Source organism: Oryctolagus cuniculus, chromosome 1 (genome assembly GCF_964237555.1).
Source record: "Oryctolagus cuniculus chromosome 1, mOryCun1.1, whole genome shotgun sequence".
NCBI lineage: Eukaryota > Metazoa > Chordata > Mammalia > Lagomorpha > Leporidae > Oryctolagus > Oryctolagus cuniculus.
This window is the reverse complement of record NC_091432.1, coordinates 232,984,285-233,257,521: the sequence shown is the minus strand read 5'-3', so window position 1 is coordinate 233,257,521 and position 273,237 is coordinate 232,984,285. Positions and strand designations below refer to the sequence as shown.

The 273,237-nt window shown below is 61.0% G+C and overlaps 2 protein-coding genes across 2 annotated transcripts; both read right to left on the bottom strand.

Annotated features, from left to right (window-relative positions):
- Window positions 1-65,990: 65,990 nt before the first annotated feature.
- On the bottom strand, window positions 65,991-107,745 carry ASS1 (argininosuccinate synthase 1). Its single transcript, XM_051840798.2, has 16 exons — window positions 107,604-107,745; window positions 103,300-103,360; window positions 102,183-102,292; window positions 100,555-100,623; window positions 97,177-97,365; window positions 93,567-93,623; window positions 91,952-92,026; window positions 89,502-89,572; window positions 89,141-89,171; window positions 85,135-85,225; window positions 82,785-82,869; window positions 82,217-82,281; window positions 74,189-74,320; window positions 70,441-70,597; window positions 67,261-67,326; window positions 65,991-66,248 (listed from the first exon to the last, which is right to left on the bottom strand). Exons 3-16 carry the CDS (start codon window positions 102,285-102,287, stop codon window positions 66,203-66,205), a joined length of 1,239 nt encoding a protein of 412 aa, XP_051696758.1. The 5' UTR covers window positions 102,288-102,292; window positions 103,300-103,360; window positions 107,604-107,745; the 3' UTR covers window positions 65,991-66,202.
- An 11,505-nt stretch (window positions 107,746-119,250) lies between these two features.
- HMCN2 (hemicentin 2) lies at window positions 119,251-260,712 on the bottom strand. The gene is made up of 96 exons (XM_070058093.1): window positions 260,303-260,712; window positions 244,551-244,621; window positions 243,295-243,453; window positions 242,406-242,528; window positions 233,430-233,601; window positions 232,896-233,002; window positions 232,009-232,129; window positions 228,997-229,260; window positions 226,197-226,341; window positions 225,615-225,736; window positions 223,299-223,571; window positions 222,240-222,381; window positions 221,703-221,830; window positions 221,206-221,319; window positions 219,445-219,594; window positions 212,522-212,707; window positions 211,946-212,041; window positions 211,565-211,692; window positions 209,006-209,150; window positions 207,113-207,225; window positions 206,866-207,025; window positions 205,790-205,955; window positions 196,634-196,761; window positions 194,369-194,623; window positions 193,633-193,719; window positions 190,618-190,812; window positions 189,658-189,788; window positions 189,311-189,437; window positions 188,908-189,034; window positions 188,258-188,412; window positions 187,092-187,370; window positions 185,647-185,928; window positions 185,017-185,125; window positions 184,674-184,843; window positions 182,620-182,774; window positions 182,117-182,213; window positions 181,474-181,569; window positions 180,504-180,680; window positions 178,443-178,600; window positions 177,748-177,871; window positions 176,088-176,263; window positions 175,402-175,498; window positions 175,176-175,295; window positions 172,944-173,105; window positions 171,877-172,158; window positions 170,850-171,017; window positions 169,685-169,798; window positions 169,235-169,321; window positions 168,128-168,319; window positions 167,211-167,384; window positions 166,986-167,099; window positions 166,424-166,566; window positions 165,936-166,086; window positions 165,069-165,284; window positions 163,657-163,770; window positions 163,147-163,334; window positions 162,631-162,727; window positions 161,510-161,671; window positions 161,271-161,384; window positions 160,493-160,695; window positions 159,694-159,775; window positions 157,703-157,834; window positions 155,676-155,819; window positions 155,443-155,602; window positions 155,242-155,366; window positions 154,735-154,918; window positions 152,186-152,283; window positions 151,497-151,763; window positions 150,808-150,998; window positions 150,322-150,403; window positions 150,099-150,235; window positions 149,544-149,685; window positions 149,319-149,463; window positions 148,331-148,458; window positions 147,641-147,797; window positions 146,811-146,932; window positions 144,694-144,858; window positions 142,220-142,327; window positions 141,812-141,946; window positions 141,336-141,470; window positions 140,336-140,526; window positions 138,865-139,078; window positions 138,023-138,157; window positions 137,019-137,209; window positions 135,610-135,691; window positions 131,502-131,771; window positions 127,486-127,635; window positions 126,034-126,171; window positions 125,825-125,946; window positions 125,252-125,489; window positions 124,266-124,328; window positions 122,681-122,809; window positions 121,741-122,061; window positions 121,159-121,278; window positions 120,531-120,657; window positions 119,251-119,911 (listed from the first exon to the last, which is right to left on the bottom strand). The coding sequence occupies exons 1-96, from the start codon at window positions 260,553-260,555 to the stop codon at window positions 119,566-119,568; spliced, it is 14,940 nt and encodes a 4,979-aa protein (XP_069914194.1). The 5' UTR covers window positions 260,556-260,712; the 3' UTR covers window positions 119,251-119,565.
- Window positions 260,713-273,237: the final 12,525 nt, after the last annotated feature.

The window sequence follows — 273,237 nt, the reverse complement described above, 5'->3', positions numbered from 1 at the left end:
ATTAACCCGCCACGCCACGGCACAGGTACAGAGTTTTTAAAGCAAAGTCCAGGACTACACTTGAGCCTTGGAAATGGTTCTTCTGGGGGTCGTCGCTGTGGCATAGCGGGTAAAGTGGCCGCCTACAGTGCCCGCTTCTCATATAGTATGGGCACCAGTTCAGGTCCCAGCTGCTCCACTCCCGATTCAGCTCTCTACTGTGGCCTGGGAAAGCAGTGGAGGATGGCCCAAGTCCTTGGGCCCCTGCACCCGCGTGGAAGACCTGGAAGAAGCTCCTGGCTCCTGGCTTCGGATCAGCGCAGCTCTGGCCATTGCAGCCATCTGGGGAGTGAACCAGTGGATGGAAGACCTCTCTCTCTCTCTCTCTCTCTCTCTCTCTGCCTCTGCCTCTCTAACTCTGCCTTTCATATAAAGTAAATATATTTTTTAAAAGTTGTTCTAAGTAAGAAAACAAAACCCAAGAGAAGTAGCAAGGCCTGGAGTTGGACACCCTGCTTGTTGGCAGCAAGTCCAAATTGGCCTGCCTGTCTGGGTTAACACAGTTGCTCACGTGTTTAACGTGTACCAAGCCCTCTGGTGCCAAGGGTTGGGTTTTATGAAGGGCTGAGTCGCTGAGTGTTTTATACCCGAGTTGAGTTGGGAAGGAAGATGGGCGCCAAGCTGAGGAGATGAGGAAGAGAATCCATTGACTTCTCTTGATGACCCCCACCCGCCGACACGGGGTGAGCTCCGGGCGGGGGAAGAAATCTGAGAAACTCCTGGCCGATCGCCAAAGTGCGCTTTTTGGTTGTTTTCATTAATGACTTCACTCTCGGACTGTGGATTTCTTTAGAGCAGACTTTCTCATTTTCCTCTGTAAAACACCGAGTTTGACACCTCGTAGATGCTTCCTTAGGACTGAAAAGTGCCAAGTTGGGACTGGCATCCTGTATGAGAATGACGGCTCACGGGTCCTGGCTTGCTGCTAATGTGCCCGGCAGGCACCAAAAAGATGGCCCAAGGCCTTGAACCTCTGCCACCCATGTAGGGAACCCAGAGGGAGTTCTAGGCTCCTGGCCTTGGCCTGGCCCAGCCCCAGTCATTCTGGCCATTTGAGGAGGACAGTGGATGGAAGATCTCTATCTTTGTCACTCCATCTTTCACACAAATAAATCTTTAAAAAGAAAAAGCAAGAAAAATGCCAATTGGAATGATTTCTAGATTATGGCATAATGAAAGAATTTGGCAAAACTGCGAGAGTGAAGATGATCAGTTTCAGGCAAATGTTTCAGCCCACCCAGTTGGCTGGGTGGTTGTTAACACGCTTCTATGAGGCAGGACCATAACAACACACATGTTTGTTGCCTGGTCTGGCATGTGGAGTGTTTTAGCTTTGTCGCTGTCAGGAATATTACATCAACCTTCACCAACAGGGAACACTGATGTAATTATCACCCAGTATCAGTGATATTTCTGTTTTAAGTGTTTTTTTTTTTTTAAGATTTATTTATTATTTACTTGAAAGTCAGAGTTATACAGAGAGAGAAGGAGAGGCAGAGAGAGAGAGAGAGAGGTCTTCCATCCGCTGGTTCACTCCTCAGGTGGCCGCAATGGCCGGAACTGCAGACCCGAAGCCAGGAGCCAGGAACTTCCTCTGGGTCTCCCACATGGGTGCAGGAGCCCAAGGACTTGGGCCATCTTCCATTGCTTTCTCAGGCCATAGCAGAGAGCTGGATCAGAAGAGGAGCAGCTGGGACCAGAACCAGCACCTGTGGGGAGCAACTCAGACTAGACTAAGTTACTGGAATTAAGACTTATTCTATGCATCTGCTCTCCCACAATATGGCGCTGAGAAGGGAGAAACAGCTTCTACACAGCTGCCTCCAGTTCAACCAATAAACTGTAGGACTTACTCCGGATTGGAGGAGAGCAGCATACTCGGCGTGTGGGTAGCAGAGTTGGGATTGGCGGAAGAGGACTATAAAGGAGGAGAGAGACAACATGCACCAGGAACATCTAAGGGGAACATCTATCTGAAGGAACACCTGTGCAGCCCCCGAGAGAGCCGGCCGGCGGTGTGCCGCTCCCCCGCGGAAGTGGGGAAAGTGGCTAGGGGGAACCGCCCTTCCACGGAGGTGGAAGGGACGGTAGCCAACCCGGGAAGAACCAGCAGCAAACCCGGGGAGGGCCGAGCAGACGAAAGAACAGCGCAGGGTCCTGTGTCGTTCCTCCACGAAGAGGGGGAGCGACAAGAAGAGGAGCAGCTGGGACCAGAACCAGCACCCATGTGGGATGCCAGCGCCTCAGGCCAGGGCTTTAACCTGCTGCACCACAGTGCCGGCCCCAAGTGGTTTTTTTTTTTTTTTTTTTAATAGTTTAGAGCTGAAGATGTTGGTTCCTCCATATTCCAGCTGGTTTTCCCATGAACATAAACAGTGTGAACAGGGTTCTTGGCCCAGGTGCGGGATACATTCCAAAGTTTGGTCCAGAGATCCGAGCACGGCTCCGTAGGAAGATACAGTTCTGCTTCCCCATCTTTTCCTGGACAAGGAGGCAGACCTGGTCAGGTTCACGGTTACGTGTTCACACACCCTGGGCGACATCATTGTTGCACTCCCCCTGTTGCCTGTAAGTCTCTGTGTAAGGATTTGCTTTTTTCTGGCTTTTCCTCGAGACTAAACCTCCCCTGAGGCGGGGCCGTGCTTACCTTGTTCATGGCCCGCTCAGCACCTAGCACAACGCCTGGCGCGTGATTTTTGCCTCCATATTTGTGAAATGAATGAATGAGAATGATTTTACCCAGAGAGGATAAGGAAAGGTTTTCAGAGGCTAAAAAGAAAATTCTGCATCCTGTGGTTATGACTGGCTCTGCTTATGAAGCCACCGCCTGCACGAAGGCTGGAGAGGATCACGGGAACTGATGACGCTGAAACGCCTCTCAGACGTCGCCAGCTGGGAGCTGTGTGCAGAGCAGTGCGGACGGCGCAGACCACGCGGCAGTAACAGATCTTGAAGTCCCTGCGCCTTCCAGTGTAGGCCGTGTCCCCTGCTGCGGGAGCATCTCTGTGCTTTGTGCCTCTGCCACGTGTGGTCTCTGCGCTTCGCCGACGGCTGACAGAGCTGCCCTTGGTCCTGTCCGGAACCTCAGACGTCAAGGAGAAAGAGACGAAGCGCGGACTGGCTGGTGGCGCTTCTGCCTCCGTGGTGGGCACTGCTCACTTTCCCTGGCCGCAGGACGCCGTGTGGCCACACCTGCTGTCTGTAGAATGCAGAAGGAGGAAGCACGCGGTGGCTTTTGAAGCTATTGCAAGGAAATGACTCGTGGAGCCTCATCTTGTATCTGTCTGGCCAAAGTGAGCCCTGGCCAAGCACCACCCGGGGGGCCGAGAAACGGAACCCACCTCCCGGGAGACGCCAATGGTGTTGAACAGTAACGTCGTTTCCCAGGGAAGCGAAGAGGCTACCTGGGGCATGTTGTACAGTGGGGAAGACTTGCATCACTCAAGTCCTTGTGAGTGGAGTATTCTGTTCATTTAACTGAATTTTATTCATTTGAAAGATAGATAGATTTTCCATCTGTGTTTCACAGCTGGGGCTGGGGCTGGGGCTGGGCCAGGCCTAAGCCAGGAGCCCCCAATGCCACCTGGGTCTCCCATCTGGGTGGCGAGGACCCAAGTACTTGAGCTATCACTGCTGCCTCCCAGGGTGCACGCCAGCAGGAAGCCGGATCAGAAGTGGAGGCAGGACGTGACCCCAGGTGCTGTAATACGGGACGTGGGTGTCCCTAGAAGTGGCCTAACCGGCTGTGCCGACTGTGCCGAACGCCCGCCCCTGTTCTCCGTTTCGAGATGTTTGCAGCTCACCACTCCCAGTCTTTCCCGACGCCGGGCCTGCTGGGCTCTCCTTTTCAGACTAAAGAGCAGGTCAGCATATGACCTCCAAGTGTAAAAGCAGAGATTTATTAAGGATCTGCAACATGGCCAAGTGCTCAAGACACTCCCGGAGGATTGGAGTGATGTGATCATTAGCAAGTGATGATTTTATTTTTTAAGACTTATTTATTTATTTGAAAGAGAGAGAAAGAAAGAGAGAGGTCCATCTTCCATCTGCTGATTCACTCCCCAAATGGCCTCAACGGGTTGAGCCAGGCCAAAGAGGCGGCAGGAGCTTCTTCCAGGTCTCCCACGTGGGTGCAGGGGCCTGAGGACTTGAGCCATCTTCTGCTGCTTTCCTAGGTCATTAACAGGGAGCTGGACTGGAAGTGGAGCAGCCAGGACTTGAACTGGGATACTGGCACTTCAGACAGCAGTTTAACCCACTGAGCCACAGTGCCAGTCCCTGAAATGGCTATTTTAAATCTTACCCTAGGAGTGATAAGTTAGCAGCTACCTTTAATAGAGTATATATGTATATGTATATATAAATGGATACCCCAAAAAGTTTATGGAAAGTGGAATTAAAAGATATTTATTCTGGGGCCAGTGCTGCGGCTCACTAGGCCAATCCTCTGCCTGCGGCACTGGCACCCCGAGTTCTAGTCCCGGTTGGGGCACCAGATTCTGTCCCGGCTGCTCCTCTTCCAGTCCAGCTCTCTGCTGTGGCCCTGAGTGCAGTGGAGGATGGCCCAGGTGCTTGGGCCCTGCACCCCATGGGAGACCAGGAAAAGCACCTGGCTCCTGGCTTCGGATTGACGCAGCGCTCCGGCTGCAACTCACCAGCCGTAGCGGGTTGTGGGGTTAACCAACTGAAAAAGGAAGACCTTTCTGTCTGTCTCTCTCTCTCACTGTCCAACTCTACCTGTCCAAAAAAAAAAAAAAAAAAAAAAAAAAAAGATATTTATTCTGGTGCAAAGATTCTTGAAATTATGCATATGAAGGATTTTGAAATTATTATAGATTCCAAAATTTTTCACACCAAAATAAAATTGTGTTTTAATTCCATTTTCATGAACTTTTTGAGTCCCCTCATGTGTGTGAGTGTGTGTGTGTGAGAGAGAGAGGGAGAGAGAACCCCTGACTCCACTCCTGCCCCACTTCACAGAGGAGCACTACATGCGTATGGTAGCTCTGGGACCCGCAAGGAAGGAAGGCCTACACTTCCGGGAATGGAGAGTCCCTACCTGTACTTCCGGGGAAGAAAAGTCCTTGTCAAGGTCCCTGCGGGTGCCTAAAGGTCAACCAGTGAGGATCAGCCCCGCCTCCACCTTTAACCCCCAGGCCCTGAATCTATAAAAGGAGCTCTCCCAATCTGACGCGCGACTTCTCCTGCCCCCGCTCTGCTGCTCTGTTGGGACCGGTGAACCTCGCCCGGGAGCGGAGCCCCAACAAAAGCCTGTGAATTAATTGATTCGTCTGCCTGGGAAGATTTGTTACACGCCAGACACCTCGCAGCATAAGTCCCCAGGGAGGAACGTGGTGTATCAGGACCACGCTTGTCTCGTCTGTCCTCACGTTTGGTTCATGATGTAGCTGCGTGTAGAACCCTGGATTGTGCACCGTTCCACAGGACAGCACTGACGGCCTCGCCCGTGGTCTTCTAGCATCCAGTGTATTCTGGGGTGCTTTGTTGAGGAGACTGAGGTACAGTAAATGGCACATGTTGAAAGTGTGAGAACTCTCAGACTCCATGCACACCCATGTGTGCACACTGACACAGTGGGGGATTCAAAGAGGTCATGGAAAGTGGAATTAAAAGATACGTTTGTGGGGCAGTGGGTAAAGCCACCATCTGCGATGCTGGCATCCCATTTGGACACCGGTTTGGGTCCTGGCTGCTCCACTTCCAATACAGCTCCCTGCTAATGGCCTGGGAAAAGCAGTGGAGGATGGCCCAAGTGCATGACCCCTGCTACCCACATGGGAGATCTGGATGGAGCTCCTGGCTCAGCCCTGGCCACTGTGGCCATCTGGGGAGTGAATGAAAGAGCTCGCTCTATCTCTTGCTCTCTTTCTGTAACTCTGATATCAAATAAATAAATTTTTTTTTGACAGAGTGGACAGTGAGGGAGAGAGACACAGAGAAAGGTCTTCCTTTTCCGTTGGTTCACACCCCAATGGCCGCTGCAGCTGGCGCTGCGGCCGGTGCACCATGCTGATCTGAAGCCAGGAGCCAGGTGCTTCTCCTGGTCTCCCATGGGGTGCCGGGCCCAAGCACTTGGGCCATCCTCCATTGCACTCCCGGGCTACAGCAGAGAGCTGGCCTGGAAGAGGAGCAACCGGGACAGAATCCGGCGCCCCAGCCGGGACTAGAACCTGGGGTGCCGGCACCACAGGCAGAGGATTAGCCTATTGAGCCACGGTGTTGGCCAAATAAATAAATCTTTAAAAAATGTTTTGATGGGAAAAACTTTGAAATCCATGAAAAGTCTTTTTGAAGAAGTTCCAGAAAGTTCATGGAAATGTGTATTATGAAAAAACTGCATGATTTTCAATTTTTTTACATTGAAATAAAATTATCTCTTAATTCATTTTTTTCACCTTTAACTTTCTCTCTCTCTGTCTCTCTCTCTCTCTCTCTCTCTCTCTCAAATTCTGGTGCTCCTGGGGAGCCCCTGCCTCCTCCTGCAGGGCTCCCAAGCCCTCACTGTTCCCGTTGTGGTTGATGGACTGTTTCGTGTCGTTGTGGAATGCCAGGAAGGTCTTGACCTTGAACCAGGCACCAAGGCACGCCACCGAGGCTGTGAGCAATGAAAAGACATCCGGGCAGCTGGGGGCCGGGATCTGGCAGGCTAGAGGCAAGGCCCCTGCAGGTTGCCATCGGTGAAGATCGGGTTGCCTGAGACCACGGCCTGGCTTCCCTGGTTCCTGGACAGCAGGGGCTGAACAGGCTTCTGCGGCCCAGGCAACGCCTTCGTGTGGGCGCCCTTGCCTGCCTCTCCTTGGAGCAGTTGGGGGCCGTGTGTTCGTAGCCCACGTCCTCCACGCTGTCATTCCCGCCCTTGCCTGCCTCTCCTTGGAGCAGTAGGGGGCCGTGTGTTTGTAGCCCACGTCCTCCACGCTGTCATTCCCGTGTCCAGCAGGGCCGCCCGGAGCAGCAGCCCGGGTGACAGAGGATGGCACTGGACTGGGGCAGAGTGGGGTCTCCTCCTGACCTTGGGGAGCTGTCTGCACAGCAGAAGGCCTTGAGTGAGTCCTGCCACCGGGCCTGTGTGGTCAGCACCTCCTCCATCCAGCTCTGGCCCTGCTTGGCCAGCAGCACCCTGGAACTGGGAAGCAGACAGTGATGTAGGGAGATACGCAGGCCGCTGTGAACATACAGATCCAGTCCCGGCACTGCTCCCTCCATGAACTTCTTGGAGTACCCTCGTATACCCATGACGTCGTCGCTACTGTCCAGGTAATGACCCAGGCCTCCAGAGCCCTCTCTGGTAGCTCCTCCATCCTGCCCCTCACCCCAACTCCCCAGCCTCTCTCATTCACCTCCATTTGCAGACCACCACCCATCTGCTCTCTGCCTAGATCAGTTGGTTTCTCAAATTTTCTGTAAATGGGGGCACACCATAATACTCTTTGTCTGGGTTCTTTCACACACGTCGTTACTTCAAGATTCATCCACATTGTGCTTTCAATGGATCCCTCTTTCTTGCCTAGTAGTATTCCAGTGAGTGAGCTGCTTTATCCTTTACCTGTGGGTGTGTATTTCAGTCAATCCCTCTTTCTTGCCTAGTACTATTCCACTGAATGGACAGACCATGACTGCTTCATCCTTTACCTGTTGGTGTATATTTTTTTTGGTGTTTCAATTTTTGGCTATTTTAAATAAAGTTGCTTGCTATGAGTAGAAATCTTTACATGGACATAGGCTATTATTTTTCTTGGGTAAATACCTGGGAATAGGAAGTCAGCATTGTGGCATAGCAGGTTAAGTGCCACCTGTGACACTGGCATCCCATATGGGTACCAGTTAGTGTCCCGGCTGCCTGCTCATGGTCTGGAAAAATGGTGGAAGATGGTCCAAGTGCTTGGGCCCTGACACCCATGTGGGAGACCCAGAAGAAGCTCATAGCCCTTGGCTTCTGCCTGGTTCGGCCCTGGCTTCAGCCCTGGCCCAGCCCCAGCTGTTATGGAATAAACCAGTGGGTGGATAATTTCTCTCTGTCTCTTCCTTTCTCTCTGTCATTCTGCCTTTCAAATAAATAAAATAAATATTTAATTTTAAAAAGTCAAGTTTAGGGCCGGCGCCGTGGCTCACTTGGCTAATCCTCCGCCTGCGGCACCGGCACACCAAGTTCTAGTCCTGGTTGGGGGCCGGATTCTGTCCCGGTTGCTCCTCTTCCAGGCCAGCTCTCTGCTGTGGCCCGGGAAGGCAGTGGAGGATGGCCCGAGTGGTTGGGCCCTGCACCCACAAGGGAGACCTGGAGGAAGCACCTGGCTCCTGGCTTCGGATTGGTGCAGCATGTTGGCCGCAGCGGCCATTTGGGGGGTGAACCAACAGAAGGAAGACCTTTTTCTCTGTCTCTCTCTCACTAACTCTGCCTGTCAAAAAAAAAAAAAAAAAAGTCAAGTTTATTTTGATACAACGTTATTTGAGATCCATAGTATGCATTTTCCATGGTTTGTAGTGCTATTGGAAATGGAATTTATCAGAAAAAAACTGTTTTTAAAGGTTTATTTATTAATTTGAAAGAGTTACAGAGAGAGAGGGAGAGACAAAGGGAAGGAGATCTTCCATCTGCTGGTTCACTCCCCAGATGGCTGGGCCAGGCTGGAGCCAGGAGCCAGGAGCTTCTTCTGGGTCTCCCACGTGGGTAGCAGGGACCCGACATGCAGGCCATCTACCACTGCTTTCCCAGGCCATTAGCAGAGAGCTGGACTGGAAGTGGAGCAGCCGGGTCTCAAACCACTGCCCATATGGGATTACAGGCAGTGGCTTTACCCGCTATGCCACAGTACCACGCCCCGTTTTCAGAAAAGAGAGCAAAAAATTGAATTTAAGCCAAGATTTATTTATTTGAAAGGCAGAGTGACCAAGAGGGAGAGACAGAGAAACAAGTCTTCCATCCACTGTTTTCACTTCCCAAATGATTGCAACTGGCAGGGCTGGGCCAGATCAAAACCAGTGCTTGGAACTCCACCCTGGTCTCCCACGTGGGTGCAGGGACCCAAGTGCTTGGCTCATCTTCTGCTGCATTCCTAGGTACACTAGCAGGGAGCTGGATCGGAAGCAGAGCAGCCAGGACTTGAACTGGTATCCATATGGGATGCCGCTGTTGCAAGCGGAGGCTTAACCTGCCGTGCCACAGTGCTGGCCCCTCGTGTTGAACTTTTATCCCTAAACCTTGTCAGACTCGCTTATTGGTTCTGGTAGTTTCTGGGTCCGTTTCCCGAGATTTCCTAAGTAGACAATGACATCATCAGTAAGCAGAGGCACAGTATCTCTTCCTCTGTAACATGTGTGACTGTTACTTCTCTTTCTCGCCTCTTGCACTGGCTAGGCCTCCAAGATAGTGGCAATGGCAAATAGCAGTGGTGAGAGCGGCCATGCCAGGGATGTCCCTGATCCTGGGAGGGAGGCATTCCATCTCCTACCCTGTGTGCTGTTAGCTGTGGCCTCTCAGTGATCCACGTCAGCTTTATCAGGTGACAGATGTTCCCTTCCAAGTTACCACGAGTCTTTGTCTAGAACGAAGGCTGAGATTTGCCGAATGCTTTTCCTGTCTCTGTTGAGACGATGACGATTTTCGTTCTTTGGTCTGTGCCTGTGGTGAGTTACACTGATTCTCAGATGTTGAACCAGCCTTTCTTTTCCGTGGTAACCCCCACGGGGGCATGATGACTGTCCTTTCTGCTGGATCTGATTCGCCAAAGTCACGCTGAACAGTTGTGCATTCTCAGGGATGTGGGTCTGTAGTTTTCTTTGTCTGCAGTGTTTTTGGTGTCAGGGTAATGCTGGCCTCGTAGCATGAGTTGGGAGGTATTACTCCCTCTTCTACATTCTGGAAGAGTTTGTAGAGTTGCTTTCATGTCTGTCTCATGCATTTTGCTGTATTTTCTTTTTATTTTATTTTATTTATTTGAAAGAGTTACAGAGAGAGGTAGAGACAGAGAGAGAGGTCTTCCATCTGCTTTCACTCCCCAATTGGCTGCAACAGCTGGAGCTACGCCGATCCGAAGCCAGGAGCCAGGAGCTTCCTCTGGGTCTCCCACGCCGGTGCAGGGGCCCGAGCACATCTTCTACTGCTATCCCAGGCCATAGCAGAGAGCTGGATTGGAAGTAGAGCAGCCAGATCTTGAACCAGTGCCCATATGGGATGCCGGCGCCTCAGGCCAGGGCATTAACCCACTGTACCACAGCACCGGCCTCATTTTGCAGTATTTTCTAGTGGAGTCTCTGGGCCTCCAGGGTCATTGTTCGTTTGTTTTTCTTTTGTTGTTGCTGGAAGGTTTTAACAATTCAATTTCTCTAGTAAATATAAGATTATTCAGGAATTCTAAAATGGTGCCCAGAATTTATTTTAGTTGTATATTGTGAGACACAGACATAGAAATGACGGTGATGAAGGGGGAAAGTTATGCTCAGCTCCCTAGGAACAGAGAACAGGACACGGCACCCAGGGCCACCATGGCCAGGCAGGAGATGGGGCAAACCCGACCCTTTCCTTGGCTCTAATATCCCTCTTTATCCCCAGTGATACTGCTTTGAGGCTCTTGTGTCTAATGTTAAGGTAGTCCCTCCAGCTTTTAAAGTTATTATTGTATGCTTTGCATATCCTTATTCAGGCTGTACGGTTAGCCCATCCATGTCTCTATAATGAAACTGAGTTACTTATAGATGTCCTGTAACCAAGTCTTTAAAAAAAAATCTGGTCTGACCACATCTGTCTTTTATTTGGCATGTTTAGACCATTTGCATTTAATATCACTTTGGAGCTGGTTTGAGGTAGTGCTACCAATCTGTTGTTTGCATCTGTTTGTCTTAATCTGGTTTTGGTCATCTGTTCCTCTCTTCTGCTCTCTTCTGGATTATTTGATTTTTTTTTTTTTTTTTTTTTTTAGAATTCCATTTTAATTTATCTATTGGTTTGCTGGGTGTTTTCCTTTTATGAGTTTTTGGTGGTTAATCTAGGCATTAAAATATACATACCTTATTTTTCTTTGTAAAGGATTAAAACAATTTTATTTGAAAAGGCAGAGAGACAGAGATAGAAAGAGATCTATCCACTGGGTCATCCCTCCGCTGCCCACAATGGCCAGGGGAACTCAATCTGGGTGTCCCGTGTGGAGGGCAGGGACCCAGCTACTTGAGCCACCACCTGCTGTCTGTGAGATGCGCATTAACAGGAAGCTGGATCTGGGAGCAGAGCCCGGACCCAAACCTGGCATCCCGACCAGCATCTCAACCACTGCACCCAGCACCCACCCCACATGGTTGTCATAGGTATTACATGTGTGTACACAGGAAATCTCACCAGGTGATGTGCTGATTTTTTTTTTTTTTTTTTGACAGGCAGAGTGGACAGTGAGAGAGAGAGAGACAGAGACAAAGGTCTTCCTTTGCCGTTGGTTCACCCTCCAATGGCCGCCGTGGCCGGCGCACCGCGCTGATCCGATGGCAGGAGCCAGGAGCCAGGTGCTTCTCCTGGTCTCCCATGGGGTGCAGGGCCCAAGTACTTGGGCCATCCTCCACTGCACTCCCGGGCCACAGCAGAGGGCTGGCCTGGAAGAGGGGCAACCGGGACAGAATCCGGCGCCCCGACCGGGACTAGAACCGGGTGTGCCGGTGCCGCTAGGCGGAGGATTAGCCTAGTGAGCCGCGGCGCCGGCCGATGTGCTGATTTCTAAACTCAGCAGTTATACGTGTTCTAAAGAACTCACGGGGAGTATAATAGTCTTTATATTTGTTTTGAAAAATGCAGTATATGAAAACTGACTGTCAGACTAATGGGAGAGACAGACGAGTCCAGGATTAGACAGTGTAATGAGCACCAGTGCTCGGAGGCAGGCGGGTAAGGCTTTCACAGACAGAGACAGCCTTGGCGAACCGGAACCCCTGGGCTTTTTCCAGAAGCATAAACATTGTAGGAGTTGGATAAGAACTTCAGATAAGCCCAGCAGTTATCTTCATGATTTTGTTTACCCTACCACAGGGCTTGGAATGACCTCCAGGCTCACCTGGGACAGATGGAGGTCAGGCCCAAGGTGGGAGTAGTCAGGTCGCGGGCGTCCCTCCTTTTACTGCCTGACTTTCCGGTTTCCGTGTGGCAGCATTGTTTTCTTTTCCATCTAAAGAACTCCCTGTAGCTTTGCTTGTAGAGCAGCTCTGCTGCTGCTGAATTCTTTATTTTAAAAATGTGTCTATGGGGCCAGCGCTGGCATAGCAGGTAAAGCCATTGCCTGCAGTGCCAGCATCCCATATGGGCTCAGGTTCAAGTCCCGGCCACTCCACTTCCGATCCAGCTTTCTGCTATGGCCTGGGAAAAGAGTGGAAGATAGTCCAAGTCTTTGGGCCTCTGCACCCATGTGGGAGACCTGGAAGAAGTTCCTGGCTCTTGACTTTGGATTGGCATAGCTCCGGCCGTTGCAGCCACTTGGGGAGTGAACCAGAGGATGGAAGACCTCTCTCTCCCTCCCTCCCTCTCTCTCTCTCTCCTTCTCTCTTTCTCTCTCTGCCTCTCCTTCTCTTTCTGTGTAGCTGTGACTATCAAATAAGTAAATAAATAAATCTTTAAAAAAAAAAGTGTGTCTATTGGGGGTGGTGTTAGTAAAATGGTGCCATCTCCCTAAGCCCAGCCTGGCTCTCTAGAAGTGAGGTGACCCAGGAGCCCAACCACAGTGTCAGCTCCACCCCACCCTAACGGGATGTGGAGACCTGGGCTCCCAGTGCAGGCTGCTGGTCTCTCTGTGCACGGGGAAGCAGCCTGTTGGGTTCCCCCATTCGACAATAAACCTTTTCCCTTACTCTGGTGTTTTGTGGTGGCCTTTCCTTCAGGCAGTGCTGTGGCGTAGCGGGTAAAGCTGTGGCCTGCAGCTCCAGCATCCCATGTGGGTGCAAGTTCGAGTCCTGGCTGCTCCACTTCCAATCCCGCTCCCTGCTGATGCACCTGGAAAAGGAACAGAAGATGGCCCCTGCACCCACGTGAGAGACCCATATGAAGTTCCTGGCTCCTGGCTTTGGCCTGGTCTAGCCCTGGCCGTTGCAGCCATTTGGGGAGTGAAACAGTGGCTGGAAGATCTCTCTTTCTCTCTCTTTCCCTTTCTCTGTCTCTCTCTCTCTATGTGTCTGTAACTTTGCCTCAAATAAATAAAATAAGGTCTTAGGGCCGGCACCGTGGCTCACTTGGTTAATCCTCCGCCTGTGGCGCCAGCATCCCATATGGACGCTGGTTCTAGTCCCGGTTGCTCCTCTTCCAGTCCAGCTCTCTGCTGTGGCTTGGGAAGGCAGTGGAGGATGGCCCAAGTGCTTGAGTCCCTGCACCCACATGGGAGACCAGGAAGAAGCTCCTGGCTCCTGGCTTCAGATCGGCGCAGTGCCAGCCATAGTGGCCATTTGGGGGGTGAACCAATGGAAGGAAGACCTTTCTCTTTGTCTCTCTCTCACTGTCTGTAACTCTACCTGTCAAATAAATAAATAAAAAGAGAGGTATTCCATCCACTGGTTCACTCCCCAAATGGCTGCAACAGTCAGAGCTGAGCTGATCCAAAGCCAGCAGCCAAGAGCTTCCAGATCTCCCACTTGGGTTCAGTGGCCCAAACACTTGGGCCATCTTCCACTGCTTTCCCAGGCACATTAGCAGGCACCTGGATTCGAAGTGGAGCAGCTGGGACTTGAACTGGTGCCCCCAAGGGGTGCTAGCACCAGAGGGTGGTTTAACCTACTGCACCATAGCACCGGTCCCAATAGATAAATAAATAAATATGTTTATTTATTTGAAAGGCAGAGAGAGAGAAAGAGGGGAAGGGAGAGAGGGAATCTTCCATCCACTGGTTTGCTAAGCATATGGCTACAACAGCTGGAGCTGGGCCAGGTCCAAACCAGGAGCCAGGAACTCCATCTGGGTGGCAGGGGCACAGTACCTGGGTCATCATCTTCTTTCCCAGGCGCATTAGTAGGGGACTGGATTGGAAGTGGAGCAGCAGGGACTGAGGCACTGTGGTGTGGGATGCTATAGCCTTCTGAGTGGTGGCTTAGCTTACGGTGCCACAACGCCAGCTTCCGCTGAATTCTCCTAGCTTCCCCACACCAAGCATGGCTTCACTTCATCTTCACTCCTAAGCGAAGGTGTCTGCTCGATGCAGGATTCTCCGCTGGGAGGGTTTTGTTTTCTTTTTGGCCTTTCAAGCTGCTGTCCCCCCGTCCCCTGGCCTCTGGGGCCCGTGTTGAGAAATCTCACTTCCCTTTGCGGTACACTGGTTTTCTCTGACTTCTCTCGAGATCTTTTTTCCCATCTTGGATTTTCAGCAGCGTGATTATGGTGTGATTTTCTTTGAGTGTATCTGGTTTGGGGCTCACTGACCTTCTTGGATATGTAAATGTAGTTTTCCATCACCGTGATGTCTTTAGATGCTCGCTCTCTTCTCCAACCTGTTTTTTTCTTCTGCTCCTTCTGTGGCTTCAGGGACACCGTGTTTGACCTTTTGATGTTGTCACAGAAGTCCCCCGGGCTATGATCAGTTTCTCAAATCTTTTTTCCTCTCTGTCATTTGGAGCGTGTGATTTCTGTTGCTGTAACTTCAGGTTCACTGCTCCCTTCCTCCCTCCTCCCCAGTCCGTATTCAGCCCATCCAGTGAGTTTTTAGCTCAGATATTCTCCCGTCCATTAATCCAAATTTCCTTGTACCCAGAGAGCATCATTAGAATAGCTGCTGTACAGCCTCTCTTAATCCCCTCGCATGGGGACTGTCAGGGCAGCCATCTGTTGATTGTCTTTTCCCTGGAGGGTTGGTCGCTTTCCCTGGTTCTTTGTGTGCCTAGAGGTTACACTATGTCCTGGGCGTTGTGAATATTATGCACGCAGACTCTGGGTCCTGTCAGAATCCTCTGTTAAATGTTTAGTTATTTCTTTAGTAGACCACGAACTGATTTGCTTGCTTATTTATTTGAAAGACGGAGACAGAGCTCCTCCATCTCCTGGTTCATTAGCCCAAACACCCACAACCCGCTGCGGCTGGGCTGGGCTGGGCTAACTGGAAGTCAGGGGCCCAGAACTCTGCTGGAGTGATGCCGTGTCACAGAGGGTGTGCATCAGCCGGAGGATGGACTTGGGAGAACCAGGACTCGAGCCCAGGCACTTGATAAAAGGACATGGGTGTGTTGGGGCCAGCACTGTGGCGCAGCAGGTTAAAGTCCCGGCCTGCAGCACCAACGTCTCATGTGGCTGCCGATTCAAGTCCTGGCTGCTTCACTTTCAATCCAGCTTCCTACTAATGTACCTGAGAAAGCATTAGGATGGCCCAAGTGCTTGGGACCCTGCACCCACCTGGGAGACCTGGAAAAAGCTCTTGTCTCCTAGCTTTAATCGGCTCAGCTCTGGCCATTGCAGCCATTTGGAGAGTGAACCAGCGAATGGAAGACCTCTCTCTGTCTCTCTCTCTACCTCTCTCTGTAACTCTGTCTTGCAAATAAATAAATAAATCATAAAAAAAAGGACATGGTTGTCTTAACCACTTTTTTTTTATTAGACAGGCAGAGTTAGACAGTGAGAGAGGGAGACAGAGATAAAGGTCTTCCTTCCATTGGTTCACCCCTGAAATGGCTGCTACGGCCGGCTTAACCACTTTTAACTGCTAGGCCAGAAACCCACCCCGTCATGTTTTTACATGTGAGAAGTTCTTTGTTCTTTCAATATTCCTTTTATTTAAAATGGCATTCTGTTCTTGTTTTGTGGATGCAACACCTCCTTTTATTTCTCTGAGGATCGTAAAGATAGCTTTTGTTTTGCTTCTTTTTTTTAAATAGCAATGTAGTTTCTATTTCTTTTTTTTTTTTTTTTTTTTTTTTTTTTTGACAGGCAGAGTGGACAGTGAGAGAGAAAGACAGAGAGAAAGGTCTTCCTTTGCCATTGGTTCACCCTCCAATGGCCGCCGCGGCCAGCGCGTTGCGGCTGGCGCACTGCGCTGTTCCGATGGCAGGAGCCAGGAGCCAGGTGCTTTTCCTGGTCTCCCATGGGGTGCAGGGCCCAAGCACCTGGGCCATCCTCCACTGCACTCCCTGGCCACAGCAGAGGGCTGGCCTGGAAGAGGGGCAACCGGGACAGAATCCGGCGCCCCAACCGGGACTAGAACCCGGTGTGCCGGCGCTGCTAGGCGGAGGATTAGCCTAGTGAGCCATGGCGCCGGCCTATAGTTTCTATTTCTAAAAAAATTTTTAGGGCCAGCACCATGGCTCACTTGCTTAATCCTCCACCTCTAGTCCTGGTTGCTCTTCTTCCAGTCCAGCTCTCTGCTGTGGCCCGGGAGTGCAGTGGAGGATGGCCCAAGTGTTTGGGCCCTGCACCTGCATGGGAGACCAGGAGGAGGCACCTGGCTCCTGGCTTCGGATCAGCGCAGCACCGGCCATAGCAGCCATTTGGGGAGTGAACCAATGGGAGGAAGACCTTTCTCTCTGTCTCTCTCTCACTGTCTATAACTCTACCTGTCAAATAAAAAAATAAGTAAGTAAATAAATAAATAAAAAAGATCTAAGGAGTGTAACTGAGTATTGTCCTGGATGTGAGGCACACACAATAAGAACCTAAATATTAAATAAATAAATAAAAATTAAAAAATTACAAATTCATTTGATTTGAAAGAGAGATATCCTGTCTGCTGATTCATTCCCCAGATGCCCACAACAGCTGAGACTGGGCCAGGCTGAAGCCAGGAGCCTGGAATACAATCTGGGTCTCCCACACTGGGGGCAGGGACCCAAGTACCTGAGCCGTCCTCTGCTGCCTCCCAGGGTGCTCACTAGCAGGAGGCTGGATCCGAGGCAGCAGTGGCACTCACACAGGCACTCCTTTATGGTATGTGGGTGTCCCCAGTGGTGACTTGAGTGTGGCACCACACACCCGCCTTTGAAGATGGGTCACCGCCCGCAGTTGCTGTTGTATTCGCGTGTACAAATATGCATGCAGGCGTCAGTGGTTGTGGTCTCTCATGCTACAGATCTGCCTCAGATGACTGGGGATCCCTGACAGCTTCCTGCTGCTCGGGGACCCTGTCACTGTGGAATGGTCCAGTCAGACTGCTCCGTGGGCGTCCCCCAGTGTCAGTACTGTAAGTCATTCTTGGGTCAAAGACAAGTCTAGTCTCTGGCCTTGCCATCAGAGCACCTGATTTAGTTTTAGTTCTACGTTCCTTCACCTGATGCTTAGATTTTTGTTCTAGAGATAGACAGATGGAGCTTCCCTGCATTGACTCACTCCCCAGACACCCACAGCAGCCATTACTGGGTCAGGAGACTGAAGTTGGGAGCCAGGAACTCAATCCAGGTCTTGCATGTAGGTGGCAGGAACCCAGTTCCTGGAGCCGTCATCTCTGTATCCCAGCGTATGTGTTGGGTAGGAAGCTGCAATCCAGGGCAGAGGTGGGAATTGAACCTAGGTACTCTGATGTGGGATGCAGCATCTTAGTCAGTGTCTTAACCCCTAGGCCAACACCTGCCCCTCACACCTGTCTTCCAGCAAGACCATAAGCTTCTGACACAGAAGCCCTGTACCCACGCTGTCGCCCTGTACCCAGCCTCGAGCACGTAGGGTGTGCTCAACAATCATTTCAATAAATTAACGAGCTCTTTTGTCAGTATCCCATTGAATTCTTTTAATCTTGCTTATGTGTTGTTATGAGACATTTCAGACACATAAATAAGTGTGCGGGGTGTGTTGAACAGCCGTGTACCCAGTGCCCAGTGTCAGATACAAGCTCTGTCCTACCAGGGAATGACTCAGGTGACCTTTCACACCTCATTCTATTCTGGCTCCTCTGCACTGCCTTCTGCACTTAGGGTTCTTCTCACTGGTGCCAGCTCCTTCTGTCTCTCTCTCTCTGGCATGTTTTTACCTATTGCACAGACAGTATCCTGCCCTGTGCTTCAGTCTGAAATTGGAGGGGTGTTGTGGCCTGGGCTTGGTTGAGGTTGATGGAAGTTACATATGTAGCAATATTTCATTAATTTGGCTCCATGATCCCGTTGTGTAAACAAAGCAGCAACTGTGTTCTTTACCCTCCAAGTAACCATATAGATTGTAACTTTTTCTGTTACAAAGGGTGTTGCAACAAGCCTCCTTGAATTTGCCTCTCTGTGTGAGATTCTCCAGGATCCACGCCCAGGATGAGCTTGTGTGGGCGGGATGAGCAAGGGTAGTTGCCACTCAAACTTGCTGGACAAAGCCAGAGTGGTCTCCGAGTCGGCCAGTGGCTCCAGAGTAGGGCTCGGCATCTCACCAGCTGTGGATGAGCGTTCTTAGCCCTCATTTGTAAGACACTTGGTATTTTTCAGATTTCTATTTTTTTGAAATTGGACAGTTTTTGTTTTTTAAAACATAAAATTGACTTTCTCCATTGCCTCATTATTCCTTTCTTCTTTATTTCTGAGTAATGTTCCGTTGCATGGATGCGTCCCCTTCTGGCCACGCATTTACCCATCAGTGGGCGCTTGGGTTCTCCCACCTTGTTGGCTGTGGTGAACAGGGTCGATGTGACCATGACTGCATGAATCTACTGGAGTCCTGACTTTCTCTTCTTTTCTTTTTAAGTTTCATTCATTTTCTTGGGTCAGAGTTAGAGAGAGACAGACAGACACAGAGAGACAGAGAGAGATCTTCCATGCCTGGGTTCACTCCTCAGGTGGCCACAGTGTCTAGCACTGGGCCAGGCTGAAGCCAGGAGCCAGGCGCTTCATCTGGGCTTCCCATGTGGGTGGCAGGGGCCCAACTTTTGCTGCTTTTCTCAGACCACTAGCAGGGAGCTGGATTGAAAGTGGAGCAGATGGGACATGAACCGGCACCCGTAAGGGTTCTGGCATTGTGGCTTTACCTGCTACACCACAGCGCCGGCTCCTGGAGGCTCTACTTTCAATCTTGTTGAATTTTGCTTCACTCTTTCAGAGAACGAGCGGTGAGCGCCCAGGTCCTCGCTGTCCAGGAAGGTAAACCCCCTGCAGGCACCCTGCCACCCCACAGTGCTTTGTGTGCAGCGAGTACTCAGAAAACGGTGAGGCTCAGATTTCTGCCTTAGCCAGGGAGGCCCCGACATGGAATCTCCCCGGATGCCAGGCTCCTTCTAGCCATAGTTCCTCTATCAGCCCGAGGGTGTCCAGGGCTTGGTTCTTGCCTAATTCTGGCAAAGCAGTTGCCCGTTGAGACAGAAAGAGTTCTATCCATTGGAAGAGGGAGTCAGGGTGGAGCCCAGCTGCATACCAACCTTGAACCTTGGCCATGTGAATGTGAGAGCCAGGGTAGACAAGATCTGCTGGACAGCGGAGGGGCCGACTGTCCCAAGAACTGGTGTGGGAACGCTGCCCCTGCCCCGCCTCCCCGCTCGCTGAGTTGTTTCCCTGTTCTGAACGCTCCAGGAGAGGCGCCCGTTTCTTGTTCGGAATGTCCCTGGGACACGGGTGCTGGCTTCCTCCATCCAGAGACAGACACCGAGGCCCAGACAGGTGAGGGAACTGGCCGCAGTTGCCTGGCTTCCTCTTGTGGGGAGTACCCATCATGGGATGGGATTTGTTTTCATACTTGTGTCGTTGTGTACAAGCGGCCACAGATGCAGTCGCTTTGCATGACACAGCATTCCTGTCTTCTTGGGGGGTCCCACAGGCTGGAATCGAGGTGTCCCCTGGGCCCCAGGTTTCACTGAGCTCAGCTGGTTTTTGTTGTTTGTGGCTTGCTGGGTATTGGTGCCAACAGGAAGGCACCTGATGTGTCACCTTCTCTTAAAACCTCACCCTGGCCCATCCAGGATGGTCTTCCTTTTGGTCAGCTCAGAGCCAACTGCTGGGTGACCGCATGTGTCCGTCACGTCGCAGGCCTCACCTACACTCCAGGGAGGGAATTCTGCAGGGCACAGGAGACCTGGGGCCGCCGTACAGGTCTGCCCACCACAGAAACCACTGCAGGTTTCTTTTCACTGTGATGGAACAAGATGATCGGGGCTCAGAGGAGCGGGCAGCGGGGTAAGCAGCTGTTTGGGTTTGCCTGGGAATGTGGAACTTGCATACTAGATCCAGGACAGTCTGGAGAAACCGGGACAAGTCGGTTATGTGAGGAGCAGAAACTGTGGACCCAGAAGGGGCCGCCTCCTTACTCCCCAGCCGGCCACTGCAGCCAGTCCTGGGTGCTGCTCTGGGCTTTGCGGGACGGGGAGAGAATCAGAGGGGAGGAGAAGCCTGAGCAAAGTGGAGGAGGACAGCTGGAAGGACCCCAGGGGGAAAGGAGCCTGGATGCCATGCCTGAGGGAGCGGGGGTGGCGACGTTCGGGTGCGTGAAGACGGTACACACGCACCCTGCTTCGTTCATCCATCCTTTCATCCATTCGGTGAGTTTTAACCTTTTAATTTTTTTTTCACTGCATGCAGAAGCAATACCCACTTCTGTAGAGTTGCAAAAAAGAAAGGGAATTGAAATTCTCTGGGCTCCCACCTTGAGAAATCCAGACCTGTAGATTCTAGAGGTTACGTTATGTAATACCAAAATGAGGCCGACGCTGCAGCTCAGGTAAGTGAGGGCGGACCCCAGAGACACAGAGAATGGGCACAGAGCCCCTAGGTAGAGCCAGGTGGACAGCCCTGGCCTGGCTCTGCTGCCCCGGCTGGGTGGCCGGGGGCGCCCTCTTTCCCTCCCTGAGCCTCTGTGGCCTCCAGCTGAGCCCGCAGTGGTTCCCGGATGCTCGCTGGCAGCTCAGTGCTGTTTCAAGGCAAAACGAGGGGAATAGCTGTGAGCTGAGCGCTTGGCGGGGGGAGGGGGGATTTATCCCTGATTCGGCGACGCCGCGCTCCCCCTTTGGTGTGGAAGTCTCTCTTCCTCTGATGAAGTCAAGCTTGGTGTGATGGCAGCTTTCCAAACACCGTTGCTTGTCAAAGTAGAAAAAAGTAGCAACTTCGGGGGACTCTCCACGCTCAGCCGACTTGTTCTGAAGTGTGTGCACCACAGCCCAGAGCTAAGGGGTTCTTACTAAGAGACAGAGGGGCTGGTGCCACGGCTCACTAGGCTAATCCCCCACCTGCGGTGCTGGTACTCCGAGTTCTAGTCCCAGTTGGGGCGCTGGTTCTGTCCCGGCTGCTCCTCTTCCAGTCCAGCTCTCTGCTGTGGCCAGGGAGTGCAGTGGAGGATGGCTCAAGTGCTTGGGCCCTGCGCCTGCATGGGAGACCAGGAGGAGGCACTTGCCTCCTGGCTTCAGATCAGCACGGTGCCAGCCGTAGCGGCCATTTGGGGGGTGAACCAATGGAAGGAAGATCTTTCTCTCTGTCTCTCTCTCTCACTGTCCAACTCTGCCTGTCAAAAAATAAACAAATAAATCATACCAAGATGAGACATGGGTCCAGACGTGATGCAGTGTGACTTTTGTTAAAAAGCAGCCCTGCATTGTAGCATAACAGGCAAAGCTGGTGCCTGCAGCGCCTCAGTCCCATGAAGACACTGGTTTGAGACCTGGCTGCTCCACTTCTGATCCAGCTTCTTGCTAATGTGCCTGGGAAAGCAGTGGAGGGTGCCCCAAGTGCTTGGATCCCTGCACTCACAGGAGCTCCTGGCTCCTGGCTTTGTCCTGGCCCAGCCTTGGCCATTGCAGCCATTTGGGGAGTGAACCAGCAGATGGAAGATCTGTCTCTTTCTCTGTGTAACTCTGAATTTTAAATAAATAAATCTTTAAGAAAAAAAAGCAATGCATCATCTTTATAGTGCAAGGTTATAAATAATACAAAGAAAGACACCAAGAACAGGGACATTGAGATGGACACAGAAAGGCTGGCAGAGCTCAGAGCAGAGGTGGTGGGGAAGGCATATCCGGTGTGGCTGTGTGGACGCTCAGAGACTGGGCAGAGAGGCGCCCCTGCGGAGGGGGACAGCCTGGGCAAAGGCACGGGGGCAGGCTGTGCGAGCTCTACATGGGCAAGAGCCATGGGCAGGGCCCCAGTGCCCCCGGTGCCTGCCGTCTTTGTCTCCGATTCTACTCCCTGGCTGGGCACCAGCTCACGTTGGGTATCTATACATGCAGCAAGACAGACAGACACTGTGTCTAAGGCTCAGCCACCCACAGAGGGCCGGTGTCTGCCCTGGCTCCCTGGAAGATCACTCACTGGCACACAACTGAGTCGTGTACCCACCCTGGAAACAACCTCCATGGCCGTGACAACGAGATCTATGAGTTAGCATAGGCCCAGACCACATGCTCACCAAAAGACACCATTAAGAAAACAGGCAAACCATAGACTGGGAGAAACGGTCTGTACAACTCAGATTTGATGAAGGAACAGTGTCTGTTACATCTATATTTATGTATCTCCCAAACTGTGTAGGTAGATGACACAGAACCCAGCAAAATGGGCAAAAGAGATTTAGATGGCCATTCACAAAGGAAGAGAAATAATGGTCGACAAAGATAAGATATGCTCGGTATGATCACTCCACACCACCTGAGTGGCTAAAAGTAAAAAACCTGTTCACATGAAAGGTTGGCAAGGTTGTGGAGCAACTGGAATTAAAATATTGTCATGAGGATGTGAAGTGGTGCAACCATGGAAAAAGGGTGTGAAAGTTTCTTAAACTAAAAAACATACCCAGTCTATCATCTAACAGTCCTGTCCCTGCACAGTCACTCGGAAGAAATGAAAGCAGGCATCTGTAAAAGCAGGCTTACATTAAATTTCATAGCAGGCCATGTAACAGCCCGAAATCCCGAAATCGGAGGCAGCTCGGGGCAGCAAGTCAGCCAGCAGAGCGGGACTCGGCTGGAGAGAGGCAGGAAGGGACCCGGGGGTGATGGCAATATTCCATATGCAGGGGTTTGGGTTTGTATATTTTTAAAAATTTATTTGAAAGAGTTACAGAAGGGGAGAGATGAAAAAAGGTCTTGCACCCACTGGTTCACTCCCCGGATGGCCACGCTGAAGGTAAGCTTCCTCCAGGTCTCCCACATAGGAAGCAGGGGCCCAAGTACTTGAGCAATCCTCCGCTGCTTTTCCCAGCCACTTACGGGGGCTGGATCGTAAGTGGAGCAGCTGGGGCACGAACCAGTGGCCGTGTGAAATGCCAGCATCACAGGCAGCAGCTTTACACACTATGCCACAACACCTGCCCCTGCTATTTTATTTAATGTAATTTTTACAATAAAAGAAAAATGTAAACAAATATTTTAATCTAGCCAGTGGTACCTATGAAGTAGGAAGTGCACTGATGTCCAGAGTTTGCCTTGGAAGGCACCAAAAATTAGGTGTATTAATTATTTGATGAAGGGACAGATAGAGGGATAGACACGAGACAAAGTGGCATACATAGGTGGTGAGTTAATGGGTGCACATCATTAAATTCTTTCAACTTTCCTCTGTATTTGAAATGTTCATAATAATGTATTGGGAAGAAAAGATTCCATGATCCAGCTTCGAGGAAGAGAACTGAGCCACAGATCTCAAAGAGCCCAGAGATCCCAGAGCCATCCACCTTGAGAGAAGCCATGACTGTTACCAGAAGGAAAATGGGTGCCATGGAAGCACAGGAATCTCACCCACTCCTACTGGGGCCCCTGAACCGTCCTGGGGCACGGGGAGACGGCACAGGCCTGGGGAAGGAGGCTGTGTTTCAGTGGGCCATGCTCTCGCAGCACGCAGGACCAGGCAAGCTCCGCTCGGTGCACCCAGCTCCCTCGACCTCTCCTGCACAGTGGCCGTGGGACGGACACTGTGGCACAGCGTGTTGCAGCCTCCACTTGGGATACTCCTGTCCCACATCCCGTATCAGAGTGCCTGGGGTTGGGTCTCACCTCCGCTTCCTGCCCAGCTGCCTGCTGATGAACACCCTTGGAGGCAGCAGATGGTGGCTTAAGCACTTGGATCCCTGACACCCAGGTGGGAGATCCATATGGAGTTTCTGATTCCGGGGTTCAGCCTGGCTCAGTTGTTGTGGGAATTTGGGAAGTGGACCAAGGGATGGATTGTTGATCTCTCTCTGTCCTTGTTTCTCTGCCTTTCCAATAAATTAAAATAAATAAACACTAAAAAACATTGACAGAGTTACCTTCTTTCCTGGTTGGTCCAGTATAAGATTATTTGGTTGCCTATGAAAACTGTTTCCATTCCTTCTGAATAGAGAGTAAAAAATAACTACGAGGGATTTTTGCATTAAACACTCACCCAGCCATCTATCCATCCATGCATCCATTCGTCTGCTCACCTATCCATGGATGCATCCAGCCCTCCACCTAGCCATCAGCCCATCCATGTATCCCTCCATGCATCCACCCGTCCACCCCTCCACCTACCCACCCGCTATCCATCCTAGGCTAGGGCTAGGGTATAGATTGCACCATAGATAAAACTGCACCATTTTCCTAACAGGAGGACCTGCTGAAGTTTCCAGAACCATGACTGCCCAAACGTGCTTGTGTGCTCCGCTACCTAGAGGTTATGAGGTTTCTAGGGATTGTAACATCTCCTGCTTCCTGGTCCCCACACTTAGGGATGTGGTGAAAATTGCGCGTGTGGCAGGGGTGGTGGAGGGTGGGTCAGGTTAAGACTGGAGTGCCTGGAGTGGGTGAGGAGCAGGCAGGCTCCCCTCTCCTGGGCGCGCAGGGGCCCTGGGCCTGCCTCCTGTCCATCTGACAGGACAGCTCTGCTCTGTGGCTTCCTGTTGTGCCTGGCTGGGCTCCGGCCCTGGAGGCCACAGACAGAAACAATGGGTGCTTCAGCAGAACAAGGCTGCCACAAAGCCTGGAGAAGATTCTGCCCCTATGGCAGCAGGAAGTAACCTGGCTGCATGGGCACCAAAATGTCACTCCTGTTTAAAGCCAGCAGCTGCGCTTGCCCCGAGGGTGGAAAACCCCCCAAAGCCTGCCCTGCCCCGATCCTCTGCTGGTGCGCCTAGGTGACCTTTGACCCAGGGTTGAGACACAGGGATCTCGTAGTGCCCGGCATGGGTATTCTATGCCTTTCTGGTTTTTCTAGTTGATCGTCCTAGCTTCCAAAGAACTCTGAGTTCAAGAAAAGGGGGCCCTTGGCCGGCGCCACGGCTCACTAGGCTAATCCTCCGCCTGCGGCGCCGGCACCCCGCGTTCTAGTTCTGGTCAGGGCGCCGGTTCTGTCCTGGTTGCTCCTCTTCCTGTCCAGCTCTCTGGCCTGGGAGTGCAGTGGAGGATGGCCCAGGTCCTTGGGCCCTGCACCCGCATGGGAGACCAGGAGGAAGCACCTGGCTCCTGGCTTTGGATTGGCGCAGCGCGCCGGCCGGCGTTGCGGCCGTAGCGGCCACTTGGGGGGTGAACCAATGGAAAAAGGAAGACCTTTCTCTCTGTCTCTCTCTCTCACTGTCTAACTCTGCCTGTCAAAAAATAAAAAAAGAAAAAGGGCCCTGACCCCAGGCCAGCGCTGAGGACAGGCCCTGGGTCTCAGCCCCCTGTCTTTGTAATCTCCAAAAGCAGAAGTAAACAAGCCGCCCAGAGAGTCCCCCTTCCCGCTGGTGGGGCTCAGCAGTTATCTAGTCCAGATGGACAGGGAGACGTCTTCACGCATTAGAACCTGGGGCTGCACCAAAGGAAGGGGCGGGAGATTCAGACGGAGACCCCATTGTGGTTTGTTGGCAAAGATCAACCAGGTGAGCCACGGGCCGAGCACAGGTGAGGGTCCTGACGTTGAGCACCCTGGTGGGCTGACAAGAGCAGCCGGCCCTCCCCACCTGTGGGCTCCGCACCTGCGGGTTCAACCAACCGTGGATCAAAAGTATTTGAGTGGCGGGCACTGTGGTGCAGCAGGTTAAGCCGCCACCTGCAACAGTGGCATCCCATGTGAGTGCTGATAGGAGTCCCGGCTGCTCCACTTCTGATCCAGCTCCCTGCTAATGTGCCTGGGAAGGCAGTGGACGATGGTATTCCCTGGGCCCCTGCACTCACTTGGGCGACCCGGATGGAGTTCCAGGCTTCAGCCCAGCCCAGCCCTGGCTGTCGTGGCCACTTGGGGAGTGAATCAGTAGATGGAGGATCTCTCTCTCTCTCTCTCTCTTTCTCTCTTTCTCTGTAACTCTGCCTTTCAAACAAATAAATCTACAAATCTATGAAGTGTGTGGGAGGGTATGCATAGATTACAAATACTGCACCATTTAATGTGAGAGGCCTAGCAGCCACAGACTTGGGCATCCATAGCAAAGTCCTCTGACTGTAGCTTGTGGGTTGTGAGCATTTAGTCCTGAAGGTTGTCCAGTTTCCAGACCTGAGCAGCACCCCCCACCCCATCCCCCTTTCCTGTGTACTGACGTCGGTAAATCAATAGATGGATTCTTGCGTAAAAAGAGGACATGAATGATATGATCACTCCAGTGCCTACTTGTAAAAACAGATCAAAAGTGCCACACCCAGAAGTGCCACAGTTCACCTCAAAGCATGAAGACATATACATGCCAATGCATAGAAAAATGCCTGAGGCAGGTGTGGCCAAAATGATGACAGAACTGCGCTCTGGAGAGTGAGGGAGGGGGCACGCAGATTGGGGGGTGGGATGCGGAGCAGGCGTGAAGAGAGGACTTCAGTGCCTCGCATCTGGGTGCAAGTCCCGTCGTGGAGGGGTGATGAGACCAGCAGTGGGGGAGAGCCGGCAGAGGGCCCCTGGCCAGCGGCAGGTGGGGGGGATTTCAAACACGGCCACAAAGACCCACGAAGAAACAGGTTACACGTCCCTGTCCCTTGAATCTGGGTGGGCTTATGACTCCTTCAACCAATGCAGCGAAGCAGAAGTGACAGTGTGTGGCTGCTGCGTGATGTGAGGCCACAAAAGTCTACACAGGTGCCTGCCTTGTCCCCTGGGATTGTTAAATTAAAAAGTCAAGGAGTTCATTGCTTCAGATTAAACTCCTGCACTAGGACACAACAGGCTGAAATTCAAAACGGTGTTCCCTGGACTAACGATCTGCCTCAGGGGCTGGCGCTGTGGTGCAGTGGGCGCCTAACCACACCTGCAACCACAGTGCCCCATATCTGAGTGCCAGTTCAAGTCCCAGCTGCTCCAATTCCGATCCAGCTCCCTGCTAATGTGCCTGGGAAGGCAGTGGATGATGGCCCAAGACAGGGCTTGGCTCCTGGCTTCAGGCTGGCCCAGTCTTGGCTGTTGCAGCCACTTGGGGAGTGAACCAGAGGATGGAAGATCTCTCTCTCTCTCCCTCGCTCCCTCTCCTCTCTCTCTTGCTCTGCCTCTGAAATAAATAAATAAATAAATAAATAAATCTGAAAAGGCTCTGTATCACCAAACTGCTTACCTGAACTTCCAAGAGATCGGGATGGGATTGGCGAGATGACAATCTCATTTCCCAAGTCCTGTGTCCCGGGCCTGATGCTGAACTGCCCTCTGCCTCATCCTTGAATCTTTTTTTTTTTTTTTCATAATCTGAAACCATCTGATGATGACCCATCAGCTGTTTTCTGTGGTTGTGTCCCACCCTTGCAAGGAAACTCAACTTGGAAAAGCCCAGTCTGTTGTCTGCAGCCTTTGTCTATAAAGTCAGCCTCCCCTACTCAGGCTATAGGGACAACTTACTCTTTATTTATTTATTTATTTTTAATTTGACAGGCAGAGTGGACAGTGAGAGAGAGACACAGAGAGAAAGGTCTTCCTTTTGCTGTTGGTTCACCCTCCAATGGCCGCCGCAGGAGCCAGGTACTTATCCTGGTCTCCCATGGGGTGCAGGGCCCAAGCACTTGGGCCATCCCCCACTGCACTCCCTGGCCACAGCAGAGAGCTGGCCTGGAAGAGGGGCAACCAGGACAGAATCCGGCACCCCGACCAGGACTAGAACCCGGTGTGCCGGCGCCGCAAGGCAGAGTGCCGGCGCCACAAGGCGGAGGATTAGCCTAGTGAGCCGCGGCGCCGGCCTAGGGACAACTGACTGTTACAGAGGGAAGTATTGTCCAGTTCTAGAATGGAAAACAAGAAAAAATCAAGATCGTCCAACTGAACTGCTGTAATGTCCCACAATGGACCCCCAGTGCCCACGTTAGAAGCCTGACTTCCCTGAGGCCGCCATGCAGCCAGGAAGCCCAAGCTACACACAGAGGCCGTGGGCAGGAGCGCCAGTCCCCACCCCAGCCGCGGAGGGCCTGGCTCAGCGCAGACACGGAGCATGGCTGCCTCCACGTGGCTCCGGTCCTCAGGCCCTGAGCACCGAGCATCCCCAGCTGGAGCCCAAACACTGCAGGCAGAGCCAAGCCTCCCACCACGTGCTCTGCCCGAGTCCCATCCACGCAATTCTGTTGGTGTTTAAAACACCTGGTGAGTGCCGCTGAGTTTTGGAGTGCTCTGTCTGGCAGCAACAGTAACTGGAATCGGGGGAGGCTAGGGCCATATCTTTTCTTGGGGGGTCCTCTGATTCCCGCTGTGGGGCACCCACTGGACTGTCCCACCCCCACCCCCCGCCTCTCACGGTTCAAATCCCTGCTGGGGCATGAATTCCAGGGCACCACTGGCCTGCTCCTCTGGTGTGGACAGGGAGAGGAGGGGCACCCAGGCCAGCCAAGGCTGTGGGTAATAACCTCCTTGTCCAACAAGAGGCCAAGCTGGGAGGCTGCCCAGGGGTGGGGTCAGGCTTTGAACCACCTCCACCTCCAGGGAGCGCAGGGACACACACAGGACAGGAGACTCCAGCCTCAGGCTTTGGTGGTTCTGTGACATCTGCAACCATGAGCAAGGACCAGCCTGCACCAACACATCCAGGGACCTCCCTCTTCCCCTCCAAGAGCAGTCAGCTGCTAATCCCATCCCTGGCCAAGGCCATGAACGCAGGAAACAGACCAAGGTCACCTTCCAGGATGTGCTCTGCATGCTAGCTCTCTGGTCTGTGCCCCCAGCCAGGCCGGGCCAGGAGCTGGGGGCTTCCATCCCTGGGTGGCCCCCAGTGTGTACCCGTGCACCTGCTGTAGCCACTTTTCAGCGGCAGGAAGAAGAGCAGGCACCCAATGTCGTTTCATGAATCAAGGAAGCCTGCTCGGAGGCAGTGCAGGCTACGCAGCCCCCGCCCCAGGGATCTCAGCGTTTCACAAACTGCAAAAGGCAAATGGGCTCGGTTCTGGGCTGTGCCCGAGACGGCCGCGGCTTTGTGAACAGAAGGCGCCTGCTTCTCCACGAGATGCCTCACTGACATCTTTGTGCCCTGCTGGCACTGGTTTCTATGCGAAAATGCAGATTTTTTAAAAAGATGAATTCCTGATTTTCACACATGGTATGTTGTTAAGAAAAGTTAGAAATAGCTGTTGCCAAACTCTGGTTTTCTGAAAGTAATACACAAGGGCTTCAAATCACCAGAATTTAGTTCATGATTTTTTTTTTTAATTCAAGAGGCAGAGAGGCACAGAGATGCACAGGGAGCACGCTCCCTCCGCTGGTTCATCCTCCCAAACGCCTTCGATAGCCAGCACTGAGCCAGGCCACAGCCAGCCAGGACTGAGCCAGGCCACAGCCGGCCAGCACTGAGCCAGGTCTCCCGCAGGGCTGGAAGGGGCCCAAGTACTTGAGCTGTCAACACTGCCTCCCAGGCTCCACATTAGCAGGAAACCAGAAACCGGAGCCAGAGTCAGGCGTCGAGGCCACACAGCCCAACAGGGGATTCAGACATCTTGACCAGTGTCTTAACTGCTGCTCCCAGCACCCGCCCCTGTCTCGGGTGTTTTGCGTCTTCAATGAGAGGAAAGAGCGATCAGTGGTTTTATTTTTCTGCGCTGTCTCTGTTACATCTCATCAACGTGGTGATGCACATTTTGCAAGATGAACGGGAGCCTCCTTTCTTTTCTCTGCCATGGAGGGTTCGGATCCTGGGATCCACTCCGTGAATGAATGAAATGGAGTAGACGCCAGTCATCAGGGCCTGGAGATGTTCCCGGGAGGGCAGCTCCTGGAGAAAATCATCTACTTCTGTTGCAGTTTAATGCGTTCCTTGGCTTTCCACTCCTTTTAAAGGCGAGTTTGGTAATTTCTTGGAAATTGCAAACCATCCATGTCAGCCAGGCTGAAATTTTTTTATTAGCTAATATCTGTCCCTGGACTCCCTTGCACGTCTCTGAAACCTGCTCCAGGGCAGATCTGTTGTTCTCCTGGCTTCTTCCTCTTGGGTTGGCTTTTTAAAAGTTGACTTTGTTCTTAGTTTTAAAAAACTGAAGTCATAGTAAAATACAGGGAACATGAATTTTACTGTGTCAACCGCGCTGAAACGCAGTTTGGTGACATCAAGTACACCCGCAGTGTTGGGCAACCATCAACACAGCCCATCTCTGGAACCTTCTCATCGTGTGAAACCGAAGCTCCGCCCCCACCCCACGCCAACTCCCCCAGCGCCAGGCAAGCACCCTCTACCACCTGTCCTTGCAAAGTGACAACAGTAGGGCCCTCCTGTGGGTGGAATCCTACGTATTTGCCCTTTTGGAACCGGCTTGTTTTACTGAGCCTAAGTGTCTTCAAGGGGCAGAAATGCTCTTGAGGGCTGTGAGTACTCCTGCCTTGTGTGGCAGGATCGTAGCCTATCCATCCCACCCACCCGAGGCTGAGGGTACACACACAGCCTTATAGAAGCTGACTTTGAAGCCACTGTCATGGAGAGGACACGTTGAGAACGCCATCCCCGGTTGCTTGCTGGAGAGAGAAGGCTGCAAAAAACACAGATTGGCAAAGATTTTATCATCCCGTCCATGGGTGAGAAAATGAGGCAGAGAAGAAGTCACAGAGCCCCGAAGTGGAAGAGTCAGGATTTGAACTCGGGGCTGCTGTGTGCGGCTCGGCTCCCCGGCCTTGCAGCCACGCTATCCATGCCTCGTTCAGGCAGATGGTGCAAGTCCCCCGTCCACGCTGGTGCCCCTGCAGCGGCAGGCCTGTGGGTGACTCACAGGCGCCCCGGAGCAGGCAGCTGAATCCCGTTCTGTTCATTGCAAATGAGAAGCAGATGTGACCGCAAATGTGCGGCCTTGGCGGCCGGTGCCAGGTGGAGCGGGGCCCTGACGAGCAGTCGCAGCAAATAAAACATAAGATTTAGGCGCGACTGGGAGGCAGACAAGCTGGAAACATTGTTCACAGAAGGCCCCCTACACTCGGCTCCAAGCAGCCAACTCAGTGTCCCCAGGCTCACACGCGGATTCACATTTAGGGCAATTTCCCTCCTGGCTGTGCAGCTCCGTGAGGGGCTGGGCGTGTAGGGGAGCCGCGTCCTAGCGGAACGACTAGGGCGCAGGGCACGGGGCTGGCGGGCTTGGCTTCCTGAGCTCTCCCCCTTGCTGCTAGCTGAGATTCGGTCTCAGAAGCAGCTCCTCAGCACTCAGGACCTGTGGGAAGGGTGGGTGGGCAGAGCCCTGAGCCCATGCATTGTTGAGCACCTACTGTATGTGCCTTAGCCTGCAGGCTGGGGGTGAGAGCGTTACAGGGAAAACGGTGAGGAAGAAAGGCGACCTCAGTGCCTGTCTCACGTAGAAGAAGAATTTCCACGCAGACAAGGCAGTGAGCAAAGTGAGGTTTATTTGAGTCAGAAACCTCCTGGTGCAGCGGCCGGGAGGGGGGCGCCAAGAGAGGAAGACCCGAGAAACTGCCGGGAGTGGAGGCTTAGGCACAGTTTGGGGACAACAGAGGGCAGGGACAGAATCCCTCAGAAGGCTGGGATTGTCATCCTGTCCAGCCTGCTCAGGATGAAAAAGAAGGCCATCAGAAAGGTGGGAAGGCGACTTCTAGGAACTCGGGGGGGTGGGGGGTGGGACTGGCTCTTCTGTCTTCTGGGGAGAAGCCTGCATCTTGCCCACTCTTAGAGACTCCCAGCACCCCAGATTCTGTCCTGGTTGCTCCTCTTCCAGTCCAGCTCTCTGCTGTGGCCCGGGAGGGCAGTGGAGGATGGCCCAGGTCCTTGGGCCCTGCACCCACATGGGAGACCAGGGAGAAGCACCTGGCTCCTGGCTTCGGATCGGCGCAGCGCGCCAGCCGCAACACGCCGGCCATAGCAGCCATTTAGGGGGTGAACCAAGGGAAAAAAGGAAGACCTTTCTCTCTGTCTCTGTCTCTTACTACCTAACTCTGCCTGTCAAAAAAAAAAAAAAAAAAAAAAAAAAAAAAAAAAAAAAAAAAAAAGAGAGACAGAGAGAGAGAGAGAGGGAGAGAGACTCCCCCTCTTCTCACTCCAGCAGGGACCTGACCTGGCCGCCTACTCGCCCATCTGTCACAGGAGCAGCAGAGCAGGAGCCTGAGGCTCAGAGAGGTTAAGGCACATGTCCAAAGTCACATAGCTCTGACCAGGGCTTCTGTGACACCCAGCACTGGGCAGAGCACTCTGGAGAGACCCAGTCTTCAGGGCTCACGAGAGCTCTCGGGGCAGGGTGTTCATCAGAATGGGCCAGACTTCCATAACCACCCCCTCCCCGCAGTAGGAGCTTATTTCCCACTCAGACCGCAGTCCCCCGTTACGCAGGGCTGTCGCTGTCGAGTGGGGGTCTGCTCCACACGGTCACTCATGGGCTCAGGGCCCAGAGTATGAAGGTCCTACAGGAAGCTTAAGGAGCTGGGCCTGTAAGTGGTGACCTCACTTCCTCCTTGTATTCCATTGGCCAGAATGAAGTCCCATGGCCTGGCCCACCTGCAGGGGAGCCTGGGAGATGTAGTTCGGGTGTGTGCCCGCGAGGACAAGGGAGCCAGATGGACAGCGGCCAGGATTTGTGGCTGGTTGCAGCTACCAGTCTTCGAGTCTTGCAGCTGGGGGCACCGAGGCTTGGAGCGAGCAGGTGCTCAGCTGGGTGGGGTGGAGCTGCAGGTTCTCCCACCAGGCTGCCCTGTGTCCCTGGAAGTGAGTGGACATGGAGGACGTAGGCACGCCGTTCCCGCCGGGGCAGACCCATGCTTTGGGGCTGAGGGCTCTGGCCCCAGCTCCCAGGGTTTGCCTCTGCCTCTCACCAGCTGGGTGGCTTTGGGCAGGACAGACAACTGTGCTGCACCTCAGTTTCCCCTTCCATAAAGGGGGACAGTAACGACCTGGCAGACGGCCAGTGCTCATTCTTCTTGGCTCGATTTCCTGCCAGAAGCCAGGAACACGGTCATGACCTGGCCCGCCTCGGGTGTGCAGAGGGACACCCAGTGCCCTGAGAGCCCAGTGCTCACTCAGCTCCTCGTCCTAGCTGTCAGCTCCTGGGCTCCTGCACGGGCTCGGGTCTCTGCTCCCCCTCCCCTGCTCTCTCCCAGGCACAGCAGGGAGGACAGCAGGGTGCACAGGGGACTATCCAGCAGCTTTCATGGGAACCTCCTGGCTCAGACCCAGGAGGAAAGAGAGGAGAGGAAGCAGGGGCCCAGCCTGTGCTCGCGCACGAGGGTCCTTGTTCGGACCTCCATGCCTGAGTGGGTGAACTGTCACTCAGCTCCCTCATTTCAACAGAGCCTCCTCCAGGGCAGGGCGCAGCCATCTGTGCCACCTTCCACCGCCCCAGCTCTCCCTGGGATCCTGAAGATACAGCTCTCCCACTCCCAGGGGCTCCCGGGGAAGATGGCCCAAGTGCTTGAGCGCCTGCTCCCATGGGGGAGACCTGGATGGAGCTCCTGGCTTCAGTCTGGCCCAGCCCTGGTCATGGTAGCCATCTGGGGAGTGAACCAGTGGATGGAATATCTTTCTCTCTCTCCTCTCTACCTCTCAAATAAATAAATAATAAAATCTTAAAAATTTATTTATTTGAAAGGCAGAATTACAGAGAGGAAAGAGAGAGAGAGAGAGAGAGAGAGAGAGAGAGAGAGAGTTAGTTTCCATTCTGATTCACTTCCCAAATGGCTGCCATAGCCAGAGCTGAGCCAGTCTGAAGCCAGGAGCCTGGAATTTAATCCAGGTCTCCCAGGTGGGTGCAGGGGCCCAAGCCCTTGGGCCGTCTACTGCTGCCTTCCCAGGCACATTAGCAGGGAGCTGCATTGGAAGGGAAGCGACGGGGACTGGAATCGGCACTCTGATATGGAAGGCTGGTGTGGCAGGCAGTGGCGTAACCCTCTGTGCCGTGACGCCAGCCCTGAGATTCAGCTCCTTCTGAGGTCATGTGGGAGACTAAGCCGCAGGCCTGGCTGCCCTGCTGCTGGCTGTGGCTGGCCACCGTTGATGCTCCTTGGCCCGTAGACCCGAGCCCTGCCTTCGTCTGCACAGGATGCCCTTCTGTGTGTCTATCCACTTCTCCCTTTCTCTAGGGGCACCTGCTACATTGGGATTCACGCTCCTCCCTGCCCTACTGGGAGGTCACCTTAACGACCAACACCCGCAGTGACCAGGTCACATTCTGAGATCCTGGGCTTGGGACGCTGACGAGCTGATCTTGGCGGGGACAGAGCAACCCACCATGCCTGGCTTTGCCAGTGCAGCCCCCTGTGGCTGGCACTCGGTGCTGCACGCTGTCCAGCAGGCAAGCATCTGGTTACTTCTGGAAGTCAGCTCCAGGGCTGCTCCCCGGCCAAGATGGGTCTTTCCCGTGTGTGCTGCTGTTCACACCACAGCCCAGACAGGGAATTAGCTTCTCACAGTGCAGGAGGACGACCATCGAGATCCAGGTGCGGACTTCCATGCAGCGCCCTCACACGGCGGAAAGCAGAAGGGCACAAAGGGACGACAGACTCTGTCCAGCAGCCCCTGCACCAGGGCTCCTGATCCCACGGAGGAGGAGGAGGGAGGCACTCTCTGGCCCCAGCACCTGGGCCAGACCAGCATATGGGAGCAGCGCCCAGCACCCAGCGCCCAGCAGGAAAGGGGAGAAAGAGGTGGAGCCATTTCTGTTGCTGTCACAAAACCCTGAGTTGGGGTGATTCACAAATCTGGCTTCCTGTAACCCGCAGTTCTGCAGGCTGCTGAGTCCCAGATGAAGGTGCTGGCAGGATAGAGTGAGCGTGTGAAGTCAGCTCTCTCTCCCTCCACAGAGCCACCAACACCGTGGGGTCACGGGGGGCCCCAGCCTCATGACTGCCTCCCACCCTCATGGGCTCCCAAAGCCCCCCCCCCAATGCCATTAGCATAGGAATCTGGGGGTTCAGTTTCCAGCACAGGAGCTCCAGGGAACAGCACCCTGACCCTGGCAGACGGGGAGAGCGGAGAGAGTGGGGGGAGGGGCACAGCAGCGCCCGTGGAACCAGCCCGTGGCCCCCGAAGTCCTGATCTTCTCTTGCCCCCATGTTTCCCTGGTCCTTCTCCCAAGTTAATCACAAAGTCAGGTGCCTAAGACACCAGCTCATAAGTCATTTGTCCACCAGGCCAGCCTAAGTCAGTCTCAGCTGGTCGGAGGCTGACAGCTGGACCACGCCTGCCCTGAACGTGCTGTGGTGAGAGTGAGACTGGCTCCCACACCCAGGCAGCAGTTTGGGTTCCTGATGGGTGATGGGATGGGGGTGGGGGCTTGATCCAGTGGCTGGGTCTGACCCTGGGGACTTTGGGAGGTTGCTGGGGTGTCCAGTCTCCCCAGCCTTCAAAGGAGAGACCCCAGAGAGGGCAGGGGCAGAGCCAGCTCCCTGGGTCTCGGCTCCCGGCTTACCCTGGGGTCCCTCCTCTGCACCTGCCCTGCTCTTACCAGAGGCCGGACTGATGGAACCGCCGAGCTACAACCCCAAGTAAACCTTCCTCCCTGCACTGCTCCCGCAAGATGGCACCCCGAACCAAAGTGGCACCCCACCGCAGCACCAAACACTGGAAACAGACGACCACGCAGCTGTAGAAGCCGCGGTCACTCAGGGCGCAACACGCGCCGGCCGCACTGTTCCCCACCTGCATCCCGCAGGGCACAACAGCCGGGCCCCACATTATTCCTGCACGCATCCCGCAGGGCACAGCATGCGGAGGCTGCACATCTCCTTCCGTGCCTGCACCCACGCAAGGTCCCGCCGCGCCCCCCCCCCCCGCCGCCCCTTCCAGAAAGGCGCCATCAGCACGTCCGCATTCCCGCTTCCCTTGCCTGACCCCAGGAAACTTTCCCCAGTTGGGGGCCCGTTGTGGGTGTCACCCCTGCCCTGTTGCTAGCTGGACGAAGCAGCTGAAGCCTTTCTTTTCCCCCAAAGACCGGAGGGCTGGGCGGGGGACCCCTGCTGGCTCCAGCACCCCTTCCCCAGCCAGAAGCTGCCTCTCACCAAGGACAGGGCCCGGGGTCCTGCAGTTGGTGGGCGGGGCGGGCAGGAGTGAGTGGTGGGTGTGGCACGGGCTCTGGGGGGCAGGGGTGTAGGGGTGTATATGTGGGTGTGGGGGTGCAAAATGGGGAGGGGGAGCCCCAGCCGTTCCCCGGAAGCCAAGGACAGCCTTTAAACACTCCCCCAGACACATGCATGCTGCAAATCTGGTTTTGGAATAGTAACAATAATGAGAAATAAAAAGAGTGAGCGGATGATGCGAGAGGGAGGGAAAGGGGCCCAGCCAGGCCCCTCCCCTGGGCAGCCGAGGGGGGACGGGCACAGGGAGAAATTGAAATTAGTTGTGACAGCTGAAATTCTGTGCTCTGTGGACGACATCTGACAGGGTACTTAAAAAAATAATAAGAAAAGGGAAAGTGGTTTGGGTCGCCCGGGGGAGGGGGCACGGGGGATTTCAAGTGACACAAGACGCATAATTCGAGCTTCTTAGGCTGCGAAAGCTCCTCTTACCTAAGGGGCCTGCTGCCTTTATTTTTATCCAAATGGCTCAATTACCGCAAAGCCCCACAGAGAAAATTATGGATGTTTGCCTCTATTTTTCTCCTCTTGTCTCGACAACTGTAGATATTTTGTTTTCCTCCTCGCTCGTTCTCGCTCTCTCTCTCTTTTTTTTTTTTTTTTTTGGTAGTGGGGGGGGGTGAAGAGAGAAGGGGAGTGTTCAGAGGGGCCCAGGGGCCTGAAGCTCTGCAATTGCGCCCCAAAGCCTGCATCTCACACACCCCCACCCCGCAATCCGAGGCCGCACCCCGCGGCCGGTGCCTCCCGTGTGTCCTTGCTGTGTCCCTCTCCTGCGCCTGCTGCCCTCTCCCCGCCGGCTCTCCGGGGCCTGCGGCGTCCAGCCCCAGCCCCGGCCCCAGCCCCAGCAGCTCCGGCAGCACCCGCGGCAGCCTCCCTGGGCCCCTCGGCCTCCCAGCGGGCACCCCTCCTCGCCGCTCCCCTCTCCCCTGCCCTATTTCCGAAGCCTGAAATAGACGCGGGGAGGCGCGGAGGTGCCCATTTTCCAACCTTCCCGTGGGGTCTCCGCTTGTCATTTTCAGAATTGGCGCACCAGGGAGCCGGGCTGGCGGTGCTCCCACGCTCGCCCACTCTGCCAGGCGAGGGCCTCTGCCCTGGTGCCTGTCCTGGGCTCCAGGGGAGACCTCCGGGGCGGGGGTGGGGGCTGGGGCTCTGGGGAATGGTGTCTGAGCACCAGGCCCTGGGAGCCTGCCTGCAGGGGTGTGTGGGGAGGGGACTCCACCCTCTCCCTCCCCTTCCTCCCACCTCACCATCCTGCCAGGCCATGCCCTTTCCTTGCTTAAAGTCCCCCTTGGTCCATTGGCCTGGGTCGGGGGTGGCTCCTCCCTGGCCCCAGGGCAGAAGGCACAGGACTCACTGCCCCCTCCGCCCCCATCCTGAATTCTCTCATCTCATAGCTCCTTCCTGCGTGGGCCTTTTGCAGCTGTGGGTTCTTCGCCCAGGTCTCTCTCTCTCCCTCCCTCCCTCTCTCTCTCCCTCCCTCCCTCTCTCTTTCCTGTCTCTCTCCCTACACCCCTAACTCTCCCTCGGCCTCCAGCATCACTGAGCATCACCTCCCCGAGGAGCCTTCCCAGTGGGACCAGGCTCTCCCGACACCCGCGCAGCCACCATGGAAGGGCCCTGCCCCTCCCCCCTCCCCAGGCCACGTGGAGAGTCAGCAGACAGAACTATCTCACTGTGGTCCATGTTCACGCCTTCCGTATCCGTGGATCGCCTCCGCGGCTCCAACCAGCCGCGGGTAGGCTACGTCAGGGAACAAATGGCGCCCGTACTGAACCCGTGAGGGCTGTTACATTTTTCATTCCCCTGTGCGGCCACCTGCCCCAGCCCGCCATGGCCGCCAGCCAAGCACAAGCACCAGGGTGGAGCAGGACCCTGGCCAGGCACGCGGCATCAGGGTTTGGCTTCAGAGCCGAAGGCCTGGGTACAAATTCCAGGCTCAGTGTTCTCTCCTGCGTGACCCTGGGCCACTGGTGGCGCCCCGCTGAGCCTCAGTTCCCTCCTGCAAACGGGGGCGGGGGAAGGACTTACTTAACTTCCACACCTTGTGATGGGCCTGGAACCAGCCACTCGGATTATCTATCCCCTTGCCTTCCATGGCCCCGAGGGACCCCTCTTTGCCCCCTCACCCACCGGGCACTCAGCAGCCGGGACCCACACAGATGGTGTGTCTGCTCTTTTCCAGGTGTGCATGACCAGATGGGCCGCCTGCCCCTGGTGGCTGGCATGCCCACAGCACTCCCCACCCCCAACCCTGCAGGTGCCAGGCCACCCTGGGTGCTGTGATTGGACCCATCTGACATGGGGAACCCGAGGCTCAGAAGGCGTGAGTGACTGATAATGGGCGATGCTTCTTCTAAGTGCGCATCAGATGGGGCCACCCCTTCCCAGAATCCTAGGAGCTTCCAAACTGCTGAATGGGGCCCAGGGGGTCTACAGGGCCTGACTGCGTCTGTGTGTCCTCCTCCCCCTCTGCTGTGCCCCTTCGGTCCCTTCCCTCTGGCTGGGTGCCTCCCTGCAGCCCCGACCCTTCCACTGCCTCCAGTCCCCTTTTTGTCTCCCAGCCTTAGCACAGGCTGTTCCTCCCACCCCCAGCAAGGCCTTCCCTGCACCCCCCCCCACGTGGGCAAGGCTCCCCCGCCTCCGAGCTGTGTGACACACCTGGCCGATCAATCACCTGTCTCCAAGCCTGTGGCTCCGCCAGGCCTGTGGCTGCTGCACTTTTTCAGAATTATCCTCGGCAGACGCAAGAGGAGCTGGACTCACACCTGCTCTGTGGGCCACACAGACTGGGGCCTCCGCCCCCTCTTCTCACCCAGGCTCCACCGTGAGCAGCGGCCACGTGAACGCCGTGGACAGTCCACACGAGCCACGGAAACACCCAGCCCTGGCCACGGCAGGTATCTGGGAGTGAACCAGCTGATGGGCGCCTGTCTGGCAGCCTTTTTGCCTTTCAAAGAAGAAAGATTAGACTAAAAGAAAAAGTGTTTGAATAGTGTTTTTCCCCTTAAAAAGACGGGTGTGAGTGACTTGGGCATGAGCAGTGAACGCCCACGCAGAGCGAATGTCCCAGGAGAGCACTGGGGTCACCCCCTTGCCGGGAGACTGCAGAGCTGGGAGGCAGGGAGGCCCCCCCCCCCCCACGCATCGGGCCGCCTCCCGGCCGGGGCCAGAAGCAGGCGGGAGGGAGAGGGACGGACGGTTTCTCCAGCACAGCCCGGATGTAGGGCTCTAGATTGGCCTGCAGGGGTGGGGAGGCCGGGGTCTGGAACGGGGGGTGGTCTTGGGGGTCTGTGGGTCTCACTGAGCAGCTCCACAGTGGAGTTGGAAGATGCATGAAGGTGAGAGGCAGGCGGACCCAGCGCCCAGCTGCGTGGCCCACGGCCCCTGGACGCCGGCTCCCACCTTGCCCCCAGCGCCACCCGGCGCCTTCTGTTCCTGAGAAGGGGCTGCCGCCGCAGTCCACCTGTGAGTGGTGCTCACAGCCTGCCGTGGGCCCTCGCTGGGTGTGCCCACTCCCACCCCGGGAGGGTGCTGACTGCGGGTTCCTGAGCCAGGCCCAGGGGTGTGCCGAGTGTCTGACAAGTGACCTCGCGGCTTCCACCTGTGAAATGAGGGTTGCACAGGCTCCGTGAGAAGGCAGTGTCTGGCGCTGGAGCTGGTAATGGCTGCTATAGGCATTGTGGTCCTGTGTCTAACCTGGACAGCTCTGCCCTCGCTGGCCATGGCCCTGTGGGGTCAGCGCATGCGCCCTTCAGAGAATTGGCTGGGGGTAAAATTGTGCCTGGTTGTGGTCTCGCCACAGTTCAGGCCTGAGGCCAGGGCCAGAATCCTGACACCCAGAGAGGGGGAGATGGACGTGCAACTGCCCCCAGCGGCCCTGATGCTGGGTGGGGCCCAGGGTCCCCAAGGCCATGAACACACTCTCTCCAGAGCTTGGGGCAGGGAGGGGCTGAGGGCGGGGTGCAGCTCGGGTTTTTGAAGGCTTAAACTCCTGGCCTCATGAGACCGGTCAGGCGGCTCCTGGAGTCCCCAGGCCTGCACAAGCAGTTTCAGACACGTTCGCTGCAGAAGCCTGCGAATGAAACCCTGTGCCGAAGACCGGCCAATGAGAGCACGGCGAGGGGCGGGGCCTCCGGCTGCCACCACCTTCCCCTGGCTTACCTGCGGCCGGCAGGTGCTCAGGGGCCTGGGAAGAGCAAAGCGCTCAGGCTCGATCAGACAGCAGACGGCACGGCTCGGTGAGGCCAGCCGATCTCCCCACTCTGCTCCCCTCCCAAGTCTATCCCGTGCACCTCTACCTCTCAGAGTGGCCCTCGGATCTCCTGCCCTGGCTGACTCCTACCCGCAGCCGGCTCCCAGGCAACTTCCCGCCCCTCCACCCACAAACCTTTCTGCTTCTCTCCACTGGACCAACTCCTATACAGCCTTCAAAACCTGGTTGAGCCTCATCTCCCCCAGGGAGCCTCCCCAGTCCCCCCAGTTGGCCTTGTACAACCAATTGCGGTCCCAGGAGGGTACAATCCCATGTGGGAACTGGGGGCTCCGGCCTCAGCCTCAGCGACTCGCCTGCTCCGGCCCCGTGGGCCAGCCTGTCTGAACCCAAGGGCCTCATCTGCTACCTGGGGTTCGTAGCAACAGCATGCATACTCCATGGTCGCCCCCAGGTGCCCAGGAGGTCCCTCGTGGGAACCACTGATGCTGGGGACTTGGATACAGAGAGAGAGAGAGAGAGAGAGAGAGACCAAGAGTCTGCCCATAAGCACCTGACAGCATCGGCCAGGGGAGGATGCCTAGACGCGGGGCGGAACCCAGTAGAACCCGGGTGGGAGGGGATGAGCCCAGGGGCCCGATCCTGTGACTTGGCCCCAAGCAGCTGCTCAGTGAATGTTGAACCGAAAGGACCTGGGATCGCAGAGGGAGGGTCGTTCCACAGCCAGAGCTGGGGGGCTGGGAGGAGCACCCAGTTCTCTCTCCTACAAGCTACTCAAGGCTGCTGCAAAACCATTGTGCTGTGGTCCCCTCCCCGTCCACATGTTTTTCATAATGAGTGTGTATGACTCGGAAAATCAGCAAAAGCAATTAAGCTGTTTTCAAGCGCCAAGATTTTCTTTTAAAATCGTGCACACAAAAGACAGTCAAAGTTTACCCAGAGAAAGGGCAAATGAAGGGGGCGGTAATTATGCGGGGAACCCAGGCAGAGCGAGGGACTCCGAGGCACGGTGCACCTGGGTGCTGAGCTTCCCAAGACACTCAGAGCGAACAGGGAGACCTGTGGGCAGGCTTTGCGGGACGGGCAGGAGGCGCTGGGGAAGTGGGGAGGTGCCGGCAGAGGCACAGGCTGCCCGAGCGCCACCACGTCTGAGCCATCACGGCTCACAGGGTCGGAGCATCGCGTCCCATGTCTGGAAGCGGCAAGTGGCAGGGGTGGGCTCCACTCCTGGGCCGCTGTGCCTGTGGCTGTGACAGTGGCCGGCGGCCTGACAGCTGAGAGTCGCTGTCCTCCCTAAATGGAGTCCTGATACAGTGCGCAGCGCTGACAGTGGAGCCCAGAGATAGCAGGGTGCGTCGGCGCCTGTGTGACAGAAGGGACAGGCCACCAGCAAACCTGTAATCCTCTGATTTCTTCCAGGCTGAAGCGCTTAACCCCTGCATCTCCGGGCTGGGCAGTGGTCATTGGCCTGGGGCCAGTGCACGAGGGGCCCTGAGGAACCAGAGCAGGAGCACCTGCTGTGTTCCCTGCTCCGTCCAGGGGATGCTGGACTGCTTCTGCCAGCAGGGGGGCTGTGGGAACAGTGGAGGGGCAGGGAGGGAGAGTTCTCTGCGTCTGCTCTCGAACGCTGCCCTCCACCCTTTCCCCACCTGGAAGCTCTTTGACATAGAGGAATCTAGCCAGGTGCCTCCATGGCTGCTCAGTGTCCTAAAGGCACAGCCAAGCTCCTTACCGCGGCCAGCAGGGAAGGGGCCTTGTGACCCAGCCCTCGCCACCTCTCCAGCTCTTGCCTCTAGGCTCCTGGCCACACTGGCTTTCTTTCAGGTCCTCCAATTGAGCCCTGCCCCAGGGCTTTTGCACAGGCCACTCCCAGCCACTCTGATCCCTGCCTCCATCCACTCTCTGGGCCATCCTTGTTCTTACCCTCCAGGATCCAGCCTCACCCGCCCGGTTTCCAAGGCTGGGTCAGAGGCAGGAGAAGCCCAGTGCTCGCCGGCTCCCAGATCCACATGGGCACCACCATCTCAATTCTTGCAGCACCCCTGCCCCAGGGTGGCTACGACCTCGTTTTCCCAACAACTAATGCTCAGAGAGAATGAGGCCACACAGGCCCAATGGCCAGTGGGCAACAGAGCCAGGATTTGAACTCAGCTCTCTCTGAAGCTCTGGTGAGGAAGCTGAGGCAGGCAGTGGCTCCCCAGGGTGCCGGAGGGAGTTAGTGTGGGGGGTCGGGGGGAGAGGCTGCCTTCTGGGCCCCTACCTGGTGGGTGGAGTGGCCTCTTGTGTCCTGTGGGAGCAGAGGGGATCTAGTGGGGTGGGGGCAGCCATGGAGGGGCTTCTCCCAGGAGAGCAGCCGAGGGCCGACGGGCGCCCCCTCCCCATCCTGCCCTTGGCCCCACTGGCAGCTGCTCACCACAATTAGCCAACAAGTGGCTGTTTTGTGGAGTTACTGCTGATGTGTTTTAAGTGGCTTTCTAAGTGGGAAACGTTCGGGAGGACGGCAGGCAGACAAAGGGGAGCGAGCGAGTGCATTAGGTTTTATCGGTCTGTTTTGCACACGTCTGACATCACTCTCCAGCAAGCTCTGTTCGCCCCGGGAGAAGGATAAAGAGCCGGGAGGGGGACAGCGCGGGCAGGCAGGCAGGCACGCGCGCTCGCTCCGGCTTGCATGCATGCACGCAGAGTGCAGGTACAATGGCCACGACATCGGAGCAAACTGCCCAGCAGATGGGGCCTGCCCTGCTCCGAAGGCGAGGCCTGGCTGCAGGTGACACAGAAAGGCTAGAGTGGCGTCCATTGTGCGCTGAGAGGGCGGCGCGCCCGCCTCGGCCTAATGGCAGCCGCCACCAAGACAGATCCTCTTCTGGTCCAAGGACAAAAGTCACCCAGGATGGCAGGGGCAGGGGGAGGGGGACTCCGTCCCCAGGGCAGAGTCGTGGAGGAAAGTCACCTCCTCCAGCCTTGGCAAACAGCAGCAGCCAGGAGGTAGCCTGCTGTGGAGGGGGCGCGGGAAGGGATGTTGGGGGCCAGGGGTCCCGCGAGGGGCAGCCAGGCCGTGGGAACAAGAGGAAGATGGCGGCGTTCCTGCCTCTCCAGGCAATGCTGTGGTCAGGCCCCGTTCCCTCCAGGCCTCAGCTTCTGCCTCCATCTTGTGGCACCGAGGGTTCAGCCACCCCCTGAGACTCCAGCCTCCCATACTGGAGTGCAGGTTCCAGTCCCAGCTGCTCTGCCTCTGACCCAGCTCCCTGCTAACGTGCCTGGGAAAGCAGCAGGAAAAGGCCAGGTGCTTGGGCCCCTGCCACCACCACGGGGGACCTGGATGGAGTTCCAGGCTCCTGGCTTCAGCCTGGTTCAGGCTTAGCTGTTGCGGCCATTTGGGGAGTGAACCAGGAGGTGGAAGACCCCTCACCATGGTCTGTCACTCTGTCTTTCAAATAAATAAGTACTAACGGATTTGATTTAATCTGTTGCCCATTGGTCTGTCCTTGTACCCATCCATTCATCCATCCATCCACAATCACGCATGCATCCATCCACTGATCCACCCAGGTAGCCCCTCATTTGCTGTTCTCTTAGCAGGAAACGGTAGAGGCATTTTATTTGGCCGTGTGTCCAATTGCAAGGCGCTGGAGCTGCCTCCGCTCCTTCGTGCGTGGTGAGCCATCTCCCTGGCAACCCCATGCCCACCTTCAGTGACTGACGCCGTGTCTACTCTCGGAGTGTTTGCTGCACGCTCGCTCCTGGCTGGCACTTGTTCGGATTCGCCCGTCTCCATGGGATTTTCATGCTAAGTGATTGACTAAGGGTCTCAGGGCACCAGTTACGGGCCAGGCGTTCTGCTTGGCGCTGGGAATACAGAGGGATACAGACATTGCATGAAAAAGCCCTACGTGTGAGGAGAACACACGCCTGCAGCAGCCCCCAGAGTGCTGGAGGGTCTGGAGGCTCCTTGGGGTGGGCGTGCTGGGAGGAGGCAGGACGTGGGTTGAAGGTAGCCGGGATCACGGAGGCCGGAGGCGGGGCGGAACCTCAGGCAGGTTGGGGGGAGGAGGCAGCATTGAGGCTCTGGGGAGGAGGGGGAGGGAGGCCCGGGGGGGGGGCAGGCAGGGCTACGGTGAGGTGGGGGGAGGCCACAGGAGCCCAGCCCAGGGCTGAGACCCGCAAGGGGCCCTGTGCTCTGCGGCCCAGTGGCAGGGATGAGAGAGGTGACAATGGCAGTGCTTGCTGGGGACCCTGTCTGGGCTGAGGACCCAGTGGACAGGGAGCTGGATGCTGTTGTTACCCACACTCACCACCCAGGCCTGTGCTGGCCTCTGTCCCGCTCTGCCCATCCCCAAAGACTCTGGCCCGGGGCTGCAGGACAGGAAGGTTACACCCGAGGGAACAGTGAGTGGGAGGAAGAGGCTGCCACAGGTGGCAGGCAGAGTGGGACTCACTGTAAGAAATGCCTGAGGGAGATGGGGCCCAGAACTCCATCTGGGTCTCCTACGTGGGTGTGGGGGCCCAAGGACTTGGGCCATCTTCCGCTGCTTTCCTAGGAGCATCAGTAGGGAGTGGGATTGGAAGTGGAACAGCCGGGACTTGAACCGGCGCCCATACGGAATGCTGGTGTCACAGGTGGTGGCTTAGCCCACTGTACCACACCACTGGCCCCCAGCTCAGGGTAATTGTAATCTGTGGAAAAGCTGCAGACAGGAAAGAGCCCTCCTCCATTCCATCACCTGGTTTCTCTTACAGCTAACAGCTCCAACACCTGTTTCACATTTGCCAGCACTAAGAAATTAGCACTGGGGCTGGCGTGGCACAGCAGGTTAAGCTGCCGCCTGCGAATCCAGCATCCCATGTAGGTGCTTGTTGAAGTCCTGGCTGCTCCACTTCCAATCCAGCTCCTTATTAATGTGGCTGGGAAGGCGGTGGAGGAAGGCCCAAGTGCTTGGTCCCCTGCTACCCATGTGGGAGTCCTGGATGGAGCTCCTGGCTCCAGGCTCCAGTCTGGTCCAGCCTGGGCCATTGTGGCCATTTGGGGGAGTAAATCAGTGGATGGAAGAACTCTCTCTCAACTCTTTCAAATGAATAAAATGAATCTTAAAAAAAGAAGAAGAAGAAAGAGATAAATTAGCCTTGCTCCTCTGTTACTAAATGACAGGCTTCGATCTGATTTCTCCAGGGTGTCCCTTGGATCCTGGAGTCCCAGCCAGCATCCTACTTGCTAGCAGCTCTATTTCAAAAACCAGAAATGGAGAGCAACCCAAATATCCCTCCACAAAGAGTGGGTAAGTAGATGGAGGTTCATTCATTCGTTTGATTCAATACAGTGCAGCAGTGGGGAGAACTGAGTGATTCAGACGCCAAGTGAGACCCGAGGTTGGATGAGAGGAACCAGACACAATGAACCAACACCCTAATATGTGCATTGCCACGTGGATAAGTGGACTACACATGGAGGCCTGAGTCATCACTACCGGGGCTGGTGCTGTGGCTCAGCAGGTAAAGCCGCTGCCCGCTGCACCAGCATCCCATATGGGCACTGGTTTGAGTCCCGGCTGCTCCACTTCTGATTCGGCTCCCTGCTAGTGAGCCTGAGAAAGCAGCAGAAGATGGCCCAAGTGCTTGGGCCTCTGCACCCGTGTGTGAGACCCGGAAGAAGCTCCTGGCTCCTGGCTTCAGCCTGGCCCAGCCCTGGCCATTGCGGACGTCTGGATAGAAGATCCCCCCACCCCTCCTGCCCCACCCCTCTCTGTGCCTTTTGAATAAATAAATACATAAATATTTTAACAAGGGAAGAAGAGTCGTGGCCCTCTGTGCCCACACTGATTCCAGCAGACAGACAATGAGAATGCGGAGGGCCTCTGGGAACAGGGCCAAGATGCCAAGGCGGTTGACTTTAAGTCCGTGGGAAGGGCGGGCTTGACTCAAGTGGAACCGCCACAGAGAGACCCTTGCTGGCTGCTGGGAGCAGTGAGCCTCTGCGGCAGGGCTGATGCAGAGGAGTGCGGGTGGCCCAGGAGCCACTGGCTGACAACAGGCCCCGGCCCCGCAAGTGCAGGGGCCACACGGCGCCGACAACCATGGAACCTCGCAGGGAGACCAGGGTCCAAGGAGGAACACAGTCCCGCGGGCATTGGGACTGCTGCCTGCTAAGACCCCACGCGTAGGGCCAGCCAAGCTGGGCCCAGATGTCTGTGCTGTTTCCAGCTGCTCAGCTGTGGGATTTGTTCTGCAGCCACAGTGACCAACACCCCAGGGGAGGGCACCAGGGCTCCCGGGAAGCTGGCCATGTTCCGTTTGGATTTGGGCGATGCTTGTGCAGGTGCATCCATAAGTTATATTGTAACGGCACTGCGGATCCAGGCAGCTTGCACCAAAATGGGCACATACTCCAGCGTGGACACGATGGCGCAGCAGCCCTGGTTTTCCATCTCAGCCTCCGTCCCTGCCTCTCCCTCCCCCTTCTCTTAAGTATCTAGGCACTCAGCCCCGCCAAGGTCTCCTCTAAGCACCAGGCACCCCTCTCCCCTTCCCTGCTACTTGTCACTCGCACCTAAGGGGCAGTTCAGTTTCCGCCTGGGGATCTGCCCAACCCTCCTGGCTCATCTGGAGCCCGCTCTGTGGTGCTGCACCGAGCGAGGACACCTCTGTGGGCAGCCCACGCCACCCGCCCACCTGAAGCCTCCAGCTGCACTTGTGTCCATCCCGCGAGGTGTCACGTCCTGCTCTGGTCACTTTCTGGACACAGGCCTGGTATCCCGTCCCTCCTTCCTCATGTCCTTGTTCATCCCCAGCTCTTCCAGGAAAGATCTTAATGTAGGAGCTGGCATGGTGGCATCACGGATAAAGCCGCCACCATGACGCTAGCATCCCTTATGGACGCCGGTTCCCATCCCGGCTGCTCCACTTCCTATCCAGCTCTCTGCTTATGGCCTGGGAAAGGAATGGAAGATGTCCCAAGTGTTGGGCCCCTGCACTCATGTGGGAGACCAGGATGAAGCTCCTGGCTCCTGGCTTCAGCCTGACCCAGCCTTGGCCATTGTGGCCATCTGGGGAGTGAACCAGTGCATGGAAGCACTCTCTCTCTCTCTCTCTCTCTGTAACTCTTTCAAATAAATAACTACATCTGAAAAAGATCTCGCGGCTGGCACTGTGGCACAGTAGGTTAATCCTCTGCCTTCAGTGCCGGCATCCCATATGGGTGCTGTTTTGAGCCCCGGCTGCTCCACTTCCAATCCAGCTCTCTGCTGTGGCCTGGGAAAGCAGTGGAAGATGGCCCAGGCTTTTGGGCCCCTGCACGCACATGGGAGACCCAGAAGAAGTTCCTGGCCCCTGGCTTCGGATCAGCACAGCTCTGGCCGTTGCTGCCACTTGGGGAGTGAACCAGCGGATGCAAGACCTTTCTCTCTGTCTCTCCCTCTCACTGTCTGTAACTTTACCTCTCAAATAAATAAATAAATCTTAAAAAAAAAAAAACTTAATGTAAGTGGCACACACACACGCACACGCACCCCTCCTCTGGGAGGACCCGGACCTCAGGGGTGCTCAGACCTGGACTGCATGGGAACCAGCGGGGCTCGCATGAAAACACAGATCAGGGCCAGCAGGTGAGGGAGGGGCTTGCATCCCCCACCCTCGTGAGCTCCCTGCTGGCCCTGTTGGTCCCAGGGCCATCCAGGAGTAGCGCACCTGTGGTGCTCCTGCTCTTCCTGCTGCCCTGGGCTGGACTGCAGGTTGCATGAGGACCCAGGAAGACGTGGATCCAGGGTGCTCCTGCCCTCGTTAACCCTCCTTAGACAAAGGCTGCTGTTCTTTCCGGAGAGCAGGGGTGGGGGGTCTGAGGACCGGGCAGCCTGGTACCTCTGCCTCTGCCCTCGGCAGGGCTGGGCGGGGACGCCATCTTGAAGGTCTGGTTTCTGCTGCACGTGATGCCCAAGGCAGGGCGCTCACCCCAGCAGCCCACAGAGCCCACAGTGCTCCTGCCCCTGGCTGTGAGAAAGACGAACGTGGCTTTCTTCTCTTCTCTCTTTTAAAGATGTGTTTTTACTTATTTGAAAGGCAGAGAGAGAGAGAGAATCTGTCATCTGCTGGTTAGCTCCCCAAGTGGCTGGTCCTGGTTGAAGCCAGGAGCCTGAAACTCCATTAGGTCTCCAGGTGGCAGAGGTCCAAGCACTTGGCCGTCCTCAGCTGCTTTCCCGGCTGCAATAGCACGGAGCTGGATTGGACACAGAGCGGCCGGGACTGGGACAAGCACTCTGATACGGGACGCCAGCTCTGCGAGTGGCAGTTTAACCCATTGCAGCACAGCGCTGGCCCCAAGCACGGGTCTCTGTGGTGCCACCGACATCCCAGATACGACTGCTCTGCAAGGCTGGCCACTGCCGCCTTTGCCCACAGCAGGCAGAAGAGCTGGGCAGGGGGCGCCCCCCACGCAGAAGCTGGAGCACTCACAGTGACCTGGAGGAGCCCACTCACTCCCAGGGGGCGGGCTCAGGCATGCCTGCTCCTGGCTGGTGCCGGGGACATCCCTGTGGAACTGTGGCTGAGCCCAGTCCCTGCCCAGTGGCTTTTGGGCTGGGACTCCCAGTGGGGAGGTAGTGTCCTGCTGCCCTGGCTGGCCCACGTGGGGCTGTTTCTCCCGACACCATCGATCCAGCTAAACCAGCGAGGTCCATGACGGCCGTGGAGGCCAGGGGCCAGGGGCCCAGCTGGTAAATCGCCCGGCGGCAGTGTTTGAAAGCCAGGCCCTGTGTCCAGCTCCTTGGGGCTGGGGAGAAGCCACTGAAGTTTGATACGGCCCTGGGGGCCGGCGGGGGCAAAGGGCTCCTGCCCAGGGAGGGACAAATAGATCGATGGGAAACTGTCGTGACCTCATGACCTCAGAGGTGGCTTCAGACCTCCTTCTTCGCACGCCCTGGTGAATCTGGGCTGGAGCTCCTTCCCTAGGGACAGCCGCGAAAGGGAGCCACGGAGGGGGATCCCAGAGGGGTGAGGACCTGGGGCCTGCCCTCCCCCGCCGCGGCCAGGCTGACCCGCGTGTGCCATCCGTGCCAGAGCAGACTGGAACAGTGGGGAGACTGGGCTGGGACTTGGCCCTGACCCTTCTCCCTGGGCCTCAGTCTCCCCATTTGCACAATGACTGGCACTGCCCAAGCGCGGGGGCGCCCTGGGGGCCCAGAAGGTGACGTGGGATCCAGGTCGGCCCTGCTGCACCAGCGCAGCCTCCTCACCCTCTCCCTCCTCCTGCAAGATGTCGGGCGCACAGGCCTGGGCTCCGCTTCTCCCGAGTGCCTCTTCGGCCCCTTCACGCTCACTTCTGCCCTTTATGTTTGATCATTTAAAAAAAAAAAAAAAAAAAAACAACGGTGTAGTTGTGGTGAGATTCGCAGGAAGACTTGTTTATTTGAAAGGCAGAGTTACAAAGATAGAGATAGAAAGAACTTCTACCTACTGGTTCACTTCCCAGATGGCCACAGCAGCCAGGGCTGGGCCAGGCCAGAGCCTGGGACCGGGAGCTCCATCCAGATCTCCCACGTGGGTGCAGGGGCCCACACACTCGAGCCATCTTCTGCTACTTTCCCAGCTGCATTAACAGGGAGCTGGATTGGAAGTGGAGCAGGCAGGACTCAAGCCGGCAGCCACATGGGATGCCAGCATTGCAGGTGGTGGCTTAATCCACTGCACCACCACGCTGGCCCCCAAGCTGGCCCCTCTGAAGTGTACAATTCAGCAATGGGAATAGACTCACTGTCCAGGAAACGCCAGTCGGCAGGCACCAACAGCGAGCTGGGGCCCTGCGGGTGGCAGGTGACGTCTGGGGTGCCCAGGCCCCATCCCCAGGATGCCCGGAGCTGTCACAGGACTTCGGGACACACCTGCTGGCACAGACAGGCAGACTCAGCTGGGCCAGGGGGCACGGTGTCCAGGGACCCGGCCTCTGGCCATCCTGAGTTGGAGCCCTGGCTCTGCCTCGCGGGAGCTGGGTGGCTTTGGGCAGGTGGCCCAATCTCTCTGGACTTCTCCGCTGTTGTGAAGTGGGCTGCTGTCATTGTCCCGGGCAATCAGAGCTAAACAGGGCTGGTCAAGGCCCAGCTGGGGGCCAACACCCCCATGTGCCCAGGAGCAGGGGCCCCCACCACCTTCAGCACCATACCCAGCAAAACGGGGCTCAGCTGCCCCCACCCGCCCAGTGCTCCCAGGAGCAGAGAAAGGGACGGGGAGCAGGCCCAGGAGACAGGGTTACAGGCGGTCTGAGTGCACCTGCCTCCTCCCACGCACGTTCGCTCTGGGGCTGCACTCAAGGCCTCCTTGTCACGGACCATGGCGGGGAGGCATGGGGATGGGGGCCTCGCGCAGTCCTCTTGTCCTCCTCGGGGCTCGGCTTTGACTGGCGGCTGCCCCAGGACCCCCCTTTGTCTATGGCTCTGGAGTCGGGGCGGTGGCTGCTGCCTGGCCCCTGGGCCAACCGGGGCCACCGGCTTCCCAGCACTGTGGCCTGGGACACAGATAAAGCCCCCTTTCAGGCGGTGGCAGAGGCCTGGGAGGGGCGCTGGGGTCTTCGGAACCACCAGACAAAGCCGCCTTGTTGGGAGGGTTTGGAGGGAAGGAACCCCTCTCCCTGGGCCGGCCGGCCCCTCAGCTGCCTGGGGGACAGGGAGCTCCAGGCACAGGAGCGCAGGCGGGGTGCGGTGGTGGGAGCAGGGCTGCTGGGTGCTGGCTGCTGCTGCCCTGGCTTTTCTCAGCCACACGAGGTACCCGCAGCTTCCTGGTGCTCGTGGAGGCGACGCAGGCCCGTTTCGCAGACCCGGATTCTGTCTCTTGAGAGCCTCTGTCCTCTGCGCACTCTGTTCCCACTGCCTGACCGCCCTTCCCTGCGCACCCACGTGGCCGCTGCCCTCCCTGGAGCACCCCTGATTCCCCACTTGTTGCCCCCCAGGACCCCCCACCCTGTTATCCCCTGTGGCACCCAGGGACCTTGTTGGCTTCCTGCCCCTCCAAGCACCTGCGAAGGCACTGTGGCAGCTGCAAAGGGAAAGTGAATGAGTGAACTCCCCCCAGCCCCCCAGGGGGAGTCGGGCCCCCGGAGCCACACAGTGAGGGGCAGAAGCGGCACCAGGGTCACACAGGGTCCATCTCAAGCTTTCCCAGAGCCTCTGATCCATCTCCCTCAGCTGCCGAGGGTCGCCTCGGGCACCCTGAGAAAGGGCCCTGTATCCTGACTTGGTCTCATCGCACACGCACCCTGCTCTACCCAAGGCTGCCTCATAGAGCCGCGGCCCAGGGAGTCTTCCGGGGCGGGTGAGGCCTGGGGAGGAGCAGTGGAGATGAGCAGGGTCCCCAGGGAGCGGCCGCAGCCTGCGCTCGGGGACTGCTCCGGGGTTTAACAGCCGTGGTGCACACGGCCAGCTCCCAGCCTTGGGAGGAGTCAGCCAGGGGCCGGATAGGGAGGCCTCCGGCTTCATAGCTGCTCAGTGCCCTCCTAACCCAGTGGCTGCTGGGTCCCTGTGAACCCTGGGTAGGGGGAGTTGATGCCATAATGAGTCAGAGTTGGTGCCTGCCCCCACCCCAGCGTCAGGGGCAGGGGAGGAATGGTGATCATTAGTAATAATAGGACAAAATCACTCATCTTACCAGCTGTTCAGCCTGTTTTAAGCTCCTTATGTGTGTAACTTATTCTTCAGAATGACATTCTAAGATAAGTACTAAATGGGCCCATTTTACAGATGAGAAAGCTGAGACTCAGAGAGATAAAGCCATTGGTAGGCTTTGCACTGCCTGAGTTTTCACCAGGTAGGACCCCATAGCCTCTTGGCTCCCAGGTTACCTGTGGCAGTGCAGGGGTATCTCCCCCGAGAGGCTGGTAAGTGTGGGCTTGTGGGGAGGGAAGCTGCGCCTGCACGGCGAGTCCTTGGGAAGCTCACAGGTGCTCGGCCCACCCAGAGCCCAGAGACCACGGTGGACAGGTTCATCCACACTCTGCTCTGTGAGTGTCGTCGGCTTGCATCTCCCAAGCCCGTGGTTTTTAAATTTCAGGGGGCATCCGAATCGCCTAGGAAGCTGGGAAAACAGGCGGACTTCCGGGCCCCTGACTCAGAGAGACCCTCCCCCCTGCAGTGCCGGCACCGCTGCGCTGTTTCGGAGCTCACAGAGTGGGGGCAGCCGGCTACTCTGCCACGTGAGACGCCTGCATCCGACATAGGAGCCCCGGTTCCAGTCCCAGCTGCTCCGCTTCCCATCCAGCTCCCTGCCTGTGTGGGGGATGGTCTCTGCACCCACCTGGGAGACCCAGATGCAGTTCCTGGCTCCTGGCTTCAGCCTGGTCCTCCCTCCCTGAGCTGTTCTGGCCATTTGGAAAGTGAATCAGCAGATAGAAGATCTCTCTCGCTCTCTCTCTGTCTCTCAGATAAATATGTCTTTTGAAGAAAAGTCCCAGAGGGATCAGCGGCAAGTCCTTTTGTGATGGCCTGCTTGTGCTGGTGCGGAATTCCGACAAGTGTGGCAGAACCAGGTTTGCAGTTCCGCCCCTGGTGCTCCAGGTCTCCCCAGCAGGGACCCGCGGAGAAGAACAATGGAGGAGATTTTGCACCGTCACCAGCTGTGACCAGAACCTCTGAAGAGGAAAGCCACCTGCCTATGTTAGAGGTCATTCAGTTCAAGGTCTTCTTCATTTGACATTTGGGCAAACTGAGGCTCCGCAGGGTTAAGACGTCCACCTCGGGTCACACGCAAGGCTGTGGCGGAGTGGGTTCAGCAGATCCCGGGACACCCAGCTGTGCGGGCGGACAGGTGTGAGGGGCGATGCTGTCCTGCTCCAGAGGACTCCAGCAGGGAGCTGCAGGCAGAGCGTCATGGGAGGGGCCTTGTGTGCGCGGCGCTGGGGGGTCCTGGTGCTGCGTGCACGGGGCCTGGCACGAAGCAGCTGCCCGGCCAATGCTCGCTGAAATGTGCATTGCACAGCAGGCGCAACTGTGGGCTACGGGACTCGCAGCTGGGGAGGCACCGTGGTCTGCAGGCCAGGACGAGGAAGACGGAGCAGGGGAGGCAGCCTGCTTCCTTCCTCCCCACCCTCACGCATGGAGACCTCAAGTTTAGTGATCCAAGGTCTGACGGGTGATGAAATGCAAGACGTTAGGGAGTGGTGGGGACTGTGGCCAAGGTTGAGGTCACTGGCGTTCTAATTCTTTCAGGAAGCTCTCAACCAGCAGCCAGTGCAGAAACCCTGATGCGGCCGGGGGCCAGGTTTGACCCAGGGCCACGGGTCTGCGGGCAGCATCGTGCGCGGGACTGGCTGGGAGTCTGAAGTCTTGTCCAGCAGAGGGGCGTGGCCTCCGTCTCCCCATCTGCTCTTGGGGGCACTGGGTCGGGGTCACCTCTCAGACTGTGTGCCGGGAGGATGAGGACCGACGCCAGCGTGCGCTGGGGCTGCTGTGGCTTTAAAAGTGCCTGGGACGCCCCGTGGCAGCAGTGACAGCAGCGGAGCCTGCCGGCGCGCGGGCCACCTGCGGAGTTGCGCACAGCTGGGAAGATTAGCCTCTTCCACTAGACAACACCCATTACCCTGCTCCGAGAGCCATCACTTCCGCTAGGAGAGCTGCAGATGAGATATCGATTGCGCTGACCCCAGGCCAGCCCTTTCCCCAGCCTGAGAGGTGTGCAGATCAGCTCTGTGCCGGCTGCCAGTCTGCAGCTCCCCGCTCTGGGTAGCCGAGGCCCGGTGGCCTCCTCCCCACTGCCGCAGCTTCAGAACCCACGTGGGCTGCCGGCGGCCCCAGCAGGTGGGCCGATCCGGGCTGGCTTCCCGGGCTCGCAGCAGGCTGGGGCCTGGCTCCGAGCCTGAATCCCAAGGGTGCTGATTCCAAGATGGGAGGTGTGTGTGTGTGGGGGGGGCGCATTTCAAGAGGGGTGGCCCCAAACGTGTGACAGGTGGGAAGGACAGGTTATGGGTGTGAGTGGAGCCTCAGGAAGTGGCATCTGGCTGTTTGTGGGGAGCGGGGACGGAGCCGTGGTCAGGGAGCCGGGCAGGTGGCCTGATCCCAGCACTGGGGTGACAGTGGCAGCTCAGGGCCAGGAGGTGGTGGTATCTCAGTGCCACCTTTGTCCTTTCTTTTTTTTTATTTATTTTTATTTTTTTTTTATTTTTATTTTTTTGACAGGCAGAGTGGACAGTGAGAGAGAGAGACAGAGAGAAAGGTCTTCCTTTGCCGTTGGTTCACCCTCCAATGGCCGCCGCGGCCGGCGCGCTGCGGCCGGCGCACTGTGCTGATCCGATGGCAGGAGCCAGGAGCCAGGTGCTTTTCCTGGTCTCCCATGGGGTGCAGGGCCCAAGCACCTGGGCCATCCTCCACTGCACTCCCTGGCCACAGCAGAGGGCTGGCCTGGAAGAGGGGCAACCGGGACAGAATCCGGCGCCCCGACCGGGACTAGAACCCGGTGTGCCGGCGCCGCTAGGCGGAGGATTAGCCTAGTGAGCCGCGGCGCCGGCCCCACCTTTGTCCTTTCTAAAAGTTTATTTATTTATTTGAAAGGTAGAGCGGCAGAGAGCGAGAGAGGGAGAGACACACAAGAAAGAAATCTTCTATCTGCCGGCCTCTCTCCAAATAGCCACAACAGCCACAGCTGGGCCAGGCTGGAGCCAGAAGCCAGGAGCTCCAACACGGTCTCCCATGCGGGTGCGGGGGCCCAAACACTTGGGCCGTCCTCTGCTGCTTTCCCAGGTGCATAGCAGGGAGCTGGGTGGGAAGTGGAGCAGCCGGGACTCATTCGGGATGCGGGCGCTGCAGGCGGCACCCACTGTGTCACGACAGGGGCCCCTCTTTTTCTTTCTTTAGCCCTATGATTGCAGGGTCTCGCCATGGCGCCTGGGAGCCTCCTGGAGCCCCGGAAGTGCCCCGAATCTCCCTGGGGTAGAGGCTACGCAGGAAAGATGGATCCAGCTGTGTGCCTACAAATTGTGCCCTTCGCTCCACGCGTGTGCGCATGGACATGTGTGTCACGCACATTTGCAGGCGTGTGCTGTGTCTGCCTGCACGTGCCCGTGTATGATCTGTGCGTGCAAAGAGAGAGAGAGAGAGAGCTCTTTCATCTTCTTGTTCCCTCCCCAAATGCCTGCAAACGCCAGGGCTGAGCCAGGCCAAAGCCAGGAGCCAGGAACTCCGTCTGGACCCAAGTGCTTGGGCCATCTTCTACTGCCTTCCCAGACGCGGGAGCAGGGAGCTGGGGGGGAGCTGGGGACAAAGCACAGAGCAGCCGGGACTCGAACTTGGGATGCATCAGAAGCAGCGGCTTAGTCGCCTGCCCCTCGAAGGCCTGGGTTCTTCCAAGGAGGCAGGAGGGACTGGGAGGAGGAGTCTGGCGGGCGGCTTTGACCTCTTCTGCTCTCCCTAGGTGTTGAAGGGCAGAGTGAAGGTCACCGGGCTTTTCCAGTTTCTGGAGCCATGGTGGGGCAGGGCGGGAGGGGGCAGAGCATGTGACCCAGCATCCCACATCCGAGTGCTAGTCCCACCCCCACCCCCACCCCCACTTTTTTTTTTTTTCTGACAGGCAGAGTGGACAGTGAGAGAGAGAGAGAGAGAGAAAGGTCTTCCCTTGCCATTGGTTCACCCTCCAATGGCCGCCGTGGCCGGTGCACCGCGCTGATCCAATGGCAGGAGCCAGGTGCTTTTCCTGGTCTCCCATGGGGTGCAGGGCCCAAGCACTTGGGCCATCCTCCACTGCACTCCCTGGCCACAGCAGAGAGCTGGCCTGGAAGAGGGGCAACCGGGACAGAATCCGGCACTCCAACCGGGACTAGAACCCGGTGTGCCGGCGCCACAAGGCGGAGGATTAGCCTAGTGAGCCGCGGCGCCGGCCCCACCCCCACTTCTGATCCAGCTCCCTGCTAATGCACCTGGGAGACAGCAGGTGCGGGCCCAAGTACCTGGGCCCCTGCCACCCAAGTGGGAGACCCGGGTGGGGTTCCTGGCTCCTGGCTTTGGCCTGGCTCAGCCCTGGCTGTTGCGGGCATTTGGGAGAGTGAACCAGCGGATGAGAGATCTCTCTCCCCCTTCTTTCTCTGTTGCTCTGCCTTTCTTTAAGAGATTTATTGTTATTCATTTGAAAGTCAGGGTTACAGACAGAGGGGGAGAAACAGAGAGAGAGGTCTTCCATCCACCAGGGGCGGTGCAGCAGTGCTTGTCAAGAGGGGGTGGACCTGTAAGAGGCGGGGCTGCCCTCCCTTGTGGGGCATCAGTGCTGCTGGGTGGGGCAGGACTGGGCGCTTACCCAAGGCCACGCCTCCAGCCCCCCACTCCTGCTTCTGCTCTCTCCCCCTCTTCTCTCTCCCCCTCTTCTCTCCCTCTCTTCTTTCTCCCCCCCCCCCCGCTACTTGATGCCACCTGCCACACTGTGAGGCAGCCAGGGCACCCGGCCGACGGGGCCCCTGCAACCACCTGTCTTTTGCCCACTGCCCAGCCTCAGTGCCCAGCCTCAGCAAGGCAAAGCGGACTGAGACGGGAGCCCAGGTCCCACACACAGGTCCCGAGCTCCTTTTTTTTTTTTTTTTGGACAGGCAGAGTGGACAGTGAGAGAGACAGAGAGAAAGGTCTTCCTTTGCCGTTGGTTCATCCTCCAATGGCCGCTGCGGCCGGTGCACTGTGGCCAGTGCACCGCGCTGATCCGATGGCAGGAGCCAAGTGCTTCTCCTGGTCTCCCATGGGGTGCAGGGCCCAAGCACTTGGGCCATCCTCCACTGCACTCCCTGGCCACAGCAGAGAGCTGGCCTGGAAGAGGGGTAACCGGGACAGAATCCGGCGCCCTGACTGGGACTAGAACCCGGTGTGCCGGCGCCACAAGGCGGAGGATTAGCCTAGTGAGCCGCGGCGCCGGCCCGAGCTCCTTCTGCCCTGGCTTCCTTCCTGGCTGGGTGGGGGGCGCCTCTGCCCCCCGCTGTGTTCTTGGTGGGAGGAGGGGCTCAGGCTCCAGCAAGGGTGGCCCCTGACGCTGTCCCACCAGACCACAGCACTCTGGGGGTCAGCCCGGCCCCTCTCTTCCTAACAGTTGGCGACTGAACGCTCTTATTCCTCCCCCCATATTTCCATCTGACTCTTCCCCTCCCAGAGCGGCACTCGAATGCCTGTGATTGCAATGAGAAGTCGTACCCACCACCTCGCCCTGTGACACCCACGGGCGCCTAATTGCCGCAAATGTTGTCTCATTTTCACGGAAATAAAGTTCCTCCTAATGACAATGATTAGTGCATAATCAGTCAGAGCTGTTGCCGATGAGATAAAGGATATTAACCAGCAAAGGTAAACTCCGTGGCAAATGAGTCTCCCCGGGGGCGTGGCTGAGGCCGGCCCCTGCCATGGTTGCAGCTTCAGGGGTCAGCACCCCACCCCAGAGGAGTCTGGACTTCCCACTGCTTCCAGTGCCGGCGGGGGGGGGGTACTGGGGCGCTCGCCGCAGCTCCTGTGGGACCACCGGGGAGAATGCACAGAGGCCTGAACCGGGAGATGCACCCAGCCGGAGCTGGCCCGGTGTCCCGGGGAGCAGCTTCCCTGCCCCTCCCCCAGCCCCCTCGCCCCAGAGCTCAAGCCTTGTCCTGGACTTCACCCAGTTCTGTGTCTGTTACTGCCCCCCAGTTCAGTTCAATAGCCGTCCAGATGTTTTGGTTCCCTCACCTGCCCCAGACACGACCCAGCACCACCACCCCGGGCCAGGCCACCATGGCCCCCCAGCTGTCTCCCCGTCTCCTCTCTTGTCCCCTGACACCCTTGGCACACAGGGGTCTTTTCAAAAACACAAACCAGATCTTATCTTTATCTCTTGCAACCCACCTGTAGTTCGTTGATTGCCGTCCCAAACCTGGCCAAGCTGACCGGTGCCTCCCCTTTGGACACACCAACCTTGTGTTGGCTGCTCAGGGAGGCCCTGGCACTTCTGCCCCAGGACCTTTGCACGAGCTATCTGTCCTGACAGCTCACACAAGGCACTCCTGGGCCTTTCTGGCTGCAGCACAGGTGCTCCTGCAGCTCCCCTCCCCCGCCCGGCCCCACTGAAACACCAGCTCCAGGAGGCAGGGAGCTGACCCAGTGGTTCCCAGCTGTGCCCCCAACATGGGACAGAGTCTGTACCACCCCCCCAGGCAGCAGAGGTGTATCTGGAGGGAAGAGGGGGAAGGGGAGAGGCAGGAGGAGGGGGGGGAGGGGCCCAGTGACAGCCCCCAGCACCTGGGAGCCCCCGTTTAGGCGTTGCTGCCCTGCTGTGGGGCCAGGAGCTCCCAGCTTCCTCCCATCCCCGACAGCCTGGGGCCCGGCATTTTCACTCCTTGGTAAGCATTGGTTTTAATTTGTCCCTCCCCCCAAAGCTGACCCTGAGACAGAACCTGGCATGGACAGTGCTCTGGGGACAGGGTCCAGGGAGCCCAGGCAGGGACAACGAGGCAGGAAGGGGGCAAAGCCAAGTGGCGCGACCCACCGGTCAGCTCAGGCCTAGGACGGGGCTTTTCACGAGGCCCCGTGCGTGGTCGCACCGTGAGCGCAGGCAGCCTGGTGCTGCCCAGCCCCTCGCCAACTCCCTGCTCCCCAGGAGGGGCCCGGGCAGGTGCTGGGAGCCGGGACTTTCGGGGCCTCCTCCTTGATGGGACCAATTCCCTCCTACTTCTTCTCCCTGTGGGTGCAGGGGCCCACAGCTCCAAGCACCTGGGCCATCTTCCGCTTTCCCAGGGGTGTTAGCCATCACGGGCGACGCCAGCTTCCCACATCTGAGCGCCCGTTTGGGTCCTGGCTGCTCCACTTCTGATTCAACTCCCCGCTCATGCTCCTGGGAAAGCAGTAGAATATGGCCCAAGTGCTCAGGCCCCTGCACCTGCGTGGGAGACCCGGAAGAAGCTCCTGGCTCCTGGCTTCAGCCTGACCCAGCCCCAGCTGTCATGGCCGTTTGGGGAGTGACCCAGCGGACGGAAGACCTCTGTCTCTCTCTGTCTCTCTCCTTTTGAAATAAATCTTAGCCTGCGGGCAGGGGGTCTGGGTTCTCCTGAGGTTGGGAGCGACCCTGAGAGAAGGCAGAGTCCCCACTGAGGAGCTGAGCCCTGCAGTGGGGTTGAGAGCCGGGAGGCCGGGTGGTCCCTGGGGCAGCAGGGCTGGCGGAGGACCTGCGGCCACACTGTGTGTCCAGGAACAGGAAGAGCTGAGCTCTGACATCTCGTTGTCCCAGCGACCACGCTCCAGACCCTGGAGGTGGCCTTCCCCCCCTCCCCCGCCCCGCCACACTCCTTGGAGCTGGGGTCAGAGCCGGAGCAGGCGGTGTCCATGGTGGGGCAGGGCTTAGGCAGAGTGGCAGGAGGGGCGAGGACGGAGGGAAGGCAGGTCCTGGGCTGTGGCGTGAGGACTGGCCTGGAGCAGCTCTGAAGTCTTTAGGGGTCCCTCCAGGGGCTCCCAGGCAGGGACAAGCCCGCGGTGGGAGGGAAGTAGGTGTCCCTGAACTAACAAAGACCGGATGGCTAGTTACCCGTTCTGCAAATACGGACTGAGCACCTCTGATGGGCGGGGCACACAGCTGTGAGCAAGACAGACACAGCCCCTCCTCCCGCGGGGCGCCCTCTAGGGGGAGGGGCGCCCACAATCCCCAGCAGGCAATAGAAGGTGACTAGCCACAGACAGGACGTGCGACATGGACTGCCAGGGTGCTGGGTGCTCCGCTGGAGAAAGAGGCGGGCCGGGAGCATCGCAAGTGCCAGCTGGGGCTGCAGTGGGTGAGCCTGTGGCTGTTTGGAGGAGGCGCCCCCGGCCCGGCTGCACAGAAGGCAGTGGACTGGATCCGAGACAGGGAATGGGAAGGCGGCTGGGGTCAGGCCACGGTAAGTGCGTTAATTACCCGTTACAGCCCCCCAACGTAGTGCGCTGGAGCCAAACTTCATTCTTTCTCTTGAGTCCGTCAGGGCGGCCCTGCGCGGGGGCCGGTTGGTGCCGGCTGTCCGGGGGCCGGGTGGTGCTGGCTGTCCCTGGGGCTTTGGAGCCTAAGCTGAGTGAGGCAGGAGCCGGGGTGGGGGGTGTTGCTTCAGCAAGGGTGAGACGCTCTGTGACATGGGTGAGACGCGCCGGGCCAGTTGGATCACATTACGGCTGTACTGGACAACGTATACCTCCGCTCCACAATTATGCTCCTGCTGTAAGCAACAGGAGACTGCACAAAACACAGGCGACAGCGGATGCCTGGGAGCAGCGCTCAGACACAGCAAGCCCCGCCCTGGGCAGCTTCGCCCCCCCCATCCCCCAACTCCCCCAGCCCCCTCGTCCCTGGGCGAAGCAGTACCCGGGGCCCCGCAGAGCAAAGGAGACAGAGATGGGGCCAGGGAGGCCGAGGCAGCTGGAACTGGAGAAAGAATTCCGGCCATCTTTTTTTTTTTTTTTTTTTTTTAAAGATTTATTTGTTTATTTGAAAAGCAGAGTGACAGAGAGGGAGAGAGACAGACAGGCACATAGAGAGACAGACCAAGGTCTTTCATCCACTGGGTCACTCCCCAGATGGCCGCAATGCCCAGGGCTGGGCCAGGCCGAAGCCAGGAGCCAGGAGCTCCTTCTGGGCCTCCCACATGGTGCAGGGGCCCAAGCACTTGGGCCATCTTCCCCTGCTTTCCCAGGGAGCTGGATGGGAAGTGGAGCAGCCGGGACTCGAACCGCTACTGTGACGTGACGTGAGCATCTTCGTACGCGTCCGGCTGAGGCTCTGGGGGCGCGATCTGGTCCTGCACAGAGAGGACGTCCTGGGGGCCAACACGGACAGATCCCAAGGACAGGAAATGCCTGGGAGCCCCTGCAAGGCTGGGGACCTTGTGTTTGCCACCCAGAGAGGGGAGACCTGGCTTAGCACAGCCAGCATCGAGATAACGCCCAGCTGATCACAGCCGAGACGCGGAGTGACAGTCCATCTAGAATAAAGACAGCACGGCCCTAAGGAGTTAAAAATAAATCTCAAGGGGGCAGCACTGTGGTGTACTGGGCTAAGCCTCTGGCTGCGGCGCCCATAGGGGCACCTGTTTGTGTCCTGGCTGCTCCACTTCCGATCCAGCTCCCTGCTAATGAGCCTGGGAAAGCAGTGGAAGATGACCCAAGTGCTTGGGCCCCTGCACTCGCGTGGGAGACCCAGAGGAAGCTCCTGGCTTCAGATCAGCACAGCTCCAGCCATTGTGGCCATTTGGGGAGTGAACCAGCAGATAAAAGATTTTCTTTCTCTCTCTCTCTCTCTCTCTCTCGCTGTAACTCTGCCTCTCAAATAAATAAATAAATCTTAAAAAAAAAATCTCAGAAAGACTGAACTAATATATAAGTGACTGAACTGCCTCCCAAGAGAAGGCTGAGGGCTGGCGCTGTGGCACAGTGGGCTAAGCCACCACCTGCAGCTCCGGCAACCGTTATGGGCGCCAGTTTAAGTCCTGCTGCTCCACTTCCAACCCAGGGAGACCCAGACAGAGCTTCTGGCTCCTGGCTTCAGCCTGGCCCAGCTCTGGCCATTGTGGCCGGTTGGGGCGTGAACCAGCGGATGGAAAACCTCTCTCTCGGCCGGCGCCGCGGCTCACTAGGCTAATCCTCCGCCTTGTGGCGCCGGCACACCGGGTTCTAGTCCCGGTCGGGGCGCCGGATTCTGTCCCGGTTGCCCCTCTTCCAGGCCAGCTCTCTGCTGTGGCCAGGGAGTGCAGTGGAGGATGGCCCAAGTGGTTGGGCCCTGCACCCCATGGGAGACCAGGAAAAGCACCTGGCTCCTGGCTCCTGCCATCGGATCAGCGCGGTGCGCCGGTCGCATCGCGCTGGCCGCGGCGGCCATTGGAGGGTGAACCAACGGCAAAGGAAGACCTTTCTCTCTGTCTCTCTCTCTCTCACTGTCCACTCTGCCTGTCAAAAAAAAAAAAAAGAAAAAAGAAAACCTCTCTCTCTCTATATATATATATATATCTCTCTCTGTAACTCTGACTTTCAAATAAAGCAAATACATTTTTTAAGGAAATAAAGCTCAGACCGAGAACAGACCACACGAGAGAGGAGGAGGAAGGATGAAGGACTGAGCCTCTGACTCCCAGGACAGTGCAAGGGGCCTGTGGCACTGTGGAATTCAGGTGCCAGCAACGGGGAGGGGAGTCAGAGACCATTCTGCCAGAAAATGTTCCAAATCCAATAAAAACCCACAGTCCCAACTCCACAAACCATGAACAGAGTAGTCGGGAGAAGACGACGCCCGGAGTGAGCGCACCTGACGGCTGGGTCGGCGGCAGCGCGAGGGAGGCTCGGGCGGGTGCTGGCCTGGAGGTTAAAGTGCGGTGCCCGCTCCCCACATCAGAGCGCCTGGGCGTGGCTGTGGGCGCCAGCTGCTGGCTCCAGCTTCCTTCCAAGGCAGACCCTAGATGCGGCCATGATGCAGCGCCTGCCACCCACACCACGGGCCTGGACGGGGTCCTGGATTATGGCTTTGTCCTGGTCCAGCCCTGGCTGCTGTGGCCATCTGGGGAATAAACCAGTGGTTGACAGCTCTCTCTGTCTGTCTCTTTGTCTCCCTGTCTCTCAAATGAGAGAGAGAGAGAGAGAGAGAGAGAGAGAGAGTCTTCCATCCACTGGTTCACTCCCCAGTTGGCCACAATGGCTGAAGCTGCGCTGATCCGAAGCCAGGAGCCAGGAGCTTCTTCCGGGTCTCCCACGCGGGTACAGGGGCCCAAGCACTTGGGCCATCCTCCACTGCCTTCCGGGGCCACAGCAGGGAGCTGGATCAGAAGTGGAGCAGCCGAGTCTCCAACCGGCGCCCATATGGGATGCTGGCGCTTCAGGCCAGGGCATTAACCTGCTGCGCCCCAGCGCCTGACCCTATAGCACATTTTAATGGGAAATCAAATGAAACCTAAACCACTGGTGAGCTGTGCTGTGTTCCTGAATTGCAAGACGACAGTTCTCAAACTGATCTGTCGCCTGGATGCAGTCCCGGTGAAGAGCCCGAGCAGACTGTGCAGAGACCGACGATGTCTTCGACGTCTACGTGGGGAGGCTCAGCGCCCGGACCACCACGGCAGCTCTGGAGGAGAGTGAGGCTGGGCTCGCCTGCCACTTCACGGCTCCCAAAGGCTGTGGGAGTCACGGCAGGGTGTGTTCTGGGGGTACGACAGACAAGAAGAGCAATGAAGTGGAATACAGTCCAAAACAGCCCATTCTCAGACGAGAAGTCGGTCTGCATGCAAATGCTGCCGGGAGTCAATGGGAAGAGACAGATTTTTCAACAAACGTACTGGAATAACTAAACATCAGTCTAAAAAATGAACTTCGACCCTTAGTCACAAACCTACAACCCCCCCATCGGAGGAATGGACCATGAATCTGATTGCATTTGTTTACTTAAGAGGCAGAGTGATGAGATCGATCCATCTGGTCTACTCCCCAATCGCCTCAATACTTGGAGCTGGGCCAGGAACTCCAGCCAGGTCTCCAGGCACTTGGACCCTCATCTGCTGCCTCCCAGGTGCTTCAGCAGGGAGCTGGATCAGGGGGCAGAGGGCGGACTTGCTCCCAGCCCCTCTGATATGGGACGTGGGCGTCTGGTGGCATAGCTATATCTATCTATCTATCTATCTATCTATCTATCTATCTATCTATATATATATACTATATATATAGCTATATATAGTATTTTTAAAAGTTCTTCCATAGGCTGGCGCCGAGGCTCACTAGGCTAATCCTCTGCCTGAGGCACCGGCACCCCAGGTTCTAGTCCCGATCAGGGTGCTGGATTCTGTCCCAGTTGCTCCTCCTCCAGGCCAACTCTCTGCTGTGGCCCTGGAGTGCAGTGGAGGATGGCCCAAGTGCTTGGGCCCTGCACCCCATGGGAGACCAGGAGAAGTACCTGGCTCCTGGCTTCGGATCAGCGCAGCACCGGCCGTAGCGGCCATTTGGGGGGGTGAATTAATGGAAAAAGGAAGACCTTTTTCTCTGTCTCTCTCACTGTCTAACTTTGCCTATCAAAAATAAATAAATAAATAAGTTCTTCCATAAAAGGAAAATGATAGAGACTTCCATTTGTGCAGTGGAATGAAATATATGGACACACACACACACACATATATGTATAAAACACATTCTTTAAAAAGACATTTCTTTAGTGATTTTTTTTTTTTTGACAGGCAGAGTGGACAGTGAGAGAGAGAGATAGAGAGAAAGGTCTTCCTTTGCCGGTGGTTCACTCTCCAATGGCCGCCGCAGCCGGTGCACCGCACCTATCCGAAGGCAGGAGCCAGGTGCTTCTCCTGGTCTCCCATGGGGTGCAGGGCCCAAGCACTTGGGCCATCCTTCACTGCACTCCCTGGCCACAGCAGAGAGCTGGCCTGGAAGAGGGGCAACTGGGACAGAATCCGGCACCCCGACCGGGACTAGAACCCGGTGTGCCGGTGCCACTAGGCGGAGGATTAACCTGTTGAGCCGCGGCGCCAGCTTATTTAGTGATTTTCATCGAGTTGAAGGGCTCCCATGTGGGTTCAAGCACTTGGGCCATCATCTGCTGCCTCCCAGGTGCCTCAGCAGGGAGCCGGATCGGGAGCAGAGGTGCCGGGACTGGATGAGCATGAAGGGCAGACCAAGCAATGACCTGGCCCACGCACCGTGACACGCACCCCACATTCCTGTTTTTAATCTTTCAAAAATGGTATTTAGCAGGGCCAGCGCTGTGGCGAAGCGGATAAAGCCACCACGTGCAGTGCCAGCTTCCCATATAGGTGCTTGTTCAAGTCCCAGCTGTTCCTCTTCCGATCCAGCTCTCTGCTGTGGCCTGGGAAAGCAGTGGAAGATGCCCAAGTCCTCAGGCCCCTGCACCTGTGGGAGATTGGAAGGAAGCTCCCGGCTCCTGGCTTCGGATTGGCACAGCTCCGGCCATTGCAGCCAACTGGGGAGTGAGCCAGTGGATGGAAGACCTCTCTCCCCCCCCCCCCCCCACCTCTGCCTCTCCTCTGTGTAACTCTGACTTTCAAATAAACACATAAACAAATCTTTGAAAAAAAAAAAAAAGCCTGTAGTTTCACAATGGTGACACACACACACCCAGCGTAGGGGGTTGGTCAAGCTGGGCTCTGTCTCTGGCAGGGCCTTGGTAAGGTGGTTCCCAGAGACAGGTCTGCAGGTTGAACATTCTCGCAGCTTGCCACCTCAACTCTCCCTGGTTCCCTGGCGCAGGCCACGGGGACACACAGCTGGTGACAAAACCCCAGGCTCTGAGCCAGGGTCCCCAGGGGCACCTCTAGATTGCTAGTTTGGGATGGAGGGAGAGGGGTCAGTCCCTAGGTTCTCTGGCCAACGGGGTCTTTGGCAAGCCTGAAATCAGAAAACACAAGGATCAGGCTAGGGAAAGCGTGATTGACACCCCCCAGGCAATACACACGTGTGCATTCACACATACACACATGTGTTCACACACACGTGCAATGCACTCACAATACACACATGCATATACTATATACACATGCACATGCATGCACACACATGCACACACGTGCACACATGTGCACACACACACACCCCTCAGGGGAATAAAGAAACAACAGACTAATGTGTCTTTTCTTAGCTGTCATTTTATGGCTTCCCACGGCAGCAGCCCCCCATGACCACTTTCGCAGCCTACGGGGGACCAAGGAACAGAGCCGGAGCCAGGCAGCCCCACGACGCTGCGGGCGGGGAGAGCGCGTCACCGTCGACGCCGTCACTGCCACCGGGACAATGGGTGCGGGCGGCCGGCGGAGGCCCTGGCCCCGCATTGTCAGCCCCTCTATTTGGCGGTGACCTTGCTCTGAAGACGGTGATACTCCTTCAGTCTGTGAACCAGATTCAAAACAAAGGAAAATGCGAATGAACAATAGCGACACGCACTCTGTTCAATTAATTCTGGCGCAAGCGGGGCAGCTGCTCCGGCGATGTCTGCCTCTGCCTTTCTCTCTTCGCTCTCCGGCCGGGCCCCTCCCGCCCTCCAATCAGGATAATGTAATTAATTTACCTTGGGGGGGGGCATTGTTTGCCATTGTTGCAGACAAAGCATTTAACTGGCAATGGGACCAATGGAGAAACCATTATGAAAACCCAGTGTGTCCTGGGCCATTTAAAAGGGTTTAGAGAGTCGTAAAACACAAACAGGGGGCCAGGTGGGGGGGCAGGCAGTCGGGCTGGGGTCCGAGGAGGCTCCAGGGATGGAGACTGGCTCTGGGAAAAGGGATGGATCTGTGCCAAGGACAAGGAAACAGGCTTGCTTCTTCTTGCACACCCCAAGAGAGGGGGCCTGCGGATGAGCTGGAAGGAGAGGCTCTCTGACTCAGCTCCACCACTTCCCAGCTGTGTGACCCTGGGCAAGTCACTTAACCACTCTGGGCCTGGTTCTGGTGGTCACTGCTGACGAATGGCCACCCTAGCTCAGGCTGCAGGCAGGAGCCCCGACAGGCTCCCACGAAGCATTTACTGCCCCTGTGAGCAGGTGCAGGGCTACTCTGGGAGCCTGGGAGGGGTCGTCAGAAGTAGGACTTGACCCCAGGACTGAGAGCGGACAGACAGCATGAGCCACCCCCAGGGCCACGTGGGACCTACAGCTCAGGGACGTGACCCGAACACCTGCCCGGAGCCCCTACAGCTGGAGGGCACGGAGGTGAGTGAGGGTCAGCCCTGGGGACGCGGGCCCAAATGCTCAGGACCCTCCGTGGTGCTGCCGAGGGTGCAGAGCAGGGGCGGGGGATGGGCAGGCAGAGGGACAGGCACACGGCTCAGCGAGGGCAGGGTGGCGGCAGAGGTCCAGGTGGCATCAGAGCCTGTGTGCCACCCCGGGGGCCCCGGGCTTCTCACCTGAGTGAGTTGATGTTGATGAAGCCGGTGGCATCGATGGGCTCATAATCTCCCTGCACGTTCATGCTGTGAGGAGAGACGGGCGGGCGTGGGAAGGAGCCCCGAGGCTGGGGACAGTGCCCTCGCAGCCGCCCAGGCCATCCCCTACAGCCCCACACGGGGCGCCACCGAGCCCCGCCCACACTTGGCCTTGCGTTTCTGTCCAGCTCAGGAGCACTGGACCGGGACGGCCCCACGGGAATCCCCAGCAATCTGCAGTTGGTGCCCAGGTTGGCCCTGGCTCAGCTGGCACAAGCCAGCACGTGCCATCTGGACCAGTTCTGCCCTCGGGCCTGTGGTGGGCTCAGAGAGGAGGGTCCAGGACCAGCCCTTCTGAGTGCCCTGGCCTGGAGGGTCGAGAGGCACCAGGCGCGTGGGTTGCAGTGGCCAGATGGCGCTGTCCACCCGCACAGCAGCCCCAGCTCCCAGTGCACGAGTGCCCCACAGGGTCACCAGGAGCCGTCTCCGGGGCAGCTGCTGCTGCCCCCAGCAGGACAATCACTCCCACTCTCCAGGCACCGCAGCCTTCGCCTGCTGGGCTCTTCCCACTGAGCTGCCCCACCCCTGCAATCCCTCAAGCCTTGGGTCTGAGCTCGGCCTTCCCCATTGCAGCGCCTAGGGGGTGAGTGGGCATGCCCAGGACATCCGTCTGACCTCTGGGGACCAGGGCTCTGAGGTCATCATTGGCTCCACCCGCATCATCCATTCATCATTTATTCCGGCATGTGCCAAGCGCCTGCTACCTGCCGCCCAGGCCCTAGCAGGTGCAGAGGGGAGCAGGGACAAGACCAGACAAGCAGGCCACAGCCCACTGGCTCTGCTGCTGCTGCGGGTGCCAGCACCCAGGGCCTGTGGTTGCAGGTGCCCTCACTCTGGGCCTCTGAGTGTGAGGAGGGGTCCCTCATCACATCCTGCTCTCAATCAGCCCCTTGTCTTCGTCCAGCCTGGGGACAAAGCAGTCTCGAGGTTCTCCATGACAAAGAGCTGGCCTGTCCCCCGGAGCCCTCCCCAGAGAGGTGAGATGGGGCAGGGCGGGGCTGCTCTTTCCCTGGCCCCGAGGCTGGCCTCTGCCTGTGCTTTCACAGACTCTGGACTTCTCACAAGAATAATGGGGTCTTGGCCCCTGCCCCCACGGCCTGGCCCTGACCTTCATCTGGCCTTGAAGCTGAGCGTGCAGCCACCCCCAGCCCCCGCTGCTCCTCCCCCTCCAGGGCTCAGGCACTCCGGCCACCCATAGCCAAGCGCCAGCGACTTCCTCCAGGTACAGCAGGCGCTTAGGGAAGGCTGGGTCTAACAGAACTTGCTGTGGGCGGCAGAGTTGGGGGGGACATAAGGCTTAACATGACCCCCACACAAACCATCCAACAGGCTTTGGAACCCAGCCTCACCCCCCGGCTTGCAAGGGCCCCGTCCTGGCCCAGGGAGAAGGCAGGTGCGCCCCCCGCCCCCATCCCGGGTGTCACCGTCAGAGCCGGCTCCCCCGGGCTGTCCTCCAGGTCGGCCCTTGCAGCTGCCCCAGCAGCGCCTGCCGACGCCAGCCAAGGCACAGACGAGCGCCCCGAGGCCGGCGAGCGGCGCGAGGGGCTTTCTCAGGAAGCGGAAAAGGTGGTTTTAAAAGTGAGCTCTGGGGTGGGGGAGAAGGTGGGTACCGAGCTCACAATGATTTTTTTTTTTACCTCCCCTGACGGTCTGCAGAGAACTCTGTGCTTTTATTTTTGCTCATTCGAGTGGCTCTGACCTGCTCTATAATTACGTTACTTTCTACCTACTGTGCCACGGCATTTCCAGTTCTGCCACCTCGAGAGGCTTCCTCGCTGGTCCCTGTGACGCTGCCACTCAAGGGCTTTCAAGTCAGCGATGTAGAAATCAGAAAGAAAGGGAAATGGTCGGAGACGCAGTGAGAATAAATGCTCCCGCTTTTCTCTCCTTTCCCCCCATTCCCTTTTTACTTTATTCATTTAATCTCCCCGAGGGAGACTGCGAGGCTTAATGAAGGGTTGGACGGATTATTAGAGGCTGCTGATTTGGAGGGGGAGGGCAGGGAGAGCCAGAGAGAGAAAGAGAGAAGATAATTTGACATTTACCCCGACTGATCTAAACTGATTCGGTGATATTTATGGCTTAGAAAGTGTTTGGAAAGATGGAAGCGCCGAGAGAAGGCAAAGGAAAAAAAATAATATTGACTGCCAAACAAAACTCGTACTTGAATTCCCAGCTGGTCTCGGCCTGAGCGAGGCCGGGCCCAGGCCCCCTGCCCCCACCTCTTGTGGGGTCAGGTAACCTCCCCAGGAGACACCCCACTGCACTGTCTCCGATGTAGACCCAGGTGAGGCTGATACGCAACCGCGACCGCGACCTTGACCCCACCCACAGGGGCGGGGCCCTCCACGCTCACCGGGCACTCATACGGCCCCGCACACGCCCTCTGCATCCCCCCCCCCCCCAGGCTGTCCCCACCTGTGCCTCTCTAGCACCTTCAACCCTGGGCGCTCCTCCACTCGTGAGCTCAACGGCCGATTGGACGGCTCTCCTGGGAAAACCCAGAGGACGCTCCCGAACACAGCGGCCGTGCCCACGCCCCCAAGCCCAGGGTGATTCAGGGCCTGTCTCCCCCTCCCACACCTGAGCCCTCCCAAGTCCTCCCGTTTGTCAAATCTGCCTGCTTGAGTCCCAGAACCTGCAGCCTGCTCCCACTGGGCGCCCTGCGTCCCACCCTGCCGGCTCCCACCCTGACCCAGCCCGACCTCAGGACTGAAAACGCACACGGGGTCTTGTCCTGTCCTTTAAGGCTGGGCCCTCCTCCCCACCCCCACCCTCTGCAGTGCCTGGGATGTGCCAGCCTCTCCCGTGCCTCCTCCCCACCCATTCACGCCTCCTACCAAGGTCCGATGCAAAGCAGTGCCTCCTCCATCCCCTGATTATTATACCCAGCTGGAGTATCCGCCCTCGGCCCTCCCCCACGTACTGTTGCCACCTTTCCTAACCCACGTCCCGGGGGCACTGGAGGCGTATCTTTCTCCCCAGATAGCCAAACTCTCCATGACTGTCTCCCCACGATGGGCCCGACAGGTGCTCAGTCAGAAGACTGGCTGTGAGGCGCGGGCCGAGCTGGAGGACAGGACGAGGGGCAGGGGCACCTACCTCACCAGCTCCTCGTTGTAGAGAGACAGGGGGGACTCGCGGCCAAGGATGTACACCTGGCCCTTGAAGACAGACACCTGCACTTTGCCTTCCACCCGCTCCTGGGACTTGGCGATGCAGTAGCGGACGAACTCACACTCGGGGCTGTGCCAGAAGCCTGTGGGGAGGAAAGGTGAGGGTGTGGGAAGGCTTCCCCACCCCACCCCCAGCACCCGGGTTACAGTGGAACGTCCTGCCTCCCCCGAGCCGGGGCCTCTGGAAGGGCTCGTTCCCGCATGAGCTCCCGCACACACGCACTCGCAAACGATCCGTCCTGCAGCCTTGCAGGGGGCCTGTGGGCCAGGAGGAGGGGACGGGCCCACTGCTTCAGCGGGGGGGGTGGTGCCACAGGTCAGAGGACACAGCAATGAAGGGGCCCCTCCCTGGCCCAGGGAGGGGGAGACACTGATATGGGGGGGAGGCAGGAAGGACTGAGACGCAAAGTGCCCGGGGCTGAGCAGTGTGGGTGCCCGGGATGGGCAGTGGGAGAGTGGCCTGCCCTGGACCTCAGCTTCCCACGGCAACCTCCGTGCTTCACCCTCAGTGGGGCTGGGACGCCGCAGGTGGGCGGCTGGAAGAGCCTGGGAAACGTGCTCATCCCTTCTCCCCTCACCCTTGTCCCCCAGAGCCCTAAAGGCCAGGAGGGGGTAGGTGCCCAGTCCCCAGGCTGCTCAGGGCCTTGGAGACAAGGGACAGCTGTCGCCTTCCTCTCCGGTCTCTGCTGAAGGAGGCCGCAGCCAGGGCTGGGGGAGGGGCAGCGCCCGGCATAGGGTTTCTGTGAAACGGAGCCGGGAAGGTGAGCCCACCTGGGCAGCTGCAGGGCCAGATGGTGCTCGATCCCTTGCCCTGATAAAGGGCAGGGTCGCGGCTATTGTTGGCGGCCCAGGCCTCCGGGGACACCTGCTGAGGCTGCCCGTGGGAAAGGAGACAGCCCGGGGTCCTGGGCTTGCAGGGGCGGGGAGGGCCGGGCAGGGAGAGGAGAGGTTGGATCCTCCCTCTTCAGCATCCCACCACGTGAGTTGCTACCCCAGCCCTGACAGTGGCAGAATCTCCCAGCCCCTCCATTTGCCTGAGGAGCTCACGGCACCGGCAGCTTTCCCGGCAGGCCGTGCGGCGTGCCTTGCGTCTGCAGCTTGGATGCCGGCTCTCACCGTCAGAGAGGGAAAGAGCCTATCCGAAGTCACACAGCGGGGTCTCGGAAGACCCTAGGGTGGAGTGCTCCTAACTCAGCCCAGGGCTTCTCCCGGCACACAACGGAGACCCCATCCCCACCCCGGGCGGGGACACTGACGTCCCTCTTCGACCCCCAGCCCCCAGCATCCTGGGCTTGGCCATCTTCGGAAGTTGGGATAATGAGCCCATTAAGTTCCCAGGCTGGGAGATGGAGGTAGCGATAAGGACAGGGATGCCGGGACCTGAGCTTTATCTCCGGATCTGCTGCCCCCTCTGCGGTCTTCTGCTCAGGTTTCTTTTCCCAGTGGGCCCGGCCTGGCCAGGGGACAGGAAGCCCACCTGACTGTGGGGGGTAGGCCCCCGCAGGTCCCCAGGCTGCTGCAGAGGTGCAGTGGGCAGGGCCCAGGGCGGAGCTAGAGGGACGCCCCGCCCCCCACCCATGCTGCAAGGCTGGCGGGGCACTCTGCACCCATCCTTTCAGACAATCTCCTTGGGATCTGTGCTCCAGGCTTGCATTACTGCTGGACAAACTGGGCGGGGACCAAGCAGAACTGCGGCCCCATAGGAGCCACTCCATGGAGCCCCTATAGGGTCCTGCAATCAGGGTCCCACCAGGCTGCTCCTGGAGGAGGGGTGTGTCTGACCCCCATTCAGCCAGACCCGGACATGTGGGCATGCAGGAAGGGGAGAGAGGAGGAAGCCAGGGCAGCAGGGTGCAGGTCGGGGGGGGGCTTCCTCGTGCCTCAGTCTCCCCAGCTGTGCCCTGGGGCCCCCAGGCACTGCAGCCTAGTGGAGAGCTCTGAACCAGAAGAGCCACATGGCACTGGGTGGACCCGAGCCTGGGCCCTGCCACTGACAGGAGGGGGAGACTGAGGCTCAGCCAAGGCGAGACCCCCACTCCTGACCCGCCCTGGGGACCCTGCAGGTGGGTAGCCCTCTCTGGGAGACGGCTCTCTGCGCCAAGCCCCCTCCCAGGAGCTCGGCCAGCGTCCGCTCACTCAGTCCCCACCGAGGGGCAGGTTGTTGCTGTCCCCAGTCTTCAGATGAGAAAACTGAGGCACAGGGGGCTACATAAAGTGCTGAGGGCAGGGCACGGTCAGGTCTCCCTTGGGTGACAAGTCGCATCTGTCAGGGACAGGCAGCTGCTGTCCAGGGGCCTGGCCAGGTTAACGGAGCCACAGCTCTGCCCACGCCTCACTGCCTCCCTCTCCCTGAGGTTGGAATCCCTCTGAAGTTGCCCAAGCCCTGTTTCTCACTTGGGACCGGAGGACACAGCTCCAGCAGCCAGGACACCCAGCGCCCCCAGGGCACCCCCGTCCTGGGCTCGAAGCTGCCTCTCACCAGCCACGAAATCCTGGATGAGCATCTCCACCCGCACGGGCAGCTGAGATGGAGGACGCGGGCCAGGTGCAGGCTCTGGGCCTGGCAGCGAGGGAGCAGGGGAGGCGGCGGCCTCTACCCCGACGCCTGGTGCCGAGCCGCCGGCCAGGTGCTCCCTCTGCGCGGCAGCCTGCTCTGCCTTAGCGATGCTCCCACTCTGTAACCCAAATCCAGCTTTCAGCGCGAGATCCCGCCGCGCTCCCGGCCCGCGGGGGACAATGGTATTTAAACACCTGTCTGTACGTGGGAAGGGGGCTCGGCTCTCCAAAGCTGCCAGCAACAAAGGCGGCAGCGAGGAACCACCCAGCCTCTGGAAGCCCTCAGAGGAGTTAGAGGGGAGGGGGTTTGATGGGAGGAAAGAGCCTCGGCCTCCAGACCCCCAGAGGTGTCGGGGTGTCCTTGGGCAGCTGCTGCCCCTCCCCCCACAGTCGGAGGGGCCGTCTGACATTTCCTATAATTTTCGCATGTCACAATTTTGTTTTCCTTCTGCAATCTTTTTAAAAGTCTAAGAATGATTCTTAGCTCACGGCAAGCTGAAGGCAAAGAGGCGAGAGGCTAGACCGGGCTCGGGGCCTGCCGTGTGGGGGCCCACAGGTGACAGCTGCATGTGGTCAGGAGGTCTGGACGCCATCTCTGTGACAACACGTGGTGGTGCGCAGGCTCGGTCTCCACGCCTGGAAGATGAGCAGCCGCCCACCAGGGTCCTCACGCCACCTGCCAACTGCTCCTCGTGGTGCACTGGGCACGCGGCTGGGCTCAGGCCCTGTGCTCGCCTGGTGGTCTCACGGCCAACATCTGGCTCATGCCAGGCTCAGGGGCGGGGCTGGGTTCACGCACTGGGAGACAGCCCAATCCCGAGTCAGACCCTGCTGGGCTCTTCTCCTCTGAGCCTCAGTCTTCTCATCTGTGAAATGAGCTGCGGGGCCCCTAGGAGGTTGTGGGGGGACCCCGAGGGATGGCGCACAGCACCACCAAGCAGCCAGCCCTGGCAGGTGCGGGGCTGGAGCGGGCTTCGGGACGACCACCCCAGGCCATATGCAGTGGGACGACACCTTCAGCCTGCATCTTGGCGGGGGTGGGTGGGGACCTCACAGAGACCGGCCAGGGATGGAATGCGGCGGCGGGGGTGGGGGGGAGGCAGGAGGGTCTCACGCACCGGTGTACACCAGCTCGGCGAATTTCAGGCCCAGGCCCTGTTTGATTCTGCGCACTTCGCGGTCCATGGTGAAGGCCTCAATGTCTAAATGAGCGTGGTACAGGATGGTCCCTGCTGGGGTCTCGTAGATACCTAGCCATTTTTCCAGGCAGGGGGAAAGGGAGAAAAAAGAGAGAAACGCATGAGACCCAAACTGTCAGCAAATGACAAAAAAAAAAAAAAATAATAATGACTCGTCTGACAGGAGACAAGCCGGTCGGACCCATTCACTCCCAGCTTGCTGCAAAATGCATCTGTCATTATGTTCACGCTGGGGCCACGACAGTCCACTCTGCGGCTTGCGGGGAAAATGTCTAGATGCCCCCTTTGAAGAGGCCCTCCAACGCCGGAAAATGACAGGGTTTCCGAGCGGCCCGCCCCTCCCCGGTGCATGCCCACCGGCCCGCGGCTGAAAACCTGTAATTAAACCGACTTCGGTGGATCCCAGGCCCCAAATATCCCTTCCTCCCTCCCTCCGGGGAGCTGGGGGAGGGGGCGGCCGTGCACACACATGCACATGGGTGTACACGTGTGTGCACGCGTGCTGCCTTTGGCGGTGGTCCCTCCCTGCCCCACCGGCAGCCGTGTCTCTGCAGAGACCGCGCAGGGTGGGGCTGGGGTTGGGTCATCACCTGGGCTGACGCTGGGAGCATCTCAGGGATGGGGATGTGTCCCAGGGGATGCTGGGAACTGCCCCAAGCCCGCTGAGTCGCTGACCAGTGCTGTCTGCAGCCCACGGAGGCCCAAACCCAGAAGGTGAAGGAGGGGCTTTTGCTACCCCCCCGCCCCCCCGCAAACAATCTGCTCAGACCGGCTGGTGTTGGAGAGATGCCGGCCCTGGGCCAAGCCTGGTCCCTCTCAGAGGACCGGCAGGCGAGGGTGCTGAAGGGCCAGGAGGGAGGGTGCCCACGCCCACCCGGGCCCGGCCCCCGCGTGCCCCAGCCTGCAGCTGGAACGAGGGAACGCTGAGTGTCAGCTGGCAGGTTTTTGGTTCTCTTCCTGTGATCCTGAAAACAGACCAGGACTGTCTTTCCATGCTGGCAGCTAAGAAACCAACAGATCAGAAAGCACACCTGTGTCTCCAGGGCACCATCCGCGAGAGCCAAAAGGTGAAGCGACCCACGTGTCCATCCAGAGGGGCCTGGTGCAGGACGTGGGCACCCGCCATAGTGGACTGTTACCCGGCCTTGAGGTGGGTGGAGCCACGAGCGCTTAAGACCCACACCAGGAGCCTGTGGATTCAACTTCCATCTCTGCGCCCGATTCCAGCTCCCTGCTGCGCCGGGCCCTGGAGGCAGCAGGGTGGCGCAAACGAGTGGGTTCCTGCCACTCACGGGGAGACCTCGGTTCTGCTCCTGGCCCTGGCCCTGACCTAGCCCTGGCTGCTGTGGGCGTCTGGGGAGTGAATCAGTGGATACGGGCTCTGTCTCTGCCTCTCAAATGAAATAAAAATAATTAAAAAAAAAACCACGAAGATACATGAAGACATCACAATGTGGTGGACCTTGAGGACTTGCTGTGTGGGGGAAGCTGGTCACAAAAGGGACTGGGTGGGGCCAGCGCTGTGGCGAATCGGGTTAAGCCATTGCCTGCAACACCACATCCCACATGGGCACCAGTCGATTCCTGGCTGCCTCACTTTTGATCCAATTTCCTGCTAAGGCACCTGGGAAAGCAGTGGAAGATGGCTCAAGTGCTTGGGCCCCTGCACCCACATGGGAGACCTGGAAGAAGCTCCTGGCTCCTGGCTTCAGCCTGGCCCTGCTCTGGCCATTGCAGCCATTTGGGGGAGTGAACCAGCGGCTGGAAGATCTCCATCTTGGTAACTCTGCCTCTCAAAAAAGTTTAAAAAAATTTTAAAGGGACTTCTGTAGGTCCCCTGAGTAGTTAGATTCAGAGTCGGAGATAGAGGAGAGGGTGCCGGGGCTGGGGGGGGACAAGCACTCTGAGGGGGTGCAGTTTCAGTTTTGCAAGATGAAAATGCTTTGTGGCCGGGTGGTGGCGACGGCCTCCCTGCAATGACCATCTTTTGAGTGCCACCGAACGGCACACTTAGCCACGGTGACGATGTGTACATCACAATATCTTTGACCACAATTAAAAAAAAAATGCTCTAGGCCGGCGTCGCGGCTCACTAGGCTAATCCTCCGCCTGCGGCACCGGCACACCAGGTTCTAGTCCCGGTCACAGTGCCGGATTCTGTCCCGGTTGCCCCTCTTCCAGGCCAGCTCTCTGCTGTGGCCCGGGAGTGCAGTGGAGGATGGCCCAAGTGCTTGGGCCCTGCACCCCATGGGAGACCAGGAGAAGCACTTGGCTCCTGCCATCGGATCGGCGCGGTGCGCTGGCCGCAGCGCGCCGGCCGCGGCAGCCATTGGAGGGTGAACCAACGGCAAAAGGAAGACCTTTCTCTCTGTCTCTCTCTCTCACTGTCCACTCTGCCTATCAAAAAAAAAAAAAAAAAGCTCTAAAAACCCAAACCAGAATGGAGATTGCTTTTGGCCCTGTAGCCCCACCGAGACCCGGGGTAGGTGAAGTCTGTCATTCACCAGGGGCCTCCTCCTCTGGGAACCCCTCCAGGCTTGGATCTGCAAGTCTGGGACGCAGCCGCGTTAGCGCCCGTGGGAAGCGCCCTGGACACAGTGCTCTGCCCTTTTAGCTGCAAGCCTGACCCTCAGACAGACGGGAGCCCTGCACCGAGGAGAGAGCCGAGGCAAACCCTGGGCTCTACCGAGCAGTCCTTCAATACCAACACGCCGATTTTACAGACGGCAAGACTGAGACCTGTGGAAGGGATCGGCTTGCCCAAGGTCACCCCACCAACTAGAAGGGGGACGCGGCCAATCCCCGGGCCTCTGTCGCAGCCCCAGCTTGCCACTCGAGGGCTTTGGCACAGTCACCTGGAACGAGGTATGGCTGTTGTCCTCAGTGTGGCTCCGAGAGGAGAATGTCCCCCCACCGCCTCCAGGTTCACGCACAAACAAGGCCCAGGCCTCAGTTCCCGGGGCAGGGAACCGCCTCGTGGTTGTCCACCCTCTGGGCACTGCAGAAGGTTCCCCAGTAAGAAGAAAAGCCACGAAACACAGCCCACATCTACAGCCCCTGATCCTGTTCTCACGAGAGTTAAGGTTGTGTTGGAACGTAAAGCTGTGTTCATGTCGCTGCTGCCATGTGTCTGTGCATGCGCACAGGCGTGCAAACGTGTGTTTTTGCACCATGTGCATAGGGTGCAGGGCATGTGTGTTCACACACGTGCAGGAATACACACACCCATATTGTACATGGGCGTGGTGCACACATGCAGGCAGGTGTGTGCCCACACATGTGTCCGTGTGTGTGCGTGTATGCGTGTGTTTTAAGGATCCTCCCTCTCTCCACAGGGTAGGGGTAGAGGGTTTCTGTGTATCTCCTCTTGAGTAGAGGACTTAAAAGAAGCGGATGACAGAAACCTGATGCTGAAAGACTGGATTCAGGGCTTTTGACAGTCGGCACACAAACCACTGAGCCAAGAGAAGGAGGAGGTGACAGCTGCGTCTCTGTGCCGCTGTGGAGGAGACAAGACATCTCCGAGTGACACGCACAGCAGCTCCGAGTGTCTATTTTCATCTCCTCGTGTTTACAGGAAAAAGACAGCGTGTCAGCCAGGGCTCCACGAGCCGCTTCAATCACACCGCAATTACCGCGGGAGCGGGCGAGGACCGCGGAGGAAGGGGCGGGGCCCACAGCTGTGATGGCTTAAATTCTTCTCATCTTGTTCCCCGGCGACCTGAACCGAGTGGGAACCGGGTGGGATCCGCCAACTCGGCCGGGGGGCCGCCTGGACCGGTGGCTCTGGGCCTCCAGGAAGGCAGGAACCAGAGAAAGAACCTGCAGGAGGGAGGTTGGCCGGAGCCCAAAGGCTCCCGTCTTAGGTACCAGGGCCAAGGCTGGAGGCGGTTGCCATGGTGATGGGGAGGCGAGTCAGGGCCGGCCTCTCGCCATCCTCAGCCCAGCAGGCCCTGTCCCGGGAAGTCAGAGAGGACCTCGGAGCTGCCACCCCAGGCCTGCGGGCCTGAGGGCCCCTCCGCTACATGGGTCTCCATCTGGAAGGTTCCATCTGAACAGAGGTTTGGCAGGACTGGCCAGGTGTGTGGGCAGGTAGGACAGGTGGTGACGGGCAGCCCCGGTTCCTAACTCCTAAGAAAGTGGAGGAGGAAGGGAGAGATGGGGAGGGGGCGGAGAAACAGAGAGGAGCAGGGAGCAAGGCCGGAGGAGGCAGAGGTGAGGCGGGCAGGGAGGGAGGAGAGCTGGCCAGTGTGGGGCCGAGAGGGAAGGTGAGTGGAAGGACAAGGACGCGCGCGGGAGCCGAGCAGCCCCCCTTCTCCTCCCACTGAGTTCATTTACTCCACTTAATTAGCCCCCCTCCAGCGTTAAAAAGATAATGTGATAATGACAATGCGGCAACAGCCACAATACCGCAAAAGCCACTCCATCTGCAGCTTCTGCAGCCCCGGACCCTGACCCCACGGCCCCCGGTGCCCCCGACCAGGCCACTCTGGACCCAGGGCCCTGCCCGACGCTGCCCAACGCCCTGTCCCCTCCCCCCCTCCCCAGACAGCAACAAGCCCTCCTTGCCGTCCAATTACGAGCTCTGTAAAATCAGTGCAAGTGACGGAGGCGGACCAGAGCACCCCCGACCTCCGCCCTCCCTCTCACAGCCAGATATTTGGAGTAGGGCAATTCACCGGGCTGCTTTCTCCCCTCACCACCCAGCCCAGGCGGCAGAACGAGCAGTTGGAACAGCTGGTGCCCAGAGAGGGAAAAGAGCCCACCTGATGGCCCACAGCAAGTCCTTTCCCAAAGACTGCGGAACTCCAACTAAACTCCAGGTCTTTAGGGACAGCACCTGGAGGCACACACAGCACTGGGCACAGAGAAGAGGGGCTCCAGCAGCCTCATCCCGCGGGGCGGGGAGGCCACGGGATCGGAGCAGGTGGGGCTGTCATGGCTCTGCCTTTCTCAGCTCGGGACTGAGACACAGGCAGCAAGTCCACCATGCAGACTTAGCATTCGATCCACACAACCACCCATTTCACAGGTGGGGCTGTTGAGGCTCAGGGCGGGCAAAGCCTGGACCCTGACGCCAGCTCCTCCCCAGTGCCCCCAGGGCCAGCCTCCTCCAGATCCAATAGGTCGCCTGGGGTGCCCCCTACCGTTCTGCCCCGCCCCACAGAATGGTCCCACCCTACCCTCTCTGTTCCATGTGAGGCCGCCACCTCTTCCAGGATGTCCACCCAGACAGCGCAGGCCAGGCCTTCATCACTACCTGCCCGCCCAGCGGGGTGCTCTTTCCCACGCTGACCCTGCTCTTTGAAGAGGCGAGCACTTGACATTCGCCACACCAGCCGCCCTGATCGACTGGGAATGCCTGCCAGCAGCCAGCCGCAATCACCTAGCACTGTCTGCCTGGACGGGGAGAAGGCTGGACAAGCGCTGGACCAGCAGGCTGCCTCCTAGGGGTGGGGGGTGCACACCTGGGGTCAGCCCTCTCCGGAGACCCTGCTCTTGGCCTCCTCTCCAGGCCCTCCGACCAGGCCCTGCCTCCCAGTCTGGGAGGGCTCATTGTGCTGACTCCCAAGGGCAGGGGACAAAGGCGCATTGAGTCAGACCTTGGTGTAGGTAAGAGACAGAGGTAGGCCGGGATAAAGGGAAGGTAATTAGCATTATTGTTCTCCGAGAGGCCTTCCCGGGCTTTCAGTCCTGTTGTTAGTCAGGACAATAGTGGAGGAGGAAAGAGCCCCAGGAAGGAGGCAGAGCGGCTGCAAGCCCCCCCCCCCCCATATCCAGATAATTCCAAAGAGGCCACATCACATCACACCTGGGGACACAGGTGACAAGTCCAAGGTCGCGAGGCCCAGCAGGGCAGACCTCCCAGACCAACAGGTGACATCTGGTGACCTTGGATTTCAGAATCTTCATAAAAACACTGGGAAGGGGCCGGGGTTGTGGGACAGAGGATGCAGCAGGCGCCCACACTCCCAGATCGGAGCGCCCATTCTAGTCCCAGCTGCTCCACTTCCTGTCCAGCTCCTACTAACGTGCCCGGGAGGCAGCAGAAGGCGGCCCCAGTGCCCTGTGGGAGATGGGGACGGAGCTCCCGTTATAGCCATCTGGGGACTGAACCAGCAGATAGAAGTATGTCTGTCCCTTCCCTCTGCCACTTAAATACACAAATCTTAAAGCGAAACTCTCCTCTAGGACCAAGGGCTGAGCTACACTCAGCTGAGCTGTATTGGGCTGTCGCTCCAAATCGGCCCCAAGCAGGGCAGAGACCCCGCCCGGAGCACCAGAGTTCAGAAGTTCAAGGGCCCGACCCAGGGGCTCTCACTGCAGGGACCTTGCCCTCTCCCTCCCTGCACCCCACCACCACCCGCCAAGAACCCAGCCTTGCTTTTCCCACGCTGCAAGACCCTTGGACTCCTGAGGTTCCCTTGTAGGCCAGGCAGGGAAACCGAGGCCCAGAGCGTGGTGTGGCTGAGGGACCGGTTGCCCGGAGAAGACGGAGGTGCCTGCCTGGGGACCGGCCCCCGTTTCCCCGCCCCAGGCCCAGCAGAGGTGGGTACAGGGCCAGGTGGCCTACAGGACACAGCAGAGGAAGGTCCCAGCTGTCCCTGGAGAAAGGGCCTGTGCCCAAGGCCCCGCCGGCACACAGGGTGCACCCCCGACCAGATCCCCGCTTTGCCCTGCCTCCTCCTCTCTGGGCGCTGAGCAGCAAACAGAAGGCACGTCCGTCCCTTGGAGCTGCTGTGTGTGCAGGGCCTGGCCCAGGGCTCCCCCCAGGGGCCCACTTCCCTGCGAGCCCCACTCTGTGCCCTCCCCGCCCCCGCGGCTGACGGGGCTCTCTGCTTCTGCTCCTCAGGCCAACATCGGCCAGAAGGAAGACTTCGAGGAGGCCAGGAAGAAGGCCCTGAAGCTCGGGGCCAAGAAGGTACCAAGTGGGCGGCGGGGTTGGGGCCAGACGCAGGCCTGGATCTGCAAGGGGCTCCGGGGCTCCTGTGTCGCCCACCGCAGCCTCCTGCCCCCAGTGTGACCCAGCCCTGCAGATGTGCATCGCCATCCTCTCCCTGCCCTCCTGGCCACTCTGCTACCCACTCCCCACCCACCTATCCCATCCCCATCCATCCGCCTCCCTTCTCCCATCTGCCCATTCCTCTTTTATCTCTCTGTCCATCCACCCATCCATCCCTCCATGTATCCATCTGTCCATCAACCCATCCACCCATTCACCCACCCATCCATCCACCCATCCATCTATCCATGTGTCCGTCTGTCCATCCATCCATCCATCCATCCAATCATCCATCCATCCATCCATCTATCCATCCATCCACCTGTCCACTCACCCATCCACCCACCCATCCCATCCATCCCATCCACCCATCCACCCATCCGTCTATCCATCCCTCCATGTGTCCGTCTGTCCATCCATCCACCCATCCACTCACCCATCCACCCACCCATCCCATCCATCCACCCACCCGTCTATCCATCTATCCATGTGTCCGTCTGTCCATCCATCCATCCATCCAATCATCCATCCATCCACCTGTCCACTCACCCATCCACCCACCCATCCCATCCATCCATCCACCCACCCATCCCGTCCATCCATCCACCCATCCGTCTATCCATCCCTCCATGTATCCATCCATCAGCCCATCCATCCACTCATCCGTCTGTCCCTGCTCTGCCTCCAAACCCAGCAGAAGCCACCCAGTGTCCTCTAGCCTGGCCCTGGCTCCCCGCTCCCGAGTCCCTCTCAGAGCCCCGGCCCTGCCACAGCTCCCCATGTGAAACCTCACAAGCCAGCGGCCAGGTCGTGGTCTCTCCCGTCATGGAGAGGACACAGCAGTCTGGTGGGGGAAGAGGCCTCGCCCGAGGCCCTGCACGCAGCACGCAGTGTGTGAGTGGGTGGGGGTCCCGGGCGACCGGGGCGGGGCTGAGCCCACTCACCTCGGGACTTCATCCCGATGAAGCGGTTCTCCACGATGTCGATACGGCCCACGCCGTGCTTGCCCCTAAGGACAAACGGTCACTGAGGTTCAGGCGTTGCCACCAGGCTTGGGGTCACAGCCGCCACCCACCCAGCTGGGCTCCTGGCTGCAGGCTGCGCCCCTCCCAGAGCCACAGAGCAGGGCGCTAGGTTCCACCTCGGGCTCCAACTCTGAGAGGACATCCAAGCCAGGTCACCTGCACCGTGTACCCATTGTACAGGTGGGGACACTGAGGCCCAGCTAGAGAAAGGATTTCCTGGTTTGCTCCCTTCGGTTAGCTCTGTCCTGGGGCCTTGCCTGGCCCCAGCCACGTTCCTCCTCCCTTCTCTCTGGGTCGCCCGGCTCTGCCCGGGGAGGCGGCTGAGCTCCTGGAGTTATTCTCTTCCAAGGCTGACAAGGACCCCAGGGCCCCTCCTGCAGAGTTGAGGCCTCGGCCCAGGGGGTCAGGGTCTAGGGGGCGGGCACCCTGGATGGCAGGGGTGCAGGAGCGCCCACCCGGGAGGCCCAGCAGTGCCGCGGGCACTCACGCGACTTCATTCAAGTAGGTGAAGAGCTCCAGGGAGGTTTGGTGCGTGGTGCCGTCCTTGACGTTGGTCACCTTCACGGGGACCCCTAGGGCAGGAGGAGAGGGCGCTGGGCCTCGGGCTGGGCTCCCGCCGCCCCGCCCCGCCCTCTCCCACCGCCCCGCAATGCCTTAAATGGATGTGACAGATATGGAGTCGCTGGGACTCCTTCAAAAGCCCGGAGCAGGTTGAGGCCTGCTGGGGGGAGGGAAGGGGCGAGCGAGCCCGCAGAATGAAAGGGGAAATGCAATAAAAACGCTCTCCCCCACCCTCCCATTCTCCTGGCCCCCTTTGCATTTAGGGGCTGTGAAATTGGAACCAGGCCCTGAACTAATTCAATTTCACGCTCCACCATTGTCTTAGGCAGGAATACCTTCTGTCCACCAGTCGCCCGGGCCGCCTGGCCGGGGCGCGCGCGCACACTCAGCCCCGCCCCCCCCCACGTCTGTCAGGTGCACCCCAAACCCCGGCTCCACACGCAGCCCTGGGCCGGGCGTGGATCCTGAGAAGCGGGGTCTGGGGTGGCAGCAGGGCCCGGAGAGGCGCCGGCGGGGGGGGGGAATGAGGGGGTGGCAGCGCGGTGGGGGGGGCTGGTGGGTGGGTTCGGGGCTGACTTTGAATAGGGAGCGGTGTGAAATGAGCAATAAATGTATTAGGGGCTAACAAGAGAGCCGTAACAGTGACAAAGAAAAGCTGTTCAAAGTTGGAGACTAATCCCCACCCATCTGCCCGGCTCATTACCATGTAGGGAGCCACCGGGTGCCAATCAGGCTTCAATAGCCGCCTTCCAGTCTTTATTAGCCGGGCGCCGCTCGGAGGGCTGTGCTGAAGGTGCTGTCAGCCGCGCCATTCTTAACCCCCATTTCCAGGGGTTTTATAACTTGGTTGTAAATTGCTATTAAATGTAAGTCTGCCCAATAATGAACCTTAAGCCCCTCTCGCCACCCCCCCGCCCCTGCCCGCTCCCTTTCTCTCTCCCTGCCCGGCCCCTATTATGGGCCTCGGACGGGGCCTGCCCGGAGAAAGCCTCTTAGCCTTTAAAATAGTTAATAATTAGATTAAAACTTCAAATAAATTAACTAGAGAGTGAATGGGGGGCTAGGCAGGGGAGGGGCCGCCCGTCTTTTCCCTTCCACACAATCCCCGGATCATCACAATGGACGCCTCTTCTGCCCGGTCCCCGGAGAAGGCTGCTGCAGCCTTGTGCCCGGGACCCTCCGCCGCCTGTGGCCCCCTCCCCTACCCGCCCGGCTCTGCCTGCCCGGGAGGCGGGGAGGGGCTGCTTGCTTGGTCCCTGTCTCTCTGGGGCGCGCAGGGCAGAGTGGGCATGAGCTGGGCTTGGGCTCCAGCTGCCCCCGGCTGGCAGGAAACCCGAGGGGGGCAGCCGATCGAGGGGCACGGTGGGGATGCCCGCTGGCTTGGCCGGGCTCCTGGAAAGGCCTGGAAGAGGCGCGTTGGTGAAGCTCGGAGAGCCGGCACCTGTTTTAGGAGCTCTAGGGGCGAAGGTGCTGTCGAGGTCGCCCCGGCCAGGGGGAGAGGGGTTCGAGCCTCTGCGTCCCACACCGGCCTGCTCTTGCCCTGGGCATCCTGGGAAGGCCACGCTGCAGGGCCCTCCCGCTGTCTCCCTGCACCCATGCAGGAAACTGCTTTGTGGATGTCCAGGCCTGCGATGCCCTTGTGCCCCCTTCTTGGCTCCTCCAGCTCCTGCCCAACACCTCCTCCTCCAGGAAGCCTCCCTGATCTCTGTAGCCTTCCTGGGTCCCCAGGGCCCTCAACTCCGACCAGGCAGGCGCCTTCCCACCTTCCCCTGGGATGAGAGACGGCTGGGCACCCGGGCCAGGCCTGCAAATACTTCATGTTGAGAGCAGTGAGGATGGGGGGAGACCAGGGTGCTCCCCAGCACCAAGGAGAGGAGAGGGGGGCAGCTTTGGACTGGAGGGTGGGGGCGGCGAGGCAGCTAAGGTCCCAGATGTGGATCAGAGGGGGTTACTGGGGCTGGGTCTTCCCAGGCACACCTCACTCTGCACCGGAAACACAGCAGGTCCTCGACCCTCACCCCAATTCGACGGAGGAGATGGAGGCTTGAGAAAGTGGAATGACTCCCTGCTGGCTGCTCAGAGGACTGGAGCACCTGCAGTCCAGACCTGGTGCCCGGGGCCCGCACGTCGGGCAGCCGAGAGCGTGCGCCTCGCTCGGCGCTGAGTGCTCCGGGCAAGCGGGTTCCTGGGGGCCCGTGCAGCCCCTGCCCGGGTCTGGGCTCCAGAGGCCCGAGGCTCCCAGGCAGGACGCCGGGGGCTGCGAGGAGGGCACGTACCTTTCTTGAACTCGATCTCAAGGACGTCGGGGCTGTTGGGGGCTTTAGCTGGGTCCTCGGTCTTGGTGTAGAGCCCTGGAGGTGCTTGGTTCTGTGGAGAGACGGCAGGAGGTTAGCAGCGCGGGGTGTCCAGACCCGGGCCAGGACGCCCCGCACCCCTCGGCCCCGCAGGACCCAGCCACGGCGGCGGGCGCCTCCCCACCAGCCCCCAGCCCGGAGCCGGCCCCCGCTTGCCAGGGCCCTGGGAAACAAAGGGCTGGAGAAATCAGACAATTTTTCCCCTCAACTTGATCTCATCTTTCTCTTCGACGCCCCCACAGCTGGGGGTAGAATAGCGGGAGAGGAACAAGTCAGGCAGGAGGAAGTGGGACTTTGGAGGGGCGAGGGAGGCCCGCTCGCTCTCGCCCGCGCCGGGAATTGGGGTTTATTCTGCAAAGCTAATGACTGCGCGTGACCCCAGCAGGTGCTCTGGCGAGCAGAGCCGTCCCCCGGGTGTCCGAGGTTAATACTCACAGGAAGAAAAGAGAAGAGGAAAGCAAAAACCCATTTGAAAACACATCAACCTTTATGCACATTTTCTTTCTGGAGCGTGTTGGGAAATGGGCCTCTCGCCTCGGCGCGGTGGCGGGGGGCTGCTGTGCGCCTCCCCCGCTCCCCCAGGCTGTGGCTTGGACACTTGCCACCGTGGGGCTGGGGGCCTCTGGGGCCTGACTGCTCGGGTCCCTGCTGCGGGCATCCCGAGGCCAGCTGTTCCGTCCACCTGCCGACACCCTGGGAACCGCAGGCCCTGAAATCGTCCCTTGGTGGGCACGTCCCCACCTCACTTTCCCCCACAGCTGCTTCTGGGTTCTCGGCGGCCCGAGCGCCTTGAGCCCCATCTACAGATGAGGAAGTCGAGGCTGAGGAGTGGGCTGGCTTGCAAGGCGCAAGTTCCCTGTAGGCCGGGATCTGTGTGTCTTACTCCCCGTCTGTCGCCCAGCGCCGGGACACGTGGGCAGGGTTTTCAAAAAGCTCACGGGAGAATAATGCTACTGAAGAAACCACGCGAGGATTTCACTGGTGTTATCTTTCAATTTCATTTTTTACACACTTTTTAAAGTGCCCTCGGAGGTGTGGGACTTTGGGTGTGAAGGAAAATACCCCCGAGCCAGGAGTCAGGGTCTCAGCCGGTGGGGCTTTGGGCAGGCTGCCTTACCTCCTCGAGCCTCAGTTTTCCCACCTGTGAAATGGGGGACTTGAGACTTGCCCTTGACGGGCTTAGAGTGTAAGTGCACAGGCAGTTTGTTTCTGGATGTGAAAACGCCAGGCAGGGTGCACGCAGTGTGGGGCTGTGCTGGCGCCCGGGACAGCAGGTGCCTGGAGCTCTGCTGAGCTCAGACAGGGCCCGCAGGTGAGCCTCACCTCCAACAGCTGTGCGGCTGGGCCACCTGCTTCCTGCGGCCGTGGGCCAGCAGAGGTCTTACTGATCCCAGGCCTGATGGCCCTGTGTACCAGGAGGAAAACCAAGGCACTGGGCAGAGGTCCGACTCGGTCCTCTTCCCGACCCCTTCCTGTCTCAGCTGCTATGGAGCCCAGGCTGGGGGCCAGTGAGAGGCTTGGGGTGGGAGAGAGGTGGCACCGTAAGCTTGGGGTGGGCATCTGGGCTGGTTTCTGGGAAACAGCAGGCTCCTCTGGTCTCATGGGCTCTGGGAAGCCACTTTCCCCGGGCACAGACAGAGGGCAAAAAGAGCAGGGGTGGGCCTCCAGCAGGCTGGGGACAACGCTGCCACCGTCCTCTCCCGACCCACCCGGGACTGCCCCAGCCCAGGTCTCACTCAAGCCAGGGCCCCAGCGCTGGGGTCCCCGCCCTCACCTCACCCAGGCCCACCTCCACCTGCAGAGCCAAGCAGGAGGAGGTGTGCATTGGGAAGACAGCCCCCCCTCCCCGGCTGGGTGGTGGGCACCTTGCGGCAGCGATTAAATAACATAACTAAATAAAAATAAAATGACATTTGCTTTGCATTCCGAGGTGGCCTGGGCGCCTGCCTTCTTTTTTACTCTCTCTCCTAAAAGCCCAGTTCAAATGACAAATAGTTTGTTGGTGAGTATCAATGCCATCTATTTTTCCCTCCCAGCAGGAGGGCTCACTTCCAATGTCATTGGGGGGGGGGGGGGGGCGGCGCTGCCGCAGGGAGGGGCGAGCGAAGAAAGAGAGAGAGAGAGAGAGAGAGAGAGAGAGTGGGGGGGGGGAGGGCAAAAGAAAGCATGAAACAGGGCCGGAGAAGGAGAAATTGGCAGCAAATGGCCCATGCGCTAAACCATGATGTGCAGGCATGATCGATGCCGCGCGGGGCTCATTCACCCAGCATCTCTGGCGGGCCGGCGCCTGAATGAACTCTTTCACTGCGGCCGTATGAAGTTAAAGCAAGTAAATGTCTATCTTTCTTCGCATTAGCTGCCTCATTGCCCTTCAATCAGCCCTCATGGAGGCAGAAAATGGCCCAGCCATCTGCCTTGAAGCCCTCCCTTCCGCAGGCCGGGGGGCTTTTTTGGGAGAGGGGGAGGGGCACCGGCTCCACTGGATGGGTCCACGCACACGAGAGCAGGGCAGAGATGTTGCTGTGGCCACGGCGGCCGGGGGGTCCTGGCGTGCAGCCCCCAGCTTGGGCCCCCCGCGAGGGTCCCTGTGGCCAGGCTTGCCAGGGCGGCTGGGCCCTGGGTGCCCCCTCCACTCGCACCCAGCCCCGCCCAGCCTGTCTGAGAAGGAGCGGGGTCCTTGAGGGGTCCTCTAAGGATCTCAGCCTGAGGAGGGGGCCTTGCCACCTGGCACACAAGGCTCAGAGGGGCTGAGTAACGTGCCCAAGCTTGCACAGCAACAGGAAGCAAGATGGACAGAGGGTGTGGGCCAGCCCGGGCCCTCATCAGGCAGGAGGCCTTGGAGGGGCCGGACCTGCCCACAGCAGTCTCAGGATGTCCTCCCGCCTCCACTCTGCTCGGCTCCCCGGCCTGCCCCTTCCCGGGGTTCCTTCTGTCTGGTGACGGGAGGGCCTTGGCTGCCTGGAGAGGCGTGGGGAGTGGGCCCCCTGCCTGGCCGCGCGGCCCCCCTCGGTGCTGACTGACTGGCTAATTAGGAGGGGCTGGCCTAAGTGTCTCGGGGTCAGCAGAGCGTGAACTGGAAAAACCTGTGGCCAGCAGGCGGCAGCCCCCGGGGGGCAAGGGTGCCGCTGTCCCGAGTGCCACGTTCCACGGTCGCTCGCTTGGACCCCGCAGGGCAGTGCAGGGCAGCCGGCACCCTGGGCTGGGCACTGGTCCCCGCCCCCCGCAGCCCACACCCAAGGCCAAGCCCCCCAGAAGCGCTGGCTGGAACTCAGGCTGGCACGGCCTGGGCCGCCCACGTCGGTGAAAGTCTGAGGCACCAGACCCCGGGGGACCAACCTGGGGTCCCGTGCAGGGCTCCGGCCTGCTCTACCCTCGCCCGCACCCCCGCACCTCCTCCTATCCAGCTGCTCTTCTGGGATCCCCAGAAGCAGCCACCCCGGGGTGGGTAGGGCTGGGCCAGGGGGACACAGTCCCTCCCTCGGGGACAAAGAGATTTTTCTCTTCGGTGATAGATTTCGCTCCCCCACTCACGGTGGGCAGGGGGAGACACAAAGAAACCCCCCGGAGAGAGAAACCCTAAACTTCAAACAGGGCTGAGGGCCCAGCTCGGGTCCTGGGGCTCTGACTCCCTCCCCCGCCCCCCATCGCAGGCCAGGCCCACCCACAAGTGTCTCATCTGCCTAATTACTTCTTTATTGTCTCACAATCACACACACACTCTCTCTCTGCTGCCCTCAAAAAACCTCCTTCCCCTTCATCCAGCAGCAATTAGGAAAAGAGGGGGCTGGGTGGGGAGGGGCGGGATACAGGCAGGGCTCCCACCCAGCTCTGAGCCCGCCCCGTGAAATTTCAAATTAGGCTCCCAGTGCCTAGGACAGCGTTGGCAGGGAGCAGCTACCAGCAAAGACGGAGGGGGACGCGCAGTTACCTTGGGGTTCTCCAGGATTCCAGCCTCGTAGCTATGTCGGGAGAAGGAAGGGGGCGGGGGTCAGTATATGGGGGCCACAGCCAGGCCACCCACCCCCGCCACGTCCTGCTGGGCCCGCGGTCTCAGTGGTTTTTTCCTCTTTGCCCAAGCGACTGCCACCAGCCCTTTCCTGCCCATCCTGCTGGCTACGGCAGAAGCCGTCCACCCCGGGGCTCCACCCGTGGGGCGCCTGCTCCCCGTGGCCTGGCTGAGGCCCCTCACGCCACCAGGCAGAGGGGCAGTGAGGGCAGACGGAGCTGGGGGCCTCTCCGCCCCCACAGGGCGGGGCCGCGGCGGGGGTGCACTCGTGGGGCTGACCCACCTGATGTGCATGAGGTTCTCATCCATGCTCCACGGGTTCTTGGGGGTGACCGGGATGGGGATTCCGTGTTGCTGCAGGTGAGAGACAACACAGGGCAGCCGTGAGGGGCTCTCAAGGTGGCGACTGCCCCAGACTCCGCCCCACTCCTGCCCCTGGCTAGCCTGCCCCGGGGAGGGAGTGAGGGTCTCACTGACGGACATAAGCATGTAGAAACTGTAAGATCATGCATCTGGAGGACAGCGCTCTCAGAGGTTCCTTCTAGAACATTCTACGAGTGCACACAGTGCTGAGCGTGTCCCTGAACCAGCTCACTAACTCCTACCACGAGCCCGTCAGCTGGACGCTAGGACGGCCTGAGCTCCCACCGAGGACCCAGGGCCAGGTGACGGCAGGGGCCCCCGCCACGCTGTCCAGCATCACGTGGCTGGCAGCCCCGGGAGCCGCCCCTCCCTGGGCCTGGCGTCACTCACATACCCTGCGGCAGGAGCACCCCAGGCAGCCCCAGCCCCAGTGGCTTGGGGCCCAGTGGCACTCTGAGTCCCAGAGGGACCACTGCTCCGTTGAGGGGGAACACAGGTTTCCACCGTGACCTCGGGCTACAGGCCGGTGGACGCCGTCATCGGAGGCCCCCTACTCAGCCTCCAGGAAGCCACCGTGGTCTCTTCATGCAATCTTAGGAGGAGGCCCCCCACCCCGGGGTCCTAATGGTTCTGGGAGTGAGCGCTGGAGCCGGAGAGAGGAGGCTGGCCTGGGAGATGCTGCCAGCGGGGGGCGGGCCACTCACTGCACTCGGCAGGGGGTGGAGCACCTGGGCCGGCCTGGGCTCCAGTTCCATGTCGGCATGGAACTGTGGTCTTTAGGCTTTGCCAGGAGACCTGACTCGTAAGTCGCTGTCCACTCTATAATTTGTCCACGCTTCCACTTGAACCTCGTGGGCAAATCCGGACACGGAATTTCCAGGGGAGGGGCTTGGTGTGGGGGTCGAGAGCCCGCCAGGTTCCCCGCAGCTGCCTCTGATTTGGGGGCAGTGTGGGGTCAGCTCTGCCCTCTCTCTGCCCACCTAGTGGCATGGAGAGGTGAGGAGGGGAGGGGCAGGGCAAATGGGACAGCGGCAGGGACAGTCCTCAGCCTGAAGAGGTGGCCAAGCCCCTGTGCCCGGGACCCCCCGCCCTGCACGCACGGAGGGTGCTCTGGTCCCCGCGCCTGGCCTCGCCTTGGGGTTCCGGCTTGGTTTGTTTTGTTTTTTAAAAATGACTTCCAGGGGCAACAGGAGGGAGAGGTTCTGAGTGTGCCTGCCTTGGGCGATGGGTTTGGGGGTAACATGGCACCTGCCCGAGCGGCCTTTGGCTTCGGCCACCTCTGGGTGTCGAGAGCAGGGTTCTGCGAGCCTTGTTGGGTTCTGCCTCCCGTCTCAGCCCCCGCGGGGCTCTGAACGTGGGACAAAGCCTGAGGCTGCTCTGGTATCCTGGACATGTCCTGGGTGCCCTGCCACCCCTCCCTCCCCAGAACGTGTAGGATCGCCCACAACTCATTCTGGACCTCCCCCTGCCCCACCTCCAGAAAGAGGGAGGGCAGCCCAGGGGGCAGCGCTCCCTGCTGGACAGGTTATTCCTGGGGACAGCTAAGCGCTTGTCCCCCAGATCAGGGCGGGGCAGGCCACAAGGCAGTGGTGGCTGCTGGGAAAGCCAGCGCCGTGGAACCGAGTGGAGACCAAGGCGTGGCGGCCCGACTGGAGGCGTGAGGGTGGACGGGGCAGCGCTCACGAACCATTTTTCTTAAAAACGAGATGCACGCCCCATTCCGTGTCATCGAGGAGACGTCGGGTGGGGGTGGGGGGCTAGCCAGCCCCAGCTCCCTTAATAGCTCTGCTCCTTGACAATTTGTTTGGCAACATATGGTCTTGCCCTTGTAAATTCCCCCCTTAATAATCAAACAACAGATGGTGGAGAAAGTCCTTCCTCCCAGCGCTCCCGGCCCTAATGGGATGCTGGCTGCAGGGGCAGGGCGCGTCCCCCACCACGCGGCACCTCTCGGCCGGCCGCGAGCGCGCGCACAGCCAGCCGCGGCGCCTGCTATTTAGAAACCTGAGCAATTTTCTGGTGTGTGCACCGGGCCGCCTTCCTCCGTCTGATTGATTGAGGCTGTTTGTCAAGAGCTGCCATGGAGTCGCTAAAAAGAAAGGTGCCCCGGGGAGCGGCTCCGACTCTTGATGCAAAACTTCTAATGTGTTTTATTGCAACTTGTACCTCAACAGGGGCTGCCGCCACCGACGGCTTTGTCCACTGCAGGCCCCTCCGAGCGCCTACCTGCTCCCCGGAAAGCAACTGGGCGGGCACGGGGGAGTGCGGGGAACCCCACCCCCACCAGGGAACAGGGGCTGGAGGAGCGGGACCCCCCCCCGGGAGTGCCCAGCCCAGGACGCGGGCAGGGTGGGGGAAGGCGTGGCCTACCTTGGCGTAGTCCATCAGGTCGCTGCGGCCCTGGAACCGGTTGTAAAACTCGGGCATCCTCCAGGGAGCAATGACCTAGGCACAGGGCAGAGGTCAGGACCGGGGCGGGCAGAGCTGCCGGCTCCCCCTGGACCTTTCACGGCACAGCTGGCCCCTGTCCCTCCGAGAGGATGGGGTCCATGACGTGCGGCCTGGAGTCCCCGTTACACGGGGGAGAATGGAGCCTGTCCCGTGGGGGCGGCGCTCCCGGGCAGAGCGGCTGTGTCCCCTTCGGGCCTCAAGGCCACTGCTGGTGGGCGGTGGGGTCCAGAGGTGACCCACCCCGCCCCCGCCCCAGCTACCCCAGGGAGTCGGACAGAGCCTGGCAGGGACCGCACTCACTCCACTTGGGGCCAGCTGGCCAGAGAGGGGCGGGGATGGGTCCCTGAGAGGAGCCCCCACGCCCGCCCCCACCCAGGGAGACAGGCAGGCCCCAGCAGTAGGCAGGCGGGCTGGGGTAGGGCACCCCGGGGTGGGGGCGGTGTTCAGCCCCCAGGCCAGGCTCAGCACTGGGCACACCCTGTCCCCGTCCCCTCTGCCGGCTCCTGCCCCCAGCCCCTCTCAGCCCTCGGGGCTTGGCGGGTGCAGACAAAGGCCCAGAAACTGGACACCCTGGCCCCCAACGCTGCGGTGGGAACCAGAGGAGGGCAGGCCCGGGGGCCAGTCGCCAAGCGGCCGCTCTGCAGCGCCTCCCAGCGGCCTGGTGGGCGGGGTCCCGACAGACCTCAGAGCTCAGCCACGCACACCCCCAGGCACCAACAGATCGTCCGCTTAAAGGGGAAAAATGGAGACCCCCAGAGCCCCCTGGGGTTCCACGAGGGAGCAGACCCTCGGCAGCTTTAGCCAAAGTGGCTGCAAAGAGGATCAAATCCAGGTCTGCGCTGGCTGCCACTGTGGAGACCCCCACCGCCAGGCGCCCACCAGAGTCTGGGCGGGCAGGAGGCTGGGGGGCGTGGCCTCACTCCGGCTCCCTAGGTGGACGGGTGCATCTTGGGCGCAGGTGTTGAGTAAGAGACGCAGGGACTGAGACGTGGCTATCAGAGGAATCAGAAATGGCCCACAGGGCTGGCCTTTCCTCGCTCCACTCCACTCTGGCCCAGGAGCCCCGGCCTGACGCCCCCACAGTAGACACTGGAGGAGTGGCTGGCCGGCTGGGTGGACCAGGCCCAGGCCCACGGGCAGGCGCAGGGGCGGGGCGGTGGCTGGCAGGACAGGGCCGTGGGTGATTCCCTGTCCAGGACCCGGTGTGAGACGGGGCAGCCAGGCAGGATTCAGGGCACAGCTTGGTGGCTGCGAGGGGCTCAGAAATCGGTGGCCAGTGCCAGCGCCGTGCCAGCCTGCGGCCAGGAAGGCCAAGGGCAGGCCCCTGGACCACACCTCCAGGAAGAACGAAAGGGCAGGCAGGACGTGGCCGCCCCAGGGCTGGTGTGAGATGTAGGAGCCCCGTAGATCGGAGCCCGCGCTGTCCACGGGCACCGTGGGCACCGTCCCTGTCCTGTAGATCCTCCTACAACCCGCGGTGGCTCCTCCCGGGGCCGCCCCCCGACCCCTCCCCAGGGAGGCAGCTGCGTCTCACCTTGATCTGGGGCGCCAGCGAGTAGCAGGTGAGCTCGAAGCGGACCTGGTCATTCCCCTGCAACAGACGGGGCCGGTCAGGGCCACGGGGCTGAGGCTGCTTGAGCACCCCCAGGGACCCCGCTGCCGCCGGGCAGCTCCAGCCGGGGCTCCGGTGGAGGCTGAGGGCCCAGCTCCCGCCCGGCAGTGCCCCCAAGACTCGATCCCCGTGAGCACGCGGCACGTGCAGGACCCCACGCGCCCAGCGCGTGTGCCAGGCTGTGGGTGTCCTGACTGCTGTGCGGTCCAGGGGGGGGTGTGAGCTGGGGGGGCCCAGGATGTTAGCACATCTGAGTGCAGGGGTGCGACCCCTCGGCGGGGCTGGCACATTGAGGGGTGTGTGCAGTAGGATCATGTATGTGGGCATGTGGCCAAGTACACAGTGTGTGTGCGCGTCACCACACGTGTGCAGTGCAGTGTGCATGTGTGTTATATGTGTGCACAGTGCAACCTGTGTGGGCCCCATCACATGTGTGCATGTGTGTCATCATATGTGTGCACTGTGCGGAGTGTACGTGTGCCATCATGTGTGTGCACTGCTCGGGGAGTCCCATCATGTGCGTGCACGCATGTCATCACGTGTGTGCACTGTGCAGTGTGTGGGTGTGTGCCAGCACGTGTGTCCACCATGCAGAGTGTGCATGTGAGTCCCATCACGTGTGTGCACCGTGTGTTCAAGTGCCACACGTGTGTTGCGGGCAGTGCAGGGGACGTCTGCCCAGGGGCCACAGCCGAGACTCCAGCTGGGAGAGGCCTGGGGGGCCCTCTCCAGGCAGCCCCTGAGCCGCCCACGCCACAGACCGGGTCGGGGGTCCTGGTCCCGGGGCGGCCTCATCTCCGCCAAGCTGGGGGAGGAGATGGAGCCGGGAGTCCACAGGGGGCCCCTTGCGTCTCAGCTCAGAGCAGGAGGGGGCTCATCCCCGGGCCCCCGGCACCCCCCCGCCGTGGGCTGAGGAGGAGGAGGAGCGGGAGGGGGAGGCAGGCTGCTGGCTCCGGCCAGCCCAGCCCAGGCTGCTGCCGCGTCCTGCCCGCTTCCCCACGGGCTGGCGGCGCGGGGCCCCGCGAGGAAATAACAGAGCGACCTTTCGCCTACTGTGAAAACTGCACGGGCGAGCGGCGCAGGCAGCGGCTGCAGAATAACATGTTATTTTCCAGAGCTTGTCAGGTGGCGCGGAAACCCAGCTCCAGGCTCTCGCCGCGCAGCCGGGGGCCTCGGAGGGGGCGGGGGGGGGGGTCCGGGCTGCCCCACGGATGCCGCCTGGGGCCTGGGTGGGGGGTCCCTCGTCAGCCAGCTCCTGCGCCCTGCACACGGCGCCTCCGTGAGCACACAGCAAAGCCTGCTGCCCCTTGGGCCGCAGGACTTCCAGCTGCTTTGCAGACGACAAGGTGAAGTTCAGAGAGGCGAGGCCACTTGCCTGGGGTCACACAGCAAACACGGCCATCCTGACCGTTCACGCACGGGCAGCTGGCTGACTGCCCCGATGAGCTCAGGAGCCCTTCTACCACCCGGCCGTGGGGACAAGGGGACCAGGGGGGAGGGGCCGCACCACGCCCGGAGCAAGCGGCTCTCACTGGCAGACTCACCGCCCGGGGTCCTGTCAGCCCCTCTCCTCCCCACCACGGCTTCAGGTTTCCCCAGCACAAAGGCATCGAGGCTGCCACGGGGACCCCCCATCTGTTCAGGAGCTGGAGCTCCTCTGAGAAGCCACACACACAGGTCCCCCATGCTCAGCCTGTCCGGGGCAGAGCCGGGGGCCCGTGTGGCTCTCCCCCAACCCCGGGACCCCCAGCAGTGGAGCAGCACCCCCCGGTCTCCCATCTGCCCCCGAGACAGCCATACAGATGGCGTCACTGACACAAGCCCTGCCTCCCCGCACCCGTGCCGGGTTTCCAGGCCCCTCTTCCAAACCTGGGCTCAGCCCGGCTTCTGGGCGGGCAGGGAGCAGGCTGGCAGCAGGGGCTGAACGCAGCTGGTGTCTGTCTGTGCGGGCTGCTCCGGCCGCCCCACGCCCCTCCCCCTACAGCACTCCCCCCCATCTACCCCCTGAGCCCCTGCTGGGCTCCTGGGCCTCAGCCCCGCCCCACGCCTCTACCAGGCCAGCAGGTCAGTGAGGCTGGAACAAGGACCCCCACGGCCTGCATCAGGAGCCAGGGGCCGGGGAGATGCTCAGAAGGGCCGGCCCCCCAGCTAGAACCGCCCCCGGCGCACCCCCCGTCACCTGCTTACGCCCCAGCCCCTCCTCCTGCCTGCCCAGCCCTGGTCGTGACTCCTGCAGCCCCACAGCCTCCCTCTTGCTTGATCATGGAACCCACACAAAGGACACCCACCACCCGCGACCACTGGCGCCCAACCCTCGGCCCACCAGACACTGAACCCACGCGGCAAGGCCGTCCCGGTGCTCCCCCGCAGGCACCCCCGGTTCTTGGAAATTGTCTTTGGGGGTGCAGTGGGCTTGGTTCATGGGCTGCCGGGCCTTCCAGCGTTCAGTCATAAGGGGAAACTGAGGCACGGGAGTGCGCCTGGCACCCCCGCTGCTCTCAGAGATCCCTCACTGTGTCTCAGGTCAGACTTCCTCCTTCAAGGGCCTCTGACTGTGAACTTCCGGGATGAGCCCAGGGCCCCAAGTGGCCGCGGGATCTTGGCAGAAGGGTTCTCTGCACCCTAACCCTGCAGAGCCAGGACTGGCACCACGGCAGCCCAGCCACCTCCTCCCCAAGGAAAGCCTCAAACCCAGGCCTCTGGCGCCCTCTGGTGGCCGTGTGGAGGAGCAGCACACCGCTGGCGGCTACTCCCAGCCCTCGGTGGGTTGGCATAGGCTGCAGGGGGGCTGCCTCCCTGGCCAGCGCCAGACCCACCCACTCCCTCCACCAGCCCTGACAGCGCCTCGTTGAATCCTGATGGTGCCTTTCCCACCTGGGATCCTGCTCTCCTGGCCGGATCTTCCTTCCTTCCAAAGGAGCCAGCATTGCAGTCCAGCCTCACTCCCTAACCCCCCTGTTGGCCCCAGCCTCGCGTTGGCCCCACCGCTTCTCCCACGGCCACAGCTCCTGCTCCTAGCCAGACAGCTGCTCAGGGCCTCTCGTCTTTAGGCCTTTGCACAGGCTGTTCCCTCCGCCTGGCACACTGTTCCCTGTCCACACTCTTGCCTTGGTCCCTTGCCCACGGCTCCTGTCTGCAGGCCCCCAGCTGCCAGATCACACACCTCCTCCACCAGGACCTGGGCCCCCCTCACCACCTCCACCCCCCCCAGCCCCCGGCACTGCTGCAGGGCTTGGCAGCCAGGTCCTGTTCCGGCCCCCTAACCAAGCACTCACAACTCAGGGCCATGAGGACGGACGGCCTGGCGGGCGGCGCACCCACAGCTTTCCTTCGGGCTGCACTGCACCCCCAAAGACAGGTCCGAGTCTTAGCGACTCTCAGTGGAGGGCTGGGGTCGCCGTCGCCAGCCTCCTGCTGGGATCTTGGCCCCAGCCTGGAACCGCCAGGGCCACCCCCCTGGCTGCCTCCATCCATTCACAGGCCCCGCCCCCTCTCCCTCTGCCCAGGCCCCACCCCTTGTCCTTGTCCTCACCTTGCCGGTGGCGCCGTGAGACACGTACTTGGCGCCCTCGCGCTGGGCGATCTCCACCTGCTTGCGGGCAATGCAGGGCCTGGCCAGGGACGTGCCCAGCAGGTAGCGGTCCTCATACATGGCGCCAGCCTGCACAGCCGGCCAGATAAACTCCTCCACGAACTCCCTGCTGACGTCCTCGATGAACACCTGGGGGGACGAGGCCGTGAGCGGGGTCTCGGCCGGGACGGGGCTCAGGCCAGGCGCCCCCATTCCCCTTCTGCCTGCCACTGCAGCAGCCATCGCTAGTTGATTCCAGCACACCGCACTGTTACTCTCCCCCTGCACTCACGTTAGACATTACCAATCAATCCTGATACACTCCATTTGGCCAAATCTGGAGACACTTTGGGCCATCCCACCTGCCAGGCTGGGGGACGTGGTGCTGGCATCTTGTGGGGGAGGGCCAGTGCTGAGGCCGGCAGCCCCGACCTCAAGCAGCGTCCTCAACATGCAGAGGCCGGGGCTCCCGTGGCCCCTCAGGGAGGGGTCCTCTGACACTCGGCCTCTCACTGCCGACCTTCACATTGACCTTCACATCGACCGTGGCACGAAAGCAAGGGGGCAGTGGGGACGGTGCCTCTGCAACCCCAGAGCAGACAACCACGCTGGGCTCGGCCACGGATGCTTCACGTCGCACCCGCACGGCGCCTGCCACACTCAGGGTGGCCGTGGCCGGGGGCTGGTGTGATGGGCTGAGCTGTGGCTTCCCACGCCTGCGTCCCAGATCAGAGTGCAGGTTCGAGTCCCAGCTGCTCCAACTCCAATCCAGCTCTCTGCCAATGCACCTGGGAAGCAGCAGGTGACGGCCCAAGGCCTTGGGCCCCTGCACCCACGTGGGAGACCCGGATGGAGCTCCTGGCTCCTGGCTTTGGCCTGGCCCAGACCTGGCTGTTGCAGCCATTTGGGAAGTGAACCAACAGATGGAAAATTCTGTCTGTCCCCCTGTTGCTCTGCCTTTCAAGTAAATAAATAAATAATAATAATAATAAAAAGGAACAGTAGTGATGGAACAGGGAGAGAACTGAGGCCACATCTGGTGCAATCAACCAAGCATGGACTGAAAACAGCCAGTGACAAAGACCAGGGTCTGTGGCGAGCATGTCCAGGCTTTGTCCTTGTCACCAGTCCCTGACCACCCGGGACAGCAGCTGTCAACGTGGAACTGACTGTGGGATCAGTGGCACAGGTCACCCAGAGGCGACTTAACGCGCCCGGCAGGCTGCCACGGGAGCCACGCAGCTGCCTCGCCGATTCGTAGGAGGCACGGGAGCATCTGCGGATTTCGGGACCTTGTGTGGGAGTGGGGGAGGGGCGGTTTCCAGAACTAATCCCCCAGGGCCACCAAGGGCTGCCTGACCTTGTGCTGAATCTCAACCCTCAAGCTGACGCTGTGGCCTGGTGGGCTAAGCCTCTGCCTGAGGTGCTGGAATCCCAAATGGGCGCTGGTTCAAGTCCCAGCCACTCCACTTCCGATCCAGCTCTCTGCTGTGGCCTGGGAAAGCAGTGGAGGATGGCCCAAGTACTTGGGCCCTGCACCCACATGGGAGACCCGGAAGAAGCTCCTGGCTCCTGGCTTTGGTCTGGCCCAGCTTTGCCTATTGTGGCCATCTGGGGAGTGAACCAGAGGATGGAAGACCTCTCTCTCTCTCTCTCTCTCTCTCTCTCTCTCTCTCTAACTCTGTCTTTCAAATAAATGAATAAATCCTTAAGTATGAATCTCCACACACTTTCCCAAGTGCCCTCACATTGTTCAAGTGAGTTGATATTTTTAAGATTTTCAGCCGCGACTTCGGCTGTGACGAGGAGCAGCGGATAGAATTCCAGCAGCTCTCACGAGGCCTCGGGCATTTTTAAGACAGGGAAATTTTTTTTTTTTGGTTTCTTTCTGCAACTTCTTGAAAGTCCATTATAACTCTTTTTTAAGATTATAAAAAATGTAAGGTGATATTTAAAAATAAAGCAATAGGGACTCTATTCTAGCGCTACACGCACAAAAATAAATCTAAAAACTGCAAGTAGGGGCGGGGCTTTGGCCTGGTGGTTAAGACCCCAGTAAGATGCCTGCGTCCCATAGGGGGGCGCGTGGGCTTCCCCCCAGCCCGGCTCCAACACCAGCTTCCTGCCAATGCAGACCCTGGGAGGGGCAGCGTTGGTGCAAGGACTGGGCCCGCCACCCACGTGGGAGACCTGGGCGGGGCTCCCGGCTCCGGGCTTCTGCTGGCCCCGCCCCGGCCGCGGTGGGCCTTCGGGGGGTGAACCAGCGGAGGGCAGCTCTTTCTGCCCCCCTGTCTCTCAGATAAATGCTTTTTAAATGACCACTGGGTCACTAAGCACGCAGAGGCCTGCGTATCCGGCTGGATCGGAACGAAGCGCCCCTGCCTCACCATTCAGGGTGCCTTTCCCGCCTCCTGGGCTCAGACCACACCCCCACCCCACCGCCAGACTGGGTGGGGACCCGCTCATTCCAGGCCAACGGCCAGTGGGTGACTTGGGACCCACGTCCACTCCCAGGGCTCACTGAGCGCTGACCTGTGCCCGGCACGCTGTCGGGCCTGGCGAGCTCGCAGAGGACTGCTCAGTTCCGGGGACTGGCCAGGCGGGGCTGCTGACCCTTCCCCCTCTCCTGCCGTGGCCTCTGCTCACTCCTCCGTGGGGAGGGGTACGAGCGGCAGTGACTTCCCCAGGGGGACGTCACACGCTTCACTGTGGGGCCATGTCGGCTCCCTCCATCCTATTTCCCGGGCTGTACCCAGCACGGGCTGCCACAGAACCCGTGCGCGGAGCTCAGCTGGAGCTGTTTGCTTCCGTTGAGTGGTGATGGACGGACGGAGGGGTGGGTGGCTAGATGAACGGGTGGGTGAGTGGACAGATGGCTGGGTGGGTGAACAGGTGGAGGGACGGGTAGGTAGATGGACAGATGGATGGGTAAATGAAGAGGGGGAGGGATGATAGATATGAATGCACCAATTGATGAGTGGGTGGATGGATGAGTGGATGGACAGACAGATGGACACATGGATGGGTGGATGGATGGGTGAGTGGACAGGTAGATGGATGGATGGATGAGTGGATGGATGGGTGGATGGACAGATGGATACATGGAGGGATGGATGGGTGGGTGGGTGGGTGGGTGAATGGGTGGATGGATGGGGATGGGATAGGTGGGTGGGGAGTGGGTAGCAGAGTGGCCAGGAGGGCAGGGAGAGGATGGCGATGCACATCTGCAGGGCTGGGTCACACTGGGGGCAGGAGGCTGCGGTGGGCGACACAGGAGCCCCGGAGCCCCTCGCAGATCCAGGCCTGCGTCTGGCCCCAACCCCGCCGCCCACTTGGTACCTTCTTGGCCCCGAGCTTCAGGGCCTTCTTCCTGGCCTCCTCGAAGTCTTCCTTCTGGCCGATGTTGGCCTGAGGAGCAGAAGCAGAGAGCCCCGTCAGCCGCGGGGGCGGGGAGGGCACAGAGCGGGGCTCGCGGGGAAGTGGGCCCCTGGGGGGAGCCCTGGGCCAGGCCCTGCACACACAGCAGCTCCAAGGGACGGACGTGCCTTCTGTTTGCTGCTCAGCGCCCAGAGAGGAGGAGGCAGGGCAGAGGGGGTCTGGCGAGGCGGGGTGCCTGCACCAGCTCCCACCTGGGGCTGGACTGCGGGTCCTGCTTCCCTGGGCGGAAGGGCTGGCCCGGCCGCTTCCCAGGCACACAGGCTACGGGACGAGCGGTTTCCCTCACTGACTGCAGGTCTGTCTCCTGCCCCCAGCTATGTCTTCCAGCAAATTCTCCTGAGCCAGTGCAAAGGTCAGCCCGAATCAACTGCTTCCAGCTGGCTTCCCAGCCGGGGGGGGGGGGGGGGGGGCGTGGCCCCGGCTGGGCATGTGAGCGGGCGGGGGCAGAGAGGCCCTGTCTGGACGCTGGCATGCTCTCTGCCCCTGGCCACGGCCCTTATTTCTTTCATTCTGCTCACCAGACTGGAATCTTCCCAGAGCCCGGCAGCAGGTGTTTGCCCGAGGCCGTACCCGGCTTTCAAATCTTCCAGGTCTGCATGGCCGGGGCCGCCCCTCCAGATGGGGGCTCAGAGCTGTGCCTCTCGCACGCCAGGTGACTGGGAGCAAAGCACTCACCCCCGCGCCCCCCGCCCAGGCCTGGACGAGGAGACTGGACGCTGAGTTCTGGGCACAGAACCTTCTTTGCACGGAGGTGCAGGGGAGCAGACCACGCCTTCTGCTCGCCGTAGGAGCAGCCGGTGACTCACACCTACTGCCTTCACACGGCCACAACAGCTCCTGCAGCGTGGGCAGGGGCTCAGGCCAGAGACATCTCCCTGGCCCTGCCGGCAGAGCCCTGGGACTGCCAGGCTACGGTGGCCAGTGTGGACCTGCTGCCAGTCTTGCCTGCCCTGCCCAGAGGCCATGAAGGAAGCCAGAGGGCACTGGGCACAGGCGTGGGTGAGCTCCCACACCAGGCTCGCCCGAGGCCCTCACAGCCCCGGACTTCTGCCGGGAGTGAGCTGAGAACCGCTGGGCTGTTTCCGCTGAAGCTGGCTTGCCTTCACTTCTGGGGTTTGCAACAGTGTTTCCGGAAGAGCACAGCCCTGGAGAAAGATCCAGGGACCGTGTCCAGGGTCATGGGAAGCAGGGCTGCTTTGGTTAGGGGTCACGGCCAGCGACCCTGGATGGGGGGCAGTGCACCTGCCCTGCCACCGCTGATCTATTGGCCATCCTGGAACCAGGGCTCTCCCAGGCCCTGCCAGCCCAGGACTCCACAGTCTTTGCTGGTGGGGGACTCTGGACAGGGAGTTGTGTGCCTGCCCACAGCCTTCAGCCGGACAAGCAACCTGGCCAAGGTCACCTCCGTGCCTCCCGCCCTCTGCTGTCGCCAGCTCCGGAGGCATCTCCAGGTCGGCCATCTCACAGAGAGTGAGGCGAGCCACCCGGCACAGGCTGGCAGGCAGTGGGACGCGCAGGCACCTCCTCACCAGGTAGGCGATGACATCATAGCCTTGCTCCTTCAGCCACACCAGGATGCAGGAGGTGTCCAGGCCGCCGCTGTAGGCCAGGACCACGGAGCCTTTGCTAGCCATCTTGTCTGCAGGGAGTGGAAGGAGCCCGTGAGACCCAGGCCAGGGTCCCTGCCTGCCCCCCCTGCCAACAGTGACCTGCCCCGCTGCACGGCTTTGGCCTTGGGCGGCCTCAGCCTGCGGGGGGATGTGACCAGCACCCTCCCACCCTGCCCAGGGACCCTGACCCTGCACGCTCTGTACTCTCGTCCCACCCCAGAGCCTGGGCCAGGGCAGGAGCTCACAGCAGAGTTAGGGCCTGCAGGGGAGGGCGTGGCTTGAAGCCAGTGCCCCGCCCCTAGAGAGGACCTTTGAGGTGTGCGGAGGGCAGGCAATGTGGAGGCCTGGGCGCTGAGCCTCTGGCAGCTGACACGCCCCTTTCATGGCCACACACAGACAGAGCCATCCCCTGTCCCCCTGTCCCCAGAAGGGAAGGAGGCGGGGCCTCTGTGTCACCCATGGGTCCTTTCTCAGAAGCAGGTGCCTAGCTCTGTACCCTAGCTCTGTACCCCCCTTCCCAGCTACTGGGGAGCTTCTGGAAGGCCCGAGGAGCCCGCCCCCAGCCCCTGTGGCCACCGCCCCTGGAGGCTCTCCCCAGCCCTCTTGCCCGCCCCGCCAGCTCTGTCGCGTGGTCCTGAGTGCAGGTGTCGCTGCAACCCCGCAGGGCAGAGGGGAAAGATGTGGGTCAGCAGGCAGCAGGGCCAGACTTGGACCCAATGCCCGCCTCTGTGGACACCTGGCCCCAGTGTGCCACCCCCGTGCGTCTGACAGGTGCGCCAGGCCGCTACTGTCACATGACCTCTGAGAGAAGCAGCTCCTGGGACAGAGCAGCCGGGGCAGGGGCCGGCCATGACCGGTGCCCACTGCTCTCCTCTCCATGGGGCACTCAACCAGCCACCAGGCCCTGTCCCTGGATGCAGGGCTGGACTGCTGGTGACTCAGCAGGCCTTGACCCTGGAGCCAGCAGGCAGTACCCATGGCAACCGTAGCTGGGCCACTGGCCTCCAACGATGGCAAGGACTCCGCGGGGACATACCTGAGTTAGACGTACGGGTTCCTCGAGTCTAGAATCTGTTTTCACTGCTCGGCCAAGCACGCTGCAGAAGCAAAGCTGACGTCAGCCGCTGGGCGTGGCAGCCCGGGCAATGGCAGGGGCCCTGGACTTGGCCTCTGCCGCCATCCAGGTCCCCTGGGAGCCACCTGGGCTGCACTCGGGGAACGCAGGTGCCTGCAGGCTGTGTGTGGGGCGTGACGGTGCTGGGGGAGTATCCCATGGTGCACTTTTTTTTTTTTTTTTGACAGGCAGAGTGGACAGTGAGAGAGAGAGACAGAGAGAAAGGTCTTCCTTTTGCCGTTGGTTCACCCTCCAATGGCCACCGCGGCCGGCGCACCGCGCTGATCCGACAGCAGGAGCCAGGTACTTCTCCTGGTCTCCCATGGGGTGCAGGGCCCAAGGACTTGGGCCATCCTCCAGTGCACTCCCGGGCCACAGCAGAGAGCTGGCCTGGAAGAGGGGCAACCGGGACAGAATCCGACGCCCCGACTGGGACTAGAACCTGGTGTGCCGGCACCGCTAGGTGGAGGATTAGCCTAGTGAGCCGCGGCGCCGGCCCCCATGGTGCACTTTTAAAGCTGCTCTGTTAAGGTAGCACTATCACGCAGTAAAAGGCGCGCACTCTTGAGGGCCCAGCGTAGCAGGCCCTGGCCCTCGAGCGCCCCTGGGAAACCATCGCTGCCGACCCGGTAAGGGGCACCCGCCGCTCAGGCCGCGCCCCTCCACTGGGGCTGCTCCCATTTCATAGACAAGGAAACCAAGACTTGGGCAAAGGAGCTTGCCCAAGGCCTTGCTCGGCAGGTGCGTGGTCAGAGCCAGGAGTTAAACCCTGATCGGTTGGGCTCCGCGATCCCTGCTCACAGTACAAAGCCACACCTTCCTCAGAGGCCCAGGGAAGGGAAGTGCGGGGCCAGGCGTGGTCTGGGAGCCGCAGGGGCCAGGTTACGCAGTTCTTAGGGCTACTGCTGCTTCTCCCCTCCCAAAGGCTCCTGGAGCCCAGAGGGTGGGGACAGGAGCCAGGAGCAGGGGCGGCTTCTTGGAGCCAGACAGACGGACAGACAGACAGCTGGCCCACCTGCCCCTGCCCTGCCTCAGTGCCTGCCGTGCCGGCTGGTGAGTGGTTAGTGCCGAGCCCTAGGGGCACACGGCACACTGCCTTCTCGTGTCCCCACCATGGCGGGCGCTGTGAGGGAGGGGACGTCTCCCGGACACACGTGGGGGGCACTCAGCGATGCTAGGTCTGCAGATAAAGGGGGGCTGGGTCCTGCAGCCTGCTGGGCTGTGCTCGGGGCTGGGGGAGGGGTGGGAAGGAATGTGTACGCTCTAGTGTGTGTGTGTGTGTGCACTCAAGTGTGTGTGCATTGAGTGTGTGCATTCGAGCGTGTGTGTGTGTGTGTGCCTGCTGTGCGGGGTGTGTGTGCCTGTGTGCCCCTGGGGGTGTTCACATGCGTGTGCGCCTACACAGTGCTCATGTGCCTGTGTCACCTAAGACAGTGCACGTGTGTGTGCACACGTGTGTGTTGGTGGCACGCTGGGCTGGCACGTATGTGCTGGTGTGCACCCAGAGCTTGGCAGGCAGGTGGGCAGGGAAATGATACAGGGGACTCTGGCATCTTTCTCACTGCCTGCCCCTCCCCCAGCCACCAGGGCCCTAGAGCTGAGCTGCTTGGGGGGCGGAGAGGGGCGAAGGACCCACAGCTACACCTGGTGAGCGAGAACCCACTGCAGGCCGGGCACCCCTGAGCCCATCAGCCCCGGGTTCGAGGTGCCCGAGCTCTCCAGCCTGGCTGGGGACCGGGAGTGGCCTGTTCTCACCCCTTCCCCTGCGCCCATGGCCCCGCAGGGCCACTGTGGGGGCTCAGGGAGAAGCTGGGCATGGAGCCCGGGGCTGGGCCCACCGAATGCTCCGGACCACGGCCACGGACGGCTGACAGCAGCCAAGCCTCGTTCCCTCAGCCTCGGTTTTCCCAACTGCACACGACTCTAAAAGCCCTTTCTGGTTCTGCCACTTCAGGAAACACAGCTTCCTTCCTGGGCGGAGGGCACTCAGCTGCCCCCCACCCCCGTCCCGTCACGCCCCCGCCCCCAGGAAGGGCCAGGGCGGGAGTTCCCAGCCACCCCTCCCAGGCCGGCCCACACTCCCTCACCAGCAGCCAGACACCTGCCAGGAGGCCGGAAGGGGAGGGGCCCTTGTTGGCAGGACAGGGGGCACTGTCTGTGTGGGGGGGTGCCAGGCAGCCCGGGCACTCCCTCAGCGCCACGGAGAGCGTGCGTGGCTCTGTGAGGTCAGCGCTGTAGCAAAGGCAGGAGCAGCTGTTTTGTTTGGGGCCACGTGTGCAGCATTTCGGGGTGCAGATGGCCACGCCCCCTGCTCACGGCCGCCGCCTGCTGGGTGCACCCCACTGCGCTCCACCTCCTTTCACGTCGTGCATCTTCCAGGCAAGGAACATCCCGTTGCGTCACCCCAACGAACTTACAGCTCCTGTCGCCCTACAGAGCAGGCTCAAGGCTACACCTGTGCGGAATGTTCCACCGGAGCTCCTCCCTGATAGCCTGACTCAGCAGAGCGGAGTTTATTATACTTTAAAAACACACCTGGCTGCAGCTGAGCAGAAAGATTCTCCCCTGCTTTGGGATTTGCGCTAAGATTTCACCCCTATACACCTGCCCTTCTATGAGTTCCATAGAGCTGAGTTGCAGTTCCAGACTTTGACCATCAGGGGGCGCCAGTAGATGGTTATGGCCACTAAGAGACACCCCGATAAGCTCTCTCCTGGGAACGCTTGACTATGCGTGAAAGAAGAGCTCGCTCATCCGTCCACCGCACTCCTGCCAAGGTCAGCTGCGCAGGAGAGAGGGGCCAGGCCCTGGAAGATCAGCTCTGTCCAGGCGGTCGGAGCCCCCACCCTGAATTCCAGCGAGGAGTCCCCCAGGGCACACGGGAAGGCACCTGGCCGTCCTCCCAGACCCTGAGGGGCCAAGATGAGCTGAGCCAGCCGTGGAGAAGTGCTGGCGCAGCAGGTGGCTCCAGCACAAGGTGCATCCACTGACCCCACAGACCCCAAGCTGCTGGGGGCACGTGTGGGAGCTTGGGGTGCTGATCCTTGCCGGGGGGTGTCCTCCCCTCCCCCACGCCCGTGCCTGGCCCAGTCCAGGCATCACCAGTGATTCACTCTGGCAGCGGGTGCGCAGGGCGCTCCTCCAGGGCCAGGAACCCTGTCCACCCCAGGCTCCTCCACCCTGGCTGGAAGATGGAGGAGACGCCGGGAGCTGGAGCCCCCACCCGGCACCCAGCTCCCTTCACGACCGTCTCCCTCCCACACCAGACCTAAGAGGGCAGGGCCCGCTCACCTCCCCACCGCATCTCCTGCCTGGCGGGGCAAGGCAGCCCTCCGGGGATGGCCCCTGAGCTGGTGCCAGCTCCCACAGGGGAGCGGCTGCAGCTTGCGGACCTGGGAGACTGACCTGGGGGCTCCTCCGCCCCCACCTGTCCCTGGGTGTGAGCTGGGAGGGGAGGGCTCAAAGCTCAAGGCCGCGGGGAAGGGATAGGTCCACTCCCACCGGGGGGCCTGCAGCCGGGCGCCCTGCTTCACAGGGAGGACCGCGGAGCTCGGGCCGGCCTGGGCTCGGAGAAGCAGGACAGGGAGGAGTTTCCTCGGGCTGGGCCGCCAGCACGAGGGGCCAAAGACGAGAGTCAGCCCGAGGGCGGGCATTTCCTGCAGCGGGTCCCTCCCACAGGCCAGCCAGGGCCCCAGGAAGCCAGGCAGGGAGGCCACTGCCCGCCCTGGACAGAGGCCAGCCACTGCCGCCCCCTGCACGGAGGGGAGCCTAGGCATACCCAGGACCTGGGGGGCGGCCGGCCGGGGTAGACCCATCGACTCAAGACGCAGTGAGGCTAAGGTGAAAACGATACACACGGCTGAGACGGGCGAGTGGCCGGGGGTCACGGGACCGCGCATCTGAGCCGCTGGGGCCCTCAGAGACCTGGAAGCCGGGTCGCAGGAGGAAAATCCAGAAGGGACCCCGGCCCGCACAAGCCACAAATAACCCGATTGCTCCCCGCGTCCCTGGGCTCCTGTCCCCGCAGCTCCCCAGGCCCGAGGGGCCAGGGATTCGGCCTCTGGCGCCTTGCTCCGGGACAGAGCCTCGGGCGCTCAGCGACGCGGGGTCCGCCTCTGCCCCGGCCCGGGGCGTCCCCTCCGCCCGCGGGGTTCGCTCTCGCGGGGACCCGGGGAGAGGGTGCTAGGCTGGGGAGTGGGGGGCGCGAGAGGCTGCGGGCTCCTTACCAGGGCCAAGGCGCTGGCAGCTGGCGGCAGAGCAGGGCCGGCAGGGGCGCGCATCCCGGGTTATAAACACGGGGCCGAGGGCAGGGCCGGGGAGAGGGGACACGTGGGGACAAGCGCGCGCGCGCGCGACAGGCTCCGCCCCGGGACCCGGCCCCCTCCGGCAGCCGCTCAGCGCTCGCGGCCACCTGCGGTGGGCGGGGCCCGGCGCTCGCTCCGCCCCGTGCCCCGGCCGCCCCCACCCCCACTCCGTCCCGGGGCGCACCGGCGGGTGTGGGCGCGCACGGCGCGGGGCTCCGGCCCGCGGGCGGACTGTGCCTCGTTGTGGGGTCGTTGGGGCGGTGGCTGGAGTCGTGGTACCTGCGGGCTGACCTCAGCTCCTTCCAGGGGCTTGGCTGCCCGCCCCTGGGACGCGTTCAAAGTCTTCGGGGTGGGAATGAGGACGCGTTTCAGCCTTCAAAGCCTCTCCCTTCCTCCCACGCTGGCTCCCCTACCCCTGAACCCATCGTGCAGGCGAGGAGAGCTGGGTGGAGCCGGCACTAAAACACCCCGGTACGGGTCCTCACCTTCTCCCCAGAGCCTGGCGCCGGCCCAAACTCCCGAGGGCATCCAGTGAATAAGACTGGCTGGCTACTGACCCACTGAACAGCCGGGAAGACTGAGGCTTGTAAAAAGAAATTGGGGGTGTGACCTCAGTCTGGCCGTGGGAGGGTCCTGGACGCCCGGATCTTCCCGCAGTGGTCTGCAGGCCCCAGAAGCAGCAGGCAGGGCAGTTCCAAGCTTCCTGAGCCTGTCCCCCTGGGGTCCCCAAAGCCAGGGTGTGGCCCACGATGGCAGGGGGACCCACGTGGAGCCGGGTGCCAGAGGGGGCCTGAGCTGCGTGACCGCTGCCGGCTTCGGCCCAGCTCTGGGCCCACATCAGCAGGCGGCATGCGAGGAGCAGCCATGAAAGGACCCAGCAGCCACCGTGGCGCGGGCTTGGCGGCCGCCCGCCGCAGCTCCGCCGGGCGGGCGCAGGGGAGGGAGCGCTTGCAGTGTTGTCTTCGTGAAAGCCCTACCACAGCAGCTGTCAGGGCCCTCAGTGTGCAGGCAGGAGCTGGCAGCACAGAGAGGGTGTGTGTCTGTCCCGAGGCCACACAGCACTCTGGGCTCCAGTCTCTGAGGCCCCAGCGAGAGCTGGGCTGGTGGAAGGGCCCAGATCCCAGCCCCAGCCGCACAGGCTGCAGCCCGGGGATCTGTTCCTGCCCGACTGACGCACAGGCCCTGGTCACGGAGGGCAGTGAGGTCACAGCTGAGAGAAAACAGACCAGAAATGCCAGCAGGAGCTCCGCCCCCGAGCCTGGGGTGTGCGGCTCGCGGGGGCCAGGCGAAGGCGGACTGGCCGGGCCCCTGGAGCAGCCCAGTGCTGCCCGCACTGTCCCTCCTGCTGGCCCCTGTGGAACAGTGCCTGGGGCCAGAGTGGGGTGTGGAACCTGGGCTCCCTGACCTGGGGGAGCCCAGGCCAAGAGCAGACACATCTTCTGGCTGGCATCTCAGGAAACGCAGCTAAGTGGGCAGGGAAACAGGCACAGGCCTCCGAGACAGTCTCATCTAAATAAACCCAGCCTGCCCCCACCCCCGTCTCCAGGCCCCTCCAGCCGGCCAGCGCCTGTCATATCTCCCCGCTCATGGCTCCCCTACCCCAGTTACCCTCCAACCCTTGTGCCCCCAGCAGCCAGAGAGGGCTTAAAAACTCAAACTGGAACAGGCCACACCCCTCTGCAAACTGCGGGGGCCTGGCATTGGGCACAGCAGGTAGAGCTGGCTCCCCTGCAGGCTCCAGTTTGAGCCCTGGCTGCTCCACTTCCAGTCCAGCTCCTAGAAAGATCAGCAGAAGATGGCCCAAGTGCTTGGGTCCCTGCCACCCATGTGGGAGACCCGGATGAACTCCTGGCTGTGGCCTGGTCCTGCCCCAGCTGTTGCAGCCATTTAAGGAGTGAACCAGTGGATGGAAGATCTGTCTCTCTGCCTCTCCCTCTCTCTCTGTAACTCTGCCTTTCAAATAAACCAATAAACCCTTTAAGACAATCAATTCATGAACATGGTATATCTCTCCATATATATTTGTCTTCCTAAATCCCCTAGCATTAGAAAGAAACACATAAAACATTTGATGAGCAGTAGGAAAGGAGCTAAAACAGCCAGCGACGTGGTGAGAGAATCCTCTGTTGTGTGAATTCAGGGCTTGGTGTCAAGCAGTGGTGTACCTCCGAGGTTGGGCTGCAGCCCAAACCCCGAGTCTCAGCAGGCTGCTCCTTCGTTTGGAGTATCTTTAGAACATATGGACTAGGGGCTGGCACTGTGGTGCAGCTGATAAAGCCACCGCCTGCAGTGCCGGAATCCCGCATGGGTGCCAGTTCGAGTCCTGGCTGCTCCTCTTCTGATCCAGCTCTCTGCTATGGCCTGGGAAAGGAGTGGAGGATGGTCCAAGTGCTTGGGCCCCTGCACCTGCATGGGAGACCCGGAGGAAGCTCCTGGCTCCTGGCTTTGGATCGGCTCAGCTCTGGCCATTGCGGTCATTTGAGGAATGAACCAGCAGATGGGAGACCTCTCTCTCTCTCTCTCTCCCTCTCTTTCTCTCTGCCTCTACCTATGCCTCTGCCTCTCTGTAACTCTGCCTTTCAAATAAATAAATCTTTAAAAAATATGTATGGACTAGAGGAGCCAGCGTTTCCAGGCGAGGGTTCCAGGTGGACCAGGGAGGGAGACACGAGGTGACCGTCATGGGACAGGTCCACAGTCAATGGCATCGTGTGGCGGAGGCCACCACCCCGCGCTGGAAGAAATGGAGTTTCTCAGGGTCACAGGTGAGGCCACCCCAGGGCCCCGTGTTTTCCTGGACACCGCGGTCCGAGCCTTCCATCCAGAGAGAGGAAGCCCTGGGCAGCTGGGCGTCTTCGCCAGGTGGGAGGGAGGCCCTGGGTTTCCGTGGAGGGGACAAAGGTCCCGCACGGGCTCAGACGTCTGAACAGCGTTTGCAGCTCTCAGCCTACAGGTGCGGCTCTCCCTCCTCAAACCCTTCCTAAGTGAGGAATGGTGCCTCGTTTTCCAGGGGATGGAGTCTGTACAGTTGTGTTTTGCATACTGGGCTTGCACTTGCAACCTTGTAAAACTCGCTAACAGTATCCGATTTCTGTGGCTCCGGAGGATTTTCTCTGTAGACACCGAAGCTGTCTGTGGCTGCGGCTGCTCCCCCTCCCCCTTTACCTCCTTAGTGCCTTTGTAAAAATGTTTTTTCCTGCCTAACTGCGACCACACAGCCCCCAGTGCGATGCTGCCGTGAACTGCGAGCGCGGCTCTCCTTGCCTTGTTCCACGTCCTGGCATAACGCTAACACACTCAGATTTCCACCGTTGAGTGCGATGTTGACTTTACGTTTCCAGTTTTTTTTTAAGGTGGTGATGACTCTGTTGGGAGTTTATCATGAGTCGGCGCTGAGTTCTGTCAAATGCCTCTTCTGCGTCGACTAGAATGAATACACGGTTTTTCTTCTTCAGCCTTGAAGCTGCTGGGTCGAATTGGTTGTAGGGTTTACAATGTTTAAGAAACGGGGAGGCGGCGAGGGGGGGGGACTTTTGGTTACAGGAAACAGAAGTGACTCAATCACAATCTTCAGACCTCATGTGGAGCTGATTTTTCAAAGCAGGATTTATTTATTTATAAGGCAGAGTAATGGGGTGGGGGGGGAAACGGGGGGGCGGGGAGGGTCCTGCCATCCGCTGTTCACGCCCCGGACACCCCTTGGAAGAAGTCAGAACGCGGCTTCTGTGTGAGGAGCCCGGGGAAGAACAGGACCCCTGTGGGGAGCAAAGTCTGGGAATCGCCCCCGGGGAGCAGCCCAGCACTCCCAGTCACAGTCCTGCTAATGGACAGGTGGCCCCAGCCTCCCCCCAAGAAAGCTCACTCCCCAGATGGCCGCAATGGTCGGAGCTGCGCAGATCCGAAGCCAGGAGCCAGGAGTCTCTTCCAGGTCTCCCACACAGGTGCAGGGGCCTAAGGACATGGGCCATCCTCTACTGCCTTCCCAGGCCACAGCAGAGAGCTGGATCGGAAGTGGAGCAGCCGGGACTCAAACTGGTGCCCATATGGGATGCCGGCACTGCAGGCGGCGGCTTTACCTGCTATACCACAGCACCAGCCCCCAGACTTGATTTTTTTTTTTAAGTATAAAAAAGAAATAGTCATCTCTGAGTCACTGGAAATTTGAACTCTGACAGGATAATGGATGATAAAAAGAAATTCGTCTTTTAAAAAACTGTAATAATAATGATATTATAGTTATGATTTTTTAAATAAGATATAAGTTGGGGCTGGCATCCCATGTGTGCACCAGTTCAAATCCCGGCTGCTCCAATTCCCACCCAGCTCCCTGCTAATGCTTATGGGAAAGCAGTGGAAGATGGCCCAAGTGCCTGGGCCCCTGACCCATGCAGGAGACCTGGATGAAGCTCCTGGCTCCTGGCTTCAGCCTGGCTCAGCTCTGGCCATTGCAGACATCTGGGGAGTGAACCAGCAGATGGAGACCTCTCTTTCTCTTTTTCTCTTTCTCTGCCTTTCAAATAAATGAAATAAAATGTGGGGTTCGGAAATACACACTGGAGGATTGGTAAGGATGTTATAAAATCATTTGACACAGGACCAAAGCTGGAGGCCTGTGCCTCCCTCCGCCCTCCGCCCTCCACCCTCCGCCCTCCGCCCTCCGCCCTCCGTCACTGCGCTGAGCGTCCGTGCTTGGAGCCAGGACTGCAGAGGGAGCGAAGCGTCTCTGCTCCCTGCTCTCGCCCCAGGGAACCCGCCCCTGGTCAGCCGCTCTCCCCCTGCCCGCCCCCACCGCAGGGGCCTGCAGTGTCCAGCAGCGGAGGGGCGCTCTCTCCCCCTCCCCCACAGCCATTGTCCTTAGCTCGGCAGGAGCCCCGGAACCTGCTGCCCCTGCACCGGCCACGCCCTCTGATCCTTGCTTGCTTTGCAGCCGGCTCAGGGCTGGGGCTTTGACCACTAGATCACTTCACAGTGGGGGGGATGAGTGCTCCCGGGGTGGGAGGGGGCTCCCCGGCTATGGGGGAGTGGGCAGGGGCTGGCACGTGAGCAGGGAGGAGGCCCCCACCTTGCACCTGCTGGACACAGAGGAGCTTGGCTATGTCGGGACTCCAGGGACCTCACCCTGCGACCATGTCCTGGTTAGATTGGCCGCCGGCCTCAGAAAGAGCGAATGACCTCCAGGCTGCGTCCCAAGTTTCCAGGCCCCGCCCGGGGGAACACGGAGTCCAGTAGTCGGGTTCTTGCAAAAGCTGCCTCCCGGAGTTTAATGAGTGACCCGCAGGGCTGTTTTGCACTGCTGGTGCTGCAGCCTGCTCACACAGCTCCTGGGGGCAGGGCCGCTGGACAGGGCGTTGGCCAATGACGCCGGCAGCCTGGGAAGCAGAAGTGGAAAACACCTCTCCTCCCTTGGCGACCATGTTCGCGGCTGGCACTGGGGTGGGGGGCGAGGCCGCGGGCTTACTGTTGACCGTGGGCTCCTTGCTTCCAAAGCGCCCGTTCTGCCCCGGCCTGGCCTCCTTCCTCGGCTCGGGGTCAGAAGGGCCGGGGCGAGTCCTCGTCCCCTCCGGGCTGTGTGAGCTCAGCTAAGCGGCTGGCCTGCTCTGAGCCCCCGTCCGTGGGAGGCGACCACGCGGATGGAGCGGACAGAGCCTCAGCCATTCCAGCTCCTTGCCGGAACATAGATAAAATTGGAATTCACCCTTTATCCCTACATTCCTTGAAGTCTGGAATTTACCCCTTATCCCTATGTCCCAACTCAGCCTTGTGCCCGGTGTGGTTCCGCCACCCCCACCCCCTGCATTCTTTTCCAAACCGGCCTGGAGAAACTCACCTCTGCGTGCTGCTCCCCCCACCCCCCAGCCCACCCCCGGCCGCCCGGAGGACTGGGCCCCGGCCACGCACTCGGTCTGTGCGCAGCTGGCACTGGGTCACCCCCCACTCTGAATTTATTTATTTTCTTTGAATAAATTCGGTTTGGCTGTGAGTTCGCATCCCGTCTCCCCTCGCCCTTTCCCTTCCACAGGACACTGACACAGGACTTCACACACGATGGCTTGGAGACACAGATCAGGCCTCGGGTCCCAGCCAGGAGCAGGGCTCCCCTTCAGCCCCGTGGCCCCTGGGGCTGCACAGAGCAGCCTCCCGGGTGGACCCTGGCCCTGGAATTCCACTGTGAGTGCATCCGGGGGTCGCAAACCGAGACCCAAATGTGTTCCGCGTCCGGGTAAGAACGGCCGTTGCATCTGAGAATCGCTAGGAAAAGGACACAACTGCACAACTCGAGAACCCAGATGAACTTGAAATGCAAGTGTCTGCAAATAAAGTTTTATTGGAAGCCAGCCATGCCCATCCATGTAGGGTGTGGCCGCAGGGACGGCAGGTCCAGCCCAGAGAGGAACACTGCCTTGCTGGCCCTTTGCAGAACGCCCGCCGACCTCTGGCCTGGTGGAAGCCGGCTTTGAAGGGGAGACTCCTGGGGAGGAAGGGTCTGCGGGGGTGCCAGGCAGGAGGCAGTGGCCCCTCTAACCATTAACCAGTGTCCATCATGTGAGGGGCTGGGTCTCTCCCCTCCCCCAGCCTCCCTTGCCAAACAGACAGCACCAGGGCCTGTTCCGGCCTCCTGGGGCTGTGTTGGTTCTGGCTGAGTTTCCCGTCCCATTGTTCTTCGCCCCAGGGGAGTAGCTCAGAGGGCAGAGAGGGGGTCCTGGATGGGAGACACCTGTGCACTGAGCAAGGGGGATGGGAGGAGCCCCGCTCTCCAAAGCCACGCGCCAAGCAGACAGCCAGCCGCTCTGTGTCAGGCAGCGTCCTGGGGAGGGCCTGTGGACAGCCTGCTCCGGAAGGGGCCGGGGGCAGGAGGTGTGTAGAGGGGGGTGGGGGGCTCTGCCAAGCACCTTCCACCGGCTTTGCTCCTGCGCCTCGGACCCCAGGCCGGCTTACGGGAGACACCAGGACACACGGGGGCTTGCAAAAGTTCACCGAGACACCTAGACCAGCACTGTGCACGGATTACAAAACGTTTGCCACCAAGACGAACTTTTCACCCATGGATATAAGGGTCTGTGTCAGGGGCTACTTGGGTCTTCCCGTGGCCTCTTCACTCGACGGGCAATCCTTGGGGGAGCCCAAGAACCCTCCTCCCTTCCTTTCTTCTCCCCGCTCCTAGCTCAGCACCAGCCTGTGCCCCGCCCCCTCCCCGCCTCCTGGGGGTGCCCTCTGCCTCAGGGCCTTGGCACCTGCTGCTCCCTCTGCCAGCAGCTTCTTTCTCCCTCACCTCCTCCAGGCCTCTGCTCCATGAGGTCCACCGTCCCCCAGAGCCCACCCCTACCCCCCCTTCCATTTTCTTTCCTGGCTCCGTGATTGACAGGTGCCCACTTGTTTCTCACTTCCGTGCTGCTTCCGTGGCCACCAGAACGTGGGTCCCTGAGCCGCGTGTTTCGTGGTCGCCGTTGGGCACAGAAGTGGGACTCAATGGAAGTTTGGAAAATGAGGAAATGAATGTAATTAGCTCATTACAAATAATTCATTAATAAGGATCGAGAGAAGGCTGCACGGCCTCAGTTACCTGTGGAATCTGAGTCAAAAGAAAAAAGCTGAGAACGGGGACAGAGAGCGAAGCGCCGGCTCCCGCGGGCGGTGGCGGGGCGGACAGGCTGGGCTTGGTGGAGACGGAGCTGCGGGGTTCGGGGCGGATGAGCCCGGGGCTCTGACGTCCAACAAGGGGAGTTAGGAGTCTCCTACTGGGGATTCCTGCAAGAAAACATTTTTCTGAAACACCGATTTGTTTTGAAACAGTTACAGAGAGAGGGAGAGGGAGAGGGAGAGGGAGAGGGAGAGGGAGAGGGAGAGGGAGAGGGAGAGGGAGACAGAGGCAGAGAGAATCTTCCTTCGGCTGGCTCACTCCCCAGATGTCTGTAATGGCCAGGGCTGGGCCAGGCTGAAGCCAGGAGCCAGGAACTCCATCCAGGTCTCCCCCGTGGGTGGGTGGGGGGGGCCTGAGCACTCGGGCCATCTTCTGCTGCTTCCCCAGGACATTAGTAGAGAGCTGGATCGGAAGTGGAGCAGCCGGGACTGAACCCGGTGCTCAGATGTGGGACGCCGGCGCAGCAAGTGGCTGACCCACCACCATTTTCTATAAGGAACTTGAACAGCCTGCAGGGGTCCCAGCCCCAGCCCCCTGGGGGTCCTGGGGTGAACCTTGGATCAGAACTCACTTGTTGTCTACAGGATTATCCCCGGGACTGAAATACGAGGGGTTTTTGGGACAAGGACGTCGAGAAGCCAGGGTCTCAGGAGCGTGGCCCTTTGCCCGCTCATCCACCCCCCGCCCCAGCCTGCTCTCCCCTCGGAGGACGGCCCCTCCCTCATCCCATCCCCTCTGGGCTCCTAGCCCAGCAGGTGCCACTCGTCCTACCCACCCCAGAACCCTCCGGAGCCCCCATCTGGCCGCCCCACCTGGCGCCCCTGCCTCCAAGCCTTTCTCCTCCAAGGGTGACTTTCCCAAGCCCTCATTTGTTTTATTTATTTGACAGGCAGAGTTAGACAGTGAGAGAGAGAGGCAGAGAGAAAGGTCTTCCTTCCATTGGTTCACCCCCGCAAATCCGCTATGGCCGGCGCTGCGCCAATCCGAAGCCAGGAGCCAGGTGCTTCTCCTGGTCTCCCATGGGGTGCAGGGCCCAAGCACTTGGGCCATCCTCCACTCCCCTCCCGGGCCACAGCAGAGAGCTGGCCTGGAAGAGGAGCAGCCGGGACTAGAACCCGGCACCCATATGGGATGCCGGCGCCACAGGTGGAGGATTAACCAAGTGAGCCATGGCGCCAGCCCCAAGCCCTCGTTTTAATTGGCTTTTAGATAAAAGCGCTCATGTCAATTTACACTGCTAAATGCGACTGAATTAACATCTGAAGCCAGGAGCCAGGAGCTTCTTCTGGGTCTCCCATGTGGGTGCAGGGGCCCAAGGACTTGGGCCATCCTCCACTGCTTTCCCAGGCTGTAGCAGAGAGCTGGATCAGAAGTGGAGCAGCCGGGTCTTGAACCGGTGCCCATATGGGATGTCAGCACTTCAGGCCAGGGCATTAACCCGCTGTGCCACAGCGCCGGCCCCAGTGGGCACCGTCTGATCTTGTAGGATGAACACTGCCAGGACATCCCCATGGCCGCAGATTTCTAGCTCAGGCCACCAAAGATTCGGGGCGGGATGGAGCTGACATCCTGCAGGCCTGTGGTTCCTTCAGAGAGACCGGGAGGAGGAGGAGTGAGCCGGGCAGCAGGAGCCAGGTAAGGACGGGCGGCTCTACTCAGCGATCTGCCACCAAGGAGACCCACCAAGGCCGGCCCACCCCAAACAGCACTGGTCTCTGACGTGGGAAGCCAGGGCTTCGGCCCCACAGCAGCCAGGCTCAGGAGAGTCCTGTGGCTCTGCCAAGACCTGGGCCGCTGCAAACGGAACTGCCCCAGGATCGAAGGACCCCCCAGGCCAGAGCTGCAGCCCCCGCTGGCCCTCCCTAGGCTGCCCAGCCTCCAAAGGACCCATTGCCACTGGGGGTTCAGCCTGGGCTCAGTAACATTGCGGGCAGAGCCATAGATTCCTTTTAGAGATGTCGCCTGTCCGATAGCGACCTCCTGTTCAGGCCAGCCCTCCTCCCAGGCCAGCCAGGTAACGGGAGCCCACAGGGTCTTCCACAAGGAGGCTCACCCCTCACTTACGACGTCTCTTCCAGTGCCTGGTGCAGAGGCACAGGTCTGGCCCTCACGCACACCAGGGCCCTATCAAGCCCCTCCTGTCAGTTTCTCTTTGCCTCCCAACGGGAAAACTCCCTCCGGGTTTGGACAGCGCCTTTCTTAGCGCCTCTCACATGCCTCCGCCCTCCGTTTTGGACCCTTGTAGTCAGCCTGCTTGTTAGATCTTTCTCCTCCAGACCCGAAGCAGCGAAATTCTAGATGGCCGTGCACAGCAAACCTCGAGCGGAGACTGCTTCTGTGAGCCGGCACTGCGGCCCCAGGAGAGGCCACCCCCTGCTGGAGCCCTGTCTTGACCTCCGGCCCCTACTTCGTCCCTACTCAGCTTGAAGAAGCCAGAGCAGTGCTCGCCCTGATTCCCGACAGCAGCCAGGGTTCCCGTGGGCAGGGGGAGGCGGCGAGGGAGCCCTGGGCTAGCAGCTCATGGGGCTGACTCCGCCCCACAGCTTCCTGCCAGCATAACACGCACTAAGGAACGGGGGCGTCCCCGTGCAGCCAGGCGGGCGCCTGCCTTCCCACCAACTGCACAGGGTCCTGGGCTCCGTGGTCGGCCTCATTCCGGCCATCTGTTCCACCATGGAAACGTCTCTCCTTTCTCCTCATAATCATAGCGCCCCTATTCCTACCATGTATAGTCAACACACTTCTTTTCTAAAAAAAAAAATAAATAAATAATGTATTTATTTATTTGAGAGGCAGAGTTACAGAGAGAGGGAGAGACAGAGCGAGAGAGGTCTTCCATCCGCTGGTTCACTCCCCAGATGGCTGCAATGGTTGGAGCTGCACCGATCCGAAGCCAGGAGCCAGGAGCTTCCTCCAGGTCTCCCACGCGGGTGCAGGGGCCCAAGGACTTGGGCCACCTTCCACTGCTTTCCCAGGCCACAGCAGAGAGCTGGACCGGAAGTGGAGCAGCTGGGACTTGAACCGGTGCCCATGGGGGATGCCTTAACCTACTTTGCCACAGCACGGGCTCTAATGAACACATTTCTGATGTTCTTAAAGGAACAATGACGGCTATCTCCCAAGCCATCACACAGGAACAACACAAGACGCTCTTCTTCAATGAACCCGACAGAGTACAGCTACCTGGGCCCCTGTCAACACCCGGTCTCAGCAGAAGTAGCCAGAAAGAGACCGGCGCCCAGCGCTTATCTGCATCTGAGCGTACCGATGGGGCTAGGGCGCAAGCCTCGGCCATTCGCGCTCCACGCCGGAAGGGAGATAAAATCGGAATTCACCTCTCACCCCTGCATCCTTTAAGTCCCTGCAAAGAGGCCGCCCAGTTCCACCCCGTGGGGCTCCCCTCCCCACACCACCCCTGCATTCTTTTCCAGGCCCAAAAGCCAGCTCCGAACCTAGATGGAGGAACTCACCCCTGTCTCTCGGCCCGCACCTCCCCTCCTGACCCCCGGCCCACCTGAGATATACAGAGGCCCGGCCTGCTGGGGTCTGGGCCCTCCGGCACGTGCTGGGTCTGTGTGCTCGCTGCCAGCTGGTCACCCACCTCTGCAATTTTATTTCCCCCGAATAAACCTGTTTTGGCTGTGAGTTCGAATCCTGTCTCCTCTCTGTTCTGTGCCCATTTCCTTACAACCATGGGCCCTGCTGTCGGCGACCCAGGCTTAATTCCCACCGACTCTCCGCACGGCCCAGGGGAGCCCCGACCGCAGTACCGAGGTTTTAGGGGTGAGGAAGTCGGGCCGGGAGAGCCAGAGGCCACTCAGCTGCAGGATTCTGGCCCGGTGCTCCCGGATCACAGCCCGAGGGTGGTGGTCCCCCTCCCAGCCCCAACCTCTCCTTATGCAGCAAAATAACTGGACAGAGACACCAAGGTGGTTAAAAACAACTGCTTCCATATTCTCTCTCTCTCTCACACAGCCCAGGTGTGACCGGGTGACCGCTTCCGCCACCCCCACCCCAACCTCCCGGTGCCCGGTGTCCTTGTCCCGCCTCCTGGGGCTTGGGGCGGCCTCGCTGTCCTGGGCTCAAGGCCGCGCGCAGGGTCGTGTTTGCGGAAGGTGTCGCTGACGCACCGGGCGGGAGGAGAGGACGGCCTGTCCGACACGGCAGGTGGCATGGGCAGGGCTCCCTCCGCCCACCCCACCCCCCACCCCGGCCGCGGGGGTCACTGGCCCCAGAGCTGCAGGCTCAGTAGGGGTAGGGCGACACGGCAATGAGCAGGATGAAGACGCTTTGGTGGCGCGGTGCCGTGGCGCGCACGGTGAGCCGGTAAAGGCCGGCGTGGGTGAGCGCGCGGCGGGTGTAGACGGCGCCGTGGCCGGCGCGGAGCGAGCGCAGCGCGAAGGGGCTGTGCGGGTCAGGCTCGAGCACGCTGAGCTCCGTGCGGTTGGCGGGGACGCCGGCCTCGGAGAAGGCGGCGAGGCGCGCCACGTCGTGGTGGGCGCGCACGCCCAGGGGCAGCGGCAGCAGCCGGTACTGCAGTGTGGAGGCGCCGCCCGCGCTGCAGTCCCGCGAGCAGCGCCGGAAGCAAGTCCTGCGGACCGGACCGGCTCCGGGTCAGCGCCCGCGCGCTGGGCCGCGGGAACCGACCCACCCCAGCCCTGGGGCTGTCTACAGGCGCCTCCGATAGCCCATTTTAGAGCTCAACAAACTGAGGTTGAAGCAGCCCGGGACGTGCTGCTTCCCGTCGGAACAGGTTCCCGCCAGCGGCCTTTCCCGTGCCCGCGCCCGGGCGGCTCAGCCGGGCTTGCAGTGCGTGGGTCGGGGCTCAAAGGCCGGGGCCGGGGCACGCACTGCCGCCCCCAGCCCAGGTTCCGGGGTTCTCGAAGGTGCAGGGCAAGGCACGCGCCCCAGGGAGCGTTCCCAACCACACGGGCTCCTCACCCCAGGCCCCGGTGTCTGCCCCGAGCAGTGTGGGTGCGATGCTTGCGCGCCTGGGTCCCGGGGTTGTGGGGGGCCGCTGTGCCCATGCGTTCCTGCCGCCCCAGTGCTGCGTGCACGCCAGCCCGCACCCCGCACCAGGGAGCCTGCACCTGTGTGGCCCTGCCTGGGGCTTCTGAGAGGGTGGCCTCTGGGCCTCGGAGGCCTCCCTGGAGGTAGGGCTGCAGCCCCCAGCCCTCGCCCGGGAGGGGGGGGGGGGCGGCGGCTCTCACCCGGGGCTGGAGCCCTGGCGGTAGGCGGGGGGACAGGGTGTGTCCACACACTGGTAGCTGCCGCGGGTGTTGAAGCACAGCTGGCCAGGCCCACACTCGATGCCCTCCTGCTCGCACTCGTTGATGTCTGGGGGGGAGGGGGCGGTGAGTGGGGACCAAGGCCTTGGAGGGCCCGGCTGCGGCAGCCTGGCACCTGCCTGTCTCCCCCCAGGGCCCAGCTCTTCCCAGGCCATGGCGGGGGCACCTCGGCGACTTCCTGGGCCTGGTGCCAGGCTGGCGGCCTGGGAAAGGGGGCAGCCGGGCAGCAACTTCACCCCTGACTCAGAGGCCCCCACGCGTGGGCAGAGCGCCCGATCCTGCCTCCCTCAGTGGGTGCCCCCGCGTCTCAGGACACTCACGAACCCTGTGACAGCGAGTGGGGGTGCAGACAGGCAGGGCAGGCCCGATTCCCCTGCCCGGCCCACGTCAGCCAGGTGGGCCCAGCCTGGGGGCTGGAGGTGGACGTGGCCTGGCCCTGCAGGGCTGAGCTCTGAGCCTGCCTGCAGACGCTCCCCTGCTCCCAGCCCGGCTGGGGCGGTCTGGGGAAGGGGCGTCCCCGGCCCCCCCGCCCGCCCTGGCCCCGGCTCACCCTGGCAGTTCTTCCCGCTGGGGAGGAGGCGGTAGCCGGCGGGGCATAGGCACTGGTAGCTGCCCTCAGTGTTGCGGCAGGCGTGCTGGCACAGGCTCCGCACCCGGCACTCGTCCAGGTCTGGCCCGGGCATGGGGAGGGGGCAGATTTGCTGAGTCACAGGCGTCCAGGTGGCTGTGGGGCCAGCCAGGAAAGGGCCCCCCGGGGCGGCCCACCGCTCCCCCTCCCCGGAACCCCTGATTCGGGGGTGGGTGAACCCCATGCCCCTCCCAGGCTCAGCCAGGCAGGGGTACAGCAGGCGCGACTCCCACTACAGAGCCCTCTGCCCAGGTGGGAGAGCTCCCCTTGGCCCCCTGTGCAGCCCAGCCCAGCCCAGCCTCTGCAGGTCCAGGGGCTGTGCCGGACCCCCACCCTCTCCACACTCGCATGGCTGCCTGGGGCACAGTGCTTCTCAAATGGGTCCTGGGAACACTTGCCCACAGATGCCTCCCTCTGGGCAGGGTCCCCACTGCCCCCTGGGAGCCCCTGGCCCGGGCAAGGCTCGGAGACGCCCGCAGTGGCGTGTCCCCACAGGACGGTTACCTGTGCACACGCCGCTCTGCCTGATGAAGCCAGGGGGACACCAGGCCCGGCCCACACTGCTCAGGGACCCAGGCCCCCGCCGGAGGGAAACCCAGGCATGATAGGAGCCACTGGGGACGGGGGCCCGGGGCCGCGGCCAGGACGCAAAGGGGCCCCGGTGGCTAACGGTGGTCACATTGGGTCCGCTCTGCTCCAGGGGGGCGCAGGTCTTGCCGTCGCGGAGGAGGGCCTGGCCTGGGGGACACAGGCAGCGGAAGCCGCCCTGGAGGTTGTAGCACTGGTAGGCGCAGGGCCCGGGCCGCTGCAGGCACTCGTTGATATCTGCAGAGGGGAGGTCAGGCCGGGCGTGGGGAGTGGCCAGGGCTCCCGCACGCTGCGGTGCCCCCACCTGGCTCCCCAGGGCCCAGCACCCTTGCACTGCCTGGGCCTGCCCCGTAAGCCGCCCTGCACCACTGTGCCTCCTCTCCACCCCGCGGTCTCTGGATCAAGGGGGCCTGACCGCCCCGGCTCTCAGCATCGTCCCAGGCTCCTGTCCCCCGACCCTGGCCCAGCTGCACAGCCCGTTCTCGGGTCCATTCTACCCCTGAGCGTCTCTGAGACCCGTGCCCTCGTCTCTCTATCGCCCACTCCCCCGGGGGATGTCGGGAGTGACACCAGCACAGCAGTGATCCGGCCCCGGGGAGTGTGCCGGCTGCTAGCCTGGTCATCCTCAGAGCGCTGCAACACCCTAGCCCAGAGCCCAGAGCCCAGAGCCCAGAGCCCGGGCTACTGTCCAGGGCCCCGGAGGGGTGGGGGTCCCTGTACCTAGGCAGGGCGGGGCGGGGCCCCGGGAGGGGTGGGGGTCCCTGTACCTAGGCAGGGCGGGGCCCCGGGAGGGGTGGGGGTCCCTGTACCTAGGTAGGGCAGGGTGGGGCCCCGGGAGGGGTGGGGGTCCCTGTACCTAGGCAGGGCAGGGCGGGGCCCTGGGACCGGTAGCCCCTGGGGCAGCTGCAGTGGTGGCCGCCCAGGGTGTTCTCACAGATCTGGTTGTAGTGACACTCGTCCAGCTGCTCCAGGCACTCGTCCACATCTGGGGAGGTGGGGGCATGGTCAGGGCGGGGCTGAGCCTGGAGCCCCTCCCCCAAGGATGTACATCCGGGCCTGGGCCAGTCTCTTGTCCGGCAGCAGTGCTTAGACCACCCCTGCCGGGCCGGAGGCAAAGAACGATCCAAGTTGGAGGGGGTGAGGGGGCTCCAGGGTCGGGGTCCCAGCCGCGCTCTGCCGAGCTCCATCCCGGGCAAGGAGCTCTTCCTCTCTCAGCCTCAGTTTCCTCATCTGCCAGGAGGGTTGGGGCGGGGGTGGGTGTTGTGGGGCGCTGCGCCGAGACTCCGAGGCTGCCCAGGGTGGGCCGTGACCCACGAGGCGGGGGCAGCAGAGGCAGCTGCTGTCTGGCTTCCCGACCCAGCAGACGCCCGAGGCCCAGGCAGGAACGTCGGACACCCGTCCCTGGGCTGGCCGGGATCCAGGCCCCGGGAGCCGCGGCCTGGCCGTCGTCCCTGGCCTCCTGTGCTCCTTCTGCCAAGAGAGTTCCCCAGCACCCAGCATCCTGGGGACGCACAGCCCTGTCAGCTGAACCCTGGAGGGTGCGCCCCGTGCCCGCCCCATCACCTTCACAGCCGGCCCCCCTAGCAGCCGCCCGGAAGCCAGGCCCGCAGGCAGGCAGGCAGCGGTAGGAGCCGGGCGGGTTCTGGCGGTGCTGTCCCTCTCGGACAGGTGGGCATCCCACGCACACTCATCCACCTCTGGGGGTCAGGTGGCTGAGGGAACACCCCCCCACCCCGGCCCAGCAGCCGCTGGCATGAAGGCCCCCAGCCCTGCTAGCTCTGTCCATCATCCTGCTCCCATGCACTGGACGCAGAGCCCACCCAGCCTGCAGCTTGGGAGACGCGGATGCCACTGGCACCTGGCTCAAGGCCCTGAGGGGGCTTGGTGGCACCTGGCCCCAACATGGCGGAGGGTGCTGGCTGAGGTCGGCGCCCGACTGTCTCCGGGTGCGATTTGTCACCCAGCAGCTTCGCTGAGGGGACGGGCAGAGCACGCGGGGCCAGCGGTGGCCGCTCACTTGCCGACCCCAAGGGGCTGGACAGGAGGCCTGGGCGGTAGGAAAGCTTCCTTGGGCACGCTCAGTCGGGGTGGAGCCTTGAGCGCAGGTGACACGTGTGTGTCACAACCTCTCCTGTCTGTACCCTCACGTCAGGAAGGGACCCTGGGGACAGGGTGTTAGAACCCTCAGGAACAGGCTGTCCCCAGGTGCGGTGCCCCAGCCAGTGTTCTGGGCCCAGGGCTCTCCCGCAGGGACCACTCACCTCGCCAGTTCCTGTGATCCCAGGCCAGGGCAAAGCCGGCTGGGCAGGACAGAGAAGCGGCCTGGTGCAGTGTGGCAGGCGTGGGGGCAGGGGCTGGGGCAGGGCCCTCGAGGTGGGAAGGGATCTGGGGGCGTGGCTTCCAGGCCCTCTCCCACCCTCGGGGCTCAGGGAACGGCTCACCCACACAGAACGCTCCTTGGGGGTCCAGCTCAAAGCCCTCAGGGCAGCCGGCATCCTTGTCCTCTGCAAGGCAAAGAGGCCCCCCCCTGAGGAGCTGCAGGAGCCCCCCCAGGCACCCCGGCCCAGGCTCCCAGCTCCCTCCTGCTGGCTGGGGGCTCAGCCCCTGTCCTGAGCCAGGCCGTGCCAGGGAGGCAGCAAGCTGGTGCCTCGCCCGGGCCTGTTGGAGGTGAGGGCTGTGCGGCGTGCCCAGCCGTGCAAGTGCGCCCTGGGGGCCCCTGGGAGGGCTGGGCGGAGGCAGGGGCCAGGAGAGAGCACTCAGGGAGCAGGCAGAGAGCCGGAGGCCGGCGCGGCCGTGCCTGCAGGTGGAGGGTGTGCAGCAGGCCGGGTGGGAGCCCGTGACCAGAGCTGGCACACAGGAAGCAGACCAGACGGCCCGAGCAAGCCTAAGGGCCAAGGGGTCGCTGGGTGCTTGCTCCACGCCCCGCCCCTTGCGCAGATGGGAACGCTGAGGCTCAGGGAAGGCGGGGCGCTGCCCGCTGGGGTCCGCAGCTGAGGGGGGCGGCGGAGTCTGCACCAGGCCTGCCTGACCTCAGAGCTAAACTCTCATCACTGCCCCTTGTTCAACCTTCAGACCCTGACCACCTGTGCATCTTGAATGGTCCTTGGACGAGACGATAAGGCACCGGGGTCCCCGCGGTGGTCCCGCCCCCTGCTGGCGCCTCGGGAGCAGGCACCCTTGGGAAAAGAGGGCGTGGCTTGAGTAGGAACAGCCTGGAGTGGGGCTGGGGCCTTCTTCACCTTGGGGCCTGGGGGAGGCTCTGGACGCGTGACCAGGAGTGGCCTGAAGAACTCACAGGAGGTGGCCTGACCCAGAGGTGCGCGCTCTCAGCCCCCAGGCCTGGCCAGGGGATGGGGGGCTGTGCACAGCCAGGTGCTCTGGGCCCCTGGCAGGGGGGTGGGGGCGGGACCCAGGGCGGCGGCCTCACCAGCTCGCAGGGCCGCGGTGAGCTGGAAGCGCAGGGCCTGGGCCTTGGGGTCGAAGGCCGTGCTGACGGCTGAGGCCCGCAGGTGCTGCACCAGCTGGGGCTGGGCGCCCCGGGCCGCGTCGTACCGGATGCTGTGGTTGCAGTGCAGCCAGGCCGGCAGGCCGCCGTGCAGGAAGCGCTGCGTGGAGCCCACAGACAGCCGGCCGGGCCCCGTCTGCACGTAGCGCTCCTCGAAGTCCTGGGGGAGGAGGACGGGGCTGGCACTGTAACCCCCAAGCAGCCTGGGACCCTCGGCACCCACTCAGCCCTGGGGGAGCCCCTCTGTCACCGGGAAGCTGGGCTGAGTGCCCCCGCCCTGGGCCCCCAGCCCTGCCCCGTGATCCCCCGCGTGACCCTGATCCAGCCCCTGCTGGAGTGTCAGCAAGCAAAAGGGGCCTGCTGCTCTGTCGTGGCTGGGAAGGAGTCCCTGTTCCCACACAGCCCGCCCACGCTCAGGCCCCGCCCACGCTCAGGCCCTGCCCACAATAGGCCCCGCCCATGCTCAGGCCCCGCCCACGCTCAGCCCCCCCCCACCTGCATGTGTAGCTCCGCATCGGCCAGGTCCGCAGGGACAACACCGTTGACGACCACGTCCAGGAGTAGGAGGCCGGCAGGGTCCAGGCCCCGGGCCACTTGGGTCATTGTCAGCCGCTCTCCTGCAGGCAGTCCAGGGTCACCTCGGGGACAGGCCCTGGGCCCCACCCACAGCCCCACCCGGCCCACCTGGAAGGGACCCTGCTCACCTGTGTCGAACTCCACGTGTGACTCCTGCCGGAAGCTGCCGCCCGTCAGGGACTGGCCATTGAGGGCTTCCCCGCCCTCTCCGCTCAGGGCCCAGTAGATGGGGGCAATGGTGACCACGAGCACCCGCATCAGGGGCCCTGGGGGGCAGCGCCCGAGGCCAGGTCAGGCTGGGCCCTCTGTGGCTCCCCACTGCCCCTGCCCTCCTGGCCTGCACCCAGCCTCACGGACACCTGCACCAGCTACTCAACAGCACCCGGGAAACGGTGCTCCCTCCACGAGGAGTAAGGTGGCTGCACACCAGGAGGTGCACGTCCCATACTGATGCCCAACCCAATTCAGCAGACGCAGGGAGGCCCCCCCGCGTCACCACGAAGCGGGGGACGCGCAGAGCCGGTTTACGGTTCTGCTGGACGCAGCTGAAAACCATTCAAGTTTCTACACCTGCAGCCGTCTCCTCAAAGGGCCCGGCAGAGGCAGGACTGCCCCAAGCCACTGCCTCTGAGCAGACAGCCCGCACAGTGCCCGGATGTGGGCTCTCAGACCTTCAGGTGAGGCCTCGGGCTGGGCCAGGGGGGCCCCGCCCACACCCCGCGGGCTCAGGGTCACTCATGTTAATGGAGAGAAGCTGGAGCCCCCAGCGAGGGCATCTGCCTCCAGGGAACAGAGCCTGGCCCACGGACCTGGGGCCAGATGTTTCTCTGCGGCTGTCACAGCTGGAAAAGCAGCCGCCGGCTTCCCTCTCCGCTGCCAGCCAGCTCAGAGGGACCCCGGCCAGAGACCCCCCGGCCCCGCACTGTGCGCACGGCACAGCGGCCAGGACTTTCACTGAGGACCCTGTCTGCCCTGGCCTCCCCTGTGAGGGAGACAGCCAGATCTGCAGGTCTCTCCAGAACACTCCACGACTGTTTGATGAATCTGCGAGCAAGTGGACCTCTCTCGGTTGCTGAGGTTTTCTGGCTAACCCCCCCCCCCATTTCCCTCTCGTGTCCCTGAAGCACACAGCCCTCCCTTGTAACTACGACTTGTCACTCTGCCGTCAGCCCCCGCCACCAGTGGGAATCCCCACCCCCAAAGCAGCCAGCAGCTCCGAAAGCGCTTGAGGCCGTCACTGCTACCACCCAGGGTGTGCGCCAACAGGAAGCAGGAGCTGCAGAGACGGGACTCAAACCCTGGCACCCCAACCTGGGACGTCAGGGTCCCAAGAGGGATCTTAATGGCTGCGCTGACCAGCACCCCTCAGTCTGGTGTGAAATGAAGATGCTTTGTTGAGGAGCTTACGGGGTGCAGGGGAGCTGCCCCCACCTACGTCCACTTTGGCTTGTGTTTAGCTGTGAGCGGCATCACACGTCCCCCAGGCACCAGGCCCTGCGCCAGCCTCAGAGCAGGCACTCTGCCTCCTGCAGGGCCCAGCGTGGGTGGGAGGGCCCCAGGGGGCAGAGGCGCCCGCTTACCCACTTCAGTCGGGATGTGGCTGATGCTGCTCTGGATGGTGGTGACCCCGGAACCCGCCTCCTGGTGCACGCTGGTGTTGAGAGTGGCCACTCCAAATTCCTGGCCATTGATCACCCCGATCATGCTGCCCCGGCTGCCCCGGGGCTCCCCTGTGTGGAAGAAGGATGGCAGTGACGCTGTGACAGGTGCACTATCCACTCCCCATGCCCCCAGTGCAAGCAGGAGCCGAGGGCGTTCCCACCGCGTGTGGGAGTGAACGGAGGCCCAGGGCCGTGAAGCAATGCCCAAGGACACACAGCAAGTAAGTGGCAAAGCCGAACGCCCAAGGGACCCAGGCTCCCGTGGGAGGGGGACCTGGGCGGGTCGAGATGATGGACAGCTGCTATGTCTAGCTCTGCCCTTGGTGCCCTAAGCTACACCAGAGATGGCTATCAACTGCAAAGCTGAGGTTGAGGGCACAGACTCGCAAAGACCCACTGGCTTAGGCCAGGAGCCCATGAGGGTGGGGGCTGGCCCACTGGAGGGGCGGGGGCACCAAGCCAGGGCGTGCACTGTCGTCCGAACATTCCCCATTCCTTCAGTGGCTGGCTCCAGCCGCCCTGCAGCTGGCCTGGCTGGGGGGTGTGGGGGGGGAGGCGCTGTGTGAGCAGAGGCTCCTTAGCGCTAATCTAATAGACGCTGCGGGCACAGGGGCGCTTCCTCTGAGTAATGGGCCAGCTGGCTCCCAGGGACAGATGACATTCCAGGAGCAAGAGACAGACGCGAGCCTGCTTCTCCCTGCCCCGGCTCGCAGGGGAAATGAACGACAAATTGCCCATGATCTGTCGAAAAATTACATAAATCATTCAGCTGCCAGGATCCAAATGGGCAAATTGGGGAGGGGGGGCTGATACCAGATTCCAGGAAGCTGCGTCCTACAGCCTGTGTCTGGGGTCTGATGAGAGGTCTGATGAGATTTGACGCCCATCTGGGGTGCACCTGCCCTTGGCCTCTAGGGAGGGGGTGAGGAAGCCTGGGGCCGCAGACAGGGAGGAGGCAGGAGCTGCCTTGGGAGGGAAGGAGACAGAGCCCGGGACCGGCAGCCATTTCCCAGAGGCAGGGGCTCTCGGCGGCCCCGTGTCCCCCACAAGGCCAGGCTGGGACCCTTCCAGGCAGGGAGGGAGGACACGCTGATACTTGGGACTTGCCCCCCCCACCCCCCGACACCTAGCCATGCCCCTTGAAGAGACTGTGCTGTCTGTGGAGGCACCCACTCCACTGTGCAAAGATGGCCCCCCTGCATGGATTTGAGAGGGGAAACTGGAAGAAACTACGTTGCTCATTGAACCAGGCCAGCGACTTTGGGACCAAAACCACACCCACCGGGTGAAAGACTAGCACCTGGGTGGGTTACGGTGGGTGTCACGCACAGTGGAGGAAGCACAGGAGCAGGCTGCAGGGCCAAGCTGGGGCTGCCACCTCACCTCTGGGAAGCAAAGAGACATCTGTACCCGCAGAGGGAAACGCCTGGGAGCTGAGCCCCCAGGAGCCGCCTGAGCTACTGCCGGTCGTGGAATTATGGGAGATGATCGCGTTTCTCTTCAGAGTTCTGTGTTATCTGGGCTGCCTATACTGAGCTTAAGGAGGGAGGAAGTCTTGCTGCTTCCATTTAAAGAATAAGGGGGGGGTCGGCACTGCGGCTCACTAGGCTAATCCTCCACCTTGCGGCGCCGGCACACCCAGTTCTAGTCCCGGTCAGGGCGCCGGAGTCTGTCCCGGTTGCTCCTCTTCCAGGCCAGCTCTCTGCTGTGGCCCGGGAGTGCAGTGGAGGATGGCCCAAGTGCTTGGGCCCTGCACCCCATGGGAGACCAGGAGAAGCACCTGGCTCCTGCCTTTGGATCAGCATGGTGCGGCAGCCATTGGAGGGTGAACCAACGGCAAAGGAAGACCTTTTTCTCTGTCTCTCTCTCTCTCTCACTGTCCACTCTGCCTGTCAAAAAATAAATAAATAAGGGGGCTGTTATGGATCGAACTGGGTCTCCCCCACCCCGATTTGTATGCTGAAGTCCCAATCCCCAGGACTGCCGAATGCGACTTTATCTGAAACCAAATTAAAATGAGGTCATCAGGGCAGGCCCAAATCCAACGTGACAGGTGTCCTTAGGAAAGGGTGATCCGGACACAGACACCCAGAGCATCCCGTGAGGACCAAGGCAGGGCTCAGGGTACGGACACGTCCACAAACCAGGGACGGCCAGGCCGGAGCAGATTCCCCCGCATGGCCTCAGAGGTGGGCAGCCCCGCCGTGGTCTTAAATCTCCGGTCTCTGGAGCAGCATGACAGTGTCTGCTACGTAAGCCCAGGCATGGGGCACGGGGCCACAGCAACACTAGGATCAAACACACAGGGCATGTGCACGGCGCTGGGCGGGGCTGGGGGCTGCACACAGGCGAGGGGAAGAACCAGAATCAAGGTCTGGAATAGGGGAGGGTCTGCTCTCCCCCAAGACAGCGACCCAGGACAGGGGTCAGAGAACCGCTGGCCCCTCAGAGCCCCACTTGCTGGTGTCCTGCCCGGCCTGCAGCAGATGAGACCAGGTGCCAGGAGGGGCCCCACCTGCAGCTGACGGACAAGGGCTCTCTGGGGAAAGGTGCTGACACCGTGTGTGTGGCGATAGGTTGGTGACGTCTGCCCTGGGCAGGGCAGGAGACCAAAGCCACACAGAGGAGGTCTTTGTGCTGACCACCCAGAAGTCTCAGTCTCCAACTCCCCTTTATGCAGCTGGGTTTTAGTTGACTTTTTGTTGCTATGACTCAGTACTACCAACGGGTACTAATTCATAGAGCAAAGAGGCAATTCATAGAGCATAGAGGTTTATGCAGCTCCCAGTTAGAGGCTGGGAACAGCAAGAGCATGGTGCCGGCATTCTGTTGAGTCTGAATGGGTGAGGCCATCACACAGAGGAACACAGCAGGTGCACCACCCGGGGTCACAGAGGAACACAGCAGGTGCACCGGCTCATCTCTTTTTTTTTTTTTTTTTTTTTTTTTTTTGACAGGCAGAGTGGACAGTGAGAGAGAGAGAAAGGTCTTCCTTTGCCGTTGGTTCACCCTCCAATGGCTGCCAGCACTGATCTGAATCCAGGAGCCAGGTGCTTCTCCTGGTCTCCCATGGGGTGCAGGGCCCAAGCACTTGGGCCATCCTCCACTGCACTCCTGGGCCACAGCAGAGAGCTGGCCTGGAAGAGGAGCAACCGGGACAGACTCCGGCGCCCCGACCGGGACTAGAACCCGGTGTGCCGGCGCCGCAAGGTGGAGGATTAGCCTAGTGAGCCGCGGCGCCGGCCTTTCCTCTCCTTTTGAAGCTACGGATATATCACAGTGGCCCTGACGTCATGATCTCTTCCAAACCCCAAAGATCTCACCTTCAAACACCACTAAAAAGCAAAAATGTCTCAAACAGCTGAACTTTTTCTGAATGAGGAGGCCATTCAGAATCATCTCACTGCGGTTTCCTGGTCCTCTCCCCCCTTCTGAAGTCGTCTGACCTGAGGGTAAAGGGGACTGACCAAGGAGCCCCAGGAAGGCAGGCTTAGTTACGCCAGCAAGCAACGCCCTTTCTGACTGCATCCCCCCACCCCTGGCAGGCCGCAGGCAGGGCACAGGTCAAGTGCAAGGTCACAGCGACCCCCATCGGGAGCACACCGGCCGCCCCTGCCTCATTGCCTGATTCATGGGCTTGCGAAGGGTGCAGAGGACACGCGTCTGTGGCAGCGAAGCTGGAATACCCAGGGTCCCCTGTCCAAGAGGCGGCAGACAGCCCCCCTGAGACTCAGTCTCCCCCACTGTAAACAGACAGGCTGGGCAGGATGACACACAAGGGCCTCCAGGCTGGTTCATGCTGTCTGTGACTCAGAGAGGGGATCAGGGACGGACAGGGCAGCAGGCCAGGTCCCCAGTGAGCAAGATGCATGACAAGCCCCTGTGCAGGGCAGCCCCCCTCTGTCCCTGCAGGTCTGGGCTGGGACGCCCCCTACCTCTCACGACCAGGAGTGCCCGGGCCTTGGCGGAGCCCAGCAGGTTGTGGGCAATGCACTCGTAGACCCCCGCGTCCCCCGCCTCCACGCGTTTCAGCCACAGGCTCCCATCCGGCAGGGTCCGCAGTCGCCGGCTGGCCCGCAGGGTTCGGCCCGCCCGCAGCCACTCGATGGTAGGTGCCGGCTCCCCGGTGGCCTGGCACTGCAGTGCCACGTCATCCCCTGATCGCACTGTCATGTCCTGGGGCTGCACCTCCAACACCGGGGCACCTGCGGGCGGCCCAGGCAGCTTTTGGGAACGTTGCAGCGTTTGTGTGTATTCCACGTTAGGAACACAGGGGGCGGCAGCAAGCAAGTTGCACACGGACCCCGCCAGCCCGTGATCCTGCCGGCCCGGCCCTCCGAGCCCTTGTTCCCCATGAATACTGGGTCACACCGCAAACAGCGGCTTCCCCTGCCCCGCCACGCCCAGGCATACCTATCTTCCCACGCCATTAACCATTCATTTTTAGTGGGTACGTGGTACTCCATTGTTAGATCTGCAGTCACCCCTCAGTATCTGCTGGGGACTGTCCCAGGAACCCTAACGGATTCCAAACCCCACGGATCCTCAAGACCTGCCATCAACCATGCAGGGCTTCCATGGACCCCACGCACATCCCCGCCGTGCACCACCAATCATTTCTGGGTGACTTAGAACGTCTATCGCAGGTAAATGCTACGTAACTAGTGGCCGGGCTGTGTTGCTCAGAGAATGACAAGGGAGAAGTCTGAATGTCTACTGCAGGTGCAATTGTACAATCGGTTCGAGGGCTGCAGGTGTGTGGGGTGGAGATGAGGTTGCCAGCTGGGCCCTCACAGCCACACTGCAGCTCCCGGCTTTGAGCCCTGGCTCTGCGCCTCGTTCCAGCTCCTGCAGATGCAGACCCCGGGAGGCAGCAGTGATGGCCAGGGGGTCGGGCCCCTGCCACCCGCGTGGGAGACCTGGATTTAGTCCCTGGCTTCCAGCTTTGGCCCGGCCCAGACCTGACCATTGGAGGCATTTGGGGCGTGAACCGGGGATCTCATTCTCTCTCTCTGCCTCTCAAATGAGGTTGGCTGCATGCGTGAGTGTGCACTCTGCGGGCACAGACGGCGTGCTGTGATCTGCTAAAGCAAGCTCTGTTCTAGACACGGAGGCTGTTCCTGGTGACGAGGCTCCCCCTGCTCTACTCTGTCCCACAAAGCGGGAGGACACGCATCACGTCACTGCCTGCCCCTGTTTTCTCCTCTGAAAGACAGGATGGGACTTCCTGTCCACTTAGGATTCCTGACCCCCAGGACGGTTCACGTGGGATGCCCGGTGCTGCACGCATTGCGGGCAGGAGAGCCAGGGGCTGCTGGGGAGGGGTGGGGGTCCGCTCCACCAGACACCGCAGAGCAGCGCTTGCCACGCGCCTGTGAAGACCAGCGCCACCGAGCGAGGGTCCCGGTCCCTTCAGAGGCCCTGCTCTGCCAGCCCCTGGTGGGCTTGGGCGGCAGCGCTCTGTCCTCTGCCTCCGGGGTGTGTGTCCGTCCGAGGCTGTGCACACGCATGGGCGTGTGGGAGCTCCCTCCGCCTCTCTTGTGTAAGCCTGCTTGTGACTCAGGGCACGCTCAGACCATCACTGATCGTCTCGAGAGCTTTAACTTCATCCCACCCCCCGAGACCCTTTCTCCACAGGGTCTGGGGGTTGGGATGTGGGTGTACCCTAGGGAGCCATTTAGGAGCCTGCCACAGCCACGGTGGCCATCTGGGGGTGACCCAGCGGACAGAAGACTGCTCTCTCCCTGTCGCTCCCAACCCCCATATCCCCTTCTCTCTGTAACTCCGACTCTTGAAACAAACAAACAGAAATCATTAAAAACAGAAGGATCTTCATGGCCGTGCGAGTGTGCGTTCTCCCAGAGCCATGAATGTGGACATGAACCTCCACAGAGCACGCGCCCAAACGGCGCCCACCCAAATAGTGGGAAACCACAGAGCGGTGAAGACAAAGGAAACCTATCCCACACGGACAATGCGGACGACGTCACAGACAGGGCTGGCTGTATGTGAACCCTGCCGCAAGAGCGCATGTGACCTGGCGGCTTTCTGGGCAAGTCCGCAGACCAGCCGGAGCAGGCGCGCCGGCCGTGGCTGGGTGCACAGGCAGCCGAAGCTGCCGTCCCCAACGACTAAATTCAACCACAGCCCATCCGAACCGAGACTCATTCACCCACAGGAAGCTTCTAGAGTTTTGCACGAGAGCAGAGAAAGTCTATGGTTGCCGGGACTGTGTCCACCCCAGCCCACCGCACCTGGCCATCACCAGGGCTTTGTTTGGGCAGGGCTGGCCCCGGGGGTGGAGCTGACCTGCAGTAGGGGAGGAGAATCGTGGTCAGGAGAAGCAGCTAAACTGGCAGCGAATGAGTGGAGAAGCCCTGGACTGGGCTGGCTGGGGGCCCTGTGGACCGGGCGAGCCTGGACAGTGGAGAGGCTGGGCCTGCTCTCACAACCTGAGAACCCTTGGCCCACGGTTCAGAGCTCTGGTCATCCTTGTCCTGGGCGTGCAGGGGAGTTTCAGAGTGGATGGGACCGCCAGGTGCTCGAGCCCCTGGGTCTCCTTCAGCCTCCAGCTCAGCGCCCGTCTTCGGATGCCGCCAGGGCAGAAGAGGTGGCCCCTCCCACGGCAGGGCACCAGGTCCGTCCCCTGCTCGGCCCCCACAGAGCCACCCAGAGCAGGGAGGGAGCCTCACTACCGCTGGGCAGGCGCCCCTCACAGGGCTCCTGTGTGGCCCCCACAGACACTATGGAGAAGGGGCAGAGGTGGGCGGGGCCTGTGTCCCTCTCCCTCAGCACACGGGGCAGGTGAGGGACAGGTGTTGGCTCCCTCGGGGGGCCTTTGTTGACGGGGCGGGGGAGGGCGTTTGGCTGGTGTGGGGCAGCTCCTGTCCAGACACTTCCTTCCCAGAGATGCTGTCCCCTCCACCCCCTTAGCACAGAGGCTTCGGTCAGGGCCACGGCTTCTCCAGCACCCGGGGCCCAGGCAGAAGAAACGCAGCGAACTCAGCACCACGCTGCTCCTGGGCGCCGAGACCTGCCCCATCCTCCCTCCTTTCTCCACATTGCAGAGACCCGCATGGAACTCCTGGCTTCAGCTAACCAGCCCTGGCCACTGTGGCCACTGGGGGAGTGAACCAGTGGATGAAGACCTCTCTCTGTTTCTCCCTCTCCCTCTGTAACTCTGCCTTTCAAATAATAATAATAATAATAATAATAATAATAATAAAAACTTTATAAAAAGAAATCCCTTTCTTTTCAAGGTTGAATAATATTAAGCTATATGAATGGGTGAATTTTATGGAATGTAAATTATAACTCAATAAAGCTTTTGTAAAAAATAAAAACTGGCAAAAGTGGGGACAGTGATTACTGGGGTGAGGGCAATGGCTGGGTGGAGGACTTGCTGGAGGGCCTGGGAGCTGATACTACCGTTGCACTTCTTAAATTTTATTTATTGGAAAATCAGAGGAAGAGAGAGAGAGAGAGAGAGAAGCCTCAACTACTGGTTAATTCTCTGAATGCCTGCAACAGCCAGGGCTGGGCCAGGCCCAAGCCAGGAGCTGAAAACTCAAATCAGGTGTCCCACATGGGTGGCAGGGACCCACATCTGCTGCCTCCCAGGGCGTGTGTCCCCAGAAGCTGGGCCCAGGCGCTCTGACGTGGAATGTGGCATCCCGAGTGGCCTCTTAACCACCAGGCCAAATGCCCCCTGCTGTGTTTTCTGAGCCAGGTGCTGGTGCGGGTGGACGGACACTGTGACGCGGGCTCTCCGGCACACATGCTCTCCACGTGGTCCCCACCCAGACGGCCCCACGGGTTCCTGTGAGGTTCAGGCCTGCTTTCTGAACTCTCTGAGGCTTGGCAGGTGCCAGGAGCCACTGTGATGAGCTCCATGGGAGTCTGGGTTTCCAGGCTGGCCCCAGGCCTGGAAGCTGGGTCCCGGGCCTCCCCCTCCACCTGGGAGACTGGTTCCCAGCCACGGCTGCCCCCGGGCTCCTGCTCCACGGAGGAGGCGAGGCCAGGGATGGGGTGGGGGACACTCACTCTGAAGCAGGACGATCACCACTTTCTTCACGGTGCCCACCTCGTTCTCCGCCACGCACTGGTACTGCCCCGCGTCGTCCATCTGCAGGTGGCACGGGAGAGTGGAGCAGGTGCTCAGGGAGGAAGCAGCTGGGAACAGATGGGCACCGAGAGGGCCACAGGGCCGAGACCCCTCCGACCAGCAAGGAGCAGGAGCACCAGCCGGCTGGGGATCGGGGTCCCTGGCCAGGCCTCCAGAGACTCCGAGAGACCCCAGCCCCTTTCTCGTCTGGAACCGGGCGGGGCAAAGACCATAGCCCTGGAGTTGCTGCTCTGCGTGGGGCCACCGGCCGGGAAAGGCGGGCTTTTGATCCACCTGCCCCAAATTGTGCACGGGGAAGTGTTCTTGCGCCACGGCAAGTTATTTGGGGTTCCTTGGACAGAAAGGGTTCCATGGTTCACGAAGTTTGGGAAACACTGGGCCTCCCACCATGTTTCTGGACTGCAGGAGCTCTCAGAGCGTTTCCCACGCAGTGGGAGTCTCCTGGAAGGGGGGCAGCTGCAGCCTGCCCTGCCTCGGGGGCCACGGGCAGGGGACGGCCGGGAACCGCCCGGCTCAGAATCCCTTCTGAGAGGCAGGCAGCACCCCAGGGAGGTGTGGCTGGGCCGGCCCAGGGAGTGACAGGCGGGAGCACAAAGCTGAGAGCGTAGACTCGGCTGTGGGAACCACAGGAGAGCAGGCTCCACCCCACGGCAGACTCTGCTGGAGCCACTGCCGGCCACCACCACGGCCCCGAGCCTCGCTTCCCCGCCTGTCGGCGAAACGCGCTCTTCAAGTGCGAAGCGTGGTGCCTGGCACGTGGTCAGCGCTCGGTACCGGCGCCACCGCTGCGGTCACCACCTCTGCCCTGATCTGCGGCGGTCAAGGCCTCCCAGACAAACTGGAGCCAGGACTGGCTTGAGGGCTTCGGAGCAACCACTGGAGCGTAGGGCATGGGTGGAGGGGGACAGGGGCTGCCCAGGCCGGAGGCCCTGGGAACAGCAGGGAACAGGTGTCAGGGACCTGGGTGGGCTCCTGCCCGCTGCATTTACTGGGCACGGGCTGCTCTGAACTTCAGTGTCTTCCCCTGTAGAGTGAGGCCCCACGGGGCTTTACTCATCCTATGCTGGGGGCGTTACCAACAGACCACGCCCAAAGACCTGGTATGGATCACGTCCCTGGTCCTCGCTATCAACCCGGGAGGCTGGGACAACCATCAGCCCTGCTGGAGGGCGGGCTTGATTGACAACGGGAAAATTCAATGCCCCTGCGGGGTCACCGGGACCCTGGGGAACAGGCAGGGAGTGCTCAGGAGCCTGCAGAGGGTCAGAGGAAGCACAGGGCTGTGCTGGTGCCTGGCCCCGCCCCAGGGCGCCAGGCCCCGCCTTGCCTCGGTCCTGTGGATGGTCAGCGAGCCATTCTGCAGCCGGCGCCGGAGGCGGCTGCCCCGCAGCGGGAGGCCATCTTTGGTCCAGTGGATGTTGGGCGCTGGGTCCCCATGGACCACACAGTCCAGCCGGATGCTGCCTCCCACAGGTTCCACCAGGTAGGAGAAGGCCTCCCCATGCAGGGTGGGAGCCTCTGTGTGGGGCGACAGCAAGGGAATAGTCAGGTTCCCTTCGGGTTCAACGAGGCTCCTGCTAGCCCAGCAAGGCTGTGGGTGCTCAATGCATCAGCTAAGACAAACAGCTTCCATGTCATGGGTCAAATCTCACAGGATGGCAGAGTCACCAGGAACTGTGCTGATTTGAAACTGAGTGCAGTGATCGATTAGTGATGCCTGAGACGGGCACAGGAGGGAATGCAGTGCTACGTGTGTCGTAACCTTGCCCTCAGAGACGCATTACACTTGCTGCAGAGGCATTTTGGAAAACATGAGCATCAGGGCAGCTGCTGCACTCAGTGTGGCTCTCAAACCACTCCTGGCTGTCCCGTGCGGGTCCCCATTCTTCCTGGTTTCCTGAGGCTGAGTCTCCCCAAAGCTGCAGCTATGACTTGGTGTCCTGGGCTGCTCTTCCCTCTATCCAACCCCACCCCCGCTAAGGTTGAGCAAGTGACGTCATGAGGTCACTGAGGGCCATGGGGCTGCTCCCAGGGGAGCAAGAACACTGGGGACGACTGGCAGGCCGGGAGCCTCACTGTCCGGTGGCAGATGCCAGTCCAACTCCACCTACACCCGGCTCATCTGGGGAGTGTAACAAGTACTGACACCCAGCCCCACCCTGGAGAGGCTGTTTACTGAATCACGGGTGCGGCCTGGGCCTCAGCACTCTGTAAAGCCCTCCAGGGGATGGCCGCGCGCCAGGGTGAGGGGCCAGCAGCTTGGAGGTCAGGGGCCTGTTTCTTAGAAAGCAACAGCTGGGCTCTTCCCGAGGCCTGGGGCACACGGCTTACCCTTCACGTGGACAAAGCTGGCGGTCTGCACGCGGCCCACGCTGTTCTCAGCCCAGCAGACGTAGGTCCCGCTGTCCTCTCTAGTGACCGCTTCCCGCTGCAGTGTGCTGCCCCCGTCCTGCTCGGACACGCCCTCTGCAGCAGAGAGCAAGAGGTCCCGGGACCCGAGTCAGGGACCCTTGCATGTGCTGAGTAAAGACCCGGACATGGTAGGGGGTGGCCCTTCTCCCTGGCCGGGGGGCACAGGCCCTGTAGGCCCTGGATGAAGAGCTGGCCCTTACTGCCTTACGGGGCATGCTGTGAGCCTCACACGACCCGAGTGGAAACACCACCATGACACCTGGGGCGGCAGAGCCTGTTAACGACCGAGCTGTGGGCGTGGCTCCTGCCTGCGTCCTTGGGACCCCTCGTTGTCTGCGTGTGGCAGGAAGGCTGGGCTCGCGCAGGCCCGACCAGGAGCCGTGGTCCCCGCTAAGCCCGACTGCAGGTGTGCACGGGGGTTTCCCAGCACCCAGCCCTGGGTTTAGGAACACGAGAAGCATCCTCTAATGTAAGGAGGGGCCCAGGGAGCAGGGTTTGCCGAGGGTGCCACATGGGAGCTGCAACTCTGGGCTGGAGCCCACCTCCTTCTGGCCCTGCAGGTGGGCTCTGACAGGTGTGGCTGGTCACGTGCTGGGCTGCCCCGCACCCTGCCCAGGGCCAAGTCGGCAGACCCGCCGCCCAAGGCTGGCCGATGGTCTCTCCACCTCCTGTCCACTGAGTTGGTCTGTGCATCCTCCTGCCCTCCTCAGCACCCCCGGGGTCCTGGGTCTCTGTCCCGGCCACCCACTGCAGGCCCAGACCTGTGACCGGCCGGTCGTTGTGGGTCCAGCCGATGCGGGGGGTCGGGCTGCCCCGGGCCGCACAGCGGAGCCACAGCCGGTCCCCGAGGCGCAGGCTGCGGTCCCCGGGCAGGGTGGTGAGTGTGGGCAGTGCCAGGATGGTGAGGTGCACGCGGCGGCGAGCCAGGCCCACGGCGTTCTCTGCGGTACATGTGTAGGTGCCAGCGTCCTGGGCCTGTGGGCAGAGGGAGGCAGGGGCTCAGAACTGGCCCCACCCTGGTAACGGGCTGGAATGTTCCAGGGGACCCACTCCCGCTGATCCCCGGGAGCACCTGGCCCGGGGAAGTGAAGCGACGTGTTCAAGGTCACACAGCGGCAACCGGGCCAGCTCCACCTTGGCTCCAGCGCATTCCTGCAGCTGGAGGAGCCCAGAGCCAGGGGCATGATGGGAGCGTCCTGTGGTCAGGTCCTGGCCTGCACCAGCTGACCCACGCCTGACTCTCCTGTGAGGAAGGTCTCCACAGACAGGGCCTGGCCGAGACCCTGAAGGGGAGGTTCCCGGGCGCACTGCAGGGCTGGGCGCTCGACACAGCACTACCTGCTCCCTTGTGGGGCAGGGGCTGCCATGTTGCAATGACAGAATCTGATGGAAGTTGGGGTCCCACCTGCACCCCTGGCTCAACACTTCCCCCAGGCATGGAGAATGCTTCACGTCAACATGTGTTTTTGCTTTGGAGACACAAAGTCATCACCAAGTCCCAGCGGCTCCCAACGGAGCTCCTGCCCCCAGAGCTGACTGTGGAGGCCCAGGTTCAAACAGCGGTTCTGTCTCTTGGCCCCAGTGTTATCCCAGGACCACCAGGGACGCTTTGGGCCTCGGCTTTGTCAGCTGTGTGTGGGATGGTAGCACCTGTGTGCCTCAAGTTCCAGGCTCCTAGGCTGCCCAGGGCTCAGCACAGAGTGTGGGATCAGACTCAGCACAGAGTGGGGGACCAGGGTTCAGTATAGCATGGGGGACCAGGACTAAGCACAGAATGCAGGGTTAGGGTTCAGCTCAGAGTGAGAGACTGAGGCTCAGCCCAGAGTGGGGGACCAGGGCTCAGCTCAGAGTATGGACTGGGGCTCAGCCCAGCATGTGGGACCTGGGCTCAGCTCAGAGTGAGGGACCAGGACTCAGCACAGAATGCAGGGTTAGGGTTCAGCTCAGAGTGGGGGATCAGGGCTCAGCTCAAAGTGGGGGATCAGGGCTTAGCTCAGAGCGGGGGACCAGGGCTCAGCACAGAATGCAGGATCCAGGCTCAGCTCAGAGTGTGGGACCAGATTCAGTGCGGAGTAGAGGACGGGAACTCAGCACAGAGGGACCAGGGCTCAGCTCAGAGTGCAGGACCAGGGCTCAGTGCACCAGGGCTCAGTGGACTGGGGCTCAGCAGGCAGTCACTGTTCCCAAGCTGCTATGGTTTTTGACCCTTTGAACCTGTGGACTGGGCCTCACCTCCAAGTTCTTGACCAGCAGCTCCCCAGAAGGTTGGAGGGTGAACTTCCCCTGGCTCCCAGACAGAGGCTGGCCGTCCTTTTCCCAGGTGATGTCAGGCTGGGGACTGCCCCTGGCTGTGCAGGGCAACAGGGCGTGGGAGCCTTCGGCGGTGGACAGGTCGGGGAGGGTGGGCTCGATCACAGGCGGGACTGTGGCAGAAAAGGCCCACTTGGAAACTGGACCAGTGTTGGGTGGGCCGCCTCTGCCCTAGGGCCCTTGACCTTGGCATGGCCCCTCAGCCCTACCCTATCGGCTGCCCCTGCTAACTCTGGTCCAAGGTCCTTGCCCATGGTCACCAAGGACTCCCTGAACTTGGCAAAGCTGTGATGGGTGACCCATTGCACCTGTGCACACACACAGTGATGGGAGCTCAGCACAGAGGCCCAGCAGACTGTCCCTGGGCAGACGCCTCATGTCTGACAGCTCCACATCACACAGGGTGGGTGAGCCAGCTAGGCAAAGGTGACGTGGGGCCAGGAGACCCCCTGAGGTCATAGCTGAAGTCCCTCTCCAGCAGCCCGCCAGCACAGCCCGAGATGCCCACCGAGCAGGCCATGGGGCCAAGGCAGGAGTGCCGTGTCGGCCACTCCCGGCAGACTCCCCAGGGTGTGGCTGGTGAGGTCCCCTTTGTCTTCGGGGAGATGAACGGTCAAAGAGGAGGGTGAGGTTAATAGGTGAATCCTGAATGTGCTCCTGCAAAGCCACATGATGGCCACACTGGTGTCCAGCAGGGAGTAGGGGAAGGCCGAGAGCATGGGGGGTGGAGTTGTCTGAGGCCAGGTCAAGAGGAGAAGACAATTCCCCCTAATTCCTTCTAGAACCATCAGTGCTGGCGTGGGGGTGGGGTGGGGTGCAGGGGTGTGTCCTGCCGGGACCCAGAGCTGGGTAGCGAGGGGAGGGGCTCCCGGAGCCTCAAAGCCCCCTGGTCAGCAGGGCCCCCAGCCCCTCCTCGGCCCACCTTGTACCACCAGCCGCGTCTTCCCCATGGCGCTCCCCACGCTGTTCTGCGCGATGCAAAAGTAGTTGCCGGTGTCCTCCGGGCTGGCACGGAGAATCCGCAGCTGGCCGCTGGGGAGGACCTGGGTCCTGGACGCTGGGTGTGGCAGAGAAATTGAGGGGTGGTAGCTGGGGCAGGGGACCCCCGGGGAGGGGAGGAGAGCGGCGTGAGCCATGCTGCCCGCCAAGCAGCAGATGACTGACTGGTCCCGGCGGACGAGTGATGGAGCGAGCGGAAACCCAGCCCTGAGACCAGCTGAGCCACGCGTCCCTGACCACTCAGGCTGTGGGGACACCGAGCAGGGGCGGGGACGTGCCTGGGCGGAGCAAGGCCGTGGGGTCCCCTGGGGCAGGCAGGAGAACCCGGGGAGGCTCAAACCCTTGGGCCGTCCTCCACTGCTTTCCCGGGTCATTAGGGCTGGCTGCTGTGGGTCTCACCTGCGGGCACGCTGAACCCCTCCTTCTGCCAGGTGACCGTGGGCCGGGGGATGCCCAGGGCCTCACAGGACAGCCGCACTTCCTCTTCCTCGACTGCCCGAACCACGCTGGGCAGTGGCTTCACTACGGGGGAGGCTGCGAAGGCACGGAGAGGTGGTGGGGGTGGGGTGGCAGAGGTCCCTCGGGTGCCATTAACGCCAGCCCCTCCACCCAGCAGTCTCTAAAGAGACAGAAGGTTCTGGAAGCCTCAGCTGCAGCAGCAGTGATGCAAGGCGCCGCCCTTTTCTCTTAAGATCCCACCAGGGAGTCGGATCAGAGGCAGAGCCGGGCATCCGGGACCCAAGGCCTTGCCTCCCCCACAGCCCACCCCTCTCTCTAGCTCCCCTGGCCCAGGCCTCTGCCTCTTACCTTGCACAGTGAGGACCACGTGCTTGCGGGCTATGCCGGCAGAGTTGCGGGCTGTGCAGGTGTAGCGGCCGGAGTGGATGGGGAGGGCCTGTCCAATGTCCAGGGCACCTGAGGGGGAGAGGGGGCCCCGGCGATGGAGGTGGCTGGGCTCTGACGCGCCCCTGGCCTGGTGCTCTGGCCCTGGACACTCACCTGCCTCCCTACCCGCGGTACACAGCACAGGGGGTCAGATGGGGAACCTGGTGTGGGCCGGAGCAGAGCCAGTCTCCTGGTGTCTGTTTCCCCACGTGTACAAGAATCAGACACGATGGGCTCAGACGCTCCAGGATCTGCCACTGCCCTGCCTGCAGCCCCTGGCTCACGGGCCCACACCCTGCCGCTCTCGCCAGGCGCTGCCAGAGGACTTGATCCTACGGGGCCTCCCGGGGTTACTGCCGCCTCTCTCTGCCTCTTGCCCACCCGCCCTCGGCCTCGGCTGCCCGATAAACACCGTCTGTCTCCCCAGACTGCAGGCTGCGCCTCGGCCAGGGAGTGAGGGGGTTTCAGCACCATCCTCCTGCACCTCTGGGCACTGGCTGGGGGGCGGGGAGCAAGACCCACAGGACTCTGCAACTCCCTGCAGCCCCCGCCCCGGCCCCAGACGAAACCAGAACCGTGGCTGACTGCGTGGGGGCTTTGCCGTAGCCACAGGTCGGAAGGAGTGGCCCATGGCTCCCGAAGGGCCTGAACACCATGGGGGCGGGCTTTGGCCCAGCGGTGAAGATGCGCGCGTCCCACATCGGGCTGCCTGGGTATGACACCTGCCCCTGCTCCTGGTTCCAGCTTCCTGCCAGGCAGATGCTGATGGCCCACGGAACTGGGTCCCTGCCACTCACTGGACGGATCTGGGTGGGGTTTCTGGCTCCTGGCTTTGGCTCAGCCCACCCCCAGCCAGGGTGGGTATTTGGGGAGCAAGCCAGGAGATGGGAGGTCTCTCTTTGTTTTTTTATCTCTCTCTTTTTTTTTTTAAACATTTATTTACTGGGGCCAGCACTGTGGCACAGCAGGTTAAGCCACAGCCCGCAGCCCTGGCACCTGACTGGGCACCACTTCGAGTCCCAGTTGCTCCGTTTCTGATCCAGCTCTCTGCTAATTCATCTGGGAAAGCAGTGCCCCTGTGGGAGGCCCAGAAGCTCCTGGCTCCTGGCTTCAGCCTGGCCCAGCCCTGGCCATTGCAGCCAACTGGACAGTGAACCAGTGGATAGCAGCTCGCTCTCTCTCTCTCTCTCTCTCTCTCTCTTCCCCTCTCTCTGTAACTCCACCTTTCAAATAAATAAAATAAATCTTTCAAAAAACAGATTTATTTATTTGAAAGTCAAAGAAAGAGAGAGAGGGAGAGACAGAGAGAGAGAGAGATCTTCCATCTGTTGATTCATTCCCCAGATGGTTGCAACAGCCGGGGTTGAGCCAGGAGCTTCATCTGGGTCTCCCACATGGGTGGCAGGGGCTAAAACCCTTGGGCCATCCTCCATTGCTTTTCCCAGGTCATTAGCAGGGAGCTGGGTCAGAAGTGGAGCAACCAAGACACAAACTAGAACCCATATGGGAAGCTGGTGTTGCAGGTGGCAGCTTCACCCGCTATGACACAGCACCAGGGCCCTCTCTGTCTCTCTATCTCTCTCTTTTTGACAGGCAGAGTTAGACGAGAGAGAGAGAGAGAGAGAGAGAGAGAGAGAGAGAGAGAGAGAGAGAGAGGTCTTCCTTCCGTTGGTTCACCCCCCAAATGGCTGCTATGGCCAGCGCGCTGCGCCGATCCGAAGCCAGGAGCCAGGTGCTTCCTCCTGGTCTCCCATGCGGGTGCAGGGCCCAAGCACTTGGGCCATCCTCCACTGCTCTCCCTGGCCATAGCAGAGAGCTGGACTGGAAGAGGAGCAACCGGGACAGAACCAGCGCCCCAACTGGGACTAGAACTCGGAGTACCGGCACCGCAGGTGGAGGATTAGCCTAGTGAGCGGCGGCGCCAGCCCCTCTGTCTCTTAAGTAAGAACCCCTTAGCTCTGGGCTGTGGCGCACACACTTCAGGACAAGTCGGCTGAGCGTGGAGAGTCCCCTGAAGTTGCTACCTTTCTACTTTGACAAGCAACGGTGTTTGGAAAGCTGCCATCACACCAAGCTTGACTTCATCAGAGGAAGAGAGACTTCCACACCAAAGGGGGAGCGCGGCGTCGCCGAATCAGGGATAAATCCCCCCCCCCCTCCCCTCGCAAAGCGCTCAGCTCACAGCTATTCCCCTCGTTTTGCCTTGAAACAGCACTGAGCTGCCAGCGAGCATCCGGGAACCACTGCGGGCTCAGCTGGAGGCCACAGAGGCTCAGGGAGGGAAAGAGGGCGCCCCCGGCCACCCAGCCGGGGCAGCAGAGCCAGGGCTGTCCACCTGGCTCTACCTAGGGGCTCTGTGCCCATTCTCTGTGTCTCTGGGGTCCGCCCTCACTTACCTGAAGGCAAGACGCGGTAGCCGCTCCCCCGCGCCCCGAGCTGGGCGCCCGCCTTGCTCCAGGAAACTTCTGGGGCCGGCACACCTGTGCTGTGGCACGTGAGGACCACAGGCGCCATCCTGGTCACGGTGAAGTCCGTCTGGTCGTCCGCAATGGTGGGAGGTACTGAAACCCGAGACAAAGCCTTGCTGAGGGCACAGGGACACTGGCTGGGGACCCTAAGCAGAGGCTGGGGGGCAGGGTGACATGGGGGGGGTGGGGAGATGGGCAGGGACAACAGACTTGGGCTGTCTCCTTCGCTCATTCAGCAAGTGTCTGGGGGCTCAGGGACACGGTAGGACTTTAATCAGTTCATGGAGAAGGGCCGGTGTTGTGTAGAAGGTTAAGCCTCTGCCTGCAGCGCCAGCATCCCACACGGGCTCCAGCGGGAGGCCCAGCTGTTCCACTTCCGATCCAGCTCCCTGCTAATGCATCTGGGAAAGCAGCAGAGGACGCCCAAGGGCTTGGGTCCCTGCACCCACGTGGGAGATCCGAATGAAGCTCCTGGCTTCGGCCTGGCCCATCACCAGGGGACGGATCTCTCTGCCTCTCCCTCTCCCTCTCCCTCTCTAACTCTGCCTTTTAAATCTATCAATCTGGCCGGCGCCGCAGCTCACTAGGCTAATCCTCTGCCTTGCGGCGCCGGCACACTGGGTTCTAGTCCTGGTCGGGGCGCCGGATTCTGTCCCGGTTGCCCCTCTTCCAGGCCAGCTCTCTGCTGTGGCCTGGGAGTGCAGTGGAGGATGGCCCAAGTGCTTGGGCCCTGCACCCCATGGGAGACCAGGAGAAGTACCTGGCTCCTGCCATTGGATCGGCACGGTGCACCGGCCGCAGCGTGCCGGCCGTGGCGGCCATTGGAGGGTGAACCAACGGCAGAGGAAGACCTTTCTCTCTCTCTCTCTCTCTCTGTCCACTCTGCCTGTCAAAAAATAAATAAATAATATCTATCTATCTATCTATCTATCTTTAAAAATAAAGTTCATGGGGGCCAGCACTGTGGCGCAGTGGGTTAATCTTCCACCTGTGGCGCCAGCATCCCATGTGGGCACCAGTTCTAGTCCCGGCTGCTCCTCTTCCGATCCAGCTCTCTGCTGTGGCCTGGGAAAGCAGTAGAAGATGGCCCAAGTCCTTGGGCCCCTGCACCCTCGTGGGAGACCTGGAGGAAGCTCCTGGCTCCTGGCTCCTGGCTTCAGATCGGCTCAGATCCAGCCATTGCAGCCATTTGGAGGATAAGCCAGTGGATGGAAGACCTTTCTGTCTCTCCCTCTCACTGACTAACCTACCTCTCAAATACATATATAAAATCTTTAAAAATAAAAGTTCACGGAGAGATGGAATTGCAAGGTAAGTTCATTTTGAGGCAAAAATCCCCTTGAAATCCATGCAGTTTTCATAATGTTAATTTTTCTTTTTTTTTCTTTGAGAGGCAGACACACACAGAGAGACAGAGACAGACAGACTGACAGACAGAGATCTCAGCTGCCTGTTCACTGCCTCTGGTAGCTGGGCTGGGGCCAGAGCTGGGAGCCAGGCCCTCCATCCAGGCGTCGACCACTGGAGCCATCTCCACTGCCTCCTGGGGGCTGCATTAGCGAGAAGCTGGAGCCAGGAGCCGGAGCCGGGGACTGAACCCAGTGCTCTGATGTGGAGCGTAGGTGTCTGATAAGGTGAGTGCCCGCCCCTGTGGTGTTCAAACACTTCTTTCTGACAAGTGGTTATGGCATGAGCAGGACGCTGGAGACAGGAGCCAGAGCAGGATTAGAACCCAGTGTCCTAACCACTAGGCCAAACCCCACCCCAGAGGGGCCGATTTCAACCAGATGAGGACAAGGTACGACCTGGGTTTAGAACATCCAGGATCGGGAGGGGCCTTCTGCCTGTCCCATACACCAGCAACTATGCTGGCGCTGGAGTTGGTGGGCGGTGGGGAGGAGGCAGGATCCAAGAGGGCTTCCTGGAGGAGGTATTGTGGGAAGCGCAGGAAGACTGGCAGGAAACCAGGGCAAGTCCTGCAAGCAGACAGGGGACAGGGGCTGCCCCGACCCAGGCTTCCTGGTCCACCTCCCACCCCGACTCACCGAGGACGGTCACCTGGTAGAGCCTGCGGGCCTCGCCCACCTCGTTGCTCACCACACACTCAAACTGGGCTGAGTCCTGGGGCCCGGGGGCCATGAGGAGCAGGGCATTGGATGGCAGGAGCCTGGGAGAGGCAGACGGGTGGCTGAGGGACTGGCCAGGCTGGGCCAAGACGAGGCTGCCAGGGCCTTCCTGCCCAGGCGTCTGGATGGGCGTGGTCTCACAACCATTGCCCCTCCCTCTATTCGGGCTCCCAGCCCTGACTGTAGTATTTCTTCTAGAAGTTTCTCCCACCAAAGGTCTAGCAGTTGGGTTTAGGGTGTGTCTTTATCTCCCGCCCTGTGTGTGCCTGCACAGTCGCACAGGGATAACTTCTGTAATAACAGCCACGCTCAAGCCCCTGTCCAGAAAGCAGGTGGATGGAGCACCCGTGGCGACCCGGCACCCTGCAAGGCAGATGCTGGGAGAGGCACTGGGGGGGTCAGGTCCCTCAGTGCGCCCCACGATCATTTAACACGAGCTGCCTTGAGCAGTGGGGAGACAGAGCCGGGGGAGCAGTTGGCATGTCCAGGCTCAGCCAGAATGAACTCAGACCTCACAGTTTGTTCTTTTACGGTGACTGTAACGAGTGTAACTGTCGGGCTGTGTGTCCCAAACGCCCTCGTCCCCTGCCGGGCGTCTCCGTCTCAGTGCAAAGACCCCCGGAGCCCCCCAAGGCTGCAACACAAGCTCTGGTCCCCGCCTTGTTCCTGGCCTGGCCCCGAGTGTGAGGTGGGCACCCCTCCCCCCCACCCCGTGCATCTCAGGAAGCCCCAGGAAGGGCAGGTGTTACCGGTAGGCGCCTGGCTGTGGGCGGAAGTCCAGCTTCTGTCCGTCCTTCCACCAGGCCACCAGGGGCTTGGGGGAGCCGCTAGCCTCGCAGGGCAGCGAGGCCGGGACGTGGGCTGTCAGGGTCACGTTGGAGGGGCTGGGGCTGATGGCTGGCGGCTCTGGGGAGAGGACAAGTTGTCAGGAGACAGGTGCGGGTGGGGGCAGGGCTGTGGGCTCTCTTAAGGCTGTGCCCCGAGGTGGAGCCCGGGAGAGGGGGTGTTCAAACCACCCGCAACCCATCCTGAGATGGCAAAGGCAGGGTCAGGAGAGACCCCGGGGGGAGAACATCCAACAGCCAAGGCTGGGCCTGGCTTCCCTGAGCGAGACCTGCAGCGCTCAACTACCCATCAGCCCCTGCTTGAGGCCAGGGCCCAGCAGAGGGGCCTCCCGCAAGGCCACAGATCCCGGTGACTGCGTCACTTGTTTGCCTGCATTTCCCTTCGGCACACACTTCACATGCATTTAGCAGGACGGTATCGTCCCAGGGCTGCGTGATTTGTGCACAGGAATCAACACTTTGTACTAATGGGCGCTGCAGTCAGAAACCTTTGGGAACCACTGCCCTGGTTCCCGACCCGGAAGCTAAGCAGGACCGGGTCCTGGCAGGGACTGGGCACTCAAGGCAGGAGCCAGCCCTCCCCACGGCACTCACCAAAGACGCGGAGATGGCGGCTCTGCCGGTCAGAGCCGGCGGAGTTGGATGCCACGCACACGTAGTGGCCGGCGTCCTGGGCGAGGGCTGGCTGGATCCGCAGGGAACCCCCGGGCAGCAGCTCCAATCTGGAGTGGACAGAGGGGTCTCCATGGAGACCGCGGGGCCCTTCCCCAGTAAGACAGGGGTGGGGACCTTTTTTCCTGCCAAGGGCCACTGGCTATCCATAGCATCATTCGCGGGCCCTGCAAAATTCTCCACTCAAGAATCAGCCTGCTATTCATTCACTGAATTTCTAGCCTCTCCTGCAGCCAGGTGCCTTGGCAGGGCCGGATGTTCCCCACCCCTTCAGTAAGAAGACACCAACTTGGGGCTGAGTCCTGCACCTGTGAGGTCAAGGTCAGGGTGACAGCATGAGCGGCACCCCGCCCTCAGCCCAGCATTAGACAGGTCTAGAGAGGGGCTGCTTCTGGTTCCCCAGTCTCCTTCTGGCCCCTGCCTCTCCCCAGGAGCCCACAGGCAGCACCATGTCCGTGGTGTCTGGGAATGGCTCCTCCCCAAGTACCTGGCTGGACTGTATAATCCCGCCCCCAGCCCCAGTTGATTGGACCAGGATGGACAGATCCCTCCTTCAGACTGAGCCAATGACGTTCTCCGCTCTGGGATGTGTGATTCACAGGGAGCTCACTCTGCCTTGGAGCCGAGGAGCCAACAACTAGGGGTCCCTGGGTGGGTCAGGGTGTGTTTCTGCCTGCTCATTGGTGGGGGTGGGGAGAGAGAAAGAGCACACACAAGCCACACACAACCAGAGACACTGGGAGAAACCCCTGGCCACTCCATCACTTAGCAGTGGCCTCCCTGTCCCTGGCTTTGGAGAGGTGCCCCATGACCTGGCGATAAACTCACTTTTCTGCTCCACCTGCCCAAGTCGGTTTCTGTTTACAGCCCACAAAGACCCTCCCGGATGCACTCCCATTCCAGCTCCCACCTGGGGTTCCCAGGATCCAGAGGGGCCCCGTCCTTCCTCCAGGTCACGAGGGGCAAGGGTGCACCGTCCACCCGGCAGGGCAGCAGGACCGTCTGGTTCACCGAGGTGTTCACGCTGGGTGGTCCCTGCTGGATGGTGGGCGCCACTGGGGAGGGGCACAGAGGGAGTGGGTTGGGCACCTGTCACTCCGAGGAGCGTGGGCAGGGCGGGGCAGGCCACACTCACTGTGGATGTCCACACGGAAGGCCACACTGGTGCTGCCCGCCGCGTTGCGGGCTGTGCAGTTGTAGTTGCCGCTGTCGGCGGTGCTCAGGGCCTGCAGCTGGAGGAACCTGCCCTGCTCGGGGAGCTGGGTGTGGGCGTCCGCCTGCAGGGTCCCCACAAGAGACAGACCCTCAGCAGTGCCTGGCTGGGCCAGGCAAGGGGGACCAGGGTCTCAGACGATGGTCTCTGCCCCACTCCAGGCTGGCCGCGGGCCCTGACCCCCTGGAGGAAGAGAGCTCCTGTCCAAAGACTGTGACCCGTGAGTCCACGGCTGCAAACTGGCGCCACTGGCGGGTGAGCGCAGAGAGCTTCAGTTCCTGGCCCCAGGACACACAGCCAGGCCGCGCAGCGCGAAGGTGGCTTGGGGAGAATGCTGGGGTGTGCCTGTCCCAGCCTGAGGATAGGATGGCGAGGGGCAGTTACCCATGGAGCCGCCCAGGGCAGCGCTGGGACCCGGGACACAGTGTGGCGAGGGCCATTGCCGTGAGGGGCAGAAGGCTGGGCCCTGGTGCTTACCTGCAGCAAGATGCCGTCTCGGTGCCACTGGATCTCGGGCGCTGGCTCTGCCTCCACCGAGCACTCTAGGACCAGCTGCCCTGGGGCCAGGCCGACCACAGAGCGGAGGCCCTGGGGCCCAACAACATTTGGGGGACCTGAGGAGCATGAGAGAGCGTGAGAGACCGACCCATCCCCTCGGGGTCCATCCTGCCTCCCACTCCTGCCACCCTAAACCCCCTACCTTGAACCCTGACCCGGAAGCTCCTCTCAACTTCACCTGCTGGGTTCTCGGCCAGGCAGGTGTACAGCCCAGCGTCACGTACCTGGGGACGAGCAGGGTGAGCAGCTGCCCCGGCCCCAGCCTGCCCATCCCCCTCTCTGGCCCCTTCCCACGCTGTTAGGGACTCAGGATTTGCTCCTAGGCTGCTGGGGCGGCCCTTCTCCCTCCTCAGCCAATCTCTGCCCCTCTCTCTGGATCTCTCCACCTCCATCTCATCCCTGGTGCGAGGCCCGCCTCTTCCCAGAAGTCCCCCTGACTGCACCAGCCCCCTTCCGCCTAGAAGGGGAGTTATCTGGCTCTGGCACCAGCCGTGGCTCTGATCTGGCTGGGAGATCCTGAGGGCACGGCCCGGGCACCTCCACAACCTCAGGCCCCGCCCTAGGAGGAGCTCTGGCCATCACCCTGGGGGAAGCGCAGCCCCCCCTCCCCCCCGGACAGGCACAGCACCTGCACAGCCTGCACCTGGAGCGCCCGTGGAGCTCGGCCGCCGATCTCCAGCCCGGTTAGGGCCTGCCCGTCCTTATGCCAGGTGATGTCGGGTGGGGGGGAGCCCCGGGCATCACACAGGAGCTCCATGGGGGTGCCGGGGGTCAGCAGTAGCTCTGCAGGCTGGCCCGAGTCCTCGATGTGGGGGGGATCTGCCAGCCACACCACCGTGTCAGCCAGGACCTGGATACCGGAGCCTCTCCCCCCCGCCCAGCCCCAGTCCAGATGCTGATGGTACTCAGAGCCCGAACAGAGGCTCGCGACGGGTGGGGAGGCCTGGAGACATCAGGATCATCTCCCAGGGACAGTTACTTGTGCTTTCAAACCAGCGAGGACACGGTATGGGGAGGGGAGATAGTTTCCCACGCAGCACCACACGCGCAGGATTTCGTGCCGAGTCTTAGGGCTCCGCCCCCTGATTGGGGTGACTCTTGCTCTTCCGTCTGCTACCAACGTTTGGTGGGCAAGGCAGACGAGCCCAGCCCCGGGGACATCAAGCATCCGGCCGGCCGCCCCTGCAGGCCAGGCCAGCGCGGGGTTCTGTCCAGGACCAAGCCCGTCTCTGAGCCCCACTCCCAGGAGACGCGGGGTGGACTCGTCTCCCTCACTGCCTTCCCATCATCCCCCACCCCCCAGGACCGGGGACCCACCCATCACGGTCAGCTGGAAATACCGCCTGGCTTCGCCCGCTTCGCTCACGGCCACGCAGGAGTAGGTCCCCGAGTCTTCAGTTCCCACGGCCTCCAGCTGCAGCCCCGGCCCCTGCTCCAGGCTCTGAGCCAACCAGGGCTCCCCGTCCTTCACCCACGACACAAGTGGCAGGGGGCTGCCCCGGGCCTCGCACGGGAGGACCACCGTAGAGCCGCGGACCACCACCATGTCCTCCTGGAACTCTGCAGGCTCCAGGAAGGGGGGCACTGTGGAAGACACAGGACGGGCGGGAGCCGTCTCACCCCACGCCGGGACCTCTGCACAGGCCAGAGAATCCTGCTCGTCCCCAGTACTCGGCTTTGACCTCACCTCCTCCAGGAAGCCTCCCCAGGGTCCCCAAGGCGAGATGCCCCCTCATCCATGTTCCTACAGTCCTCTCCTTCCCCTGGGAGAGCAGCCACCCTGCCCACTGCTGTATCCCAGGCGCACGGGAGTGCCCAATGACCACTTGGCGATAAAGCAGTGACCCACCCAACGAACCCAAGACGGAGCTTGGATTTGCCCTGCCTCGGCACCACAAGGGCCAGCCCTTGGTTCTGCCCTTGGCACCAGGTGGGAAGGGGGCAAAGGCCTTGGTTCTCACCCAGCAAGGCGGAAGGACCCGCTCAGCCCAGCCCCTGCTCCGTACCTTGCACCTGCAAGGTGAAGTTCCTGTCGGCCACACCAGCAGGGCTCGAGGCCACACAGGTGAAGACGCCAGAATCTGCCAGCTGCACCTGGGAGATCCTGAACGCCCAGAGACAGAGACGGGGGTGGGGAGGAGAGAGAAGGGCTCTCACGTGACTGCCCGACAGTGACAGTCACACACACAGCAGAGTCTGCGGGGCGTCTGTCCCCCCTCGGTGGGCACCACCCTTCATCACTGACCCAGGGGCCTGGGGTTGTTTCATCCAAATATCTGATCTCGTGCTGCTCGGTTCGCCTTTAAACCTTCCCCCCCACCGCTCAGCCTCCTGGCTACACTCCCTGTGTGCGTTCCTACTGCAAACACACCTCTCTTCAGAGACCCTCTGACGGCGAGCTGGGGTGACACAGCCCAGCGCGGTCAACCAGAACTCCAGGCTTCCTCTCCCACCGGCTCCGCCCACAGTGGCACCTCCGCCTCCAGGCAGGCTGGGTAACCCCCTTCTCTCTCACCTCTTTACAAACACCATCAGCTCCCCTCCAAATCCATCCAGCGTGCTGCTGCTGTTAGACGGCTGTCTCCCACACAAGAGTGCCTGAGCTCACGTCCCGGCCCCTCTCCCCGTCCCAGCTCCCAGCAGGTGACGGCTCAGGGACTCGAGCCCCTGCCATCCATGTGGGAGACCTGCACGGAGTTCCTGGCTCCTGGCTTTAGCCCGACCCAGCCCTGGCTGTTGCAGGCATTTGGGAAGTGAACCAGTGGACAGGAGAGCTCTGTTTCCTATACATATTTGTTTATTTGAAAGATAAAGGAGAGAGATCTTCCATCCACTGGTCTACTCCCCAACTGGCCATAGCAGTCAGGGCTGGGCCAGGTTGAAGCCAGGAATGTAGGGCTCCATCTGCGTCTCCCACATAGGTTCAAGCACCAGGGCCGTCTTCTGCTGCCTTCCCAGGCGCACCAGCAGGGAGCTGGATCATACGTGGAGCAGCTGGGACCTGAACGGGCACTCTGCTATGGGATGCTGGCGTTGCCAGCGACAGCTCAACTCACTGTGCCACGACACCGGCCCGCATGTTAAGATCCATCGATCAACCTCTAGGATGCGGCCGCCCCTCACGGCGGCCCTGCTCCAGGCCACATCAGTTTCCCCGAGTGTCGCGACAGCGCCTCACCATCCTGCTGTCCGCACGGAAGCCAGAAGGATCTTTTGAGAAACCCAAGTCCCGACCCCAGAGAACTGCGAGTGGAGTCTGCGCACGTGTCTGCACGCCCACGTCTGCAGCAGCTACCAAACGTCCATCAACAGCTGAGCGCACAGATAAAATGTGGTCCAGCCCCACGGCGACACAGTGCCCAGCGCTGAGCATGCAGGAGTCTGACGCCGTGGCTCAGGCGGACTGTGAGGACATGACGCTTGGTGAAGCCAGCTGCACGCGCCAAAGGGCGAACCTGAGGGTCCCACTCCCGTGAGGCCGGGAGAGCAGAGCAGACGGGTGGTCGCCCGGGGTGGGGGAGGGGGAGCAGGGAGGCGGGGTCTGATGGGCAGAGTGTCAGTCTGAGAGGGATGGTGGTGATGGTTGCGCCACGGCATGAGTGCGCTTAGTGCCACCGGACTGGACACGCCACGGCGTGAGTGCGCTTAGTGCCACCGGCTGGGCACACCACGGCGTGAGTGCGCTTAGTGCCACCGGACTGGGCACGCCACGGCGTGAGTGCGCTTAGTGCCACCGGACTGGGCACGCCACGGTGTGAGTGCGCTTAGTGCCACTGGACTGGGCACTTAGTAACGGTTCCCACAGCGAAATACTCCAAGTCAGCAAGTGCCCCTGGGAAAGCCCTCCAGGGTCTCCCATCTCCTCCAAGGAAAATCCAAGTCTCTCCCAGGACCCCCAAGGTCCCGCCCCCATTACCTGACCCTCCCCGGTCTCCCCCAGGCCCTACTCTGCTCTTTGAACACACAGGACCCCACCCTCCCTCGGGACCTCTGGCCTTGCCCCTCCCTCTGCCTGCACGCTCCTCCCCACGGAGCCCACTCCCCCACCACCCCCGGCCCTGCTAAGCCCCTGTCCCCGGCAGCCGCCTCTGCCCCCTCCCACTTACTCCCCTCCCTGCTCCTTCTCCAGGACCCACCACCCCCGGGACATTTCATTTCTGTTTATCTCCACCCCCTCCCCTCCCCAGGACTCAGAGCTCAGGCTCACTGCTGGGCCCGGGCCTGGGCCAGTAAGCACTGTTCAGCGCGTGCGGCTGGATGCATGAAGACGGCTCGGCTCAGGCACCTTCTTCCAGGAAGCCCTCCTGACTTTTCCCACCTTCAGCCAGGCTGAGTCAGGTTCAATCAGGTTTCTTCACCTGGTTCTGCGCCTCCCCCACCAGACTGTGAGAGTGCCTGAGGGCAGAGGCCCCTCTCTGTGGGGCTGGGGTCCCATCGCTCTGCCCATCACAGAGTTTTTACTCTAAAACCCATTTAGAATGTTTTCAAGCCCCAGCTGTCTAGAGTTGTCCGGGGCCTTGGCTTCGCAGGCTGGGGGCCCGGAGCCCTCCCCTACCTGAGGCTGCGGCCAGAGCTGTGCAGGCGGGTGCGCTGGGACAGCGGAAGGGGCAGGCCGTCCTTGAGCCAGCTCACGTGGATGGGGGCGGAGCCCCGCACGGGACAGGCCATGGTCACCAGCTCCCCAAGCCTGCTCACCAGGCTCTCCCTGCCGTCCGCTGCCTGCTCGATGGTGGGAGGAACTAGCCGTGGGCAGAGAGAAGAGGGCTGGTTGGGGGCTGGGCGGAGGGTGGGCTCCTCCCAGGGAGATGTTGCCAAGACCAGCAGCCACCAGGGTAGGGGCCCTGATAGCCCCACCCCCACGGGAGGGGCAAGGCCACCACCCCACCCTGGACTCTCCACTGGGCCGAGGTGAGGATGAGGCTGGGGGCCTAGAGCAGTCAGACCCAAGGCCACAGCTCTGTCACAGCATGGGCATTGTGGGCCTGGAACCCAGGTCTCCAGTACCCTCCGGGGGCCCTGCAGAGACCCCGCCCCGCTCCCAGGCTGGCTGTCGGCTCCTCACCCAGCACGTTGACGGTGTGCAGCCTGGCGTCTTCACCGGCCGCATTGTGGGCCACGCAGGTGTAGGCGCCGGCATCTGAGGCGCGCAGGCCCTTCAGCACCAGGGAGCTGCCGTCCAGGTAGAACCTGGAACGGGCCGGGGGCAGGTGCGTGAGGCTCAGGAGGCCCTGCCGCCTGGGCGGGAGGACGGGCAGGACCTTACCGGAGGTGGGGACCCACGCCTCGGTCCAGCGGGCCGCCGTCCTTCAGCCAGGCCACAGCGGGCGGCGGCTGCCCCTCGGCCTCGCAGTCCAGCCGCACCTCCTGGCCCTGCAGGACGTTGTGCTCCTGTGTGGCGCCTGAGCTCCGGATCCGGGGGGCCTCTGCGGCAGGGGCTGCGGTGAGGCTGGGAGAGGGGGGCGGCAGGGGCTGCCGCGGGGCGGGGCGCACACCTACCCAGCACGGCCACCACGAAGTCCTTGCGGGCCTCGCCCTGGGCGTTCTGGGCCACACACGTGTAGGTGCCCGCCTGGGCCGGCTGCAGGCGACTCAGGTGCAGGCGGCCGCCCCGAGAGATGACGCCGTGGGCCGTGCTGCTCTCTGTGGGACACGGGGACGGGATGGGCTTTCACTTGTGGGGTGCCACCACCCCAGGCACGACCACAGGGCCTGAACACAAAGCCCACGGGACTCCCAGGCCGGGTTCCCTGAACACCCCCACCCCCTACCTGTGCTCCTGGGGGCAGGGCAGAGATCCTTCCTGTCCATCACTGCCTTCCCCTGCCCAGCCTCGGACTGCTCTGTTCTGGAAGACGGCCCTACTTCCATCTCTCCCCTCAGGACTCGCTCCGGCCCAGCCCTCACCTCCCACACCCCCAGCTCTGCCCCCTCCCCCCATCTCGAGGCTTCTGATCAAGGAGAACCAGGCCCGCACTACCCCATGCGGGTCACCCTGCGGCTCCCCCAGGGCCTTGCTCGCCAGCCGCCTCCCCCCGAAGCCGCACTTCTCCCTGCCGGCCTCTAACTGCACCAGCCCAGCCTGGCCGCCCTCCCTGAGCCTCATCAGCCCCGTCTTTCTGCACAAGCTGCACCGAGCAGCTGCCCTACGCTGACTGTGAACTTGGGAGCCCAGGATGCACGCACTACAGCCCCTGTAGGCCAAGAGCTGCCCAGGTACGACCGCGGTGTAGTGCCAGCCCCGCGGGCCCTCACAGAGCGGGCGGCCTGCGCATGGCAGCGGTCAGACAGGCTCCCGGGGCAGGAGAAGTGCCAGCCAAGACGGGAACGTGAGCAGGAAGCAGCCAGGTGCACGTGGAGCAGGCTGGGGAAGCCGGGCCGGAATTCCAGGCAGGGAACAGCAGTGCAGGAGCTGAGGCCAGAGAGGCGGCAGCTCCACTCCCGGACCAGCAGAGGTGATGAGGGTCACATCACAGCGGCTCAGAGAGAGGAACGACCAAGGGCCAGGTAATCAGAATGTGACACGTCACGCAGCAGGGGGCATCCAGCCACACAAACACAGGAAGAATGAAGAATGAAGAGGCCAGTGGGGAAGCCAGGCGCGAGCGGCAGAGGCGGGCGGGCGAGGCGGCGCCACTGTGAAACGCTGCGGAGAGAGATCTGCGGGGCCCAGGGCAGCTCAGGGGCTGGGGGGGGGGGGGGCTTGGGGAGGAGGAGCCGGGGGCAAGGGGTGGGAGAGAAGGCTAACAGGTGCCGAGCTTCTCGCTGGTGAGAGGAACGGTTTGAAAACGGCTGTGGAGAGGGGCGCACAGCTCCAGAGTGTGCTAGAATCACTGAGCTTCAATGGGCGCGCTGTATACTGTGTGAGTTTTATCTCCGTATCATTACTGAGAGAGACAGAGAGCAAGAGATGCGGGGAGAGAATCTGAAACAGTGGGGCCCACCTGCGCGTGGGGGGCCAGGGAGAGGCGGGCTGCCTGGCACCACAGGTGCTCCCGCGGGCTAGGCTGTGCCTAGGCAGGGCACCTGCTCAGAGCTGTGCTGTCAGATCTGGCGCTTGCTCCAGAGGCACGGAGAGGGCCCAGGAGACCAGTGCAGGGGCCACCGCCTTCACCAGGGCACAGTGGTGGCCAGAAAGGGAGGCTGTGGCAGAAGAGTGGGCAGGCACCCCAGGTGTGGACCAGGTGACAGGATGAGGGGGTCTGCTGACCGACAGCTGCGGTGCGGGGAGGGTGAGAGTGAGGACAGAGGCCTGCGTGGGGGTGACCAGACACTCTGGGGGGAGCAGGCAGAGCAGCTCTGGGCCAATGCCAAGTCCAGGCTCAGCCAGCTGGGCTGTGCAGGGCTCTCAGCAAGACAGAGCCCGTGTCCTCTGTCTCCCAGAAGCTGACCGACCAGGGTCACAGGAATGGCTCCCACTGTGTGGGCGCCACGGGCCCAAGAGTGACATGACAAGACAAGCAGGCTGGGCCGACAGGCACTGCCAGGCTTTGACCTTGCCTAGTACAAAGGACAGGTGTGCTCACCCACGGGTGTTCTGTCTTTCAGCCATGTAACGGTAGGTGCAGGGACCCCGGACACGTCACAGGCCAGGACCAGTGGGCTCCCGGCCACCTGGCTCACCATCTCCGTCTCAGGACTCTCAAACGCTGGGGGCACTGCGGGAGAGAAGGCAGACTCCCAGAACCCTCAACCTCCCCGGATTCCTCGGGCAGGTCAGGGAGGTCCTGTCCTGGAGCTACTTGGCTACATTTACAAAGCCGAGCCCAACAGGGGTCCACTCAGCCCACGGATGGTGAACACAGGGCTTATGCACAGGCAGCTCTTCACCTACAGCAGGGCAGACATGACTAACGGATCCTAGCACTCCTGCTCAGGCAGGATGAAGTCAGGAACCTCAAACAGCCACTACCACTGGCATGCAAATGGCTGAGCTCAAGAGGTGAGGTCTTTGCCCCTGGGGACCAGACATGGCCCTCTCTCATGGCTCATGGAGGGAGCTGTCAGAAGGAGCTGGGAGCTGGGAGCAATAAGCCTGCCATCTGCCGTTTAGAACAACTGTGTTTGGGGACCGGCACTGTGGCATGGCCAGTAACGCTGCCACCTGCGATGCTGGCATCAGCATTTGAGGGCGTTGGCTGGAGCCCCAGCTGCTCCACTGCCGATCCAGCTCCCTGACAGTGGCCTGGGAAAGCAGTGGAAGATGGCCCAAGTGCTTCTGCCTCTGCCACCCATGTGGGAGACCCAGAAGAGGAGCCTGGCTTCAGCGTGGCCACCCGTGCACTCAGCTGTGTCCCCCAGCCTGCTCAGCTGGGCATGTGGTCACTCTGGGAGGAACTCCATCTCCCAGCGCCCCTTGCGGCCTGCCGTGCCTGCTGCCCAGATTATCACGCGTGGAGCATGAGCAGAGGGGGCCGGTACAACATCTGCTTAGATCAACGCTGCCTCCCACACCTGCTGCCCCCTGCTGGCCGCGGGCAGGAACAGGATCCAGTGAGTAGGGACAGCACCCCCAGAGGTGGAGGAGCGGCAGGTGGAAGGGCCCTGGGTTCCTGGATTACCACGTGGACCAAGCTCCCCACCAGCCTAGACGAATCCACCACATTTCGGGGCCTCTCACACAGCTAAGTCCATGTCCTAACATGACATCCAACCCCAGGAAGGCCCGGCCACGCTCTCTAAATGCTCAGGCAGGCTGCCCCCACCCCAGCACGAGCTGCACATCCCATCTAGTCTCTCTGCTCCACCCCCAGGCTCTGGGGTCGCGACTCCTCAGGGTTCAGCAGTCCCTGGCCTCCAAGTGGCTCATCTCCAGGCTCCGTCATCCCAGGGCCAGGTGCCAGGCTCTGCCTACTCTCTGCAGTGGGCCGGGTACCTCCGATGTGCCCACAGGCAGGTCTGCTCTCGTCTCCTTTGTGGAAGATAAACCTGAGGCTCAGGCGCAGGCCCGTGGTGCAGTGAGATGTCCACGGCCTGTATCAGAGTGTCTGGTTTGAGTCCTGGCTACTCTGCTTCCAATCCAGCTTCCTGCTAACGCATACTTTGGGAGGCAGCAGATGATGGCCCAGGTTCCTGTGCTGCTGCCACCCATGTGGGAGACCCAACCTGAGTTCCAGCTCCTGGCTTCAGCCTGGCCCAGCCCTGGTTGTTGTGGGCATTTGAGGAGTGAACCAGTGGATGGAAGATCTTGGTCTGACCCTCTCCTTTTCAAATACAATAAACCTATGCCAAAGCAGACATCACTAATCAATCCCAACACTCCTGCTCAGTCATGATGTGGTCAGGAGGAACCTCAAACAGTGCCTGAGAAGCACAGCCTGAGGGACAGAGCGTTCTCCTCGGCCCCCAGAGCGGGCATCGCACAGCCCTGTGTGTCACCCACTGATCCTAAATCCCAGACCTTGCACACCTTACCCCTGGCAACCCCGCCTCTTCCCAGCCACACCCTTCTCCTCCTGGGCAGCCCCGTGTGCCGCGAGAGCTCGCTGGCCACGGCGGCCAGGCCGGCCCGGCTTACCCTGGACAGTGAGGCTGAAGGTCTTCGCGGCCTCCCCGGCGGCGTTGCGGACTCTGCAGCTGTACACACCCTTGTCTGACACCTGCGGCAGGGACAGCGCGGGGCTGGGTGGGACACCAGGGCTCCCCGAAGTCTCCAGGGCAGGGACCCCTGCCTGGGGAGTCCACGTCAGGCAGAGTCTCAAGCCTGCGGGGATGGCGCTGAGCCAGGAGAGGGGGCCCAGGACTCCAGAGGGACAGGGAACTCGGCCTCAAACCCCGGAGAGGGAGGGCAGCCCTCCTGGGCGTTACGGGGGGCAGCCAGAGGGCCTAGCACGTGGGCCCTGGGGACACTGAGGCAGGCAGGGACCTGCTCGAGCTCATCCTGTGAGTCCCGCACACAGACCTGGAACCCAGCTCTCTGGAGCCCTGTGGCTTCCCTTGTCTCCTGCCCCAGAGGCTGGTGGGCTCTGTCTGGGGTCCCACAGGCTAAGCAGGCAGCAGCCCCCACACCCTGCCACACACCTGTCTCTCCATGCTGCCCACACCACCCATAGTACTCACGCCTCCTGCAACACCTACACTGCCCACACCACCCATAATACCTACACCACCCATGCTGCCCGCAATACCTACAGCACCCACACCACTCACAACACCCACACCACCCATGCCACCCATGCCCACGCTGCCAATGACGTCCACAGTGCCCACAAAACCCATACCGTCCACACGACCTACAACACCCACAGTGCCCACACGGCCCACACCGTCTACACCACCTACATTGCCCACACTGCCCATGTCCCCGGGCCACTCACCTGGGAGTCCAGGATCTCCAGCCTCTGCCCACCCTGCAGAGCCTGTGTCCGCTGTGCCAGCACCAGGGGCTGTCCGTCTCTGTACCAGGTCACAGTTGGCTCAGGGAGCGCGTCTGTCTCACAGCTCAGGACGGCCTTGTCCCCGGCCCGCACCGGGACTGTCTCCTGGGAACCTCTGGGAGGCTGCCGGAGGGTGGGGGGGACTGAGGGCAGGAGACAGCCCAGTGAGTGAGGCAGCTTCATCGCACCCCCCAGACCCCCGCCCAGTGGCAGGTGAGCAGCCTGTGGAGCCCCCAGGGTCACACATTAGCTCTAACCCCAGGGGCTGGGGCAGGGGGAGCCGGAGGGGAGCACACCGGCCAGCACACCACACCCTGCTGGGGGCCAGGGCCAGGCTCCCACCCTGGGCCTCAGCCTCTTGCCTAAGGGTCAGCCCCAGATGCCCGAGCAAACCAAGAGAGGAGCCCCTGGCACAGACGCAAGCCGTGGGGACTGGGCGGGGACTGGAAAGAACCTTCCAGCGAGTCCCGGCTCAGGACACCTCAGACCAGCTTTTCCCCAGGACCACGGCGGTGACGCCCGTGCTCAGACAGGCGTAGGAAAGGCCCCCCAGGCCCAGGCCCCTGGGATCTGTCTCCCGGGTCCCTCTCCAGCTTCCTAAACCTCAGAGCTTAAGGCACGGCTGTCCCAGCCTCCCCCAAGCAGGCAGCCCCTCTCCTGGCTGTGCCGCTCAAGGGGAGTGGGGCTGATTGGGAGGGTGGGGACCGAGGCGCCGTACCCAGCACGCTAAGCTGCACCCGCCTCTGGTCCCGGCCGGCAGCATTGAGGGCTTCACACACGTAGGTCCCGGAGTCTGAGCGCTGTGCCCGCGCCAGCTGCAGAGTGTGGGTGCCTGCCAGGGAGACCCAGCCCTCGCACCAGCAGCCCCGCTGCGCCCAGGCCACACCCCCGGGCTTGGGGGAACAGCTGCCTCCCCTCGTGGCCTCCAGGCTGGGCCCCGACCCTCAGTCTACTCACCGGGCAGGAGGAACAGCTCCTCACCCAGGGAGAGGGCCTGGCCGTCCTTGTACCATGTGACCTCGGGGCTGGGGTGAGCGTGGGCCTCACAGGGCAGGGAGACGCTGCTGTTGAGGGTGGCAGTGACCTGCCCCGAGTGCTGGCCTGTGATTCGCGGTGGGACTGTCCCATGGCCACCAGGACAGAGAGAGATGTGAGACTGCTAGCAGGGAGCAACGGGCCGCGCGGTGAAACACCGAGAGCTCTTCCCAGCCCCTGGGGCTCCACCTCGGTGCACTGCAAGTAAGCCTGCCCAGAGACCAGAAAGGGAGAGCCCCTTTTCCAAGGTCACACAGCTGAAATAGGAATCCAGGGTTCAGTCCACAACCTGGAGTGCGCCACACTACACCTTCTCTCCCCAAGGCCACAGCTGTCCCCACCGGGGGCGGCAGAGACCAAGAGCAGACGGGGCTGGCGTTGTGCAGAGGTTTAAGCCTCTGCCTGAGACTCCAGCACCCATAGCAGAGCGCCACTTGAGTCCTGGCTGCTCCCTAATACGCCGGGGAAGCAGCAGAGGGTGGCCCGAGTGTTTGGGTCCCTGCACCCACATGGGAGACCAGGATGGAGCTCCAGGCTCCTGGCTTTGGCCTGACCCAGCCCTGGCTGTTGTGGCCATGTGGGGGGGCGGGGAGGAGTGAACCAGTGGATAGAAGATCTCGCTCCCTTTCCCTCTCTCTGGGAAATAAGTAAATAAATCTTAAAAAGAAACAAAGGCGCAGACTCCGGGCCGTGAGGCCCCCGGGCAGGCTCTCCGAGCGAGCTCCCTGCAGGAAGTCAGGCCCGGCTTCCGGCTCTGCTGGAAGGAGTCAGTGCAGGGAAAGCCTGAGCCCACACCAGGTATACAGCAAGTGCCCAATAACGGTGCCAAAAGGCCTCAGAAGAGCCCCTCCCTGGCTGCCTCTGAAGCAGCTAAAAACCACCCGAGGCCGTTCCAGTGGTGACCAGGACCCCTGTGCTGTGGGGGATGCGGCTGGCCCCAGGCAAGGCCCCGGGAACTCGGAGCTGGGGCCTACAGCCCAGCCTACAGCCCAGGGTCCCGGAAGCACCGAGGAACAGGAGGGGCCCTGCTCGGTGCAGCTCACCTTGGACCCTGAGGGTAAACAGCTTCTCGGCGGAGCCGGCCTGGTTCTCAGCCACACACATGTAGCTGGCAGCGTCAGCCACCTCGGCCGTGGAGACCTGCGGGTGCAGGGGGCCGGTGCTGGGAGGGGCTCCAGCAACCCAGGTATGGACTCCCCTTCCACTCCACGTCGGACATGTAGCTCACGGCACCGGTGGAGGGCTTTGTGGGACACTGTGGGGAGAGGGCATGACAACAGCCCCCTCCCCCAACCCCATGGAGAGCCGCTCTGAGCGTCAGGGGCACCCCTGGAGAAGGCTCCAGACGTGGCCCGTGCGTTCCTTCCAGGTGTCACCTGGCCCTCTAGGCACCACGTGGCTCCTCCCACAAGATGATCTGCAGGGCTGTGTCAGCTCTCAGGGCCGGGAGATCCGGCAAGAGCCCCACTTGGCGGACAGTGCCTGCTCCCTGGCTCCCAGGCAAGCTGGGCTGGGTGGCGGCAGCCTCTGCCTGTCGCCCAGACGAGGGCCACACTGACCTGCAAGACTTGCCCGTCCTCCAGGACCTGCAGCCGTGGACTCGGGGAGAAAGGCAGCCCGTTCTGGAGCCACGAGATGGTGGGCACGGGGTTGCCCAGGGCTGGGCATCGCAGGCTGACGGTGCTGCTGGCATTGATGGTCACCTCCTCCACCAGCTCCTCCGTGTCGCCCAGGATCACAGGTGGGGCTGGCGTGGGGACAGGAGAGGGAGGGCTGGCATGGAGGCGAGAGAGGCACCAGGTGCCCAGGCTGGCTGGGCTCCCCGGGCCCTGCTCACCAAATGCTCCCAGCCCCTGATCCAGCTCGGGAGCCTGAGGCACACAGAGGGCTGTCATGGGCCCAAGTCACATCGCTAGGGAGCAGCTCGCCCGGAACTGGAACCCAGTTCTGCCTGGTGTCAGTGCCCAAGCCCCACGCCCCATCAACCCCTGAGAACGGCCAGACGGACACATGTGGCCTCGCTCCGCTGCAGACAGAGGCCCTGAGCCTGCCCCAGCCCCGCTACTCACTCAACACCAGCAGCTCATAATGCAGCCAGGCCTCGCCCACCTCGTTGGTGGCCTTGCACGAGTACCTCCCAGCATCCTCTGCCTGTACCAGGGGGATCTGCAGCACCCGGCCTCCTGCAGGGACACAGAGCCGAGGCCTGAGCCTCCCCCAGGGCTCACAGACTGCTCCTCCCCCTGCGTGGGACCTGAGACACATCGCCCGTGAAATGCAGAGTGTGGGCCTGCAAGGGGGAACCAAGTCCAGCACAGCCTCACCCAGCAACTCTGCGGGCCGTGTGCTGTTGAGACCCCATTTACAGATGGAAAAACAGAGGCTTCCCACCAGCGCCTGCCCAGCGACAGACAGCAGTTGCGGGCTCAGGTCTGCTGCATGCTGGCCGGGCTGCAGGAGAGGGCAGAAGGAGAAGCAGAGGCTCCTGGGAGGCACAGAGGCAGCTCCAGGTCTGTGGTGTGGCGGGCGGGGGCGGGGAGTGAGGTGAGGGTGCTAGGGGCTGTCACCAGGGCCCTCTGTGACCAAGAGCCGGCCAGGCCAGGTCGTGGCATCTGGGGAGAGAGGCTTGAGTGGGGTCAGAACCAGGGGCTCACTAGCCTGGGCCAGTTACTGTTTGAGGTGAATCTACAGCTGGGGTCAGAGTCCAGGTCAGCTCGTGCCTGCTGTCACTGTACTTGGGATCGGAGGTCAGCGGCCAGGGGAAGGAGTGGCCTGGTGGCGTCAACAGGAACAGACACCCGCCGTGAGGGCTGCCTCTCCCGGATCCCCCAGACCTCCTTTTCCCAAGCACCAAGTGCCAGCCCTGGTAGACTCTGCTCGCAGGAGCCTGGGACAAGCAGGAGCACCTGTGCCGACCAGCGCTCCGGCTGCCGGACCCTGGCGGGCCTCGGTGCAGATCCTCCACCAGGATCTGCCCTCAGCAGGCTGCAGGGCACTGTGCCACACAGCAGCCGGGCCCTGGCCCATCACGGGAGCTGGCTGAGCTGCCCAAGGAGCCAGGCATTTCCAAGCCCCACCCCCGGAGCCTCTGCATGCAGAATCATCCACCAACACTATGAATGAAAGACTCAGATAACTTTAAATGAGGGAATGAGCCAAGTGGTAAAAAGAAAAAAAAAAAAAAAAAAGCCCCGGAAGCCTGGAGCCCCGGCCTGAGGGAGGCCTTCTTCCCGCTCTGGGGTCACGAGCAGGGGCGGGGTGGGGGGAGCTCTTGCCCAGAGGTCAGCGCAGTATGGAGCACAAAGCTCTGCTCTGGAAACTGGGGGGGGAGGCGGGCCCACTCCTGCCTTCAGAGCGGCGGAGAAAGCCTGGGCCCCGTCAGCATCACCGCTAGGTCCAGAGTGGCTGTGCGCCCCGTGCGAGGCCACACAGCCAGCAGCACATGAGAAAGCAGGGCCGGCTCCTCCCGCACCGCGCCCACCTTGCAGCAAGGACACCCCCTCCGTGGCCGAGAGGCGCTGGTCCTCCTTGTACCAGGTGAGCTCCGGGGGCGGGACGGCGTTGGTGTCACAGTACAAGTAGGCTGGGTTGTTCTCCACAATCTCCCGATACTCCGTCACCCCGCCCCGGGCCTCCAGCTCCTCCAGCTCCCGGGACAGGGCTTCATCGTCGCCCACCTTCTGGAACATGGGGGGCACTGGGCGGGGGAGAGGAGGCTGTCAGGAAGCACCTCGGGCAGGGGGAGTGCTGCTCTGCTCCAAGCGAGAACCCTGCCCATCGGGGGTGCCGGAGGGACATCGTCCTCCACCCCCGCCCCGGGCCCAAAAGTCTCCTTATAACACCGGCACCTTCCTTAGGGGCACAGGCCAGCTACTCAGCTTAGGCCAGCGCTTGTTCTCGGCTAGAACAGGAAGTAGGCCCAGAGGGACACCACTGCCCCGGTCACACAGCCACTCCACTGCAGAGCCAGAGGTGCCAGCAATGAGAATGGGCATGGCACCTGCCAGGTGCCCCCAAAGCACGGAGCGCGACACCTGGCTCTGAGCGTTACCCCGGCACCAGACTTGGCCACCTGCCTCCTCCTACTGCCCCTCCTTCTTCCACATTTCATGCTGTGGGTGGTTGGGGGGCGAGAACCCTCAACCTCCTCCACCCCCCCCCCCCCACCAGCCCCAGCAGCAGGAGCCCACAGCCCAAGCTCCCCCTGGGCTGTGGTGAGGGTGGAGGGAAAATGCCTGTGTGAGCTGGTGAAGAGCGCCCCCTGTCGGCCACGCAGGATGCAGGCCAAACCCTCCCTCCCGCCTCGGCCACTTGACCTCTCCTTGCCCGCCGCCCCTGTCAAGCGCACCCTGGATGAGCACGTTGAAGTCCTGGTCGTCCTCGCCGGCCACGTTGGTGGCCACACACAGGTACCGCCCTGAGTCGGACACCTGCGTGGGCTGGATCTGCAGCAGCCTCCCTTCCCCCAGGAGGTGGAGCCTCTGGTTGGGGGTCACAGGCTGGGGGCAGGGGGAATAGAGGGTGGGGACAGAGGTCAGACAGCACCTAGACTGAGGGAGTTATGTTTCAGCGAGAGGAACCCGTGGCAGCATTGTAAAACCAAACCACGGAACATAAAGAAAACGGGCAGAGACAGCAGGCTAGTGTTAGGACACCTGTTCCCTACAGAATTTGGTTTCTTCTTAAAAATAAATAAATAAATAAATAAATAAATAAATAAATAAATAAATAAAGGGTAGGCATAGCCTCGACCAGCCCTTTCTGGAAGAGCTTTCTTTTCTGGAAGGTTCTAAGAACCAACAAGCCCCAAGAGGTCAGAGCTGGACCTATGCTCACCTGCCCATCCTTGTACCAGCTGATGGTGGGTGGGGGCATGGCCCAGCACTCGCACTCCAGGGTCAAGGTGCTGTTGACCTTGGTCTTCACTTCCTTCACGCCCACGTCCCCCAAGGGGTCGTCTTTGGAGATGGAAGGGGGGACTGAAAAGTACCAGTGGTCTGAGGAGCAGGCTGGGGGTGGTACCCTGGTCCTGGGGGCAGTCCCAGGAGTGGGGGTGGCTCCGAGAGTGGAGGGACGGGGACCCTGTGAGCCCCCAGCCTCTGGTTCAGTTCGGGGAAGGGTGTCTGTGGTGGTTATGGCCAGGGCAAGTGCAAGGCGGGGGAATTCCCGGGTGACCCTGAAGGCGTTCTTGGGGTCTCCCGGGTCTCAAGCAGAGAAGCCTCTACGGCCCCATCACGGCGGGGGGGGGGGGGGCAGCGGAGCCCCTGTGGCCCGAGGCCTGGCTCACCACCTCCCCTCCTAGAGTTCTCAGCGCCGCAATGGGCGTGACCGAGCCCACCCAGCTGCCTGGCGGCCATCCCGGAGACCAGCCCGGGGGTGTCCCGGGGCCCCCACTCACTGAGGACCTCCACGTGGTAGTTCTTCACGGCCTCCCCGAGCTCATTGGTGACCACGCAGGTGTACTGGCCGGCGTGCTCCTTCTGGGCATTCAGGATCTGCAGGCCCTGGGTCCCTGCTTGGGGCCGCAGCCACAGTCAGCCCGCAGCGCAGCCTCACACTCACCGGCCCCGACCTCTGACCCAGCGCAGTGACCCGCGCCACTCCCCCAACCTGAGCGCGTCACCTGGGAGCAGCTGGATGTTCTTGGAGGCCTCGAAAGGGGCCCCGTCCTTCATCCAGGTGATGTTGGGGGCAGGGAAGGCCAGCGCCTCGCAGATCAGAGAGATGGGGTTGTTGACGGTCACGGTCACCTCCTCGTCTGCGCCGTCCTCGGTCACTCCCAGGATGGTGGGAACCACTGCAGCGGGCAGGGGGGCCCTCGTGTACACAGATTCCCAACCCTGGTCCCAAGGACCAGGCGAGCCCCGGATCGCGGCGCTCAGCCTCAGTGCTGCTGTGATTTGAGGCTCAGAGAGGCCTACGCCCCGTACGGTCAGACCGGAATTCAGGCCTGGGTGACCCAGAGCCCGCCTTGCCCACCACGAGCAACGCCGTGAGGGGAAGCAGAGTCGTTTCTGCCTCCCTCCCCCCAGCAGCTGCCCCGCACCTGGCCTTTCTCTCAGGCCACCGGAGCCTTCTCATTTCTGACAGTCCCCTTAGCGAGCCACCCTGAGCTGGGGCGAGGGGCGGGGCTTTGGCCCCTGCTGGGGCGAGGGGCGGGGCTTCCAAGGTCTCCCTGAGTCCCTGCAGTGCTCCCCCCACACTGCTAGTGCCAGCATCTTCAGAAATAAGGTTTCACAAACTGCCCGCACTCGCCTTACAGGATGGGTTCTCGCGAGACAGCCCGCGGCGCATATGTGGGGCCCAGCCCGAGGCACATCCTCTGAGCCTCAGAATGTCACGGGTGACATGGGGACGAGCACATCTCCCCACTCCCGCGGCCAAACGCGAGGCCCGTGCAGGACACAGGTGCAGGGACGGCGGTGGCTGTCCTGGCCCTCGCGGAAGTGGAGGGGGAAGAGCAGGTGCACCTGCAAGTCACCGTCACCTTGGCTCTCCCTGCCCGCAGCACCCGAGTGGCCGGCGGAGCCCCAGACTCACCCAGGACGCTAAGCTGGATGTGCCTGGTCTTCTCCCCCACAGCATTGGCTGCGACACAGGAGTAGTGGCCGGCACTGGACAGGTTGGCCTGGGGCACCTGTAGGAGGGCTCCATCTGGGGAGATGTGCTGGGCGTCTCCACTAGCCAGGGGCCGGCCGTCTTTGAACCACGTGATTGTGGGCTGGGGGAAGCCTGCGGCGGAGACCAGGAGACAGCTCAGCAGCTCTGACCTGGCCAGCCCAGGGGTCAGAGGTGGCTCACAGACAGGGTGGGGATATGCATTTTCCATCTGGTCCACGCAGAGCAGGACGCAGCAGCAGCCACCAGGCATGGCCTGGGCCCTATATCTGTGATCTGATTGCCTTCTCTTCACTGAGTGGGCAACGAACAGGCAAGAAGGAGAGGCAAGTCATCCCTTCACCCACCCACCCATCATCTACCCATATATCTATCCACCCATCTGCTCCCCCATTCATTTACTCATCCATCCACCCACCCATCCATCCACTTATCCATCTACCCACTCACCCATCCACCCACCTATCCATTCATCAACCCCTCCATCCACCCACCCAACTCCGATCACCTATCCACCCATCCACCTAACCATCCATCCATTCACCCATCTGTCCACTCACCTATTCATCTATCCACCCATCCACCCATCCATGCACCCATCCATCCACCCACCATCTTCCCGTCTATTGCCCTGTTCATTCATTTACCCACTTACCCACCACCCGCCCAGCCGCCATCCTTCAGCCCACCAGCATGAATGGGTGTCTACTCTACCAAGCACTGGGGGAACTATGGTGACAAGGTATCCCCTGGGTCCTCAAGGGGTTCAGACCTCATAAGGCCACTCTGGTCCCCTTGGTCAGATCCCCTGTGGGGGTGAGTGGGGGTCGCCCACTGGGCCTGAGGGGACAGCCAGAGATTCCCTGTGGATCCTCAGGGGAGGACGGGGAAGTGTGAAGATGAGCTGGGAGGTATCACATCCAAGGGAAAGGGCCCTCAGCGGGGAGCAGCAGGGAGCAGCGGGGCTGGGGCAGGTGCGCTGGGTTCCGAGGCCCCCCCGCTCCATCCACCGCACTGGGTGGCTCTTACCTGTGGCATTGCACACCAGGTGGGCAGGCTGTCCCTCGGGGACCCTGATCACTTCCTCCTGGCCCTCGTTCTCAATACTGGGAGGCACTGGGGAAGCAGGGAGATGGATGGCACTGACCAGGCTGCACCGTCACAGGGCAAGGAGCCGAGGGCCCAGGGCTCCTCATTTTCGTTTCATGTGCCTCCATCTCCCTCTCCTCGTGAGTGGGAGGCAGTGTGGAGGGGGTTGAAAATTACCTCCCTCCTTCCACTCTGGCTGAGTCCCTAGTGTTTCTGGGAAGTTCTATGGCAGCCTCAGACCTGGGGTTTCTGATGAGGCCAAGAAGTCCTGGCCTCCCCCTCCCCCTCCCCCTCCCCGTGCCAGGACCCCTGTGATGGCCCTGCCCCCAGGAGCTGCCAGGCAGGAGGGCAAAACTCGTGGGGCTCCCTAGAGAAGGGGCTGTCACGCACCCAGCACCTCCACGCTGAAGTTCCTCCGTGCCTCCCCCACTTCGTTGCTGGCCAGGCACGAGTAGAGGCCTCCGTCTTGCTCCTGGGCCTGAGCCACCCTCAGCATCCAGCCACCTGGGGACAGAGCGGTGTGGGCACAGCTGTAGGCAGCCCCTGGGCCCATGTGGAGCCCAGGCTGCCGCCAGGCAGAGCACAACGTGCACTATAGCGGATGTGTCCATGTCTGCCTCTCAATGTCCCATTCCTCAGCTAGGCAAACTGAGGCCGAGGAGGGTAAACAAATGGATGGAACCATCTGGACATGGGACACGCACCAGAGAGAACTTGAGGACCCTGTCCTAGCAAGAAAGACCGACGACCTCACCGGCTCTCAGGATTGGCTGGATCTAAAGGGACAGCAGTGAGCAAGGCAGTCCTGCCCAGTTCAGACCTCCACTCTCTCTGATGGTCAAAGTCCTTCCCTCAGAAGAACCAAGGTCGCCTAAGATCACTTGGGGAGGGCAGACACACAGGACACACCCTCACTGCTGCTCCTGCTCCCAGGACAGACATCACTAATCGATTGCCACGCTCCTTTCTGCTGGACCCAAATGCAGTCTCTGAATCTGCATCTGCACATGCACCTGGCAGCCCCTAGTGAGTGCTCCGAAGTGATGCACACGGGGACATGTGGCTGCCACCCACCACGGGCCGTGGGAACAACCTCCATTCATCAGCCCTCCCATGCACCCTCCCGCCCACCCGCCCACCACCTATCCATTATCCATGAGCCTTGCGGGGCCTTGAGGGCCTCTGAGACCCGAATGGGACACTGTCCCTTGGGCCTAGTTTCCCTATGTGGGTACCAGCAGGAACCATCCAAAACCAATCTTGTGAGGAGGATGACAATTCACAGAATCTGCTGAGGTCAGCATTTCCAAGTTTCTTGACTGCTCAGTGCACAGATGCCAAGGGGACCTTTTTTTTCCTGGTGCAGGACTTGTCAGAACCTTTACCATGCAAACGTTCACCGCGGGTCTCTAGGAGGGCACCCCAGCAGGAAGCCCCAGTCCATTCCGCCTCCCCTCCCCTCAGGGAGCACCTCTCCTGGCCAGTGTGTGCGGTGCGCGCTGGGCACCAGCAGCTGGACCTGACTCCCAGGACGCAGCCCCCGCTGCCACCTCACCTGCCAGCAGGTAGGTGTCCCCCCCAGGGCTGAGGGGCTCCTCCTCTCGGAACCAGCGGACCACAGGGGGCGGGACCCCCGCGGCCTCACAGAGCAGCGTCAAGGGACTGTGCAAGGCTGTGGTGACGTTGGTCAGAGGGTCCGCGTCTCCCACGAGCTCGGGGGGCACTGGGCACAGGGAGGAATCAGCAGTCAGGACCAACCGGGGCTGTGTGCTCCCTCCTGGGCCCCCACCTCCCCCGGGGCAGGGTCTCAGGAGCCGGGTCTCTGATCAGAGCTGCTCCCACGGAAGCTGTGGCCCCTAGGAGGCAGGAAGGGTGCCCACAGGCTGGGCCTCAGTTTCCCTAAACCTTCGGCGGGAGGCTGGGAAGACGCGACACGAGCGCACAGGAAGCACTCAGCCCGGTGCCTGTGAGCAAGTGCAGAGCAGAGGGGCCCGGATTCAGCCAGGAGTCCACACGTGGCACACAGTGGCCACGCCACAGGTGTGAGGGCCCCTGGTCAGAAAGGGGCCACACCCCACCCAGTGGGACGACGGGGCAAGGCTGGGGACCCCTGGGAGGCGGGCCTCCCTAAACAGACCCCTGCCCGCCCATCCCACCCTCTCTCTCCCCACCCTCTGCCTCCACCTGGGTGACACTCTCCAGCCCCCACTCTGCCTGGCACACTCTGCAGCCATCTAACTCCCGCCCAGCCTTGGCAGTTCTGCTCAAAGGCCACCTCCTCCAGGAGGCTGCCCTGATCTCTCATGACAGTGTTCAAGGTCACTCTGGTCTCTCAGGCCCAGCACATTGCCAGCCATGAAGAACAGAGACTGTCAGGAACAGAGAGGGGAACAGAAAACATGGGAGGGAGTAGGGAGAAAGCGGTGGGGGCATTCGGGCTATCTGGGCCAGTCCTGACTTGAGAGCAGTGTTGGTGGCTTCCCAGGGCAGCAGCTCTCCTTGAGCCTTGGCTCCGGGTGGAACAAGGGGCGGCGTCTGGAGACTGAACAGGCCCTGCCCGCCGCAGCACTGCCGGTCCTCACCCAGCACAGAGAGCGTGAACCTCCTCTCGGCCCTCCCGGCCGTGTTCTCAGCCACGCAGGTGTAGTGTCCGGCATGGGCGACCTGTGCCCGCGCCACGTGCAGGCTCTGACCCTGGTTCCGAAGCTGCAGGCCAGGCTCAGCCCCCACGGGCTGGCCGGCCCGCTCCCACGTGACCGTGGGCGGGGGTTTCCCGGTGGCGTTGCATTCCAGCGTGGCCTCCCCGTCCTGGACCACGGAGACCTGCGCGTGCAGCTCCTGGGGGGCAGCGATCCGAGGGGGAACTGGGCAGGGGGAGAAGCGCATCAGGGAGAGAGGCCGGGGCTGCGGGTACCACGCACGCTCTGGGCGCCCGGTGCCGGGCCGGCATCCCCAGAGGCCTGTGTTGCTGGCTGTGTGACCTGGCCAGGTGACCTCACGCTCTGGGCCTTTCCCCAGCTGGTGACAGGGCCCTCTGCCGGGAGTCCTGGCCCTGCATGTGGGGAGCAGGCACCCGGCACAGCCCCGGCTGGGGGTGGGGACTGTCCCCGGGGGGACTTGACCGTGTTCGCTCAGCTTTGTTTCCTAGCACCATCTTTACCAGCCAAGACGCTGGACTTCACCACTGCAGGCGGAGATGCAAGCCCCCACTGGACACGAGGCACTCCAAACTTCCCGCGAAGGGGAACTAGAAGTTTCTTTTGGTGCAAAAAAGATTGAAATCCAGACACAGTGCTCTCACAACACCTATTTTCCATGAACTTTTTGCATTCCTTGCTTATGTGTGGATTTTAATTTGTTTTGCACCAAAATAAGCTGACCTTCTAATTTCATTGTTATGCAAGTTTTTGAAGTGCAGTCGCATGATGGACACTTCTTGCATCTCCAGGGCCACTGGGGTACGCAGACACCTGGCGTGGGTCCCCTCGCCCTGCCTGGGGGAGGAGCCACGAGAAGCTGATAGGGAGGGGCAGTTGCCACCAGGGAACAGGAAGGGCACTCAGCCTCGGCTTCCCTGCCTTGCTCAGGTCTGGGGGGGTCTGCCCGGCCGGCCCACCCTCGCCTGCCCTCCTGCCCCAGCCCTGCTCACCGTGCACCTCCACCTGCAGGTCCCGGCTGCTATTCCCGGCCACGTTGCTACACTCACAGGTGTAGGTCCCCTCCTGGTCTTGCTGGACCTGCCCCAGGTACAGCAGCCTCCCCACGGCGGACACCTGCTCGAGGCCGGGCCCCTCCCCAGGCAGCAGCTGACCTGGGGGCGTTAAGAAAGAAGCCCCTGGTCCAGGGCACTTGCAGGGGCTCGAGGGCCTCCTACCCATTCTTTGCCAACTCCTGCTCAGCTGTCAGGCATCCATCTGGATATCACCTCCTCCAGGAAGCCTCCCCCGAGTGCCACAGCTGATCCTGGTACCCTCTGAGCCCCCACCCACCTTCACCCCGAGCCTCTCCCATCTCAGCCCTGCCTGCAGGTACACCGTCTGACCACCCCCCGTGGCCTGGGCCTCAGGCACCAGCCTCTGCCACAGCTCTCCCTGGGGTCCTCAGAGGCTCCCCAGGGCTTGGTGGCAGTTAACGACTCACTGGTCTCTCCCTGCAATGGCGGCCTGAGGGAGATCAGACCGCAGGAGCACCTGGCAGCTGGAAGAGCCCGTGGCGGGGGTGACTGACGCCTGCACCTGCTCACCAAGGAACAGAACGGCAGAGGAGGGCTCGGGGCCATCTGACAATGGGCCTGCCCTCCACCCTCTCCTCTCTGCCCTCAGCCTGCCCGGCCCTCGCCTCTGTGCGCCACACTCGGCCCCTCCTGCCCCTCAGGGGGCCCCCAACAGAACTCAGTGCAATGCCCCTAGAGCCTCCCATCCCTCCCTGGCAGGCCCTCATCTCCAAGGCGTCCCTGGCCCTTGGCTTCTCCCACTCCCCCACCCCACAGGTCAGGACATCCTGCCAGCCCCACCTGGAGTGACTTCCAGGTCCCGCCCCTCTCACCACCTCCTGGCACCCCCTCCCCATCCCCCAGGCCAGGCAGCCAGAATCTCTCGCGGAGGTCCCGCACGAGCCCCTCTCTGGCTGCTGCCCATGGCCTATTCTCAGCACAGCTGGCCCTGCTAGAGGGTGAGCCGGACTGTGCCCTCCTGGGGCCCGGGCCTACCAGTGGCCCCGTCTTATTCAAGATAAAAGCCAAGAGGCTGGCGCTGTGGCGTAGGAGACTAAGCCTCTGCCTGCAGCACTGGCATCCCATGTGGGCACCAGTTCAAGTCCCGGCTGCTCCTCTTCTAATCCAGTTCTCTGCTTATGGCATAGGAAAGCAGTGGAAGATGGCCCAAGTCCTTAGGACCCTGCACCCACGTGGGAGACCTGGAAGAAGCTCCTGGCTCCTGGATTAAGATTGGCCCAGCCCTGGCCTTTGCAGCCACTAGGGGCGTGAACATGGAACATTCTCTCTCTCTCTCTCTCTCTCTCTCTCTCTCTCTCTCTCTCTCTCTATCTCCCCCTCTCTGTCTGTAACCCTGCCTCTCAAATAAAATCTTTGGAGAAAAAAAAAAAAGCCCAAATCCTTACAACAGTCTCTGGTCCAGCCCCCTTCCCTCTGCTGACCCCTCCCACTTCTGTCCCCCTTGCTCCCGTCCCATGGCCTCTGCTCTGCCTCACTCGTGCTTGGCTCATTCCTGTCCCAGGGCCTTTGCACCTACCATCCCCACACCACATCTGCGACATTCTCACGTCCATCCCTGTCCTCCGAGACTGGCTGGCCGCACATGGTGGCCGCCCACCTCGAAACCACACGGCCACCCAGCAGGCCTCCCCCGCGCTGGTTTTACTTCCCCCCAGAGGCCGAGTCGCCAACTCACTTTGTCTGTCGTCTCGCCCCCAACTCTGAGTGCTGGCGTCGCACTGCTTTGCCCCCTGCTGCACTCCCAGTGCCGAGAACAGGGCCCCACACAGAAGGCTCTCGCTAAATCTGGGTTCGGTGGATTCGTAAGATTAATTGAGTGCCTGCTTTGTAGCAGCACTGAACTGGAAGTGAGCGGGGCTCACAGACACATGGAGGATTATGCTGGGTGAGACAGCGAGGTCCTGCCCCAGCCTGGAGTCAGGGAGGGCTTCGGGGGGGGGGGGGGTCCTCTGAAGGGAGGCCTGCAGCTCCTGCTGACTGGGAGGGGCCCTGCAGGTAGGGCCCCAAGCAGAGAGGACCGAGGAAAGCACTCTGTGGGCAGCACACTCACCCCTACGGCCACGAGCCCACCTGGCTCAGAGGGGCTTGGGGGTGGGAGCAGCCCCCTCCAGCTGGGGGTAAGGCAGGTGGGTGAGGGCAAAATCCTACCGTCCTTCCTCCAGGAGATCTTGGGGAAGGGGACGCCCCGACACTCGCAGGACAGCCTGGCAGGGTGCCCCTCGCTCACAGTCAGGGTCAGCGGCTCGCGGGAGGGGAACACAGGAGCCACTGCGTCAGAGCAGAGGAGGGGTGGTGAGGATGGAGCGGGGTCCCCAGCCTCTGGGTGTGAGGGCCGGCCCAGGCAGGGCAGCCCAGGGCCCCTGGGAGGGCTCACCCCAGACGTTCAGGTTGAAGTGCTTCTCCGAGCGGCCTGCCTGGTTCAGAGCCTCACAGGTGTAGCGGCCTGCGTCCCCCACCTGCGCTGCGTCCACCTGGCCAAGAGCAAAGGCAGCCGTCGGCGGGGGCAGCGCAGAGAAGGGATTGCCCAGGACAGACCCTGGGGTCCCCAGGTTGCCCCACAGCCTCGCTGAGCGCCTCCCCCACCAACCACACCAGGAGGTTTCCAGAGGCGGCACCTGCCACGGGCCTGGCATGGGACGCAGTCACACCACAGCCCAGACCTTCCCAAGGGTGGCCACGTGGCTGGGTCAGCGCCAATTGGCCTCGGCCTGCTCTCAGTCTCTGTACAGCACAGCAGGCCAGGCCAGGCCAGGGGGGAAAATAGAGGGAGACAGTGGGGTGCAGGGGGCAGATGGAGGCGCAGGGCGGCAGGGCTGGGCTGTGACTGAAGGGAGGGGAGGGGAAGCTGCGTGGCCACGCCCCGGTCAGGAGTCACACCACAAGGTGTGGCAGGGTGGGGAAGGAGGTGACACTGGGCTGTCGTCAGGGGCCCCGAGGGCTCTGTCTGGGGGCTCTGCTCCTGGTCCCCGGGGAGAGCTTGCAGGTCACAGACCGGATGCTCCTGGGGGAGCCACAGGCCAGGGCAGCTCTGCCCCATGAGCCGGCTGGGCGGCCGCATACCTCCAGCAAGGCCTGGTCCTCCAGGAGGCGGATGCCAGGTCGCAGCGCCAGGGGCTGCCCGTCTTTCCACCAGCTCAGCACGGGTGGGGGCACGGCGCGGCTCCGGCACGCCAGGGCTACTGACTCGCCAGCCACGACCGACACGTTCAGCTCTTCTCCCAGGATGCTCGGGGGCACTGTGGGAAGGGGCAGGAGGGGCTCTCTCAGGCACGGGGGCAGGGGCAGCGGGACCGCCTGGGAGCAGACACCAGCGGTGAGGAGTCGCCTTGAAGATGGGGGCCGCCCCAGGGCCTCCACCCTCTTCCCACCGCTCAACCTCCACAGTCCTGCTTCAACAGGAAACCCCCAAAAATGAGTCCACATGCCCTGGGGGGGCACCGTCCCAGAGCTCTGCCAGATGTCGTCCTGGGGGTGACAGGGGCAGGAGCTCAGGCACCCTCGGGAGTAGGTAGGGTACACATTGGCAGGGAGCTGGAATCGGAAGCAGAGCTGGGATTCGAACCCCGGGACTACAATACGGTATAACCACTGGGCCAAAGGCTCACCCCTGAACATTATGACTAATGTTTAAAAAGTGCACAAAGCAGGCCGCAGAACCACCTCTGCCCCCGAGACAAACACAAGCAGTGCGGCTTGGAGGCTGAGAACGCAGCGCCAGGGCCGGGGCCGCCGCCGAGCCTAGGAGACGCCAGTCACGGCACCAGCCTGCAGCCCGCCCTGGAGCGCCTGGGCTCCACCTCAACTCCGCCTCCTGACTCCTTCCCTGCTCATGTGCACCCTGCGTGGCAGCAGATGATGGCTCAAGGACTTGGGTCCCTGCCACCCATGTGGGAGCCTGGATGGAGCTCCAGGCTCCTGGCTTCAGCCCAGTGCAGCCCTGGCCATTGCAGGCACTTCAGAATCCCTGGGTTCGAGCCCCATATTCTGCACCCGCCTACCATGTGAGGCCCTGAGATGTTATTCAGCTTCCCTGGCCTCAGTTTCCCCATCTGTGAGGCGGGGGTTATGTGAGGTGATACAGCGACCGGGGGAGCAGCTGGGTGCAGGACACCTGTTCACGGCGACCTGGTCTCTTGCAAAGGGCAGGAACAGAGCCCAGGGCTTCCTCGCCTCTGTGTTCCCCAGAGTTCTTGCTGTACCTCTCCAGATCCCGCAGAGACCGCCAGGAGGAAATCAGACAGCAGCCGCCCTCGCCGTGGGTGTCACGCACTTGGTGACTGCCCACGCCAATGCAGGCGGTGTCATTCTCCCTGCATTTCATATAAGCTCAGTGCCACCGGGCGAGGAAGTGGCGGAGGCCTCACAGGCAAGGCTGGTGCCCGACCACCACCCCGCACTGCCTGCCCAGATGCACAGGCGCTCCCACGTGACCCGAGGCAGAGAGAGTGCTGGGTCTTCCTGACCCCTGGCCTGGGGCTCCTCCTGCTGCTTCGGGTTCTTTCCTCGTCTTCCCTGAACACAGCACTGCTGGCCACACAGGGTCACCCCCGCCCCCACCCCTCTAGCTGTCCCCTGGCTGGAGGGCTCACGCTCGGCCACAGGTCAGAGGCCACCGACCCCCACCTGGAGCCAGCCATAGTCTCAGGTGGATGCCTCCTCCACCTGACCCCCGCCCTGCCGCAGCTGCTCCGCCCACAGGGCTTCCCCGCCTGGCGCTCACCGTGGACTTGCAGCGTGACATCTCGGCGGTCCTCGCCCACGGCGCTCACAGCCACACAGGAGTAGCTGCCAGAGTCGGAGGCCCGGGCGCTGGCCAAGGTGAGGACTCGGCCCCCTGGGAAGACCTGTGCCCCAGACGGAAGCCCCTTCCCTTAGACGGAATGTCCCTCATAGCACACCACAGGGGACAGCACCCTCCATAAACTGTTCCAGAGCCCCCGTGCCCCCCACGAGGCAGAAGAGCCGTGAGCTGCACAGGGCGAGACCCGTCCACCACGGGGCCACGACACGGGGCCAGTGAGCGGCGAAACGTGGCCAGCCTGCACGGTCGCAGGCCCAAGGTGTAAAACACACTACTTATTTCAATGAGTGAGCCCCACAGAACGTAAAAGTCTCACTAATCATTTTTAATCATTTTTAATCGATCGTGTGATGAAATAAACGACTTTGGCTACACTGGATTAACTAACGTGTGTTACTGAATGGATTTCGCCATTTCTCCACTTGCTCTAATGTGGCTATGACGCTCCTGGCTGGCACTGGGGCTGGGCGGCTCTTCTGCCCACCCTTCCCCCACACACTCCCTCCTGCCCACGGTCCCAGGCCGTCTCTGCTTCTCCCGCACCCTTAGCTCCCAGGCCCTGACCTCTCTCCCAGCACACCTGCAGGAGGCAGCAGGGAGGTGAGCCAACTGACCTGGAGGCCAGGGGTCCCTGCAGCGGACACAGGGTTTCCATCCTTCAACCACATCAGTGTGGGGCTGGGGGCACCGGTGGCGTCGCAGGTCAGCCGCACGGGGGTGTTGAGCAGCACGGGGCCTGGCAGGCTGGGCGGCAGGGTGATTCGTGGAGGCACTGCAGGGTGGGGAGGCACGGGGCACAGGCTCAGCCTCAGTGGGCAAAGCAGGCAGGACCCCTGGCTGGGCAAGCCCCCAGGAGTGCGCAGTCAGAGAGCCACGTGCAGGACCAGCCATCCTGACACGGGTGGCCACTGCACACTTCACAGGCTACTCATATCATCCGCCCAACATTGCCACGAGGTTTGGGAAACAGGCTCACCGAGGGGCGGTCACCTGCCCAGCGTGGGCCAGCTAGGAAGCAACAGAGGCAGCACTTGAACTTGGGCCTCGAGTCAGCAGATTACGGGGAGGAAGTGCCGAGGGCCCTCTCAACCCAGAGGTCAGAAAAAATCATCAACTCAAAGACAGCCCGTACTGGGCAGGAAGTGGTCAGGAGACCCCACTGCGGCGGCGGGCATGAGCCATGCTGCCCTGAGGCCCAGGCCCCTGCCCGCTACCCTTGAATTTCAGACGAGGACCTGACCTCTCCTGTGACCCGACTGCCCAGCCTCCCCATGGCCACCAGCAGCACTCTGGCCCTCCTCTTGTTCTGTGAGCTCCACGCCCCAGCCTCCTTCCAGCCTCTAAGTCCCCAGGTCTCGGCAGCCGCAGGCCCCGGTGGAGGTCTCAGCTCGGGGTACCCCAGTGATAGGCACTCGGTTGCACCTCACATTAGGGATAACGATCGAGTTCCTGTCTCTGACACTAGACTGAATGCTCCTGGGTCTGTCTGGTGTAGGACTGCAGCCCAGAGTCTGCCGAGAGCATGAACTCAGTAAGTGTGGTTGGACAGAAGACGGCTATTTGCAGGGATGGGTGTTTGATGGATGCGTGGATGGGTGGGCGGGTAGATGGGTGGATGGATGATGGTTGAGTGATTGGAAGGACGAGTGGGCGGATGGACAGATGGATGGGTAGTGGATGGTTGGATAGGTGGGTGGGTGGGCAGTGGATTGGAAGGTCATGCGGTTGGATCAATCAATAGATAGTGGAAGGATGAATGGGTGCACGGATGATTGGATGGATGGGTGAGTGGGTGAGCAGGTGGATGGGCGGATGGGTGGACAATGGCTGGGTGGTTGGATGGAGGGGTGGATGGATGGGTGAGTGGGTGAGCAAGAGGATGGGTGGATGGGTGGACAATGGCTGGGTGGCTGGATGGAGGGGTGGATGATGGCTGGGTGGTTGGATGGAGGGGTGGATGATGGCTGGGTGGTTGGAGGGAGGGGTGGATGGATGGGTGAGTGGGTGAGCAGGCAGATGGGTGGACGATAGCTGGGTGGTTGGATGGAGGGGTGGATGGATGGATTAGTGGGTGGATGGGTGAGTGGGTGGGTGGATGGGTGGACGATAGCTGGGTGGTTGGATAGAGGGGTGGATGATGGTTGGGTGGTTGGATGGAGGGGTGGGTGGATGGATGGATGGGTGAGTGGGTGAGCAGGTGGATGGGTGGATGGGTAGATGATGGCTGGGTGGCTGGATGGAGGGGTGGATGATGGTTGGGTGGCTGGATGGAGGGGTGGATGATGGTTGGGTGGCTGGATGGAGGGGTGGATGGATGGGTGAGTGGGTGAGCAGGTGGATGGGTAGATGGGTAGACGATGGCTGGGTGGCTGGATGGAGGGTGGATGATGGTTGGGTAGTTGGATGGAGGGGTGGGTGGATGGATGGGTGGGCAGAGGACTCGAATGGACAGATGGTTGGATCAATCAATGGATAGTTGGATGTTTACACATTTAGATGGGAGGATGAATGGATGCATGGATGGTTGGATGGATGGACAAATGGATGGAAGAATGGACTGATGGGTGGATGGATGGGCGGATTGGTGCATGGACAGGTGGGTGGGTGATGGTCAGGCAAACAAACAGGTGGGAAGACAACTTTTCAGACTGGGGCCCCCACAGCCCCAAGCTCACCATTGACGCGCAGACCAAACTGCAGCTCTGTGCTGCCTGCCACATTGGATGCCACACAGCGGTAGCTCCCAGCATCAGAAAGCCGGGTTTGCTCAATGCGGAGAACTCGCCCATCAGCTGACACCGTCACTCCCGGCCAGGCAGAGATAGGCTGGCGGCCCTTGAACCAGGAGACGTCTGGGGAAGGAGGAGACAGATGCCAGGGTCCTGCCAGACCTGCAGGCTGTGCCGGCACAGAAGGCTTCCAAGAGGAGGAGCTTCCATTTGTTTTGGGAAAAAAGCCAGAATTCTTTAGGAAAGGAAGTAGAGGGAAGAGGGCAGTGCTGAGACAGGGCCAAGGGTTGAGAAGAGGCCCATGGCTGCGGGCTGGAGCACCCACAGCAGGGAGAGTGGGGGCCCAGGCTGGCACCCCCTCCTCCTACACCCCAGGAGACCTCTCAGCAGGGAGATCCCTGGGGAAGGATGGGGCACCCCAAACAGCAGCCACCTGTCACAGGCATGGCTGGGGTCTTCAGCTTCCTCACACCCCAGCAGACCCGTTCAGAACTTGCCAGGGTGCCCTTGTGGGAGGGGCTGACCCGCCCGGGGCCAAGGGGGCAGAAGACAGGCCTCCCTAAGCCACACCCCAGCACCCCTGACCGCAGCCCAAGCACCCCGCCCTGTCGTCACTGCCGCTCTAGACCAGAGGCTGTCACAGACAGAACTCGGAGGGCCTGACCCCTGCCCCAGCCGAGGGGCAGCCCTGTGATTTTACAAAGTCCAGCAGAAGCCCTGCGGCTTTGCTTCAGCCACCAGCAAAACGCTTGGGGCCCTGACAGTGCCCTGACAGCCGTCCAGGAGGCAGGGAGGGGAAGAAGAGAACAGAGCAGGCTACTTAACGGCTTCTCCCCACAGGCCACAGCCAGAGCAGTGCCCGGGGCGCTCCCCACCTCGTCAGATGGGGCCAGGCTGGCGGGAGGAGGGGTCTTACCAGGCGGGGGCACGCCCGAAGCCAGACACTCCAAGGTCACTGAGGCATTCTCCAGCACTGCCTTGTTAACTGGGCCTGGCTCAATGTTGGGGGGCACTAGAGGGGACCCAGGAGAGATCCAGCTCACGTGGCTGGGTGCTCTGGGCAGCTCCCACCCCAGCCATTCCCTATGCCACCCACCCCACCCAGCTTTCCCCAAACGTCCCGGGTGACAAGGGCCCAGGAACCCCACTCCTGGAACCAAAACCAAGAATGCGGAGCAGCGGCCACAGCCCTGCTGCAATCATGTAAGGACTGCCCAGCCCCCAGCCCCCCAGGAAGAGCCTCAACTGGTACAACAGCAGGGCGGAGTCCCTCGTAGCCAGGGACAGTGACAAGACAGGGACGTGCCCAGGAGGGACCGCAGAGTGAATAAAACAGGACAGGCACGAGGCCTGCCCCTGGACACGCCACTGCAAACGACCACAGAGCGACATTGCTGCTTTCCTCCTGGGACTTTCTATGTCTCCTAAGTAAGGGCACAATGACCACGCGCCCCAGCCGAGGCCCTCGGGGACCCCCCGCCCCGCTTCACCCTCCTCCTCACCCAACACCCCCCCCCCGCCACCCCGGGCCCCCAGCCCCACTCCACCCTCCTCCTCACCCAACACCTTCAGCACCACATCCCTCTTGCTCTCCCCAGCCAGGTTGGTGGCAACACAGGTGTAGACGCCTTCGTCCCTCAAGTCCACTTTCTCAATCTGGCAGGGACAGGAGGAGAGGGTGTGTGCCATGGGCTGTGTGCATGGGGAGCCACAGGGCCCAGGACAGGAGGGCAGTCAGAGGACGACGGGTCATGTGAGTGGCCAGGCTGGTGCTGACCCCCACGGTCAGAACCAACGAGGCATGGGCACAAGTCTGGCTATGGCTGCAGTGCCGAGCCAAGCACCCAGACTCCATAGAGTCCCTCTGATCGCTGGCCATATTTCTCCACTCCCACCCCATCCCCATGTTCTTAGAGCTGAAGCTCCCAGGACGTGGACTAGGCCAAGGGTGGCTCTCTCCTTCATGCTCAGTGTCCCAGAGCCCCCGAGCATCCCCAGCCGACGGGCTCTGCGTCCATCCTGCCCGCAGGCTGCCAAGGCCGAGGCCCTGCCCAGCACGTACCTGCAGGCTCCCTCCTGAGGTCGCCAGGGCCGCCCCATCCTTCCACCAGCGGAGGCTTGGGGCAGGCACGCCAGCCCCCACGCACTGGAGGCTCACAGGCTGCAGGAAGGGGGCTGTGATGTTCTCACCTCCGATGACGTCGACTGATGGGAGCTCTGGAGAGTGGGCAAGTGGGGAGGGCCCGGGTCAGAGCCAGGAGGGCCCCAGCGGGCACCCAAAACTCCCCTCAAGGTCTGGAGGTGAGGAAGTGGCCTTGCTGGGCACAGCCAGACTGGCCTCTAGCTTCCCTCCCCTCTAACCACCTGCCCCTACCCCCAGGCACCCGGCTTAGGGCAGAGTTCCAGCCAGGAGCCAGCAGAGCAGACTTTTCCTTTACAAATCCTCCTACCCACCCACCCGCCCATGAACCTACCCACCCACCTACCTACCTATCCATCCACCCGCCCACCTATCCACCCACCTACCTACCCATCCATTATCCATCCACCCACCTACCCATCCACCCACCCACCTATCCATCCACCCACCTACCTACCCACCCACCCACCCACCTACCCATCCACCCGCCCACGAACCTACCCATCCACCCGCCCACCTATCCATCCATTATCCATCCACCCATCCACCCGCCCACCTACCCATCCACTGGCCCACCTACCCACCCACCCGCCCACCTACCTATCCACTCACCTACCTACCTACCTACCCATCCACCCGCCCACGAACCTACCCATCCACTCACCCGCCCACCTACCCATCCACCCGCCCACCTACCTATCCACCCACCCACCTATCCATCCACCCACCCACCTATCCATCCACCCACCCACCTATCCATCCACCCACCTACCTACCCACCCACCCGCCCACCTATCCATCCACCCACCTACCTACCTACCCATCCACCCACCCACCTACCTACCTATCCATCCACCGGCCCACCTACCTATCCACCCACCTACCTACCTATCCACTCACCCACCCATCCACCCACCCACCTATTCATCCACCCACCTACCTACATATCCATCCATTCATCCATCCACCTCTCCACCCATCTACCCTCTTATCGCTCATATACTCATCCGTTCTCCTACCCATCCACCCGCCCACGAACCTATCCCCCCACCCACCCACCAACCTATTCATCCGCCCACCCACCTACCTATCCATCCATTCATCCATCTACCCCCCCACCCATCTACCCTCTTATTGCTCAATACTCATCCATTCTCCTACCCATCCACCCACCCACCTACCTACCTATCCATCCATTCATCCATCCACCCCCAACCCATCCATCCATCCACCCACCCACCCACCAGTCCACCCATGCACCTACTCATCTCCCCATCCACCCACTGACCCACCACCTATAAGTGAGTTGAGCATCCACCCTGCACCCAGAATGTTCCAGGCCCCCAGACAGCAGAGAAAGCTGGTCACCATGTTGTCCTCTCAGAAGCCACAGAACTGGACAGCAGAGATAAACAAGCAGTTTATACAGTTAGTATGGCCATAAGGCTGAGCAGCGTAGATTAGAAACATGGCGGAATCAAAGACGGCTTCCTGGAGGAAGGCGTGTTGCAGAGACCTTAAAGATAGGGAGCGGGTAGGCAGGAAGATAGGGAGCGGGTAGGCAGGAAGATAGGGAGCGGGTAGGCAGGAAGATAGGGAGCGGGTAGGCAGGCAAAGAGGAGGAAGAATGTTCCGGGTGAGGGCACAGCTTGTGCAGACTGGGAGGTGACAGAGGGCCTGTGCTGACCGGTAAGGAGCAGAACAAAGCTCAGCGTGGTTGGTGTGAAGTGAGCGAGTGGTGAGAGGGAGCTGGGGAGGACAGCAAGAGCCCAGGGGATGCACAGGACAGACAAATGTGACAAGCCACCGAGGCCAGCCTCTCACTCCTGCCTCTCTCTGGGGAACTGGGGCAGCCAGGCTACAAACGCCACCCAGAGACCAGCGCACGCCCTTCCGTGGCCTGCCACGGCCTCTGGCTCCACCCACCCCGGCATCTCAGGCTGCCCACGGCCCCAGAGCCCCAGGTGCCCGCTCACCATGCACAGACACCTCCACCTCGGCTCCGGCAGTGCCCGCCTCGTTGGTGGCCTGGCAGGCGAAGAGGCCGGCGTGGCCCAGCTCCACGTGGTCGATGCGCAGCGTGCTCCCCAGCGAGGCCACCTGCACCCCAGGCAGCTCCTGGGCGGGGCGGCCGTTCTGCAGCCACCTACGGCCGGCAGGGAGGGGACAGGCCAGCCTGAGAGCAGGGCAGGCCGCGCCAGGCAGGACAGAGCGGGAGGCCTGGAGGCCCCGCCCGCCTGCTCTGCTCTTCCCTGGGTTCGTGGCCTCCTTCCCCACCTAACCCCACGCCAGCCCCAACCTCTGCAGCCCCGTACGCACTGGACGGTGGGCATCGGGGAGCCCGAGGCCTGGCAGGGAAGGTCTAGGGGCTGTCCCACGACGGTGGTCACCTGGCCCAAGCCTTCGGCCACCAGGAGCTGAGGGGGCACTATGGGCAGGACCCTCTGTTAGGTGTCGGGAGCTCAGCACGTGCTGGCCTCAGGCACCCCCACACCCCTCAGAGCCCTGCCTCCAAGCCTCCCCTTAAGAGGCTCCCCCTGCCAGAGCCACCTCCAGGCTGGGCAAGGGGCCGCCTCGGGTCTCCCTGCAGCTTGGGCCGCTGTATGAACATCTGCTCCCGGCAGACCCGGGGCCCAGGTTGCTGGCCAGTCTTACTCCCTGCTTCCTCTCCAGCGGCACATGGGTGGCTCAGTGACAGCTCGAGAGCCACGTGGGGGACCAGCACCCGCACCCAGCTCCGGGCCCAGGGAGGGCTCAGCAACTGCTCACACCCTCGCACAGAGGCAGAACAGTGTCCTGTCATACAGGGCCTCGCCTGGGCCTTGGGCAGGATCCTGGGGCTCACCGTGATGGCCCCCAGCGCCCTGATCTCCCTGCAGGACAGGGCCGCTGGGCACCTCCCCGCAGGGCTGCATGGGACGAGGGCCCCAGGCACGCGGCCACACTCACCCTGCACCTCCACAGAGTACTGCAGCACGGCCTCGCCCGCGGGGCTGCTGGCCACGCAGCTGTACAGGCCTCCAGACGCCTCCCCCGGGCTCTCCAGCCGCAGCGCCACGCCACCCGGCTCCAGCCACGTCCCGTTGCTCTCGGCCACGGGCAGCCCCTCGTGGTGCCAGGAGAGGCTCGGGGGTGGGTGGCCTCCAGCCACACACTCCAGCGCCAGGGGCCTCCCGGCCACAGCCTTCACCACGTATGGCCCTCCGGCAGCACCTTCGATGGTTGGGGGCACTGGGGGAAAGGAGGAGCTGCTTAGGCCCCTGCCAGATACCACCTCCTCCAGGAAGCCTCTCCCAGCCCCCCTCAACCCCTTGTGCCCCCCATCAACGAGGGCACTGTTTGCATCTTCTGTCCCCACAGCCACCCCCCGCCCCGAGCTCGCCAGGAATACAACCATGGCCTGTCTGTGTGGTCCCCGGTATCTGCACACAGTAGGTCTCATCCACTGAGCTCAAAGCAAGGCATTGCCCAGGGCCAGAGCCACTTCTCCAGGAAGCCCCCTCCCTCCCTGGCCAGAGGAGAGCGTGACTCGGGGCGGCCGAGGAGTCGGGATCTGAGTTGTGCTCGGAGCCCAGTGTTGCCAAGCCAGAGCAGGGAGTCTCCCTCTCTCCTCTGAGGGTGCCCCAAGCGCCTGAGTTGACGGGCCGTCACGGAGGACACAGGGCACCATGGGCCATGGTGGGCTTTCTCGCCTTGCTGGGGTCTCACACATTTCTGACCCCTCGTCCAAGGCCTCAGGGGCTGCCCGAGGGCTCCACACGGTCACCTTGCTTCAGGCCCTACACTCCCCAGCGGACTCCTCACGGGGGCCGGTTTGACCCCCATGGGCCTACGCGGTGTCCCTCACACGGCACCGGGGCTCCCGCTCAGATCCCACCCGGTCCACCCGCCTTGTCCTCCGCGCATCCTCAGAGGCGAGCCCTGCAGAGCTGGCAGACGCGCACGTGAACAGTGTGCGATTCCGAGGCAGCCCTCCCAGCAGCGGGACCCTGGGCAAGCCCCTGCCCCCACACCCTCCTGTGCTGTCCCCAAGTGGGGCACGGGGAGTCCCAGCCCTTTCGGCACCTGGTGACAGCAGCCGGGGCAGGAAGTGCCCCAGGAGCAAGCTCACAGAGGAGCGCAAGTGTGTGCCTACTGCCTGGGCGCAGGCTGGGGAGGAGCCCACGCCCTGAGGGAGCTGAGTCCAGACCCAACCCTGCCTCGCCTCCCCCTCTAGGCCCTCGCCTCCCCCCTCCCCCCAGGCCCTTGCCTACGTGAGCTGTGCTGGCTGAGCTGAGAGGACTCCTCTCCTTGTAGAACTTTATGTCCCATTAACCTGCTTGCCCGTGACTACTCCAAGTGGCCACCACACCTGAGTCCCGCCCACTGCCCCGCCCCCACCCCCGCTCGCTCACCATACACCTGCAGCCGGGTGGCCTTCTCGGTGACGCCGCCCGCGTTGCTGGCCTGGCAGGTGTACAGCCCCGCATCTGCGGCCTGGGCGCTCCTCAGCTGCAGCTGCCGCCCGCCCCTGGCGTAGAGCGCCTCAGCGCTGGGTGGGAGCAGGGCCCCGTCCCTGAACCAGGCGATGTCAGGGGCAGGCGCTCCCCGGGCCTCGCACAGCAGCTGCGCCGGGTGGCCCTCCATGACAGCCACCTGGCCGGTCTCGTTGGAGCCCCGGATGGTGGGGGGTGCTGAGAAGGACAGCGGGGTGAGGCTGGTCACAGGCTACCTTCCCCAGAGTGGCATGCACATGCCCTCGGGCCACAAGCAGTGCACACAGGCGTCCCAGGCGTCTACTGTGAGGCTGGCAAGGCGTGGGGCTCGGGGCACGTGGGGACGGAGGGCAGAGGCCAGCCTGGGGGTGTGCTGGAGGGAGAAGCAGCCCGCTCCTCACGGGAGGTGCCCCAGTCGGGGGAGGGGGTCCCAGGCCTGGGCGCTGGGCCCCACCCTGCCTCTGACTCACTGTATGACCCCGGGTGGGTCCCGTCCCCTCTCTGGACCTCAGTCTCCCCATCTGTGAAATGAGGGGCTTGGCTAGGTCACGGCTTCCTCCAGGACAGGCCCCACCCGGGGGGAGGCAGCCGCAGCTCCTGCTGCCCTGGCTGTAGCAAGGGAAGGCACGTCTGGCGCCACAGGCTCCTTCGTTTTTCTAGCATTTTCCACTGCTTTTGAGCATGGAGCGAGCAGGTGCAGGCGGGCGCCTCTGCCCACTCGCGAGCGTCCGCAGCGACCCCTCTGGTGGTCAGGGTCTTCTCCGCTTCCTCCCACTACAGCCGCGTGGCCCTGGCTTCGCACTCAGAGCTGAGCCAAAAAGCCTTGTCAGTGAGTGTGAAGGCAATGGTCTCATGTAAACGGAAAACTAACAGCCAATCGTGTAGCAGAAACAGGAAACCTGGGAGCCTGGGACGGAACTTGGGGGATGCCGACCAGACGCCTCTGGTGCCTCCGTCTGCCCTGCCCTGCCTGGGGGCTCTGCACTCCGGAGCCCCCATTGCTGCCCTCATCCTCCCTCCCCCGCAGCAGGCAGCTGAGCTGGAAGCCGCGGAGCAGCTGGGTCCCGGGCGGGGTCGGGGCTCACACTGGACTCTGAGCCGGAAGTCCTTGCTCTGCTGGCCGGCGGGGCTGAAGGCCACGCACTGATAGTGTCCCTCGTCACCCAGGTGGCTGCTGGTGATCCTGAGGACCTGGCCGTCATGCTGAAGCTGGACACGAGGGTCTCCGGGGGGGACAGGCCTGCAGAGATGGTCACAGGGAAGCTGCCAGTCGGGCCAAGGTGCTGGCCAGGTAGGCAGGCTGTGCAGAGCGGGGCTCGTGGCCTGGAAAGTGCTGCATGGTCACGGTCACCCGGGGCGGAAGCAGCCCAGTGTCCCCTGACCCCGGGACGGACACACGGCATGTGGTCCGTGCACACAGCAGGGCGCTGTTCAGCCGAGGAAGGAACAGGATTCTGACACATGCTCCATCCAGCTTGGGAGCCCCCGAGAACAAGGGGCAGAGTGCAGGGAGCGAGACCCAAAAGGCCACCTGTTGTCTGACTCCACTCACAGGAACAGAAAGCAAACCAGTGGTTGCCGGGGCTGGGAGGGTGGAGGGGGGAGACTGACTGCTAATGGTAAGGGGTCTGTTTCAGGTAGCACTCACCATGCCCATCAACCTGCCCACTCCCCCAGACAGCCAGCCCGCCCCGCCTGACACCACCGCCACACCATCCTCCTAGGAGTCACTCACTGCCCGTCCTTGGTCCACTCCACCTGGGGCGTGGGGACCCCTGAGGTTCGACACTCCAGCTCCACATCTGCACCGGCCAGGCCCAGCACCTCCTGGGCGGCCCCAGCTCCAAGCACAGAAGGAGGGACTGGGGAGCAAGAAGGGGTGGCGGACATGGCACAGGCTCTGTAAGCCTTTGCCAACCACAGGGCCTTTGCCCATGCAGGTCCCCCAGTGGGCACACCCTTGCCTTGTCCACCTGAGCTTCCTGGGATCACTCTGCCTCACTGGGGTGATCACAAGACTGAAGTTGGCCCTCCTCACCCCCACCCCAGGGCTCCACGAGGACGGGGACTAAGCTGGCCGTGGGCTTCTCTGTCCTGCTCTCTGCAGGCACACACGTGGCAGCTGGGGGCTCACTCACCGAGTACGTGCAGATGGAAGTCCCTCTGGGCGGTCCCAGCCTGGTTCTCTGCTCTGCAGGAGTAGAGGCCGGAGTCAGCCTCTCGGATCCTGGGGAAGTGGAGGCGGTGGCTGCCCTCCTCCGGGATCTGGGCAGAGGCCAAGGGAGTGGGTGGACAACAGCAGTGAGAGCTGGCCGCTGTGCTCTCTCCACCAGGCAGCCCCTCAGGCTTTGTCCGGAGACCACAGTCCTCCACTGCCTCCCCAGGGAAACCCACCCCACTTCCCCACCTGCAGGAGCACGCCCCAGAAGGCCCGAGCCCCACCTAAATCCCACCCACAGCCCGTCCACCCCAAGGGGCCACCTACCAACTGCCCATCCTTGAGCCACACGATCTCGGGGGCTGGAGAGCCGTTTGCGTCGCATTCTAGTGTCAGGGACTGCCCGGCCATGCCCGACACGTTGGCCTTGCGCCCATCCTCACGGATACTGGGGGGCACTTGGGGGGCAAGACGTAGAGACGCTGGCCCCTCCCCTCAGAGCCACAGATGCTGGGGCCCCATCTGAGCTGCTCAGGCCCTGATTCCTGATCCTTCAGAGACCTGTGGGGCCTGTCATGGCTGTCACTGGGGTCCCAGGAGGTCTCTCTGCCCCAGCCCCTGACCTGGCCACAAGGGGCCCTGCAGACTGGGAACGGCCCCAGCAGCCTCACCCTGGGAGCTGCGCCCCGTGCGCCCAGGCCAGGGTCTCTCTGACACTGAGCACTGCAAGACGCCCCCGCATCTACACGGTGCTTGGCTCAGCCTGCCCTGGGAGGGTCTTCGCAGCCAGAACCTCCAGAGGCAGGGCCTGGGCACGTCTTTGTAACAGACGACCCAGGCACGCCGGCGCAATGGGGGCAGCCTCGGCAGGTGGCCACAGGGGCCGCTAACACTGGCCGTGTCCATCCGTCAGCAGGAAGTGCTCCCCCAACCCAGGACACAGCACCATGACTGCAGGGGCAGGGGGCTCTCCCCGCAGGTGACAAGGACCTAGGGGTGAGGGAAGGAACTCCACTGCCCCCACGGCTCATTTACGGACTCACCTGCTGGGCCATCTGAAAAGCCAGGTGTGGCTCTGGGGCAGTGGGGTGCCCGACAACCAGCCACTCTGCCAGCACCCTCATGCCCTCACCCTCCCCGGCACCCCGAGAGACCGGTGGCCTCCCCTGCAGTGAGTTCTGGCACGCCCACATCTGGTGGCATCCATCAGACGCTGGCATCACTATGGGCCTCCATCAGAAGGGGCCCCTGCAGCTCCCAGCCCCCAGCCCTGGGGTCCCTGCTCACCATAGACCACCAGCTTGGCTCTCCTGGACGCAGAGCCCGCCTCGTTGGTAGCCTGGCACTCGTAGTCACCACTGTCGCTGGGCGAGACCAAGGCCAGGAACAGAGAGCCCTCAGCCAGCACCTCCACGCCCGGCTGGCTGCCCAGGGGCTCCGAGGATGGCCCCTTGCGCCATGTGACCTGCGGCTGGGGCGTCCCTGGGGGAAGGCGCAGGGAGCCATCAGCACCGTCTGTCACGTTCTGTCCCCGATGTGTCTCCCCCGGCACCTGCAGCTCACTCTGGCCCCCAGGGGTGCAGGTGCCCATATGCTTCCCTACTGAGGGGCCCCGGGCCCAGGGCCACATCCTGCTTTCTGGTTCCGCCCCCCACTTCCACTCCGCCCACCCCGCCAGCTCCCCAGTGCTCCACAGAGATGCACCCACACCGCTGCTGTCACTTTTGTCCCGAGGGCAGGTCCGGCTCCTCGCCACTAGCACAGTGCCCAGCACACAGTAGGTGCTAAGTGGACGGGCAAGCCTGGCGCTCACTCTGCACTGTGCCGTCAGATCAGGGCACAGGCGGGGGGACCCCAGCCTGCCACACCCCAGCATCCCCTCTGCCATCAGACTGTCACCACCCACACACCACAGCGCACACACGCACACCCCACAGCACACTCACACACACACACACACCTCACACACACATCCCACAGCACACTCACACACACACCTCACACAGACACCTCACACACTACACCACAGCACACTCACACATACACCTCACACACAGCACACTCACACATACACACACACCTCACACACACATCCCACAGCACACTCACACATACACACACACATCCCACAGCACACTCACACACACATCCCACAGCACACTCACACATACACACACCCCTCACACACCACAGCACAGCACACTCACACACACACCTCACACAGACACCTCACACACTACACCACAGCACACTCACACATACACCTCACACACAGCACACTCACACATACACACACACCTCACACACACATCCCACAGCACACTCACACACACATCCCACAGCACACTCACACATACACACACACCTCACACACCACACCACAGCACAGCACTCACACACACACCTCACACACACACACCACAGCACAGCACTCACACACACACCTCACACGCACACACCACAGCACACTCACACATACACACACACCTCACACATACACACACACACCTCACACACCACACCACAGCACACACACACCCCACAGCACACTCACACATACACACCTCACACACACATCCCACAGCACACTCACACATACACACACACATCCCACAGCACACTCACACATACACACACACCTCACACACCACAGCACACTCACACACACACACCACAGTACACTCACACATACACACACACACACCTCACACACCACACCACACACACCACAGCACACACACAGCACACTCACACACACACCCCTCCTAGCTCCCTCACTACCCTCTGACCCCTGCCCCTGCCCCCCCACCCCTGGGTTGTCTTTATTTGTATTTAAAACTATCTATTTAAATGTTTTTAATGCACAAACTTTAACCCAGCAAGGAGCCCTTACGGCAGGGCTGCCCTGAAGCCGAGGAGGGAAGAGTCTGGCGGCTGAGGCCGGGGCTGTCCCTGCAAATCACTCACTTTGCCCCCCACACCTCCCAATTCGCAGAGGCAGGGAAGGGAGGTCCCAAACCACCAGGAAGTGGGGGTCTGGGCTCCGGGCCTTCCCGTCCCACCCCTCACAAGGAGGTGAAGGGTACGGCTGCAGGTGCCGGGCGCTGGGCCAGGTGCCAGTCCCTTCCTCCCTCAGGGCTGGGAGCCAGGCAGGTGAAGTCCGGCCCAAGGACAAGACTTGCCAGGGATGGGGCACCAGAGGGCAGGAGCTGGGGTCGGGTGGGTCGCTTCCCCACCCCCACCCCCAGTGCAGACCAGCCTCTCACTGGTACCACAGATGCACACAAGACGGCACCACGGCCCAGGCCCGGGACCTCAGAGGCCCTCCAGGTGGGCACCTCCGTGAGGGTGAGCCCACAGGTGCCGCTCCCCACTCCCTGCCCTCCCCAACCTCTCCCTGGTCCTGTCCAGGGACTTCCCCGGCACCCGGGCCTGAGGAGGAGTAGCTGAGTGAGGGTGAGCCCACAGGTGCCGCTCCACTCCCTGCCCCCCCCCCCCCCACCGCTCCCCGGTCCTGTCCAGGGACTTCCCCGGCACCCGGGCCTGAGGAGGAGTAGCTGAGTGAGGGTGAGCCCACAGGTGCCGCTCCCCACTCCCTGCCCCCCCCCCACCTCTCCCCGGTCCTGTCCAGGGACTTCCCCGGCACCTACACCTGAGGAGGAGAAGCTGAGACAGAGGAGGCTCTCTGGGCTGCTGCTTAGGGAACCGGCCCCATGCTCCCCTGCACCAGAGACCACCCTTCAGAGACCCCCGGCCACTCTGGGCAGCAGCAGCAGTCACAGAAGAGCCCAGCGCCGAGAGAAGCATCAGGTGGGGTGGGCTGGGGGCGCGGTGAGGTCCTCGGAGAGGGGGAATCACCTGAGCCCACCACAGCCCCTGAGCCCCTCCAGGCGCCAGGCAGCTGCTGGGGCCCAGCACTCTGTGAGTCCACGGGTAAGAGCAGGAGACTGAAACCCGGGAAAGGGGAGTGAGCTGCCAGTATCACGCGGCCAGGAAGGGCTGAGCTGGGCTCCACGCTGCACCGCGGACCACAGGGGGCCTAGGACAGCTGCTGTGCCCAGGACCCCACGCATCCGCACTCCGCGAGGAAGTCTGGGGCCCCGACCCAAGGACCCGGGGCCACTCCGGCCCAGCAGTCACGCCCCCACCTGCTGAGGGGCTTCGGGCCTGATGGGCAGCCAGGGCTGGGGTCAACCCAGAGCACCCCCCGCCAGGCCTGCACCACCCCTAACAAGAGAGCCAAGGCTTCTGCCCATCCCACAGGGCAGGGGCCTCCTCCCCGACCCGCGGGCCCAGCCTCACCTCTGGCCGGGCACGGCAGGCTGGCGTTCTCCCCCGCCACTCGCTCCAGCAGGTCACGCGTCTCCTCTGCCCCCCAGTATGGCGGCTCTGGCGGGAGGCAACACAGCCACACTCACCCCGAGGCCGAGTCTGGTCACCCAGGGCCAGGACATCCCCTGCTAGAATTTCCCGGCCCTCGGCCTCCCAGGGAGCGCACGCCCACCTCCTGCAGGGTAGCCCCACGCAGCAGCCACTGCAGCCCCGCCCACTGGCCCAGGAGGCTCCGTGCCCTCAGACACAGGCGCTGAGCCGGCTCCTGTCCTCCCGTCTCCTCCCAGCAGCAGCTGCCCCAGCGTGTTCTAAATTCCCAGTGATGAAAGCGCCCATGACCCAGAGCTTCCCACGTGCCACTCTCTCGCTCTGCCTCCCTTCTGCAGGTGAAAAGTCTGAGAGTCCGAGAGCGCGGACGAAGTGCAGCTGGGAGTGGGAACGCTGACCCTGGCCCAAGCCCCTGCTGCCTGCTCCGCCCCCAACCCCACCCCAGAGCCTCTGTCCACGCAGGTGCTCAGGGACCACAGGTCACAGCCCTGGCAGGAGCGTGGGGGGAGTGTCTGGGGACCTGCTCACCAGCAGAGGGCTCACCAAAGCTCCCGACGCAGGCAGGGCCCCGAAAGTCCCAGAGAACAAGGGCCGGGCGTGGCCGAGCCTGGCACAGAGCCCAGCCCCTCCGAAGGCCGTGCCGCTCGGGGACACTCACCCAGCACCCTGAGCTCCAGCTCCCACGCGTCCACCCCAGCGCTGTTGGAGGCCTCACAGCGGTACCGCCCGGCGTCTGAGGTCTCCACAGCAGTGAACTGGATAGAGCCCTCGGGCCCCCTGCCCCGCAGGGCCGCTCCGTCCTTGGACCAGCTCAGCTGGGGCTCCGGCTGGCCCTCGGCCACACAGTTCAGGTCCAGGGCTTCTCCTGCCAGCACCTTCAGGACCCGAGGGCCCGGCTGCACCTGAGGGGGCACTGACAGCGTCCCGGGGAGGGGGTCAAGGTCGGGAGGCCCAGGTGAGAGGTCACGGCGCCTAGATCCCCACCACACCTCTGAGTCACAGACCCATAAAGTCATCCCAGGGTCAATGTAAGGCTGGAAACTCTTGTTGGCATGCAGGATAAGATTTTAGGACACCCCACGTGGACTGCCCCCCACCATGAGAACCCCTGGCCTTCCATCCCAACACCTGCTCCCTGCGTGTAGCTTGCTGACCCCACCCCCACCCACCATTTGAGAAGCACCCCTTGGATGCTCCATATGGGGAAACTGAGGCCCAGGGGGTGCAGGGACTGACATCCTCACAGCCACAGGGCCCCCTTGTCACCAAGCCACACGAGGAGGGAATGGGAGCAGCATTAACACTGCTGACCTAGGGCTGGCCACAGCGTGCCCGCCGCGGGGCCGCTGACCATGGCTGCCAGGCTGGCACAGGCACCCTTGCTCCCTCCCCCTCCCTCCCCTGGCTGTGACAAGGACAGTGGGCCCCACCCCCTCACAGTCGGGTCTCCATGCATTTTCTCCTCTCGCATCTCAGAGGCCCTTCCTGCAGGCTGGCCAAGGCCATGCCCGTCATACGACGGGGAAACTGAGGTTTGGGAATGTTACTGGACTTGGCCGGGGTCACTCCTGCCCCTCGGCTGACAGGAGCTGCAGCCACCACCACCCTGGTCCCCGCAGCTCAGCCCCAGGGCACTCATGGGAGTTTACAGGACCCGGGGGCCACCCTGCTCCGGGACTTCCCGGGGATCTGGGACAAGTGTCCTAGGCCCTCGGGGGAAGCTGAGGCACACCCAGCCTGTCCCTGCTTCTGAGGAGCCTGGAGGTGTGACCATCTCGAGGTCGTATCTGGAGATACGCTGACGCTGGGTCAAGGCTGGCCCCTGCGCCGGGGCCTCGCCGCCCAGGAGCTCCGGGAGCAGGCTCAGCTGCCTGCCCTTCCCTCGCGCGCACCTGCTGGGCTCACCGACCCCTCTGACCACGACAGGATGGGCACTATCATGGCTCCACCTTACAACCAAGGCTCAGAGAGGCCAAGCAAGTGACCTAAGGCCACACAGCCCAGCTCTGCCCGCTGCAGGGCCCTGCTCGTCCCCCTGCCTCCTGCTGATGCCCCCACCCAAGCCTGCAGCAAACCTTCCAGCCCTTCACTCCCTGGACCTCAGCCTGCCCATCTGTGAAATGGAACGCCAGCAGGTCCAGGTTTGCAGGCCAGAGGGTCTGTCTCGGCCACATGGCTCAGCTCATACAGAGTCAAGGCCATCCCGGACGATGCGTAGACGGACGTGGATAGCTACGTCCAGGAAGACCCATGTGAATGGACGCTGAGATTCCAGATAACTGACCAATGTCATGAAGACGATCTGGTCACCGGGCCAGTGGTTTCAATATGCAGAAGCCGCTCTTTGCCTACAGCCCCCGTGCACAAGGGGCGGCTCGCACAGGCCTTCCCGTCCTGACCGCCTCCTTGGCTATCTGAGACAAGGCCCCTGGCTTGCACCAGCTGGCTTCCTCTGAACGGGACCGGGCACCACAGAGAACGGCCACTCCCGGGACCCCATCAGGCCAGGGGCCACAACCAGAACGGGGTGTTCAGGACCCCGGCCCAGGGGAAGGCTGTGCCCCAGGGGCTGCGGGGAGCCCAGTGTCCAGTGGACACTGCCATATGCCCGGGTTCCTGCACAGCTGGGCGGGGCCGGGAACTGGACAGGGCATCCCTGAGATCCACATCCATGGGTTCCCCACCCACAGGTGCACCCCACACTAGGTCCCCACTGGGCCTCTGCTCAGCGTCTCCTGCCCCTGGCTGAGGGCTATGGGAGAGGTGGAGCCAGCGGTGGACAGGAAGCAGGAGGCGTGAGGAAGGGGGCGGGACCTGAGGGAAGCTGGGTGTGGGGAGGGAAGGGGTCTGAGGCCTGGCACAGAGGCGGGGGGGGCAGGGAGCAGGGACCCAGGAAGACCCCGAGCCCACCAGCCAGCCCTACCTTGCACCCTGAGGATGTAGCGCCGGGAGGCAGACCCTGCCGGGTTACTTGCCGTGCACTCGTAGTGGCCACTGTCACCTGCCTGGGCCTGGGCCAGACGCAGGGAGCCCGAGGGGAGGAGGCCATGCCTGCGAGAAGGACGGCCACCAGTGAGACCCCAACCCACCCCACCCAACAGAAAGACTTCAGGACCCCACCTGCAGCAACCGCCTCCCCCAGGAAGCCTGCTGGGACTGCCCACTTTGACTCCACCCCTGAACTATCTCCGTGTCCCAAACCACCTGGCCTGGGCCAAGCCCCAACCCTATAGGAGTCCAGAGTCTGAACCCTTCCCAGCCGTGTGACTTGGGGCAGCTGCTGCACCTCCTGGAGTCTACATACCTCATCTGTAAAATGGGACTCAAAGGGCTGACGTCAGAGGCTGGCTCTGCCCGGGTCCTGGCCCCGTCACACCCAGTGCTTGCTCCCTCCCACACCACACACCTGCCCCCCCAAAGATGAGGCCCCTTTGGGAGGCCTCTCCTCAGCTTTGCGAGAGGAACCTCTGATCCCAAGCCCCCCACATCTAAGTGCCAGGCCCCCCGACTGCACCCAGTCCTTTGGGGGGCCCTTCCTCCAGAGCTGTACTGAGGACCCTCGGGGGAAGCTGAGACTCCCGTCCTCGCCTTCCAAATCCACCCACCTTTCTGAAGTCACCTGACTCCTCCCACAAGGTCCTGGACCCCCAGCCAGGCTCCTGCAGCTGGGCTGGCCCCCAGGGCCCCTGCAGACATGATGTCACCAGCCACATGTGCTGGCTGTGGAATCCCCTGCCCCCGTAAAACAGGGAGGGCAGCTGCGGCCACTGGCCCCAGCTGGCCCCGAGAGCACGTGGCCAGTGCCGGGGTGGGGGACCCCAAGGGCCGGTCCCCAGCCTTGCCCTCAGTGGGGGTCGCCAGCTGGGTTCTAGAAGCCAACAGCCCTGGGGGCTCTGGACTTGGCCCCCGCCCCCTTTCTGCTCTGTCTCAGTGTCCTCCACGAAATGGAGCTCACAGAGTCACCCAGAGGACCCTCGGAGACCCTCGCAGTCCCTGCCCCACCCACCCTGGGCAGCTGCCAGCCAAGCGCTGGGCACAGGCCTCCACCAGGTCTGTACCACAGAAACCCTCCCCGTCCACAGAGTGGCACAATCACTGCCCCCCCAACAGCCCCCTTGGGTGCTGGCCCGGTGTGTGGCTGAGGGGGCGACCTGCACGGCCACGTGCCTGCCATGTGAGGTCGGGGTCACTCAACCTTCCCAGAATGTGTCAGGACAGCGTGACCTCCCGCACAGCACAGACCTGGAGCAGAGAGGCACCCGCAGGGCCGGCTGCTTCTGCACCCGTGAACGCCACGCGGGGCTGCTCGCTTCTTCACTACCTCACAGACACGCGCAGTGTCCACGTGTCACCAAGTCCCCCCTCGTCACGGCACGGAACTCCCTCACGGCTTCTGGGTGGACATTCCAGCACCTGGCTCCTCCCCCCTCCTTCCCACGCTGCGTGTGCCTCCCCTGCACTGGGGCTGCCCTTCCAAGGGGACCTCGTCCGACCTGGCCCTGGCCCAGTCTCCAACGGGCCGGACCAGGCAGGGCGCACGATGGGTAAGGCGTGGACGATGAGGCGGCAATGCTGGCACGTTGCCGCCGCCGCCGCCGGGAGGCTCCAGTGCTCAGGAGCGGGTGTGAGGCCGGCGCAGGTCCCACCCAGACTGCACAGCAGCCCCCAGCCCCCCACCGCGAGCCGGGACCACGAGGGCTGGGAACTGCCGTTCTGGATCCGAACGGGCTGTGCAGCCTCAGGCAGGGGCGTCGACATCTCTGAGCCCAAATCCCAACTCCGGCACCTCAGGGTGGCCTCGAAATTCTTCTGGTGACTTCAGGGACCACAGAACCCCTTGCTCTCTCCCTTTCCAACCCCTTGAAATGACAGGAAGTGGGAGCTACTAACACACACACAGATAAGCAACAAAGGACACCCTCAAAGTGGGGGTGCCAAGTGCTCCCAGCAGTAGAAGCGGGCACCTCGTCCTCCTCGAGGACAGAACCCATTTTATAGATGGACAGGCTGAGGCCTGCGGAGCCCAAAAGAAGTTCCTTGTGCCTCCAGCAGAGCTGTGCTGCATGAAACGCCGGCCCGGTCACACCCCTGCCTGCTTTAAACCATGCTGTGACCAACTGCTGCTCCCTGGACAGAACCCCAGCACAGCCTGCGGGGACCCGCGGGAACCAGCCCCGGCCCCCACTTCTGCCTCCCCCGAAGCCCACGCGGCTGCGCCAGGCCACTGTTTGTCCATCCGCTGTCCCAGAGGCTCAGCTGGAGGCTCAGGGGCAGGGGAGGGGCGGGAGGAAATGCGGAGGACACGGTGGCGGTGTCATTAGCAGGAGCGCCTGCTCACGGGTGCAGCCAGATGGCTCCATGCGGCGCCCAGATGAGGACGCGACGAGGTGCTGGGGAATTTCCTGTTTATGACACCCAGCTGGCTCGGGCCACACTGTGGGGGCGAGGCACGAGCAGATGTCAGAGGCGGGGGCGGGATCCAGGAGGGGCCCCCCACCCTGCCCGTGAGCTCCAGACCTGTCCCCAGAGACCAGGGGCATCCGCCAGGGCTCGAGCAGTGCAGAGCCTGGCCACAGTCACACACGGTCCCCAGGACACACCTGAGCGCAGCCCGCTGGGCTCCCCTCTGCAGCCACCGCTGGGCCCTGCTCCTGACACCGTCACCACCTGTCGCTGTCTATTGGCTCCAGAGGAGAAGTCAGGTGTGCCCAGGTCCCCGGAGTGTCCCAGCCCTTGGCACAGGCCTGGCCCCTCCTAGGTGCTCTGTGACCACGGGATGGTGGATTCCAGCTGTCCCCTGCCTGCACACTTCCACCCCCTCCCAACCCTCACTCACTGTTCCGCTCCCCACTCCCCACCTCCCCCATCTCAGTGCTGTCCAGCTTTCCCTGGACCCATGTTCAAGGCAACACAGGCTGCAGCTCCTCCAGGAAGCCCTCCCTGATGACCCCAGGAAGCTGGAACTCCCCCTGCTGAGCGGCCCTGGGCCCAGTGCAGCCATTCATTCGTGCAGTCATTCATATTCACATGCATCGTTAAACAGGGCTGCCCTGGGCGGGAGTTGGGCAGGAGTACGCCCATCCTCAGGTTCCCCAGAGTCTGGGCTGTCCGTCTGCCTCAGTCCCTCCTGCTCCCCTGCAACAGAGGGCCTTCCGGAACTGGGGTCCCTGGCTGTTGAGTGACTGCACTTCCCATGGGTGCCCACACAGCCAGGCAGCCCTCAGCAGGAGCCTGCTGCACACTAGGCATGCGCCAGGACCCGTGTCCACAGTGGCAGTGGGGAGGGGGAGGCAGGCTAGCCTGGAGGGTCACCGCGACCCTCACCTGCACACCATGCCTGCACTGGCGCCACAGACCCTGGTCAGAAAACCTCAGATGGCAAAGCCATGCTGGGAAAATTGAGGAAAAAGAGCCCGATATTCTCTGAGGTCAGCGTGATGTGTTGGGAGCTGGGGGGGAGGGGGGAGGCACGCCATGAGCCTGGATATGACGAACCCACCAGTGCGGCATCGCCAACAGGCACGGCGCCCGTGCCAGAACAGCTCTCAGCTATCCAGTGCCTCCTGCGAGTGCCTCCCGGGTACACCGCATGGCTCTCAGCTACTCCCGGGTACACCGCGCGGTCTCAGCTACTCCTGGGTACACCGCGCGGTCTCAGCTACTCCCGGGTACACTGCGCGGCTCCCAGCTACTCCCGGGTACACCACACGGCTCTCAGCTACTCCCGGGTACACCTTCTCCCAGGTATACCGCATGGTTGTCAGTTACTCCCGGGTACACCACACGGCTCTCAGCTACTCCCGGGTACACCCCGCGGTCTCAGCTACTCCCGGGTACACCACACAGCTAAGCACCTGCCAGACATATTCCCTCACACACGTCCAGCAGCCAGACTCTAAGGCCTTCTCATTACCTCACTGCCTTTGCATAACAGAAGATGGGTGAGAGAGACCCAGCTCCTGGGACCACGGCCACCCAGCCGCTCAGGGGTCCCGACCCTCACAATCTGCAACGATGCCCCCAACCACGGTGACCTAGATGTTCCACTCTGGGGTCTCCTTAGCTGGAATGTTCTCCAGAAAGACAGACACTGGCCTCCCACTGAACCTCCAGCGGGCAACCTGCTGGAGACAGGTGGAGACCGCACGCCTGGGCTCCTGGTGACCGGGCCAGCCGCCCCCTTGCAGGGTGGGTGGGAGTAGGGCACTGAGAAAACCTGGGGGAAGCAGACGCAGGCACTCCATCCTCTCGCTGCCCCCGCCTCTTCGGGACTTGGGTCTTGGCCCGCATGGGACCCTGGCCTGCTGCCTCCGGGAGCCACAGCGCGAGCCAGGGCGGCTCACAGCTGTCTCAGCTCCACAACAGAATCACAAACAAACACCGTTGCCTGGAAACCGTGCCTCGCCCCAGCATCCCGGGGCCGAGTCCCAGGACCAGAGCCAAGGGATGCTGTCTGGCTATCAGCACCTGCCCAACCCTTTCATCGCTCAGATGGGAAGACTGAGGCCTGGGGAGGGCAGGGTCTTGTTCATGGTCACCGAGCCAGCCGGGATGCTGCCAGGGGGAGACCCCGGTCTGCGTTCCCTGGTTCGGCCTTGGCACAGTCCCGGGCACGCGGTGTTGCTCCGCCACTGCTGCTGTCGACACAATGCTGGACTCACGGCGCCCTCTCCATCAAGAGCAGCCCAGGAGATAAGGAGCACATCCCGCCCTTGCCCTCGGCCGTCCACTTGCAGGGTTCAGCGCCATGGAAATGATCCCAGAGAGAAGGGCAGTGTCTGTTCAAGGACCCTCAGCTGCCCCGCTGCGGACTGCTGCCCCTCCCCCACCCACGACAGCTCAGCCGCAAGGAGAGTCCATCCGGACGTCGCTTTGCTCTTGAAAGCGAAGCAAGTGGCGTGGGCCAGGGAGAAGGCGCGGGAGAATCACTGAGGGCAGAGCAGAAGAGGCGCCACGTCACTCTGTGACAGCACGTGCATGGCGCGGCAGCGAGAGGGACTGGGCACGCCGCCGTGGGCGGGCCGGGGCAGCACTCAACGCTTCTCAGACCCCCGCTGTGTTCCCCTCACTTAGGACTTGCTCACTCAAGGGCAGGAGACACCCAGAGAGCTCAGCTCAGTGTGTCCTCCAGGCAGGGCAGTGACATGACCCAGCTGACCCCGCCCAGACACCAGGTGTGTGCATGTCTGTGTGTGCACGCCTGGTGTGTCTGTGTGTGCATGTGTGTGCATGTCTGTGTGTGCACGCCTGGTGTGTCTGTGTGTGCATGTGTGTGCATGTCTGTGTGTGCACGCCTGGTGTGTCTGTGTGTGCATGTGTGTGCATGACTGTGTGTGCACGCCTGGTGTGTCTGTGTGTGCATGTGTGTGCATGTCTGTGTGTGCACGCCTGGTGTGTCTGTGTGTGCATGTGTGTGCATGTCTGTGTGTGCACGCCTGGTGTGTCTGTGTGTGCATGTGTGTGCATGACTGTGTGTGCAGCCTGGTGTGTCTGCGTGTGCATGTGTGTGCATGACTATGTGTGCACGCCTGGTGTGTCTGTGTGTGCATGTGTGTGCATGTCTGTGTGTGCACGCCTGGTGTGTCTGCGTGTGCATGAGTCTGTGCATGTGTGTCCACACCTGGTGTGTCTGCGTGTGCTCAGTCTGCATGTATCTGCATGTGTCTGAGTGTGTCCAAGTCTGTCCATGCCTGGTGTGTCTGCGTGTGCTCATGTCTGTCATGTCTGTGTGTATCTGCATGTGTCTGATTGTGTCCATGTCTATGCAGGCCTGGTATATCTGTGTGCTTGTGTTTGCGTGTATCTGCATGTGTCTGAGGGTGTCCATGTCTGTGCATGTCCGTGTGTCCATGCCTGGCGTGTCCACATGTGATCATGCTTGTGTTTGACCAGGGCCCCGCTCTGGCAGTCAGAAAGTCAGGGTTTGGTTCCGTCACACCCATGTTCTGTTTGCTCCTCCATGTCCTAGGCCTGGTACCACTCAGACCACCCACTTCTAGGCTGAGAAAGAGGCCACCCCTGGCCAAACACAGATAGAGGAGTCCTCGGAGGACTTTGCTCTCAGCCCTGACTATGCCGCAGGCTACCTGCAGCCCCGGGTTCTGGAGCTGTGCAGGACCCCAGCTGCCCGGCTGAGCACCCGGCTGGGGTCACGCAGGGTGGAGGGACAAAACCAGGGACAGAGGGAGGGGCACGGCAGAGCTCACAAAGGTGGGAGGAGCATGAGGGCACACAGGAGGAAGAGGAGGAGAGGACGAGGAGCAAGGAGAGGGGAGGGGAGGCAGAGGGCAACTAGGGTTCGCGGAAGTGAGTTTCCAGCTTCCACAATGGCGGCTCGGATGCCAAACCTTGGGGCACCCTTGGAGAAGGAAGAGGAGGAAGAGGAAGGGAAGGGAAGGGAAGGGGGGAGAGGAGGCAGGGGCAGCAGACAGCCAGCACCTGTCCCCCCACCACGCGCTGTGCATTTTCCACGGAGGTTGTTGTCTGCGAGGTAGGGAAAGAGGAAAAGAGATGCCTCATCTGCTGCATACCGCAAATGCCTACAGTGACCAGGGCTGGGCCGGTGGGGGCCAGTGGGGGCCGGTGGGAGCCGGGAACCTGCAGCTAACTCCATCCGGGTCTCCCACACGAGTGGCAGGGGCCCAGTCACTGCTGTCTCCTGGTATGTGTATCAGCAAGAAGCTGGAATCAGCAGCCACAGATGCTGCAGTAGGAGGCGCAGGCGTCTTACCATCAGGGTCAAACGCCTGCCCCATGGAGCCTCACAAGTCCTCATTTTCAGGCCAAGTTGAGGGGGCACTCAAGGGGAGCAGCCCAGGGGTCTGGGAGAGATGGAGCCTTGTTCTGTGGGTGCATCTCTGGGTGGCAGGGAGGCCCAAAGAGCTCTGAGGACCCAGAGCCCACAGGAGTAGTTAAAATATAATCCGTGGGCGCCAGCACAGTGGCTCAGTGGGTAAAGCCCCTGCCTGCGGTGCCAGCATCCCATATGGGTGCCAGTTAGAATCCCAGATGCTCCACTTCTGATCCAGCTCTCTGCTATGGCCTGGGAAAGCAGCAGAAGGTGGCCCAAGTGCTTGGGCCCCTGCACTCATGTGGGAGACCCAGGAGAAGCTCCTGACTTTGGTCTGGCCCAGCCCTGGCCCCTGCAGCCAACTGGGGAATGCAGCGGCGGATGGAAGGTCTCTCTCTCTCTCCCTCTCTCTCTGTAACTGTGCCTTCCAATTAAATAAAATAAATCTTAAAAAATTTAAAAAAAAAAAAAAAAGGAAGGAAGGAATACAATCAGCAGTGAGGGTGTTCACAGTCTTCAACGGCAGGAACAACCTGAGGTCCATCCACCGGGGAGTGGATGGACAATGGGGGGTGTGGCCACATGCTGCAAAGTCGCCCAGCCACAAAGAGGAACGAGTTCTGCACCACGTTACAACACGGGTGAACCCCGCAACCTCAGGCTCCGTGAAGGTCCATGTACAACTCCACTGATGAGAAACCCCCAGAAGAGCTAAGTCCTAAGAGACAGAAAGCAGATTCCCGGTTGCCAGGGGCTGGGGCAGGGACGGTGCGGGAACGGGGGCGGCTGCCGGTGGGTCCGGAGTTTCCCAGGGGGCTGTGGGGGCGGGGGGTGTGACGATGCTTTCAAGTTGACGGCGGTGATGGCCGCCCAGCTCTGCGACTGCGGTGAGCCCGCAGAAGCATGCACTTTAAATACGCGAATTGTCCAGTGCGCGAACTCCAGCCCCAGCCAGCTGCTCTGTGCAGGACGCGGGCGAGAAACAGCAGAAATGTGCAGGATGAGCATCTCTTAAAAGCCGCAAATGCTGCCCTCGTTTCTGAAGAGCAGCGGGAACATGAGATCAAAGGCGAGACGTTTCAGCCCTGACGACATCCCCAGCCGTCCTTGTCCAAGCGGATTTCAGTAATGTCCACTTCACCCATGGAGAAAGGCGGCCAACGGCGGCCGGGGGCCACCCAGGTCCACACCCGAGCAGGGAGCAGCCGAGGCGAGCTCGGGGCCGAAGAACCCCAGGGCGTCACCCCTCGAGCACATTTTCCCCTCTCCCATAAACTCCCAGCATCCCATAAATCTACGAGAAACAGTCAAACAGCAAGAAGCAAAGAGGAGGAAGCGGCGGCGGGACAGAACAAACTGGCCACCGACGGCAGACTGCAAAACGCCTGCAACTGTACAGCTCCCGGCTGACCCATCAACGCCGCACGGCAAGGAGAAGTCAGCGAGTGACAACGCCGCTCCCACTGCAGGAGCAAGCCGCACGCGCGCAGGCACTCGGCCACCCCCAGCCCCACTCAGCAGCTAGGACAGGGCCTCCTGGGGTGACACCCACAGAGCCAAGGGGCTGGGGCCCCTGCAGACACAGCCCGGGGAAGGACCCCTGGCCCCCGGCCACATTTAGTGGTGCACAGCCTCCAGGTCAGGAACAGTTCATCAGACAGAAGTGCAGAGATGCAAAGACACACGCAGCGGGTGGGGACAGTGTGCAGAGCAGGCTGCTCAGGGACCGTCTCTGGAAGATCTCAAAGACCTCGCCAGGGCTGATGTCACTGGCCTGAGCCGCAGCTCCTCCCCCCAGGGTCAAAGGTCCCAGGAGTTTCCAGGCTCCCCCCACCCCTCATGCCTTGGAGGATGGAGGGGGACAGCCTGGTTCTGAAGGGTCCCAGCGTCCCAGGCAGAAGCAGGGAGCCAGGGCCCCAGATGCCAGACACGTAGGCGCCCACACAGGCCGGGAGGCGGCATATGCCGAGGTCCAGGGTGAGGTCTCAGCCCTGGCTTTGCTCCGCGTTAGCCGGGAGACCCTGCTTGGTGATCCCCAGGGTCCCTGTGCAGTTCAGGGCTGGGGCTGGGGCGGGGGCACAGCAGGTGAAGCCACCGCCTGGGACTCTGGCAGCCCACATCTGAGCGGCTGCTCGGCTTCCGATCCAGCTCCCTGCTAATGTGCATGGGCGCAGGGGCCCCATAGAGAAGCCTCCTGTGCAGAAGGTGGTGGGCACTCCCTGGGGCGTCCACAGAGTCTCACACATCTGCTGGGTCTCTGGCCATCTGGAGGCCACGGATTGGGCTCACCTGTCAGCGCCGGGCAGCACGGGGTGGGAGTCCTTTGTCCAGGTGACCAGCGGGGGCGGGGAGCCCCGGGCCTCGCAGTCCAGGGTCACCTCTTCTCCAGCCTTCACCACGACCCTCAGAGGCGCGTCGGTGTCGAGGGACCCGTTCCCATGGACCCTGGGCTTGGCTGGTGGGGGGAGCAAGCAGGCCCGTGAGCAAGGCCGGGAGGGCAGCGGGGCCTGCTGGACGGCTCCCCCAGGAAGCAGAGCTGGTGCTGTGACCTGGACCTTGGGGAGGCCCAGGATGTGGGCGTGGCTGGAGAGCGCTGGCGGTTTCCCTCCCCTCCCCCACCTTCCCTGAGGACATTCCCAGTCTGTCCTCTCCCCTCTCGACACCCCCCCACCACGCAGATTCCCCTGGGGTCTTCCTCTCAAGCCCGAGGAGCCCCTGAGGACAGAGAGGACTCTGTCCCATCCTTCCTCTGCCCGCCCCCCCCCCTCCCCGTGCTCCATGCTGGAGGCACCCAGGGCACATCTGAGCGACAAGAATGACACCGCCATCCAGTGGGGCACATAAAGCCCCCCAGCCCACTTTGTCCCCCCACATCATTAGTTCAGAGAAGAAATGCCACCCCCTTTGAACTTTTTTTTTTTTTTTCAATAGAAAAATTTGGCTCTGGGAGGACCCGGCGGGCTGACATTCACTCATCAACCCCCACCCGGTTACAGGGTGCCCTGCTCTGCCCTGATGGCTGGGAGATGGGCCCACCCCGCCTCCTCACAGCAGTGAGGGTCTGCAGGCCATAGCGGCATCGAACCCTTCACCGTGCAAATAATGACTTAACCACTGTCGTGACCCATGCTACAAAGAGGACAGTCCAGCCAGGGGCAGGAGCCAGCTGGGCTTCCAAACAGAAGGGACAGCCCGTGCAAAGGCCCTGTGGCAGGATGGGCCATTGCAGAAATGTGTGAGGAGGTGGGCAGGGCCCGGCCTCCTGGCAGACCTGGTTCCCGGGGACTTACAAAGGCGGAGTTGGAGCCACTCTGCCCCCACACCAGCTGCAACCCTCTCTCAGGGCAGGGCCCGCGGTCACTCACTGTTGACAGACAGCCGCATCTCCTGGCTGGAGAAGCCCACAGCGTTAGTGGCTGTGCAGACGTAGGCCCCGGCATCCCGGGCTGACGGCTGGGCGATGACCAGGGTGCCGTCCTTGCTCACGTTGTAGTGGGTGCCCCTCGAGGTCAGAGCCTTGGTTTCCTAGGACAGGGCCACAGGTGACGTAGCCCTCCCCAGGGTGCACAGGGCCCACCCTCGGGGACTCTCCCAGCAACAGGCTCCGCCTACCTTGGTCCAGGTGATGGTGGGGGTGGGGACTCCAGAGGCCAGGCAGGGGAGGGAGGCCGGCACCCCTTCGTTGGTGACATGGTGCGTGGCCGTGGGGTGGATCCTGGGCGGCACTTGGACAAACAAACCGATTCCATCAGCCGGGAACACCCACAGCAGCCCCCCTTCTGTAGCCCACATGCACTCAGGTCATGGCACCGCTCTGCCTCAGAGGCCGGCGGAACCCATTCCCGCCTCACGGCATTCTGGGAAAGGCCGAAGTCAGGAGCACGAGGGACGGACGGGCGGAGCTCCCAGGACACCGGGGCAGGGGTGGCGCCAGGTGCACGTCGCTGCCCCCTACAGCCGGCCCAGCCTCAAGTGCAGGAGCACAGGTGGGTGGGTGGGTGGGGCTGCAGGCATGAGGGGGCAGGGAGAGCTCTGTGCCTCCGCCAGCTCTGTCAGTGGAACTGCTCTGAAAAACCGGGTGCCGGGGCGGGGGGGAGGCAATGCCGCTGCCACGCGGGGAACGCTGAGTGATGTAAGCCACTTACTCCAGAGCTCCCGGGCTGGGGGGCCGGCTGCCAGGTCAGCCGTGGGAAGTTCTAGAGCCACAGCCACCCCATAACCACCTCAGGGAGGTGAGCAGTGCAAGTACAAATGGCTAAAGTGACGAGGCTTATGGGATGCGTGTTCTACCACCTAAAAACCGTCCAAAGGAAAATTGAAACGGCATGGCATCCAGGGCTATCGCCACCCGAGTATCACCAACTCCTCCCCCAGACGGAGCGGCCGGCGTGGGAGTGAGCCTGGCCGTCTGCTGGGGGCTGGCTTGTCCGGAACAGCCTAGAAGCTGACCCAGCCCCAGCTCCCTCTGCTCAGCCCTGGAGGGACGTACAGGTGACAAGCGGCAGAAACTGGTGTCTGCTGGGCAAAGTGGGCTTAGCAACAGGTGCCACACCCGTCCTCGGCACCACCTGGGCCCCCAGCTTACAAAGGGTGGTCTTGAAGAGGAGCAGGGGCCAGGCAACTAGGAGCAGGATGGTGGGGAGGACAAGCCAGAAGCCGGCGGCCAGGCCAGCATTGTGGTGCAGTGGGTTAAGCCACCACCTGTGACACTGGCATCTCATATGAATGCCAGTTAGGTCCCGGCTGCTCCACTTCTGATCCAGCTCCCTGCTAATGTGCCTGGGAAATCGGTAGAAGATGGTCCAAGTCCTTGGGCCCCTGCACCCGTGTGGGAGACTGGAAGAAGCTCCTGGCTTCACCCTGGCTCAGTGCTGGATGTTATGGCCATCTGGGGAGTGAACCAACAGATGGACGATTGTCTCTCTCTCTGCCTCTCTCTCTATCTCTCTGCAACTGTGCCTTTCAAATAAATAAATGAATCTTTAAAATATAAATAATTTTTTAAATCGCAGCCCCGCTAACAGATGCAGACTTTTCGTCTCGTCACTGTTCCCTATCCACTACAGTCTGAGTACTTAGAAAGCACTGATGTTGAATTAGGCACCCTAAGTCACCCAGAGATGACCGTCAGGGAGTGGGAGGCTGTGTGCAGTTGGATCTGACACCATGTTAGGGCCCTGCACACTGGGAGACTCTGGTATCCACGGCGGGTCCTGGAAGCCCTGCCCTCAGACACCACGGGACGAGGACGGCTGTGGACGGTTGTGTCGGGAACGTGCGTGTGCAGAATGTGCAAAGATACACAGCAAAATGTAACATCTGGTTATTCTTAGCTACTGGAATGCGCTGTGTTTTTTTAAACATGTCAGATCCCTAATTTTCCTACAGCAAGTATGTGTTCTTTGGGCAGTTTTTCTAAACATGGGTATTCAAGACCGGTCACCCTCCCCAGCCTGTCCTGGCCCCTGCCCCTCCCCCTCCTGCCACCGGGGGCCCGGGGCTCACCCTGGACCACCAGCATCACATCCCGGTGCCGAGAGCCAGCTGTGTTGGTGACCACGCAGCTGTAGCTGCCCGCGTCCTCCTGCAGCACACGGTCCAGGTGGAGGCTGCCATCCGCCCGGACAGAGGGCCGGCGGCCAGGTGGGAGCTGGGGAGAGAGCGGAAGCAGTGGCTCAGGGCAGCCGAGACAGAGCTGTCGGACGGCACTTTGGGAGTGGAGGACCTTAGTGGGGGTGACAGCCCGGCCGCCCTGCCCCCACCTCTTCTCTGAGACTCATGCACCCCCACGGACCCGAGCTGGTGAGGTAGGCGGACCCCTGCACATCTCAACCCCACTGCCACTCTGTCAACTGGACCACGGCAGGACTCGGAGACAAGCTGGGCCCCTGGGGGTCTCTGAGAATGTTAGCCTTTAGTGAGGAGGGGCTGGAGCTCAGGGCTGCAGGGAGGCCCCGTCCAGGGGCTGAGCAGGGCACGGCCACGCCAAGATGCAGAGCGCAGCTCCAGGTGGCGCCCCAGGGCCGCCCGGCAGGACCAGAGTTAGGGAAGGAGAGCGCAGCTCCAGAGCCAGGCCTGGGCAACCCCTGGAAAGGCCCAGCCATGCCCTGTGCCCAGCGAGGGGCCCCAGGCGAGGGAGTGGGGCCCAGGGCAGGCGTGCGGCAGGGGGCTATCTGGGGAGGAGCCACGAGGGGGTCGTGCTCTTGGCCTCCAGAAGCAACATTAACAGAGGAGCGCCGAGCGTGGCTGTGCTCAAACTTGGTGGCGCGTGGGGAAACGCCGGGGCCGTCTGTAAGATGCACCAGGCAGACTTTCCCTGACAGTGACGCGGGCTCCACCAGGAGCGCTGGCCCAGTCGATGCGCTCCAGGCGGGAGCAGCAAGGTGTCGGCAAACTCCCCCGGCGGTTCTGAAACACGCAGGTTGAGAGCCAGGAGGGGTGCACAGAAGGAACTTGGGGGCCCACAGGGGATGAGCAGAGGCCTTGGAGGAGCTGACACTTAACCTGGGGCTCAGAGCAGGGTCAGCCAGAGGTCCACCGAGACCAGGATAAACAGCTCAACCATCCCCCTCTGCGGTGCGGCACTAGAGCAGCCACAGACAAACCGAGTGAGCACAGCTGGGTTCCACCAAAACCTGATACGCGGCCACGGCCAGATGGGCCCAGGGGCAGTCGTCCGAGACTCTCGGCTTCGGTTTTAAGGCTTGGGCTGTGGGGTCCGGCACCTGGGTTCCAGCCCCGCTTGGCCACTTACTAGCTAAGTGATCTCAACCGTCTGACTTGATCTCACTAAGCCTCGGTTTCCCTGTCTGTCAAATGGGCAAGAATAATAGCTCCTTCTTCCAGGTTAGGTTTGAGGAACGAAGGTGCTAACACCACAAGTGGCAGCTGGCTCTGCCCTACGCCACTCACTGCTGCTCTAATCGAGGACAGGAAGAGAGAGACAGGCGGCAGGACAAGGACAGCGTCCTGAGGGCGGGACCAGCGTGAGCTGAGACGCGGCACAGCAGCGGTTTCCCAGGGGGTGGAGAGTTGTCCAGCCTGGCAGGACTGTAGGGAAAGAGTTCAGATGGGCCGTGGGGGGTGGGGCAGGCGAGGCAGCCGAGGGGCTTGTCTGACTGCAGGGAGCACTTGTGAGGGGGCTGCGCCCCTCGCCTGGGTCAGGACACGAGGCCACGCCAGGCAGCAGGGACACAAAGCACAGCCGTGCGGTCGCTGCCTCCTGAAGTGTCCTCCTCCCCCATCTGTCGGTGCTTAAACAAACACGGGCGGGTGGGCATCTGGCACAGCAGGGAAGGTGCCACCTGGGACGCCCAGCTCTGCATCCAGCTTCCTGCCAAGGCGCACCTCTGGGGGCAGCAGGTGACAGCCCACGTACGTGGGTCCCGTCCCACGTGGGAGACCTGGCGTGAGTTCTGGGCTCTAGGCTTCAGCCTGGCCTGGCCCAGCAGTTGCAAGCATCTGGAGAGTGAACCAAATGGGACAGCGCTCGCTCGCTCTTTCTCGCTCTCTCTCTCTCTGCCTTTCAAATAAATCCAACTTTTAAAGTTAACTCACAAGTAAGGGGGTGAGGGCCCCTCTTCACAGCCTCGAAGGCACTGGGACCCCTGGTGTGTCCAGGGCAGGACAGGAGAACTGAGGACAGGGAGGGGGGGGGGGGAGAGACCCAGCAGGAGGGACAGAGGAAACAGGAAATCCAGCCGGAGTGAACTGATAAAGCAGCGCGTGTGTCCATCAGTGCATGGGTGCTCGGGGCAGACAGGACACCGCACAGGCCGCAGCTCTGCCCCTCAGAGCAGTGGTGACGAAGGCATCGAGTCAGGGCCACCGCTGAGTCTCTGCTCCCTGGATCCTCCTGCTGAGCCGCCCTGGGGGCCAGCAGCCCTGCCTGGAGCTTGTAGGGATTCCAGAGAAACTTCTGGAATAAGGTAGGAAGGAGAAGGAAGGAGAGGCCATTCCAAAGAAGGGAGCCACGAAGCAGAGGTGAACAGGACGTGCACGTGACACCCTCCCTCAATGCCCGAGGCCCCCCGCCCGCCCCGCCCGGAGGAGCCCAGCACTCACAGGCCGGCCGTCCTTGAGCCAGTGCCTCTCTGGGAGGGGTCTCCCCGCCAGGATGATACAAGACAGGGACACGGGCTGCCCCTCCAGGACGCGGACCGTGGAAGCACTGCTGGCAATCTCCGGGGCTACTGCAGGGAGACGAGACGGCATCGGCCACAGCACAGCCCCTGTGGGTCACCCAGGGCACAGAGGCCCCACTTGCCTCCCCAGGGAACAGGTGTCTCAAGATTGGGGGTGCTAGAGGGTCCAAGGGCCCCTGGACACCGCTGGCCATGGGCACCTCTGTCCCAGAGGATGTGGTGGCCGTGAAGGGCCTCCCTGGGGGTTCCCGGGGAGCATCTGCCTCCCCAAACCCCAGGACCCTCCAAGCCCCCAGCGAACCGTGTCCTGTGACAGTGAGCTGGGCTTCGGCCTGGACCTTCCCGAAGACATTTCGAGCTTCACAGATGTACAGGGCCTGGTCTTCAGGGCCTACACCTGAGGACAGGAAAGAGGCGGCTGACCTCCAGGGCCATGGCCTCCGGCCCCACAGGCCCAGCTCCACAGAGCCCGGAGGCCCTTAGCACAGCCTGGCCTGCAGAGGATCAGACAGGAGGGCTGGGACGGCAGAGAGGAAAGGGTGGGAAGAGGCCTCAACTTGCCCATCTGTAGAACAGGATAACAGAGCACACCGGAACCTTGTACTGTGATTGGAAGGGCTCGACAGGAGGTGAAGAAAGCGCACAGCATGGGCTAAAAAGCGGTGCAGCAGCCGTCATGTGACCGTGAGAGCCGCTGACCCCTCCGTGACACTCAGCGGTATTGCCACTTCCCGTCACCCACACAGCTCTACAGAGCGGGCCTGACAGTCAACCCACGCGCAGGTTTTATCACTGTCACGGTCACAGTCAGGTTCTGAGTGACCTGCGGTCAGTGCTGGGGGACCGGGACCGCCCACAGCCCACCCTGATCTCTTACTTTCCAGGAACAGCACGCCCGAGGGCTGCCGGGTCCTGCTGCCCTGCCGGGGCCCCAGCGGCTGGCCGTCTGCCCGGCGCCAGGTGACCTTCGGGGGTGGGCGGCCGGTGGCCCGGCAGGCCAGGAAAGCGCTGGTGCCCAGCTCCACAGTGACGTTCCGGGGCAGCTCTGTCAGCCGAGGTGCATCTACGGGGAGGCACAGGTCAGCCACGCCCATCCAGCCCAGCCGCCTGTGCCCTTCTGCCCCTCCCCCCCTATGCCTGGCAGCCCCCTCTTCCAGCTTCACCCTTACAAACGGGCAGCTGACTCCTGCGCAGGCTGCAGGACAGAGCTCTTGGGGACAAGGCGGAGGCATGGACTGCAGTGCGATGGGGCCACCGTTGCCCCTCCTACCCCCACATCGGGTCTCAGGGCCCTCACTGGAGCCCCGCCACACAGGGGAGCCACACGCCTGCTCCTGGCTGTGACCCCTCCCAGGAAGTCCACCTCTGAGCCGCTGCATGGCACCCTTGGGCCTCAAGAAGGCGTGCGTTGCTGAGTCTGACCATGACCATGGCCAGCCAGGGTGGTGGCTCACTGGGAGGCTGGAGGGGAGCCCCCGCTGCCTCTCAGACCCCCCTCCCTCCCCTCCCCCACCCCCTGGGCCACAGGGGGCTTCGCCTTGGAGGGGTCCTAGACTTGCCTCTGAAGTGCCGAACCCGCTGGCCTGGGCCGGGCCACTCTCTGGGTGCAGAGAACCAGGCCAGAGAGGCCGGCTGGGCTCAGGTGCCAAGTCCACGGCCCCTTCTGGGTTTCTGCTATTTTTCAGTTTTATGTATTCACTTACTTATTTGAGAAACAGAGAGACAGAGACGGGAGTACACTCCCTCTGCTGGTTTACTTCCCAAGTGCCCACGAAAGCCAGGTCAGGGCTGGGCCAAAGCTGGGAGCCGGAAACCCAATCCAGGCCCCCACGTGGGTGGCAGGAACCCAGTCACTTGGTCTGCATCAGCAGGGAGCTGGAGCCAGGAGCCCAAGCACTCTGAAACCAGATGCCGACATCCTGACCTGCGTCGTAGCCTCCACAAAGAGCCGCCTCCCTGGGGATCACGGGCCACCGACTCGGGAAGAAGCATATAAAACGCCACCTCATGGCATACACAGGACACTGAGGAGTGACAAGGGGCCGTGCTAAACACTGAGCCCGGGCAGCAGGCCTGGACAAGGGCTGTCCTGGCCACCGGGGCTGTAGGAAGCTCCAACAATCCACGGAGGGTGGAAAGTCCCCCAATTCTTGATCCGCACAACACCCGCCCTTCCCCGAGGTAAGGAAGCGCTGTTAACGGCCTGCGGGGTCGCGTCCACGCCTTTCCTTCTCCGCTTGGTCTGCACTTCATTATCAGGAAGTCAGAAGCAAGTCCCTTCCCAAAGCGGAGTCTCCAGACCCATCCCCTACGCTCCCCCCGGGCGGGGCGGGGGGGTCTCTGGCCCCTGCTACCCGTTGGCGCCCAGCACCACGGACAAGCCTCCACCTCTCTGTTCTTTCCATCCTTTCCAGAAACCTCCCTCTCCCGTCCAAACCATGACATCAGATTCCCTCCTGGCCTCAGGGATTTGGGAAGTTCCAAGGAGAAATAAACACAACTTGGAAAATCACTGTGAGGAGGAAGACGTCTTGGACCCAGCCTCAGACGCCGCCCTCCGTTCCCGGGCCCGGCAGCCACCGAGGCCGAGGCTCGCAGCCAGCCTTCACTCAGGCCTTGCTCCGGCACAGCCCCGCCACCCCCTACCACCCCAGGCGGAGCCGGGCTCAGGCCCAGGGCCAGGTACCCAAAAGTCTGCCATCCCAGCTGTGCACAGGCCAACACTGGGGCCCCCTCCATGCCTCGCCTCCCCCGAGCGGGTCTCAGGCTTGCTCGGGCCCTGAGTGCGCCTCCACCCCCTCCCCTCCTTCGCCCCAGCCAGCCCAGCTTTGTGCCCCAACCTTGGAGCCCTCTGAAGCCCCCTCTCCTCTCCATCCCCTTCCTAGGCTTGACGTGCACGGCCGAGAAGTGCGAGTGACAGGTGCAGAGGATGGCGCTCGGCACCCTGCTGGGTGACAGGCAGCGAAAGGAGTGCTCTGGGCACCACGATGTCACCCAGTGTTTCCATGAACTCGCAAAGTGGGTGTTACTACCACAGCCCTCATTCTACACAAGAAGAAACTGAGTCAGAGACATGGAGAGTCCCGCCCAGGGTCACAGCTCAAAGTCAAGGGCAGAGCTGCGATCGGAGCCCAGGGCTGACCAACACCAAAGCCCAGACTCCCGACCCACAACCCTTCACCCTTCACCCCTGGGTGCTGTGCCAGCCACAGCTGCGCCTGCCTCTTCCATCTTCCTGCAGGGGTCACTCCCAAAGCAGCCAGACCCAAGCCTGGGCTACCCAGCTGGGGCCCACCCCGAGCACTGGGATCAGCAGGGCTGTGCTGCCAAGCCTGTCTCGCCGACCAGGACCCCAGGCCCCTCAGTGGGTGGAGGGGAGGCTGAGGCCCCAAGTCCAAGTTGGGAGAAGGGGGACCGGGATGTCAACCTGGTGCTGTTCTCAGGGGCTCATCTCTGCTCTGGGGTGCCAAGCCCCTCCTCACAGCCGCCCAGCGCCCTCACTTCCCAGGAACCCCCACTGTGCCTTGGCCTCTGACAGGTTGGGGCAGGAGCTGCAGGAGCCAGGACAGGTGGATGTTGGCAGAGCCACTCCCGGGGAGGCCCCTCTGCAGCTGAGGGTGGCAGAGCCTGTGTGCAGCAAGGACTCATGAGGGGCAAGGAGGGGGCTCAGCCCCGGGCTGAGCGGTGACCGCAGGAAATCCCCAGGCTGGAGCCCTGGCCCCGAGGAGTGCGGTCTGGAGGCGGGGCCTCTGGGAGGAATCAGGTGTGCATGAGGTCATGGGGGTGGAGCCCCACCTGGGGTTAGTGCCCTTAGTGCAGAGACGCAGACAGCTGGCTACTCCCCCGTCCACTCACATGCACCCAGGGGAGGCCACAGGAAGGGGGCGGCCACCGCGAGAGAGCCCTGGCAGAGCCCAGCCATGCTGGCACCCCGAGCCACGACATCCACCGTGGGAGCCGTGAGAAACAGATCTCTGTGTTGCACTGCTGCCCACGAGAGCCTGTTCCTGGCCACCCGAGCTGACCAGGTCACTGTGCCTCTGTCCCCTCCCGGCTCCCACGGGCAGGGAGCAAAGTGCAGGCTCCTGAAAGCCTCAGGTCCCTGCTGGGGCAGCCTCACTCCCTGCACCTGCTCCCTTGTGCCTCCTGTGAGGCAGCCTGGGGTACAGGGACTGGGCCAGCAGCCGGCAGGACTGAGTCAGTGCAAGGGGGAGGGGGGGGAGGGAAGAGAGAGGGAAGATGGCCGCCCCACGAGAGCGACCGGCAGGAACAAGGGTTGCAAGCAAGAGGGTGGGCGACTTCTCTGTGCGAAGGAGGCTGCAGCTCGGGTGCAGGGAGGGGCACTTGCAAGCTCCTTGCTCTTCAGAATGGCGCGGGTGGGGTCAGCAAGGACCCAGGCAGGGGCCACACTGCCCTCCCAGGGGTTTTCCAGGAGGAAGGAACCCATGGAAGCTCTGGCCATAGTGAAGGGATGATGGCACAGGTGGTGACTTCTCGGCCGCCTCCTGACCCCCAGAGCAACAGACACTGGGCTGACAGCCCCAGGCCCTCACTCAGGCCTCAGTTTCCCGCTCTGGAAAGAGTGGGCTCCATTATTCCCCCTGAAAGTTCCAGGGACCGCCTGGAGCCCCTGCAGGCCCTGGGCGGGGCTGGCAGGGAGACCCCTGCACGGTTTAAGCAGGAGGAGGGAGGGGTGCTGTGCAGAGGGCTAGAGTGCACCAGGCGGAGGCCCGGGCCCAGGCCCTGCCTTGAGAGCCTGAGGGGGCAGTGGTGCCTGAGCAGGGGGCCCGCACTCCACGATGCTGTCCCCATACGGAGAGGCTGCGACCAGCCTGCAGCCCCGGCCCCGCTGGCCAGGCCCACAGATGACGCTCACGAGCGTTTTCCTCCATAAAGAAATATTTCAGACAGATTTTTAAATGCCTCAGTACAAAGACACCTACAGCTCCAGCTGGTCATCTTCCTCTCATCACTATTACTCATTTTTCATCCTGACTCTAAAGGAAATTAACATCAGAACGTCATCCTGGGCTCCTAAATATATCGCAGGGCTTCTGCCCACAGAGCGTGATGGAGAAGCTACGCGGGACAGGCCATGCCTGCCCCCCGGCTCGCTTCTCTCTGCTCCCCCACCCCAGGCTGGCCAAGGGTCTGCAGTGCCCACACGAGCCCGTCCCTACTCCCCAGCTCACCCATCCAGCACTGAGCGCTGCTGGGAGCGCATGAGAAGCCAGGACTAAGTGAGAGGGCAGACAGGCAGCGGGCAGCCTTGGAAAGGAAATCAAGCAAAGTAATCAGGACCCTGAATTCGGGCAGGGGGTGCCCGCTGCAGAGCCACATCACCAGCTGTGGGACCAGCCCTCCGCCTCAGCCGCCCCTCTCAGCCCACCTGCGCCCACAGGGGACACCAAAGAGCCCTCGGGCTGCTCCCAAGTGCAGGCACAGCCGCGGCGGGAGGGGAAGGCCGCCCCCCTCTCGTGCCCCGAACACCAGCAGGAAGCCTGTTCCCAGCTCAACAGCAGGACGTGGGCACAGTGCCACCCATCCCCAGCCTCTGCCAGCTTGGCCAGGAGAGCCAAGGCGCAGCTGCCACCCAGATGAGCAGAAAATTTCATTTCCCACTGCCGCTGCCAAGCGGGCTCCCTCCAGCTCCACAGCTGCTGGGCCGGCCTCCACGCCGTCCGTGATCCAAGGCCACAGGGTGCCAGTGCCTCCGCAGCTCTGCCTCCAGGCTGCCGGCCGTACCCTCCCTCTGACGCGCAGAGACAGCCCCAAGGCCAGCGGCAGACAGGGAAGGAACAGGGCGAGGTGGGCACATCAGCCTGGACCCCGAAGAGGAAAAGCTTGGCTGGAGACCAGAGGAGGCCCACAGGATGACGGCCGCAGCACACACACACACACACACACACCCGCCGGAGCAGTGCCCTACTCTCCCGGGACCTTCAGGCTGACTCCTGCGGCAGTGGCTTTACCGGAGCCCACTGCGTCACAGGCCCCTCCGCCTCTCACTTGCACCACATCCCAGGAGCATTTCTGCCCACCAGAAGCCCGGGGCCCAGAGAGAAGGATGCTGGCAGCACCACAACCATGGCCAGGGCTCAGTGCCAGCTCTGCCGCCCACCAGCTGCATGGTCTCAGGCAAGACACTGAATCTCCCCGTGCCTCAGTTTCCCCACCTGTGCATGAGACGAGGCCAGCTGCCACCCCCCAGCATTGCTTTGAGGACGACAGGTGTCAGCTTAGAGCTGGCTGATGCCACAGAAGTGTGGCTTTCGGCTCCACTCCCGCCACATTCAGGCTCCTGGGCCCATGACTTTCCACCCCGGCCCAGCCCAGCTGAGAGCCTGGCCACACAGCACAGAAGGTGTGGACACACAGCTCTTCTCCCAGAACCTCTCAGGGACCCCAGGCCGGAAGTGACCGGCAGCAGGTGACAGCTGCCTTGGCCTCCACGCCTCTCCTGCCCGGTGTCACTCGCTCCCTGCCTCACTTCTCCGGCCATGGTGTCCGGGAGGCGGGAGCTTGCACGTGCTGTTCCCTTTCCCTGGAACACTGTCCCCAGCTCCACGCCTGCCTGGCTGCTCTGGCTCCAGCTGGGACAACACCTCGCCCAGGAAGCCTTCCCAGCTCCCGGTGTTAGCTTGGCCCCCTTCCTCGGGTCCCCACACCCTGAGGATGCACTTCCAGATGCCTGGTTTTTCTGCTCTCAGCTTACAGGGAGTCCCCACGTCTCTCCAGCCATGGCTCCATGTGACAGGGCCTGGCACACGGGCACCTGGTGGCCCTTGTTAGAGGAATGAATGATAGCACAAATGAACAGATGAAGGCTAAGGGCACGAAGCCGGGAAGGTCACCAGTCTAAGATGGCACCTTGGGGAGCCCTTGGCTACCTGAGCCACTGTCGGCCTCGGCCCAGCCTGGCCCACCCAGCCTAGACGCACACGCTCTCGGCTCTCCGTCCTCCCCAGAGCCCCCAGCGTCTGCCTCTCCCGCTGTGGCCACAGCAAAGCCTTGGAGTCCAACCTGCACTGGCTCAGCCTGCCAAGGAGCTGTGCCTGTGGCTTTGCAGCCAGTCCCGTGCCGGGAGCCAGGCCTGGAACTCAGACCTCATGAACACACAGGACTCACGCTCCCCATGTACAACGAGTACAGTCGCCCCTCTCTGTTTGCCAAGCAGTCGAGGGGCCAGACCCTGCACCAAGCCTCATTCAGGGAACGACACCCGGCCCTCAGGGCAGAATGGCGGAAAGTGACAGAGTAGAGACGAACTCGGCTGTCAGCCCCAGCCTGAACCACGCTGGCTCTGTGGGATGCCGCCTCCAAGCAGCCCCCAGAGACCCCTCCCTTCTGGACTCTCTGGCTTGTGTGACCCCTCCCAATCACAGGGCCCTGGGGCTGGTCTGTGACCAGCAGAATGGGCAGAAGGGACAGTGTGTGGGGACAGACAGTGGCTTCCACCCTGGACCCTCTCTCTCCATCCTGCCCGCCCACACTCTTGCCCTGGGGAAAGCCCACGTGGCAAGGGATGGAAGCCTCACGCCACAGCCACTTGAGTGAGCCTGGAGGGGACTCCGATGGTGGCCACGTGGCAGGCCCTGCACCAGAACCGTCCAGCTGAGCCACGCCTGATGCCTGGCCCTCCGAATGGGAAAGAACAAACGCTCACGGCTTCAGCCGCAGAGTGTGGGGCGATGTGCGACCCAGGGAGCCGCGACACGCACGCCAGCTTCTCTCCATCAACCCTGTCCCGAGGCCACGATGGCAGCCAGGGGCAGGAGCCGCAGGGCGGGGCACACTCACGTCCGACCTCCAGCTGGATTTCCGCGGTGGCGTCACCCAGCTCGTTGATGGCTCGACAGGTGTAGACCCCAGCATCCCTCTCGCGAACCGCTGGGATCCGCAGCGTCCCCGACATGGAGCCCTCAGGAGCCAGAATCATCTCAAGGCCCCCTGGACCACACAAGAAAGAGAGTCAGTCGGGGCCGGCTCTGTGGGGTTGTGGGCTAGGCCTGGGGCTCTGGCATCCCATATGGGCACCGGCTCTAGTCCCAGCTGCTCCCCTTCCGATCCAGCTCTCTGCTATGGCCTGGGAAAGCAGTAGAAGATGGCCCAAGTGCTTGGTCCCCTGCACCCATGTGGGAGACCCAGAAGAAACTCCTGGCTCCTGGCTCCAGATCAGCCCAGCTCCAGCCGTTGTGGCCATGTGGGGAGTGAACCAGTGGATGGAAGACCTCTCTCTCTCTGTCTATAACTCTGCCTCTCAAATAAATAAGTCTTTAAAAAAAAAAAAAAAAAAAGAGCATCAGCTGGCATCCCCTGGTCGCCACAGAGGCCGGTACCTCCAGCCTCCCAGATGCCAGGCTCTTGCACCCCATGAGGCTGGTCTTCCCTGAGCCCCTTGTAGACCAAAGTGGAGGCCCAGCCAACCCCCGGCTTGTCAGGCTCACCACCCAGGAACTCGTGCCTGGGCCTCCCACTGGGTCAGACCCAGACACGGGAGCTGAGGTGGCCATAGCCCACATGTCCATCTCCCCGGGGCCTCACACACCCCCTGACCCTTGCCCGCTCCTTCCTATATTCAATTTAATTTTGTATTTTACGTTGCAGGAAAATATACATCCCATAAAACATCTCATCTTGTCCTAACTGCAGTGGCATTAGGGACCTCCACACTGTGTGCCCGTCACCTCCATCCAGCTCCGGGCCCGCCCCCAGCCTCCGGCACCCGCACTCCACTCTCTGTCCCTGTGAACTGGCAGACGCCTGGCGGATCTGTCCTCAGGGGACTGGCTCCTGTCACCTGGCAAGCCCTCGAGGCTCACCCACGCCGCAGCGTGTCCGGATGCCAGGCCTTCTCAGGCTGCGCGGCACTCCGCTGCAAGCCCCCTTTCAAAAGGGGCTGGGAGGAGGGGGCCCAGGGCCAGAGCAGGCAGCGTCACAAACACTAGGCAGGCCACAGGCAAAATGCTGCAGCCCCGGGCTGACAGTGCCTGCCCTGCCTGTCTGCAGGGCCGGGACCCCCGACAGGTGCTGCAAAGAGCAGAGCCCACCGGTGGGAGGGGCCTCATCGGTGGTCCTGACTGATCCTTGGGAGGGAGCCCTGCACACGTCCAGGGGGGCCGAAGCAGTGGCCCCCAGCCCTGACAAGCGAGCAGCAGCTCCGCCCAGGGCCACGTGCAGACACTGCACACACTCTCGCTCAGCCCTCCGAACCGCGGTTACCCCATTCCTGCTTCTCCAGAATTCACGCTGGCCTCAGCACCACCACCAGGTGTGGTGCGTCTGGCTCCTTCTAAACACGTCACACAACCAAATCCATCTTGGAATGCCCCATTCGACAGTGAAGGAAACTGAGGCTCAGACACTCCAAGTCACGCCAAGGTCACCCCGGAGAGCCAAGATTCGAATCTGGGTCTGACTCCATCCCGCTCCTAACTCGAGCATCGACTGCAGAACCGGGCTGGGGAGAAGCTGGGCCTGCTGGACCCGTGCTGCCCCCCCAGACCCCTACTCGTTTTCTGGAAAGCCGACCCCCCTCAGGCCCCTCTCCCACCTTCGTACCTCGATACCAGATGACCCGGGGTGGGGGGACCCCCGATGCCTTGCACCCCAACACGGCCTCCTCCCCAACGGCTACAAGCACCACGGCACTGACAGCAGACACAGACGGGGGGTCTGCAAGGGAGGGGGGGCCGCTGGGGACCAGCCTGCACGTGGCCCAGCGCGAGGAGTCCACAGCCTTGGGGAGCCCCTCACGCCATCCGCGCCAGCACCCCTCACTCCACACTGCCCTCCCGCCACCCCTGCCTGGAATGCCGTGGACCAGCAGAGGGGTCACCTCTGCCGAGGGTCGTGCTGGGCCCTGCGTGTGGCGGCCCCTCCCCCATCACCCTGACATCCCAGGAAAGCACCATCCGCAGCCACCTGCTTGTTGGCTTTGGGCCAGCTCCCCCCGGCCAGGGGGCCACGTGTGCACTGCTGTGCCCCCGGCCTGACCCAGCCCAGACGCTCAGTGGACGCGGGAGGCCCTCCTCCTGCAGGTGCGCTGGGCCCGGTACCTGTGTAGTAGAGGGTGACCGTCTCCTCGTCCGTCCCAGCCTCGTTCGTGGCCTGGCAACTATAATTCCCAGCATCCTCAGGGGCTAGGCCCCGAATGATCAGCGTACCCTGGGCGTCCACCTGGATTCTGAGTCAGCCACAAAAACGTTCATCACTACCGACGAATTAACCAGCAGCAGTGTCCCTAGCGACCGCTCTCCCACACGGAGCGCTTGCCGGCGGCTGGGCTGTGCCCCAGGCGTTTTACCTACAGGGCCTTTAATTCTAGTTCACGAAACGCTGACAGGCAAGGGTGTTTGCCCAGGGCCACGCAGCCTGAAGGGAGAAGCAAGGTTCCCGGAAGGGTCTGCTGGATCCTGGCGCCCGAGCCCCTGACCCCACGGCCACTGCTGCATTTCCAAAGCAATCTTGTCCCCCAAATGACCACAGGAAGAAGGGTGCCCCGCCCCCCTCCCCCCACCCCAGGCAAGAAGCCCAGGCCTAGCCAGCCTCGGCCGCCTGTGCCAGCCCCAGAGCTCTGTGTGGGGGGCCCTTACCTGCTGTCCTCTTGCAGGGCGCGGCCCTCGCGGCTCCAGGAGACGTGGGGGGTGGGGTATCCCGAGGCTGAGCAGCTGACCTTCACCTCCACGCCCTGGGGCAAGTGCTGAGACCTGGTGTGGATGCTGACCTGCGGGGCCTCTGTGGCCCAGAGGGAGAGTGGACAGGTGGGGACGAGCCCATCAGAGCGGCTGTGCCATCCGCTACCCAGCCCAGGCCTCTCCCCCTCCCTGCAGCCACAGACAAGCAGGACAGGGAAGCAGGGTCCCAAAGGGCCCGACTCCCCTTGGATTCTGGGATAGACCAGAATCCTCTGGGGCCTGGGGTAGACCAGGTGGCCGCCCCACATGGGAGCCACCTCCTGCCGACAGGAAGCATCAAGCTCCCAGGGTTCTGCTCTGGGCTGAGCGCCTCGGGGGGCAGCTGCTGGAGCCGGGGACAGCTTTCCCTGTGGTGATCCTGAGGCCCCTAGGTCTGCCCTAATATCAGCCCTAAACTTGGGAAAGTTCCCAGGACAACAGGCCTGCGAGGCTTGAACCCAGCTCATCTGGAAACGGCAGGCACCCCACCACACACACCTGCGACAGGCATGACTAGTAGATCTCCAACCTGCAGAGCCCAGACCTGGCCTTGGAATCCTGCTCAACACGCCCCAGGCAGAGTCACTGGCACAAGAGAGGGTGAGCGTTCTGCCTCCTGTGCTCCCACCCTGCAGGGCTGCCCAATCTCTGCTGAACCCTGAGCTCCGACCTCTCACCCAGTGCCCTAGATATGCAGCGGGAACGTGGAGGGGGAGGGGGAGCTAGATGGCATGAGAAAAGGACAAGACACGTGGAATTGGCTTGGCCTGTAGCAGTAGAAACTTAGGCTAGATGCTAGGAAGAACTTTCCAACGACGAGGACCACTTGGCTTTGGCTAGGAGGCTGTAGAAGCCCCTTTCCCTAGGGGGTCAGAAAGCACCGAATGTGCTGTGGCTGCCTGCCAGAGACTGTGTCGGAGCAGGGGGATGGACGGGTGGGCTTCTGGGGGGGCACAGCTGTGGCAGGAAGGGCCTCACCTCTCACCAGGAGCCAGACGGAAGCCCGTGAGACCCCATTGGCGTTGCTGGCCATGCACTGGTACCGCCCGCTATCGCTGGGGATGACAGCGCCGACCTCCAGGGACAGGTCGGCCAGCTGGGTGACCCGGCCGGTGGCGGCTGGCAGGACTCGCCAGTCGCGAACCCACGTCAGGTTGTAGGGAGCCTCGCCGAGGACGCGGCAGGAGAGGATGGCGGTCTCCCCGGGGGACACGGTCACGTTGGGGGCAGGGACCAGCTGTGGCGGGGGGTCTGTGGGACACAGGCACGGGGTGGGGGACGCAAGGGCTGAGGCACAGATGCCCGAGAGTATCCAGGCTCTCAGGGCCCGCCCTTGCCCCAGCACCAGCCAGCAGAGCCCTCCGCAGCCATCTGCTCACCACCTGGGCGGGACACCCCCCACTCTTCCTGCACCCTCCCGGGCCGCGTGCCTGTGCGTGCGTCCTGCAGCGGCCGCAGCATCTAACACGTCACCAACCCCCCCGTCCCACCCTGAGGAATGAAAGCCTTGCAAAGCAGCAGCCAGCAGGGAGAGCCACTCCCCATTCCCACGGCCCAGCTGTTGTTCACAGCCCAGCTCTGAAGACCGAGCCACTGCCCCCAGGGCGGGGGGGTGGGGGGCGGAGCAGAGCTGAGAACGCTGCCACCTGGACACAGAAGGGACCATCTCAGAGGTCACCTCGCACAGGGACAAGGCCCTGGAGCCAGCAGGCAACACGCTCCAGGGACGGTGATGTCCATGCACACGCGTGCTGGGCTCTGCGGCCACCCGGAATCATGAGAGACTTGCCCATCCTGGGGCAAGTCGGGACATCTGCTCTGGGCAAACCTAAGCAGAAGGAGGGTTTTCCTGGTAATGGACTGGGATTACACAGGAAAATCTACCTTTTCAAAAAGAAATTGTTTATTTGAAAGGCAGACTTACAGAGAAGGGGAGACAGAGAGAGGTCTCCCACCCACTGATTCACTCCCCAGATGGCCACATCAGCTGTTCTGGGACAGGCTGAAGTCAGGAGCCAGGAGCTTCCTCTGGGTCTCCCACATGGGTAGCAGGGGCCCAAGCAGTTGCTTTCCCAGGCCATTAGCAGGGAGCTGGATCAGAAGCGAAGCAGCCGGGACACCGGGACGCCGGCACTGCAGGGGCAGCGGCAGAGGCTTTACTCGCTGGGCTGCCACGCTGGCCCCCAAAATCTAGCCGTTTCTATGAAATGTCAGAATGACTCGAAGTCAGTTTCAGCTCTTAACCAAATAAGAGAAAAAGCAAAGATGGCCAAATGTCTCCTTCCCGTGTCCTCGTTGTTTATCGGAAGCGAAATGTCACCAGTGACTGCCGCAGAAGCACGCGCCGACTGGCTGCGTGGTGACATGACGACAAGCCAGGCTGTGACAAGCATCTGTGACTCTGTAGGACCTAGGAAAAGGGCTGTGCGGAAGTGAATCCAACGGCAGGTGGGGGCCCCGGGCTCCTGCTTGCTTCCGGAGTTTCCCAGCCTTGCAGTCAGCAGCGAGCCTGCTCTCCTGCGACTGCACGCTCCCTGGGTTCCTTCCCAACCAGACAGCTTAGGTGCCAAATTGTCAACACAGGCGCTGATGTTGCAGCGCAGCGAGCTAAGCCGCCACCTGCCGCAGCGGCATCCCATGTGGGTGCCGGTTCGCGTCCCGGCGGCTCCACTTCCAATCCGGCTCCCTACTGATGGCCTGGACAAGCAGCGGAAGATGGCCCGAGTCCTTGGGCCCCTGTCTCCCTTGTGGGAGACCCGGATGGAGTTCCAAGCTCCTGGCTTCAACCTGGCCTGCTACTGCCATTTGGGAAGTGAATCAGCAATTGGAAGATCCCTCTGTCTCTCTCCCTTCATCTCTCTTCCTCCCTTCCTCTCTCTCTTTGTAACTCTGCCTTTCAAATAAATAAACCTTAAAAAAATAGTAAAGCCAGTTTTATTCCGAGACTGTCTGGGGTGTCCTCAGCCTTCCCAGGCAGAGCCCCGCAGGTGTTCTGGGATCAAGACTACAAGATGGCCAGGGGCTCCTGAAAGGGCCTGGGGGTGTGGCCAAGCCCCGGGGGCAGGCCAAGAAGTCAGAGAGGGGATTGAGGCTGGGCAGGGTGGGCACGGCCCAAGCCAGGGCTCTCAAGCTTCCCCCAGCTGGGACCCACGGCCACTCCCAGAGAGGCATGCAGGCAGGTGGCAGTGCAGGCGAACTCCCTCTGATGCTGCCCGGAAGACGGAGACTCGGTGGGAGGAAGTCCTGGAGGGAAGACTGTGGGGAGGGGTGCTGCAAGGGGCCCCGGGCACAGACCTGTGACCACGATCTGGGCCTTCGCTCGGCCGGTCCCAGCCCTGCTCACGGCTGTGCACTCGTACGTCCCCTCCTCGGCCTTGGAGGCCCGTGGGATCTCCCAGCTGCTGTTTCCTGACTCCCTGTGAGCGAAGATCAGCAAGACGCGCAATCACGCTGGCCCCAGCCTGGGCCCCCAGCCTCGTCTGGCCCTCGGGGGCCTCAGCCCCCTGAATCCTGCCCCGAGAAGGCCCCAAGTCCCCTTAGCGAGAGGTAAGCAGCCAAGGATGTGCCCATTCCACAGTACGCGGTGTGACATTGGTCAAGCCCCGTCTGTGTCCTGGACTCCCATGCATGGGGAGGGTCCGTCCTGCCCTGACTCTCATGCAGCTGGGTCCCGCATGAGCCCGGGGGAGGCCCTGCCACGGGCTGATGACCCAGCAGAGGTGGGAGTCCCTGAACCACCCTCCACATCCCCGGCCACCCTGGCGATCCCTGAGCTGGGTTGCCCACGGGGATGATACAACCAAGACTAAGGTCCCCCTCCTGCCACCCACTCCCCCGCGATCCCCACAGGGCGTAAGGGTCTCGGGAGCCACTCACACAAAGTGCCGCTCCTCGCCCAGCCTGGCTCCGTCCCGCCGCAGCTGCAGCCGGAAGGGGAGGGCGCTGTGCACAGAGCAGGAGACCAGCAGGGGCTGCTGCAGGTAGCCATGGATCCGGGGCGGCATGCTGACCAGGGGGGCGCCTGGAGCCAAGGACCAGCCTTCAGAACTCCTCCACGGCCCACTGGCCACACCCAGCAACAGACACCCGGCCACAAACGAATCGGGAGCCAGAAAGCCAGACGGGGTTCAATCCCTGGCTCCCCCATTCAGTGGTCCCCAAGAGCACGTGGCTTCATCTTTCAAAGCCTCAGTTGCCACCTCTGTAAAATGGAGTCACGGCAATGACTTCATCATGTTTGAGGAGCTGGCGTAAGTGGTGCGTGGGGAGCACACGGCACGCCCCATCCGTCATGGCTGGCATTGCTTTTAAGGCTCACTCAGGACTCTACAGCCCCCACTGCCTGGGAGCAGTCCTGACCCCGGGAATGTGGCTGGGGCCGTGCACTTGTCCCTTTGCCTGGGTTGCTGGGGAAGCCTTGCCACTTAAAAATCAGCACGCTTGGGGCGCGGCTGCGAATGCAAAATTCACACACATTTCTGAGACAAAACGAGAGACTTCGATGAAATCGCACAGCTCACGATGAGCCTCTTGGGGCCCCCATCAGACGCCGACTCTGGCCTCGGGGTGATGCCCTCTTCTTTGCTTGGCCATCAGCGGGTTCTGGGGGATCTCGGGGTGCACTCAACCCTCCCCTTCCCTGTTGGAGCCGAGAGGAGCTGGGCGAGATGCTCCAAGGGTGACACAATGCACCAGACCTCCCAGAAGCCCGGAGCTGGGGGTGGGGAGGGCGGCGGGTGACATCATGCACCAGGCTGCCTGCCACGTCCCGGGGGAGAGGGCTGTTGGACCAGCCAGCCACGTCCTCAGCTGCGTGCCAAGCAGCCACCGCTCGCCCACGCGGAAGCCTCGCCCCAGCCGGCTCGGGCTCCCCCTCCTGGGAGCTGAACGGGCCCAGGGACCCCAGACCCACCCCCACGTCTCCAAATCCAAAGCCACCTGCTGGCAGGCCAAGTCCCAGCCTTCCAGACAGGAACGGCGGGGAAAGAAGAGAAGACCCCCTCCCCCTCCCCCCCCGCTGCCTCCACGTGAATCAAAGCTGAGACGGAGACCAGAGCCAGAGCCGGACTCCAACGGCCTGATCGTGGGAAAGAGGCTGTTCATCAGCCTGCAAAGCCCCCGGATGCACGCTGCTCCTCAGAGCTGTAAAGGCCAAGCGGGGAGGGGCCAGGAAGAAGAGGCCCAGGGCTGCCCACCGTCGTGTACCTCAGGGCGCCCTCAGCAGCTGGCCCTCCCCCCCACCTACAACCCCACTACAAGTGCACAGAGGGGGCTGTGTCTCCCAGAGGTCCCCACAAAGAATGACATCCTCCACCCCGGGAGCTCCTCCCAGGCCACCTCCAGGGGAAGGGGCCAGTAGGTGGGAGGAAGGCAGTGGCACCCAGTTAGGAGGCTGAGCGGCCAGGGAGCCCAAATACCCCCTGCCAGGACTATGGGGAGACCTGGAAAGCTTGGGAGGCTCACATAACCCTCAATAACCAACCCTGGAGGTAGCTGGTCTCAGTGCCCTCATCTATAAAACAGGGGCGTGTCTCAGAACCGGCGTGAGCACTCGGTGAGCTAGCCCACGGCACGTGTTTGGACTGCAAACAGCCATGCATGCGGAGTACTAACACAGCGAGCAGAGGGAGTACTGGCACGATGCTGACTGGGATCCTGATCACGACAGGGAAGAGCAAATCCCCACGTCTGCCCTGCCCACCGCTGCAGCTACAGTGCCCAGCACATGCAGTAGCCTCCATGGTACAGAGAGGACGATCAGAATGAGTGTTGGATGGATGCATGGGCGGCAGGGTGGGCGGATGGATGAGCAGATGGGTGGACGTGTAGACTGATGGGTATCTGGGTGAGTATATGGACAGATCAACGGGGTAGATGGAGAGATAAATAGGCAGATGGATGGATGATGGATGGGCGGATATGTGGGTGAGTGGAGGGATGGATGAGTGGATGGATCGGGGGTGGGCGGATCAATGGGTGTATGTATGGATGGGTGGATGGATCGGGGGTGGGTGGATCAATGGGTGTATGGATGGATGGATGGATGGATTGGTGGGTGGGTGGATCAATGGGTGTATGTATGTGTGGGTGGGTGGGAGGGTGGGTGGATCAATGGGTGTATGGATGGATGGATGGATGGATGGGGGGGCGGGTCAATAGGTGTATGTATGGATGGATGGATGGGGGGGCGGATCAATGGGTGTATGTATGGATGGATGGATGGATGGGGGGGCGGATCAATGGGTGTATGTGTGTATGGGTGTATGGATGGATTGGTGGGTGGGTGGATCAATGGGTGTATGTATGGATGGGTGGGTGGGTGGATCAATGGGTGTATGTATGTATGTATGGATGGGTGGGTAGGTGGGAGGGTGGGCGGATCAATGGGTGTATGGATGGATGGATGGCTGGATAGACAGACGAATAGGTCAACAGAGATGGACGAATGGGTGGATAAGGCTGATATGTGACTGGGTAGGTGGTGGATGTACGGTGGGCAGACGGAAAGATGCGTCAGCTTTCTCTAGATCCGTGACCTGGGGGCCACGTTGGAAGCACCTCAGTCTTCAGTATGACACCTTACAGGGGACAGCTGCCCACATTTACTGAACTGATCCAATCATAGAAGGCTTCCAGGAAGAAATGGGCCTGCGAGCCCACAGAGCCAACCACTCACCTGGGGCCACCCCGCTGTAGGAAACTCCAGAGACACGGAGGACGGGGTTTCCCTTGTGGTCCTTGCCCTTCACCTTGAGGTAGAAGCGCTCTGGAGGGGTGTGGAAGGGTGGCCCCGCCCACAGCCGATGGGTGGATCCGTTGGCAAGGGGCTGTGTAGGCAGCGTGAGGAGGGGCTGCCCTGAGCTGTGGGAGAGCTCCACCGAGTCGAGGCGGCCAGGGGCCTGCAGGCCCGTGGAGTTGATCACCAGGGAGATGGGCACTCCTGCAGCGGTGGGGGTGAGGAGTGAAGGTCAGGCGCCGTGAACCTCCTCAAGTAGGGGCCCTGGGACCACACCTCAGGGTCCCCACTGCGCGGCCCTCTGTTACCTGCTCCCCACCTTCTACACCTGTTCCTGGGCCAACTAACGCTGGGGGTGGGAAAGGCGCTGGGGTCTGCTACTGTCCATGGTCCTGAAACGCCACTGTCCACCCTGCATGCTTCCAGGAGCTCTGGCACCTCGGTCACCCTGTAGACTGGACCCTCGGGACGGAGCTGGGAAGGGGCTGCCTTCTGTCCCCACATCCCAGTGTCAGCTGTCATCAGACAGGCTTCAGAGGGTGGCCCCAGCCAATGTGCCTACCCTGGGGACTGACTGACACAGGCCCAACCTCTCTGCGTACTCAGTTCTCTTTTCCACCTTCATGGAAATGCAGGGCTCTGCACGCTGCCCCAGGAGGGACAGGGCTGGGCTCGGGCTTTGTTGTTTTTTTGTTTTTGTTTTTGTTTTTGTTTTTGACAGGCAGAGTGGCAGTGAGAGAGAGAGACAGAGAGAAAGGTCTTCCTTTGCCGTTGGTTCACCCTCCAATGGCCGCCACAGCTGGCGCACTGCAGCCGGCGCACCTCGCTGATCTGATGGCAGGAGCCAGGTACTCATCCTGGTCTCCCATGGGGTGCAGGGCCCAAGCACTTGGGCCATCCTCCACTGCACTCCCTGGCCACAGCAGAGAGCTGGCCTGGAAGAGGAGCAACCGGGACAGAATCCAGCGCCCCGACCAGGACTAGAACCCGGTGTGCCAGCACAGCAAGGCGGAGGATTAGCCTAGTGAGCCGCGGCGCTGGCCAGGGCTCGGGCTTTGTTACGTCCTCAGCTGGCTTGGAAGTTTTGATCAGGTCTCTCCCTTTACACACAGGGACTGACTATTTTTATCCTTCAGAGATCATCAGCTGGGGGCTGTGGCTGTGGCTGGTGTGGCCCAGGAAATGCCTTAAACTTCTCGAAGGAGCATTGAATAACCTGGAAAGGGCACACGGGGGTACTTCACAAAGTCTGAGGAAAATGGACTTCAAAGTCAAGCTTATTTTGGTGCAAAAATATTTTGAAATCCATGCATACAAATGGTCTTCAAAAAAGCGCATAAAGATTCAGATTAAAAAGCTACACGTGGATTTCAAAATTTCTTAAAATTTTTATTTATTTGGGGCAGAAGGACAAAGGGAGATAGAGGGGCAGAGAGAGACAGGGCTCCCACCCAGCAGTTCACTCCTCAAAGGCCTGCATTGGCCAGGGCTGTGTCAGTGCCAAAGCCAGGAGACAGGAACTCAAGCCAGGTCTCCCACAGAGGTGACAAACGCCCAGCTACTGGGGCCGTCACAGCTGTCCCCCAGGATCTATACTGGCAGGAAACGAGACTTGAGAGTCACAGCCAGGAATCAAACCCAGGCACTCCAAAAGAGATGTAGACATCTTATCCACTACACTAAACACCTGCTCCCTGAAAAATTTTTTGCACCAAAACAAACTTAGCTTTTCATTCCATTTTTCCCAAATTTTTGAAGTGCCCCACATAAAAATATAGGAGTTCAGACTCCAACCAACATAACGTAGCAACAGTTCAGGCATCCGCCATCTGCCAAGCCACAGTCTCCCCCGTGCCCTAAAGTCCACAGCACGGGGGCCAAGTGTCAACCATTAGTCATCATTTGCATTACCCTGCTGCTAATCTTTATTTTTCTGTCTCTGACCCACATCTTCGCAAAAGCAGAAACCCCAGAGGGTCCCTTGTGGGCTCCTGTCCCACTCAGTCTGGAAACCGGCCCTGGGGACAGCACCCCGTAGGACTCCTCTCCCCTCCTAGCTGTGGAGAAGTGCCAGCTTCCCCGCTCTTCCCACTTCACAACATTGGCAAAACCACCAGGGGACAAGCGGTGGCCCTGCTTCACTCTCAGGAAATCACGGCTGCCCTGGCGAGGGGAGCAATCCTTGTAACCAGAACGACAAACGTCAGAGGAGGCGCAGCTGCAACAGCAGTGCTGAGTCGCGCTTCCCGTCCCGACTCAGCCTGACCTGGCCCACGCCCCACCTGTCTCTCTTCAGAGCTGGTCCCAGCAAAATCCGAAAACCAGCCCCATTGCAAGGGACCACGTTTTCCAGACCCCCAACCTGGCTCCCAGATGGGATTTCCTGGCACGGAGCTCAGGCAGCCTGAGCCAGACACCTCTGCTGGTACTGTGGCCCCGACTTCTCCGGGTGGAGCCACAGGGAATCCACAGGCAACCTGAGACCCCATCAGGAAAGTGGCCCTGCGCCTCCTACTCCATTTGGCACCCCCTAGGCCAAGCCAGCTCCCACCAGGACATCTGTTCTATGGGGAGGCACCACCCCCTCTTCCTGAGCCATCACGTCAGCTCCCTGGTGCCCCTTCTTTGATTGGACCAGCCTGCTATTTGCTGGAAAGGTGAAGATGGGGGACATGTTTGGACAAAAAGAAAAGAGAAGGGGTGAGCTCAGCAAGAAAGGGGACAACCTGAGGGGCCCATGGCATCCAGGAGGTTCCCTAAAGGTGTGTGCCACCCGTCACGTGGGCTGAGGGCCAGGGCAAGGTGCTGGCCTGGGCTCAGTGTGCATCCTCCTGACCTGGGACAATGTCATCCCACAGCCGCACAGCCACGGGCCCCACCTGCCCACCATGCCCAGAGCCAAGCCCATGGCACAGGAAGGCAGCTTAGCATGGCCCCAGGGCAGCACCGTACCTTGCAAGGGCCACTCGATGGTGTGGTTGAGGTCCAGGGAGGGCTGCGTGGAGAAGCCGGCTCGGAAGTCGATGTTGCTGACGCCCGTGATTCTCACCGAGTGGCGGCCGCTGCTGTAGATCTAGCGGAGGCCCCGCCCACGTCACCGCAGCATCCCCCACCCCACCTCAGCACCCCAGAGGCAGGGCAGGAGGCCGTGGACCTGACCCAGCCCCAGGTCAGCAACTGGGATTCTCCCGCCTTGGCAGACAACATGATGAACTTCCGGCTCCCTGGGGCCCAGCACGGTGCTCCCCCAGGGGAGAAGCAGAGCCCCAGCCACAAGCCTACTCTGAGTGGGCCTCTTGGAGCAGCCCTGCCTGTCACCCTGCAGCCCCCTCTGCTCCCTGCATGGCCAACTCCCCACCTCGCCGTCCGCGTCCGGGTTAGAGCTCTCGGCTCAAAGATGCAGCCGGGTGGTGCTGCCACTTCCCCTGCAGTACCTCACCCCGTAGGCGCTCTGTAAATGCCGCTCCCCAGGGCGGCAGCCTGCTCCACCCAAGCACGTCTTCTAGTTCCCGGAACTGAGCAGGCCCTGTCCCCCGCCAGCTCTGTGCCTCTGAGCCATCTCCCCAAAGTTGTCCCAGCTTCTTTCCTGTGCTTTCCACAGGGCAGGGTTCTGAGCCCCAAGTCAGGGGAACCCTGAAGTCATTTCTCCAAGCCCTGCTTACCAAGCCCAAACTGTTCCACTTGCTCCCCTAGGAAAAGCAGAGCCCTCTCCTCTGCTCTGGACCCGTTACCCCTATTGATATGCCCACACCACTGCCCAGGCTCCCCTCGGAGGAGAAAGGAACGGTTCCGGTTCAGCAGAGTCGGCCTCTCCCCGGCCCCGCACCCGGCACCCCTACCTTGATGGACCACAGCCCAGGATGCTCAGGCTTAAAAGCCACGACCTTGGCCGAGTCGGGGATGTTGAGGAGGACGTTGAGGCCTTCATCCTTCTGCAAGATCCTCCCTGTGCAAGCCCCAAGCCACCAGTCAGTCCCCGACCCTTTCTTGGGGGTTCCGGGGTCCCGTCCTGTCTCCCGGAGCCCCCGCCCACCAGCACCAGTCTCCCCAGCCCGGACTAGAGGGACGTGGGCAGTGCCCGGACCTCTGTCTCACTCTGCACCCAGCCACATGGCTCCCTGGGCACAGGCTGCACACCTGGCCTCCAGACCTAGCCATTCGTGGCATTCGCCGAGCCTTGTGGGCCAGCAGGCCAGGACCAAACACCACGGGCTGTTGCCCTTGGAGACTCCAGGACCCCGCTGAGTCTTTCCTCCAATTCCTGCTGCCTCGTGCACCTTACCCCTGGGCCTGCGTCTCTCTCTGAACCCCTGCTCCCTGGCTCTCGCTCTGCAGCCCGTCACCGGCAGAGGCCAGACCCCAGCAGTTCATACCCAGCGGGTCCCGGACTTCGATCTGTGGCCCTGGCCCGCTCAACGAGACGGTGACCTCCTTCAGGCTGGGGTCAAAGGGGAGTCTCCACGTGTGCTCGCCCTCCTCCTCGTGGTCTGTGGACAGCAGGTGCACCTTGGAGGCCTGAATCGCTGACTCCACCCACTTCAGCACCTAAGAGGTGAGTGGGAAAAGCTGTTAACAGCAGGTGCCCGTGATGTCTTACTTGTGCCTGGCCCGAGGCAGGTCCCTAACCAGCTGCCAGCTGTGTGCAGAATCTGCTCCTTACTCAGGTTGCAGGCAGCACGCAAACCATCCAGGCCACCCCAGGCCACCGCTCCTCACTGCCTTCCGCCAGGCCCAGTTCTCACACTTGTACCTTCCTGGCTGCTGTGGGCTCTGGGCTGGGACATCTAAGTCGAGGCAGTCAGAGGACTCACCTCAGAGGGAATATGCAAGAATAGCTGGGTATGCTTCTACAGCCACCTCCTCCAGGAAGCCTGCCTGGTGGCTTTTACACACAGATGAACCCTGGAGATTGAAATCACCCCAAAGGCTTCAGACTGTTCCCACCAGGGCCCAGCCCCAAGTCCCTTCCCCAAGGTGGAGGTGCAGAACCAGCAGTACTGAGAAGTCTTGAACCCTTGATTGCTCCAACTACTTGCTCATTCTCAAATCAGACAAGTCCCACGGAGGAGCAGACAGAGGCAAGGAGGCTCTCGGGCACACGCTTGGGGCACGAGTTTCAGGGGCTCTCAAACCTCCTCAAAGACCCCCCTGAGTACAGGCCCCCAGGTTAACAACCCTTGCCCCATCTGCACGCGGGACGGCTGAGTCCCTCCAAATCCCTACCATGACCTCCCAGACCCGTGTCTGTGTCCTGGCTCTCACCCAGCTGACCCAAGGTCCCTATCCCCGACTTCCTCCATGCCTGCTAGGCTGGACCCCCAGGAGACCCCAGCCCCCACTTGCAAGAGGCTCCACCCCTTCACAGTCTCCCCCTCCACAGCCTGGAGCAGGCTCTGCTCCCTGTGTGCGCCGCTCGGCTGCAGTTTGCACCCCCCTCGTCCACTTATTGGATCTGTGCCTGCTAAGGTTTAAAAACTAGAGAACTTCAAAACAATCCACGGAAAAGTGCAATTAGGAGACAAGTTTCTATGGATGCCAAAAATGTGAAATCCATGCAGCTTTTTCTTCATAACACACATTTTCCAGGAATATTCTGAAGACCTCTTGTATGCATGCATTTCAATTATTTTTGCACCGAAATAAACATATCTTTTAATTCCATTTTTCCATGAGATTTTCGCCCTCCAAAAGTTCACAGATTAGAAAAGCAATGCCCAGGGCCGGTGCTGTGGCATAGTGGACTAAGCCACCGCCTGCAGTGCTGGCATCCCATATGGGCACCAGTTTGAGTCCCGGCTGCTCCTCTTCCGATCCAGCTCTCTGCTGTGGCCTGGGAAAGCAGTGGAAGATGGCCCAAGGGCTTGGGTCCCTGCACTATTGTGAGACCCAGAAGCCGCCCCTGGCTCCTGGTTTCAGATTGGCTCAGCTCCAGCCATTGTGACCATTTGGGGAGTGAACTAGAGGATGGAAGACACTCTCTCTCTCTCTCTCTTTCTCTCTCTCTCTCTGCCTCTCTGTAATTCTGTCATTCAAATAAATAAATAAATCTTAAATAAGTAAATGATAACTATTATGATTTACTTATTAAAAAAGAAAAGAAACAAGAAACGCGATGCCCAAGTTCAGACGCTCATGGCAGTGGCAAGCAGGGGGTGTGGGGGGCCGCTGGGAAGGGACGAGGTCAGGAGGGGGGGCCTCCAGCCCGGCCTCAGTGACGTTCTAAGAGGAGGAAGGGGACGCGGCAGGGCCCTGCCGCACCTGCGATGCCCCCCACCGTGTGGTGGTCCAGCAAGAAACCTCCCAGCAGGTGCTTGTACTTGACCCGACCTCCCAGGCCTCAGGACCATGGCCACAGAACTTCCCTTATAAGTTACCCCATCTAGGACGCGCTGTTGCAGCAACAGACAACAGTGGGAGACGGTGCCTGTCCTCCAGGGGCACTCGCCGTGCCCCTGCGGATCCCGGCCTGAGCTCACCATGTAGGGGAGGCACCGGGAAGCTCTCTCGGCCTGCGGGCGGTAGAGTGCACACTGCACTTCCCCTGGGTTACCTCTCAGACGCCCTGCTCCATCCTCCTCCCTCCTCAGCTATGCCCCCTCCTTCCCAATGGCCACGCCTCCCGCCTCCCTGGTACTGGCAAGGAAACCAGGAAGGAGAGACAGGAGCCCACCGCCTGGCCTGGGTCATCTCACTCCAGGCCCAGTGACCTCAAGAAGTGTCCCGTGCAAACCTCACAACGGCAGCAAGGGCCCAGCGAAGCTGACTGTGCAAATCAGCACCCCCCCACACACACTGAGAACAGCTGCAGAGCCCTGAGCCCACCGTCTTGGTCTCCGTGGGAGGTGGGCCAAGGACAAAATGAACTGCAAAGGGATCCTGGGGCTGGCCAAACTGCCAGCCCCGAGATTTAGAAACTGTGCTACGTATCCTGTAGGATAAAGCAAATAAGGAAAGATGACCGTATTTTCTGAACCAAGACTTCCTCTTACAACCAAATGTTAATGGAGAGCTATGAGTATAAAATCAAATAAACTAAGCTAAAAAATCTGCAATGTGAAATTTGAATTGAAATATCAGTATCAGGGCTGGCACTGTGGAGCAACGGGTTAAGCCACTGCCTGGTTAAACAAGTTCAAATCCCGGCTGCCCCACATCCCATACAGCTCCCTGCTAACGCCCTGGGAAAGCAGCAGAAGACGGCCCACGTGCTTGGGCCCCTGCATCCATGTGGGAGACCCGGATGGATTCCAGGCTCCTGTTCCAGCTGTTGCTGCCATTGGGGGCGTGAAACAAGGATGGAAGATCTCTCTGTGTCTCTGTCACTCTGCCTTTCAAATAAATGAATCTTTAAAAAAAAAAAAAAAGAAAGAAAGAAAGAAAGAAACATCAGTATAAAAAAATAGAGCAATGGATAGATAGAAGATGGAAGACAGATAAGTCCAGAAAAGATAACGCCCCCAAATTCCACCGATTTTGTTTTCTAAATGTCCTTCCCGACTAGGGTTCCCTGGAGAAACGGCTGATCCCGGGTCCTGGCAGGCAATGTACAAGGATGCCTTCGTTGAGCAGAGAGGGGACACACGTAAGGGTGCAGGAAGCAGCCTGAGGAGGCCCCGCGGGCTACATCTGGGCAACGTGAGCCCAGAAAGGAGTAATTCCTCTCTCAAGGAAGAGTAACTGATAGTCAATCGGAGCACATCGGGGTCTATAATCCACGTGTCCACAAGGGGACCCCAAAAAGAGCAAAATTTCAACCAGTAAAACCCCACCTGCCACTAGTAACAGTGACTCCTGCATTCAAGAGAATTAAACAGGAATCACGGGGCCAGCGCTGTGGCACAGCGAGTTGACGCCCTGGCCTGAAGTGCCGGCATCCCATATGGGTGCTGGTTCTAGTCCCGGCTGCTCCTCTTCCCATCCAGCTCTCTGCTATGGCCAGGAAAAGCAGCAGAAGATGCCCAAGTCCTTGGGCCCCTGCACCCATGTGGGAGACCCGGAAGAAGCTCCTGGCTCCTGGCTTCGGATCCGCGCAGCTCCGGCCGTTGTGGCCATTTGGGGAGTGAACCAGTGGTTGGAAGACTGCTCTCTCTGTCTCTACCTCTCTCTGTAACTCTGTCAAATAAATAAATAAATCTTTAAAAAAAAAAAAAAAAAGGTGAAACAGCCAGGTCTCAAACAGGCACTGGAGGCGTGGCTTAAAAAAAAAGAAAGAAAGAAAGGAGTATTGGATAGACCGGACCTAGCCCATTCTAGAGTATCTCAGATTCTTTTTTACACCAAGCATGAATCTTTTTTAAGTTCTAGGACAAAGAATTAAATGCCAACTTATTCCTTCCCATGAACAGAAGTCCTTGGAAGGAAGCCCACTGATGAGTGTGGGAGGGGCGGTGCAACCAGGGAGCCGTCACTCCAGGCAAGGATCCCTGCAGAGCATGATGGGAGACCCAGCAGCCGCCAGAGCCAGAGCCACAGCATCGCCCTGCAGACCACTGGGGTCCAAAAGGGAAACCCACATGGGGCTGCCTGTCACCAACTCACCCCACCAAACTCAGCATGCCGGACAGGGGGACCACCAGACGTCATCCGCCTCCTGCCGTGACGCCATGGACAGTCCGCCACGTGCAGAACCGGGGACGTGGCACAGGCCCACGCCTCTTCCACAACGTAGCGTCCACAGAAAGGGCAGACAGCTCCAGATTCGAGGAGACGCGGCAGACGCGGCCACTGCACACAACCATGACATCCCGAAACCCGCGACGGAGGACGTGGTGAGGACGGTTAGGGAAACCAGAATGTGGACTAGCAGACGATACCAGGGAATCATTACTACTTTTTAAAATAATAGAATAGGTTATGTTGGAATAGGTTATGTCTTAAAAAAACAACCCCATGCTAAATTATTTATATGGATAAGGTGTCAGGATTTAGCAAGAGCTATAACAAGGCAGATAAAGCAAGCAAAGCAAAAAGTTAACAATTGTTGAATCCAGGTAGCTTTTCCATATCTTTGAACTTTTTCATAGTAATCTAATTTTAAATTGTTTTTTAATTTATTTTTATTTGAAAGGCAGCCAGACAGAGAGAGAGAGAGAGAGAGAGAATCTTCCATCCACTGGTTTACTCCCCAAATGTGCACAATGGCCAGAGCTGAGCCAGGCCAAAGCCAGGAGCCAGGAAATCCCAGGTGGGTGGCAGGGACCCGAGGACTTGAGCCATCATCTGTTGTTTCCCAAAGTGTGCACTAGCAGGACGCTGGCTCGGAAGCAGAGTAGCCAGGACTCAGGTCAGGCACTCCAATACAGGAACCCAGGCATCCAACGTGACAAATTAACTGCTGTGTCAAACAGCCAACCCACAGTAATTTTTTTAAGTGAAAATCATTTAAAAGCAGCAGGTATGCCACGACTTTAATAGATGAGAGATCTTCCAGAAGTTCACAGAAAATGTGTATCATGAAAAAGCCATGCATGGATTTCTAATTTCTTGCACCAAAATAAACACATCTTTTAATTCCATTTTTCTACAAACTTTTTGAAGAGCTCTCGTATACCTGAGCATGCATGGCAGGAAGCTCCCGCCTGCCAATTCCAATCAACTGGAAACGGCTCTCTGGAATGCTGTTTAAGGAAGAAACGTGAAGTCACATGGAGCCTCCGTTAGAAAAGTTCTGTGATGGATTAGCAATGTCTGCCTTGGACAGGGGATTAGAAAGTGGTGTCTCTCGTGCTACCTCGTGGGCGTCCTTGCTCTAAGTCAGGGTCCCTCGCCTCTCCTGCTGCTCTCCCACAGAAGGGAAAGGAAGGGAACTGGAAGAAACGGACTATGTTTTGCTCAGCTAGAACATATGTGGCAAGCTTTCAGTTACCACAGGAGAAGAATTCTGTGTTCTGCAAACGCATCTGTTTTTAGACGGGAGCTCCTGCCGTCTGCTTTGCCCAGCTTTCTAAGTCGTGTATCTCTCAACAGAGTCCCACCTGGCTGGGCCACAGAAGGGGGTCAGGGCTCCTGGTCCATGCAGGGGTAGGAGATGGGGAGCAGCAGCCACAGAGGCCCCCGGAGAGGCAGACAGCAGCTGGCGACTGCCCGGACATCGTGACGGCTCTGGGTGTAACCACAGCCTCTTCTCTGGGGGCCCAGGCCTTGCCAGGGGTCAGGAGGAAACGAGGACCCTGCAAGCCGCCGCGCGGTGGTGGCAGCACCAGCTGACAGTCACCCGGCAAGTCACAGCTGCTACTGTGTCGCAAGCAGCATCCCTACTTCCTTCTGGGACATGCTGGTGGAAGGAGGGCGCCCAACGGCTCTGGCTATCATGGAGAGGGCTGGGGCCCAGAGTACAAGTCCAGAGACCCCAGCAGGAGGTGGGGGGGTCTGTCCAGGAAGCATCTCACTGCTGGGAGCTGTCCCCCTGCAGGGCCAGGCCTTCCAGACCCCTGGACACCCCGGGGCTTCAGAGCGGAACCCGGGGAGCTTCCTGGGCTCAGAGACCTCATTAAGCAAGCGCGATGTTTATCTGGTGAAGGCAATGGCTTCCAGATGTGGGGGCGGGGGGGCCTGCGAGCCAGCAGTGCTCTGGCTGCCCTTGCCAGATGGCTGTGGTGGGGCCTCCATGGCAGATACATCGGCCCCAGGACCCGTGACAGCCAGGGTGGCTGAGGAAGTACAGAGCGAGGCCAGGGGCCCAGCAGCCTCAGAGCCACAGATTAGAAAACTGAGGGCCAGCTGTGGACACCAGGCTGGGGGCACCGAGAGCCCCATGCCCCAGGGCTGGTTCCCGGATCCCTGGCTAAGAAGCCACTGCAGACTGGGCTCCAGGTCTTCAGGGGGCTTTCTGGGAGCCCAAGCTTCCCACGCACTGTCCACCATTTGTCCTCACCACAGGGCTTTTGTTAACCCACTCAGTACCGTGCCAAGGCCACACTGAAGGCAGCTGGCAGTGCTGAAGTCTAGAGCCAGGTGTCTCCTCTGAGTTCTAGCCACTCCCCCACCCCACTACCCCCTGGGAGGGTCAAGGATGAGGTCATCTCTGGGCCCCTCTGCATCCCTTAATGGGAACCACCTGCTCACCGCCCCGCCCCCGCCCTCCCTGCCCTGGAAGGCGAGTCCCCCTCCCCCTAGTTGATGTATACAACCTGGGCAGTTTGCCATTTGTACCTGGCTGTGCTGGCGCGTATGTGTCGTGTGCCGGGGACAGGGGGCAAAGCAGAGGAGAGCGGATGGGGAGTGGGAGGTGGAGAGCCTGTGGGATGCTGTGCCCAGGCAAGGGGGCTCTTGGGCCTGGCTGTGTCTTGGCCACAGGTGCACACCCTTGGGCCACCTTGCCTCCTCTACTGCGAGGAGAGGGACTTCTCCCTCCTTTGGTTCCCCTAGGACCCTACCGGGGGTTCCTGGAACCGGGGAGGCCACTCCATAGGTGGGAAGAGCTCCACCCCAGAGCAGAGCCTGAGCTGTGGTCGGTCGCCTTCTCCCCGCCGACACCTTACACTGCATCTGGCACAGCAGGTGCTCAGTACACGAGTGCAAGCGAACATATGGACCGCCCTTCTCCCAGCTGGAGCCCCCTTGGCTTGGGTGAAGGCGTCCTACGCCTCTCCCAGGGCGGGATGACCACAGCCCTGGCTGCCGCTGTCGCTTTCCCAGGCTCGCCGAGTGTCTGAGAACATCTGGAAAGGGCTGGGTCCAAGGCATTAGGCTAATGCATGACAGAGCTCTGCATTCAGGAAGCAGAGGGACCCATTCCTGTCAAGGGCAGCTGATCCTGGCCATCCACGTCCCCACCAAGTCAGACACACTCATCCAGCCAGACTCCCACGGCCAAAAGCTGGGTACCATGGGCGGGAACTAGTGGGTTCATTTCCTGCCTGGAGGGAGAGGCTGGCAAGCCAGGCCCTGTCCCAGAGCAAGCCATCCTCCCCCAACCTGCCTGGCTACCCTGCGCCTGGTTCACGCCTAAGCAGGAACCCAGTCCCAGGCATTGCTCACTAGGTCTCCCCAAAGCGAGGACAGGCATCCCTCCCGCTCTGAAGCGCCTCCCGTGCTAGCCTGGGGCTCGGTGCCAGGGGAGGCTGACATGCCAGCAAAGAAAGCCGAATGTGTCGCAGAGAACCGTAAACGCCATCTGTCAGCAGGGAGTTAGGGCACACTAATCTAAACACGGCCCTGGAGACCGTTCTCTTCAGCTCATAAATACACAATACACAAAACCCTGCAGAGCAGGGCTGGCCGGAGGCCACGGCTGGTTCCAGAGACACTGCTCCTCTCCTTCCAGGGCCTCTGGCGCGGCGGAGCCCACGCCTACCACTTACCCGGCACCTGCTACGCACAGCTCTCTGCACAAGGTGCTGGGGATTCAGTAGCAAATGGGACCCATGTGACACACATGGGGCGCGCACGCTCCAGCAGCACGAGATGATTGCTCGCTCATAAAATCGCCCAAAGTAAGCCGCACAGGGAGCTGGGAGAGGGTAAGGAAGGAGCCTGAACCTCGACAGGAGGTCACGGAAGGGCTCCCTGGGAACGCGCTGCTGGGGCCGGGAAGATGAGGAGCCGGGGGGGGGGGGGGGGGCTGGAAGAACGTGCTGCAGGTGCCAAGGCTCGGCGGGGGGGGCGGTGAAGAAACAGCAAAGAGATGAGCCAGGAAGGGAGTCGTGGACAAGGGGGACCCAGGCTGTGAACACAGAACACAGGCAACGAAGCAGGGACCTGGGTGTTTCCAGGGAAGGCGGGGAGGGGCCTGCTGGTCAACTTTGCTTTGGGCAGGTCCGGGGCGCACTGAGAAAGCCGACTGGCCCCGTGGCTTCCCCGCTCTGCTCGGCGACCCTGGACAGCAGCGTGAAAGCAGCCACGTTGAGTGTATGTACACCACGTATTCACACCAGAGCATGGCTGCTAACCACGTCCCATCGCTGCTGGCAAGGAGGGGGAGGGAAAGCCGGACCACCGCGATGGAGCCTAGAGCGGACGCCCAGCCCACAGGCCAGACCTGGAGGCAGACACTGGGCACCTCGAGCCAGAGAGCCACGCAAGCCCCCTCCTGCCAAGGCCCGACTCTGCTGGTCCCTGCTGCCCTTCCGCCCACCCTGCATTCGCGGGCCCTGGGAGCATCTCGGAAGACACCCCCCCACACTTCTGCCCCACGGAGCAGCTGCCGGACGCAGGCCCAAGCCCAGGTGCTGCCCCGGTCTCAGCCTCTTCACCTGCACCGGCAAAACCCAACACACCTGCCTCGTGGGTTCTGCAAGATGCGGTTCTGACGCCACGGGGCGGCGCTCGCCACGGCTCAGCCACCACTGCCACTCAACCTGCGCTGCTCAGGTCCCCGTCTCCGGCAGCTGCTCCTGCCCCAGGCTCACCTCGGTCACTTGCTGCTTGTCCAGGTGGAACACCTGCCCGGAGCTGGTGGCAGCAATCTCCTCGTAGGCCAGGTAGCCAGGATGGGTGCGGTCACCACAGTCCCCCGTCAGCACGAACACCACCTGGAAGACGGCCATGCAGCCAGCTCACAGCTGCTCCAGGTGTGCGTGTGTCTGTGTGTGTGTGCACGTGCGTGTGTGCGTCTGTGTCTGTGTGTGTGCGGCAGGAACCCCACAGGGTGGAGTGGCCTGAGGTGGGCCCTTTCTTCTCTCTGGGCTCGGGGACACCACCATAGGAAGGGATTAACCACAGTACCCAGCCCACGGGGATCAGGAGATGACTCAGGACAAGTACCAGCCAGGGCCAAGAACGCAGTAGCGGCTACTACGAAATCTACAACAAAGACAGGCATGGCGGTCAGCTGGTCAACTGAGCTCGGCCTGGCCCTGGGGGCTGCATCAGAAGACGCCTGAAGAACTGAGTGGTATCTAGACAAACAGCAGCACCTGCCTCCCAGCCCTGAGGTCCCCATTCACATCCCTTCCCCCAGCCCTGGCTGTGAGAGCCACATCACGCCTGAGCCACGCCTGAGCCACGGAGAGGGGCGGCGAGCTGCAGGGAGCAGAAGCAGAGGCAACGCGGGATGAAGATGGATGGCAGGGACGTGACAGGGTGTGAACAGAGTAGGGCAGTGTGGTTTCTATCAAGAACAAGGACACCAGGGCCCGGAGCCTGGGAACACACTTGGAATCCACCAGACCAGCCAGGGCCTGACAGGTGGCGGCTGTGGCTGCCAGAGGCTGGCTCCAAGGCTCCCAGAGAGAAAGACCAGGCTCCTCTGGGGGCGCTGCGTGACCCCGCGCCAGCCCCCCAGGCCGGCGCACTCACCTGCGACTGCTTAAGCTGCAGGAGCCGCAACAACTCCTCCTTCTTGTGATGGTCCTTGGCGCGGGCGTCCGAGAAGACGTAGATGAAGGAGCCGGGGTTGGCGACCTCCACGGCAGCCTTGATGGCCCCCACGCTCATCTCCGGGCAGTCGCCACCTCCCTGGAGGACGGGGGCATGTCAGCGACGGCTGCCCGCCTCCTCCAGCCAGGACCCACCCTGGGAGACCTCAGAAACCAATGGGATTTGGGGGCCGCTGAAACCGTCTCTGTCCTAGCCGCTCAGAGAGGCGATGCAGCAGAGCAAGCAGCGTCCCGCAGCCGGCACCCACGCGAGTGCCTCAGCCCCAGCCCTGTGCAAACCGGCCCCGGGGGCAGACGTTACCAGTAATGAGCGCCACGGATGCGGCGGGCGGACGGGAGCCACAGGGACATCTCACAGGTGGCCAGAGCAGCCACGTGTTAGCGAAGGCTGACGGGGTAGAGGGGCCCCAGAAGGGGCAGTGCCGTGTGGGAAGCATCCAAGCCGCTGACCCCTCCCCAAATCCTCTTTGGAATCTGCCCCAGCACTGGCCCCAAACGATACCCACCCCGCCCTTCCTGCCCAGCAGACACGCCCAGGAGCACAAGCTCGTCGGCCAGGCGTGCACAGCCAGCAGCGGGGTGTGCGTGCAGGAAGTGTCCAGGGGTAGGCGCTGGGCCCTGGGAGCTGCCCCTTTCCTACTTCACTCATCAGCCCACGAGCGTGAGCCCTCACGTATGTGGGGCCTGTCACCATGGCCGTGAACTAGACCCACACCTGGGAGTCTGCCTTCCGGAAGCTGGTGGTCTCAGTGGGCAGGGACAGGACAGGTGCTGAGCCAGGGCATCTGGTATGGTGGCCAAGGAGCCCAGGTGGCCGTGGGGCACCTGACCCAGTGTTGCCCTGGTTTTGGGGTCGGAATCGGCCTGCCCCAGCTCCTCTGGCCACCACCCCACCTGCAAACGGGCATCGATGCTTCCTCCTTTCGCCTCCTTCATTCGTCCACTAACAATAAGCACCTACTGTGTGCCAGGGACAAGCACAGTCACAAGGGCTCCAACAACGAGAGACCCGCAGGCCCCGAGCCGGGGTGCGGGCCACAGGAAGGGCTAAGAGGCCAGTTAGGGCAGGAGGAGAAAGCCCCATTCTAGCCCCTGCTGGGGCGAAGGCCTGGGAGTCTGGCGTGAACGGTGAAGAGCAGCTCAGAGGGTCAGCGGCCAAGGCCAGGGGCAGCCCACCTGCACGTAGAGTTCTCTCAGCTCCCTCTGGAACACGGCTGGGTCTGCAGTGAGGGTCACGGGGCCGATGTCTGCAGGGAAGAGACAGAAGGAAGCCCGGATGGGTTGAGTCCCAGGCCAGGCTCCAAGCTCTAGGGGAGCCCACAGAAGAGGCAGGAGGCAACTCCCAGCCCCCACCCTGACGAGCAGATCCCAACCGGGACCTCAGGTTGGACCAGGGCCCCCCCGAGAGCCCCTCACTCTGCCACCCCAGCCACTCTCGGTGAGGAGGAAGTTCTGAGAAACACCCGATGCATCTCAGAACACGCACAGCAACTACCCAGCCCCAGGCTGACAGATCAGAGCGAAACCTCCAGGATCTCCGGCGTGTAACGGTGTCGGCAGTGAAAATGACAAAGGCTGGCTGTGCTTCCCTCCGTGTCGGCGAGGAAGTTGGAGGCTCTGGAGTGTTCACCCACGGCCGGTGGGAATGCAAAATAGTGCAACCACTTTAGAAAACCACGCTTGGGCCCCTGCACCCGCGTGGGAGACCAGGAGGAAGCACCTGGCTCCTGGCTTCGGGTCGGCGCAGCGCTGGCCGTAGTGGCCATTTGGGGGGTGAACCAACGGAAGGAAGACCTTTCTCTCTGTCTCTCTCTCTCTCACTGTCTATAACTCTACCTGTCAAATAAATAAATAGAAAAAAAAAAAAAAACACATAAGTGTCTACAACGTCATCCACCCAGCCCAACCCTAGTCCAAGAGAACCGACCATCCGCGTCCACTCCAGCCGCATGACCCAGCGTTCCTAGCAGCCGTGTTCACACCAGGCCAAAACAGACTGAGCCCAGCGCCCTTCCACCCACGTGTGGAAAAGCAACTGTGGGGTGTGCACATATCCAAGTTCTACCCAGCAGCAACACAGACACGGCTACCCAGACGGGCCGTGCCACAGTGAGACACGAAGGAACCCAGACACCAGACAGCACGCTGGACATCGTGCCGCTCGTGGGAAGTTCTAGAACAGTCAGATCAGAGGGCCCAGGGGCCAGGAGAACTCGAGCTGGAAGAGAGGCCAGGGACCGCCCGAGCAGAGATGTTGTGTGCTGTGCCGGGAGAGGGGCTTCCACAGGGGAGGGTTTGTCCAAACTGCACTGCTAACACGTGCGCATGTCAACGCGTGTCAATCCAGCCCACGAAATGAGAGCTGGACAAGCCGGTAACCACGGAGGAAGGCTGGTGGGAGGAGACGAAGCCGCCTTTCTCATGTGTATATTTGGAGCTGCTGGGTTATAGCTGTATGAGGATTCGTTACATTCTTACCCTTGTTTTGTATATACCTGAAATGCTTTCTAATAAAACACTTTTTAAAAGCAGGGGTCGGGAGCCAGTGCTGTGGCATAGCAGGTTAAGCCACAGCCTGCAGTGCCTGCATCCTATGTGGGCACTTATTTAAGTCCCGGCTGCTCCACTGCCAATCCAGCTTCCTGCTCATGTGCCTGGGAAAGCAGCTGAGGATGGCCCGAGTACCCGGGCCCCTGCGCCCGCGTCAGAGACCCAGGTGAAGTTCCTGGCTTTGGCCTGGCCCAGTCCCTGTCATTGTGGCCATTTAGGGAATGAACCAGCAGATAGAAGATCTCTCTCTCTCTCTTCATTCTCTCTCTCTCTCTCTCATCTCTCTCTCTCTCTCTCTCTCTCTGTCCTTCTCTGTATAACTCTGACTTTCAAATAAAAAATATATCTTTTTCAAAAAAAAACTGTTTTGGCCGCACACTCGGTACAGTGGTTAAGACAGCACTTGGGACGCCTGCATCCCATACTGGAATGTCTGGGTTCAAGTGCCAGCTGCTCTGTGCGTCCTGGGAGGCAGCAGACAACGGCTCAAGTAGTTGAGTCCCTGCCGCCCACACGCAAGTCTCGGATTAAGTTCTGGGCTCCTGGCTTTGGCCTGGCCCAACCTCAGCTGTGGTAGGCGTTTGGGGGAGTGAACCGGCAGATGGAAGATCTCTCTATAAATCTGTCTCTGACTCTCTCTCTCTGTGTTTTTCAAATAAAACGAAAATAAATAAATAAAATTTTTATGGGTTCAAAAAAAAGCAGTCATGGAAAGCCATAGCCAACATAAGCCAAGGCTCCTGCAGCACAAAACCAGGGCTGGAATCCACCGTGGGGGTTCTGCGAGGCCGTGGGGACATCAGCTTTCTCAGGAAAACGTGTGCGTCCTTGTTCTGACTGCCACAACCGACTATTTTCAGTCGAAGAGTTCCCAATCCCAGCTGCCCTAGAAAACTGCCCACACACCAGCTCCTCAGCAGACCTTGGGTCTTAGAACGAGAAGGAATCCTCTCACTCTCACCCTCAGTTACCAGGGAAGGATCTGGAAACCCCTGGCCCCCGCCCCCACCTACCAGACCTTCCCATGACCTCTGACCTCTGCCACACCAGCTCAGCCCTCAACCTTTGACCTCAGATGGACGGAACCGGCCTCCTGGCTCCATCCTCTACCAGCTGTGGGGCCTCTCCAAGCTCAGTTCGCTGGCCCAAGCCTAAGTGTTCCCATCTGTCAAATGAGGCCAATACCAACACCACCTCAGCTGCCTACGAGCCACGCACGCCAGCAGGTAAGCTTGGCTCAGAGCAAGGGCCCGGCACTGTGGCTCTGAACGCGAGCCCGGCTGTGCCCCAGCGGGGCTCCCCACCACACAGATGGTCAAATCAACACGAGCTCCTCGGGTTCTAGTTCAACTGTGAAGAGCACCGGCCGCACTCGCTGTTGGCTATTTCCTTACTAGGGAGTCATCGGCATTCAGTGCGTGGGAAACGCTGTTGGGACATTAACGCCCCGACTCTCACTGAGCACCTGCTGAGCGCCAGGCCACGTGCTGCCCGCGCCTTACCCACGCTGACAGAATGGAAGCCCAGGGAGGTCAGGAAGTCGCCCAGGGACACACAGGCAGTAGGTGGCAGAGCTGGGAGATGGCCAGGACATGAACCCCCCTGAGCCCCTGTTCCCTGGGCCCGTACACTGAGAAGTTCCCGATGTGCAGAAAACAGAAGGCAGGGCCAGAGGCCCCTGTATTTCTGCCACCCGGGGAGTCACTTCCATTTTCGCCTGTGGCCTTCAAACTCTGTAGTTACGTAAACACAAAATACAAAAGTGCATACGCAGGAAGTCTGGATGTATAACTATACTATTTTGAGAGGCGGAGAGAAAGAATAAATCTTCCATTCACCGGTTTACTTCCCAAATGCCCACGACAGCCGGGACTGAGACAGGCCAAAGCCAGCAGCGTCTCCCACATGGGTGGCAGGAACCCATAACTTGACCCACACTGCTGCCTCCCAGGGTCTGCATTAGCGGGAAGCTGGAGTCAGGAGTCGGAGGCAGGTTTCAAACCCCAGGATTCTGACGTGGGACTCAGCTGCCCCCACCCCTGACAAGGACTTTTAACCTGATTCTTTTCACCGCACAACAGGTTAGCTACTCAGTGCAACATCACTTTTAGTAACTGCAAAAGCAGCTTTGTATAAATACCTAAGAGCCACCTTGCGGACTCCTGCTGTTCGGTCTGCTGCTTCCAGAGTGGACAGAGCGCGATCTTTATGTCCAAGGACTCGCCCAGCCACACCCTCAGGCCTCATTCCCAAGAGCAGAGTTCCCAGCCCTGGGCAAAGGCACTGGCGCCGCAGGCTTTGGACGCAAACACAGCGACCTCAGAAGTGGCCTCCTGTCCCTAACCGCCCCCACTCCAGGGCCGGAAGAGGAAGCTCCGGGCGCCCCTGCTCAGAGATCCATCCCCACCACCTCTCGCCTGAGACCCCGTCCTGCAAGCGTCAGTTCAGCCCTCCCTGTCCTGCCCACGCCGTGGCCCCCGCACTCCGCAGTCCCCGGAGCTGGCCCAGAGCTCGCCGAGCTCCCGCTCCCTCTTCCCAGGACGGCGAGGAGGAGGAAGCTGCTGAAGGTGGGTATCACAGGAGAACCGGCTCCAGCGGGAAGAGGGGCCACGGCCAGGGGTCTCTGTGCTCCCTACGGGGTCGGGCCAGGGTCAGGGGCTGCTCTTTGGTGGACAGCCAGCCAAAGGCCAGGGCCAGCGTCACGGCATAGTGGGTTAAGCCACTGCTTGCAATGCCAGTGTCCCACACGGGCACCAGCTGGAGTCCCGGCTGCCCCACTTCTGATCCAGCTTCCTGCTAACGTGCCTGGGAAAGCACAGGAGCTGGCCCGAGTGCTTGGGCTCCTGCACCCACGTGGGAGACCTGGGTGAAGCTCCTGGTTTCGGACTGGCCCAATCCTGGCTGTTGAGGCCACTTGTAAAGTGAACCAGCAGATGGAAGATCTCCCTCCCTCCCTCCCTCCCTCCCTCCCTCTCTCCCTCTCCCTCTCCCTCTCCCTCTCCCTCTCCCTCTCTCTCTCTCTCTTTCTCTCTCTCCCTCTCTCTCTCTCTCCAGCTCTGCCTTTTAAAGAAATCTTTTTGGAGAAGAGGAGGGGAGGGTGGGGTGGGCATCTACATGGGTCTACTCACCAAGAGAAAACGGTGGCCACCTGCGTCAGTCCCTGCCATCTGTGTTCTTCTTTTCTTTTAGTTTACTTTCACTGCTCTGTAAACAACTGTGCAGGGCTGAGAACCCAGTCTGGTCAGCTGGGTTGAGGGTGGGGAGATCCCCGTGCACGGCCTGGGGATCCTGCCTCTGGGAGCGAGCAGCGTGCTTCAGGGAGACCGGGTTCCCCCTGAGCAAGGCTCAGGCCTCCCTGCACAGCTGCCCCCTGCCCCGGGGGTGTGGCCAACGCCTGTCCTGGGGAGCTTCCAGGGTAGGGGATCCCCTAGGCTCCAGGCCGGGGCAGGCTTCCCGGCGGCCTCTGGCTCAGTCTCCCGCTGCAGCACCTGCAAAGAATGCGGGTTTCTCCCTGCAGCTCGGAGCCTGACACGGAGGCGTGGCAAGGCCGGGCTCCTGCTGCCGCTCCAGCAGAGACGCGATTCCTGGTCTCTGCCGGCCTCGGTGGGCGGCGGCTGCCTGGGCTCACGGCGCCTTCCTCCATCTTCAGCCAAGGGGCATCTTCCAACCTCTCCAACTTTCTCTCACTCTGTCTCTCCCCTCCTCCCTCTCTCTCCAGTCGCATGCCCTCCTCTATTCCCACTCCTGTACAAGGCACCTGTGATTACAATGGGCCCCACCTGAGTGACCCCAGCCCCTCGCCCACTCAAGAGCACTCACTGGCTCACACCTGCATGGCCCCTTCACGCTGGCCGACCCCCGGCAGGTCCTGAGGGTTAGGATCTGTGCAGCTGGGAAGGCGTGGCCTCTGCCCACGCAGCTGCTCCTCCTGTGTCCAGCAAGAGTGCACTTGGACAAAACAAACAAGACCACCAACTCAGGTGCCCGACACGACGATGCCGAGGACGACCCTCCCTGTCGCTTTAAAAGGTGGGGGAACTGAGGCTCCTGCAGACTGAGCCCCTTGGGGTCCGGGGCGGGGAAGGCTTAGCGCAGGAGTTGCTGGGAAACCTCGTGCGGGCAGTGACCCCCTCTGGCTCCTACACCATAGAGGGTCCCAGCGCAGAGTGAGCCATCGGTGCTGCTCACCTGGGCGGGGGAGTCAGCGCATCCGTGGAGTCCAGGCTGCTGGGGCGGCTCCAGGGAGGACCCAGGCCTTGTTTCCCTCTAGAGGCCGTGCCTGGCGCAGGGCCGGCGACCTGGTTCACACTCAACCGATACTGCTACGTGCCGAACCCGCCCAAGTCTCTGGGCCTCGCACGGCCAAAGACTGGCGCCTGTCACTCAGAGGAACCAATCCGAAGGGCTGGAAACCGCATGCGACCGTTTGGGGCACACAGAGAGGTGGACAAGGCCCAGGCAGGGCAGCCAGACTGACCAAGGTGGCCCTGACTCCTCTGGTGATGGCAGAGCGGGGAGAGGGGCAGCAAAGCCCAGAGGTAAGGCTTTGGGAGCATCACCTCAAGTTCAAAACAAACCCAGGAAAGTGCAGGTTTATACACACAAGTGTGACTTCTCCCCCTCCCTGCCTGGGGCCCCAGCCGCTGCCCACCCATCCCGTCACTGTCAGGGCAGGACCAGCTTCCCAGATGCCAAGAGGGGCACCTACTATTTATTGTCCCCATTTGACGGAGGAAAAAATTGAGGCCCGAGGAATTACAACTCAGAGGAACTCAACTCTGAATTGGTCTGATCCAAGCTGCCAACCAGCACGAAGCTGCAGACACCCAAAAAGCACCCCCCAGGCCCTCACTGCTGCTCCTGAGGGGGAGGGAGGAGGTTCGTGACTGAAGGTGGCCACTTGCCAAACAGCTGGGCAGATGTGGCGTGCGGTCGGCTGCACAGAGGATCAAACCCCTGCCCGTGGCTCCCCTCCAGCGCCCGGCAGCATATGAGCCCCAGAAGCCTGGCCCACACCTCCGGGAGCAGCACCAGGAGGGTGCGTGGCCAGCCCCGGGGACTCTGCGGGACATGGAGGAGCACTCGGGCCTGAAGAGCCCAGTCCCCGGCCCAGAGCAGGAGCGACTGCAACGCGCCCAGCCATCCTCCGCCCGCGGAAAGTCGGCCACTCGCCGCTGCCCCACAACAAACACAGCTCTGGGTGAAGAGCGTCAGGGCTGCGGCCAGGCACCGAGTCCAGTCTCGGATCTTCCAACGAGGACACTTCCCAGGGCCTGCCCTCCCCCCCTTCGTTCTCAAAGTAGGGCTCGATCCCTGGCGCCTGTGTGCCCCCTCCTCTGGCCGCAGGGACCCCAGGCAGAGTCCCACTCGGCCACACTGTGGGCAAACGGCGCCCCCTCACTCAAAGGCAGCGGCTGGGCAGAGGGACTGGGAGCTCCTAGAACTTCTGCTGTGTCAGAGCCAGGGTCCGGGCAGATGTGGCTCCCATGGCGACCTCCCCAGAACAGGGACCCGCTGGGCAGGAGGCTCTGCCCAGACCGAAGCTGCCCCAGGACCTTCCTCTGTCCTCTCCTTGCTCTGCAGGAGTCCAGAAGCTGAGCCTACTCAGGGCCTCCTCCCCGGGCCTCCCCTCCCTCCCTGAGCCCCCGGGCCCCGCTTTGCCTGAGTGCCCCCCCCACCGGCTCCACCTGCTGTGGTCCCATCCAGGAGACGCCCGCCTCAGGGCCACTGCGTCTCTGTTCCCAGGCCTGACCCTTCCCCGCCGCCCAGCTCCTCTCCCCGCAACTCCACGTCACTCCCTGAGGAGCACCATGGGCCGTGATCGCCACCCCAGCTTGGCTGCTCGTCGCGGGCCTGTGTGGCCTCGCCGAGCCCTCAAGGACCCCGCCTGAGTGGGTGAGTACGGTGCACCTGCGACCAGCCTGGGTCACACAGCAGAGTGCACTAGCCCCACCCACCCAGCCCCACCCAGCCCCCCACACATGCTGCCCCCCCAGCCTTCCCCACCCTCTGCCCACCTCTTGCAGCCCCCAAAGCCTGGCTCCCCTGCCCTGCACATGCTTGACAAGGCCGCGGCAGGACAGGGATGCGCCGCCCCGCCTCCGAGCAGTTCCGGGCCAGGCTAAGGGAGGGCGTGCTCCCTTCATTCCAGCTCCCGGTGACAGGCTGGCCGCTGGCAGTGGCACTCGGGGGTGACAGTGAGGACCCCACACACGCACAGGCAACCTGGAGCTCGCCCCCAGAGCCCAGGCCGTGCTGCCCTGGGCGAGCGTGCGGACCACTCACACACGCTGTCTGCCTGTGTGCTCCGCCCAGGGGGACGCAGATCCCTCCGCCCTGGGCAGGGCCAGCGGGGCACCACCCGCAGGCGACGGTGAACGCTCCAACACGCACACGCGTGCAGACTGAAGCAGAACATCACTTCCCACGGGTCAGACTTCCAGGAAGGGGCAGAGTGGGGTCCCTGAGGCTGCAGGGACGTGGGAAGACGCAGCCCAGGCTCGCGCTGGCTGCAGGAGGGCCGAGCGGCTCGGCACTGGAGGGCAGTTTGCCGGGACCACAGGAACGGGGCACCTCCGAAACCGATGCGTGGTTCATGGCAGGGAATCCGCCCAAGACAGCGCTGCAAGCTGCGCGTTTACTGGACAGTGACGGGCCGCCTGGAAAACACGATCGCTCCCTAGTGCTTGGGCGCCTCGGGTGGCCGCGCAGTGGGGGTCCACGCTCCTGACGCTGAAGGACAGCCATGACTTATGACACGGGGGGCATGGCGACAAAGCTCTCTGTGCTGGGACTTTAAAAATTAGGGGTTTGTACATATACTAGTGAACACACATACACACAGCATGCACACTGCACATACACACATAATACACAGCACATGCACAATACAATCAGTACACATGTACACACAACACACACAGCACACATGTACACACAACACATACAGCACACATGGTGTACACACAGCACATACAGTACACACAGTACAACAGCACACGTGTAGACAGCACACACAGTGCGCACTCAGCACATACAATATACACATGGTGTACACACAGTACACACACAGCACATGCACAATACAATCAGTACACGTATACACACAACACATACAGCACACATGTACACACAGCACATACAGTACACACAGTACAATAGCACACGTGTGCAGACAGCACACACAGTGCACACACAGCACATACAATATACATATGCTGTACACACAGTACACACACAGCACACGTGTACACACAGACACACAGTACAACAGCACACGTGTACAGACAGCACACACAGTGCACACTCGGCACATATAACATACATATGCTGTACATACAGTACACACACAGCACATGTGTACACATGGCACATACACAGACACACACTACAACAGCACATGTGTGTACACAGCACACACAGTGCATGCAATGCACACATGGCACATGCATGCGGCACATACTAGCATGCACATAAAACACAACACACAACACATACACATAACACAGAGTACACAAGGCACACATGGTGTACACACAGCAAACACATATAGCACACAAATAGCACGCATGGTGCGTGTACAGTATACACACAGCACACACAAAAACCATACACTATACAGTATACACATATCACAAATACACACAACACAGAGCACACACCGCACAGCCAGCGCACACAGTGCACGCAGACCCGAGCCCTGGAACACCACCAGAATGCTAACACGTCTGCGTGTCTGGCAGTAGTGGTGCTAGGCTATTTTCTAAACGTGTGGTCATCTCGCCGTCCTCGAAGGAAACGGACCAGCACCATGAGCTGGCAGGACTGAGCCCTGATGCTGTCGTGTGACGAGGAATGCGAAGCCGGAGCGCCAGGCGCGGGAGGCAGAGCTCTCAGACCGTCACGGGCAGCCCGAATCCCCCGACCTCACGGCACCGTCCACAGCCGTGCCAGGACCGACACAGGAAACGCACTCACACAAACGGATCCCAGTTAGTAACGTATTTCTCCCGGCAGGAGCCAGGTGCCAGAGCGGCTGGTCAAAGCCAGAAGAGGCACCTGTGGATCCTCACCACTCGCCCCTGGTTGGGGTTTTGTGAAATTTTTTTAAAAAAAATTTTTTTTTGACAGGCAGAGTGGACAGTGAGAGAGAGAGACAGAGAGAAAGGTCTTCCTTTGCCGTTGGTTCACCCTCCAATGGCCGCTGCAGCTGTCGCGCTGCGGCCGGCGCACCGCGCTGATCCAAAGGCAGGAGCCAGGTGCTTCTCCTGGTCTCCCATGTGGGTGCAGGGCTAGGCTAATCCTCTGCCTGCGGCGCCGGCACACCAGGTTCTAGTCCTGGTCGGGGTGCCGGTTCTATCCCGGTTGCTCCTCTTCCAGTCCAGCTCTCTGCTGTGGCCCGGGAGTGCAGTGGAGGATGGCCCAAGTGCTTGGGCCCTGCACCCCATGGGAGACCAGGAGGAAGCACCTGGCTCCTGGCTTTGGATTGGCGCAGCGCGCCAGCCCTGGTGGCCATTTGGGGGATGAACCAACGGAAGGAAGATCTTTCTCTCTGCCTCTCTCTCTCTCACTGTCTAACTCTGCCTGTCAAAAAAAAATTTTTTTTTTTTTAAATTAGGAACGAAACCATCTTCCTTCACTTGATGACAAGAAGCTCAATCCAGGACCCAGCGTCACACACAGCGCGGGGCAGACGCAGGGACGAAAGGAGCGCGCGTGCAGCCTGGAGCCGGCACCGTCCCGAGTGTTCCAGCCGCTCACCCCGAAGGGGCCCTCCGAAACGTCTGTTTGAAATGGAATTAAAACATGAATTGACATGAAACCTGCTTTTCACAAACTTTCCCAAGACCCTGTGTACACAGCACACGTTAAATGCACGAGATACTGAGCTGGAGAAGAAGAGACGGTGTGATGACTTGGGCAGGCTATGCCTGGCAGCCCAGAACGGTTCAGAAATTACACCCCAAAAGCGAGCTTACAAAGGCAGCCGTAAAAGGCTGGAAAGCAAATAAATGTATGAAAACAAACTGCTCTCCAACATACTAGCAATACTCACTGGCAAAAAATGTCATGAAAAAAAAATTCCCAGTCAAAATAGTAACAAAAAGCAAAATATTTAGAAATGATCTTTAAAAGCAATGGGTGGAACTTTTAAGGAAAAAAGCCTATAAATCTTTACCAGGGGAAGTAAACACATGAGCAGAGGCACAGGCACGTCTGCTCGGGGACAACTGGATTTCTTAAAGGCGACTTCTGCCCCAAATCAAGATTTAGCACCAAGCGGAATTACGGGGGGGGGGGGGGGGGGTTAGTAAGCTTTTCTATATTTCATCTGAAAGAATAAGTGCACGAGGCTATTCCGAAAATGAAGAATATGAATGAAAGGGCGTGAGCTGGCCTCGGAGACCTGGGACGTGGCGGGTCTGCAAAGCCAAAGGCGGGGGGCTGTCCTCAGGCCCTCGATGCTGTTCCCACACAGTGCAGGCACCTGCAAGTGCTAACGACAGTTCAGCAAAGGGGTGGTGGGAGGTGGAAGCCAGGGCCGTCACCGTCGGGACAGGTGCAGGTAAGCCACGCGTGAGTGGGAAGGGGGCCACAGGGACCCACGTGGTCACAACCGAGACTTGGAGACACCAGCAGGAATTCACGGGGAGCTCAGTATAGACAGTTACATGTAGAAGCCCTTACCGGTGCAGACACCAGCTACAAACACAGCACGCCGCCCCTCGTCCCATCAGCCAGAGACAGTCTAGAAGCACCTACAGCCCAGTGGCCACAAGCACCCTTGACACCCACACTGTGGTATCTAACACCACTTTCCCATTAAAGGAATTGGGGCTGAGAGATGGTTGATTCTATGACTGGGGCAGGAAACACAGATGATGCCCGGATCATCTTATCGTGCCGTAAAGCCAGAAAGAGCACAAAAAATAAAAATTAATCAAGGAAATTTTTTTAAACACCACGAACACAACCATGAGGGTGTCCCAACCGGACATGGGAGCCAACTGAGCGAGTTCCCCATGACCAAAGTAAGAAAAATTTGAGCCACAAAATAAACCAAGTGGTTTTGGATGATAATCCCAAGGATACAATAAATACCCATGATGCCATGCTCACACACACACACGTGAATGAATAATAAATAAACACATGGGGAAGACAGCTCTCCTGGCAGAAGAACCCCAGATGATTTCCATAGGCACTAGGCCCACCCCAGGAGGTGGGTGGGCTGTACAGGGACTTCCTGCCAGAGTCCAGGATGGGAGCAGAGAGTGAGACAGCAACTTCCCAGTGGGCAGTCCTGGCAGGTCCTGCCCGAGCTGGCCAGCAAGCTCGTCATGTTGATGGCAGGGACCCTGCACCCACATGGGAGATCTGGACAGAGTTCCAGGCACCTGGCTTCACCTGGCCCAGCCCTGGTTGTTGAGGGCATTCAGGAATGAACCAGTAAAGGAAGATCTCTTGCTGTCTATCGGTCTCTGTCTCGCAAATAAAAATAAGTAAATAAAATCTATAAAGGAAAACTAAGGACATCTGAATAAAATATGCACTGTAGTTAATAGCAGTGTACCAACATTCATTCATTCATTGTGATGAGTATGACATAATGTAAATTTTGAATCATAGGGGAAACTGGTTATTGGGCATGTGGGACCTTTCTGTACTACCTTCACAACCATTTTACAGACCCAAAGTTAAAGACTGATTCAGCATTGTAAAAGAATAATATGAGGAAGAAGTCAGTCTGTTGGCACATAGCATAAAGCCGATGGTTAACGTAATGTGCACCCAGCACGAGGACTGAATCACCACAGGACAGAGTGGGAGGCCAGAGAGTTTCCTAGTGGAGCAAGCCACCGGGCGTAAGGCAGGTTCCAAATGAACAAAAAGAAAGGACATAGAGCCAGCGCTGTGGTGTAGTGGGTTAAAGCCCTGGCCTGAAGCGCCAGCACCCCATGTGGGCACCAGTTCCAGTCCTGGCTGCTCCTCTTCCCATCCAGCTCTCTGCTGTGGCCTGGGAAAGCAGTAGAAGATGGCCCAGGTGCTTGGGCCCCTGCACCCGCATAGGAGAACCCGAAGAAGCTCCTGGCTCCTGGCTTCGGATCCGCACAGCTCTGGCCGTTGCGGCCATTTGGGGAGTGAACCAGTGGTTGGAAGACTGCTCTCTCTCTGTCTCTACCTCTCTCTGTAACTCTTTCAAAAAAATAAATAAATCTTAAAAAAAAAAAAAAAAAAAGTGAAACAGCCAGGTCTCAAACAGGCACTGGAGGCATGGCTTGAGGAAAAAAAAAGAAAGAAAGGAAGGACTATTGGATAGACCGGACTAGCCCATTCTAGAGTATCTCAGATTCTTTTTTACACCAAGCATGATCTTTTTTTAAGTTCTAGGATAAAGAATTAAATGCCAAGAAAGAAAACAAAAAAAAAATCAAGAATATCCCTGATTTTGTGATAGGGAAATTTTAAAAAGCCCTTTTAAGCGTGCACATGAAGAAACCACCAGACTCCACAGATTCCCCCACTTAAACACTGAAAACTTCAAGACAGCAGCGGAGGCAACGCCAACAAGGAAACAGCAGAAAATAACCACACAGCGAGAAACAGCTAATGTCAGCAGCACGGAGTCCTCACAGCAAGTGAAAAGACCAGAAAGCCCCCCCCCCCCCGGGAAAAATTAGCAAAGAAATGGGCAATTTACAAGAAAAGAAATTCACACACACACACACACACACACACGCCCTAGTGAACATCTGAAAATGGACCAAACTTCCCTAGCCGTTAAACAGCAGATAACACATTGCATCTTTTGAACTAGGACCAAAAAAAGTTTTATTCCAATTCCCAGGGTTGGGGGCAGCAGCACTAAAACCGACCTCTGGACCCAGGTTAAACTCCTGGAACATTCTAGAAAACAACTTGAAGAGCTGCCCACCCACTCGGCGCGTTAAAAGCAGCCTAGGAATTCCACTTCGAGGAACTTCAATCCTACGGAAAAAGCAACCAAAGATGAGGACAAGGACTGACCCACAAGAGGGCTTTCTGTAATGTTTTCTTAGAGAAAAACCAGAAACAAAGGAAATTTTCAGCCGAAAGAAGCAATTAGCGAGCGCCTAACTTTCCTATCTGGAAACATGTCCCCTTTTTTTTTTTTTTTCCACGTAGAAACGTTAACAAAACTTTCCAAAGCAGATTCTGGTCGGTCTCCCAGCCTGTCCACTCTGGGGCCACTGCTGCCTGCCTGGGGGCTGGGAGAAGGCTTCCTGGAGGAGGCAGCCCTTGGGGGCTGTTTGGCTCGAGCTCCACTTGCTGCTTCAAGACTTCCAGCAGAAGCCCGCAGCGGCTGCCCGCAGCCATAGAAGGAAATCCACGTTCAGCTGCTCAGCCCAGAGCCCGCCGGGATCCAGCCTTGCCCCTCCCGGCTTCCCGGCCTCACTCCCCCGCTGCAGCTCCCACGCACACCTGTCCCTCCATGTCAGCCACCCGGCCATCTTCCTGCCACTACCCAGCAAGCTCTATGAACCTCCCCCCCCCGGGGGGGGTCCTCCATCCCTGCTGGCTCCCCAGCGCCTCGCATCTGCCAGGCAAACCTTCATTTGTGCTCCTGAAGCTCAGCTCCAAGGCCACCCCCCTCGGAGAGCCTTTTGTCCGTCCCCTCCCTTGAGGACTGACCAGCGACCGGAGCTGGGACCGGAGCCAGTGCGTGTCACTTTGCACCCCCGCAGCCTGTCCCCCGCAGGCTGTGGGCTCCCTGCCTCCTCCTGGTTCCATGGCTGCTCCAACGCCTGCACCTGCAGGTGTCTCCAAAAAGGATGGTCGGGGGATGTTGGAAGAGGACTGGCTGCCTTGTTTCACAGAAGTCGGGGTGACGGGCTGAGCTTTCTGGCTGGTGGGGAGCTGCACCTCCAGCCTCACCCACAGAAGACAGGTGGGGGCTGGAAGGAGGGCTTCCTGCAAGCGGCTGACGGCCGGAGCAGGGCGGTGAGGACGCTGGGTCTGGCCCCAGCAGGCTGCTGTCTCGCCCTGCGATGGGAGCCAAGCGTGTTAGAGACGAATGTGGGTTAGGAACCAGCAATGACATCGCCCTGCCAGGTGGCCTTTGGGGAGTCTCACTGGGGTCCTGGGTCGCAGTTGCTCCAACTGCAGGGTGAAGGCGTGTGTTAGGTGACCTGTGGGCTGCTTCAGGTGATGTCTTTGGAAGCCCAAGAACAATCCAGAGAAGGGGGGGATAGGAGACAGAGGCATACCCGTGTCCTAGCTGGGCCCCGGGACACACTTCACACCCTACCTCCTCGCAGTGCCCCCTCCCCACTGCTCCCGACCCCAGCCTGTCCTTTCCACGTTCCCATAAATCTCTTCCTGGTCTCCTGGCTTCTGTGCTGTGAGCCGCCACGTCTTGCCCCACCACGCCACTCCAGGAAGCAGCTCCAACTCCAAGGCCCTGCACAGCGAGCTCAGTGCGGGCCTGCGAGGGAGGTGTCTGGCCACCACTCCCATCCCTCCAGGACCTGCAGCGATGTGGTATTAAACACAGCTCATTCTAGAAGGGCTCATGAGCAGACAGCACTCGCCCGCTCACCGTGTATTTTCTCAGTTCAAAAACCCATCGCCAGGCAACTTTGCAAGGAATCTGCCTCTGCAGGGCGCTTTCTCTAGCGGCCCTTCTGGGTCGAGGGCTAGACAGACGCAGAGAGACGCCGCAGGGTCCAGGGGCAAGCCGGCGGCTGTGTTCCGTCCGTCCCCCCTTGCTTTGCGGTGAGTTCAAAATGACCCAAGAGCGTTGGAGGAGAAGCAGTCCGGCTGCTGGGGGCCTGGTCCTGCAGTGCAGGGCTCCCCACCCCCTGCCCAGGGACCCCAGGCTGAGCTGCCAGGAATGGGGGGTGGGGTAGCAGGGCTGCGGCAGCAGGTGGCGGACAGCGGGGCGGGAGGGGCACTGCCCGTCTCTGCGGGAAGACAGGTGAGGGAGGCAGCACGCAGCTCCTGGGCTGGGTTTCACAGGGGTCCCATTTCTGTCCCCAAGGCCCGCCTCTTGGGGCTGTTCTGGCCTCAGTCCCACACCGGGGTACATTTTAATTAACAAAAGGCAAATGCGGGGCCCTGGATAGGGTGCGTTCTCGCCGTTTGTTGGGTGAGGACAGATAAGGTCAGGAAGGTGGGGTCACTTGCTGGAGTCTCGGCCCAGAGTGGCACTGAAGCGCTGAGCTACCTGCCACACGCACACTGACAGCGCCCTCCCCGAGGTGCGGGAGGGGAGAGGGGAGGGAAGGGTGAGGTCAGGCCCTGCCCCAGGTGCCCAAGAAGGCGTCCCCGCCCCAGCAGCGGATGCTCAGGGCCGCGCGGGGTGCCGCGCCCGCCCGGGAGGGGACGCGGGGCGCTACCTGGGTCGTGGAAGGGCACCAGCACGTAGTTGGCGATGGCCTGGCTGCGGCTGCTCAGGCTGCGCTCCAGAATGCGCGAGGCGCCATCGATCACCTGCATCAGGTCGTCCCACATGGAGCCAGTGACATCGAAGACGAAAGCCAGGGTGGCGTCCCCCGTGGCCGGGGGAAGCGCAGTGGCGGGCGCGCCGGCCAGCGCCGCTGCGGCGGAGACGGCCAGCAGCAGCCGCGGGAGCAGCGCTCGAGGCTTCATGCTGAGCGTGGCCGATTGGCCGCGGCCGCCGCGATACAGGCGCACGGGTGGAGGAGCGCGGCGGCCGGGGTGCGCCCAGCAGCTGCCGCGGCGAGGCAGCCGCTGCAGCGCGCGGTGCCTCAGTGCCTCGCTGCGCCGTCGGGCCGGTGCGCACAGGACAGGGGCGCGCGGCGGGGTCCCCCTGCTGGGAGCCCGAGGCGGGTCCTAGAGCCCACCCCGTTCAGGGTCACGGGCCCGCCTCCTCCACTCCCCCCCACCGTGACTCAAACTTTCCCAGCCCCACTGCTCTCCAGTCCAGCCCTGAGGTTAGGGGAGGACGCGGGGCCCTGGCCAAGGCGACGAGAGATGGAGATTGCCGGACATCCCGGACACCTGCGCCTCCCGCTGACTGGCGGGCTTGGAGCCGACCAGCTGCGGGGGCAGGAAGGGGAGGACGCAACAGCGCAGCCCTGCCCCCCCCCCAGTTAGCCCTAGACTTTGTGGCTTGCTCTACCCACCCACCCACCCCAAACTCCCCCAACCCATGCGCACACAACTTTTCTTACAGGAGGTGCTGCTTCCCAATTATTGAAATTATTTTATCAGCCCCTACCATGTGCTGAGCATTTTCAGTTATTAGTTCCTTGAATGCTCACTGAAACCCTGGAGGGAGATACTAGCCCTGAGCCCATTTTACAGAGGAGCAAACAGAGGCTGGGAGAGAGGAAGTCACTTGCCTAATGTCACCTGGCTCCCACGTGGTGAAGACAGGATTAGAAGCCAGATCTAGAAAGACCGCCTGGGCCTGAGACTTCGATTAAGTATTAAAAGACATTGCCCCAGGTCAGCTGGTGAGCCTGGGGCTCAGGGAGGCCCCCCCCCCACACACGCACACGCACACACACACGCACACACACTCATACTATGGAGGGAGTACACGTGCAGGTGCTGGACGCCCATGAAGTGCTGCCGGGGGGGGGGGGTCAGCCATCCCCTCCCTGACCCTGTCCTCCGCCATCTGACTGGGCGGCAGTCAGCCCTGCACCGTCCCATCACCCTGCTGGCCTATGAGCCCCTGGAGAGCAGGGTGGGTCTTGAGTCTCCCAGGACTCCCCCTCCCCGGTCCCCAGTCCAGGCCGTGGCACCTGGTGGGGCCTCACTAAACGTTACCGGAGTAATAAAATAGGGACAGCGTTCGTGGGTGTGCCTGGCATGAGCGTCACATGACAGAGCAGCCAGCCCCCTCACCCTCAATCCCTGTGCCCAGAACACCCTTCTCCCGGCATGGGGACAGAGAGCCCCGAGGACATGGCCAAGGGCTCTGGGTCTGTGAAGAGGGGCAGCGGAGCTCTGGCCGGGAGGAAGCCCCGCCCCACCCCACATCTCCTTCCCCTTCATCTTGGCTCAGCACCTTGCCCACAGCCCTGACCCCCGTCCCAGCTCTGCTCACACCACATTGCCAGGGTCATGGCCGTGGCTCTGCCGCTGCCGCCCTGACAGTGAGCTCTGCAGCACCAGGAGCCCAGTGCCCTGGCACTGTGTGGGACAGCAGGCACCAGAGGAGCTGGGCAGCAGGACACTGGCCACAGGGGAGCCGCACACATCCCCAGAGAGTCGGCTCCAGGCCAGGGCTGGGGTCCCAGGGAGAGGTCTCCCCAGGGACCCCCACTTGACTCCAAGGCGATGGCTGAAGTCAGTGCACAGACCCAGCAGTGGGGTAGAACCTGCAGCCCAGCTCACCGGGAGCTGAGCCACCTGTACTTCTGTGCCTGGCTCTTTAACGCTCCCTGTGCCAAGGCCTCCACTGGCCCCAGAGGCTGGGCAGGGCCGGGCCAGCTGTTGGAGACAGAGGAGAAGCCCCAGCTGTGAGAAGCAAAGCGTACCGGAAGGAGGAGGCGGACGGTGACATTTCACGCTCTGCACAGGGACCTGTGGGGACAGTCAGGTCCTTCGCTCCACAAGCACTCGCGGGGCCTGCAGAAGACAGACTTCCGGCCCCGGGAGGCGAGGCGTGTCCTCCAGCAGCTCTAAGTCCATGAGACAAGCGCTACCAGGGGCATCGTCAGGACACTGGGAGCTAGCAGAAGGCAGGGCTGGCCTGAAGGGTCAGAGGAGGCCACAGAGCCTGCCTGAGACGCTGTCACGAACAACAGGGAAGGGCATTCAGGGGGCAGGGACGGCACTGCCAAGGCAGGGAGCCACAAGGCACCCACCAGCAGGCAGCCCAGTGTGCCCGGAGCCTGACGGCAGCGGAGGGGACACAGGCTAGACCGCAAAGGACCCTACATATCCTGCAGACCCTCCTGAGTTTTTCCAAAGGGGTGCTTTTAAAGGCCATCGGGTGGGGACACGGCCTGATCCAGTCTGCGTCTTGGGCCGCGGCGGCAGCAGTGCAGACCTCGGAGACGCCAGGAGCCCATAAATCCACTCTCCACAGTTGTGAGGAGCACAGCCAGCCCCCAAGGGGAGCACGCGGCTCTCCTCCAGCTGACCTCACCGGCGAGGGAGTCCCAGCCCTGAGCCAAGTCCTCCCCTCCCAGGCCTCAGTTTCCCCACTTGTAGAATGATTTGGGATGGAGTGAGGGGCCCTGCAGCCCCACCACCCGGGGCTCTTGGAGACACTGGAGGGATGCGAGAGGAGATCCGAGCTCGGCTCGGCACAGCCTCCTGCAAGGGACGCTCTCGAGCCGCCCGGCCTCGCCACGGCTCCATCAAGGAGCAGTGTCTGGCCAGGCTGCCTGCCTTCCCCGGGGTGGCACGCAGGCCATGGGAGCCATGGGTGCTCAGGGCTTCCTGGGAATGGCATGAGGGCCGTGGAAACACGAGCGAACCTCATCAGCCAGTTTCCAGAGCCCCCTGGGAGCCCTACATTTTTGCACTCAAGATAATCCACGTTCTTCCTCTATTTCCAGAAGGAGCGTCCTCAGCGGGGCTATTAGTTTCCTAACCCCACATATTTGCCACAGACAGCCCCGCTGGCCCGTCCACTTAAAGGCAGCGTGCACAATTATTCCCAGGCCCAGGGATCCGGTCCTGTCCACTGTGCCTACACCAGGGCTGGATCTGAACCCAGGGCTCTGGACACTTGGCCAGCCAGAAAAGAATGGCTGGTCCCTACTGACGGCCCCTCCCTTGCTTCCCTATGTCCAGCTCTGTTCAGGTCTGGCCCATATCACACACCCTCTGTGAGTCCAGCATGCCCTGCTGCCCCCGTCCCACCCCAGCCCTCGACCCCAAGGAGCTGCTGTCTTCCTTGGAAAGAGCAAGAGCGCCAGGGTGGACGGATGTGCCAGCGCCCCCGGTCCCGGCAAACAGAGCTCCCAGAACCAACACCTGCTCACGTGCTCACTGCAGACCCTCGGCACCTGTCAGAGGTTCACCAAGACACAGAGGGGACAGAGCTGCAGCCGTGGGGACCGGGCAGGTGGCTCTGCCCGGCGGGACCAGGAGGAGAGACAGGGTGGAGGCTTGGTTCTTGCCTCCAGGAAGCACGGAGGGAGGGCCAGGGAGCAGAAGTTGGAGGAACCCACAAACACTCAGAGCGGAGCTACTGAGGACAAGCAGGACGCTGGGGGTTTGCACGCAGCCTTGCTGAGTGCTGCCGGCGGCCAGGCACATGGATGATTTACTGCTTGCTCCAGGCCCTCTCCGGAGCTGGCCTCCAAGTCACATGGAGCATAGGAATGGTTTGAGGCCATCCCAAGAAATATCTGTGCAGTCCAGAAACACAGAACGCTCGCCCATCCCCATGTTTTCCAGAACAAACAAGAGAAAGCTACAGCAGAGCCAACCGCGCCAAGACTCACTCCCCGCCACCCAGGCCTGACCCCGGGCCCTGGACGGAGCTCACGTGTAGCACTGAGCCCTTGATGCTGTCGACCGGGGGGAAGGAGCCCACCTCGCTCTGTCCTGAGCCCTGCTGTCACGATGGTCATTACGTCGTCTTCATCACTGTCGCTGTGCCCGGCAAGAACGTCGCCGAGGGGCTCAGGGTTGCCACCTGTCCCGTTCAGGCTTTCAGCCCCGTCCCCCTCATCAGGAACTCCACGACCTCTCCGGTCAGCTCTGGCAGGCACTGCTGCCTTCCCACCCTCAACTCTGCCCACTTCCTCCTGGAGAGGCTGTCCCCATCCCGGTCCTCTGGTCCAGACGTCCACACTTCCTCCATGCGACCTGAGGAAAGGTGGCCTCTTCCCTACTCCAAAGGACAACGTCACCGGTGCCCCCTACACCCCCATGAGGTCGCCCGTGATCCACCCATGAGGTCACCTGTGGCCCCACCCCCTGTGAGGTCACCTGTGCCCCCTACACCCCCATGAGGTCACCCGTGATCCCAGGCCATAGCAGAGAGCTGGATTGGAAGAGGAGCAGGCGGGACTAGAACCAGTGCCCATATGGGATGCCGGCGCTGCAGATACAGGATGAGCGCACTGTGCCACAGGGCCGGCCCCTCCACCCGTCCGGCATCCCATAGGTCCAGCTGCCTGCTAATGTGCCTGGGACATCAGCAGAAGATGGCCAAATGCTTGGACCCCTGCCACCCATGAGGGAGACCCAGATGGAGCCCCATGAGGTCAGCTGTGGTCCCACCCCCTGTGAGGTCACCTGTGGTCCCACCCCCTGTGAGGTCACCTGTGGTCCCATCCCCCATGAGGTCACCTGTGGTCCTACTCCCCCATGAGGTCACCTGTAGTCCTACTCCCCCGTGAGGTCACCTGTGGCCCCATTCCCCCTTGCCAGGGATTGGGCCGGGAGACGGCATCTGATGGCGGTCTGGCCGAGAAGACATGGAGGGGTGTGTGTCCCCAGAACAGACGCACGAGAGCAAGGTCAGAGGACAGCCACTGGCGGATTTGGAGCCTCATTCTAAAGGACAGTAATTAAGGTGTGTGGCACAGGCAGAGGGAAAGACAGACAGGTCACTAAGACAGAACAGAGTCCCGAAATGCGTCCACACGTGCATGGTCAGTGATTTCTCACAAGGTGGCACATAGAAAAAGAAAGTCTCCTATCAACCAGTGGTGCTAGAACAGCCGCATCTCCGTACGGGAAGAAGCAAAGCCAGGAACCTGGGTCCTACCTCACACCACCCACCACAGCACTGGAGGTGATGCACAGGCTTATGCACAGGCGCCGAACCAGAAAGCTTCCAGGAAAAAAAGACGAAGGGAGAAGGAGGCTCTTCTCTTCCACTCAGTGCCAGGCTGACCTGCACAGGATCTGCGGCCGTGGTGACACCAGGAGGCGGCCAGCGCAGACAGTGCGCCACAGGGAGCAAGCGTCGGAGCTGCCCTGCGTGCTATGTAAAAATGCATTTCCCAGGGCCAGTGTCGCGGCACAGTGGGTTAAACTGGTTCAAGTCCCAGCTGCTCCATGTCAGATCTAGTTTCCCAATGCACCTGGGAGGCAGCAGAGGACGGCTCACATGTCTGGGCCCCTGCCACCCACGCGGGAGACCTCGAAGGAGTTCCTGGATCCTGGCCCAAACCTGGCTGTTGCAGCCTTTTGGGGAATGAACCAGAGGATGGAAGATATATTTCTCTCCCTCTCTCCCTTTCAAATAAAAAAGGAATGCATGCCCGTCCTAGTTAGCCACATTGTTCTGCACTCTCACCAGGCCACGCCCGTCCTCCTGTTCTTCCTTCCAATCCTTCTATTCAGGCAATAAACACAAAACCACGTACACTGACCTCATGTGGATTTAAAGACTGTCTATCCCTAGGTTTCTCCTTATGGGCCAAGTTTGGAATACAAACCCCAGGACAGGTGCTGAGGCCCTCTGCGGAAAGGTCTGGGGTGGTCCACTGCAGAAAGTGACCCACAAGAAGTGTCCCCAGAGAACAGAAACCGCGTGTGACACATTCTCGTCCACAGCACGGAGTCCAGGTCCAGCATCTGGCACATGGTAAGTTCTGTGAGTTAAGTGTTGTAGGTGTGGACAGAGCCAGAAAAAGCCAAGCCCAGTTTCCATCCATTATTTTTTTTTTAAGATTTTATTTATTTATTTGAGAAGTAGAGTTACAGACAGTGAGAGGGAAAGACAGAGAGAAAGGTCTTTCATCCACTGGTTCACTCCCCAAATGGCCGCAATGGCCAGAGCTGTGCCAATCCAAAGCCGGGAGCCAGGAGACTCCTCTGGGTCTCCCACAAGGTGCAGGGGTCCAAGACCTGGGCCATCTTCTACTGCTATCCCAGGCCGTAGCAGAGAGCTGGATTGGAAGAGGAGCAGCCGGGACTAGAACCAGTGCCCATATGGGATGCCGGCAGATACAGGATGAGCGCACTGTGCCACAGGGCCGGCCCCTCCACCCGCCCGGCATCCCATAGGTCCAGCTGCCTGCTAATGTGCCTGGGACATCAGCAGAAGATGGCCAAATGCTTGGACCCCTGCCACCCGTGAGGGAGACCCAGATGGAGCTGTAGGCTCCTGGCTTCAAACTGGCCCAGCCCCACCTGTTGTGGCCATTTGGGGAGTGAACCAACAAATGAAAGATGTCTGTCTGTCTCTCTTCCACCTCCCCAGTCAAATAAATAAAATAAAGCTTTTTTAAAAAGTTACCCTTTGGGCAGGTGCTGTGGCATGCTGGGTAAAACTGCCACCTGTAGTGCTGGCATCCCATATGGACACTGGTTCGAGACCTAGCTAGTCTACTTCCAATCCAGCTCTCTGCTGTGGCCTGGGGAAGCAGTGGAAGATGGCCCAAGTCCTTGGGCCCCTGCACCCACATGGAAGACAGGGAAGAAGCTCCTGGCTCCTGGCTTCGGATCAGCCCAGCTCCAGCCGTTGCAGCCATTTGGGGAGTGGACCAGCGAATGGAAGACCTCCCTCTTTCTCTCTCTCTACCTTTCAAATAAAAAATAAATGAATAAATATTTTTAAAAAGTTATCCTTAATTTATACTCTTCCATTATTTGAACAATTCCCTCCTGTGTTTGAAGAATGTGGTTAGAACTGGATACTCCCCGTGTCAGGGACAGGGCCACTCAAGGCAGCAGTTCCAAAAAGGCCTGACCTGCCCCCAGGATTGGGACCCCTCCCGTGACAGCCATGGTTCCTTCCTTCCACGCCCGGCCCGACATGAGCAGCCCCGGCTCTGTGTTGAACAAAGACAGAGGACTGGGTGCAGGAGGCCCCGTGCGCTGCACTTGGCTCCTTGGACCGCTCAGCAGAGAGCTGTCACCCAGCAGCGGCTGCGCGCTGCCCGCTAGGGACCCGAAGAGGGGCAGGGCCGGGAGGACAACCCAGCCCAAAGCACTTCAAAATGCCAGGCCAGAAAGGGCAGGGCAGAGGGACACAGATGGGCAGCCCCTGGGGTTGGCAGCTCCACGCCTAGGTCTGCACCCCGGAGGGTCGGAAACAGCGTTCAAACCAAAACCCGCACAGCAGCCGGCGCTCAGGGCGGCAGCCTTCCCAGCAGGGCAGAGACGGAAACAGCCCCAACGTGTGCCGGGCCACGGATGAGTGCAAACAGAACCGGACGCACGCCACACAGCAGGGCGTCCGTCAGCACCAAACAGCACCCGGGCGAGCCCAGCCGGCCGGCCACTCGGTGACCCCTGCGGACAAGTGCACGATCCCACGCACGCCGAATCGCAGTGCGGAATCTGTCGGTACCAAGAAGAGGCCAGCTCTGGGGGACGCAGGAGAGCCGCGGCTGCCTGGGGCTGGCAGGGCCTGGATCTAGGGTTCCTTGAGTGATGAGAAGTTTCTGGAACTAGAGGTGGTGATGGTTGCGCAACACTGTGGATGTCCTAAACGCTGCCGAACTCCACACTTGAAAGTAATTAACAGTGAGTAGTGCGCTCTACGAATTTCATCACCACGTTTTTGAAGGGGGCAGAGTGGAAAAGCCGGGTAACGTGAGTGCCGCCAACCGAGGGCTCCGCGGGGCCAGCGGGGGCCTCCCTCTGCCGCCAAGAGGCCGAGCCCAGGCCCTGCCGCGGGGGCGCCGGGACCCCCGCGCGTGGACCTCTCCCCACTAGCGTCGGGGGGCTTGGGACCCCCGCTTCCTGGGAAACACGTGCTCCCCTGCGCCTGCCAGGTGCACGCGGTGGAGACGGGCCCTGGCGGGGCTCCGAGGCCAGGCGCTGGCTTCCCCGCCTCTCCGGGTGCGCCCGCGGCTCCACTCCTCGCACACAGCCAAGCCGGCCTTTGCGTCCCGAGCTAGTCACAAGGAAGCCCCAGAGCAGCAGCGACAGCAAAATCGAACGTCAGCAGAAGCGGAGCGAGCGAGCCACCGAGCCACGGCCTCCCGCCGCCGGGCAGCAAGGGGAGTAACTGCGCACGCGCGAGCAGAGATGCCCCGCCTACCTCAGCAGAGCGGGGCTTCCAGGGACCCAATGAGACCTCGGCTCCATTCCCCCGGAAATGGCTCCGGCAGACTTCCGCCCCCAACAGAGTGGTCACGTGGCCCAGGAGAGCCAATCACACGCTCCCACCCCGCCAGCGGCTGTGATTGGTCTAGAGATGGGCATGTGACCCACACAGAGCCAATCAACGTTTTTCCCTGGGATTTTCCTCAGGGGAAGCGGCTCCGTGGGGAGGAGCCCGAGTGCAGTGGGAGAGAAGGAAGCCGGCAGAGCCCGGGAGGAGAGAGCGACCACAGGGAAGCTGCGACACGCGGGGTGAGATCTTGTGAGAGGCCGAGTTCCTGCTTGCTTGGGCTCGTTCAGGTTGGATTTTGTCCATTTGTAAGAAAAAATCCTAGATAGTGGTGGTGGATGTATGTTGTGTTTATTTGGGAGTTGCCTCCGGATCTTTTCTCGTTAAAGAAAATTGTGTATTTATTTGAAAGGCAGAGTTGGGCCGGTGCCGCGGCTCACTAGGCTAATCCTCCACCTTGCAGCGCCGGCACACCCGGTTCTAGTCCCGGTCGGGGCGCCGGATTCTGTCCCGGTTGCCCCTCTTCCAGGCCAGCTCTCTGCTGTGGCCCGGGAAGGCAGTGGAGGATGGCCCAAGTGCTTGGGCCCTGCACCCCATGGGAGACCAGGAGAAGCACCTGGCTCCTGGCTTCAGATCGGCGCGGTGCGCCGGCCGCAGCGGCCATCGGAGGGTGAACCAACGGCAAAGGAAGACCTTTCTCTGTGTCTCTCTCACTGTCCACTCTGCCTGTCAGAAACTAAAAATAAATAAATAAAAAATAAAGAAAATTGTGTATTTATTTGAAAGGCAGAGTTACAGAGAGGCAGAAGCAGAGAGAGAGAGGGCTTCCATCCGCTGGCTCACTCCCCAGATGGCCACAACGGCAGGAGCTGTGCTGACCTGAAGCCAGGAGCGTCCTCCCGGTCTCCCACGTGGGTACAGGGGCCCAAGCACTTGGTTCATTCTCCACTGCTTTCCCAGGCCACAGCAGAGAGCTGGATGGGAAGTGGAGCAGCGGGGACTCCCATGTGGGATGCTGGCACCACAGGCAGCGGCTTTACCGGCTACACCACAGCACCGGCCCCCTGTCTTTCTGTTGACGGCAACTGACTTACTGTTAAAAGGCGCAAAACCCCAGAGTACAGAAAGGCCAAGCCAATCCTAGCCGCCGACCAGCAAGCAGTGGTTGGTCGTCTTCCTCTGGAGGTGCTGACCCGAGCACTACCTGTGAAGTGACCTGGCATCCAGCAGGCGCTCATTCACTGCGGCGCCACAGCTGCCTTCCATTTATAGCTCGGAGCAAAGGGACGGACAGGGCGGGTCAGGGCTTGGGATGGGTTTTCCCTCCGCTTCTTCTCTTTCCAAACATCTCTGAGTAAGGCCCCGCCCCGCGCGGCTGCTCCTAGCGCTGTGGACTTGAAGAAGGGAAAAGACACATCTGATGTGAGGAGAGAACTGTGCCACCCAGGGGGTTGCCGACTGCTCCCGGAGCAAGCGGCCCGCTCCAAATGCAGGACCTGAGCACTCGAGTCCCTGGGTTCCTGTGTCTCGTTCTCTCTCCAAGTCCCCGCTGCTGGCGGGGCAAGCGAGGTTCCGTACCTCCCAGGCCAGGAAAGAGAGACAGCCCGGCCCCCCAGCCAAGCGCCTGTAGGGTGTGCCCAGGCCAACGCCCTGCACGGCTGGGTGGCCTCTGTCTGACCTGCAGGCGCAAGTGTGACTCAAGGCTCAGATGAGCAAGGCAGGGCCTCGCCTCGCAGCCCCCACTCCGCTTCCCCAGGCCCCGCTCCCACTGGCCTCCCCCGCCCCCTGCAGCTCTGCTCTGCCTCCCTGTTTTCGTGCTCCTAACCTCCTAAGAGTGATGAGCGCTTCCTTTTTTTTTTTTTTTTTTTAAGTTTTTAAAAGAGAGAGGGGGAGACACAGACATCTTCCATCTGCTGGTTCCCTCCCCAGATGGCCACAGTCAGAAGCCAGGAGCCAGGAGCTTCTTCTGGGTCTCCTTCATGGGTGCAGGGGCCCAAGGACTTGGGCCGTCTTCTGCAGCTTTCCCAGGCCACAGCAGAGAGCTGGATGGGAAGTAGAGCAGCCAGGACCCAAGCCAGTGCCCACGTGGGGTGCCAGCGCCACAAGCGGCAACTTCACCCGCTCTGCCACAGCACTGGCCCTGATGAGCTCTTCTCAAAATACCGATAAACTCGCTCCCTTCACTTGTCCCAGCTCCTGCACCCACTGCCTCTCCCCACCCACAAAGCTTCAGGGAAAACAGAGTAGCCACTGGGAGGCTAAGGGGGAGAGGCTGCAGCCACTCTGTCCTCCCAGGGTCACCCCGAATCCGCCGATGAGCCAGTTCCTGGCGCACAAGTGTTTGGGTGTACAGAGGTGACATCTGACATGCAACCATCAATCAGCCATGAACCCCTGCTGGGAGACCGGGGGGAGCCCGTGTGTCCACCTCCACGATGACGCAGGTGAGGCCACCAGTGCTGCTCTGGGGACCCAGCGCCAGGCTGTGGCTCGGCCTCGTGGGTAACCACGCCAACCCCCCTTCAGAAGTCACGCCTTGCCCCTTCTACTTGGTTGGCTCATGCCTTCGATGGCCCAGCTGCCCTCAGTGACCGACAGAACCAGTAGCTACAGAAGCAGCAAAAATCCAGAGTGACTGAACACCATGCACCACCTGTATTTCACTGGCACTTTGAGAACCTCCTACCCAGTACCATCAGAATACACATTTGTCATTGCGACCAGAACAGTCACACCAGCTAGACCTGGTCCTGGGTCACAACAAATCTTTAAGAATTGACCAGAAGTAAAATATACAAATTATGTTCTCCAACTATAGCAGAAATCCATAATGAAAATGAAAGTACAATGAATGAAAATATTCCAGGCGCAGGTAAAGCAGCGCTCGGGGGAAAGTTGGTGGCATCGGAAGTCGATCACGTGGAAATGAGAAAAGTCGTGGAGAAAACCCAGAGAAACAGGAGGCTGGCTCTTTGACAAGGTTAATAAAATTGATGAGTTTCCAGCAAAACTGACAAAGGAAGAAAGAGAGTGATGATCCGCGCCGGGATTGGAAGCGGGGCTGTCACCGCGGGCCTCCCAGATGTTAGCAGTGTGAGGGGAACGGCCCACATGACCGCATTGCATCCCCCCAGCAGGCAGACCAAGTGGACAGAGCCCACTGAAACTACACCCAGCATGAAATAAATCATCTGACTCATCCTGCACCTCAGGGACTGGATTCGTCTCTCCAAAATCTCCCACAAAGAAAGACTTCACGGCCTCATGGCCAACCACCAAGTTATCCCAAATATGAAAAGAAAACAGTCCTTCAGCAAAGAGAAGGGAGGGGCTGGCGCTGTGGTGCAGCTGGTTAAAGCCCCAGCCTGCGGCACCAGCATCCCCTTTGGGCCCGGATTCGAGTCCCGGCTGCTTCACTTCCAACCCAGCTCCCTGCTAATGCGCCCAGGAAAGCAGCGGAAGACGGCCCATTGCCCCCACCTGAGAGACCTGGAAGAAGCTCCAGGCTCCTGGCTTCATATGGGCCCAGCTCCAGCCACTGCGGCCATGTGGGGAGTGAACCAGCAGATGGGAGTCCTCTCTATCTCTTTCTCTGTCTCTACTTTTCTCTGTAACTCTGTCTTCCAAATAAATAAAATATTTAAAATGTTTTTTAAAAAAATAAGGGAACACTTTCTAACTGAATTTAAGAATTAGTATTACCCAGATACCAAGCCAAAATCACACAATAGATGAAAACTGCAGACCAACATTTCTCACAAGCATAGATGCAAAAATCCTCAACAAAATAATAGCAAATCAAATTTAGAAATACATCAGGCCAGCGCCACGGCTCACTAGGCTAATCCTCCGCCTTGCGGTGCCGGCACACCGGGTTCTAGTCCTGGTCGGGGCACCAGATTCTGTCCTGGTTGCCCCTCTTCCAGACCAGCTCTCTGCTGTGGCCCGGGAGTGCAGTGGAGGATGGCCCAAGTCCTTGGGCCCTGCACCCCATGGGAGACCAGGAGAAGCACCTGGCTCCTGCCATCGGATCAGCGTGGTGCACCAGCCACAGCGGCCATTGGAGGGTGAACCAACGGCAAAAGGAAGACCTTTCTCTCTGTCTCTCTCACTGTCCACTCTGCCTGTCAAAAAATAAATAAATAAAAATAAAATAAAATAAAATAAAATAAAAATAAATACATCAAAAGGACAGTACACCAAAGCCAAATGGGGTTAGGGGACAAGACCTGTTCAAGGTCAAAAGCAAGCTGTGTAGGAGCCGGTGATGAGGCATAGCTGGTAAAGCCACTGCGTGCAGTGCCGGCATCCCATGTGGGC

What these genes read in the sequence shown, in the direction of transcription:
- HMCN2 (XM_070058093.1), bottom strand. Translation starts at nt 260,555, where the DNA reads ATGAAGCCTCGAGCGCTGCTCCCGCGGCTGCTGCTGGCCGTCTCCGCC. An exon ending in GCTCACTGTCACAGGACACG is followed by an intron (nt 211,693 to 211,945) that starts GTTCGCTGGGGG and finishes GTCTCCCTGCAG; the next exon opens with TAGCCCCGGAGATTGCCAGC. An exon ending in CTACCAGGTGACCGTCCTCG is followed by an intron (nt 144,859 to 146,810) that starts GTGAGTCGGGGT and finishes CTCGGGTTTCAG; the next exon opens with TACCTCCCACCATTGCGGAC.
- ASS1 (XM_051840798.2), bottom strand. Translation starts at nt 102,287, where the DNA reads ATGGCTAGCAAAGGCTCCGTGGTCCTGGCCTACAGCGGCGGCCTGGAC. An exon ending in ACCTGATGGACTACGCCAAG is followed by an intron (nt 89,573 to 91,951) that starts GTAGGCCACGCC and finishes TCTCACCTGCAG; the next exon opens with CAACACGGAATCCCCATCCC. An exon ending in CATCGGGATGAAGTCCCGAG is followed by an intron (nt 74,321 to 82,216) that starts GTGAGTGGGCTC and finishes AAAAATGGCTAG; the next exon opens with GTATCTACGAGACCCCAGCA.